The sequence below is a fragment of the Phalacrocorax aristotelis genome, chromosome 5, assembly GCF_949628215.1.
Source record: "Phalacrocorax aristotelis chromosome 5, bGulAri2.1, whole genome shotgun sequence".
NCBI lineage: Eukaryota > Metazoa > Chordata > Aves > Suliformes > Phalacrocoracidae > Phalacrocorax > Phalacrocorax aristotelis.
This window is the reverse complement of record NC_134280.1, coordinates 30,993,146-31,214,818: the sequence shown is the minus strand read 5'-3', so window position 1 is coordinate 31,214,818 and position 221,673 is coordinate 30,993,146. Positions and strand designations below refer to the sequence as shown.

Below are 221,673 nucleotides of genomic sequence, written 5' to 3'. Positions count from 1 at the left end.
AGTTTGCTTTGTACTGTTACATACTTCTGTCCTGCAATGGTTGCAAACTCATTATCCAGAAAAGAAGTTACATTCAAGGAGAAGTTATGGTGCTTAGATGGAGCGTATGGTATGACTGATCTCTCTTTTCAACTCTGCATAAGACGTAACAGTGACTCCTGTTACAGCTTTTTATGACAGTTTCTGAGAATTCTTTTCTGATATCCAGAGTTTTACATTTCTGACATACAGGATGATATTGCTGAGAAGAAGCTGCCATTATCTGACTATGTTCCATTGAAACTATGTCTCCTGTACCAAATTATTTGGCAGCTTTTCTGTGGCTTATTACACGTAGTCATGGTTTAGTCCCAGACAGAAACTAAGCACCACCCAGCCACTCGCTCACTCCCCCGCAGTGGGATGGGGGAGAGAATCAGAAGAGTAAAAGTGGGAAAGCTCGTGGGTTGAGATAAAGACAGTTTAATAGGTAAAGCAAAAGCTGTGTGAGCAAGCAAAGCAAAACGAAGAGAGTTTAGTCACTGCTTCACATCAGCAGGCAGGTGTTCAGCCACCTCCAGGAAAGCAGGGCTCCATCATACAAAACGGTTACTTGGGAAGACAAACACCATCGCTCTGAATGTCTCCCCTCCCCCTTCCTTCTTCTTCACCCCGCTTTATATGCTGAGCATGACATAATATGGTATGGAGTATCCCTTGGGTCAGTTGGGGTCAGCTGTCCCGGCTGTGTCCCCTCCCAGCTTCTTGTGCACCTGGCAGAGCATGGGGAGCTGAAGTCCTTAACTAGTGAAAGCACTACTTAGCAACAACTAAAACATCTCTGCATAATCAAGGCTCTTTCCAGCACAAATCCAAAACATAGCTCCATACTGGCTACTATGAAGAAAATTAACTCTATCCCAGCCAAAACCAGCAAACACATTAATACAATTCCGTATTAGAATAAGACAGTGTAAGTCTTTTAGGAATTCTGCTTTTGTGGACTATGCCTTTCTGTACGTGCCATATTTTCAAATTTGTGTTATGCTGAGAGTGTATTTTCAGTGGTAGAAACATCGTAAGAAATGTGATTTGAATCAGTGCCATTACTAAAACAGCATCACGATTTAGCGAAAGTGGTGCTGTTAGTACTACTACTGAATATTACTACTAAATTACAAATGCTGGATTTCAGGCTGATTTTCTGAAGAAAATGTCTACGTGCAGTCAGACTGATTGTCCCTGTCTCCCTCTAGACTACAAAAAAACTCTTTAAATTCTTGGTCAACTCATCTTGTAGACCTCTACGGCTTGTTAAATTTGGCTGTGAAGTTCTACAGCGCTATAAAATGAGCTGACGGAATAAAGGACAGCGACCCTTTTAGTTTCAACAGATAACTCTGCCATTGTTCATGTGTTGGACGTGAGCAAGGAGACTTCCCACCCTGCAGGTGTCACCGGAGATTCCGAAAACCCTGAGGAGCCCGACTCTGCAGGACCTGCTCACCTTCCTCCTCCTCCGCTTACTGCAGCAGGGCTGCGGCGGGGACAGGCCCGCATAAAAACCGGCACTGACGCCCCCTCCCACGCTACTGAGAGCGGACTGCTCTCCAGCTGCTCCTCAGTGAGAAAAAATCTGCCAGATTTTTTGGGGCTTCTTTTGCGATGTAGCTGGTTTTAAAATGGCTTGACAGCAACAGCTCTTTTAAAGCCTTTGCGCTTTTCTGACTAGAGAAGTTCCGCGGCCGCGGGGCAGGGCAGGAGGCTCGCAAGCCCCGAGGCCAAGCACTGGGAGGCCCCCGCCGGGGGGGGCTGGGCGGGAGCCAGCTCGCCCGCTCTCCGGCAGCGGTGCGGCGCTCAGCTCCGCAGTCGCGCCCCCGGCTGCTTTCCCCCGACCGGCTTTGTCCCACTGCGCGGCCCCGCTAGCGGGGATGCCGCCTCCTTCCCACCGGGTGTGGGGCCGGCAGCGCGCAGGGCCCCGCGGCGGGGAGGGCCGGGGCCCTGACTCAGCACTTCGGGCGGGCACGGCCGGTTCGTGGCTGGCCGGGAAATAAAGAGCGACGCGCCGCCCCTAGAACAGCTGTCGGAGAGGGAACGGGGTCGGAGATCGGGTGAGAGGTAAGGGATAACTGAAATGCAGGGTGAACGGAGGAGGACTTCGGCTCTCGAGTCCGGAGCCTAAATCGCGCTTCTTCCTTCCGGTGCTGTGCAGCTGCCTCCGGGCTGCCCGCGGGGCCGGGGCTGAACGCTCCGCTTGCTTGTGGGGCTGAGGGCTGAGCCTCGGTATTTCCCTGTGCTCCGTGTTTGTGCGTTATTCTTAAATCTTTCAGTCTGGCAGTGACCCAGTCAATAACACTTAAATGGAAAAAATAGTAATTTGGTCATCCTCATTGCCTATTCTATGTGATTTTTTTTTCTCTAAGGATATATCACAAAACATAAATTAGAGATGGTGTGCATCACCTTTGTGTGTGTGTCGATGTTCTGCCCGCTTACGTCCTGCTGGTTCTAGCTGTAAATGTTAGGGTGAGCCATAGCAAAGGTGGGAAGCGGGTAGGTCCTGGGCCCAGCGTGCATTAGTGCAGGGTGTTTAGCATCGTCTTTTTTTTACTGGAGTAGGGATTGATTGCTCGTTTTCCTTCTTTGCTTTGTTTTTTGCAATGATGTTTTATAAATGGCCTGTAAAATGCATGGAGTGGTAGAGGGTTCTAGAAACAGTAGCAGTAAGCTGAGCAGTGGATAAGCAGGCAGTGAGCCGGCGGTATTTCCTTTCATTGTAGTGCTGGGAGAGGGGGACAGCCCAGCGGGGAAGAGGGGTTGCAGACAGCTACTAAACGCAGCACACCTTAAGAGGTCTTGAGGGCATTCAGAACTCAAGCAAGGAATGTTTCGAGTGAAAAAAGCTTTCCAAGAAGGGCAGCAACACAGACCTGACAACTATTTTAAAGGTAGATGAAGGAATTTGCACTGGATGTTGCTTCAGTTTGTTTTGCTGCTGAAATGACTGTGTACCTGGTGTACACACAACTTGCCCCTGTTCTCCCAAAGCAATGATTTTTTTTTGTACTCATTTTGTTGAACTCATTGGTACTAAATCCTGAATTGTCATAATTCAGTTTGAATCTGGACCGCATAGGCTTGTGAGTTTAGGCAGGAATCAGTTTAACTTAAGTTATTCTGCTAAATTTAGTTGGTTAAAGCATCTAGGTAGGGTTTTAAAGTAGCTTTTAGCTAAATATATTTGAAGTCTGATTTACTGTGAAGTGATATCATTTCTGTGTGTAGATAACAGGCTGAGATCTGAACCTTTTTGATAGCAGTTTAGGTAAAGAGGGTGTCACAACACATAGGATTTCATATGAGGAGAGAGGGAATGTGAGGAACTGTTACTGAGCTATGGGAGAGTAAGTTTGAATACAGGAAAAAGCAACCTGACCTTTTTCTTTTTTGCACAGGTTCTGACCTGTGACTGAGGGACAGGACACAATTCAGGATTCCTGGGTTCTGTCAAACCTTGTTTCCTAACCAGGCATCTGGACTTCAGGAGTATATTTTCTATCTGCTTCTGAACACAAAACTGCAACAGTCTCTTCTCTGTGTCCCCATATGCTATGATATCCTCTGTAGTTTATCTGCTGAGCTGTCCTCCCAGAAGCTTCAACGTCTTTGGTTTCAGATGTTGTGTCTCTACTTTGCTTCCCTGATTTTTTTTTTTCTTGTGCTCCCTCATGTGGAAAACTTTACTGCTTCCAGCTGCTGTAAACGAAAGATTAAAGACCTTCCTGCCCATTTGGGCAGAAGGCGCTGAAGTACCTTTTTACCCATATAATCTTCCACAGGCAAAAAAGAACTCCCTAGGCTACATGGAAGAAGTTGGTGTAGTTGAAGAGTGAAGTTTCTATTAAACTTCAGTAAGATTGAGTTGCTTTGCAGAGCTTATTTAGATGGAGCACTATTACATTTTAGCTGACATTTACTTACAAGGGAGGCTTTAGGGTCTTCCTGTGCAGAATGTGAAACACTGTCTGGTAGCAAGATATGACTGGAAGTAGACGGATATTCCACAGCTTCAGCTTGGGTGTCAGGCTTGTAACAGAGGAACCCCTCCCTGCTACAGCCAGAGAAGAATGAGCCCTTGGACTGCAGATCAAGGAATATGTATGAACCACTGTGCTCTTTCCACTGAGAATGGCAATAAGTTACCGCAGGGACTCTTCCCACCCACAATTGAGAGGAGCAAAGATCTGAATGTGGAAGATGTTTGAAAGAAATAGAAGAAATTAAGAGACCTGTTGAGGTTGTCTAGCCCAATTTTCTGTTCAGAGCAGGGCTAACTTCAAACCTAGACTGGGTCGTTCAGAGCATCTGCCAAATCTGGTCTTTGTTGTAGTCTTGCGTTTGGAGAAGGAAGTAAGTTTCAGATTTATTTAAAAGGAAATTCTTGTTCTGCAGAGAATTCAGGACTTCCAAACAGATGTTGGATGAAATCTTATTAGAAGGGTTGTATTGAAGATTCAAGTGTTATTAGCATTTACCTTCTACTTTCAGGCAGAGAGACTGTTGGTTCCAGCAACATGGAGAATGATGTCAGCTTGAAGTTCCGTCAGCAGCTTCTGCTCATTGATGAAAATCTGGGAGCTGAAGATGTAGCAGCTTTAAAATTTCTCTGTACTGACTTGCTCCCCTTCAAAAAACTAGAAAGTGTGAAGTCAGCAGTGGACATCTTTCAGCTTCTCATGGCTGAAGAATATCTGAATGAGAAAGATACTTTCCTTCTAGCTGAACTCTTATACAGAATTAAATGTCACTCCTTGCTCAAGAAACTTGGTTATACCAAGGAGAAAGTGCAGGAATATCTGCATGAGAAGGGAAGAGTGTCTCCATACAGGTAAGCTTGCAGTAGGGTTCTGTTATCTCTATTACTGCCATACTATGCCATTCCCTTTCGATTTTTAAATTCTCAGATTGTTTTTAGTTTCTACACCATCTTCTGTTCTGATTTTATCTCACTGGATCTCTGTTACAGGCAGATGCTGTATGAATTGTCAGAGAACATTACCAATGAGATGCTGAAAGATATCATATTCCTCCTGCAAAACTGTCTTCCAAAGCGACGGATGACACTTGTATGTGAGGAGAGAGCCAATTGTGTATATGGTGGGAAGAGAAGAAGGAAGGGGGGAAATAGGAAGAAAAGCAGGAAGAGAAAAGTATTTGGCAGAATAGGGCATGATCTGCAACTAGGCTGGTCAGTATTTATAGGGTTATGATAGAGTTAGACCATCAGTTAGCAAGGAGGAAGCTGTTGACAGGTGTGGAATCTGGTGCTTTTTGCGAAGTTCAATCACTGACAGTCCACAGTCTTGCATTACATCATAAAAGGGTGACAAATCAAATCTTTGCCCTGCTCAAGCCATGTGCAAAGGAAATTCACATCCATGTGTCATTGGTACCATTTCACAGCAATAAAGCCTCCTTGAAGCCAGGAGTCATAAATACGGTTTGGGTGAATCTGTTTAAACCAGACTATACCAAATAATAATGCAACCAGTGGGTTTCTGTGGACAACATTTCCACGTCCCCCAGTGCTGTAAAATTGACTGTTTGGACCTTGTTGGTAGGAAGCAAAGCAGATAATAATGTGATTGTTTGAGGCAGACAGGGCTGAGGCAGGTTTTGAGTTCTAAGGAACAATAACTATATTTTACTCTCTCCTCTTGGCTGTTAGTCCGCTCTGGACTTGCTGATTTTATTGGAAAAACAGGGCCTTTTAACTGAAAACAATGTACAGATGCTGGAGGAAGTCTGTATGAATGTTTCACCTCATCTCCTGGAAACTGTAAACTGCTACAAAAGGGCAAAAGGTGAGAAATTCAGAGTCAGGGAGTAGGTTTGCTAAAATGCAGGAGGGACAAGGAGGGTCTGGGCCACTGAACCTCAAGGTCCTATGTGTGCATTGCTGGAACAGGAGCTAGAGTGGGATCGGTCATCTTCACACACAAATTTGGCATAACAATTGCTAGCTTGTGACTTGAATTCCAGTAGGGACGTGCTGGAATATCTGAGGTCACACAGAGCAGTCCAGCACATACAGAAGAGGCTGGGAAACTGAAAATGTGTTTATAGATATGTTGTACTTCTCCATTTCCCCATGTATAGTATTGAGATGATGATGACTGTCCTGTAAAAGGCACTTTGTGCTGTGTGAATGTACACTACAACAAGGCAGTTGCCTGCCAATTAGCTGGCAAGCCAAACTGTGTGTCTGATACGTGGTAGGCTTTATTAAATGTGTGATTCACATTATCAAGGGTTATATTGCAATTTGTAATATTCCTTCATTTAACGTCCTGTGGAGTGACTATAAGCATACTGGGGAAAAAGTTCTGTTTCTATTTGTTTAAGCACAGGGAAAAAAATTCTGGGAAGTACAAAGCTATGTCTCTCCAGTAGGTGCAAGGGCACTCAGCATTTCTTGAGTTCCATCCCCCCATGTTTTCTGAGTGTATTTCAAAGTTGCTTTCTATCTTAATATATCTTTCAGTAAGTATAGATCCTCATCTGCCTAATGTGCAGATTCATACTAGTTTAACTAAAAGGCACTTGGCCTCTCCCATTTTGTTTTTCTGCTCTTAGTGCTTCTGCCTCAGCAGGAGAACCCTCTGCCAGTCAAGGAATCTTCACTGTCTCATACTGGAGACATCAGAGGATTCCCTTCCCCACAGGTACACTGGAGTACGTAGTGTCAACTTGGGTTTTAGTGGTTTGCGGGGTTGGGTTTTTTCTTGCCTTTATTTTGAAACCGTACTGGCTGTGAGATTTTTTTGGCTAAATCTTCTCACTTGGTTTAGGAAGGGAACAAGTGTATTTGTTCAGCATGTAAGAAATGCAGCTGCGTATAGTATCAAATAGTGGAAGTCAAAAATACTACCATTCATTGTGTGCAATTGGGGAAAAAATTAATGTTAGGAGGACAGATGAGTGAGAGAAAAAGCTAGACAGGTGCCTTCTAGAGAATGGGTCTGTCAGTGCTGATTTTTAAAGTTTCAGCTGATCAACACTAAACTGTCTCTAAAGGCTAACACCATACTTTGATGATCAGTTCAAATTGCTGCTGCTAAAGGAAGCGGTCCCATTTTCTGAATGTACCAGTCCTGGATCAGTTAAACCCTTCCTGCAGGTGCATGATGAATCAGATTGGGAAACTTATCGGGCTATAATTGATCTCCTTTGTGGGGAAGAGGAGAGGAAGGGAGGGAGTTTTAACCCAGTACTGAATGAGGAAAACCAGTGATCTTTCTAAGGATACTTCCCAGATGTCAAGTTCTAGTAGACAAGAGCTGAGGAAAATGAGCTGTTTCTTAGGAGAAGGGTTTGTATTACTGCTGATTTGAGATATATTTGTTCTACATGCACAGAGGATTTGGGGAAGCCTGCATACATGGCACTTGGCACAGTAAGAAAATGAATGTAGTTTTATTAAGAAAACGTAGATTTAAAAGAATTAAAAAAAAAAAAAAGACTAGGAGACTGTTTTCATAATCCTGATGATCATGTTTGACCTTTTCTTTAAAATGATGAGAAGTTATACATTTTTTCCATGCTGTATAATAAATCATTGACACTTCCTGCTAGAAGATGTCTCTTAGGCAGGACTAGACTCACTAGTTGTAATAATTTACACTAAAATAATTAACTGTCCCAGAGAATTGACATGGGAATATGTTGGGACCTTTATTTTGTTTATAGTGACTGCCTACCCCTATAGTGAGAGCATCATTTGGCAAGGAAAGAAAATTCTTTGCTGTTTCCCTTAAGAATAAAGAAAAAATTTACTTGTTTCCCGCTCTGTGAGATTTGCTGTAAGTGAGGAAGTCTTTTGTAATTTCATTATTAAATGCTCTGCTGCTCTTAGGAATTCAGTTTTTTTCCTAGTCACTACTTAAAGAGCTTTGTATTATGCCTATTTTGCTAAAATCACTATGAAAACTTATTATATAGAATAATAAAATTTTTTATGTGGTATTCCCCCCACTCAAACTAGGAGACCTCAATCAAATCTGTCAGTTCTAATATCAATGGTAAGAATTTCTGAAAATATGTTTGGTTTTTGTTACCTTTATGTTGAATATTTCATCCCTTTACTTTCTCTGGGAAATTTCTAGCATTTGGTTAAATGCAACACACTTACCTTGCTGCCTTCTTGTCTTCCTTTGCTTTCTGCACAAATAGATTTGAAGGATTTCTGCTCTTATATAAAAGAGGTGAGAGAAAATTGGCAAATCCTATGTACTTTGTCAGTCACTTACTCAAAACTAACTAATGTGCTTTCTGGCTGGTCTAATTAGAAGCAAAAAGATAATTTCTTCCCTGAAAACAAAAAAAAACAAGCTTTCTGTTTAAATATCCCTGGGAGGACAAAAGAATGGGATGCTATGATTGTATATAAAACTGAGACTTCAATTTTTGGGGTGCAGGATTCCACCTCTGACTTCTTTTGCTGTATAGATCATGTTGAATAGCCTGGGAACATTGCATGGTAGAGATGGATGTTTTGAATGCATTAAATAGTGTATGATTTGTACAAAAGACAACCGTTTTGGGGCGTTCAGAGGGAGAAGTAAATAAAGCAGCAATAAATAAAGTTACATTTTGGATCAGATCTCTGAAAAGATTCTGTACAAATACCAGTGGGAAGTTTGTATCCATCTTTGTGACTCCACATCAGATTGACCAGCTGCAAAGTATAGCAGTATAACATCTGTCAGTGCTTTTCCGCTTTCAAGCTCTGGCAATGCAGCCTTGCTCTGAAAGTTGGTCTGAGAGTTATTTTCAGTGATTCAGGAACAACAAAAAAAAAAAATCTGTAATGAGAGCTTCAGTAGTAACATTGCAGATCCTTCTTACAATACAGTTTATTTCTAAGCTGATTTCCAAATAAAAAAATTCATTTGAATGTCTCAGGTAGAATCTGTCCTTGTACCATGGATATCTTTGTTCCACAGAACCAATACAAATAGAAACCTTGCCTTTGTCACAAAAACATATATAACAAAAATAACTGGAGACATGTTCAGAATAGATCCTTTGAACATGCTCATGCTATCTCATACAGAGGAATTGCTCCTTTCAATTAAAAGTATTTCAAAGACAAAAAGTGCTGTATTGTAACTAAACTCCTTTTTGCTACATTCACCAATATTGGATTTCTCTTCATAAATATCTACGCTGGTTTGTTTTTTTTTTCCTAGATAACAAAGCAGCTAATCTTACACAAGGCTTCTCTGAAATGAACCTGGAGCTGCCTGGAGAATTCAGCAATGTAGAAAATGAATCCAAGGTTTGAGACAATCCCTTAAATCCTTCTTTTTGAATACCTGGGTGTGTGAGGTCTTTGTCCACCTAATGACATTTATCATGCAAGGACACGTGATGTGTCTGTGTGTCTCATGAAGTTTTTTGGGTTGTCTGATCAACTGGAACATTTCAGAGAATATTTTAACCTTGGAGGGCAGAAGCTTACCAATATTGAAAGGTGCATAATACCGTTGATGTTATCCACACATCAGTGCACCTGCTTATCTTCCTGATAGAGGCAAAACGTTTGGCATTTTCTTAAGTTGTGCATTTTGGAGATGGCAGCAGAATGTGCAAGACAGAAAAACATAGCTTCACAGCTCTCTCTTTCTGGATCTGGCTTAGAAAAAGCTTCAGGGCGTCTTGAAATTAAGCGTGATAAGGAGTAGCATGCAAAGACCTTCTGAGAAGGATAAAAGAATGCAAGTGTTTTTAGTATGCTACTGCAGGCATGTAACCATCTTCCTCAGTAAACCAGAGGTCTTGGTACAGGAGAAAAGATGCCTTTGTGAGGTCCCTCCTTAGAAGCCTGATGTGCACTCTTTAATCTTGTACAGGAGTATAACCACTGAATTCTCCCTCTGGCTTTTTCCTTCTGGTTATTGAGGGAGCAAGTTGCTGTGTTTGTTTATAGCTATTTAATTTATTGAAGTTCTGTGCTATAACATAACTTTTAATCACCTGATGTTCAGGCTGCTGTAGCAAAAGTACTTCTTGCTGCTTTTGAAGGAGCTTGGAGTGCTGCCTTCATTTTGTTCTACTAAATGGCACAAAAGCAGGTGTTTGTTGCACTGTCTAAAGAGCAGAAAGGAACTGGAGTGGTGGGATTTTTTTTTATTTCAACCTGAGGTTGGACTTGAAGAGGTGGTACTTGAAGTTTTGGTGACTTCTCAGCTTTTAAAACATTCTTTCTTAAGAGTGGGAGGTAACTTCTAAGTCTTAGCAAAACTGATAGTGTGGCAGGTTTATGCACTTCTGAGGGGTCTGTTCTGCATGCATTCCTTCCCAGGGGGTCAGTAGGAACCACCTGCTCCAGGTATTCATCACTACTCTTGAAAAAAAACAACTTGGATGTCCACCATCCTATAGTTTCACTGTGAACCCTGTGCCATCTGGAGTTAAAATATTGACATGGCATGGGAGACAGCTGAGGGCTTCTATGCGCATCACCAATTCAGATTGCAGAGTTTGGCTGCTGAATGCTCCTTTTTGCATACAGATGACCAACCCAGCTGCTAAACCTTTCGTCTACAATTTGATAGTGTGGTGACAGAGTGTGCTTGAGGCTTCACCCATGTCTTTTCACACAAGGACGCACCATTGAGTTCCAGCTTTTCAAAAGTAACCCAGAGTGATAGGTGCCTCTAATTTTTGGATGCCAATTTTGAGGCGTGTTAAGGAAATACGAGTACGTTAAATAAATTCATCGAGGCTGTAAGCTTTTTTCCTCTCCTTTCTACAGAACATCGCAAGCTACAAAATGGATGGACCACACAGAGGATTTTGCCTTGTTATTAATAATGTTAACTTTGGTAGCTCTCTTCAGGAGAGGAAGGGTTCTTGCAAAGATGCTGGTAAGCTACTGAAGTGAGGTTTGTTTGTTTTTTTTTTTTAGGATTAGTCTCTAATTACCCATATGAGTTGATTGTCTAGTATTGCTCTATAATTTATTGTCTATATTTTAGTTAGTTAATATTCTAAACAGTAAAATATTTGATATATGTTAAATTATGTCAATCGTGTATCCTAGGGGAGGAAGGGTTTAAGGATGAGTAACTACTGAGTTTCTGATCTTTCCTGTATAATTTTAAGAATATCTTTTTACTTAGCCTTTATTTATAGCTATAATAAAGAACTAAAACTAAACTAAACCGTCATTCTACATAATATAATGCAAAATTCCATAATCAAGCAATTCTGTGCATACTACTTATGTTATTCTGTTCATTCTATTTACCTCTTGTGAAACTCTAATAGTCAAATCTGCAACTGGAAAACAATGATGTTAGGAAGGTTTTGAAAGATCTAATCTGAAACTCAGGGCAGGTTCCTCATGTTTTCAAGTGTTATTTGTGAGCTCACTTTGTGTGTCATTATATGTTGTAAAATGTCATTGTATTTTCTGAAACTTGTCTAGAAAAATGCAGGAACCCTGTGTTTGAGCTGATGCCATCTTTTTTTATTCCAGTTAACCTTTAGTTGATACTAGTATAAGGATGAATCTGCAGAAGTGTCAGGGGGTAAAGTCTTTCCCAGTTCAGATTAGCTTGTACGGTGACTTCATAAAACAGTTTTCTATTGCCTCAGTTTTCCTTTTATCTTCCATTTAATTACAGGGGAACTGGAGCGAGTATTCACATGGCTTGGTCTGGATGTGAGGACATACAAAGATCTGACATCCTGGGAGATTAAAAATCTCATGCAAACTTGGCAGCGTTTGCAAGACCACAAAGACAGGGACTGTTTTATATGTTGTATTCTATCTCATGGAGAGTCAGGAGCGATCTATGGGAAAGATGAGCAACTTGTATCAATCCGCATGATCATGTCCCACTTCACTGCCAAACGGTGTCCACAGCTGGCTGAAAAACCCAAACTCTTCTTTATCCAAGCATGCCAGGGAAAAGAGATACAGCGTCCTGTCTATGTTGAAGCTGATGCACGAATTCCTGACTTGCCTTCCATGCAACAGAGCATTTCTCCTTCTGAAAGTATTCCTGAAGAGGCTGATTTCCTCCTAGGCATGGCCACAATTGACGGATATGTCTCCTTCCGGCACGTTGAACAGGGTGCTTGGTATATTCAGGCCCTGTGCAGCAAGCTAAAGTTGTTGGTACCAAGGTAAATTCTTTGCTTAGGTCTTCCATGAAAAAAATGGGAGGAATTTCCCTCCCCTTTCTTTTTTTTTCCTCCATAATTCACATTGGAACACTAACCCGTGTTCCGAGGTGGACAAAATTAGTTGAACTGATGATTTGTTTGCATGCCACTGATAAATTTACATTAACACTGCTAGTACCATAGGGGTAATTTGGAGAATGTGAAGTTTATTGTAAAAAACCTCAAAGCCTCCCATCTATATTCTTTAAGGCAGAGCCATCTGTTTCTTGAGTGGATTTAGGTAAAAATATTTTATTACATTACTTTTCTTTACTGGTTGAATCAAGCAAGACAGAGTAAGACAAGGTCTTCTGTTTTTAATATGACTTAAATGAGAACAAAAGATAAAAAATTTGACAAAGAGGATATGTTTTCATTTTTGTGTTTTAAATGTTCATACAGTATTTTCTAGATGATCTGGGAGGTGTTAAATGGAGTACTATCTGCTCATTAATAAGTAAATTTTTTATTTTTGCTCTCCTTCTGGCTGTAGGGGTGAAGATATTTTGTCAATTCTTACAGAAGTTAATGAAGATGTGGGCAGACGTGTTGACCGCTGGGGGACAAAGAAGCAGATGCCGCAACCAGCATATACCTTAAGAAGAAAATTTATATTCCCAATACCTAGAGACCCTCCTCCTTCACAGCAACATTGAGGCTTTTAAAACACATCCTTTTGTCAGTACGTCTCATTTAAATGCAATTCACCTCACTACCTGTTTTAAGGCAGTTACCCAGAATCCTGAGGAACTTCTGGCTTCATAAGGACTCATAAAATTTTTGCCAAACAAACTGTGAAACTGGAGGAAGCACAATTAAAATAATCCATGTGCCAGCTATTTACATCATCTCTGTATTTACTTTTGTATTTACATTATCTATGTATTCAGAGTTATCAGGGCTGGGAGAGCATGCCTCTGTCACGTTAAACATTTTTGTACCTGCACTGACTGCGGATATAAAAGTGTTTTTCTGACAGCATAAGTGTTGCACTGTAGCCTTCCATATCTAAACCGGTATTGTTAATGGTCTGCTTTAGGCTCATTGTGTTTTATTTTGCAGGCTAATAAGTCTAAATCCTGCCTCTAAATGCACTAGCTGTGTTAACAGAGAAAGACAAAGGTGGGAATGAAGAGGAGAAAGCTTAAGTAGTCCTGGAAAAGGATTTCTTCCATCTCTAACTTAATTTAAATTATATTTATCTTAATGAAGACCAGTTAACTATTGAAATCAGTAATTTGTTCCACAGTGCACACTGATACCAACTAATGGCTAACATAAACCTCATGTAAAATGAGATCTTTCCAAAACTGAGTAAAGCCAAAACACTGTGTAGTATTCCCTCTGTGAAACCTTGTGAACCTGTGTCATTTCCTCATCACTTATGGGAAGAAAAGTTAGGGTAGAAGATTTGCATGCTATAAAATCTGGCATTCAGCAGTGTATCAGTATAGGTTTATCAGATTGATTAACTTCATTAAGCATTAAATTTTCTGATTATCATTTCTTGCATTGATATCTAAAATGCAGTCATATGAGAAACAAGGTTCCTAGTTGATTAAGCTTCTAACAGAGCATTTTGTGAGTTAACTGAAATGTCATGTGGTTTTCTTATGCGCATTTACTATATATATCTGTGTCCTTCCTGTTTGTTACGGCATTAAATTTGTACTTCTTTTTAAGAGCTTGGTGAGATAAAAATTACGTACTGGGGTAAGGCTTATCCTTGTTTCTGACTGGCCCCTGCACTTTGCTGGGCTGCATTTATCAGTGGGGTTTTAACTGCCTCAGGGTTTAAACTGAAGTGAAACTTAGTTTCTTTCACCAAAACAGTGATTGTTATATATAATTACCAGCCATAAGTTAGGGCAAAGATTTGAGAGTGTACTGTCTAGTGCTGTTGGATGCTATTTTTGGCTTGCACTATACAGGATTTTTAGGAGGGGAGTTTTGCATCACACAGAGCATTGAAGTGCAGCTAGTTTGCCAAAACATAACGGTCACTTTCTCGTGATGAATTGGTAGTTGTGTGACCCATCACATTTTGAGTCTTCTGAGTTAGTAGGGCTGCCACACTTGAAGTCATATTTGTGCCACAGATAGAAAATGTTTTGACTGTTAGTATATAACATATTGTAATAGAATCGTGAAGCTTCTGGCTCACAACTACCATTCAGACCTGGTGCACTCTTGTTTTGTATGTTTAGGTAACAATTGAACTTTTTTCAGTATGGAGTAAACACAACCATTTTGATCTTCTTGTGTGGGATCTTGTTTTGATTGATCATTGATTTCAATGATCTAGCACAGCCCTTAGCCAGGCATTCCAGTAGCTAAGTGTTAAAAACATGTGCCTTATTTCTCCAAAATGCTTCTTATGTAATGTTTGGCTGCATTGGGTAGAGACCATGACCAAGGCACAAACAAAAGAGCTTTACACCACTACCTGGTGTTCTGACTTTCCCTACAGAAGTTTCCTCATACAAATACCAGTTTTCCACTGAACTTCCTCTATCAGCATTACTAGAATAGGCTTAGCTTTACATTTCTCTCCCACCCCCTTGCTATAAATAGCTGAATCTCATATATCGTTTAAGGACAATAAAACACTACTCTCTGCATTCATTTATTTGATAACATAGAAGCAAGGCTGTAATAAACACATAAAGTGCTGATGTGCATAGGTGCCAAGTAAAAGTATTTTACTGTGAACCTCATTTACCTACAATAGCCTGAAACAAGACAGATCTGTAAATTTGGACATTATTGAATTTAATGACAGATCAATTACAATATCTTTGACATGACAGGGATTTGTCAGATGAGGGGGAAACAGCATTACTTTTTCCAACTTAAAAATGCTGTCTGGTTGGGACCCATTCATCTCTTGCAGTGGACTGATGAATGTGAATGCTTAAATGTTAATTGTATTTGAAATAAAGACCCACAGTTTAAAAGGAGTTTAAGACAGAGCTAAGTTATGGTGAGCTCTCTGAGGGATTGCTCAGCAGGATTAGCTGAAGCATGAGAAAAAAGAAATAGAAAGTGTCTTCATGGGAGAGAGCCATAATTTGGCTGCAAAACTGAAAGCGATTCTGAACTCAGGCTGCTTCTTTCTGTGTCAAGTACACAGATACCAACCAAACTGTTTTATGAGCACTGTGGTAGTGCAGACTGTTAATTACAAAGTTTCTTGGAAGCACAAGCACTGCTTTTCTGAAGGAAGCTTGGGAAAACATGGTCAATAAACTCCCCTGATGGAAACTGCCACATTTCACTGGAGTCAACATCCAGAGACATGTAACACTTCCTACCCATCCTTCAGCCCTATGCCCTGTCTCCAGCACTGGCTAGGAAGGATTAGTCTGTCCAAGATGCTGATACACCATCCACCTGGTAGATGGTGTTTGTTTGCCCATGGCGACTTACAGCTTGGCCTGACTGGAATCAAAGGAAAAGGGATTTTTTTTTTCCTCACTGATTTTCCAGATTTCTATCCAAGGGTTGCTGGGTGCCATCACAGCCTTTGAACTTACCAGGAACTGAAAGAAGTTTGACGCCTCTCAGGATTGGCCGTATATGTCAATATGTTTTTCCAAATCCTGGAAGTCAAAGCAAACTGCATTCTTAATGCATATGTTTAGTTAGCAGACAGGCAAAGACTACTTATTATGGATCGAGTCTTTAAATGTACAAATCTTGAAACCCTGATGGAACTTTTTTAGACTACTTATAGAAAGAAGGGCTACAAGCTCGTATTTGTATTCTCATTGGAAAGTCCTAAGTAACTATGCCCCCAAAAAGCAAGGTCTCTTGTTAATAGAAGTTCTTCCAAGTTGAATAAAACACAAAAGTTTGAGAAGTTTTAAAATAAGCCCCCACAACACAAATCACTTTGCCTTCCTTTACATTTATCTTATTAAACAGCCCAAACCACCCAACATCCAACCCAGCTTGAGATGGCCCGGAATATGCAGCTCTGATGTTGATTCTTCTACATGGAGGAATCTCACTCAAAGTTTGTGAAATTACTGCTGTTTCTCACCAACTGCTCATACATGATGAAGCCCTTGGATTCAGGCCCTCCTCCAACATTTCTGCTTGCAAAGATAGCTGTACATGTATTGTGTAACATCAATTTATTAGCATAATAATGAGAGTAAGTGATTCTTTTAGTTGCACCTGCTCTTCACAAAGCTGTTCCAGCACATGTGAACAGCAAGCTCAGATCTTGAATCTGGGTGCACCTTGGCTCAAGCTGACACTGATCTCATTCCTATTGTATCTAGCGAGATGAAACTGAACAAAAAGCACTTGGTCAGTTTTGAAATTCCACGGGAGCTTCTGGACATCCAGGTTAGCCCCATCAAGACAGTAGCTATTTGCAGTCATGAGGGAAGACAGAAAAACCAGTAAGCATGAAGGATGTCAGCAAAGCTGAGGATTCAAAGCATGATCATATGCAGTGTATTGTAAGATAGTGGTTTGAAAGTCTTGGGGGAGAGTGGGTGGTTTTTATACAACTCAGGTATTCATTGTTCCTTGCTGACCACACTGTACACCTTCAATGTAACTCTAGTAATACAGAGCTGTGCCAGAAAGAAATCAGCCTAAAACAAACAAACACAACGTGGTTGGTTTCTGTTGAGGCTTACTGATGGCATACAGAAGCATATGCACACGTGTGTGCTCTCCACCTACAGAACTAAAGAAGGGTTGTGACTTGTGCAACCCTTGTTTAGGCAGATAAAAGTGGGACTAGCGTAAAATACTCTTTCTGTCGGGAAGTTGGTATCTTGGGAAGATCATGATCTTAAAGTGGGCTTTGTAACATCCACAAGTCTCTGTTACCCTGTCCCTCCTGACTGTCAGTTTTTGTACAGGAGCTGTGTATCCTGCCTTGTGCCAGTAGAGGCCACAGTCACTACAGTTGCTGAGTAGTCAGTAGCCTCAGCATTTTCACTTCCTCAAGACCAGCCTTTCTGGGACAGATCAGTTTTTGGTGGGCTGCTGTACAAGGGGTACACTGGCTCTCTGAGACCTTTCTAGTGGAAGCTGGAGTGACAAAACCAGCATGCAGAGGAGCTGAGGGAAATTGGAGAGACTGTAAGTTGACAAAGGGACAGGAACATTTTGAGGAAGGGTGAAATAGGAAGAAATAAGAAGTGAAACAATAAAGACAAAGAGGAAGAACAGTGCCAGGAGGGCTGGTCCTTGAAAGTGCTGCATGATGGGAGAAGCCTCTGTTTGGAAAGAGCCAACCTGGGCTTGGTCTTGTCTATAAGTATTTTCCACACCGTGCTGATCACAGCATGCTTCCTCTTTCAAACTGCAACTGGAGTCTTGATTCAGTTAAGACACAGAGGAACTGATGCAAGGAAAGAGACGCTGAGGCATGGGATGACATGGAGACAGAACCATTTTGGACCTGAAGATCAGATAGTGCTTGTGGTATCCCTCTGTGCTGCTCCTAACCTTTGGATAAAAGGACAACTCGTGCCAGTGAAGTAAGTTCGATGTGTTTTCTAAACTGTTATGAGTGCGTGCCTTTTGGAGGGAATTTGTATGCCTCATTCTATTGAAAGGTATGTTCTAATTTTAAGTTTATAAAGGTAGGTTGAAATGAATGAGTGATTGTTTTCATTGCAAAATTTTAACAGATTTCAGCTCTCCCGTCTCTCTTCATAATGTTGACTTCACAAGCTTCAGAGAGTCTGGTAGCTGTACTGATTGCTGATGGTGTATTTTTCCTGCTGCAAGGAACATACTGGTGACCGGCAGACCATACTGGGAACCTTACCATTGAAGGCAGAGTTCTATACTTCAAAGAGGGTGAAAATGCCAAAAGTTAATTATTGTTTAGATTTTTTTGTAAATGGGGAAGTATAATACTTAAATAATTTCAAAGGAATGTTTAGCCTTTCAGTTCCCTGTATTCACTGAGTACAGCTACTGAATTTGGGGCTGATGGTTGACTTTTTTTAATTTAGGAAATAATCTTCCATGAAACTGCATGTTAAAAGTAGGCTCGGGTGAGTTGGAGAGGGACTTCAGAGAAAGGTGGTAAGTCATGGAGGACCTGGTGACAACAGCAGGACAGTGGGACTGACATATTTTAAAATGGGAAGATATAATTGACTCACCCTTCCCTCACTGTCTTTTAATTAGGATTTATGTATGGGAGCAAATATACTGAGCTGTGCTGTATGCTAGAAAGTCCTGGTCATGCTGCTTAGCCTGTCCCCTTAAAACAAAAGAAAAACCTCCTTACTTTTGTGGCTTGTTTACCGATTTTTCTCACAAGCACTGTAACAATTAATTTTCTAAAACTGGAACTGTGATAGGTGGAGTAGAAAACAGCTCGAATATGACCACAGTTTATTACTTTGTTATAACATACTTTCTGTAAATCACGTGACAGTATAGACCATAGTACAAAAGGCAGTACTTTTCCTGGACCTTTAGAGACAATGGCTATCTCACTTTTTTCAGAGTTGTTCCAGCAGTTCTCCAGCCTGTCCTCCCATGTAAGTGATGTACAATTAATAATAATAGTTTGCTTGTCATGTCTTTAATTTAGTAAAGTGGGAGAAAAAGACAGAAGCAGTTAACATTTAACATTGTTTTAGTGTGCTCCCTGTATTTACAGACAGGATTAAATATAGTGTGTAGGTGGCACATCTGTTCTAACTGCGATATTTTTGTGGGTTTGAAACTTACAGCCTTTGAGAAATAAAAATGCAACCTTCCTTTACCAGAAAGATTTACTTTTGTAAGAACATGCCTTGTATCTTAAACAAAAGGCATGATTTATGTGAGAAAGAAGATAACTTCATAACCAGCTACCAAGAAAGCATTCTTCTCTTTCCTGTGTGGATATAAAAATACACTGTCAGATGTGAGTTAACCTCTCGACATTGAATCGTGAGGTTAAGCACAGATGATTCATTCAGATACTAGTGGTTTTGTGGTGATATGGGCTGAATGGTATGGATTCTATTCTGTTTAAAAATTCATTTTGAATGGATTTAAGAAAGCAGTATTTAGGGGCAGGGCAGAGCATCATGTTTTGCTGTTTTATGAGTTTTTTTGATAGACTAAGGTTTGCGATTCAGTTGTGTATTCACTCTTGCTAACTAACAGAATGATGACCAAGGTTATACCACAAAAAGCTGCTTTGCTGTATAGTGGTCCTGGGAGGAAAGGGGAGTGCAATTGTCTGCTAATTATTTTCTTTTAATATTTACAGTAGTACTGATTCAGTTAGTCAGCTCAGCTACCTTGGAGCTTTTAGCCCTGGTGTTGAAACATTTGCAGTAGCAGTCACACTAAAATGGATTGCCTAATATTCCAGTAGTGTAGGAGTAGGAAGTTTTGATTCCCTGTTGTCAACTTTTCTGTCTCCTAGTGAGTTCAATGGGATAAGAGACCTCTACTGAATGCATTTCTCTAGAGCTTGTCTTCAGAGATTCCTAGGTGTCTTAGATCTAAGGCAGAGAGGATAAAGTGGCAAATGGTTCTCTTACCAGAGAAGCAGTGGAGGCAGTTCTATTAAGTGTCAGGGTGAGATAGTTGGAAGGCTTGCACTTGGTATTTTCTAACCTTCTTTTGTACTCAGAAGTTGGATCCATAAGCCGAGTATAATATTTCTAAAGCTGATGTAGGAAGTGGTGGGGAAGGGAGGTGGTATTTGATGCTCAGTGAAACAGAACTATTTTAACAAGAATTCTCCTGGCCGATTTAAAAGGATTGATGTGATCAGTGTTTGATTTGAGTATTACAAATTGATTGAGAGCTGAGAACTGAGTTTTACCTGATGCAGATAATCCAAAACAGGAAGAGGTGCTTTGGCTATGCTGACCCTGGTCAGAAGCAGTTTATAAAGAAAGGAGAAGCCAGCTAGCTTAGAAGAGTTATACCATTGTGGACGCTTGTCTTCAATATAATGTAAAACTTTTATCTTTGTTATGGTGTAAAACCTGGCAGTCTCATTTACTACATAGTCTATATTTCAGGCTGGCAAGTGGCTCTTGCTCCCAGAAGGGATCAAATCTCAAAAAAAACCCCAACAATCCCAAAACAAAACCCAAATAGCAGCAGCCTGCCAGGATTGTACATCCTGTACTTTCCACTGCATAGACACACTATAGGAAGCAAGAACAGTCCATGTCTTCCTTTCTCTGTCAATTTCAGTTGGTGCAGATTTATGTTCCTTGTTAAATCAAGAGAATGAAAGCATCAAAGCTATTATAGCAAGACAGCCTCTCACTACTGAAGTACTTTTGACCATATGTATTTATCTTGGGCTATTCTACATGATGTGATACCTTTTATCATCATGTTGTTGCGCTACTGTTACTGACAAATGAAATCAACTCCTTTTTGTGTTTAGATCCAAATCCTGATGTGAAATGAATACAGACTTGCACAAACTCCTTTTTGACATTTCTGAGGCTTTGGTCACAGAAGAACTGGGAGGTCTGAAGTTCCTCAGCCTGGATCATGTCCCCATGAGGAAGCTGGAAGCCATCCAGGAGCCCAAGGCCTTCTTCAACGTGCTGCAGGAGAAGGGCATGATCGAGGTGGGAAACCTGTTCTTCCTGAAGGAGCTGCTTTACCGGATCAATCGGATGGACCTCCTGGCTGCCCAGCTGGGCTCCAGCCGAGAGGAGATGGAGAAAGAGCTTCAGATCCCAGGCAGGGCAAAGGTGTCAGCCTACAGGTAAGCACAGAGGTAGCAAACCTTTGCATGCAAAAATTGCCACAGTTCTGTTGTATACTGTCTTGTTTTCTGTCTGCACTGTTGTCTTATGAATATCCCAGCATAACTGTATTTACTACAGCGTGACTACCTGCCATTGTGAGTTTTACATTTTGCAGTTCAAATGTGAAATTATGGTGTTCACTTCTCATAACTTTCTTATTCAGTCTCTCTATTCTTTATTGCCAGGCAACTGCTATATGGAATTGCTGAGGACTTGAGTCCAGATGATGTCAAGTGTGTGAAGTTCCTGCTCCAAAACCAAATACCAAAGAACAAGCTCCAGGATAATGCTGTATGCAAAGTGATCTGGATAAGTTTCTTGCAAGGCTAGTTCAGAGTCCACTAGTTTTTTTAGGAAGGGAGGAAAGAGAAAGCAGTCTGCTCTCACCAAAATCTGTTATTGAAAGAATTGTGATGTTAGCTGGTAGCTGCTGTGTGAAAGAATGGACTTTTTTTTTCTTAATGAATCTTTTCTCTGCCCCTTTTTGCTCTCTGTTCCTATTTTCCCTCCACCACCTGTCTCCCTAATCTCTTCTTCTTGCAAAATCCATCATGCCCTTCCTTTCGTCTTTACTTGGCATTTGTAAATATGCTGTATCTAGGAAGAGTGATGTTTGCTGGAGGAAAAACAATGTTTTGGAGACAGAAAATTGAGTTCTAATGTGAGTTCAACCTCAAATTTTTGTGTGTATTGGGTACATATTCTTCTTTATTGTAATTTGGGGTAACAACATTTTGTTAACTGCCCCACAGAAGTATTAAGGGGTTTGATGAGCTAGTTTAGTACTTGTAAATAATCACAGATTCACAGAATATGGCAGGGGTTTGAAGGGACCTCTAGAGATCATCTTGTCCAACCCCCCTGCTTGAGCAGGGACACCTAGAGCAGGGGGCACAGGAGCGCATCCAGGTGGGTTTTGAATGTCTCCAGGGAAGGAGACTCCACACCCTCCCTGGGCAGCCTGTGCCACTGCTCTGGCACCCTCAGAGTAAAGAAGTTTTTTCTCATATTTAAGTGGAACTTCCTGTGTTCCAGCTTGAGTCCATTGCCCCTTGTCCTGTCACTGGGCACCACTGAAGAGTCTAGTCCCATTGTCCTGACACCCACCCTTTAGATATTTATAAGTATTGATGAGATCCCCCCTCAGTCTTCTCTTGTTCAGGCTGAACAAACCCAGGTCTTTCAGCCTCTCCTTATAATGGAGATGCTCCAGGTCCCTGATCATCTTGGTAGCTCTCTGCTGGACTTGCTCGAGCAGTTCCCTGTCCTTCTTAAACTGGGGGGACCAAATGATGAACAGTGTTATAAAATGCTTGATATTATTATGAAGCTTCCTTAAAAGTCCTATTTGTATTGTGGCACATATAGGAAAATCAGCAGATTTACCTCCAACTTGGTGGACCATTGAGCTTAAAAAACCAAAACTAGCCCTGAACACCTTTGCTGTAACAGAAAATGTAAAATGGCACAGCTAAATGACTTAGCAGCACTTGATCTGAACACTGAGGCACAACAGGATACCATATTGTTCTCCACATCAGTGCTTTGCACTACTGAAACAAAGCAGGATAACCTACCCATAGGCAATTTATAATGATCCTGTCTTAACCTTAGTGATAAGTTTCTTCAGTTGCATTGCATCCTGTCCCTGTTTTAATGAGGTTTGGAGGAAAAACAAGCAGATCTTTAGCTGGTCAGTATCTGGGAATGGGGATGTTGTCTTCTGCTCTGTCCAGAAGTGCCTGATACTGCAGTTATTGAAGGTCACTGTGTGAGTTTGGGTTATGTGTTTTTGTTTTACTAGTCCATGTTGAAGGTCTTACTGGAAATGGAAAGAAATGGGATAATTACAGAAGATAACCTGGCAACGCTGAAAGATGTATTCAAGAAATTTAGAGCTGACATAAAGAAAAAAATTGATACCTATGAAGAAACAAAAAAAGGTAAATTATTTAATCTGCTGTTTTAGAGTAAAGCTGGTGGTTTTGTGATTTTGGTTTGGTGTTTTTTTTTTTTTCTCCATCCTTGGCAGTTTAGGACTCCAGAGATAAGAGAGAGACCTTACAGGATCATAGGATAGGCAGAGCGGCTCTCGTTACCTGTGGTTTCTGAAGTTTTCTGCTACTTCATGATCCCATCATACCTTTATGTATATCTCCTTGAAATACGTTCTGTGCCTTGTAAATGGTCTGCTTCTCCCTCCTCTCTGCCTTAAATGCAAATTTTCTTTTCAGGAAACAGTGCAGTGCTGGTTTTGGACCAGGATAGCTTTTCAGTCACTGAAAGAGACTGTAGGTCATAGTTGCCTTGGTGAAACTTGTACTGGGAGATTTTCAGCATTATTTTCTGTTAGCCAGGCTGTTTGCTCTTCATCAAAGGAGAAGATCCTGGAGACCCAGTGCTTGGCTAAAGTGTAACCATTAGCTTTCTGTACCAGATGTGAAATTTCACAGACTTTGGTATATCTGGGCTGTTGCAGCTGAGGTCGTGACTTGTGACACCACAGCTGGGACTTACTCATTGGGAAACAGGATGTGTCAACCACCAACAACTGAGACCTATTACATTTTTCCTCAGAACATCCTTTTGAATGACTCAGGACGTGTGCTCCCTTAGACACATCTATATAGCCCATGCCGTTCCCTGCAGAGATACCGACTAGTTTCTGCAGCATGTCTTTGCGCTGCTGACCTGTGCTTGTGTTTCTAAAAGAGCAGAAGAAAATAACCAATGGTGGTTAGCGTAAGCAAGCCCTGTGTCAGTGGAATGGCTTTTTAGTAGTATTGTTCTTATTTTGTCTCCCTTGGTAAAGACAAAAAGACCATGTCTCATACATCTTCTTGCCCTGACAATTAAATTCCATTTAAACACATCTGTGTAACTTGTAAAAAGAGTACTGTGATTTATTTCCTTGGGTAGAGTCATGGGTTTGATGATTTCTTCACTTATTTCAGGTAGTTTTATTCAAAGAAGTGTTTCATTGATTTGAGGAGATCTTCTGTTATGCTGGTATTCTGCATCCTTGGTGTGTCCACCCAAACAGTAAAGTTCTCTAGAGAAGAGACAATGGCCTCAGAAATAAGTGAACTAGCTGTAGTGTACCACTGTACAAAAACAGGTCTCCTCTTTCACTTACGTATCCCATTGTGGAGTCCCTAGTGAATGGTTTGCCTGGGGTGACTGCTCACATTCAGCCTTTTATTATCTGGATCTTTCTACCAGTAAAAGACCAGAGAAGAAATGGAGCATAGCTCTGCACAGCTTTAATAACCAGCAGTCTGTGAAACTGGAATCCTGCTTGGCCCAGCTCTACAAAACGATGGTATCCACAGTGATGTGGAAACCACCCTCTATCTCAACTCCTTGCACTGTTTTTTTGAGTATTGACGTACACACAGTGGAAGATTTATCTTTTCAGTCCTAAAATGTTCTGTTTATTTTCTCACTCTTAGAATACGATTCTAAGGAAAAACTCTACTATCCAGTGCCTGTGTCTGTGCATCCAGCAGGACAAGGAGCCGGGGGGAAGACACCACAACAGGTGAGAAATACCTCAAGATTACCTTTAAAGTATTTATCCAACTCCTGGGAGGGGTGAGCATAAATTCTTAAGACTAAGCAGATGGAAGGGCTGAAAGGGAGGGGTATATACAGCTTCATATATAAAAATATGTAATATATATATGGGGTATAAAGGGTTTTATATGTAGGCCTTGGAACAACTCCCATTTTGAAAACAAGACCAAGCCTTGTTCCTTTGGGAGGACCTTGCTGTCAGCAACCTTTTAGGCAAGAAATGAAGGAGTTGCTGTTGTGTGAAAAAAAACCCCAATCTTAACAATAAAGAAGGCTGGGACATTAAAGTCCTGGACAGGATACTGCTGGACAGACAGGAAGGGAACAACAGAATCTGCTACCTCACTAGAAACCCACAAGGACTCTCGGAGGGAATAGTAGGGTGCAGGAACTTTTCCTCTGCACATGCAAATCTGTGTTTCCAGATACTCACTTTCTCCCATGCCAAAATCATATCCTAACCACAGAGAGAGGAGGATTCAGGGATACAAAGCGTATTCCTCTCCCCTGTAGCTAGCTTGTATTCTTAGGCTTTTCCTTTCTTGTATCTTGGTCCTCAAGATTTTTTTTTGTGCTTGGACATGAAGGACCAACAATCTGTGTATAGCATATTTCTCTTTTGGATGCTTGTTACTGCTTTCTCATCTGCTTTCTTTGTTTCTATAGCTTGTGGAAACATATAAGATGGAAAATAACCCCCATGGTTACTGTGTGATTCTTAACAACCACAGTTTTAAAAATCCACGTGAAGACAGAGAAGGAACAATGAAAGATGGAGGTAAGTACTTTTAAAATCCAATTACTGGTTTGTTTTTTTCAGTGATAATTCTCTGAAAGAATTATCTAATCTTTTCTGTGAAGAAGAATCATGTCCACTCAGCTCCTTTGCCTCCAGAGCAACTGGAACAACAGTCACTGTAGAATTTGGAAATATGCCACTTCCAGCAGTTTAGCTGATGGCTTAAAGAAGGAACCACTTTCTGTTCTATGTAGAAAGCATCGTCCTAATTGGTCATATGTACCAAACAGTGAAGGAGGGATTGCTATTCTACCTTTGAACTTTCTGATTTTTTTTAATTCGTAGCTATCACGGAGTAATATTTTTACGTCCTTAAATTCTGTTTAATGCTCAAGTAAATGCTACTGCTTTATCATTTTCCTTAAAGCCTGTTATCTTAAAAAAGTAAAATCTGTTTCATGAAAGCCACATCACTGATATTTTAACTCCATCCAGCTTGTCTATAGGCTGTTTGCTTCCCAGCTGCTTCCTCACCACCCACACAACAATTAAGTCAACATTTGCTGGGAAGTCTGCATAGCGTTTGTTAGCAGGTTACCCTGCCTTCCTTCTTGCTGCATTGATCATTTTCACAGAATGAGGGACTTAATTCATTTAAGAGTGGCAGAATTTGTCATTTTGAAGAGGTACCTCTTCTTTAACTTGCTAAGTGTTGTTCTTAATCATCTGAAATTACTATGCAATGCACAGTTAAAGCTTGCTTTAACACAGTAAGCTTCACTAATTTGTACCAATTAATCAGATAACCTGAGACTTGTTATTGTTTTAGATAGCATGATGCTTAACCCAATTGTGTTAAAAAAAACAAAATTAGGCATTTGGGTTTTTCTAATTAGATTTGGCAGGCTAAGAGTCCGTCAGGTGAGTTTATTGGTGGGCTCTGAACACTTCTGCTAGTATCTGTTGTATCACAGAGACACTGATGTTTCAGCATCTTCCTTGTCACTGTTTATGTTTAACAAGTGCCTTCTGACTTTTTTTCCCAGAGGCTGTGAAGAGGGTCTTTAAGTGGCTTCAGTTTGAGACAGTGGAGCATATGGATCTAGAAGCAGAGCAAATGTATGCGAAAGTTAAAGAATACAGCAAAAAAGATCATAGTAACATGGACTGTTTTGTTTGCTTCATTTTTTCCCATGGTGAAAAAGACAAAATAAAAGGCGTTGATCATGAGTTTGTAAATATTAAAGATTTACTCTCCTGCTTCAGTGGATCTAATTGTCCTTCTCTTGCTGGCAAACCCAAGCTGTTTTTCATCCAGGCTTGCCAAGGCTCTGTAGGTCATCCAGCTGTCACAGTAAAAGAAGACTTTCCTGGTGATCTTGAGAAGGATGCTACCCCTGTGACTTCCATTCCTGATCAGGCTGATATTCTGGTTGGCATGGCTACAGTGGAAGACTATGAGTGCTACCGCTGTACAAAGACTGGCAGTGTTTACATTCAATGCCTCTGTGACAAGATGGAGTTGCTTTGCCCACTGTAAGTACTATTTTTAATCCATGTACATTTGGGGTATTGCAGATATACATACTTAAGCATGCTGTGCTGAAACATCAGTGTTTTGCATGTGTGCTATATAATGCTTTTCACCTGCAGGACAGTGCAGAACACTTAATTATTCTGGAATTGGGCATTGTCATTCTTCTACAGATGAACCCAAGTACAAGTGACTTCCCCTAGTTTGCCTGTGACAAAACCAGGGTTGTAATGCTGGAATATTACATATGAACAAATATGTGTATGTGTATGTGTGTGCATGTTGTTTAACTTTTTTTGACTGATAAATTATTTTTGTTCCACTGACACGTGATGAGAGGCAAATTTATTGAGTGATTACACAGACAAAAGAATCAGTGTTCTTTAGTCATAATTTTCCTTATTGCCTCCCTCCCATCCCCACCATAAACTTGATTTAGAAAATAGAATATCTCTTCAGACATCACTTTCTCATGGTGTCCAGAAGATGGCTTGGAGAATGCACAGGTTTGGTTCTGTTCCATCTTAGTGCGCTCTTCTGCCTATAACTAAAGTAGGGGTCTGCTTTTGCTGGTAAAATGATGCCACACGGAGGTTGCTTTTATTCCCCCAAACACACTGAACTCTATGGTTTCACAATGGAGTGTGACAGGCAGGGTGAGGGGAAGGTACTAGGCTTCCCTGAGATACCACTTTACTGGAGCAAACATAGATCAGTTTCTTGGCCTAGCTGCAAGTACCATGCGTTTCAGTATATCTTTTCTTCATTTCTGTTCAAGCCGCAAAGATGTCCTAACCATCCTGACAGAAGTGAACAAGGAAGTGGGAAGAAGAGTATTAAAGGGATGGAAGCAGATGCCAAAGATAACATCAACGCTGCGGAAGCAATTGATCTTCCAAATTCCACAATGTTTGTCAACTGAACAGTAGGAAAATAAGAATACACTCAGTTAGGAATCACACCTGGAATAGGCTTCCACAGCGAAGAGAATTTGCAAAAGAAATTATCTGGATCTGTGTAGGTAGCCCCAGTCCTTCAAGGGGCCATGGGACCTAAATTTTCCAATTCCCATGTTTAATCAGTCTCCAGGCACCTGGATCTGTAGCAGTCTGGTAAGGCCACGGCGGAGTACAGATCTGGCTTTCTGTCCTGCAGAAGCAGCGGAGTCTGTTCAGCCTGGGTTTCAAGTGAGGAAGCATTTTAGAAATGCCAGTGGAAGTCCCATTTCTGTCCGAGTTGTTTTAAGTCATGGAAATCTGAAGAAAAGAACAGATAGGTTCAGAATGCTAGATCCCTTGCCAGGGAACATGTGTAAGATTGTAACTGATTTACAGGGAGGTGAATCATTGGCTGTCTCTGGAAGCTGTGTAATTTTTCATGGAAAACAACATCATTGCAGAAGGACCAAAAAAAGATTATTATGATAATACAAGTTTGGTTCTTTTCCTCCAAATACTTGGTTTGCTTTATGTTATTAATTTACTTGGCTAAACAGCATTGCTGGTTAGTTTTTTTTAATAGTAAGGGCTCTAATTGTGCTTTTTCTCAGAGCTCTTAGGGGACAGTTTGTTTAGAATGGCTGTCGACTGCTGGAAGGAAGGTTCCACTACATTAAGGCCGCTACTATGAGATGCTTTCTTCTCCTGGCAACTGACTCTATCTCCTCTGGACTCCTGTTTCTGTTGTAATAAATACTTTTGGTTTTCACATCACCTTTGTTTGCAGTGTGTTTCTTTTTTGGATGAGCTGACTGAGGGACAGTAAGCATAACGAACACTTTTGCTTCAGCAGAAGTTATTTTGCTCTTATTGAATTATTCGAAGGTAGCCACCCCAAGGGGTAGCATATTGATATCCCTTCATTAGCAGCTGCAGAGATGGTAGGAAAGAATATGTTTAAGTTCAGGACTTTCATGATAACGGCAGCTGATGCCAGTGAGGCTGTTCTTACCTTGCATCCTCACCAAGGTGTAGGTGGTGTGTGGGAGCTGTATGGGATTCTAAAGGCTTTTGAGTTTATAACAAGATAAAGGATGGGTTTGAAACACTTTGTAACTTCTGCTTTTATTAGTTTGCATTTTTTTGAAATTCATGTCTAGCCTTAAAGCAGGGGTTCTTTATTCAATCCTGTCTGTGTCCTTGAAGAGAAACTTTTTTTTTCTAATTCCACTCATGTTGGCAGATGCATTTTGCTCCCCCTACCCTTGTTCATGTTCCAAGTAGAAGGGAAAATGCCCGTTCTTAGAATCACAGCTCTGTTCACACAGGTTTCCTAAATAACCTAAAAAACACATGTTACAAGCACTATGTAAATTAGAGTGCTGTTTGTGGCAAAAGTTGCCAGAAGGTCTTTTCAGGTATAATACAGTTCTGTGGCTGATGTTTGGTTAACCACTTAGGAAATGTGGCAACATTTATTTACATTTTTAAAATATTTTCATAAATAAGACTCTGATAGATATGAAGTTAGATTTGTGAATGTTGCTTTATGATAAGGAAATATAGCTTAAATAACTGCTTCCTCTGGGAGAAACTTGCTGGAAGGTGGCAGCTTCTCCAGTAGTTGTGAATCAACAGCATTTCTGTTTGTTCATATTTCTCTGTGTCAGAGTTCAATACTTTCAGACCAAGTTCTTTCAGATGTTCTACATAAGGAGGAACTGGATATCGAATTTACTTATTAGGTATATTTGGTGCTACATGGGATTTTGATTTAGTAGAGTGATACAGGAACATACTGAAATAACAACACAAGTATAATTTAGCGATTGCAATATACAGTTGAATCACAATACAAACACGATTCTCATTACCCATCTGTATGCTCACCATCATGACATGGGGCATCCCTAGTCATGATGGAACATGTGGGTTGAAGCCAGATGAAGCCCTTTGCTCCTTTCAAAGTTTAAATGTTTTATCAGCTGTCCAGTTTTTATACTTTATGTTGGGCTGAGCCACATATTCACACCTCCCACGCTGGTCTGGCTAGCTCAGGAAATTAGTCTTTGTATTCTATGTATTCTTTGTCTTGGGGAACCTGATGATTCACAGGTGCAGCTGTCTTGCCTAAAACTAAGGTTACCCTCCAGTGTTTCTGAGGTAAACCTCTGTAAACTGAGGTTTCTTTATGGCATATGCTTCCCTGGCATCATTGGGGTTTTCACCCTTCTCTGAGCTGTCCTCCACTGGAGGGGGGTGGGGTGCCGGAAGTGCTGGGCAGCCACACCCCATCATTAAATTGGCATGGTATTTTGTTCTACCTGTTAAAATCAGGCCACAGCCATAGCCAACACTATTGCCTGCTGATGAAGACCTACTAGAAGTGAGAGGAAACCCAGTAAAAATCCTCTAAAGGACTGCAGGATGTAGCTGTACCGTGAATTTATACATGGCTCATGCAGCGAGCAATCAAGGAAGGAGGAAACACACTTTCGGTTTTGCGTTTCTGAGCAAAGTATGCTCACACATGCCTGCAGCAGGGTGGCTGATACGTTTTCGCATTTACCTGTGGCCCTCCCACAGAACTGAAAGTTAAGAAGGAAATCAGATCTGCAATTTTCTGACTCTTATTTTTCCCGTCGCACAACTTGGAGAATGGTGAGGGGCAGTCGCCTTTTGTCTCTGAAGGCTCTCAGCTATAGCTACTTTGCCTGTCCTCCCTTTTCTTCAGCTCCTGGCTGAGAGGCCAAATGCTATAGCAAAACAATCTTGGCACTCAATTCTGTGTTTTGTTTTCAGCTAGCAGAAGCACTACCACCAGACAGTGGAGTCAGAAGGTCAGTAGGAAAGCAAAGTTGGTGAGTTGAAGTCCTGCAGGCTTAAGCTGAAAGCAGGTGGGATCAGAGAGATGCTGTTTGAAAAGGGAAGTGCTTAGAAGAGTTGGGGAGGACTGTTAGCTGCAGAGGCAGAAATAATGTTAATTCAGTGGCATGAATCCCTGCCCAGTCATTTGTACCTTGCTACCTATTCCTTCAGTTTGACATCAGTTTCCCAGAGAGCTGTTTACACCCACCTCTGTGGGAAGTTTGTCTTTCTCTCCACTGTAATGGTTGTAGGGTGACTTGTTAATGTGCTGTGCTTGGGATGGGTTAGTGGTACATGTGAGGATCCTGCCCATGTTCAGATTGCTGCCAGCTTCTCCCATTGCACAGGCTGTTGTAAGTATGTGTTTTCCCACCACCTATATAAAGGTTCACTCTTATTCCTCAAAGTGGTGTAAAATTCAGGTACTGTGGAGTTTTGATTAGTTGAACTATTGGTTACATCTGTGATCTGTAAGATCTCCTGCAGGAAATCCTGAAGCCAAGGGAGAGGTGAAAACAAAACAAAATGCACACCATTTGGGAGATTGAGCTATGCAGGAGAGAGTCCATATCTAGATTTTTCTCTGGAGATGTTGGGTGTTTGGCCCTTGCTGGTTACTCTTTTTATTCTGACCCCTAACTAACGTGGGCACATTCTTTCTGAAATATTTAATATCTTCCTCTTTTCAACTAAACGTGTCAAATTATGAACAGAGAATGGCATGTTTAATCTGCAATTACTTCTGTACAATACACTAAAAAATACAGTTGCGATCTTTGGGAATTCCCAGATACTTGTTTCTGCGTCTCCTTTCTGTAAGTGTGCCTTTACTTGGCACTGTGTCTGTTCTGTTATTAACAGCCACAGGAATTCTCCAGGCCTTGAATGTGGCTGGCTCTTGTGGCTGCCAACGGTAATACATTTTGAGCTAGATGGAATGTTATTCTGGACATGTCTTCTGAGCTTGGCCTAGGTCTTTTACTTTAGTTTTAGATTTGTGTGGCCACTTTGTGTTTAGGCCTGATTTGTGCAGGCATGTCAGTGCAAAGATAAGGATCCATACTTCCTTCAGTCCATTTGCAAGGAAGAGCTTGTTTTAACATGGCTTGAGGGCACGTTAGCTCATGGGCTGTTAAAAAGTATCTTGCCGTATTCAGATTACTTCCACCTTTGATGCAACTTGCCACACATACAGTAATCAAATATCTTGAGTAGGGTTTTGAACATCAACCACTTCTGTGATAACAATGTAAAGATTTCTGCTTAATATATGGTCAAACTGTTTTCTCCTGTTTTTTGAAGGGAAGGGACTCTGTTTTTAAGTCAGTGCTTAGGAAGAACACTGTTTCTTTATTTGGAAAGTATGGATGCTCTGAGGGTGGCTCTCCTGCTCAAGGTGAGCACTAAGGTGTTAATGTTCATTTTCTGAAGGATAAAATGCCAAAAATCTCTTCCTTTCTCCCTCCTGTTGTTGTGAAATACTACACATCAATCGAGGGTGCTGCACCAGAAGGTGCATCAGAGGTGGTGCACCATCCCAGGGTCTCATGCCATTGCACAGTCCTCCTGCAAGCCTGCTCCTGTTGCTAGAAGGGTCTTCAGTAAATCTGAGAGGGGCGGGAAGGGAGCTGATTCTATGGCTGGTGACTATTAGGGTACAGGGCTGAACCCCTGTGCTGAGTGTGCTGCACTGCCTGCCAGCAGCCCCGAAAGGCTCGCAAGGAGGAAGTCGAGTCTGTGGCGTTATGAGCTCCATTCTGTTTGTATTAAAATGACAACGAACTGTGAGTGCATTTAAACTAGGGGGGGATAATTGCAAGAAAAGCCCGGGCAGAGGGAGACGTGTAGGCCTGCACTAGTAGGTTCAGTTTTCTCAAGAATGGAGTCAAGAATAGTCAGTGCTTCATAACTGTGAACGGACGGGGCCTAAAATGCGCCTGAGAGAAGTTCTCTCTGGCAGACGCGCAGTTTTTAAGCTAAGTTGTGGGGTTTTGGGGTTTGTTTAAGTCGGAAATCCAGAAGGAAGGAACTACAGCTCCCAGGAGCCCGGGCGCCGCCTCCTGCCCGCCCCAGCCGGCGGCGGGCGGGAAGCGGCGGGGGAGCGGCCTCTGCCCCGGGCCGGGGCTGGCGGCGCCGCTGGGCGATGGAGTTCCCCAGGCAGCGGCTGCTGGTGGTCAGCGAGGAGCTGGACGAGGCCGAGCTGGCGGCTCTGAAGTTCCTCAGCCTGGATCATGTCCCCATGAGGAAGCTGGAAGCCGTCCATAAGGCACAGGACTTCTTCGATGTGCTGCAGGAGAAAGGCATGATCGAGGTGGGGAACCTGTCCTTCCTGAAGGAGCTGGTCTACCGCATCAGTCGGATGGACCTCCTGGCTGCCCAGCTGGGCTCCAGCCGAGAGGAGATGGAGAGAGAGCTTCGGATCCCAGGCAGGGCAAAGGTGTCGGCCTACAGGTGAGTGAGGGGCGGCGGGGAGTCACCAGGGGGCGCGGACCGAGCCCAGCCGAGCCGGGCGGCCCCCGGCAGCTCGCTCCTTGGGGTCGGAGTAGGCTTCTACCGACGGTTTGAACACCAGGCTAAGGTTCTGAAGCGCATAAGCGTCTTCCAGGAGAAAGCGGGTACGCGGGAAGTTGAGGTTTCTATCCAGTAGAAGGGAGAAAACTAAAACCGCGCCTTTCTGAAATACTGAACAGCCCCAAAGGCCTCCCTGCCCGGGTGCTGCGTCGTGCGATAAGTGACTGGGGGTGAGGCTGCTTCTCAGCTCCGGAAAGTTTGAGCCTGGTTTTGCTTTTAGGAAGACGGAGATGTTTTAAATTGCTGCTGAAAATGGCTTGACTTCAGGCTTTCCTGGGACTGACGTCCCTCCGTTTAAAAAGGGAAAAACCTGGGAGATGGGCGGGTTGGGGACGAAGTTCAACAGTACAGTGTTAAATTGTGCTACGGGATGTGCTTGGCAGCACGATAAAGCGGTGTCCGCCACTTCTCTTTCTAGAAACCTGCTCTTTCAGCTGTCAGAAGACATCACCAAAGATGAGCTGAAGTCTTTCAAGTTTCTTTTGGGTGAAGAATTACCAAAATGCAGGCTAAACCCTAAGACTGTAAGAATGTCCTTTGGTTTTGTTTGGTTTTTTTGGGGGTTGTTTTTTTTTTTGTTATGATTATTGTAATCCATAAAGGCATTTGGGTTGCTGGTGTCAACTCTTCTTATGGTGAAAACACCATAAGAAAAAGGGTATACCTGGAAGGGGATTATAGGCTCTCTAGTGCCTATAGGACTTGTCTCTGCTAGTGTTGTGTGTAGCTTTTGGAGCAGTGTCACAGCCCAGAGAGCATGGGCCGGCCCCGCGCCAGGCACAGAGGCCTTCATGTCCAAGCACCGTATGTGGCTTAGGGGACTCAGTGGCTTTGAGCTGTGGAAGACTGAGGAGTACATTCACTCATCCTGCCCAACTGATTTTCTTTTGGCTGCTTTCTAAGCCAAACAAACACAGAAAATCACCCACTGTGGCTTTTACTTTATGCTTTTGTTCTTTTTATTTCCAAACTCAGAAAACACGGATCTAAGCAGCAGATCCTTACCAAGGCTAAGGCCCAAGATCTTGGAGTTTACAAATAGCCTTGCGGGAGATCCAGCTGTTCTTACACTATCTCAGCCTGCAGGTCTGACTGCTGGGTACTTTGTTCTGTCTAAAAAAACCTACCTTGTAGCATTTTCCGTCTTTTCTTAGAGGAGAGACTGTGACCATCTAGTGATAGCTGTTCTAGTAAATCCTTGGTGTGACCACTGTGCTCTGCCAGTCACTGTTCAGCAAGAGCTCCTGTCCCTTGGTCCCCTTCTGCTTCAGAGCAATCTCTACACCATAGTTGCATGCTTATACCCATTTTTGCCATTGCTCAAGATGGCCACTACAGTGATTCTTGTGTTTCAGTTAAGTGCACAAGACAGCCACTAGAAGACAAATGAATGAAAGCAGTCATTAATAATGGCATTATATATTCCTGTATAATCACTATTAGAACTCCTGGATTAGATCTTACTTGATATTGGCATCTCTGAGCTGTGGAAAGGAAGTGACTATATTTTGAGGTGTTTGTACTTACAGTACTTGTAGGTTTTGTTGAACTAGATTTAATTGACTTGGCTGAGGTCTGCACTGAGCTACCAGTCAGCTGGTCTGACTCTGTGGGTTGCATGTGCTATCAGTACATTAAAGCTTAGGTGAACGTGCAGACTTCCCTCCCAGTGGCAGCATGGATGTGCCCTAAGAGCAGACTACCTTTCTGATTACCCAGACAATGCTCGACGTCTTCATTGAGATGGAGAAGAAGGGGATTTTGGGCGAAGATAACCTAGGATTCCTGAGGAATATCTGTGCAGAAATTAACATCAGCCTGTTGAAGAGAATTGAAGAGTATGAAATAAACCTATTTGGTAAACAAAACAAAACAAAAAGGCCTCTTACCTGTGTGTCACTTCAAGAACAACTACAGGAATCATACAGGACTAATAATGAATGCATTTCAGGTGAAGAAGAGATGCTCATCACAGAGAAACACAGGGGCAGCACAGGAGGTAACTGAAACTCTCAAAAAATTAATGTTTAGATTTTTTGCTCTGCTTCAGCTTTTGGGCTCTACACCACTTGTATCTCACTTCTTTACACTGGTGTTGCTCTAAGAAGTGATGAAGTATCTGGTTACTTGCAAACTTATCACAATAGATTTTACTCCCTTTTAATAGATTATTTAGTGGTTTATAGCTAACAGGAACAGTCATTCATCCACAATTCAGTGTTTTCAGAGAACAGTTTTACCCTGGGAGGTACTTGTGGAGATGGAGAATAGGAACAGAGCTTCTCTCCTTTCTCTAGTGCTACATTCTCTACTTAAACTTTTTTGTCTGTATTCAGCCCATGCCAGATGGCCGGCATCATCTGTGGCACCTGATTCTCCTGGCAGTTGGAATGAATCTTCCCAGGTAAGTCAGTTTGTTTCTTAGAATCATCATCATTTTGTTTTAGAAAAGATCATCCTTCCATGAGGTGAACAGTTATTATAAACCCAAACCCACTGTCTAGAAAAAGAAAAATGCACCACTCTAACATCCTTTTTTCTGAACCTAAGTAACAGGCAGCAGTTGCTGCAGTGTTAAAAGTTCAGAAACACTTGCAAGGGTAGCAAGATAGGCCGAGTTTATTATACCAGGAGATATACAGTTGGCAGGTGGCTGGGCATGCAGAAGTGGGCGAATGCAGCACCCTATGCGGGCTGAGCATGGCGATGTGGGTCTGGGGGGGTTGCTGTCATGCTGCTCACCGACTCCCAGAGGTGGTGGGGCAGCACATTGCCAGGTCTTGGGAGCAAAGCTGTATAGGGAAAGATGCCTAGAGAGAAAGCCAGCTGGTTCTTCGCCCTGCTGTGCCACTAGCAAGAGCTGAGAAGCACCTGGAGGAGACTACAGTAGTTTACCCAATAGTCTGTCTTTCAACAGCTTGAAGCTTACAAAATGACTAGCCTGCCCCGTGGAGTGTGCCTGATCCTGAATAATCACAGTTTTGCAAAAGCCAGGGAAGCGGTGCCAGAACCAAAAAACATGAAGGATCGGAATGGGACAGACGTGGATGCAGGTACAGTGAACATTAAATATAAGTTTGCATATCTTCAAAAATAGAAACCTCACTTCTTTTTCTGTACTAAAGGTCTGAATTTCAGTCTTCCCTTTCTAGGATTCTTTTATTGTAGTGGCTGAGTCAGCTCTGTTTCCTGTGCTGACAAGCTCTAATCAACTCATCAAGCTTTTACTGGCTGGCTCAGAAAAATTCAGTAGCATTTTCCTGGTTTACTGAGTTTACTGCAACCTTAAGCAGCAACCTCAGCCTGGACTCTACAAGCTAGGCTAGCTGTGTGTCAGCCTTATCCATACTACTTTTAAATTATACAGAATCAGAAACAGATTTGCTGCTGAACCAGAACTGTTCTAACATCCAACTTAAAAAGGGAGGTAGGGAGGATGTTGGAATTTAAGGACCTGATTACCTTGCATTTCAGGGGCCCTGATTTTTAGCAGGCTGTCCTGCAACAGAGCTTGTGGCAGGTCCTAGGGTTGTGAGGTGGGTATATTTGCACTAGCTATGCCAAGAGATAAAACCCATCAATGGGCCTTTTGCTGACTGAATTGACCTCCAACTTAATTCAAGAGTCAGAGCACAAGGTTTTTCTTCCCATGACACAGGTACTACTCAAATGGGTAGTGCCCTCTCCTCTTGGGTAAAGCAACTGCACTGTTCAACACCTTTTGAGAGATGAAGGGACTAGCTGTAAAGTGGGTGGGGGAAAGAGAGACAGCTTTATTAACAGCTCTGCATGCTTTCCAGACAGAGGCAATACTAAACGGCAAGGTTGCAAGGAAGCCTTTTAAGGAGAGTTAAGGGATCTCAGTAGAGATAGGATTAGTGATTAGACTACTAGATTATTTCCAGAGCAGGGATGTTACTACCTAGATAGTAGTGTAGCAGGATTTAAAAAGAAGATAAACTATCTCTAGAAATGCAGTTTGCAATTGCAGAGTCCAACTTTCACATAATGAAACGGCTCCAATTCCCTTTCTGTTTACTTTCCAGCGGCTCTGAAAAGAGTCTTTACCAAGCTTCATTTTACAATAGAAGAACATAAAGACCTCACCGCAGATGAAATCCGTAAGACTGTGGACATCTACCGGTGCATAGACCACAAGGATAAAGACTGTTTTGTTTGCTGTGTCCTGTCTCACGGGAAAAAAGGCATTATATATGGTGTTGATGGGCAGGAAGTCCCTATCCAGGAACTGACCACTTCTTTCACCGGACAGAATTGCCGCTCGCTTGCTGGAAAACCAAAAGTCTTTTTTGTTCAGGCCTGCCAAGGTGATGCTTGCCAGAAAGGTGTGATGATTGAAACAGATGCTGGAGAGCAAGATTATTCTGTAGAAACAGATGCAAGATTTCAGCTCGACTGCATCCCCGCAGAGGCAGACTTCCTTTTGGGCATGGCTACCCTGCAAGATTACGTTTCCTACAGAAGCCCAAGGGAGGGGACCTGGTACATACAGGCATTGTGCCAGCATTTGGAGTCCAGCTGTCCTCGGTAACTATGTTTCCATAAGCTTCTTTTTGGCAACACCTGAATTTTCCTTCTGAATGACAGGATTTTGATTTGGATGCAGAGGTGGATGATATGCAGTGGGAGTGCTCACTCAGAGTGAAAACAGCAATGTAGGACAGCGCAACAGTGTGCAGATGGTTCAAAGTGGCTTAGCTAACTGCTTTGAAGACTGTTTAAAATGGGCGCCATTACCACTGGTACAGCTCAGCATATATGAGAATGTGGTAGTTTTTTGGATGTTAACTGCTGCCCTAATACAAAATGTACTTGTGTTTTTCTGCAGAGGAGAAGATATTCTTACCATCCTGACAGCAGTGAATCAAGAGGTGAGCAGAAAGAGTTGCAAGCCAAATGCAGAGAAGCAGATGCCACAGCCCAGTTTCACACTTAGAAAAAAGCTCATCTTTCCTGTCAACTAAATGGGAGGGAACTCCATGGTGGAGGGGGCTGCAGCAGCCTGAAACGGGCTGGTATCAGCTAAGAATTTGGTAAAACTTCCAGTATCTGTTCTTACCAGAAAAGCAACAGTTTTTATCGAAAGGCCTTTGCGCCTTGGCTGTATTTAAGAAATGAGTGTTACTATGTATGACACTATACTTGAAAGCATCTCTGAGCTGGTCTCTGTATTGTGGTTTGCTAGCTAAAATACACTTAGGGTCTTCTGGTGGCTGTACCACACTGCTGTTGCTTTAGTACGGTATCTTTCCAATGCTAATTTTAAGCCCACTGTTATGAAGCCTGGTGTATTTTATGGCTAAACTTTGCAAAATAAAGACGGGGGGGAGCTGCAAATTTTATAGCATGTAATCAGCTCCCATCAGTGTGTTTTGTTATTTCTATGCACCACTTAAAAATAATTTGGTTTTAGCATCTTGGTACGCCTCAAGGAAGAGTCAAGCACTTTCCCTCCAGCATCCTCAGCAGCATGTGGCTGTGACCTGCATTTCAGAGTTTGCTCTACATACACTAGTCTTAACAGTGAAAATCAATTGCTTAGGTGCAGTTTCATGTTTGAACATGCCCACCTGTCCTGTGTTCACTTACCTTGCTGATCTTCAAGTCTCAGTTCTAGGCACAGCAAAAGAACAAGTCACTAGATAAGTACCCAGCTTCTTAAAAACATTATTACATTGCCTCCTGTGATTAGTATGCACACAGAACAGGGAGTTTTACAAGCTCCAAGTAGAAGCTAAAGCTTTGTTAGTCTCTGTTTTGTTTTGAATGATATGTTCATTCTGTTACACCCTTGTTAGCGCTTTCAGCATTAGTAATAGACTCTTGTGTTGAATACTTCTCTCTTTGGTACCAGTTTGTGTCTGAAGGGCAGAGAGAGATTATAGACTGAGAATGATTAGAACCTTAACAACTGGCAGATGCAGCAAGCAGTTACAGAAACAGGCAAAACTATGCTTCCACATTCTAGGAGTAATTTTTGAAGATAGATGTTGATGGTCATATAGGGCTTCATCATTAAACCATTGAGAGTTGTGCCAAAGTAAGGACAGCTCCTGTGCACAAGTTTGTCTATTACTTGGACATGTCTAGAAATGTGCAACCCAAGTGAAAGAAACACTTTTATTAAATATTGAATAGAAACTACAAGCAAACAAGCATATTTCTCCATGGGCAAAATAATTAATGCAACTTGTATGCTGTGGATCTTCTTCCTAGATCCTCATGCTCTCTCTCCACAACTACTGCTCAGCACTTGACAAGTCACCTGGTTCTTCAGCAACTTCCAGTTCTGTGCATATATCCTGGCTCCCTTCTTCCCCTGCCACACTAACTACCCTACCTGTCACACTGTGGATCTGGCCAGGGATCAGGCACAGCAGAAGTACCAAACTCTCACAGTTCCCTTTCACTTAGAGGGGGAGGCTGGATCTTCGGGCTGCGTTTTGACAAAATTTAAGTGAGCCAAGAGATTCTGAAGTCAGAGGCGTCTGTAAGCCATTGTGCTTACATAGGCAACTTTTTCCTTAGGAGTCAAAAGGAAAAAGATACAGCAAATACAAACATTTGACTATGTTCAAGGAAATAGTTTTCTCAGGGGTTCATGGTATAAAAAAACTGGGGGAGTTTTCCAGAAAGAGTAAATGCATGCCACAAACATTCGGAAACTCCTCATATAATGCTATACCAATCTGATCAGGAATTCTTCATCAGTTAGGAACCAAATCTGTCAGTTATCTATCTCCACAACTAGCCTCCTCATATAAAGCAACTGGCCTCTACCCAATTCACAAGGAACCCAAAGCAGCTCCACAGACAAGTTACAGTAATTCATATGGAAGGAAGCAGGCAGTTCTGGCTCACACTGACTCAGGGATCATCACCACAACATCCCGCTCCTTGGTGCTATCTTGTTCTTGGTTCAGCGTTAGGATTGTAGAGACAGATTCTCAGGTAATTTGACAACCTAAACCTTTTGGGGCCAAAAAGCTGGCCATGAGCCAACAATGTGCGCCTGCAGCCCAGAAGGCCAACCGTATCCTGGGCTGCATCAAAAGAAATGTGGCCAGCAGGTCGAAGGAAGTGATTCCGCCCCTCTACGCTGATCTGGTGAGACCGCAGCTGGAGTGCTGTGTCCAGCTCTGGAGCCCTCAGCACAGACAGGGCATGGACCTGCTGGAGCAGGTCCAGAGGAGGGACACAAAAATGATCTGAGGGCTAGAGCACCTCTCCTATGAAGAAGGGCTGAGAGAGTTGGGGCTGTTCAGCCTGGAGAAGAGAAGGCTGCAGGGAGACCTTATTGCAGCCTTTTGGTACTTAAAGGGGGACTATAGGAAAGATGGGGGTGACCTCTTCAGCAAGGCCTGTTGTGACAGGACAAGGGGTAATGGTTTTAAACTAAAGGAGGGTAGATTTAGACTGGATATAAGGAAAAAATTTTTTACACTGAGGGTGGTGAAACACTGGAACAGGTTGCCCAGAGAGGTGGTAGATGCCCCATCCCTAGAAACATCTAAGGTCAGGCTGGATGGGGCTCTGAGCAAACTGATCTAGTTGAAGATGTCCCTGCTCACTGCAGGGGGGTTGGACAAGGTGACTTCTAAAGTCCCTTCCAACCTAAGATTTTCATAGAATCATAGAATGGTTTAACTGTAAACACACAGAATTTTGCACAAAGTTTTGCCAGTACCCAGCTTTTCTGCAGCAGCAGCTCTCAATCTTCAGTAATTTCTGGAAGTGTTTTTGCAAGCCAGTGACTTCTGATCCGTGAGCTTCTTGAAGCAAGCTGTGAAAAAAACACATAAGGAAAACACACGCATATAGAGCTCTTCAGAGCACAATGTTCTCATCTGCCTGTTGTACTGATGGTTCCAATTACACAGTGTAATGAAGGGGACACAGCTCAATGCTGCACTTCAGTTTGGCTATGTGTTCCCTTTCTGTCAGCTCCTAATGACTCAACTGGAATGAAGAGCATTTAGCAGTCCTTTAACTAGGAAGTTTTCATTGTAAGTTTGAAATGCATGAGAACTTGTGAGGTAAGTTGAGCCACCAGCAACATGGAGCAGAAGCAGGTTGTGGTTTAACCTCGGTAGGCTACTTGGCCCCACACAGCCACTCCCTCGCCGCCAGTGGAATGGCAAGAGTGCAGGAAGGGTAAAAGTGAGTTTAGCAGTTTAAAAGACAGTTTAAAACAGTTTAAAAGACAGTTTAATGGGTAAAGCAAAAGCCGTGCACGCAAGCAAAGCAAAACAAAGAATTCATTCACTCCTTCCCATTGGCAGGCAGGTGTTCATCCATCTCCAGGAAAGCAGGGCTCCATCACACGTAATGGCTACTTGGGAAGACAAACGCCATCACTCTGAATGTCCCCCCCTTCCTTCTTCCCCCAGCTTTATATGCTGAGCGTGACATCATATGGTATGAAATATCCCTTTGGTCAGTTGGGGTCAGCTGTCCTGGCTGTGTCCCCTCCCAGCCTCTTGTGCAATCCCAGCCTACTTGCTGGCAGTAAGAAAAGCAGAAAAGGCCTTGATGCTGTGTAAGCACTGCTCAGCCATAAATCCCTGTATTATCAACACTTTTTCAGCACAAACCCAAAACATAGCACCATACTAACTACTATCAAGAAAATTAAGTGTACCCCAGCCAAAATCAGTATACAGGGTTTCTCCCTTTTCAACTAATTTGAAAATTTCTGCTAAAAGCACAGCTTCTCTTGGGTTACTGTCGTGGTTTAGCCGGCAGCTCAGTCCCACACAGTCGCTCGCTCACTCCCCACCGGTAGATGGGGGAGAGAATCAGAAGGGTAATGCTCGTGGGTTGGGATAAGAACAGTTTAATAATTAAAATTAAAAGAAACAACAGTAGAAATGCAATGTAAAGGAGAACAACGAGAGGCGCAAAGCCCCGGGGGAGGGGGGAAGGGAGGGGAGAGGGGGAACGAACCGCCGAAACAAACCGCGCGCGCCGCAGCCGCTCCCCGCCCGCCGACCCGACGCCGCGCCGCCCCCGCGCTGCCACTGCCCCGCCTCCATATACTGGTCATGGTGTCACATGGTATGGAATGAACCTGCCATTGGCCAGTCGGGGTCAGCCGCCCCCACCATGGCCCTGCCCCTCCCAGCCCCCGCCCCGCCACGCGGCAGAGCGCGGGAAGCTGGAAAGGTAGCCGACCCCCACAGTGAGGAGAATTAACCCCTTCTCAGCCAAAACCAGCACAGTTACCCAAACCTACACACTGAGAGCTCTACTGTAAGAGTTACAGATATTTCCAGGTGGAGACTCCAACCCATGTGAAAGGCCTTATTTGTATTCACTTCTCCATTGCATAAAATGCTATTTAAAGGCCCTCGCGTCTGGGAGACTGTCAAAAGTCTTTTAGCAGTGTGACCAACTAAAAGGAAAAGAAGAAAGAAGCTCAAGACATTTCCAAGTCTCATCTGTGCAGAGTCACTCAGAATTTCTTTTCAGAATTGCCAGAGTCCCATCGATTTACGTGGCTCATTAAATGTATTTTCTCCAGGAAGCTTTTCCTTGCACCCTCCCTCAGGCACACCTGAGCTTTTGTGGTTATTTCTAGCTCTTTTCCTGCAGCTTCAAAAGGGTTACAACTCTCTTCCCTTACTACATGCGAAGTGCTAGAGAAAAAGTGGAAAACAAACCCCACCTCCCCAAACTCTTACACTCTTATATAGCACATACACTCTTACAAAGCAGCAGCTGGCTGTACTCCTCAGGCTCAGGCGTTTCAGGAGAAATCATGTCTCTTGAGTTCACCAGGAACTTGTATGCTGACATTAATTTTCTTTTCAAATGCACCATGAACAGCTTTGATGCAGAGAGAATGCACAGCCAGAAATCCCAACTCTACCAATATCTAACGTTCCTGTGGTGCTATTTAGCTGCCTATGGCTTTAATGCTTCTCCACTGTGGGACATACTTCTGTAATGGCCTTAGTTAAGTTGGTAACACTGGCCTTTGTTCTGAGGATGTGCAAATAGAAATGCAAACATGTTAAGTACTCGTGCATAAATACAATGAATATTAGGAAACATTGTAAATTACCTACTTGCTAATGAAGGAAACTTGGTCAACGTCTCTTGCAACCCAGATGCTGGTGTTCCAGCTTGCAGCTCGATCCTGCGTAACCATTTCTAGGTGTGAAAATTACAGAGAACAGCGGGAAGAGTGTGTCTCCTCAAAATGTCCAATTTCTAACCTTCAGCATATGAAAAGTTGAGCTGAAAAGACGGCTTCAGTCTGACGAGAGTGCAAACCCTTCTTCTCCTGTCAGAAAAATATGAAAGCTAAATGCAGGACACTTACCATAGCATAACGGTGGTTCTTGGATCTTTGAGGTGTCATGCACACAGACTGCTAAAGGAACCACTGTCAGTAACTGTTAGTCTAATTCAAGTAAGAACCTGTTAACTGCAAATCAATGTTGTCCCCATTCTGTACCACTGAAGGAACCGAGTGTTTTGGGGAAAGTGATCAGAACCTCCCAGCCTGAAACATGAGTGCTGGGGTGTGCGCAGACAGTGGTATGCACAGCTCCAGGCTGACAGGACTGGCAAGAGTTTGGCACCTCTGTGCCAAGGGGACTTCACTGAAACCTACACAAAGGGTAAGTAGCTCGATTTCAGCCTCTACCCCCATTTTATCACAAATACGGAGGACACATAGTATCAGCTACTGAGATGGAAAAACAACAGTGGTGGTGTCAGACAACACTTGTCTAACACTATAATGCTGAAGGAACATATCAGCTGCTGTAAAATAATGGGAGGAAAAAAAACCCAAAATAACACACATGCACAAAACCCCCCCAAAGTACCAGAAAACATGAACGCATTAATTTAAAGTGAGGCTCAAATTCAAATATTGTGTCTAGAGGTTGATGAGCTATTCTTCATTAGTGAAGTTTTTCATTCTCAAGTAATAGGCTTTTCAGACTGCAGAAGGTACTCTGTAAGCATTCTGTTCTGGATTTAAGCATTGAATGTTTACTACGCAAAGTCAGACCACAGCTTGTGCTGCACGTCTGCCACGTTTAACTGCATAGGTATAAACACAACAGCAAACAGCCCAGTACAGCCTGATCAAGTTTTTAAATCAATTTCTCAGGTTTTACAGCCACCGCTTGTGCAGATACCAGCACACTAAGCTTGTGTACAGTATAACAATCACTAAATTTTAGCCAAAAAAAGGCCTAATTTTAGGTTTTTTATAGAACACTGTAGTATAGAAGATGATGTCTGGAACAAACCACTCAAGATGACCAATATACTGAAAAATGGCATGTTATACATGTTTATTATCAAATTTACATTCCACTATGAAACAAACAGTAAGTGCAAAAAGCAGATGAAAAAAATACCATGAAGTTCCCCAACTGTCCAAACACTGTGTGCATTCCACTCCTGTAACAGCCAAATGAGGCCCAGACCCAATATTCTCCTTCCCTCTCTGCTGCTGTTTGACTCCAGTAGACTTTTAACTTTGACCACATGTATTTTGAGCGTGCAGGCATCACCGAGTTTATAAAAACAGTGAAACTAGAAAGCTGTACGTTTGCGCTTGGTTTAAGCCAATCTGAATAAAGGTAAATACTACAAGAATTTCCTTCTGTCTCTCAAAACTTTCACAATACACTTTTCACACTATACAATTCTCTGTTGATACCAAACTGTCTAACCTTTTGTTAACTCCTTCCTGTTGTTTCCCTAGAAGTACCAAATACACAGCAGACATACCCGTCTTAGTTCACTGGGGAGCAAAATCGCCTCACCCCGCTCCTTTTACTCTTACCTTATTTAGCTAGGCAAGATGCCATGCACAGCTAAGTGCGTACAAACATAAATACTTACATGAAGACATTAAATATTTTTTATTTAAAAACCAAAATTAACCCGTATATAATATTTTAAATAAAATTCACCTTTCTAAGTGTAAGATTTTGTTCAGAGAGAAAAAGGCAACTCCAGGAGTTCCTGAATATTTCTGCGCGCTGCTGACAGACAAGTTTCTTCTAAGAATCCCTGTGCAAGTTTGAAGTGGTTACTCCTTTTCCTTTTACAAAAAAGTCTGTTCTACCAAGGAATCATCACAAGATCTACAGAACTGTGAAAGCAGAAAGGCCAGGTTACAAATTTCCTATGAACCAGGTTAAGAAGCTTTCTTTTCCTGCCCTACTCCACTCAACCCTGCAGCAACGAGAGTGCTGATTAACAGTAAATATGCCTTACGGCAAATGCAAATCAGTGTAATACTGATGCTTCATACACATGCCCAGACAGCTTCCAGCTATGTCCCACATACACTGTAGCAAGCAAGGTAAACTTTGACTGTTTTAGCAAACTCTATGGAAACTAAACTTGAAAATAATTTTAAAATGTTGACAGGTACAGTGAAAAATTACATAAAGATTAAGAAGGTGTTTCCATTCAGATCACTAGCAAAGAGCCATTGCTCTGAGGAATTTTGGGCAAGCTTTTTTTTCTTCTTTAAGTTACACTATAAATCTGTTGTACATTATTCAGTTATGACTAGAATCTTGGTCAGGAAAGAATGAAGCAACATGGGCAGTATTATTTTGCTGATTACTACTCAGAAATCAGATTTCTAAAATGGACTTCTCTTCTGAGATGGAAAGTCTGCCTCAGCTTTTTTCAGAGTCAGGTTCATAACCACTCTCCATCATCAAAACACAGGATTTCAGTGTAGACAAAATTGACTTATGTTCATTAAAATGCTACAGAGAATGCTACCTTTCACCTTCCTGTTTCTGAATACATCCCGGTAAGTTTTACTCTTAATTAAATCTTTTAAACAAAATCCTCCCTAAAATCAGAAATAAGTGAATGAAAGGCATGAAGTTTGCTCCAGAACTCTCAAATATACAAAATGTCTACCTGTCAAGAGAAGAGTTAGGTTACTGAATTTCCGACACTTGTCTTGAAGTAAAAGCTCTCAGCTTTTGTCAAATAAAAAGACAACCCTGAATCAAGCACCTAGGTTTTACTTCCTTTTGCAACATTGACATGTGCCTGAGATTTTTGTGTGTGTGTGCAAAAATACCCTCTTTTAAGAAGACACACATCGCACTTTGGAAAGATTTCTTAGCTTGAAGTTTTCACCCTAATGCATACTTTCCAGCCTCCTAATTCTTTTTCATTACACCTTCCTCTGCATGCTTCAGAAGGTCTGGAAAGAAACTAACTTCTGTTAATAATTGCACTCTTTCAAAATACAAATCCTGACACCAGTTTCTGTGTTTGTAAACAGAAGTATTGTTTCTTCCACAGAACTAAAAGTTCTCTCCCGTTTATAAAAGTGGGGAGGAATTCAAAAGAGTAGTTTCTGAAATGGAAAACACAAGAATTAAAAAAAATCCAAGTTTTCATATTTGTTTGCTACAGAGAGGAACTTGGACCAATAATGCTGGTCTGATTGCTGTTATTTTAATATTATATTTAAATGATACAGCCTGACTGCTAACAACTAGTAAAATACTATGGTTGTATGGTGGAAAAAAATAGAACAGCACCTGCAAGACAGTTCTACACATACAGTTTAAAAGGTTAAAATACTGAGAATGTCTACAATGGTCTTTTATTTTCGCTTAAGTTAAGACAGATGCTGAAGGGGGTCTCAAAACTAAGTTTTGGTGTCTTCTTTCTTATCTTCCACTAAAGCCTTCTTCCTGAAACCAAAGCAATGTTCTTTTTCTCCTTGATCCCAACACTTCTCTCTCCCACATCTTTAACATGCACGTGCCTTCTCCAACTCTTCTGTAACACATCTAATGATGCCTGTACTGGATGTTTATCCCTCATGTATTATTTACTGTGCTAGAAGTAATTTTTCAGACCAGTCAGTCCTCCTTTAGGATATCCATTTTTGATGACTGTGTGCAAACTGGAGCTCCCAATGCTCCAATCATGGCTGGAAGACTCTGGTTTCTTCTCAGTCCTGCCATTAAGTTACTACCTGCATTTAAAAACACTGCCGAGTCCTGCCTCCGCAAGCTAAGCTCTGGCCCCTGATTCTTCCTGCAGTCCTGTGTCTCAGGGGGCTTGATCACCCTGGCAATACCCAGCCTCTTCAATCTGTCCACTAGGTTCATCTTCAGCTGGCCTACGTCTGCAGCATTACGGGAGGGCTTTAGGCCATACATTTCTTGCAAGAACGTTTCTGCTGGTCGAGAAGCCAGGAAATTTTCTGAGTGATGCACTCGAGGCTCAAACAGTGGAGGGGAACGACAAGGTGAACGCGAGGGAGAATTTGGTGGAGTAGAAGGAATGGGGAGAGTTCGAGGGGGCTGTAGCAAAGGCAGTTTTTCTAAAATAGGGCTATCGTAAACCTTGGCAGAAATGCCTCGTTCTTGCAAAAGTTTAGCCAAACTGCTCGTGCTGCTGAAAGTAGTAGTTGAATCTCTTCTGTTGGTGAGAAATTCTCCAATACTAAGCCTGTAAGAAGTGGCTGGAGTGCTCACTACTGGGTTTCCAATACTGCTGCCGGTATTTCCAAGTGAAAACGGGACACCCGTGGAGCTGAAATAAAACAAAAATGAAACAGAGAAGATGCACACATTAGACATCTTTATACTTGCTCTGCTCTGTATTTGCCTTTTATTATACAGAAGCCTTGAGAAAAAGTCTACTATTTCTATTACCTGTGACAGTTTCAGCTTTAGTACATTCAGAATTATCATTCTGCAAAGTATTTGGGAGATACTAGGTTGACAGAGAGGCTTTGGTGTACCATTGAATTTACCTTTTGTGGTCACCTATTCTGTATTAGATAAAATATCAACACTGATGTCCACTAATAACTTAGTTTAAAAAAATTATGACAGAATTGGAAAAAAAATTATTGTAGAATCAATATATTTTTTTTACAATAGGTATATGATATAAGGCATTTGCTATTTAAGAGTATAAGTTTACTTCCTTTAAGTTACCCTAACCTGTTTTAATTCTCACTCTAGAGAATTTCACGGTTCCCCTTTGTAATTATAACTACTTGCATGAGTAACATCCTATGTGTGGCCTAGCTGCCTTGGTATTATTCAAAACTGGTCCAGAAAGCAACTGTTTAATCCTATGTAGCAAGGTTTAGGCTGTCAGCAGTCATCATACCTGGGAGTAACTTGAGTGATGTCAGATGGGTGAAGGATCCTACATGTAGTAAAGGTAAACGTGGAATTTGTGGAAGACAGACACTTCCCTGGATTCAAGGCTGCAATGTGAAGAATTTACATCCATTGAGGATAAAAATAAAGACAGATAAGAACAATTCAAAGCAAAGTTTAAGATAATGTTATCATCACTGCTTTTTTTAAGTGAAGAACAAAGCAAAGACAGCATTGTCACAGGGGCAAATACTTTCCCTGTGAGAAAAAGACACTGTAAAATAAAAAGAGGAAGAAACACTAAGCACGCTTCTTACCAGTGAGTGGTGCTGCTGCTGAAGTAATAGGTGGCAGGAAAATCCCTGCCATTGGCTTTGCCACTGCGCATTTTTTTTCCTCTGGGAAGGTCTGATCCACTTTGAATGTTATACCCTCTTCCTCATCATCCTCCTCCAAGTCAGAGATGTGGTACACAGTGTCATCAGACAGAGGGGTAAATCCTTTTGTAACAACACCTGGTCTTGGGTCAAGAATGGTGCCTAGGTTGGGTCGAGCAAGCTGCTGCCAATGAAAAAGGGTCTGAGATCCTGGTGTGACAAAAGAGAAGGGTCTCAGAGAGCCATTACCTACTATTGTATTGAGTTACAAGAATCCATGATCAAAACAACTCCAGCCAACTGGGGCTGATGCTGTGATACACATGATGCACTTGGACAGCCATGCCAAGAAAAAGCCTAACACTTAGCACTGTATAAAAAACCCAAGTAGAAAGTGATACTGATGAGCTAGATGGTACATAGCCTACCAAATACTACTACTTCCTCTTATTGCATATCATACCTAGCCATACACACACCAACAATGATTTAGTTGGCAAATTAAAGTAAAATCCTTTTCTGCTGGTGAGAGAAGGAAGATCATCCTCTTACCTTCAAGGGGTTTGACAATTTGCAATTTTTCTGGTAGGAGGACACGGAGATTACTAGAGCTGGCAGAGAGATCAGTCAATTCTGAGTTTGTACCCAGGGAAAAACAGCTTTCTGTTGGTGTACTACAGCCACTAGCCCCTTCTTTCTGCTCAGCCAGCAAATGCATTTTTCGCTCCCATTCCTCCTCAAAGAACCGCTTCTCACTCAGGTAGTTCTGACGACGGAGGGAGAGCCTGTGCAGAGCTGTGACTAAGTCACTGTCTCCAGGGGTACCTGGCTGGCCAGGATTACGAGTGTCTCTGTGAGAAACATCAAATAAAAATAGATATCAAGACCATTAAATTAACTAGTTCTCTCTTACACAGCTGAGGTCCAGTTTGGATTGAGTTTTGAATCAGCCAGTTTAGAAAGAAGATAACAGGCTGTGTTTCCTACTTCAAATTCTTCTCAGAGCTGCTCCTCTGGGTCATCTGGGTGTGGCTCTCCAACTCGTGTAGGCCAGACTGGAAGGGCTTTGCTGTCATAACAACACTTGACCGATTAGATCCAGGGATTGGCAATGGGGCAGGAAAGGAAGAGGAGCGGCCACGAGTGACATTAGCAACCTTGACAGTGTCAAACACTCGTTTCTGTTGACCTCTGCAGAAAAGACAAGCAAACAAGAGTGGTTTGCAGAAGCATTTTGAAAAAGATGTATCAAGAAAAAGCTCTGAACAACAGACTTCCAAAGTCTGCAGAGACCTGACTAAAAAGGTTTAAGCCCAGAAAAACAGGATTGCCTAAGACACTCCTGTTTTCAGGAGTATTACTCTATTAAGTATCAGAATTACCACTTTCTTCGACCTGAAAGACTTGAACCCTTATTGATAACCACTTGAGAACATTCAGGAGCATGTATTTTATTTATTTAATTTATATACGCTTTCAGAAGAATATATTTAATTTATTACTTCTTGCTCAGAAGAAAGAGATCCAGGAACAGGTCTTCAGGGCTTTGGAAATTGTTATTAGCCTTTCAGCTAATTTGCCTGAGAATTTTTCTATAAGCATTAAAAGGCATAAAACTATTGCTGTGCACCAGAGAATTTGCATAAAAAATATCACAAACTGAATTAAATAACATCCTTTTAGCAAATTCCCAACCTCCTCACAGAATCAAATAAGAATAGTAGGTTTCAAAGTTGAAAAGGTTTTGAATACTACAAAGCTTTTTTTATTAAGTTACATAGAAAACTTACAGAAGGAAAATTCACATTTATAGATTTTGAGAAATCAGTTTCACCTTACAAGCATAGGGAAAAAGCACACAGAGATCTGAAAACATACTTTTGCTTGGAGAGAACAGATTCATCGCCCTGACTCAATTCCTTCCGCATTGTCCCTTCAATTTCTGCTGCAAGGGAATCCTAGAGAAAAATGAAAACCAGAAGAGTTGACGAATTAGGTTAAAGTCTTTCTCCTAACAACTTTAGTAGTAAACATCTCTAAAAAAATACTCAAAAAATCTCCATTTGTTTCCCCAGTATCAGTATGTTTTGGACAAACCCTCTGGTCTCTGAAGAAGGGGCATGCTGCTGTAACTATGCCCAGGTATAACCAGTATGGGTTCAGTTTTCGTTAGCAACATCTGTTTTTTCCTGATACTCTTTATGTTGGTTTTATAAACAGTGCCAAGTTATAAAATTCACATCAACACTGAACAATATACCAGCACAATTGAGTACTAGCTGTAGAACATGCTAATTCCCGTATTCAACAGAAAAGGCATATAAAAAGGAAAAATTATTTTAATATCACAATGTGCCAAGTGAATGGCTAGTTTCCTAATACATAAAATTCTCAAAAGTGTACACATTAAATAATTGAAAAACCATTAGATCAGCTCCTTTGCCTACTACAAAATAGTTCCTGCTGCAGCTCCTGTAATGGCTGTTATATAGTTGTATGCTGCTACAGACCGTATATGCCAGTAGGTGTACACCATGCTAGCGGTATTTATTACCACAGGAAATGCTCCACATGACTGTGAGTGGCAGAGACAAGCAACAGAGCTGGCTCTGCTGCGCAGCAACTTCAACTCTTCTTGTGATTCGTGCAACATCCCTAGACACTCTGCATTCCGATCTTGCAACTCATGTAGCTGAAAGAGACGAGAGGCCATCATGTGACACTGGTACGCTTCAAAGAAGAGACAGAATGAAACTGAATTAACTCCTATAGAAACCTGTATTGACTGATTCAACACTGTAGTATTTTTCCAACTGTATGGCACATGCCACCGTCTGGAATGGACAATGGTCAGCATAGGACCTGCACCGATTTTAGTGGTGAAGCATGAAGTCCAAATTAAGACTCGAAAGAGGAAGAAGTAGTATAAAATCCAAAGGAAAATACATTGGAAAACTCTGGAAGTTCAGTAACTGCTGATGCGAAAGAAGCAAAAAAGAGAACTTCCTTAAAATCTACTGAGCTACAGTACTGTTGATATAATCAGTAATATTCAAACTAAAACACGCTCTTTCTTATAACTACTAAGAATAGTAAGACATCCCTACTTGGAACAACTTCCTTGCCTTTCATACTCCTGTGAACTACAAAAATATTTGTGTAGACTTAAATAAAAATAATTATTCTTTTCCTCCAATCATATGACTCTAACCACAGTGAAAAATGAAAAGCCCTACATAATTAAAAAGCAATAGTCCCCATTGTCTCTTAGTTTTCTCTTTTTTTCAATTCCAAACATTTATCTGTATGTGTATATATAGAAGCCTTCAGTACCTCTGCTGTCAGTTGTCTCTGAGCATCTTTAGAAGCTTGTAAGTGAAGTTTCAGCTCCTCCTTTTCAATCACATGCTGAAAGCACAAAAAGGTGCTCATCATTTTCTAAGCCAATTTCCCTTAGAGAGTTGATCTTCTGCCATACTTCCCTGAAACAGCCACTCTCTTGCAGTGTAACCCCCTGGCTTGCAAGCTGATTTTTCCCTGCTGTAAGCACTGGTGGGCATATGCACGCATGCACAAACACACACGTGCACACAATCTTCATCAGCATTCCCTTACTTCTTTGAGTTTGTGTTGAAGATCAACAATCTGAGACAAGAGGGATGAGATCTCTTCCTGGTAGCGAACCACCTCCTCACTCTTCTCTGACAATTCGTCCGTTATTCTGGAAATTTGAGCATTTGTTTGCCCTACGAATCATAGAAGGAACTTAGTAGAGAGCTTTTCCCAACAAAGACAAAAAAACAAACCCAGAAAAGATTAGTGAAAGTCAATAACGATCTGCAAAATTATCAATACTCTTAGGAAATCAATTCATAGTAGGTAAGAGCAGATGCCTTAGAACATCCATAGGGAAAAGATAAACAGTGCGGAGGAGGAGAAAGAGAGTTAACTTTAAATGCAGGTGTAACATATCAAGAGCTAAGTACACAGAACCTGAAACGCATATCACAGGTATGTGAAATGACCATAATAAAATCCAAAGTAAGCTGCTATAAAAAATTTCAAATCCTATACTGGCTCATGACCAAGGCCAGACTTGGAATATGCTGAAGTAGTCAGGCTCTTAATTGATCTTGTTATTAACTACCATTCTCTGTAAGCAAAGGTATTTTGTTAGACCTTGTCAAGTGTAATATACACGTGTTTAGCTCTTGATTCTGGACACTATCTATTCCCCAAAGATCCACTGCATACAATTTCCAGTTTCTTTTTTTTCTCTGAAAGGCACTTCATCAAGTGAGATGACAAAGCAACTCAAAAAGCTGAAATCTTTTTATGCAGTTAGTCTTGCTCATATACTTGCCCTGAAAGCATAGCAAAGTCACAATAAAGTCTGATCGATCTTGCATAAAGGTCATGCTACAAATTTAGTGGTTATTGTACCTCACAGATTTACTGTAGAACAAGGTCCTGCCCATGGGCCTGTGGACATTTAAGCTCATAGTCAGATACCTTTTTCCTGAAGATACGAATTTTAAAGTTGTAGACTAGACAACCTTTGAGAGAAGATTTTTTCTGTGAGTCTACGTTACCTAGCATGCCTATATGTGCTTTAGAATTGGACAAAACAGAACTCACATTCTCACTGAAGGAAAAGAGAAGAGCTTATATGAAATAACTTCCATTTGAAAAGGATATATATTTTCTCAGAGGAGTGAACTAACAACCAAGTAAGTATCAATTCATAGTATTTTATGGTCATCTGGAACAAGAAAAATCAAGCAACAACCCGTTCTTCTTTATGGTGGTTGTACAGAAAAATTTTTAACATCTTAAAATATAAGCTTAAGGTTATTATGCACAAAGGAAGCAGCACACATCAAATGCCTACAGCTAAAAAATTGTACCATCAGGTTACACAATCACCACACACACACACACACACACACACACACAAAAAAAGGATTGTTCCTTATTGTTTCAGAGTACTTAGCAGGCATTTGTATAAGAGTAGTTGCAATTCTTTGCAAGTAAGTGCTCCCCAAAGTAAATAGGGACAACTGTTCTAGAGAAATGAAAACACCGGCCAATTTAAATGCTTTGGTTCATACTACATATTTTAAAAATAAACTAATGTGTTCATAGATACACAGTAATTTAGAATGAGAATTTAAGAATCTATGGACTGATGACATTTCAATGTCAAATGTGCTGAATACTCTATAAAGAAGTATATTTTGTTGATTTTCCAGTGTCTGTAGGCTTCAGTTTAGGAGGTTTATGGACATTAGATTTGGTGTTCGTTTTCTCTCTCTAAACAGAGTACACATACCTGAAGCTGAATGCCAGAGTGAAACTTGGTGAAATACAGAAACAATTTTGCACTTCGGTAAAGAGCAAGACTTGAATAATTGGCACAAATTACTGAAGCTTATTTTCTGATTCAGAGATAACTAAGGTGTAGGCACTACATACTTCAAATACCATTTTGCCATTGCAAGATACAGCCTGGATACTCACGGAGCTCTTTGACACAGTCATTGACCAGTTGCTGTTCCTTCTCTTCATATGTAATGGTTTCTGTCTTCAGATGGCAAGCCTTCAAGAAAATTATTGGTATTCCAATTTCAGTTTTTCTATACATATATTAATGTTATAAATTTACTAATGTTACTAAGTTTTATTTCTGAAATTCTTGCAACTGAAGAGTCTCCCTTCTATCTTCATAATTCCTATGCATCTGGCCATACTTCCTAACCATTTTTCCACCATAACCTGTTACCCTGAATTGTATTGGTCTTTTGAGTAAAAGACACACAGACACATGAACAAAACCTGACCTCTTGCCTGTAATAAAATACTGCTGCAAAAATATTTCATTTGGTAGGGAAAGTAAACCAACAAAGTAATCAGAAGTAAGCAATTTAATTTGCTTCAAAACTTCTTAGACAAAAAAATCTTGAAAACTGAATGATATTAGCCAAATCTTTTATGGCACTGAAAAACTCTCAGTAGAACAGCTTTTGGATATAATTTGTATACAGTGATACAAAACAGTCATACACCTCAAGAGAAACCCAGATGCGGGATTTTTCAACCATCCCGATTTATTTCACATCCAGCATATATGGTATACACTGTAAGTCAGATATACCTTCGATCGGAGAGCAAGATTCTCCTCTTCCAGCTCTCTGAGTTTATCTTGCAAGACATCCAGCTGCAACAGATCGTGTGATACATTGAAAGACTCAGTGAAACGAAGAGGTGTGGAACAGCTGGAATCTGTTTCACTCTCCTCGGAAGCAATGGAAACAACACGAAGCAGGTCATCCTTCTTTGACAGTTCATGCTGCAGCTGGTTAACCTATGACAAAAGAAGATCATCAGCTCATTAAATACACTTTAGCTATACAATATTACAGCCTGTTATTTATATAGCCTCTTGGAACATCACTGCTCCAGTCTAAAATGAGATTAAAAAATAGCTCACAGATCATGATCCATTTACTTATGTTTGCACAAAAGATTCAATCTGTATTTATTTTATAGGAAGTTCACAAAATAGTGATTTTAACACTGTAAGGGAGACTGAAAATTCAAGATAACACAAGAATGGACAACAGAACCAGAACCTACTTTTTTAGTTTACTTCAAAATAATTTTTCAGCTGCTTTAAAACATGTTTACATTTTAACACGCTACCATTTTGATTATGACCATTTTTCCAAACTGTAACTTCCTGAAGAAAAGGACTGATAGTCACCTATTTATATGTATAGACTGGTACCCCCCAGTCTAAACATTACACAAATAAAAAAGAGACACCTCATTTAGATAAATTCTATTTTGCGTATCTAAATTTTTATATGAACACATAAGTTTGTGCTGTCCTACAGCTAGTTATGAGTATGTTTTTATTGCCAGCATACTGTTTTATACAAACAGCTAAATCCATTTCAGTGTAACTTACACTACATCTGTTGACCCCAGGATTAAAAAACTTGGGGATACTTTATCATTTGTCAACTATTTAATTCATTTTTAAGAAAGAAAAACAAAGCAAAGATTAGATCAAGTATCCGTGCTTAAAGGAACAGATAGACCGAAGATGTTGAACAGAATTCAGCTTTCATTACATTTTATTTATTTATTTATTCATTCATTCTTAGTGTAAGCACCCCATTAAGCCAGATCACTTTCTGGCTCTTTCCTCACCTGTGAAGTTGTTATGTAGCAGGTCATGTCAGATACCAACTACTTATTTTGACTTAAATTATTAGATTCTTAGTTTAATGGCAGGATATCAGACTGATGGTGAAAACAAACATTTTGAAAATGCAATCCTGCTGTAGATATATCATAATAATACTTAACATTCTCATAATTTCTCATTAATTACAATATGCATTCTTCATAGTCAATCTTGGACCAAGAAAGCTGATGGAACAATAACAATTAGGAAAAATGACATCTAAGTATACTTCTGTAGTTTTAGAGCAGCAATCACCTGCTTTACAAATGAAATAATAGATTTCTATTAATCCTCTTACCTTCATCATAAAAAGGAAAAAAGAAAGGGAGGACGGAAGGGAGAAAAAAGATCACTCACTCGATCTAGAGTTTGTCCTAACTGTTCTTCTAGTGCTTCATTCTGTTCTGTCAACAGATGGTTTCGCTTAAGCAGGGCTTGTCCAATTCGAGCTGCCAGTTCCAGGTCCCGGTCCTTCTGCTCAAAAAATGATAACAAATGTATACTTTTCTTTAGATAAGGTTTAAATTCAGAGCAGTTTTAGATTTTTCCTAGCTATTGTTTAATGCATCTCCACTCTGAGGATCCCCTTCACTCTCAGATGGATCAACATTATTGGAACAATGATTAATGTTTCATCATCTGGACCCAGACCACATCCATAACTGTGTTTCTTTATATGGCACATTCTCTTCCACAGTCATTTGCAGTAACATGGGGAGGAGAAAGCACCAAACTTGGGGACAGTTCTGGTTTTTGTGTTGAGTACTGAAGAGGTTATATGGGCTCTGTTGAGTCATACGAAGAAACCACATACGCTTAGGCCTGTAGTCTTTCAAGTGACACTTTCTCCAGACCAGGCTGCTCAACCTGAATAGTGATGAGAGGGTAGAAGCAAAGGAGCAACAGGACAGCAGAAGAAAGCTCTTTATTTTTAACACCTCACTGGCTCCATGGGTGCCCACAGTTCTGCTAAATTTTGTTTCTGAGATGGTGCAACCCAATGGGCAGCTTCTTGTGCTTGATAAGCAGCTCCTGAAGATAACTGAACCAAAACATCCAGTAGCTGAATAAAACCTTCCTCAAATATATTAACAGAGCATTACAGAGAGGAGCATACCTCAGCTAACAGATGTTTGACCGTGTCAGCATCACTGTAGGTTTTCTGCTCCACATTATCTGTGCCAAGAACTGAGAAGAGAAAAACATACTTAGTGAAGTAGCTTAAGTACAAGACGACTGCTGGGAAGGGAGAGAGCTAAAATTCAGAGGATGTTTATACAGTACTTAGTTGATGAAATTAGTGGAGGCTATGACAATGCATCTTAACTTCAGAAATATAAAACAATAACCACCTGGGAGACTGATACAATGAGTTATTGAACATTTACACCTTTCAGCAATTTTAGCTAAAACTTGAGGTGCTCACACATCCTTCAAATTTAGAAAAAGGCGAAAAATCTCTTAATATTAACTTTTTGAATGCAGCTAAGCTACTAAATCATCCAGCCTGCTGGGGAGAGGGAAGAGTATATTGGAGCATATGCAAATATAGCTGAACACACACCTGCAGACTTTATCCTTGAAACAAAATTCCCATTAGTGTGTATGACAGCTATACACAGGAAGTATGGAGACCCCAGAGACTAGTCATGGAAACATAGTGATTAAGTGCTTGATCATTTTGGAAACAGTTAAAAAGAAATGGGATAACGTCCATCTGCAATTTAGATGTAGCAGTAAATCCTATCTTACTGACCGAGTGACTTGAACGTTTGAAGAGTTTGTAGAACTATTAAAAAACTGAGAACAAGTAGGATTGAAAAACAGGACTGAGTCAAGAATAAACAAAGCATGAAGAATTTGCGACAACACTGAACAAAACACAGTGCTAAAACAGAAAGCACTGGCCTGCTCTAGTTCTTGTCCTGAGAAATAGAAGGTGCTAGTGAAGAAAAAAATTACCTTGTGCAAATTTGTGAGATCCAGCCAAGGAGGAGGAAGGAAGTTCAATAAGAGCTATAGTGACAGAAAATGAAAGATGGGGGGGAGAACAAAGAGGAGAAACAATTGAAATGTAAGGAAATAGGTGATTTATTTGCATGCATCCACCACCATGAAAAATAAATGCATGTGTAAACGTACTTTTTACACTATTAAAACTTTCTTAGAACTTTTAAAGAAACATTTAAATATCATTTTTCTCCAGAAGCAGAATTATACTTCTCACTTGCAGGTGACAGATGTTTGCGCTTGTCCAAGTTCAACAGAAATTTGCTGGTTTTCCTTTATGGGACCAGGATCCTGAAGGTCTAAGTTAACCTGTTTTGAAACTAATTCCATCATCACTCCACTGCAAAATAAGATTACTATGGACTTGATCTAAATCTATTTCTGAAGATTTCCTTGACTCTTCTACCTTGCTTAAATCCAGTTCATACTTTGAATACCTAGTAGTATTGGTTTTCAGGTTTTTTTCTTTGTTCTTGTTGAGGACTGCACACTTAGTTCTGAGACAGTGAAGTGTCAAGCTGAAGTGCACAGTAACCTTCTTTTTATATGTTATATAAGCTATGTATGTTCTTTACATACATAATGTCCATAATTAACCTTTTAAAAAATAACACTAAGGCTATGTTAGGAACAAAAACAAGTTGCATTTTGGTATAGAAAGACATTTTCTTGCAGTCTTGAAAGACAGGATAACAGAAAAAACAATGTAGAAGAAAAAGGTTTACTGAACTGTTTCTCTAAGAGCTTAACAGAAAAATAAAACAAACTAACAAATCAAATGCTTTTTATCAAGCAGATCAGTAGGCATAAAACCCCAATACACGCTGTTCAAGTATTTAGGAGCTTTGAACTTAACAGTAGTGCCATTTATTATTACTTGTATTTCTAAGCAGGGCAAAAATAGAAACTTTTCACAAAATTTAAAGTACCTATCTCTCAGTAGCATAAGTAGCATTTGGGAGGTCAATTTTACTGTACCGCTTGGTTGCTGATATTGGTTGCCAAGAGGGGACTCAAAACTCATCTGGCTTACTAGTATTTGGAAAAGTCACTGCACATACATAGTAAGTTTCAGCCATTACAGACAGAATATTATAGCCAGCACTCCTGTGGTAACTCTGACCACCAAGTGATTTCAAGGTAAAAGTTTCTATCCAATGCTAAGTCACCTTAATAGAGATTTATACTAATTACATACAAAGTTACTCAGGTAGCTAGGTTACTAAAATAAATTTCCTAAAAGTAAATATATTTACTCTGATAAATGAAATCACAGAACTAACAGCTTTGAAACTTAGCTCTATACAACTTTTGTTATTTTTTCACAGTACAGCATCAAAGTTATGCATATTTTGTACAATTCTTTCTTGTGAACACGCACATATGCGATCACTCCTCACTCACCTTGCCAAGCGAAAGCTGCAAGAAACTCTTCATTTTGGTTAATATTCTTGTTATTTTGTGCCATGTCCCTTTATTAAGCCATACAAACTAGTTCTAAAGACAGACGTTTTGTAATTCAGAGCTTCTTATGCGACCACAGATGAAGCAGAAAGTATTCTTCCACCTCACTCAAAACACTGCCAGTGGGAACTCAATGTGTCATTGGATGAACCTTCTGACAGGCAGCAGCCACCATAAAAAAGAGGAGGAGCTCAAGTGCAATAACTGTTGTGGTTTTTTTTTTTCTCTTAGAAGTCAACTACAAATTCACTCACACCATGAGTTTAGCATTCTTTTTAAGAAAAAGTTATAAAAATGTTTCCATAAATATACAGGGAAAGGGAGATACACACATAAAAAATGCAAGTTACACTTCAAGAGTATGACTATCACATTTATTCCCAATTCCAGTCAACAGAAAGAAAGATACAAATTTCACCTAACAAGCTCTTCAGCGATGATTATAACTAGATCTTGATTTATGTCTGTATTTGTCTGGGACCTTTCAAGTATCTCCCTGTAAGTTACTAGGCTCAGAAAAGCTAATAGGATGACTACTACATTCAATCTCTTTAGACAATTTTTAGGAGAAACATAAACTGTATTTAACTTGAGTTTATGACTCAGCAGTTACAACATCATTCTTAAATGATAGAATTAGTTTTGTATGTTATGCCTAACAGTTATCTTTTAACTTAATGTCAGTCATTGTTACAGCTCATTTTTGAGAATGTCAAGAAAACATCTATGGCAACTGCTCAAAAAAACTCTCACAAGCAGTTTACTATTTTCACAGGACACTTTCTATAGTTAAAAAGAGTATCCCACTGGGTGAAAGAGGAAGACACCACTTTCTGTAGTACCTTGACAGCCAAAAAATACGACTGCCTTCATTAAAACGTTGTCGATAAACCCCCTTCCTCCCACTGCAGTTCGGAAACTCAGGCTCACACTGACTGAAGGTCATTCTCTCAGAGCTCTGTACTTCATCACACTGGAACCGCAGGTGTCAGCCAAAGAGCTTCAGTGGAGCTACATTTGATGTAAAGTTCCTCCCAGCACTGACAGACTCTGATCCCGCTTACTTATAATCAAATCTTAGAGGCAAGTACACACCCCACTGACTACACAGCTGCTTCCAGTGAACTACAAAAGTGCTCACTCAACTATTAATATTGCAAACATAAATGATTTTTTTATCAGAAACAGACCGAGCAATAAACATTAAGCGGCTTTCCAAATACTTTCCACAGTCAAAAAAAGTTCCAAGCCTGCAATTTCAACTGATAACAGGACTGCTTTACATTTTCGAGTACTGCATTCTTAGGAGATAATATTTTACTTTTACTTACTCATTTGTTATACACACTGGGTGGAGCCTTAAAGCACAAACAACAATCAAATAACCCTTTCAGAGGTGGCATGTACAAGGAGGAGGTATCTTCAAGGAAGATTCCTTCCTGGAACTGGAAGGGCAGATGACAGATGATCGGGATCAAGGTCTTTCTGGGAGCAGTCGTCTAGGCAGCCTACCCCCTGCATCACAACTACTCATATTAAAAAAGAAGGACAGTTGTCATAGGTGACTCCCTTCTGAGGGGAACAGAGGGTCCACTATGCCAACCAGACCCAACCCACAGGGAGGTCTGCTGCTTTCCTGGGGCCAGAGTAAGGCATGTTGCTAAGAAGCTCCCTAGTCTGGTAAGTTAGACTATTACCCACTATTGTTTCTCCATGTTGGCAGAGAAGACATAGCAAGGAGAAGTCCAAAGGCTGTCAAAAGGGACTTCAGAGCCTTGAGACAGATGGTTGAAGGTTCAGGTGCTCAGGGAGTATTTTCCTTGATCCTCTCAGTATCAGGGAAGAATACTGAATGGAACAGGCAGGTCCACCTCATCAACATGTGGCTCCGAGGCTGGTGTCATAGGTGGAATTTTGGCTTTTTCGGTATACCATCACAGGATGGTATACTCAACACCAGGTCTGCTGACATCTGATGGTATTCAGCTTTCTCAGAAGGGGAAAATGGTTTTTGCTCAGGAGCTAGCAGGGCTGATTGACAGGGCTTTAAACAAAACTGGAAGGGGGAAGGAGGTGGTACTAAGCTAATCAGTAATGAGCAATGGGTAGACTCACCAAAGTTGGAGGAGCTGTGTGCTAGTGAGACTCCTCAGCTTGCTACATGTGGCGATGGGCACAAGGAGCCACACTTGAAGTGTTTTTACAGAAATACGTGCAGCACGAGGAACAAGCAAGAGGAGCTGGAAGCCTTGGCCCAGTCCCAGAGGTATGACATCACTGGCATAAATGAAACCTGGTGGGACGAGTCCTGTGACTGGTGTGCCATGATGGGTGGTTACAAGCTCTTTAGGAGAGATGGGCAGGGCAGGTGAGGCCGGGCGTGGCATTATATGTAGCGAAAGAGCTGGAATGCAAACAGGTCCAGAAGGTTCCTAAACCATCTGGATGTCAACTTTTTGGTACAGGTACTAAGGGAAACAACCAGGAAGGTTGCCTTCCTTGACTTGCTGTTTACTAACAGAGAGGGCCTCATGGGTGAAGTGGAGATCAGGGGCCACCTTGGCCACAGTGACCATGAAGCAGTCAAGTTTAGAATCTATGGTGACAGGAGGGAAGCTGCCAGCAAGACCTCAACTCTGGACATGAGGAGAGCAGACTTTAGGTTGCTCAGGGTCCCCTGGGGAAAAGCTTTTGAAGGTGCTGGGGTCCATCAGTGCTGGCCGCTTTTTAGGTGTCACCTCCTAAAAGCACACCAGCAGGCAATCCCAAAGCGTAGGAAGTCAAGCAGGCGAGGCAAAATATTCTTTCTGAAATAAGCAGAAAAAAAGAAAGTATATGGCCAGTGGAAGCAAGCTCAGGTGACATGGGAGGACTACAGGGATGCTGCTTGCCACTGCAGGGAGGAAATATGTGCAGCCAGAGCTCAGCTAGAGTTGAAGCTGGCCAGTTCTGTGAGGGACAATAAGAAGGGCTTTTAAAAACACATTAATGGCAAAAGACAGGCCAGAAATAACATTGGCCCATTGCTTGATGAGAATGGTCACCTCACAAGCCGGGATATAAAGAAGGCAGAGATGTTTAATGCTGTCTTCGCCTTGGTCTTCAACACTGATGGTGGGCTCTGGGACCCCCAGGGCCCTGAGCTAGAGAACCATGACTGTGGGAATGATAAACTTCTAAGAAACCCTGATCTTGTGCAGGACTTGCTGCTCCAGCTGCATCCCTCTAAGTCGATGGGGCCTGATGGGATTCATCCAAGGGTACTTAAAGAGCTGGCTGATGTCATAGCGAGGCATCTCTCTCTCAATGATTTTTCAATGCTTTTGGGAATCTGGAGAGGTCCCAGTTGACTGGAAGGTGGAAAACGTTGTCCCAATCTTCAAGAGGGGCAGCAGGGATGACCCTGGTAACTGCAGACCTGTCAGTCTCCCTTCTGTGCCTGGTAAAATTATGGAGAAGATTATTCTGGGAGTTATTGAAAAACACCTGAAAGACAACACAGTCATTGGTCCCAGTCAGCATGGGTTCGTGAGGGGAAAGTCCTGCCTAACAAATATGATTTCCTTCCATGACAAGGTCACCCACTGAGTTGACCAAGGAAAGCCTGTTGATGTGATCTTTTTGGATTCCAGTAAAGCTTTTGATACTGTCTCTCACAGTATCCTCCTGGACAAATTGTCCAACATACAGCTGGATAAACACATAATGCAGTGGGTGAGCAATTGCCTGATGGGTTGGGCTCAAAGGGTCATAGTAAATGGGGTTACATCAGGCTGATGTCCAGTCACTAGTGGAGTTCTGCAGGGATCCATCTTGGGGCCAGTACTCTTTAATCTCTTTGTTAATGACTTGGATGCAGGACTTGAAAGAATACTAATTAAGTTTGCAGGTAACACAAAACTGAGAGGAGCTGTTGACACTCTTGAGGGCAGAGAGGCCCTGCAGAGAGATCTGGACAGGCTGGAGAGCTGGACAATCACCAACCATATGAAGTTTAAAAAGGGCAAGTGCTGGATTTTACACCTGGGGCACAGCAACCCTGGCTGTACATACAGGCTGGGCAATGAGAGGCTGCAGAGCAGCTCTGCAGAGAGGGACCTGGAGGTTCCGTTCAACAGCAAGCTGAGCATGAGCCAACAATGTACCTTGGCAGCCAAGAGAGCCAAAAGTGTCCTGGGGTGCATCAAGCACTGCATTGAAGCCAGCTGAGGGAGATGATTGTCCCAATCTGCTCTGCACTGGTGCGGCCTCACCTTGAGTACTGTGTGCAGTTTTGGGCGTCACAGTACATTAAGAATATAAAGCTACTGGAAAATGTCCAGAGGAGGGCCACAAGGTTGGTGAAGAGTTTAGAGGGGAAGCCATATAAGGAGCGGCTAAAGTCACTTGGTTTGTTCAGCCTGGAGAAGAGGAGACTGAGGGGAGACCTCGCCGCGGCCTACAGCTTCCTCACAAGGGAGGAGGAGGGGCAGGTGCTGATCTCTTCTCTCTGGTGACCAATGACAGGACCCGAGGGAATGGCAGGAAGATGTGGCAGGGGAGGTTTAGGTTGGATATTAGGAAAAGGTTCTTCAGCCAGGGGGTGGTGGAGCACTGGAACAGGCTCGCCAGGGAGGCAGTCATGGCACCAAGCCTGACACTATTCAAGAAGCACTTGGACAACACCGTGAGAGATATGGTGTGAATTTGGGGTTGTCCTGTGCAGGGACAGGAGTTGGACTTGATGATCCTTGTGGGTCCCTTCCAGCTCAGAACATTGTATTCTATAAGCACAAATTGTATATAAATACCAAGTTCACTCTCCCAAGTGGTTTGTTCCAATAGTTCCAATATATGGGGGAAACTTCCCCATTTCTCCAAAGCAATTACAATGCATTCTCCTCTTTTCATGTGAAAACACTTGAAACTACAGGCAAGCATGTGTTCAGTTATTTTGGCAGCCTTCTATACGTTTGATTTTTTACATATTAAAGGTTTCTTCATGTGATCAGAAGCTGTCCATTTTCTTCATTATGATCTGCTAGGTTTAAAGATAAGTTACATAGTATTTCCAAAACTGGAAGGCAGTGATCAACACTGATCTAGTACCCACCTATCTGGCATTCATACCATTTCTATCTCCAGAAGTAACCACTAACAGCATTTAAAAAGCAATACTGCATAAAACATCAAGGCAAACATCTTCAGAAGAACCATTATTAGCATTAGAAGCTTCATTAACATTCCTGAAAACAGAGCTGCTGCATAGTCCATAGCTCTTGTATTACATCTAATCTAGCACAATTCTAGGTTCCTGCCTCTTTTTCACTATCACATGTTCCCACTCTTATTTCTATGTGAAATCTAATGATCAGGCAGCCATGGGACATGCTAAATCAGCCCTCAGAATTGCAGTGCTGAACTACAAGACTTCACCTGAACTCAGCTTTTTCTTCCACCTGTCCAAAGTTTTCCAGATTTGAGCACTTTATAATATTAATATTATTTTTTTGTTTACCGTTTTCTTACAGTTTTCTCTTCAATAATTAAAAACAAAACAAAACAACAATGAAAAAAAAACCCAACCAAAAAAAAACCCCATCCTAGGCCCAAATACACTCACTCATGTAACGGAAAGGCTCCTCATCATGAACTGGAGAAGTGACTTCAGGAAGATGTCCATGGCAGGCAGGGGACTGAATCCAGTCTTGATTTTCATACAGATACAGAGAGTCCACTCGTAACTTGTAATCTGGCAACTGTTCTTCTAGCATGTTCACCAGCTCCACCTCAGGAAGGTCCTCACTGGAGCAGACATCTGAAAGTGAGTAAATGCCAGTAATAGTATATTACTGTTAAATATAACCTGTATTTAATATTGCTACAGTAGTATCCATTCTTATACTATAAAATACTTTATGAACTGCCAGTAGACTTGAAAAGAATTAATCAGTACTGGACAAATTACCAGAATACTTATTGAATCAATACTCGATTTACATTGTAATATTTGGAAGTTCCTCATCGCCAACTGACTCCACAACTTGCTGGAACGCTGATCTAGCCATGACTCTCTCCGACTTCTTGAATATGATGAGATTCAATTTCTATCTTTTTCTTTTCATTGAGCTAAAACTACATTTTACCAGCTATTGATTTGGTAAGGTTTCATTGGCTTTAGCATAGTTACACTTCCCTTTTCTGAAGGAAATTCACATTTTTATTGTTCTTCTGATTATTCTTTTGTTTGGTAATGAATATAGACGTAAACAATCTTAAAGTAACTAGAAAAATCAACTGAATGCTGCCTTGAAATCAAGGAACTAATATAAAATTCCATTATCATCCATATAGAATCACACTCTGAGAAACTCAATACTCAAAATCGTGGAAAGGAAGTTTATCTCTTCCTGTGTTGTGCTGTCCTTCCCTTAACCTCTTTGCAATTATTACAAAAAAAAGAAACACTAATTCTAAGTTGCTAAAATACTGCATATCAAAGCTGTATGATAATTATCTTCCCAACATTTCCACTAAAGATGAAGACTATCTTCAATATCTTTCAATGGAAAAAATGCCAATGTTGATTATTGACACTGAGAATTTTACAGAGAACATTTTACAGTGGAAGCTGATTTTACAAGCTAGTTAACAGGACTCACCATCTTTCTTCATTTGCAGTATCAGATAAGCAATAGAAAGAATGTGAAACCTAATGTTGTCTTCAGGTTTATGTTCTGCAAGATGTTAAGATACATTCAGGATTTGTAACAGTTAATTCTTCAACTTACCAGAGACGCCCTCCAAGCCCCTGTGATTAAAATTCATGAGTCCTTTCTTCACAGTTCAGTTCTTTGGAAATAGCATTCTGTAGTCAGATTGTGCACCGTCCCTTTATTGCTTTCGTAGAAAGATGGCTTTGGTTTAGAAACAGAGGAAGTGAGAGCCATCAAGCCACCGAGACACTAACAAATCTTGCATCAACTCACTTCTGTAGACTGGTTCATACTCCAGATCTATTGCCATCTTAGGACATGCTTATTTCACCTGGGTTACTACTGAGCAGAAGAAATATCAACAGGATATTTCATGTAAGCTTCATGAGCTTCTCAGCTCAGCCATCATCTAGAAATAAAACAAAGAGAAGGCTGAAGTTTAACAGACATCACTCTTTCAAATGAGACAGGTAAATTAACGTGACTTCATCTCTTTCAGTCTGAATCTCCTCCCTGTACTATCATTTAACTAACCAAAAAACAACAACAAAAAAGTAAACAAACATTTAAATCCCCAGTTTACACATTACATGTAAAATGTAGCATTAAAAATAGGTCTTTTCCCTGCGGACATAACACCTCACCTTCAGCACTGACTTTGTCAATTACCTATTTGTCTATACTATTCCTCCTCTTCCAGATAATATTCAGCGTACAACAGGTTCATTCACTGAAATGAGGCCCTTCCCTTTTACTCTAAAGGACAGCAGCTCCAACTAAACAGAAACTTTCTTCAGGCTACTACATTTATTTAAAGTGATGGATTCTAAAGGCAGGATTTCAAAACTGTCATTCTTCACATTTTGATTGTTAAAAAAAAGTTTTATAGGACTGTTTGCTTTATTCCCTTCCCCTTTAGAAGTCTGTTAATTAAAAATTGGATCTATCAGAAATTTACTTTGTGGATCGTGACAACATTTGTGTTTCCTCTTCAGCAGGGACTCACTTAAACCAGAAATGAAACTACCATAAATAACTGAGATAACTTATCAGAACAGTTTAATAAAGTAAAAATTCTGCTGTCCCCTTGCCAACACCAATCAATCATCTTCCATGTAAAATGCAAGAGTAGTCCTAGATGACAGAAAAATATAAAATGAAAGAGAACAAAAGTCTCATTTTCCCTCCTCCTACATTCAGTAAACACAGAATTCTCTTGAAATCTTACACTAATTTCAAATTTGCTCTTACAAGTTTCTTTAAGATGTCCCATCACCATGCACAACAATCACAGGTTTGTCTCACTGTCTCTAGCAACCTCTCATTTGACAAGATCAAAATGGACAGTGCAACAACTTTTTAAAGAAAGCCTACAGCCTGCCAGTTTATATGCTTGTAGACTATGGCAGGAGATCAAAAAAGAACTTTCTTCCATTAAGGTCAGCTTATACTTGTGAGCAATACCTTCTTGCTTTGCCATTTATTTCTTTATATATATACTTTATTTACCAGCTCTAATTATCCATATTAGACACTTATTAAAACCAGTAAGACTGCGATTTCAGAAACATTTGCTATCTGAATGTATAGCCGCTTCTAACACTAGTTTGTGAGTTTTTTTCAAAAGGCTGCTTTTTAAATGGATTGCTGAAAAGCACTAACTACACCCCCCTCCCACCCCCCCAGAAAAAACCCCAACTCAATACAGCAGAAAATGACACTTATGACTGATGTAGATCCACACAACCAAGATGATTTTATCTTGTAACAAAAAGAGTCACTGTAGAGCAAGACAAAATTCAGCGGCATAAGAGAGTTTCTTCACAACTCAAATCTTTTTCCTCTGAGTTTTAATCATGTAAAAATGAATGCTACTTCCCCTCAAGATTGGTTTTAATCTCTCTACTAAGTAGTGCAAAGCAGAAACACTATTTGCTGCAGGTCAATCTCAGTTCAGCCAAAGAGAGAAAAAACAGAAAAAAATAATTTGGTTCAGTTTTCTGGTGCATCAGGCCAACATTAAGCTATTGAACTGAAAGGGCAGCCTCATTTGTAAAACCTTTGAGGAGTTTGCTAGATAAGCAAACACCATAAAAGTTAATGCTCACATTTCCTATGCTTCTTATAGCTTTAGTACAGTGTGCCATGGGGCAACTTCTCTGGAAATTTGATCAGCTAATGCACTGTGCAGTACCACCCTAAAAAGTGCTCCATGACCCTTTTACTCTGCAGCTATAAAACTGTTCCCTATGTGCAGATTCCTTCAGCAAGTTACAACTATAATTAAATATATTTGGATAAAACCCATAAAAATTTACAACATGGTTTTAAATTACATATAAAACATATAAAATATAAAAAGATGGTCTAAAAATTAAATTGTTAAATTATGCGGAAAGACATGTCCAAAATGAAGCCAGAAAACTTTCTCAGGTATTATTTTTAAACTTTATTTATAAAGATTATTTCCACTGTCAATTTACCATATTCATTCCACACAGATGTACTTTTTATCAGTTCTGTCCCCCTACTCCCTCATATACCAATTTCCCATTGATGTTTGAGTCTTTTACAAATAGGTTTAGTGAACATGGAAAAACCAAGGAGAATTCAAATACTGGAGAATGGCCTATATATATGAGTGGTGCTCTCAGGAGGCTTTCTTCAAGGAAGGCTCAAGAGAAACGGAAATACCAGACAACATTTCATATACATATTTATCTCAATCTGTGTATTTCTGTGGTATTGCTGTGCTCTCTAAATTAGATTTTATTCCATAATGTGCTTCACATTTCAACTATCATGTGGCTTGAAACAGAAAGCTAAAACCAGGAGTACCTATAGCATGCCTAAGAAAAAGACCTCTTGTAGAAGTGAGAACTAGTCCTAGCCTTTTGCATCTGTCCCACAGAATCCAATCTGCCCCACAGAATCCATTAGAAACCACAAATTCCATTAAACTGCTGATATTTCAACGTTTGATTTGATCTTAGTAGCAAAGAGACAAAAATGAGTTCTCCTGACCATGTGACAGACGTTTTATTAATTTTTCCTTCAATGAGTAAGAATATCGCAGCCAAGATTAACTTGCAAAAGCAATACTGATTAAAGCCTTAGGGAAGTTGAAATAGCTATAAAATACTAAAAACTATTGTCTTATCTTTGTAACTACCACTTTGAACAATTCAAGAAGGATGCAAAAAGACAGTTGTGCCGTCTTATTTCAGAATGTAATTCTGAAGACATTCTGCCACTAGAGAAGTCTAATTTTACAGCTGGAAACTGTAGCCAAACAAATGTATGTGTAAATTTCTTTGTGCACAAAAAGTTAAAAACATATCCAAAATATTGGCATCTATTTTGACAACATCCAAATTCAAACATAAATATCACGTTATTCCTGCTGCTTTCCATTTGTTGAGAGCAGTTGACTCCGCACAAGCACTTGGAAAGACTAAACTGGATCTGCTCCTCTGTACAATGACTGGATGCAAGACATCAGGCGACAACTACTACAAAAAAAATTTCAACAACAAAGAAGATTCTAACTTGCTTAAGAGAGAAGGCAACATCCATTTTCGAAAAGGAAGTCAACTGAATGAGTCAGTTATTCTGGGATGCCAAATTTGCAATTATGCAATTAAAAATATTGTATCAAGTCATTAACACAGTACTTTTTTCATTACTAAAATTGGAATGGTGTCAAGCCAGCTAATAACAATAAACTCATTTTGCATTTCAAGGTTAACAAACCAGTTCTATTCTTACAGCAAACATGACCATGCTGAATTGCTGCCAAAATATTCCTGGGACTAGTGCTCAGAGACAGAGGCCAAATTCTTCAACACTATATAGTATGAGATGAAGGGCAAAGGTCTGTATGTTGAAAAAAATCTACGTGAACATGAACTTTGTCTATCACAAATAACACTTGCTGCGTGCCTAACACCTGTTGTTTTCAAGCATTACTATCCCTACAGAAACCTACTTAGTGCTTGTGTTTCCCTCATGTAAAGAGAAAAAAAATCATTTAAGAGTATGCCAACACAATCGTACTAACAAGTGTAATAATCATAAGCAAACCTGCAACAGACCTTCTACCATAAATAGTACGGAATAAGAAAGGAACTGTAAGAAAACAAAACCAAACCAAACCCCCCCCCCCCACATCTCTTGGATTGCTTTTAATTTGGGGTGGGGTAAGGCTTCAGAGGGGAAGCTGGAGAATACCTCTTAGAGGATGATGAATGTCAAAGGGGTCAGGAAGCTGGCCACAACAGTTCCCTCAGCCTATTTATCCAGAGTTATGCCAAGCCAGACTCACTTTTTCTTCTTGTCAGTCATTTGTAATAATCTGTATTCTCCATAAGTGGTAAAACTACCTGTTAAGTACATGCATATATGCCTTATGTATATGTATATACGTATACTGTTGAATACCACAGTTTGACAATAATGATTTTTTTTTTTAGTCCTACATGCTTGGAGGCTCTCTATATCATCCGCAGCATACAGTGTAAATACATGTAAAAATAAGTACATGCTTAATTGAAGTCTAACTTAATCTGAAACTATGAATACTACCTATGTGAAATTAAGTTTTATTAATTCCTAATTAGTTTCTGTAAATGCACAATCATAACATTTTCAGAATAAAAAAGTCTACCTGCAAGAAATAATGTACACACATGGTAATGTTATGATCACAGGGGAACCAGTCTCTTTTTTCAGAGGAAAAAAGAACTGTTGGGAATTGAGTATTAGAGTACAAAAATGTGATACATGCTCTCAAAGCAAGTACGGTGCTAATAATTAATTATAAAGGTTGTTAGAGGCTTCTTTTAAAATTGAATCTGGTTCTCTAGAAAGTATACTTGCAGTGAACTTAAATAACATTTAAGTTAACTGAAATCACTAGTGCTTTAAGCTGGTGCATGGCTGAATTCACCCAAGGAGGTGGTTTAAGTTTCTTAATATATACCCCAGCCAGTGCTCAGCATTTTAACAGTTACAGTTCTGTATTTATAGAATAAACCAGACTGATCTCGATGACTCAGTCACCAGAGTATCACTAGCAATCTAAGTAGATAAAAGGATCTGTCATCTCGTTTGTAAACCATCTCTGTGAAAATGCTATTTCTGCATCTTCTTGGAAAATAATAAATGAATCACGTTTATCCTTCCTGAAAGACAGCACTCATACTGCACAATATTCACCCCAGCAAGCTCACTACTAGAGGCAAACCACAATCAGAAAAGTCTGTGGTTTTCCAACACTCTACTTTTTAAGTCACATTTTCAGATACTTGTAACAGAAATTTGATAAATTGATACAGGTCTAATAGATGACACCATCAACAGAGAGGTGACAAATTTCAGGTATTGGAAATCAATTTTTTTTTCTACATTTAGCTTCAGGGTTAGAGGTGTAATTAAAAAGAAGTCTACCTATTGTTACTCAGAAGGACGTCTTTTGAAAGATAACAGGTATGGATGTGCTGGAGGAGGTCCAGAGGAGGTCCACAAAAATTATCCTAGGGCTGGAGAACCTCTCCTATGAGGACAGGCTGAAAAAGTCTGGTTCTTCAGCCTGGAGAAGAGAAGGCTCTGGAAAGACCTTATTGTGGCCTTTCAGTACTTTAAGGGGGCTTATAAGAGAGATGGGGACAAACTTTTTACCAGGGCCTGTTGCGATAGGACAAGGGGGACTGGTTTTAAATTAATAGAGGGCAGATTCAGACTAGGTACAAGGAACAAATTCTTTACCATGAGGGTGGTGAAACACTGTAACAGATTGCCCAGAGAGGTGATAGATGCCCTATGCCTGGAAACATTTAAGGTCAGGCTGGACTGGGCTCTGAGCAACCTGATCTAATTGAGTCTGTCCCTGCTCATGGCAGGGGAGGGGAGTTGGACTAGATGACCTCTAAAGGTCTGTTCCAACTCAAACTATTCTATGATTCTGTGATCTGAAAGCAAACCTAAAATTGACTACGTTGCTTTGTAATGTTTTGTGAAAAGTTATTTACTAGTATATTAAGTATTTGCGTCAGACCTTACAGTCAACACTAACTCTGAGGCATAACCAAAAAATAAGCATGTATGCAACTGCCTACAGCTGAAGATTGCATTAAGAAGAGAAAAATACAAGGATGGAACTCCACATAGCACTTTTTCACTAGGATGGCTGAAAGAATATAAGACATTTACTGAGAGATACTCTTACTACAGTTTAATCTGCTGATCAGAATGTTAACAATGTGATTAAAAAGTTAATAGAAGCAAAAATGTCCTTGCCATCAAATCCACACATAAGCGGGACGTCAACTAAAATGTCACCCAGCTTTGCCTTCTAAGATCAGTGGCATAAATCTCCGAGTAGTGGCGATACAATTCTGGGTACTGCTAACGCAGGAAGCACTCCGAGCACGCTGAAGGTCACACCAGCCACCACGCCTGCCGCCACAACCACCACTCGCAGCCAGTCCAGCATCCGACTGCAATCTAAGCGCATACATGGAACGGATAAAGCTTAAAGAGTTCTGTCAGCTGCAAGACAGGAAAGGAAGATAAATTCTTTACTCGCCCCCTCCCCAGGAGGGTACGCCACAAGGGACGGGACGGGGCAGGGCTGCCTCCCCCAGGCGGTGCGGCCGGCCGCGGGCCCGGGTACCGCCTCACGCTCAGCCTGTGCTCCCGCGCTCACCAACCGCACAGAAGCTGCCGCACACCAGCCGCGTCCAGCTGCGCCTCAGCGGCCTGCGCCAGCCACGGCGAGTGCCCCGGGTCTGCAGGGAGCGGCCGCAGGGGAGATGGGAGGGAGGAGGCGGCCCTGAAGGTATTAACGCGACGGGGCAGAGAAGGGGAAAATCGCTAAACTGCCCCTGAGGCGACGAAGCCACCCCGCATCAGCGACGAGCACCCCTTACCCGCCCCGCGATTCCTCCGGCGCTCCTCCTCCTCCCCGCCGCCCCAGGCCGACAGGCGACTGAGGAAGGACGCCGCCGACTTCCGCCCGGCTCCTGCCCCCGAACTACAGCCCCCGGCTCACCGTGCGGCGCGGAGGGGCCGCCTGTCGGCGCAACCGACAAGCCCGCCCGGTGCGGGCGGCCCCCGCCAGCCCCTGCAGCTCCCGAGCAGGGGCTGGGAGCCGGGGCGGGGCTGGGCTGGTGGCTCGACCCGGCGGTCGCGCCGGCCTCCGACCCTGATCTCAGGCGGCGGCGACGGCGGCGGCGGCGGGTAGGAGCAGGCGCTGCTGCCTTGCAGGGCTTCCCGGCCGCGGTGGGGGCGCCGGGGCTCCGGGCCGACCGCGCCCTCAGCCCCGCTGCGGGGGAAGGCAGGCGGGCGGGCGGGCCGGAGGGGTGGGGAGCGGCACTCGCCGAGAGCGTGAGGCGGCTGTGGGGAGCGGCGCGGGGACCGCCGCGCTGGCAGGGGCGCAGCCCCGTCCCGGCCGCCCCGGGGGGGAGGCGGGGGCGCCGTTAAACCGCCGCCTGGCGCGGAAGGAGGCGGGGGCGCCGCGGGGAAAGCGAGGTGCCAGCTTAACGGAGCAAGCAGGGAGCTCTCCTTGGAGAGCCTCCGGGGCGTCCTTTTCTCACGTTCCGTTACTTTCGTTACGGACGGATCACTTAACTGGAGATACACGATCGAGAGCTGCCTCAGTCAGCTCAAACACGTAGGAGCTGCAGCGCAGCGTCAGCAGAACCCGAGTAACGTGCGTTCGCGGTACCGGGGCTCTGGGCTCCAGAGCCCCCGCGGCTGCAGGCACGCTTGCCTGGTTTTCTCTCTCCCCTGCATTGCTCGCTGCATCTGAAGTTTTGGCCAAGCTACTATGAACGTGTCGGTTCAGCTGTGCAATACTGTCACTATCTGCAGTATAGAAAAAAAAAAAAACACCTGCGATACAGAAAGAAAAACGTGGAAACAGGGAAAAGGTTTATGAAGGGACATGATCCAAAACCATATTAAAAATGGAAGCAATGAAATAAAAATTTTACAAATGTAATATTATTTGAACAAATGTGGATCATGGATGTTTCTGTTGGCTGGCTAGACCCCTTTGTACAAATTTGACAATGACTTGACTTCAGTGTATTAAGAGTTGATTCTTCAACCTAGCTTTTGTGGTTTCATATTCTCAGCAACAGAATAAATTATCTTGTATAATGGAATGAAGTATCTTCTTTCCAGGCAGGAGAAGGATGCTGTAGCCATTATAGTGCTGGCGGGATTTTGAAGCACCCACCTTTTTTATTTTTTCCTATTCTGCCACAGACTTCCTCAGTGAAGTTAGGTAAGTTAAGCCCTGATCCTCTGAAGGTACCAAATACCTACTAAGGATTTACTTTTGTTTCCATTTTCCATTTTAATAAGGAATTACAGTATTTCTTTAAGAAGATTTTCAGGGTAAAAATATTGAGGATTAGGAGTGGCTTGGAAATTCGGGAGCAGATGAGGTGGTTAGCTTTTCAAAAGTATTGCCTTGGTTAAATAGCATAGATAATTTAAATGCTGGGTATAATCAAGCATAGCTCCTTGATAAACAAAGTTATTAGTTTCTGTTATAGTACTTCATCTTTTTATAGTTAACTTTCAAGCAATAATTACATATTAACATGGAACTGCCTCCTATAGCTGACTTTGTCAGCCACAGAGTATCACGGTTAGAAGACTTGCTTGTAGCTAAAGTAAATTAGCTAGTCCCACTGTACACTTCAGAAGCTTTGATATGCTTATTAGACATAGTCATATCTCTCATCACTGCCTAAGCTTTCAAAGCATCAGACAGAAAGTAAGTGCTGGAGGACTTTCAGAGTGGCTACTCTGATCTGTGAGGGAGTTTGAATGCTGGTTCTGTAGCCTAAGTAAAGTGAAAATTATTTCTGGCTTCCTTTTTTTGTGAGCTAGTTCAGCTGCACACAGCTAAGCCAAGATCTGCCTAGTGCAGCTGTGCTCCTTTAAAACAACAATTTTTTACAAACTGCCATGGATTCATGAATCCGTTCTTTTTTACTTTCTGCACTTATGCAGGTAATTTGCAATGAAATTGTTTGTTCAGAAGTGGTAATATGATCTCTCAACCCAAGAATCAAGAAGGAGAACTTGAGTTGGAATGTATATTGCATATCCTCAGTATGGAGTTTGAAATCAATATGCTACTTAAAGGCTCAATAGAAGCAGGCTTTCCCAGAGCTGTAGTTTTGGGGTTTTTTTTAGCGTGTATGTTAACTGAGAGGAATGCCTCACAGTTGTGATTAAAGAGACTTATATTTATCACAGGTTTACGTACAATCTTATATTGCTACTTTAATTTTTCTAGGATAAATGGGTGTGTATGATTTTTCCCCTGATCTAAAGTGGTTCCATGTCTTGTTTGGTAAGTTTGTATTTAAAAATCTTTGGCAGTTGTACTTTGTTACCCGGTCATACCTTAAGGTGAAAAAGTTCTGGTGAAGTGTCTCGCCTGATGGGATTTCCACAGTGCTGAGCTGCTTAAGCTTTGTTGTATCAACTTTCAGTGAAGGAGACTGTGTAGTATCTCTTCTCGCTAGGTCTGCAATGTATGTGCTCTATGCTGTTTCTTAACCTCTTGCTCAACTGACTTGTAGCAGGAAACTTTCTGAACTCCTGCTTATAGGGCCTGCTTTTGATGTTTTCCCGCTGCCACATTTAATAAATTGCAGCAACTCTGCTAACACTCACATGTTTCTGTTCTCAAGGACTGTTCCTGTATTCTCCGTACACCAGTTGAATCAATCAGACCAGAAGAGCTATCTCAGAGCAGCATCCATGAATGGCTGGTAAGAAGAAAATAGAAACATTAACTGGCCATGTTAAATACGATGCTGGTACATATTTTTAAAAATCTCATTTGGGGGTACTTCTTAAAATGTTAACAGCAAAAATAACCAGAGTGCTTCAGGGCTTTCACATTGGAAGAAGACTGTAAGTGATTAAGTGTTACTCTTAATGTAGTACCAGTTTAAAAACAAAACAACCACATGCACGGCGTGGGGGTGGGGGGGTGGAACACCAAAAAACCAAAACCCACAAACCAGTAGTTCATAAAACTAAGTCTCTGTGATAGTAAAAGCACCAACTTGAATGTTCTGACCTGAGTCCTTGATCTTAGCGTTCTAATTAATGATATTTCTGTGTTAAACATGTAAATGTTTAAATGTTTAAAAACTACATAGTAATTTTGAGAACTGTTTTTCCTCACTCTTAGGCTGATTCTGATCCAGCCTGGATTCCCCCATCTACAGGAAGGAATGAAATGGTATTTTCCTCTTCTAATGTCTCTCACTATGAACTCCAGCTGGAAATAGGTAACATAAGTGTACCTTAAAATATGTCTTGTTCCTGCAGATATATGCTGTCAATAGGTTATTGCTAACTGCAATGATTATTAAGTTTGAAAAATGTATTATCAAACTGACTAGAACTATTATTGTGTCTCCTTATTGAGAAAAGTGCAAAACATTGCTCGTATTTCAGTAATCACATATTTTAAGAATAGGACAAATCAACAATTACCTGAAATTTTTTTCTTGATTTTTGTGCGTGTGCATGTTAGTTTTCTAGATCTATGGTATATGGCTAATACAACATTAAGTAACATCATGTTTTGTCACTTGGCTACTTGAGTGATTGTCCTAAGGATGGCTGCCCTGAATCCTGTTGCGCGTGCCTATGTTTATGTGAATATGCATGCTAAAAGTATTGTTCATTTAGATGTATAACTGATGCTGACAAATGTTAAACAGTTTAGTTGTTTTAAAAATAGTAGGGTCATGCATTAACTAATTTACTGGGTATATTTTGCTGAAACTAAGTTCTTGACATTCTTGAAGAAAAGGTCATGTTGCTATCAATTGCAATTTTAGAACTGTGAAATAATCTCTAAATATGAAAGAAATTATGTGATGGATTGTTATATTTTCTAATGTTAAGGTAGTCGCTTCTGGTTTCAGGAAGGAGGTTCAACAACTTAACCTCAGTCTACCTTGCACGGCATACACCTACAGGCATGCAAGTTGCTGTAAGGATCACAGACCTAGAAAACTGCTCTGAAGAGCATTTGAAAGCCTTACAGGTAAAGCAACAGCATTTCTGCACAAGTCTGACAAAGATAGTGATGAATACATATGAGGTTACTAAACACTAAACAAATGTAATTCATTTAGTTATCAAATTTAATACTAAACTAAACTAAGTTTGTATTTGTACTGGGTCATTTCCATCAAGATTTTCCTTCAAAGGAATAGAATATGAACACAAGGCATGTGTAAATCTGGGAGTTGATTTCTGAAGAGAACAGTTGACAAGTGTTTTAGAAATACTTCTATAATTGTACAACTTTCTTTGAAACACGTTCTGTACTCTGTACTTGATACTAAAACTTCAGACTGTGAGCAAACTAGATATACTTCAGACAAATACAATTATATGCAATTATTTACATTTCTGTTGCAGGCTATGCACACCATCTGCAACTTTGTATAAACGCACACAGGAAACAGCTCTTTCTACTGACTACTGACATAGTTAATGCTCTTAGTAAGACTGTTGTCTTGTGGTTAACACATCCACTTTTATTTAATTCCATAGAATGAAGTGGTTTTATCCCACTTTTTCCAGCATCCCAATGTAATGACACTTTGGACAGTGTTTACAGCTGGTAGTTGGCTTTGGGTCATCTCCCCGTTCATGGCCTATGGTAAGAACTGTTAACTGCAATTTTGGAATTGGAAGAAGCACTGATGTACAGTTTGGACCACGTGGTCCATGAGAGGTTTTTCCTGAAGTATCTCCTATCTTGTAGAAAAAACCAAACTTTCCCAAACCTTTTGTTTAGAGAAGGCTTCTGTACATAATCTTCCACCCCAGTGAAGATTGGTATTTGAACTGCATTAAATTGCCCTTAGTCCTAACACCCACATGTGCGGAATGATAACTGAGAGAGGTATTTGACTTCATACCACTTTGAATTTTGCCAACAGAGAGCTTGTCTGGATTGAATACAGGTTTGGCATAGACTTTCAGTTAACAGAAGCATGACTTGAGTGTCGTCTTTGCCTGATGGATGCATTGGTTGCAGCCATGTAACTGTTCTCGATGTACCATAGGCAATATAAAGATAAGAATCCCACTCTTGATTGATGTATACAGTGAAGCAAGCATAGACAAATAGTTCAACAAGACTTGTCAGGCTTAGCTACGTTTTTTTTTTTTCACTTCCAGGTTCGGCTAGGCACCTATTGAAGACTTACTTTCCTGAAGGAATGAGTGAAGCTTTGATAGGGAATATTCTATTTGGTGCAATCAGAGGATTAAATTACATGCACCAGAATGGCTACATTCACAGGTAGGAGAATGTTAATAAGTAAGAATCAGGTTACAGCATCCAGTTTATTACGAATTTAGTTTAACTTCAAAACTAATTTTCAGCTTAAGCGTTGTCTCCTTCCTTCTATATACCTTATGTCAGACAGTGCAGAGCAATTTTTTTTCAATAATACAGCAGAACCAAGTTTGTAGAAGCTTAACAAGAATGGTATTCATACATTATTTAAAGCCAGTTGTTACAGGGATTATATATGTGTCTACGTCTGTCTAGCTTTGTCTCTTTGAAGCAGAAGCATTAGAGCTGTAGACAGGGCTTCCTTACTTTACACCCTTTGCAGGGAAGCAGGGTCCTTCTCCAATTTCTGTTTCTGGCAGTTTTTTCCTGCTGATCATCTCTCCTCTCTCTTGGTGCTGGATTAAAAAGACAACTCATACTGAGTGAAGAATTTCCATGAAAGTAATCGGCTAAATAGAATGGCATGCTAAGATCTCACTATAAGTTAGTGAAATATGAAAGCCTTTCTATTCTAGCAGTGCTCTGAGTAATGTCATAACTAAAATTTACTTTATGTTACAGGAATATTAAAGCTAGCCACATTCTGATTTCAGGGGATGGACTGGTTTCTCTCTCTGGCTTAAACAACCTCTACAGTTTAGTTAACAATGGACAAAAGTCAAAGGTGGTATATGATTTTCCCCAGTTTAGTACATCCGTTCTTCCTTGGCTGAGTCCTGAACTACTGAGACAGGTTAGTATAAATTACACTTCATTTTTCCTCTTCAAAGTTACTAGAAGTACTCAACTTCTAAGTTAAGTCTGCTTGTAGAAGTGCAACGGAAGCTGTTTAACTACAACTTTGTAAAAGACATAGATGTACTGAATTTGTAATTCTCCTAAAGAGAACCAGTTTTAAAGCTGTTGGTAAGGTGGTGCTGTACCAGTCTATTTACCCGACCTTCCTGCAAACTACTGCAGACCCTAAAACTTGTCTTCAGTACAACCACCAGATTTCTGAACAAAGCATGAGGTGTCACAATTTAATTGCCTCAATCCTGTGTGGATTACACAGGCTTGGAACCTTGTCCTGAAACCGACACTTGTATTTTTGTCGGCACTGCTCAGTGGCATCAGTCATCCAGTAGAGTTTTCTTTGTCTCACAGGATTTGTCTGGGTATAACATGAAGTCTGACATTTACAGTGTGGGAATTACAGCATGTGAATTAGCCAATGGACATGTTCCTTTTCAAGATATGCCTCGCACTCAGGTATGACACTAAACTCTTTATTTCTACTTCAAAACACTCTGGGGTTTTTTTTGTTTGTTTTACTTAGAGAAACCAATGCTATTACTGCTGAAATGGTGGCTGCTTTTTGTTATTTCAAATATGCATGCTTCTTTCTAGATCAAATAATCTTTACGTTCCTGGGGTTTCACAGCTTAGCCTGAATAGGTCTGGATAGCTGTTGGACTCTCATACTGCTACACCTTTCTACTAGATGCTGCTGCAAAAGCTGAAGGGTCCCACGTATTGTCCTTGGGATATAAATACCTTTCCCCATGGGGAATCCAGGATGAAGAATTCCAGATCAGGTGTTGATTCTGGAATTGGTGAGAGCATGACACGCACAATGACCAGTGAAAGACTACAAATTCCCTTTTCCAAAACATTTTCACCTGCTTTCCACAACTTGGTAGAACTTTGCTTGCAACAGGACCCAGAGAAAAGGTAACCTTCTGGTGAAAACTGATTTTCTGTCATTTCGATCTAAGACCAAGTATAGCCCACAATTTAGGAGAGAGTAACTAGCTGAATACTGTTAAAGTCAGAATTTCAGACCAGAATTATTATGCAGGACACTATGCTTACCTTTGGTTTTGTAATTTAAGAGTTATCTTGTCTGATAAAGGTACCATTTTAAAGTTGTTTGACCCCTGAATGTACTTTGTAAGAAGTAAAATGAATTTTTAAACATGTACTTTGTTGAAGAAGAAAACAGAAATTGTAATTTTCTTGGTTTTAGTGCTATGTCTCTTCTGAATGAGGCATTAAATTCCTTGTTAAACAGAAGAGTGAAAAAGTCTTTAAAAATAGACTTCTTTAGTGCCTTCCTTACAAATTGAGGCATAGAATGTAGGAATTCTGTGCTGCTTTTCACATGCTTCACATTTGTCCTGTGGATTTGTCAGTCTGGCCCATTTTCCATAAGCATTATTTTACTTTCCAAAACGTAATTATATTGTTCATTTTATGATCTAGGCCATCAGCAAGCAGTTTGCTTTCGCATACGTTCTTCAAACAGGTGAGTTTACTAGATTTTGTTAAATGACAGAGCTGTAACCTAACTAAGCCACAAAATATTAGAGTTGGATTACAAAATAATTATTTTAGCTGGAGCCAGTAAGCATCCTGTAACAGCCTATCTGCTTCAGACTACTTTTTTTTTAAAAAAAAAAAAAAAACAAAATGGTATTGATAGAGTACAGGAAGCATAAGAGTAGTCCATTTCCCCTTTGATAAAGCTGGTTTAACTTAAGTCAGCCTAACTAATAAGAATAATGGTAAATATTCTTAATTTAAAGCAGAACAACTGCATAGCTGATGTAATTAATCTTGAAAGACTAGTTCAACTTACTCTGGAGCGAGGAAACCTAAATCCCTATCCTGTTATTTTCAATATTGTAACATGCAAGAACATGGCTCTGATTTCACATGCGTTTGATGAAATCAGATGCAAGGTTATATAGACTTTTATGTGCAGCCCTGTTTTAACTTTTCTTCTTTCTAGATAAAAGAACAAACACAGAATTCACTACTGTCTCTATTACCACCTCCTATTCAAAATAACACATCAGAGTTCTTGGCCCTGCCCTCAACAGCAGTTGGGACTGAACTTGGACATATTACTGCAAATCAAGATGATACAGACTGGGAATTCTAAATAAATACCAAACAGTCATACCTCTCCTGTGTTTTAAAAAAGGAAAATGTGATTTGTATTTGCTGCTTAAGTTTGTATGGTTAAAGTACAATTAGACAAAGTATACTTGAAAATGCCATTGAAGTGGCCATATTTCATTAACTACTTCCTCTGCTGGCATCATGAAGTGCAGCGTGTCTCACTTTCTGACCATAAGGAAAACTGTATAGGGAATGGCTGAATGCTTACTTCCCTCTTCCAAAATATTTCTTAACAAGTGAGTTCTTGCTGTAATCCTACTCTATACTTTTAGCTCATATTGCTGCAGTCCATTTGCCTTTCTGAATTCAAGCTTGGGTTTTGTCTGTGACCTTACATAAACAATCTATTTGTCTTTTCATTATCATGCAAATTATTTTAGTAAGGAGAAATCCTTCACTTCCAAATTAGTTTTTTATGCAAATAAATGTTTCTCTTTTCACACATCCCAAAAGTCATTTTTCTTACTTCACGTGCTGTCATACTCGCCAAGTTAGCTATGCATCGTTTTTCATGCAGTTTTAATACTACGTGTTTCCCAAAGAAGTTAAGCTACTTGAAAATGTGGCTCATGCTCTTGTATTTGTCTGCATTCTTAGTACAAATTTATGCTTTTGAATCTCCGGTTATTGTTGTGTCATTTTAGCAGTTAATCTGAGGACCTCTTACTATGCAAATAAGTCTCAAGTTATAACAGGTACGGGTTAATTTTGAAGAATCATATTAAATAATCTTAAATTACTGTACATATTTTTATTTATGTTCTAGTCCTGTTCACCACCAGACTTACCAGAACCTAAGACAGTTTTCTTAAAAGAACAGGCCACATGCATTAAGCTTCACTGGCACTGCTGCTGGCAAACAAGCCTCTTCTGCAAGCCATGGTTAAATTCCCATGGATAGATTCATCCATAACAAGAACGTAATAAACCCCATAACATCCTAGTGAATTTATCTGTTCTAAGTCAGATGAAAAACTGCCTTTCTTCTCCCTACAATTCAGTAACCATCTCTCATACTGTACCAGGCAACTCAATCTGAACAAAAGCAGCTTCTTTTAAAAACAAAGCTGCACATTCTCATCATGTTTTAGCAAAAGTTATGTCCCAAAGCCCCTAGTACTTTACTGATGTAAGTTCTGACTGCAGTAAAAATGTATAAATAAATATTCAATGGATATATTTTAAATTTTCAATGCAAATAACATTCCACACTAAGCTTCAAGTCTTCCATAGCTGAGCTGGTCTGCAACCACCCTTGACAATACTACTTTGCCAGCAGGTTCACTACAAAGCCTTGAAGACCAAATGACCAAAACACAAACCTGAGATAGACATAGAATTCTAAATGACCACATTAAAATATTAACCAAAAAAGTTGATTTGACTCATTATACTATGAAGAGAGCTCTATATTTCAAAACCTAATACATGAAACCTGGGGTTGAAAACCCTGTCTGTCCGTTTATTTCTGTAATTCTTTTACTTCTCTTTTCACTGTAGTCCAGTCATATTAACAACTTCTTGTTACTGCAGGAAAGAAGTTTCATATTTATGTCAGTCATTAGGTAAGAAAATAGTTGTCTAAACTAGAAAATTACTCTGATCATGGAAGTATTGGTACCTTAATTATGCACTCTTACAGAAGATACTATTTTCATGTGAACCCCATGCTCTTAATTCTTAACCAGTACAAATTTTGACTTTTCAAATCAAATACATTGCATAGCATCTACAAGTAACTCTTGACTAACAGTACATGTAAAAGCCAAGTCAAATAAGTGAGAACACACATGAAGTTGTGCATATTTTAATTACAGACCTCTGAATAAACATTAATACTCTTTATAAAAAAAAAAACTGCAGGAAATTCCAGGCAGCTTAACTGCTAGTATTTGCAAGCTTCTCTTGAAACAATAGGGCTGTGCACTCCCTCTGTAAAAATGAACTTGGATACTAATAACAAAGTCAGTATAAATTGATTTAAACAGACATGTGTTCCAGTGGGGTTACTTTGCTGCTGTCTCTTTCTGTGGAAAAAAATTAAAATTACTTATTTCTAAACACTGGTCCAGCTTCTGTACTGACAGCTTTTAAGAAGAAAATTAAATACAGTTTTGTATGTTAAAAAGCTCCAAGTCTTTACTGTTAGAACTAGTGCTTTTCAACAGCTACAGTATTTTCAAACAAAAGCCATTAAGAGGCAGCGTGACTTCTAGGAATTCTTAGAACAACCAGAAATAGTTGAAACTAGTCCCTGGATTATGTGTGCCGAAAGGTTTGCTGCAGTTTTAAGCAGTAACTGTGATACTTTCTATTAAGGAATAATGCAAAATAAGAAATATCAGTTAACAAAAAAAGAAAAAGTATAATCATAATCTTATTAAGGAGGTTTCAACTACCTGTGACTGAGTTCTTGGAAACAACTGTTGTTCTATTGAAAAAATCTGAAGTTTCTGCGTACAGTTGTTAGTGTTTTCAAAACCTGAGCTCATGATCTGTATTCTTAAGCTTCAAGTTGCCAAGACTTTCTAGTCCAAGCTGACTTAGTTCTAAGCAAAATAATTATTCTTTTCTTTTTGTGGGGGGCACATGTTTACTCACACCAATGATGTGTATTACCAGCATATGAACTAGACCTGAACTTGGACTTGAAATTTTTAAGTATCGTACATTTAGGCTCAATGTGAGGTATTTGCAAAGGGGCTTATAAAACTTTTAGACATTTGTAAAATCTCATGGCCACTGAAACAAATCTATAGCTGGGTTACTTTTGCAGTATTTGTGAAAAACAATATAAGTTGTGTTTGCTGCCACCTTTCTTGTGCTAGCATTTAACACTACATAAAATAATGAAATAACTGTAACAATAGAAAAACTTACGTTAACATTATCTGAATATATGCTCAGTGCTGTTGAGTTTCTTATTTTGATCTGATACCACAGCAGTGTGTGAATGACTGAATGGATCAACACAGGAAGAAGTGTGATTTACTCAGAATGAACTCGATCTGCTATATGAACTACTCATTTTTAGAGAGACTCAATGCAATAAATAGTCTGTGAAGAGATAACAGTTTCGTCCACTTGGTGCTATTAAGGAACAAAAGTAAATACTAAAAAAAAAACCAACCTGAGTTTTACCATGCCTCTCTCTTTTCCCCATCCCCCTCCTTCTCCTCAAGTTATGAAAGCAGTTTCTAGCCTAGGTGATGGGTGTAATAATGGGAAAGCATTTGAAAACCATCGTTCTGACTGTATCTCACACAAGACCTAGGCAGGTGACTTTACGTACCCTCTTTAATGCTAGTAAGTAGCTTTGCTGAAGTATATTAGGTTGTCTAATAAATATCTAAAACAACTAAGCTAGCTGTAATGACCTGTCTGGATGACGGTCATCCCTATCCTGTATGAATGAAGCAAAACTACTAAAATTCAGAGATACCGCACAAAACATCCAGTGAGACAGCCCTCAAAAGACTTTGGGTAAGAACCATACTATGAAATGAAGCTATTTGATGTAACAGAACAATAAAGACTTAAGGATTTAAAAAAAGCAAGCACTGAAAAATTGAGGTGGGCTACCAATAATCATCTAGCAGAATAACATTTGGTGTTTAACATAATTAAACCCATCCAGAAACTTGAGATAGGATGAAGGAAAGAATATTAGGTTTAAACAGGTTCCTGTGGAAACCACCACCATTCCCAAATTAAAAGAACTGATTCTACTCCATAAATTAGTTACATAAATATATGTTACTTATCCAAAAGTCCCATGAAGTTCCTGCAAAATGCCCAAAAAAGGCCATAAGAAATCAGCTGCAATTGAGTGGTGGTTTTATTTTTAGATATGATTACAAAATATGCTGTTACTACTGGATTTGTGGGTAAATCCAGATTCATGGAATCTGTATTTGCCCTATCATGAAATTCAGCTGCAGTAGAGGATACCACTAATATAGACTGAATCTTCCCTAACAGTCTGAACAGGGCTTTCAAAGCTTAGATTATGGCAAAACACATTAACACACTAGTAATAAAGTAGTAAGTAAAGGACTATTACATCAAAAATTCCTAGGAAAGAATGCAGTGAACCTTCAGATTGGCTGCTTTTGCTCATTGTAGGTATAATACTATTGTTAATGTTGATTAACTACATTAGAAAACATCTACTTGAAAATTTTTTTTTTTAATACTACAGATTTTTTTTCCTTTCCCACACTTTCACATTTCTGAAATACAAGAGATTCTTGTTATTCTGCTAGCAGAAACACATTTTCCATCAAGGTAATTTTTTTCTTGCACTGGTCTGGTCTCTTTGCCGAATCCATTAGCCTATTGCATCAATTAGTTACAATTCTGATTAAGATTGCACAGTGTGCAACACCTTATTTTGTAAATTACTAGAGCCAGAAAAGCTATGTAACACCAACAAATTGCTTAAAGTGAAAGACACAATAAAGCTATTGCAAGAACATTATCATCATCATCAATAATAATAATCACTACTACTACTTTTTTTTTTTTTTTATCACAACCTGGGAACGTTATCTTCCCAATTGAGCTTCCTTGTAAGATTTTCCTTGCCTGCTCATTCTTCTTTGGAAGGACATTCTGGAATCACTTGCCATTTTGGGATGTCACAATTTCCAGTAATAAATCTTGGAGAATTTCACAGAGTTCACCCTTTTCTCAGGATTGATTGGCATTTGGTCTCCTTGAATGTTTTGATTCTCCAACTTCAAGCTGGTAGTATTTTCTGTAACTTTACTAACAGAGGAATCCAGCAATGCGATGTAAGAATTTACAAACTGTACTCTGGAGGTCTCTTTACCTGACCTACAAATATGGGGAACCAGTATAGGGTCTTGCAGAATACAGTGGCTGACTCATTCGCCTGGAGCTCCTCCTAAAAAATTTACAGCAGTCTCTGTTGCTTACATCCATGTTTGTCTTGTCTTTGCTTGCATAATGCTGAAGGTACATTAAGCTACTTTGATCCTTGAAAAATTTTTAAAGGATGGCAGCCAACATCAAGGAGATTACATTTTTTCTAGATTTTATCAATAAAACAGAATATCAAGAATTCACATTCAGTGACAATGTACGTCTGCCCAAACATATTGGCCTTAAAATACTTTATCTAGAACCTACTGCCCTCTATCTGTCCCCTTCTTGGTATATCTCATAACTTACTAATTAGGTTTGTTGTTAGTAGTAGTAATAGTAGTAAATGTAATGTACTAGCACACAGTAAGGATAGGAAATACATTATTAACAGATTTTACAGGATTCCTGTGAAGCCATTAGACTATTTATAACAGCTACACACTCACAAGAGGAGGAATGAGTTAGCACATTTTGATCAAGGATCTCAGTCACCACTTCCCATAACTTTAGGAACTCTTTTATCCACCTAATCAACCTAACTCTGGAATGTAAAGGGAAGATGAGCAACTCTAACATGATAGTTTAGAGCAGAAAGCAAACAGTGTCATATGGATGAAAATTATAGGGAAAATCTACAGGAGCATCAACTAAACAATTTGTCCTGAACAAGACTGCTATCTCATCCCTTCAAAAGTATAATCTATGATGTTTACAACAAGGAGAGGGGAAAAAAGGCTAATTGCACCAGCCATGTAGAAGCAATATTTAAATCAAGAAAAAAATTGCAAACTATGGTTAGCAACAACATCTAAGCAGCAGTAACAGTCACAAAACAAAAAGAATGAAAGACGCACTCACAATTCAAGTGACATGGTATAGTCCAAAACCTTCAGCATGTTTTCAGACAAGTTCACCTTTGCTGGTGGAATTTGTTGATACACATATTTGAGGTAGCTGTTGTTCTGGAGTAGCTGATGGAGCCATCAAAGATTTGTTGAACGATTCATTTGGCTTGTTGTCGTGCTTTTTTCTGCTCTGTTTTCTGCTTTCAGTTTTCCTTATTATGGTTGGACACAGATGATTTTGAATCCTTGGACCCCACAGCCCATAAAGCTGAAAGAGCTAGTTCTGCATACTTTTAATATTTTTTCTTTACATCACTAGATTTCCTCAAACTAGTTTGTTTTTTCCTCTTAGTTTGTGTACAAATTAATATTTGACCCAGATGTTGGTGGCATGGCACAGCACAGTTCTTAGGAGCCTTATTACATCACTTGTCTTTTGACTTCCAGTCAGGATTTCTTGATAACTTCTTTTTCCTCATGCTTGGCTTGTAAAAAGACACATTTTGGGCAATTTGCTGGAAAGGAGAGCCATGGCCTTGAATAACAGCATCACAAGTGTTTAAAATGGAAGATTTTACTGTTTCAGATACTTCTTCTTGCTCTTTTATCATGAGACTTTAACAATTTCAAAAACTTATTGACTGCTATTTCTTTTTTTGCCCTTTCTTTTTTCAGAAGTGGTTGTTTGGTTTTTCTTGTGTGTGTGTGTTTTTCTGGGTTTTGGGGTGGGGTTTTTGTTTGTGTTTTTTTCCCCCCAGGTACATTAAACTTTGTTTTTCACTGTGTAGGTTAATTACTACATCTATCAGTGGATGTGGAAATTTATCCACAAGATCTTGCTGGTTTTTTTTTCTTGCCTCTGTATCATTATGTGTTTGAGGCCTGTCTGTATCCATCCAAAAAGCCGTGCTCTCTTCCATTCTACTGAGTACAGTACAGGAAATCAGTACAGGAAACTGCCTTAGCTAGGGAAGACTCTACAGCTTATTAAGTTTGAAGGAAAGATTACATAAATTTAAGACAAATAGTTCTGTTTATGTGTAGGAACATATGGGAACTTTTTCTTTTTGACTGGGTTTACCTGTTTCGATTTCAGCTACTACACAGGCATGCATTGGCTGCCACTGCCAAGTAAGGGGAGTGGAACAGGCAGAGGAATACAGCTCTGTTCCCACTCATGTCTTTTCATTCCCAGGTGAGGCAGGGATGGAAACTAGTCTACTAAACAGGTGGGCCCCGCCGCCTCCTCCACGGTAAGCCTGACATGGCAGTCCCGCCACCGCCCCCAACTGCCAGTACGGGCTGCGCGCGCCCCCTGCCGGTGTGGCGCGAGAGGGCGGCGGGCAATGGCTCCGGGCTGAGGTGGAAGCGGGGGCACGAAATAGGCGTGATCGGTATGTAAAGGGAGCGGGAAGGGTACGACGACACACCACCTGTTCCCGATCAGGGTAAAAAAACATCCCCAAAAGCCCTTGTCCGACCAGCGGCAGCCGGCTGGTTTCATGCACCGGGAAATGGGCCTCGCCCAGCTGGAAGCTCTCCTCCCGTCCCTCCGTGAGGAGAGCGAGCGCAGCCGCGGAGGTCCATAGGGCATTAGTAACGCCCAGGAAAAAAAGAGACTTTATCTAAGTGTATCGACTTGCAGACCAATCTCAAGCGCAGCTGCACTGAGGAATACAACAGTATCTTTCACACCACTATGAGGAAAAAGGAAGAGAAAGGAAAGGCTTAGCAATAAAGACATACCTGATTATTTACTCTATTCTCCCAAAGCCTTCAGTAATTTAAATTAATTCTGCTGCAAATACTCAAATGAATAATTCTGATCTAACCATTACCCTCCTGAAGTTTGCCTTAGCAATACAAAAAAAAACCCAAAACCACTTACTTTTCAAATTAAAAGACACTTAACTTTTCAAATTAATGCCACCTGGCTTCATGTAGAGAAAGCCAAGTTGAGAGAATAACGCTGAAAAGAACAAACAACTGGAATTAAACCCAATTTTAAATGACTGCCTTTTAAGAAGCAAAGTAAGTACAATTTAGCTTAGAAGGGACTCTGGAGGCCCATCTGGTCCAACCCTTGCTCAGGCTGCACAGGGCTCTGTCCACCCAAGTCCAGAGCAGCCCCAGGGATGGAGCTCCCACAGTCCCTCTGGGCCCCACATCCCAAATTGTGTCAAAACTCCTGCGGCAGCTAACAGTTTTCCTGATGCTGCCTGCAACTGTTTCTGCTCATCCTGTCACTGTGCAGCTTGAAAAGAATCTGACTCTCCTCTTGTTTGTAACCACCCATTAAGTGGTTAAAGGCAGCAATCAGATTGCCCACTTAATATTCTTTTTAGGATAAATAAACCCCATTAACTGATTAAATACACTTCACTTGCTAGCTTTCAGGACTCTACAGTACCATTTCTGATTGCACAAATGACCAGTAGAGCAGCAGAAATCTGACTGAGAGAAAGCAAAGCCACTATTTACAACACTACCACAACTAAAGAAAAAATGTTCTCCCATAGTCACCTGGTTCAGAGCTTGTATACTATACATAATAAACAGACTAATCACTTGGAAACAGGACAAAGCAGTACAATAATTTCTAACTAGTTTAGAGTAGTTGTTTAATTGTTCCATATATGTAAACCCAAGAAATTGGCACTAACATCTTTAATTTTCTCATTAACACAAAAATACTGCATTAAAAGCAATGGTATGGAAACACACAAAGGCATTTCAGTTAAGGCTTCTACAGATATTGCATGTTCTGTAATCAAACATCTATTTTGTAAACTTGTTCTAAAACTTTCCCAGTAACTAAACAAAAAAAGCTCAGTTCAACTCATATTACATTGTGAGGCTTAATGGAATGAAAAGTACTTTGTAAAATAGATAATTAACCATCAAATTGTTTATTAAGTGTGATTTCAAATGGCAGACCTCAAACCTCATGAATTCAAGTATGTAAACACTTAGACTCTCCCAAAAACATAGACTGGAAAGGCAAGTCTGGTTTGAAATACTGATCCCATGAAGTTCATTAACTTAACCTCTGCTCAACCATCTGAACAAACTACTGTATTTGACAGTGAGAACAAATCTGACTATGGCTAGCATCACTATGTCCAACGGATACTTGGAAGGCCAGTTCCTAGTAATAATATCAGCAACCAAGCAATGATGTTACTCAAGATTTTCCTGTACTGATCTGATGCCTTAGCACTGTTGTGCCTGAGCTCCATACTTGATGGGCAACATTATACTTCGTAGCATTTTAAGACGAGAGAAATGTCAAACAGCAAAGAGAAGCCATTATTAATCTCATCTTCAAGAGCTCAACAATTCTATAAATCAAACGCACTGCATCTGGAGAAAGTGTGGTGGCAACTCACATGGGAACACTACATCGTGCCTCATCCCCCATCTCCTACAGTCAAATTAAGACAAGAACCTCTGTACAATGGAGTGCCAGCTGTAACTTAGCTCTACAGTGCAAAAAAGCATACACAAGAACCATTACAATTTACAGAAAAGGTTATCAGCTCCTTCCCACAACAAAGTGAATGCCCTAGACCACAGCCAACAGCTGTGGAAAGTCTTCCAATTCTGGTAGAACTTTTTTTTTCCCTCCAAGATTACCACAACATTTAAAAAATGTCATGAACACTTAATTTTTGAATTACTTAAACTTGTGGAATAAGCATAACAGAACTCAAGTCCTCAACAGGGCGGCAGCAGCCCTAGTTATTCATGATCCCATCCTTGTTTTAAAGCAACTCAGGCAACAGCAGAGAAAGTTACTCTCTCTTTAACATCCATCCCGCTTTAAGTCGTATTTCACTACCAGAAAGTACAGTAAGTCTCCAGTGAACTTTCTTTGACAACCGCACAACTGTCACAGCCACACTTAGACACACACATTTAAAAAAAAAAGATGCAAAATCAATACATAGTAAATATCATACACAAATAGTTTTGGGGCTTTAGTTGACACTTCCTTGAGAAATGGATTTCAAACTAGCTCTTGTCTATATCTGCTAAGGAGACTGTTTCACCCTGCAAGACATCTGTATTTATTCACATCTGGAATGCTTTCATTTTGCTACTTTAATATAATAGAAAAAGAATGTTGGTTTCATAATCAAAAAACACTAGTACTACTACATCACTATGTAGCAGGTGGGTTGCTATAGGGTTTTTGCTTTGCTTTAGTAAGCATTTTCTTTTAATTTTAGGATGAGGTTTCCCATTCCATCCTAACACAAAACAACACGAATCCTTTTCGGGGAAATCATTCTTCATCAACATAGGCAGAAGTAGGAACATTTTTAACATCTGTGAAGCCCAGGTTTCTTTAGAAAGAGCAGTGAATAACACTACTGCTCTTGCTGTAAAAGATAAGAAGTCAGAACACTATTCCTGCGAATGACGTTGTAATAGTTATGCATCCTGACTGTCGAGAAATTACAGGACGTACATATGTCCTGTTGGCAACCCAAAAACACCCTGCTTGATTAAAAGATATATTTAGGTATTCATTAGCTGACCAAACTGTTGCAACATTAAAACTTCTCTTTCTTGTGTCTACATTAACTTGAAAGAACTTGTTACCATCAAGATCTTTGTCAAGAGTAAATGAAGATGAAGAGAAATAAAGTGTGTTCTTTTAAGGAATTATCAAACAAAATCCCTGACAATCCAATTCCTTATTCTAGCAAATACTTTTTAGACAACTAAACCCAGATTATTTTACACTTGCTAACTGTGTCATTTGTATGTTTGCTAACTCTGTTTTGTTATCATCTTCCTTAGACTGCTTTCTTCATAAGATTAGTTTTCATCTCTAGAGAATATTTAGGCAAATCAGGTAAGCCAACTGCCATCAACATCAGTAACAAAAGCAGGTTGTTCTACAGCAGTCAAAAAAGCACTGAATAGCTGATCTTCTCCATCCATCTAGTTTATTTGGCTATATAGGTAGCAATGTTTGCAAAACCACCTTGACTTTATGCACTAATCTACTTTGTAAAATAAAAAGCGAAAGTATAAAAGTGCTCAATCACATTTGGAAAGTGTAGCATACATAAAAAGATCAAAATAAAATATATACAATACAAAAATACTTTTTTTTCCTTAAGAAAGTTATAATACATGGCTATAATACACAACATGTTGAGCCATCAGTCACAGCTACAATATTTGCAGATGATTGTTCCATGCTATGGCTGGACTCTGGGTATGATATCTCCCTGGGCAAATTCCTCAATTTCAGCATGAAACATCAGTTCTAAAAGAGAAAGAAAAGAATTACTTATCTTCTAAAAGGTCCACTTGAATATTATTTCGTTATTCCTGAAAAGTGCTCCAGCATTTCCCCAAGCCTCCTGCTTTTCATAGTATCAACACTGTATCAACAACTTAGCAACATCAAGGACCACCACTGTCCTGAGAAAACTATTGTTGTCCTCCAAAACTAACAGAATTAGCGATGATGCTAGAAGCTGATCAGATGCAGTATCATCCTGCATTCAACCTGGACACTCAAACAGAAATCTGAAAGTACATTGAGGGGTCTAGTGGAAAGTGACCCTGCCCATGGCAGAGGCATTGGAACTAGATGATCTTTCAGGACCCTTCCAACCCAAACCATTCTGTGATTCTGTGATTGTTAAAGTTTTGAGAGTGTCAGACTCAGGAAGGAAGATTTCTGTTTACAGTCCCCTTCCCTTCATTTATGGATATATCTGCTCTATGTATCACAGCATAAGAGAGCAACACTGGAACCTGGGATAGAAAGAATCATGGGTGATACTGTTCATAGCTAGCCGTCACCACGGCTGCTCAGGCACGGGAGACAGCCTAAGGTCAGCAGTGAAGTGCTCCTTGCAGAGAAATTTGGCTAGGCACACTAAGCAGCTGATAAGGTAGCCCTTGTGGAGCTTTAGGCTGCTTCTTGTATCGAAGTTCTCTTATGTATCTATACTGCATCCTCAACATAAGCGTACTTTCAGTCTTGTTAACAGCACATTCAGCATATAGACCAGGCTCTGTTTGCCAACAACTTGTCAACTCAGTGAAGTTACACAATCTGTACACGCAACAATGTGGTTTATCCACTCAAGTTTGATGTTCACATGGTTTTGCTACCTCATCCTTAGTAGACTAAACTTTCTCTAATATTTGGGATAAGTCCTAACAGAATTTCTCTTTTGAAATTTCTGAAGCGGGTTTTCTAATCTTAGTAGGCACATGTAAATATCAGAAAAGCTCATCAAAACCCAAGTTAAATCCCGCCCCTGGCTTCCCTGAATAAGTCTTTATTATTTAAAAAATGTCTTTTAAATGCAATTTAAGCATCTATTATGCATTTTACTTTCAAAGATTGTAAAGGCTGCCACCTAATTTTTTTTAACTCATTGAGTTATTAGAAATAAGCAGAGTAAGTGGGGCCAGCTGAAACACAGAAATCTGTACATTAAAATTCTAAAGGAATCTGAAGAAGCATGTTGAATCTTCTTCAGTCTCCCAAACACAAATCTGTGCTTCGATTCATGATGCTCTTTGGATACCTGTTGACTTGTAAGTTGAAACTTATGATTTTTATGTACAGCATAGCTTTAAGCCACAGGCTGCATGCACGTGATAGGAAAGCTGCGTTATGATACACCTTCTGGATCCGAGTTGGAACAACAAAAGGAAGAAGGACTCATCTCTAGCAAAGCTGCTTCTAAGAAAAGAGGATGACTTGCTTGCCCCCTCCTCCAGCCTGGACCAATGCAAGCAGTCCTTGTTTGAAATCCTGACTTTGAATCCTTGTTTGAAATCTGAAATCTGACTTTTCAAAGGTTGGGGGTTATCAAAACCACTGCAGTGTTCTATTGAAAATAATACTGAACTGCAAATGCATTCAGCATTTGCAAAAGGAACATTAATAACATTAGGGAAATTCTCTAAAACACAAACAGAATAAATATAATTCAAATGTTCAAAATGCTGTTAAAATACAAATTTTTCCCTTCAATGAAGAAAAGACACATGCTGTCTCATGTTTCAAAATTTATGTTGCTTCAACCAGGAGAAACAAGGCTTTTCTTTCCTTTTTAAATGACAATTTTCTATTTACAAGGCCAAACACAGAAACCAGCATCCTAAGAAGCACTTGCTTTGGAAAGTTCCTAGGAGATGCTTGTTTTTCCTTAGCCACAACATTTCTCAGGAGTGGTCTTCAACACTGAATGCACAGCACAGCAGATAAAAGCCTGAACAAATAACACCTTGCCTATTAACGTTTCCTACCTTCACTGTGGTCTAGCTCTGGTCGATAAGACAAGAAGATCCAACTTGCCCCAACTAGAATAGACATTACCAGATTCACCACAATCCATGGCTGAACAATTTCTTCCTCTGTACCTGCCGTCCTGGGAAAATCACATCAACCAATCAGTCAGGGGTTCACTGGTACATACAGGTTGCAATAATAATTTCAGCAGATAATCATAAAAACAAGCTTGCTAAGCAAGATGTGAACACAGAACTACTTGTACCATTCTGATGGGCTTGGTAAAGAGAGCGGCTACCAAAGACAGTGACTCAGCTAAGAAACTCCATTATCTCATACAGAATGCCCACCTGTAGATTTCAAGAGCAAATTCCTTTTCTTGGCCAAGAGACAGAATATAAAAATTGAAATGCACAGTCAAATTTCACTGTGGTGAAAGACCCTGCACAATGTACCCAGTCAATCTTATTTTTAAGCACTTCCTCATGAGGCAGCAACGCAAGCGAAAATCAAGTCAGTAAAGTCTGTGTACAGATGCTGTGCAGTAGATGAGATAGGGCTTTAAGAAGGTTATGATTTAAGTTAGCTGACACTTTTCTTACTGCTGTAACAGCAGCAGGCTACAGTTTTTTTACTAGAATCTAGGCTTTTTAATAACCAACTCAACAAACATTTATAGAAGCCCTAAAAAAGAGAAAAATATCTAACTGCCCAAACCAGGAAATTTTCATGTAAATGCTTTTGTTCTACAAAGATTCAGGACAAGCTCAGACAAAGGCAGGTTGAGTAACTAAATCCTTCATTAATACTTTCTTATGTATGCTGTATAACCTTTTCAATCCACCAGTTTGACTAAGGTTCCTAAGTGTGGTATGTTATCATTTACAGAAGTGATTTCTTAAGTTTCCTACCAGATGCTGCCATTTTCCGAAGGTGGTGTGTAGAGATTTATTCTGTCACATGTCATCTGCTGGCTTAAGGATAATATAAGGGCAGCAAAGTACACTGGAAGAAATGGAATTAACAATGTCAGATATAAACTCCCAAAATGCTGTCTCATCATGACGTGATAATTATCACTACTTTTTCTCTCCTTTCACTCCACTACCTCCAATGTATCGTTTAATGTCTCCTTTAATTCAGTCTCTCTTCTTCAACATTCCCCTGACCCATCAAAATCTGGTTTGTGCACTTTTGCAGTGGATCAGCTACATCAAAGGTGGCATCTTGTGATTCTGGTTTTTGCTAGGTCTGTGTTCTGTATTCAGAAGTGGGAAAAGAATTATCTCACTAATAGCCCCCTAATGCTACTATTGCAAATGCTTTACAAAACACATAGCAAAGTGTTCATAGCCTTTGAATGGTATTTTCAACTACTTAGCAAGTCACTTACTGCAAAGCAGAAAATAACCAGGGAGGAAGATTTCACTGAAAATAGTATGTAGGGTTTCTCCATGTACTGTCTTTTCTGGACAACTTCCTATCCTCTTCAGAATACTTACAGAAAGAGGCTACTGCTGCTGGGTCTAAGGTAAGAAAGCCCCTCAGTGCAACTGATGCTTTCGCCAAATCAATCCTGATTACAAAAACAAGAGTCATTAACACAGCCCAAGAAGATAATTTTGTTCCTTTAACAGTATTCTATTGTTCTTTTACTTTTTGCAAGATACCTTTTTCTGCCTCTGTTACAGCGCTGTAATACACAACTACATTCCACACACAGGCAGTGATCCTCGTTATGCCAAATCCAAGAAAGATTGAAACTAACAAGGATGTTCCATGGGGTCTGTAGCTTTCATGCTGCAGATCCTTCTGGAATGGGGAGAATGTGGGCAAATCTGTCCCCTCTCTAATCCTTACCATCCATTTCAGTGTCCACACCACTGAGTTATGCTAATGGAAGTGCTCACATAGCTTACACTGGTACAGGAGCAATTAAGAATAACTTGAGCGTCCTACCTGCCACCAGTCAATGAAAAAAAAAAAAAAAGCCACAATTTCTTCCAAAGAACAGACCTCTCCCCTGGCTTACCATGCTTCCGTGGAAACTACCTGTTACTGAAAGAAACAACTATGAATCTACTCTGTTTATGGCCTTTTTTGCTCTTCTTTCTGTCCATTTTTCACACTCTTCTGCTGTAATTAATAGAGAAGCCCTAGCTAAGTCAGGAAAACTGTTTATGCAGTCATGTTGCAAATCTGACTGGGGAATGGAGCCACATGAAAAGTAACCTGATAGAAACATTAGCTGTTCTCCACCATCCCTCTCCCCCCAGAAAAACAACAGGTCAGATCTCCCATCTGGTTCACCTCATGATCACACAAACAGTGCCAGCACATTGAAGCAAGGCTGTAGGCAATGGACAGAAATAAGTAACAAAGGTCTGAATGCACAAGTACACCCTGTATCTGTATAGCCAGCCATGTGTAAAATCATTCTTTTAAGTATATCATATCAAATCATCAACAGCAGATCAAAATGTGCCAGAGGAAGGAGAAAGGGACATATTGCATACAAATTATCTACACCTTTCAAGTACAAACATATTTTACCTGTCAAAGGCTGAGACTGTACTGATAGACAGCAACAAATAGAACAAACTTTGAGCTGGGTATGCTAGTGTTTTATACTGCTGGAGCAGGTTAGAAACCATGGAAAGTTGATTTCCTGCCAAAATGTAGATAACAATGATGTTCCATACAGCATACCCAGCAAGGAAGCCATGGGTAAAGAGTCCAATCACCCTAAATGGAGAAAAGGACACCGAACAAGTTTAACACGAATTAGTGAAGAACTACAGATAGAAAAGGCCTGTGACCTTCCCAAGACCACTGCCCCCGACACTTAACACATGCTCTTAAACTTGTCCCTCCAGTCAGTCTTTTCATCATCTTCCTTGCTAAGAACAAGCTGAAAAGGAGGCGCAAGATTCCAGATAGCACACACCAAAGAAGATGGCTGTCATCTTCCCATTCTGTATCACGTGACCACGTATTAAAAAAAAGTAAAAATTTCTTTGCTATTGTGTCCAAGCTTATGCCCCAGTCCGATATCACTCCTCTCTCTTTTTCACCAACTAGGATTTTTCTGTGAGAATTATCTGTATTCAGGTATTTTCATTCTGGTCATATTACAACTGATGGGTGAATCTCATTTTGCAACATATTTTTTCTGTAGGTCTCTAGCTTTTTTGATATCAGTGTAACCAAAGTGATGACATTAATCAACCAGGGATATTATGGGAACATGGGGTGTACAAATCAGTGTATCTGTTGATCTGTATTTTAGTCCCTAGGTAATCATTAATGTGAACAAAATGATAGACAATGTGCTTCTGTCAGAAAAGGGTGACAAAATGTGGTTTTGTGTAGTGGACTGAGAAAACTGGCCAGGACTGCCAAGATTAAGAGCCAAGTAGGTGAAAGGTAATTCTGGCAGGGGGAGATCGTGACCACTGACTCACGGACCACCAACCCAAGTAATACCACCTACTCAAAAGAGAACAATGAGAAAGGACAACTGAGCCTTCGCAGTAATTTACATATAGAGCGAGCAAGTTTATACCAATCACTAAAAAGAATAATATTGAATATGTATGGATAAAATGAATGCGTATATTTTTGATCTATAAATCATATGGGAAGGGTGTGTAAGGTATGCACGTTAGAAGGAGTGATCCCCTGTGCATCTGGCGCCGTGTATAAAGAATGCCTGCTCTTTAATACTAAATAGGTGTTAAAGAGTTATTTCTGATTTTACCACGTTTTTCGGTAACATCAGGGCAACCTCTTGCTATTAAGATTTTGTCTGAATCTTTGCAATACGACTTCTTTTTTTAAGTTACATTTCACATATGATGCCTATACTAGAAATAGATATTCTTGACAACAAATACCAAAAGCTAAAGGACTGAGAAACTTCATACCTTTTGCATCCTGAACCACCATTTATTAGGAATATCCAAAAGAAATAAAGCTACATGACAATGATAAAGCAAAGGTGCTAACTTTAAGGGAGAAGAAAAAACCCAACCCTAATTTCTGCTTATTTACACTAAAAAGTTTATCTTTCACCTGAAACTTCGGTGCACTGAGAGGGCAACATCTCTGGTAGTCCACGAAGGCTTCACATCCATAAGGACATTGATATTTTCAGTGGTTTTAATCAATTCTGCACGGTCAGCTGCCTGAAAACGCCCTGAAAGGATGAGGAAATTAGTTTGAGAGATTACTGTTACCTTCCATCATCATTTCTACATTAGTAATTATTAGTGTGAAAAAGCCGTAAGCGTCAAAAGTTCCATTGGAAAATTTTTTCTCCACACTTCCTTCGCTTTGTCAGGCCACATTCATATCAGGATGTCTCTGCTGCTGTGATGCACCAGGCTATGGATTTAAGAATGTGCAAAGTACTTTGGGTAATTACTCAGTATTCCCTGGTTAAAAAAAATAAAAATTTAAAAAAAAAAAAAAAACCAACACACCCCACCCCCCAAAACTCCAAAAACTCAGTTAGGTACTATCAAACAGCCTTTTTCATCCACACTGCAGAATTCAAAAATTCAACCAAACGCGCCAGCATGGCAACACTAACATTCATGACTGAAAAATCATAACGTACATTTATTTCCAAATAATTTTTGTACTGGAAAACTTCTTTTTCTTTAATTCTTCACAATAGTGCAGTACTTGGCTTTTAAAAGCAATATTGCTTCCTTTAGTTGCAAGAATGTCCTTACATTACTTAAATCACAAGATGTACTTACGATTTTTTTCAACAAACACTTTGCTAACAGGCTGGCTAATTCCAGTGGGAGCAGCAAACACAGGCTGCTGATCTGGGCTCTTTCTGTGCTCATCTTCAATGATGTCCTCCTCCTCCACTTCCAGCTCACTGGCACAGTGCGTTTCGGCTGGCCGAGGTTTCCTGTCCGCGCAGAACATACAACGGGGCAGAGAAAGAACAAGAAGTGAAATGTAAAAGCTGAAGGCTCCTGTGAATATTTAACATATCTAACTTGACCGGTAAGAACCAATCACGCTACTGGCCTGTACAATATTACCTGCATTTATAATTATAAGGACTACAGTTCTCATATTGTTAGTTAACTAAAACAATAAATCTAATCCTTGATTTTGGGGTCTCTCTATTTAAATTCCTTCTTGTGTCAAAACAATAAGGTAGGAAGAAAATAATATCAAGAGATTAACAATTAGAAAAAATATGCAAACTAAATACAAGGCCAAGAAAGTGGATGCTTTTGGTAGAAAGGTGACTAAAATGATTTAAAGGCATGGTTCTTGGAGAAAAGGCAAATTAAAGGATGAGAGAGAAGTTTCTCATAATATTAAGAAAAAGATAATGGGAATGAAAGAAAGCAGTTACACGTTCTAATTTTCTCATGCACATGACTGAAGTATTAGGCTTATGTAAATGTATTCAGAACTGTAATGCATCTAGGTACGCATAAAACAAACAAGTGAAGAAAGCTACATCTTAACCCTGGAAAGAACTGCACACATACTATTTATTGCACAGGCTGAATGGTATTGCAGGCTTCAAGTTTTTACACCTTTGTAATGTGACAATGTAAAACGCTACTCAGCCACATTCACGATCACAGTTATTCCGAATTCTAAGCTATGCTAGTTTTGTCTCACTTCGTTCTTCTTCTCTGTTTGCGGATCACTGCTTCTTCAGCTTCAGGAACATCCATGCCATTTCCATTCTGAAATAAGGGTGCAACATTGTGCTGGGTAAAAGAGGTCTCAGAATCTGAAGATTTAAAATAAACCAAGTGAAAGTTTCACAGCTTTCATTAAAATAGTTATTATATTAAAACAGTGGCAAAAAAGTGATGCTCTTCTGAGCTTTGAGTGATACAAAGGATCTAATTTTTCACTTCCAAAACTGTATTGCCATCATTTGCATGAGGTTCGTACCCTATGGGATCTGAAACCAGAAACTGAAACTCTAAGCTACCATTCATTCACAGATTACTTTCAGCTGTTTTAAGTACAAAAGCACATGATTTGAAATGTTTTAATGCCAAAATACAAGTTGGCCAATCATATTTCTGTGAAACCAAGTTTTATTCAGTGCTCTTTCCAGCCTAGAACTGTTTCACATACCAGTTGATATTTTCTTCTTCTTGCGTTTCCTCTGAGGAGGGACGTCATGAGGTTCAGGAGTTAGGGGCTCACTGCTTTCAGACTGCCGACGAACAGCTGCTTGGACGATGCCATCTGAAAAGCAGATGAAAAGATCCAGCAACCTTAATTCAAAGCTGCTGAGAAACGAGCAAGAAAAAGCTGCTGTTTGCTACATTGTGCAGAATGTCTGTATTTGCCCAGCTTACAGCTGAGATTAAAACATATTGGCTAGAAAATACGAGTTGGGAAACAAATGTGATAAGTAAGAACATACAAGGTGATAACTAACAACCTTCCTTCTACCCTGACAACTTCATGCCCAGAAGGAAATTTAAGTATCCAAGAAGCAGCGCAATTCTCATTTGGGCATACAACAGAGGACTGACTGAAAGGAATCCACCACAGGGAAGAACTGTACCTCTATATTTTTCCTTTCTACATACAAAGATTACAATGCAATGGACAAGAAAAATTAACAGTTCGTTAACAAGTTGATTCACACAAATACATGCGAAGGCAAAATAGTGTAATATCAAAGGGAAATTTAAATGCTAAACAAACACCACAATAAAGGAGGAGCAGAATAAAACAACACTGAAGGATGTTTACTCCAGTCTGAGGGGTGAATTACTACACTTTGGAAGAACTGCATTTCCATGAGAAGTTAACATGAATTCATCAAATATTCTAGCAGCAGTAGCATCAATTTGTGTGATTACAAGTACAAAGACAAAACTATTTCTCCATTTTAGAGACTATTTCTCAATTTTAGAGCTTTTTATAGCTCTTTCAAGTACTGAAGTTTTTATGACAACTGAATCTGTCTTTGTTTTTGCTTCAAGCACAGGTTTTACCACCTTTTTTAGAAAGGTTTTCTGTGCTAAAATGCAAAATTAACCAGTGAAGTAATGCCAAAGCCCAGGTGTACTTTACATCGTCATTCAACTCACTACAAACAACAGTGAACAAAACTCAATCCTTGGGAAACTCTGCTAGCAACAGCTCTGCTTGTTGCATTTAAAGGTGTTTCCATGAGCCCTCAGTTGTACACTCTTTTAAGCAAACAAAGGAGGTTTACTCATCAAAGCACCACACAGCAACCAGATTCTGTCAACACATTCTGCTTTATCAAAATAGACCAGACTTGTAAACTTGCTTAAAACAATATGTTTGTTCTGCAGATCCACTTCTTGTAAAAATACAAAGCTCTGGTGTTGGTCATATTTTAGGCTCTTAACTCTTTGATGGTTATGAGTTTATTAACTTGTGACTTTATTTGGCCAAGGACTGAAATCGAGCCAATTTGTTCAATATTTTATCTTAGCTCATTCAAAAATTCAAACACTTAATACATTCAACATAACAATGAGCAACAGTATCAAGACATGATGTATTAGCAGTGCTGGGAATGCATCTAGGGAGAAAGAGCAAAGGATGGAACAAGTTACTTCCATTAGCATTACAGACTTGTTCTAAAATGTCACCACTTTGGGAAAAAGACTGCAGTTTTTCAGTACAAAATTGATTGCAATAAATTAGATGAGAACACTATTCAAAAATAGAGTACAAGACTGAAAACTGTGTATCTACAGTGCAGGTCTCACCCAGGATTACAAACACAGTTACCAGTCTTGGCAGGATCTTACCTAACGGAGTCTTTCCTTTGGGCTTCCTTTTTTTGGGACGACTGAGTGGAATTTCATCTGCAGAACATAAAACAGAAGTATAGGTGCACAGCATGGAGAAACCTCCAACTCCCTTTTTTAACAGCCAGTCTTGCTAGTTAAGAAAGGGATTCCTTTTTACAAGTGAAGACATCCTCCACCTTTTACAGATAAGATTACAATTCACCAATTCACACAAGCAGGCGGAGTACAGAAGATGGCAGGAAAACAAGATAGGAAATCTGTCTTAAGTGCAACAGAGGCTAAATATGCACATGCATGCGTGTTAAGTGAAAAACTGAAATACTCTGAATAATGCTCTGAAGAATAAACTTGCTTAGAGCACAGTGACAATGGCCCTATTTACATTGATTCGACATGGAAATAACAAACAGTAAAGAGAACAAAGAAAAACAACTGACAGTTCTAGCAATAACAGTGCAGGTATCCATGCAGTTTAAATAATCAACCTGCATTTACAAAAAGCACAAGGCCCTATCTATAAAGAGAAAATGAAGTGACACCAAAAGGAACTACCAATGTTTGTAATTCTCTTCAATGCCAGAATAACTCACCTTGGTTTCCACTTCACATTTAAGGAGAAAAGGTGTTGAAGAGCAATATAAAAGGAACAAAAATGAGAAGAAAGTTAGTTTTGAATCACTTACAATTCACAACAGTGAAATTCACACTGCTGCTTTTGTGATTGATTTCCTTTTCCCCATTCCTGATTCTCTTTATCAGCAGTTGTCTACAACAGGGTTAAGGGTACGAAGCAATTGTCAAGACTCAATACTTTGTTAGTGACTGCACAGTTTCTTGATTGGCTAGCTGTGGATCAGATTAAAAGCTTTAATCACCTGGCTAATTAAAACGTGTCTTACTGCCTGATATGTAACAAACCAATGGAAGTTATGAAACATCTGAGCACATACATTACTAAAAACCCATTACCATTATGTCATCAATCTCAAACATCGCATTTGCTTCTAGATACTTTGAAGGAATGCTGATGTACAATGTCATAAAAACTAATTGCCTTTCCTTCCACACTGCTCACTAGGGCACTGAAAAAAGTGCCCAAATTTCACCCTATATTACGTCAAACTGGTGTACACCTATGCTCTTACTCAAGAATATCTAGTCTAATTTCAGAAATTCCTGTTCTGAAAGATTTGGGATTCAAATGCACTAAAGAACAGGAAACAAACAATGAGGGAAGGAAGAAGAGATTGAAAACAGGGACACCCATAAAACTAAAGTAAATGTAGCTATTTGTCTAAAACTTTTTAAAGGGTTTACTTCTCAGACTATTAAAACTGAGGTAATGTAGTAAAATTTCTTGGCCTCTGTAAAACTTTAAAATGCTTTGCATTCCTGGTAAGGGGTTCTGGGACAATAAATTACCAAGAAAAGCAAATATATTTAAAGCTGTTCTGACTACTCTGATGTTTATGAAACATATTTCTCTTAATTTCATTACTTTTAAGAACGCTGCAGTACAGAACCATGAGCAATTCCATGGAACAAATGGATCTTACCTTGGCACTGGAGGGAGGGCACGAGGTGGGCACTGAAAGACAAGACAGGGACAAAAGTCAACTTCTGTAAGTCTGAAATCATCTCTTTTCTGAGCACCTGTTAAACCCCTTCACAGAAACAGCTATTTCCAGGTATGGTCAGAACATGCTAAGTATGTCTTGCTTCATATGCCTCAACTAGCGAGAGACTCCTGATGGAAATGTTACATAAAAGTGCTCATCACAACACAGGATGATATGCTTTTGCCAGAGTTCTGCTAGGCACTGCATTAGGGTCTTGTACCTAACAGCTGTGTGCAAGGCCCAGCTTGGTTTCAACTTCACTTGAATAATTTTGACTTTTTATATAAGGTACTGCTTTCCTTGGAAAGCTTATCAGTCATTCTATTTAAATATCAAAATACTGCAATAATTTATGCATTCAATATACACACACAGTATATAGCGTGAGCTGAGTATTGTCTGTTAATGAAGTTGTAAACTCAGAACAATATTAAGTAAAAGCAATAAAAATAAGCTTATGAAAAATACTTTAAAATATGATAAAACATTAATTTTCATATAATCTTGAAAATATTTACCAGCAGATCAAACACAACTAAAATCTAAAAGTAAGTATCTCCCATTAACAATCTGAAGCTGAGCTCTTGTACTTTTTCTTGTCTAGAAAAAGGAAGGCAGTTTACTTTCAGATTTTGTATTATATCATTATATTGAAAGAGTATACAAGAATAAATATTTCCCACTCTCCAAAAATTCAGTTGATATGAGAAATAAGAAAGGCTGTAAGACTGGTAAGGCTCAAAGATCCACAAACTTACCACTTGTTTCTTTCCCATATCATTTGAAGCTGTTCCCTGAAAGAGGCACTGTGAACAGTTCTCCACTCCCTCACACTGAACCTCAGCTAATTCCGAACTAAAAATAGGCTTCTAGCAGCCAGGATTAGCTGGATGTGAACCTTCCTGCCCCTGGGTTAGGGCCCAGTACTACTCCAGTTTGCAATAATGGCAGTTTGTTCCATGGCAGCAAACGTTACTTGCACTGAAAAACTGTAACTCCATATGCTGGCACAGGCTCCAGCGAGCAAGTCGTACTTAGTTTGGTTTACCCAAAACAAATGAGAGACCTCGTGCAAGGAAGGGTTTCCAGGATTAGGCCTCCAATCTCTCACCTGGATTTTGGCCATGCTGAAGGCTGACAGCAGGTGCCATTTACACAGGTAGAAAACAGCACACCCCGAGCAGCATCCAGCAAACTGGTCAGGACTGGTCACACCATACAGGTGCACCATGAGGTAGGGAAAATATTGATAAAGGTCAGTGCTCATTGCTTTTATTGGTTCCTACATTCCTGTAGCAGTAATTATTAAATGTTTAGGATAGTTTTATTTTTAAAAAGTACAATCTTTAAAAAAGCCTTAAAAATGAGGAAAAAACCCGCTTTTATACGGTATTCACTGCCTGTGCAGTAGTACATCTGTGTTCTGCAGTACCTCCCTATTTTGTTACCTTCTACGAAACAACTGAAAAGCAAATTAATTTCTATATCGTTTACCCCTTGCACAAAGGAAATGGCACGCAAGCAGGCAGTGGTGAATACTCATCTGTCCCACCTGTATGAAAGTCCCCAACTCTGCCACGCAAATACGAGCTCTGCTCTATTAGTTTCCAGTTTCTCAGAGTCTGAAGGAGCAGCTCACTCCAAACTCCACAGAAAGGGGGAGCTTGGGCACATGCTTCCATGGACGTTTCACTTCCGAGTGCTGATATAGCCACAGAGCCCCTGAAGCCGAGAGACTCCCACAAATGAGGCAGCCGCTACCTCAGTGAAACCGTGTTCATGCATGTGAGCCAGGACACAGGACGGTGGGATGCACCTGGGAACGCTCACGCAGGGGGAGAAAAAACCGAACTTCCCGAACACCTGGGAGCCCATTCAGGGATGCAGAGCAGGAAGTGCTTCGCTTGTAAGAGCGGCTTGTATGAAAGGGCAGCAGGCAGACGTATTCACTGCCCTAGCGGGGTGAGCCAGGCTGCCGCTGCCGGACCTGGGAGGCGGTACCGAAGAGGCAGCTAGGCACAAGCTCGAAGGCTTAGAAACGTTTAACTAGTCTTTACAGATTTAGAGCTTTGCATACTTTTTTTTTTTTGAGACATATATATGGATGAAAACATGAAAACAATGAGGAACTACTTGCGCCCCCAGCAAAAGATGAACCGAAGCGCGCGACCCCGCGGGCGGCGGCATCGGCGGCAGGGCGGCCCGCTCCCGCGTCGCGCTTCAGCTCCGTCCCCCAGCAGCAGCAGCTGCCGCCGCTGACAGCCCCGGTGCAGCTCTCCAGCAACAGTGCCCAGGGCGGACCGAGCTCTCGCAGCCCGGTTGCAGTCCCGCGGGGCCGGCGCCGCCCCGGTCACAGGCACTCCGCCGCCCCACCCCCCGCCCGAGGCGCCCCCACCCGCCCAGCAGCGCAGCGCAGCTCCCTCACCCCGCCGGGGCCCGCCCGCGGCTCCGCCATGCCGCTCCCGCCGCCGCCGGTCTCCCGGGCCCCGCGGGGAGGAGCCAGCCCTTGCTTCCGCCCCGCGCCGAGGCTGCTCCCCCCAGCGCCGGGCAGGGCCGGCCTCCCGCCGCCCACCCGCGATCGTGGCTGCCTCAGCAGGGCCAGCCCGTCGCGGCGGGCGGTGCGGGGCCGGCTGCTGCCGCGGGCGGGCATCCGCCCCCCTCGGCTGCGGGCGAGCGCTGTCGGATGCACAGTAGGGGGAAAATGGGGTTTCTCGAGCCTCCTGTGGCTTGTAGCCTCGGACACAATTTGCAAAGTGAAGTTACACACAGTAAATGGAGAGGAGAAAAAAAAAGTAGAAAATAAATGCAATAAAATTTTGTTCTAGCACAAATGGACACAAGAAGCAAATGCAACTTTAATGAGAGCATCTTTCTTTTCCAATAATGAAGCAGATACGTCTGTAAGCAAACACATGAAAAATAGGCCAGGAGAAAGAGGAGAAAAAGGCTGGACTAGGCAGCAGAAGCAGGGAGCTGGTAATGAACCAGCAGCGAAGAGCTGACACCAGCCTCACCCTCCATCTGTACTTACCCCACACCAGTGACATGTTGGGGCTTTCTCCAGTTTTACTTCTAAACAAGGAATACTAGGCCTGACTCTAGAACAAGCTGCAATATTTGGCTTTGAATAACCTCTTTCTGGACTGTTTTAATTGCTTTTGTTGAGTTTCCTCCAAGGTGAGGTAGGCCAACAGAATAATCAGCTGTGTTCCTCAGGGGGGAAGACAGCTGTAAGGCAAGGCGAAGAGAGTGAGGAACATGTTTGCAGCAAGCACTGTGGGTTCATTCACCCCATGTGCAAAATGCCAACCTACACACAGAGCAGAGGTATTTTATTCAAGTCATATTTGTGCAAAGATTGGTGCTAGGTGGTAACCCAGAAAGCTAGCACCCTGCGCCGAGAAACTACAAGGCATTTATAGAGTTAAATGTGTCAATCACAGCTAATATTCACACACCTCAGCTAGTAATTGGTTAATTTCTTTCTCACTTCGATGTAAAAGTACAGCTCACTTTTAATTTACCACACATGCTCACAGATTAAGGGATTTACTTGGGGGGGGGAGTGGTGGCTGTTCCTGGCCCATGCGCCTGATTTTTAGTGTTATAACAAGGATAGTTCCCCTACTGGGCACTTTGTTTTAGTTCTTACCTACATCCCAATTAGTTGCTGTCCTTGACCATACATTTTATCACCCCAGTCTCAGCAGCTTCTGAGACAAGTTGTTTGCTTTGATCAATCTCTCAGCTCTCCTCAAGGATATAGTCATGAAACAAGTGCTTCTTTATCTCTCAGTTTCCATCTCTGGCCCTCCACTTCTGTTTTGCCATTGTTACATCTTTAGCAGACAGTTCCAAAAATTCCATTTCTTAGGGATATCAGATACCATAGAGCAAACCAATAGGAAAAGGGGCTTCAGACTTTATTTTCGTCTTTGGTAAATCCATGTTCTGGCCGTTTTTACTCACTTGAGTTGATTGAACAAGAGACAAGACATACTATGTATATTGTGAAAATAACTACGGTTTCTAGAGCCATTTTTATTGTGACAACACCACTCTGCTCTTGTCTTAAAAGGTAAAAAGTATAAGAAGCAAACCACTAACTTCATAGTAACACTCTTTGCTCAAAGACTGAACATTGACTGAGAATCATTTGTAAGTAAGGCTTCCAGAATGTACAGGTATCACAGTACCAGAATGACCATGATAAAAAGAACAGAAAGGAATTTTCCATAGCTATGTACAAGTAAAACATGCAAGTACATGCAAGAAAATAAATTTTTCTTTATTGTTGTAATTCAGAGCTCAGAATATGTCCTTTTTTTTTGTACAAAAGTGAATGTAACTTTAACATAAAAAGCTGAAGAGCTACACAGAACAGAGTATGATTATATCTCCTGTAGTACCTTCTGTCTTAAGCCTCTTCCAAATCCCTCACATACAAAGATAAATTCTTGCAATCCTGACATTAGGATTATTCTTGAAGTAAAACATAAGCTGTAATCTTTCTGAAGCTGCCTGCTGCTCAGAATTAGGGCTGAGTGTCTGAGCATATCCATATTGCAGGGACCCACTGGGGCTCATCCTGTGCACGATGGACTGCAGACAGTAGCTGTGCAGATGCTTCTTGTAAATTGTCATTCACAATCACTTGATCAAAGAACTGACCAAACTGAGCTTCCATTTTCTTAGCTGAATCTTCCATCTCCTGTAAATCTTCTTCCTGGAAGACACAGAGAAAGGCTATAAAGCTTCCATGTTGGAAAGAGAAACATACCCGCATAGCATCTGCAGAATACCTTGGGCCATGTAAACAGGAGGTGAATAGAGAGTGCCAGTGTACTTTACGTCATTTACAGTTTTCTATAGCAAAGTACACATGCTACAGTCAGTTCCAACTCTCCGAAAGAGCGCTGGCTGCCATATGCTTCCCAAGGAAATACCTTGTGTCTCAGTATGCTCCATCTGCCCCTGAAAGGTTACTCTGCTGACAAGTGCTGGCAGAGGATGTTAGGGACTGGAAGGCAAACCCGCTGACACTTGTGTTCTTATTCCACATTTTAGTTAATTTTCCCAGTGTTCATGTTTGTTTCTACCATAGGAATCATGATTCATTTCCTTATACCGTTATGGACTGAGGAGTCAAAAATTTTAAGATGCTAAACTTAATTACGATTTGCATGGAAACAACTTTAACAATGCACTAGACACACTGTAAGTAGAAGATATGCATTTCCTACAAGTAGAAATTGTTTTATCTATAGACCTTAGTATAGAATTGATACTGTCATTAAGCATACATGAAATAACAATACATTCCTATAACTACATGAAAAAAAGATTTAATTAAATTACTGAATGAAGAATACTCCAGATATTTCACTGCAAACAGTAAATATATGTGTTGACTCAAATCTTGTCGCAAGGCAGTTAATAAAAACAAAAATACACAAAATAGCCTCTCTTTTAAGAACATTTTGAAGGAAAATGCCTCAGTCCCCTAGGTACAAATTACAACCCTTCTGCTTCAAAGCAGAACTGGAGGGGGAAAAAGACCCCAACAAACCAAAGAGAAAAAGGCAATAACAACTTAGATTTGATCCTAAAGACACAATGATCTTTTAAAGATGTAATGTAGTAACATAGTAGACTGCATTACTCTAAACACAGAACCCCAGAATAACGACTCTCTTCAGTTCCCAAATCTCACCTTGAATTTCATGTTCACATAATAATCAGTAATGATCCTGGCATTTTTACGAGTCTGCCTCATGCAGCTTATGCTGGATGGCTTGATGAATATAATGTAGGGCTTTAATTCATGAGTCCGGGCTACTTGTATGCCCTGCAAATTAAGAGTTAAAAGAAGTATTTCAAGTGTATTAATCTCAGTTTTACTCCCATAAAAAGCCAATTGTTTACAACGTGCTGTTATCTCCAGGTCTAGCAGTAATCTTTCTCACGAATACCTACTTTAAAATGACCTCACTAAAAATCTCTGGGCCAGACATTGTTAAAACAACTGTAGCATGGCAATCACTTAATTCTGCTTGGTGGCCTTCTTAGGAGATGCTTTTAACTCCAGTGAAAGACTGGACATCATCATTAACAGATCTCTACAGCAACAACATTAAAAATGATTCTGAAATCTGTTTTTTTTTTTTAACTGCTGAGGAGCTACCTTTGGGAAAGGTACACCTTTATTGCTCCATACTGGAAGAAGGTATCCTGCTTTTGGAAGTCTTTGTGCTGTGCAACATTCCCTGATGCTAATAAGCATTTTTAAGCTACTGCAAAGCAGTGGAGGGAATGAGAACAAAAAAAAAAAGCACAGCATGTAACTTGGCCAAGCCACCTGATTTAAAATACAAGTATGCAACTTGGCAGTAATTCTCCTACCTCTTTGCAGTTACTGAAGAACAGCTATCCTGCTACTTCTCACCCTTCCCAAAACTTGTCCTTTAAACTCACACCCTAAAAAACTGATAGTGGCACATCTGTTCAAGTAGCAACGTTACATTTTTTCCCACTCTTCTCCCTCTTGTTTAGAAGCGTAGCAGAAGAAACCCAAGGGCATTTAGATGTGAAATGAAGACTGAAGTGTGGCCTAATCTGCCCCTGATAGCGGTTTGGTTTTTGAGTAGTACCCCACAGCTCATGTAACAACTCTTATTTCAAACAGCACAAACTACTGCTACCCTAAGGCTTTAACTACACTGGCTTTGCATAAGTAGAGGGAAGTATCTAAAAGTTACTGAGCTATGGTGTCTCTCTTTATATTCAGTTAGAAGAGATGCTGAAACCCAGTAGCCTAAACAGCTCCTAAGTACTAAATATTCAAATAATTCAGCGTAGTTTAGTAGGATTTTGCTGGACACAGCTTTAAGTCTCTTAGATATTCAGAAACTCAGGCCTATATTAGCCATATCTTTGTCAGCAAATTCAATGCAAAGATAGAATGGAAAAAAATAAGTGAGTAGTATCTAAGTGAAAAGGTTAGTGTGGTATTTCTGAAGGTGTTGGAGGTAATAAAAGTAATTAAGAAAAAAAAATACAGAAGAATGCAAAGATTGCATTCAAAGTTTTTCTGCAATGCCCAGCATAGAAACATCTGGTAATCACCCTAGTATTTGAAGCACCTCTTGCCAATATCTGCTAGGGCATATGTGGAAGCTGTGCAAGCTGCCCTTTCTCATAGAGTAAACATTTGCTGTGGTCCCTAGATGAGTGGTCTGTTTAGTGAGCACTGGCTGGAAGTTCTTGCAGAGCTGTTTGGTCACACGCACCAGCAGCTTACTCCCAGCTGTTATGTTACTTCTGAAGAGAAATAAATGCATGATATAATTCCCTGCTTTTGCTTGATTACTGTAATAGTTGCTGCTTTTACCAAAGCGTGTTCAGAGGTTGCTAATGGAAGGACAGAACTCTCAACTAACAGGGCTTGCAGGAGGAGGAAATCCCATGCAACAGTCTCCACATGAAAGAATAATCCTTGTTCTAAGAAAGTATGAGAACTAATTTCTGTACCATTCCACCTAATAATGCAGCTGCTTCCTTGGAAGCAAATGAACTATACTGATCTGTATATACTTGTTACTTCAGTACTGTCCCCCTCCAAAACCCATGCAAAGAATAATCTGTATTAATAAGCACCATGAGCTAAAGTGAAAAACAAGACAAAGCAACTAACACTATTCCAATAACTCTGGAATGTACAGAGAATTATTTTACCTCCCAGGAGATACGAACTGTAGAGTCCCTGCCCCTTTACAACTCACCTGTGGTTCTAAATCTATTACACAGATCTTGCCTTCATCGAGGACTGTTCGCACTGCATCAATACTAGTACCATACAGGTACCCTTTGTATTCCCCATATTCCAGCATCCTGCAACAGTGATGAGGAAGAAGGAAAATTAAAGAGCACTTGAGTCTCAAAAGGTTCCATTTAAGGGTTAAATTTTCAAATGTAATCCAGCGATCAAGAGTCAATGATCGTAAAACATAGTGAACGCTGGTGAACAACCTCCACCTTTGCTCTTCCCTGCTACACTGGGCACAAAATCAGAACTGTTACAGGTCGACATCTCCAAAGCATGCATTTTCTACTCATCTTGTTGTTACAAATTTTGTGTTTAGAGGTTGTGATTCTAATGATAAAATGCTTGTAATTTCTATAGTACTAATAATTTCATAAATCAGAAGATCTCAAAGCACATGGCACAGCTCAAGGAGCGTAGCTTCTGATGCTGAGCTGGTCTGTCTTAGCAGAAGGATTATTGATGCATAAGAAAGGAGCAGACACTTTTCAAAGTTTGGTCCTTACAGTTCAGGTGCTGGAGATGTCATCACTGCAGAGGTTTTGCAATGGAGATGTAGTCCAGGAACAGGTCTTACTCCCTGCTCAATTTTGGAAAGCAGTCTTGTTTCCAGAAGGGTCAAACTCATAACTTACAAGCACATCACATGAGCTCAGGCCTGGAGGTCCCACTTTCCTTTAGAAGGATTCTGAGATTAATTGTACAGAAGCTTATTTGTAACTGCACAAACACAGTTTTTTTAAGCGATGGGCTTAAGTAGATTGACCAAAATTTATACCAAACACACATAATAAGTATGAGTGGAAGAGCCCAGACTTGGGACCTAACCACAAAACCACCTTTTCTTGGATCATGTTACATTTAAAGTAACAAAAACGTAATTGGTCTCTCCTAGTTACCTGTGGCTATACACCATGTTTTCAAAAGTTTCCTTTGAAACGTAGTGATATTCACGACCATTCATTTCATAACTCTTCTGAACACGAGTGGTGTCTGAAAGGAGACACACACACACAAAAATCAACTGCAAGTAAATTCCTGTAGTTTTATAAATGACAATGAGACAACTTTCATGACACACTATAAATCAGTATTTTCATCAGTAATAAAATGAGTTGTTTCCATTTGTTAATCCAAAGCAAAAGCCTTGTCTCATGTACTGGTTGCCCAGTGGCAAGTCCTTGAAAATTAGCAAAGCACAGCTACATTTCTTAGAATGGAAGAATTGTTTAATCCAAATATCTGTGATTTGAACTAATCAGGAACTGCTTTGGAACTGGCTGCACAACTGTTTTTACTCCTCTGAGGTAAAATTTATTAAAGTTAATTCTGAAACATCCCAGAAGCCTTCCCACACTTGCACCTTCCCCGTATCTGGAATCTTAAGCACAAAAGAATTCCTGAATATTCAACCAAACACTTCCTGTTTGGTTATCCAAATCACAAGAACCAAATAAGCACAGGTAGAAACAATTTCAATTATTACATCAGAAATGAAGCTGTATAAGTCTCATCTGAGACTAGAAGACTAATAAGGAAAGCTGCAAAGCCTATTACGCACCAACTTCTGTTACCTTTATTCTCATATCTGATCACTTAAACACTACGAACTTACAATATCCCTAAGGAATATTTTTAAATCTAGGAAAAACAAACATTGAGATTAAACAAAACAATGCAGAGAATCTACTGCTACATAAAGCTTTAAGTGTTTCAGGGGCTGCAACTTGAAAATACCTTTGGCTGATGTGCCAAAATAAGGAGAAAGATAGTATTTAAATGAACCGTTATAAGAGCAAATGCCTCTGGCATGCAGTAGAGCTGAAAAACCAGCCATGCAGCAGAGTGTATGAATATGTAAAGGCAAGAGGGAGGTACTTGACATTTCCTAATCATGTTTGAAGGAGGTGGGGGGGGAAAGAGGAAGAACATTACATACGAGGTACAGCACTTTGAAACTCTCGTGGGTTACTTGCAATAAGCCTTCGCCTTAGCTCATTCACACCAACTCCTGCAGGACCTGAGAAGTTGGAAAAGCAACTAATATTACTGACAGAGGCACTTTTTGCATGTGCACCCCCCATTTTCTAACACATTGCACATGCACAAATGAAATGTAAATAACTTCCCAAAAAATGTACCAGCAGTGACCAAAGCATCTTAATTGATTCAGGGTACAAATCACCTCCCAGCAATACAGTCATACTCAGGAGGCAACTCAGCAATACCATTTTAAAAAAGACAAAATTATCAAATAATTCCAGACTTAGAAAGGACAACGGGTTTGCTTTTACCTGGTTTGCTTTATCAGGATCATGGAACACTGCAGACCAGCAGCTTCCTTTCAGTCACCATCATTAAAGACTACTTGAGACCCTGCAGCCCACTTAATACCATATTTCCTATAGCAAGCATTATTAAAGGCAACTTTTTAGCTTTCCATACTGCCCGTGATTGAGCTTTTTCTAGTCTGGAGTTTAACTTTAAACACTTTTCTTACCATTGCCATATCCACGCACTTAACACAGTCTGCAACAGCTGCAGTCAGGGGCAGGAAATCTCAGTGGATCAGACCACGACTGACTGTTTCCTCCCCTCTGTTACAGGTTTTGAAATTTGCATAAGAAAGTAATTAACCTCTTACCCACTAGTATAATTAGTCTGTTCCGGTCCGTTGGGTGCCGCTGGTACCTAACCACCTCTTCATATGGAGCTGCAAGAGTGCTGTAACAGCTGCTGGGGCACCGAGCATAACATGACTGCTGGTTGGTCCGGGATTTTCTGCGGCACAGGCGCATACTTCTGCGGAAACCAGCTGTAAAGGGCAAAGATAATAGTACTGGAAAATACTCCTGAAATGAAGGCAAACTAGTTGCTTTAGTCTAGAGTGTCTCTTTCTAAGCTATACAACATGCTGGGTTTTTGAGCTTTTTGCAGGATTAAAGTTAATGAATTTCATTGCTGCGCTTGCTATGTCAGCTTGGTAGAATCTCTGAGCATTAAAAGACAGCTAAAGAGGAGGTAAAACCTTACTGAAAGTTGCCTGAAAATTAGGCCAGAATTAAAGACCCCCAAAAGATCCCCAAAACAAGCCAAAGGAGAAGTTTTTGACCACGTGAAACATCACTAAGGAACTGGTCAACTGTTTTTTGATAGTGTAGCTGGTCCACTCTCCTAAAGCAAATCTTGAACATTTGCTCCAGCCTCCAGAACAAATCCAAATATTTTACAGGTCACTGTGGTTTAGTAACAGGGATCAGGTTGTTAGTCCACCTTACAACCAACTCTGAAAACCTCACTTTTAGGTCTACTTTTCTAATGAGAGACTTTATGATTATTCTCAATGGATGACAGACAACAGAACAACATTACACTCTAACAAAATTAATTGTGAAGGAAGGGAAATCTTAACAGCCAGTCAAGTTAAAATAGTGGTAGCCAGGTCTCAGTATACAAGAGACTTAAATGGAGAGAACAAGTATTAGTAGGAGGAAAGCAACTTCTTGAAGTTTGGAAAACAGAGCAAGTAGAATTCAATTCAGTAAGTTTTTAGGTGAAATAAAGAACAAAGCATTTTATTTAACTTTAGAAAAGCACTTAATCTAGATCAAGCCCCAGCATTTTACTTATCTTTAGTCATTCCATACCAATAAAGACTCGTTGACCAAATTCACCAAATTCTTCCTCTTCTAGAACACAAGGAACAATTATTCATTAAAAAAATTAGTGGAAATTTGAGAGCTAGATGGCTAACAATTATTGCTGATCCCAAATAAAAAACAGTGTTTCAGTAAACATATGGAAGTGCCATGCCTAATCTAATAAAAAAGCACAATATTCCAGAATATGAAATATTCGAATATTTCACATAACCAATTCAAAGGACCAATATTTCTGTAAGAGAAAAATTAAACTTAGAAAGTCTTGGTATTTTCTAAATTAGGTTTGAAACTCAACATCTTATTTGTTTCACTCCAAAGATAACTCCAGACAATGTTTTGAAATATTTATAGTGAAAAAACCTCCACATAATTTAAGCTTTTCAGGTGAAACATAGCTTACAAGAATTCTTTAGTTATAACATTACAGTAACCAACAAGTCAGTAGCTCAAAATCAGAAATAAAAGAATTTATCTCAGTTTCTGCCCAATAGCATGTATGGAAAATGCAACATGTATCTGCTCAGGCAGAATTAAGAACTGATTTTATCGTTTCTTTTTAATAATCTTTGGATCAGTGATATCTGTGCTCCAACATCCCAGATGAATCTGTTTCCTCCAATTCTTTTTGTTCCCATTCTCATGCTATTTCTTGTGAAGGCTTTACCATTCAGGTGAGCCTTCTAAAAATCTCTACATATATTTTTTTAAAAAATCTCTCCTCTAAGGGTCAAAAATATCAATTTCCCAATAGATCAATGCTCAAACAGTTTAGAAACTATTTTATAAAGGTGATTTGAAAGCAAATAACTAAGAAAAAAATGGGGTCAGCAGTGTTTAGATTTCTCTTCAAAAAGGGACCCCTAATTTTCCCCGACTCACGCACGTAGTTATCCGAGCTGTGCATTCCCTTTATTTAGGCCTTGTTAAAGCAAGAATAAGACACAGAAGACATAGGCACATCTTTAAAGGTAGTAATTGTTCCAGGACAAGAACATTATTTTCATTTGCAAAGCATAAAATGTATCATCTTTTAGCACTAGATTCTTTGGTTGACAGTTATCTCATAAGCATGCAAGTATCAAAAAATTAGATGCATCTTAGTATCTTTCTCAGCTATACACTCTTCACTACCTGTACCTTTAAAAATACAGTTTTATTGCTATATTTCTATATGTACTAACAACTCCTTGTCTATGACTGTAGAAAAAACTACTTGGCACAAAACTGCTCGTTCAGGGCAAAGTTCAGAGTACTGTTCAGCTAACATATGCCCGTATAATTTCTATCTTCAGGTCTTTTGAGTCGTCATTCAAACCTTCTTGAGCATTTCTGCTTTATCTGTTCTATGGTATGGAGGGCAGTATGGAATCCTACAGGGAACAAGCAATTCAGCTACCAGGTACTGTACGAGGAGTGGTAGTTCCTGCTAATGCAATAAACACAGATGAATTCTAATAGAATACTGCTTCTAGGAGTCAGGGAGAAAAAAAATTAGAGTTACCTTCTTTAAGCTCCTCTGCACATTCGGATAGAGACAGACAGAAAACAATTAGTTTTGTGAAGACAGTCTATACTAAGATTAAAAAAAATCCAACCAGCATTGTGCAATGCATTTAGGAAATTTAGGAAACAGGTACTGAAGGCTTTAAGTCTAGAATATGCCTGTTCGAGTGTGAATTCTCAGTTCCCAGAAAGTTAAAGACTCAAAACAGCATCTATGTCAGTATCACACTTATAAAATACATCACTCAGATGTTCAGCTACTGGTTAAAGTAAAACGTAGGATAGCAAATATTTGCATATTTATACCTCTGACTGTCTGGAATCAGCAGAGAGCTGACTCAGCATTGAGTGGTGAATAGGATTTGCAAGAGTAATCCCCAAGTGCAGTTATCAGAAACATCCTGGCCTGAAAACAAAAGACTGCCCTGAGACCTACTGGTTCTGTGTTAAAAGCTTTAGGCATTGCTTAAGAGGTGTAAGAGAACAAACGACCTGTGATAAGAGAAGATCTGACTGGCAAGTAGGAACCTTGTGGAAAAGAGCAAGTGTAATGTGGAATGACATTTTCTCCACAAGATTACCAAATATCTCAAACAAGAAGTTCAGCAGTAGGAGATTTATTTTAGTGGAAAAATGATTTATTTTAGAAGACTTAAGTTTTGCAGAACTCTGAATATGCTGTAAGTAGGTAGCTATTCCCTAAAAAAAACAAAGCCAAAACAGCTTGGTTAAAAAAAACCCCACCGACTGATTGTATGTGTTATACAAAAATAATTCATTTTATAAAAGCATTTTTGTTTCTTGTACACCAGCCATGCACACAATCAGGAATCCAGAACAGCTCTCCTCCATACCACATAAACTCCTACAGCCACTGGGGATTCAGGCCTCTGTAACCCTAAGGAAATCCAATTATCCGCTGACATCAGTGCAGCCCCTGCGTTCACAGCTTGCACCAGTATAACTGATTAGGATTTGATGAACAGATCTGGTACTGATGCATGAGAAGAAATACGCACACTTGTGGGATAACAGGACAAAAACCTTACTACTGCTAAGGTAATCAGAGTGCCAGAGGAAGCTTAAGGCAACAGCATTTTGCATAATGACTTTTCAAGCCAGAACGGCTTCTAAAGCTAAAATGGCATTCTGGTTTTTGTCACCTGCTTGTCTCTGGATACCCTTCTCACAGCAGAACGATACCAAGGAATTTGGAGTTCGGTCAGAGGAACTTACCGGACTCAAACGTTTCTTCATCTTGTTTAGTAATCCAGATAGCAAAGATATAAAAATAAATTAAAAATTTAATTCTTTTCCTCCTATGGAATTTCAGAATCAGAAATAAATTTCCCAGCCCCTGTCAGTCTGTCTCACGCATACTTTCCCCTCTTCCCTCTATGCTGAGGAGGCAGAATACAGCTCACCATGCTTGAATTAACTGTCTGATCTCTCACCACCCAGTCCTAACAGGATCACACCCATCCATGAGAGCTTTCTGAGAAGGAAGAATGAACTGTGCTGCTTTAGGGAGCAAGTCAGGCTAACAGTCTTCACATGTACTGTTTACACATAAAAACTTATTCTTGCTCTGTGCCTAAAAATGTATTCTCCTGAGATCAGTTTCTTGATAATTGTGTGGATTCTCCAAGACTACAATCATCTGTGGCATTAAATCTACAATAGGCAAAAACTACAGTAACATTACAGCCACAGTCCAAAACCTGAATCAAATAGGTTGGATCTCATTCAGGCAGATAATTTGGGGTGGTCCTTTTCGGCAATACACTTCACTATAAGCACTGTACACCAGAACTGTAAAGAGCTCATTTTAATACACTAATACAGGGTGAGCTTTCCAGGGTATGAAAAATAGAATTTTCTACCATTCGAGTTCACTAGGGGAATGAGTGTTTTCATCTCAGAAACAAAAATCAGGCTTTAACTAACTACTACCTTGAAACAAATAGAATAATCTCAAGGGAATTTAGTTACCTGTTTCCACACACTTCTCATCAATCTGCATGTCATCCTCTACAGATCAACACAAGGAGAAAAAATTCATCTGAATCAGAAAAACACTGGGGAGGAAAAAAACCTTACAGATCTTACAAGACTGAACTCAGGCATCAGAAAGAAAATATTTGAAGCTCAGATCAGCTTTAGACATCTTTAAGGATTTTAACACTGTCAACTCTAATTTACTGATGTTCCCTGTCTTTAGTGAGCAAAAGGCTCCTCTTAAACTAGCGCTCTGAAGGGCTTGTGGCAGAGGCAAACATGTCTAACTTGAATTCTCCTTTTTAAAAAAGAGATTTAACACGTTTATCCTGTAGTTATCTATTTCTTAAGTATTACCATGACAGAATATAATTTTCCACTCACTCCCTTCTCTCCTGTAGCTTTTAAAAGTGTGTTTCTTTCCAATATGCTTCACTCAATGAAAGCATTTTGTTTGGTTGATTTTATTATTATTATTTTTACATGGAATAAAAGGAAAAGATTGATTCAGCTCCCCCTCCATCCCCAGACCACGTAAATTCAGATCCCTGAAATGTGATCTCATGGGCTTGGGCAACCTCATGCGCTCACAATACTGCACTGTTTATGTGTTCTGTTCTTGCATGTCCCTCCAGATAGGCCCAGTAGGAGCTATTTCCCAGTTACAGGGCAATTGCCAGGGCATCTGCTAACCATGATCTCCCATATGTATCCTTTAAAAAGCTACTGTCTCAGAACTGCTCAGGTCAGCTGCTGAAGATGGGAGAGAAAAACAGAGAAGAAAGGAGAAAGGAAAAAGTAGTCTTTCCTTCCTCAAAGCAACCCATCCAAACTGTCGGTCCCCTACCAGATAAGGCATAGCTTAAGTTTCCACTTTAAGGCAATGTAAGCTTCTACTATTTCAAGGGAAAAAGGCTTGATTTCAGTGATGGTAAGCACACAAAATGTGAAGAACTATGGTAAATATATGCAGAAGAAACCCAACTGACTCATTTCTGACAACTTTTTAAAAAGCATGTAAAACCATGTGCTGTATTGATTCTAGGTACAGAAATGCAACGTTGGCCAGATATGATCTCCTACCTTCTTCCACAGTGCTTACTGCCCACAGTATATCCATTGAAGCAGTTAAAATGCAATAAAATTGTGGTGAAAGAAAGCTCCAGCTCTAAGAAACAAAGCAATCAGTGCGAGAAGAATCCTAGGCAATGAAACACACTCAATCTGGGAGTTTTCACAGGAGAAAAATTAGTTTTATACTAGTATAAAAAACCATAGGAAAAAAAATGGGGAAGGAGAAAACAGGAAGAAGGTTCTTTGGGAATAATTGCATGTTTACAGAAAGTTATAGTTTTTATTTATATATAGGCAGAGGATAATATTTCTGGATTGGCATCACAAATAAAGTCATGGGCAGCATAGCTTATCTTACACCTCAAGGAAAAAAGTTCTATCTTTCTCTCAATAGTTTTGGTGACAAAGAAACATTCTAACCATACCACAGGGCATCTTCCAGTGCAGAACTGTTATCTCTGTCCCTGGAAAGCCAGGCTAGTACAATTGTCACCTCAGACCTATTCACATCCAATTGTCCTAGAGACAACTGGCTCTCCTAGAGACCTCCTAGATCTTACAGACTTCAGAAGGAGTTGTATTCATAGATTCTCTCACAGTCAGATCCCAAATACACTGGAGACAACAACCTCCACCATCAGTACTCCAGGTACAGCTACCATGAAGCATTTATTTTTGTGGGGATAGTTAAATGTCTGAGGTTACAATAGGGCTCCAGAAACAATTTATTTGAATTAAAATGAATTGTGTGAGCTTCTATTTCAGTATTCCTGGAAATAGAGACAAGACCTTTCTTTCCTACTCTACCATTTAAATAACATTTCACTCACACATTGATGATTTGAGACAGAGGTGGGGCTGGAAAGGCTGAGACCACCAGAATTCTCGCTGCTTCCTACATAGAAATAAATTATCACAGTTAAAGAAACAAAACAGTCCACAAGCACATTGTACTCCAGTCAGGTTCACTGCTTACACATACATCAATCAGTACTGAGCTGTCAGAAGACACCAAGAATGGAAGCATGAGCAATGTTTTAGCCCCCTGAAAAGTCCTGAAAGAAAGCTGACATGCTATCAGAACTATTTAAAGACAATTTACAAATCAGCAGCGCATCAGTAGAGTATTTTGAGTTTATATATAAGGACAGGAAGATAAGCCATACTGTGGTACAGACTCCTGGAAGTAGGACAGTGTAGTATTGGAAGTAGTACTACTGCCTCTGTTACTACACAGAGCTTCTTGCTTGCAGCCTCAATCACAACGTAGTTTGATTTCAGCTTTCATTATACAGACCACAGTTAGGTTTATGTATAGTACAAATCAAAGCTTATAATCTACAACTTCATGGCCTTATGTTTTCCTGAGGGTAACACTGATGGGACATGTGGTTAGAGGGTCAAACTGATAAGTGTGCTACAGCAGTTCTGAAAGCACGTAGTGTAAAAATAACGGGCCATTTATGCAGAAAATAATAGGCAGGGTATCCTTGTTCTTCCTTGAGCATTTTTTTTGTTTGTTTTGGTGAGGTTTTTTTCCTCTCTTTTAATCTGGTCTACTCAGTTTTGACCAAAACTGAAGAGGTCACTCATGCCTCACAGGACATCTTTAAATAAATACTGTTTCTTGATATGGCTATGCCCTTATACTATAATGTTTAGTATTCCACTCTTCATCCCTTCCCCTCCCCCCGCCTTTCTTTTTCTTAAATCATAGGCAATGGTCCTGAACAGTCTGGGCCCTTAATTTCCACCCATCTTTCAGCTGCTACACTCCACTAGATGTCTTAGCAGCTAGCACAGAAACTAGGCAACTGCTGCAAGCTTCTTAGACGTCAATTTAAGATGATACGGATGCTTTCAAAAGCTTGTTCTCACATAGATGCTCTTAAGGTAAGGAGAGCAGGAAGTCAGAAAACAGGAAAAGGAGAGATGTTTGTCAGAGGTCACTCTGAATCATACTGCTAATTAACTTACGAAAATTTTAAATAGGAAAGTCTGAATAACTGGCTAATTTTTTAACTGGAACTCAGAAGAATTAAGACTTTACCTTTTAAGAAGATGATTTGAGGGTATAAGTCCAGCACAGGCACTGAGATCTGAAACCTTCCTGGCCTGCCACCAGAGAGCATCATTCTGGTCCACAATCTGGAGTATTTCACCCTTCTTAAAAGGCAAACCTGCATCAGCACATGGTATGGCAGGATCTTGCAAGGGCCAGTAATCTGCCATTGCTCGCACATAGAGCTGGTAAAGAAAATATACAAGAGTAAATGGAAGCTGTTTCCGTTTCTTTGTATCACATCATTAAACATTATTGGGGTAACTGTTTGCAGTAACAATCAGGAAAAAAGAAAGTCTCTTACTGTTGTTTGGTTGGTGACAGGCCGATCAGAAACTGGAATTAATTTGAACATAATTGTCCCCTGAGACAGGGCCTAAATTATTAAAAACACAGATAACCAAACATTGACAGCACAAACTTAACACAGCATGGCTTTGACATTACTATAATGGCTATATTACAAACAGAATTTAGGCAGACAGAGTCAGTATGACAATATTGTATCTTTTTTTTTTAAAGGAAACTCAAGAATGAAACTTCAAAGTCTTGCTAAATATTTTTAATTCAATTAGATCTATGTTTCATTATAAATATACACAATTTCAACATTAATTGATACCAAAGTTTTCTACTGAAATCTAATTTAAATTAGCAGCAGGGTCTGGTTAGACAAGAGATGTAAAGGGGATGAGGGAAAAAAAGTATTTCAGACTTAAGCATTCCAATAGAGTTTGTATTCCTTATACCTAGAAACAGTACAACCAAGGAAATAACACATAGAAAGGCTTGATGCTGATTACATACAGCAATACCTTACTGACTGGCACTAACACTGTGCAGTGAAGACCCCTGAAAGATTGTGGGCAAAATGATAAGTAACAGGGACAACTCAACAGATTTCTTTATGAGAATTTTGACAACAGTTACCACTGCCCTTTTTTTCAAAGGCGAGGTATGTAGCTTACAAGCTCATTCATTCTGCTTTAGGGCATTTTGTAACGTGGACTCTTATTAGAATAGCATCTTTCCACTACTTGTGGAACATTAACAGAGTGGATCTTCACAAGAAGTTATGAATCAGTAAAGTCTGAATAAATTGCTCTTGGGGAGATTCCAATTGGACACCAGTGGGAAAGTTTTCACAGTGGGGACAGTCAACCATTGGAATAATCTCCCCAGGGAAGTGGTTGACTCGGCCACGTTGGACACCTTCAAGAGTTGTCTGGACAGGGCACTGGGCCATCTGGTTTAGATTCTGCTCTTCCTAGAAAGGTGGGACTAGATGATCCCTGAGGTCCCTTCCAATCTCTGATTCTGTGATTCTGTGTGATTCTGTGAAATTAATATTTTTTCCAGAAGCTGCAGGTGGAATAGCCACAATTAAGTTAATTTCTGTCCAGAAGAGGTGTTAGATTTAATTCTCGTTTCATACATTCCAATTTCATGAGTAGCTGTGAACTTCATCTGCAGTAAGGAAATAATCTGCATTTTCTGAGCATGCAAGCTCATGTGTGAGTGTGTACATAAAAGAAACAGCATACAGTTACTCTTAAGGTACAAAGTAGAAAAAAGATTCAATACCAGAATATTAATAACTTGCTCAGGCTCAAGTCCCTCAATAGAAACTCCATTTACTTCTACCAGTTTGTCTCCAGCATACAGTAACCCTATGGGGAAAACAAGGATGAAAGCAGCAGCAGCAGTTTTAGCACAGCATGGATTATCTTGGGTTGGTGAGGTAGGGACACACAGATACACCACAGGTTTGGAAAGTAGCATTAAAAGTTTCTAGACATTTTGGATTTAGGCTGTATTGCCCCTGGATAGGACTGCAGACTTCTGTGGGTCACAAGAAGTTTGCATGTTTCAGAATTCTTATTCCCTCCCACCTCCACCATACAACATCTTTACAATCTATTGATAATTTGCCTTAAAAGTAGCAGAAACATTTTAACATAGCTCCATTTCCCAAAGTAACTTCTGAACCTGTTCTACCTAAATCCATTATATTAATAGGCCATGAGACTTGGAATCAGACCCTTAAACATTGAGGTGCAGTGGGAGGCCTTGGGATGCCTCTCTGTCCCTTACAAAGTCTTCACAGTATTTTTTACTCTTACATTTTCCTTCAGCTAAATTAGAACATTAATCAAACCAGGAACTTCATCAGCTATTCTCTATAGTTTTGCTTTTCTTCTCTATACAAAGGGCAGAAAATACTAAAAGGATCTATTTTATAATGATTAAAGTTCAATTTTACTTCTGATGTTTTACATATCAGTACATTTCCCAAGAAACACCGAACACATTCAATTGCAGGATGACAAAGTAGTAACGTTTCCAGGGAAAGCCCTTGGAAGATTGCTTAGCAATTAATGCTACCAAAAGTGTTTAGTAGACTAGCGCCAAGTAGTATTACTACATGTTCCTTAAAGCCCATTAGCTTATAGAATCACTGATGTTTTCCATTTCTCCATTAGGGAATAAACTGCTGGTATTCATTCTACGCTGCAGTTTGGGATGTTCCTGATCAATCTCATGACAGATTTATCCCGGTATTGGTACCAAGAATACATAATGAAAACTGGATTTGTACCTCGACTCAGTCACAAACGTAGCACATTCATATGAAAACTAATGAAACCAAATTACAGTCGCTGCAACATATCACTATTTACAGTGCTGTCCAACGTACACATCTTCTTGTTCAATAATGGAAGACTAATTGTAGAAATGGAGCCATTATCTTACTTCCAATATCATATCTGAAGTTTGTGTTTTTGTATTACTTTGTTTCAAATTACACATACCACTTCTGTCTGCCAGCCCACCATGGATCACGCGGGCAACTGTTATGTCACCTGTTATCTCATGGCGTTTAATGGTGGCACCCTGACAAATAAAAACAAAAGAAAAAAATCAGTGATCACTGAAGAACCCCTGTAAGTTTCCTTTTACATCATAAGTATGATTTTCGCAATGACAAAAAAAAAACCATCGAAAGATACAGCCTTTTTAACATCAAACCGATCTAGCAATAACGTAACATTAGTACTAAGTCCTTCAATGTCTTCAACTCTCATCATAGTAAAATAACTCATTGACTGACTGTAAGAAATCTTTTCTACATCAAATAGTACAGCTATCTTTTCCTAAAACAGTTTAGTTAAGGGCTATGTTTTCTGCTTATAAGCACAAATGATTCTAAAGGACCTTTCAGAGTCTCTACTCCCTTCTTTACTATTTTGGCCAATGGAATAGCTCTCAATCCTATTTGCAGTTTTATTATATCAGATAAAAACATCTGCCAAATGTTCAAACCACGAGCGGACAAGGCACTAAACAACCTGCTCTAGTTTAATCTGCACTGAGCAGGGCTAGATGGTCTCCTAATGCCCTTTCCAACCTCAACAATTCTTGTGATTCTGTGAACACTGGACAAGAATGCACACAGTCTCTGTGACATTCCTGGAAAGAAACCAATATGCATTATCAATACCTGTGTAAGTTAAAATAATTTGACAGACATCAGAAAGCTCCCTCACCAGAGGCTGGTTGTTTTTCACTAAGCAGACAATCCTCATAGCTTCCTCATTTTCAGGTATGTTGTCTGGCAGTGGTGGAAGGGTTGGTTCAAAATCTTTCTGGGCCACAGTATCATGAGCAGATAGCAAGGCCTGTTACAAAAAAAAAACAACCAAACCAAAAAAAACCCAAACCAACCCGTAAGCAAAGATCATAAAATAGAACAGCTTTAAACACTGACTGGTCAGAAAACAGAAATCAGTGAGTAAGGTCCTGTGTGAACACAGATCCCATTCACACACTGACATTTTCTTCTTTCCACTTGGAAATTCAAACTGTGAAATAAAATTTTAAGAACAGTTCCTCTCTCTGCTTCTTCTGGAAAACTCAGAAATGATGAAACATTTCTATTTGGAACTCCAGGGTAAAGAATGCAGGTTTTGAAATGACAAGGAAAATTTGGTTTTGTACATCTGCATCAACTGCTCAGAATTTAACTTTGTCAGAAAGATCTCTCTCAAACATAGCCCTTAAATAAAATGCAGCCCGCTGCAGGTACTTGAGATACACAGTCCACATCTGATTTCACAACTAGGTTAGGTCACGACTAGGAAACTATGTCTTTTCTGGCTCTTTCGCCAATTCTTGTGAACAGCTGGCCATCTGTTTCCTTTCCCACTGCAGACAGCTCTATGAGCAAACTCTTTCTTTCCCTAAGCAGGACTTGCCTTTAAGTGTGGAGCTCGCAGTAGTCGTCTTAGCTCTTTGATCTCTCCAGACGGAGGGGCTTCACGCAGTAACTCTACCACCTGATAAATGTAAGAGAGAGAAAGCACAGAGGCTGGTTCTCGTGGACAATTGATACAGAAAGCTCTAAATTGAACTTAGAGGAATATGGTATAGTAAGAGCGTTAAACCCCCATGTTATATGACTCACAACATATCCATACGGTTTGCTCTAGAATTGGACAATATGATCACAGCTGCACAACACTCAGCCAGGCTTAATTTAGTTCAGGCACAATGCCATGTGCTCAAAATGAGTTTTTTCTCCTGTGCTTCAACTAATTTCATCACTAGCCTCAGTTTCTCCACTTAGTCATTAACCCTCCCTCTAATTCAGATTTAAGAATTCATCAGCTATTATGATTAGAAAAATCCAAAACCTTTTCAAAATCTTCATGTCAGACTGCTTGATTGTAGCCATAACACTGAACCACACAGTTACATGGGAAGAAAAATATAAGGCCAATGGTTAAAACAAATAATTTATGTGGCCGGGGCTTATGCAGTCTAGTGATCACAGCTGTACACATTTGTCACCGCTGCCCCCCCGCAACACAGAGTTATTGAGTAGTTTTAAAAATGTCTAAGAAATCTTTCAAGTTTCTGTAGTGTACTCAGACCTGAGACAAAACAAATACCAGAACACTGTTACCTGCAGCTAAGCTGACTAATTTGGTATGAGTAAGTAAAGCAATACACTATGTTTACACAGTCTTACCTCACGAGTCAATACACGTGCCTGCAGCGTGACAGGAACTGGTCTTTTTCCAAGGTAGTGTTGGAGGCATTCATAAATCTATTGCATGCCATGATAGACAAGACAATGTAATGATGATATGATCTGTTCACATTATTATATAGATACATACACAACACACAAAGGATAATGTTGTATTTCAAGGAATTTCTCAGTCCAACTACAGCCAAAAAGCTTGCAATCTCAATCCTTAATGTCTAATGCATCTGGAATTGAGTCTATAATTCATTCTTTCCATATTATCATCCAGCTAGCCAGTTATCCTGTAGTTTTGAATTTTACACTAAGAAAAACTGATTATACAGGACAATAGCCTGACAGCACTAATTCTCTGACTTGTAGCTTGCTTCCTTCCCCCTGTTGCAGGCCTGGTTAATAAAGTAAATTTAACTTAAAATCAAATAAATTACTGTATTTAAAGTGACCTTATGGATGTTCTTATCCAGTGCAAGTTTTCCCTTCTTTAAAATTTAAAGGTTTAAAAAATTCTAGTTAGAGAAAAAGCAGAATTTGTACAGAATTCATCTCAGAGATACAATTCTGCTCAAGAGAGAAACACCAGCCAATAGCTCTATTCTATAACAACATAAAATCTTCAGCTACACATTAGATCAGTGTGGGCAAAACAAAACCATATAATTTCACAAGCACCCATGCCAAGATGTGGGATGCACAGCCATAGAGGGATTTAAGAATAGAAAAGACAGCTGAGCAGTTCTGTGTTCAGTCTGTGTTTCCACCATCCTGGCCTTAATATGGACATGTAAAGTAGAAGAACTTTTATGTCTAGGACATTATGAAAGAGAATACTTTTTTTTCTTCGTCTTTATAAGTGGTTTTGTTCACCTTGACTGCTGATGTTAGGACTGACATTAGGACTATCAGCACTTAGTGTAAATAAGCATTTATTGTCTTGATATGGCAAAATAAAGTAGCTATCCCCTAGAGATTGTTTTCTAGGAAACCTTTGCCTTCACAGCTGAATATTACTTTACCTTTAAAAGCGCTTGCAGCCAGCGTGATCTGAGCAGGTCATATAACATGCCAACACCATTGACATCTCTTTTACAGAGCAAACTCAGTTCTTGTAGCACTAGAGTCAGAACATGAGATATACCTGAGCCCAAGAAACAGAGAAGCGCAAGACATTTCATTTCAAATACAGAAGACCAACCAAAGCCAAACAGTGACCCAGGCCTTTGAAAAGCCCATGTCCTCCATTTATACTTCCAAGAAACGCACCCATTTCCTGCCTGCTTTTCTTGTTTCCTGCAATCAACTCTGTTGCTTAAGAGCTTTATTTTAAACTGACCTCTGAGAAAAACACACAGGGAATCTCACACATCAGTCTGGGTTCAAGCTTGCCCTTCCTACTGAGGAGAGGTAAACATAAAGATTTGCCTTGTTCATTTTATAGGCTTTTCTTTTGGATAACCCACTGTTTGGGCCAGGGACCATCTGTTTTTCTCCACTCTTAAGTGCATGCATTGTGGAGAATATCACTAATGAAAATGCAAATTCCTGCCAAATGTATACCATTGTCACAGACACCCACAACATGTCCCAGGGAAGGGGAAGAATGATTCTTACTATTAGAAGCAGCACTTGATTTGTTAGGAACAGTATTCTAATACAGTGGAAAATCAAAAAATTCAGTGTCTTTCTAAAAATCTCAAGGAGGCAGAAACTAAGAAGTGACAAATAGATAAGATGCTACACAAAGTGAGGCCTAGATACAAACTGGATTTTTGTGAGTGCATCAAATTTAATTTTACCTCAGAAATGACAACAGATCATTTCCGATGTGACACACTTCCCAAGAAACACAACGTTTAAAACAGCACTAAGACAACACCATACCAAATTCTAGGAGTTATATTTATTATGGTACAAGGGTTCTTAAAGACATCATAAGAGTTAGATGCCTGATCCCCACTGAATGTCAAAGGAAAGTAAGTTCTCAACTCTTGTGTATTTTGGTAAGCACAAGCTGTCTCTTTGCTTTTTAGTGCTAATGTAATCATACAATACAATTGTAACTTGAAACTTCTCTTTTTATTAATTTACAACATTAAACTTGGCATTTTTCAATGAGTAATACTGTAATACAAAAAATGTTGATATAAAACACTCTAGGAGCTTCTAAAGTTACATCAGCCTAAGTCAAAATAATAATTACTTAAAACTAAAGCTCATCCAGTGGACCCAGAGTAGCTGAATATTCACTACTGCAGACAATATTATCAGCTGCTATTGTCTAGTCCACACAACTAACCTAAACACAGAAGCTCTTCTTTACTTATTTCTCTCCTGAGCACAATGTTTATAGTCACTGACAGTTGTTTCCTGTATCAGCTCTAGACCTTGCTGTTACCAACACTTACGTGAGCTCTGTCTTCAACTTTAGCTTCACTGAGGTATTCTCCTTGCCTGTATAAATTCATGTGTATTTGCTTGCTAAGTTTCTGTAGGTGGGACTTTTGCCTCAATCATCAGGCAGAATTATTGAGTATCCAAACTGGGAAAGCCTGGAAATGTACCTCATTATCAAAAGAATCATCTGTTTCTGGAAAGCAGACATCTAAGCACTTACAAAAATTATAGACTCAGTAAATCCTGACTGTGAGCTCCATAGGGAAGTACCTCCCAAAATACAGTGAACTTAAAAAAAGATTCTCTTCTACAAGAAATTCCTAGTGCCTAATTGAACAGTACCTTTGGTGAAGACACTTTTCAAGATCTTTTTCTCATTACTGGTTGCCTTTTTTTGAACTAACTTGTACTATCTCCTAGAATGCTATCCCTACATTACAGAAACACAAACCTTCAAGCAACAAAGAATCATTTTCTTAAAAAACAAAAAAAAAGAGCCTCTTGCAGTTATTAGTAATTCTTGATGCAGCTGCAGAGACCCTTGACTTTGTAAGACAAACGCCAAGTATTCTCTTCTGACACTAAGTTAACTGCATACCACCATTAAACATCAAGAATAATTCCAATTATTAGTAATACTTCTAGACACGTTCATCTCTCCCTTGACTCAATGGAAGAAGACTTACAGGGACCAAGGAATAAAACTTTTTGTTAGTTTTCTCTTTCTTTGAAACAGAGATGGAAAAGTTATGAATACCATTATCTTGACCGCAGACTGTTGGCACCTCCATCTTTTCCTTTATTCAAGGAAATTCCACCCACTTTGAGTACTGCATTCACACCAAATAGGTTTCAAAGATAGGTGCTGAGCTAGGGAAAAGAGTACACTCATATCAGAATACTGTCAGGTATCTTACATTGATAAGAAAGCAGAATTTAAAATAAGGGGGGGGAAGCATTCATATTTGAAGTGCACAACAGGTTGCAAGTGTAAATTAAATACATGAATCCCATCTATAAATTCAGTTACCCACCAGTATCCGAAATGCAGACAGGCAAACCTCAACTGCAAGATCACATTTTATTGCCTTCATGGAGTTGTCATTAGTTTGTTTCATTAAACCATCTAAAACAACAAGGCATTTTGTACATCTTCTGTTCCCCAGCTTCTAAAGTGTATTACTATAGAAAGTTATAATATTTTCCAAATACTTTTCAAGCTTGTTTTACATAAAGATAGCTTCAAAAATAATCACATTCAAGAACCTTTTACATTTATTTCATCTTTTTATTGACACAATATTAAAATTGAAAGATTCTGGAGTTTCTACTGAATTTTTATTGAGCAAGGACATGATTTAAAAAAAAAAAAATATCCCTGTTTCTATCACTGTAAGAATTTAAGGTCTTTGAAGGATTTGTTCCACAAAGATTTTGTATTTTCCTCTATTTCCTCACAGTGAATTAGAACACCAAAAAAACCCAAACAAAACCCCCCACATCTTACCTTACTGGTATTATCATCTCTGTCAGGCAGTTTACAATTGCTTGCTACTTTTAGAGACAGAGTCAAATAAGTTATTTGCTAGTCTAAAAAAACCCTCCTATATTAGCTTTCATTATAAAAAGCAGCATATACTACCTTATTATTTTTTTCTTTAACTTTTAAAATAGGAATTTTTAAGTAATGCAGGAAGCCAACACTTATGCTAACTAGTCCATATCCATGTCACACTGAACTTTTCACATATAAAAAACAAGCCTTCTAAAATTTCCTTCCCTCCCTTAAAATTCTGTGACAACCTGTCACTGACCTGTAATGTTTTCTTAGACTGAAAATGGAGGAAGCTCTCTAACCCATTGCTAATAGGAAACAACGCAGTACAAGATTGCTTCAGAGAATTCTCAGAGCTCTTCTTTGCAAACAAGTATGGAGATTCCCCTGGGAACACTGTATGGTGCATTCATACCCTAAAGCATCAGGAATCTATATATAAAAGATCTGAAGTAATTCAGGATCTTCATTACATCCTAGTTGATCTAATTTCAAATTACATTTGATACAAGTTTGAAGATATTGTAATGATTACCAGTATTGTAAGATTACTCTTAAAGAGCTAAATATTTAAGCTGGTCACTCAAGAGATGATTCAGTGTACAAGTTAAAAAAACCCTGTAACATCAGATATCTGAGCACCTCAGTCAATAGTGAACGACATTGTGATGCCGTATGCAATGGAAATGCCTTACCAAATTCTTTTAAATGTACAGCCGTTTATCTCCTGGATTAGTAGAGCAAAAAGGCAGCCATTTTCCTCTAGATAGTTCTGTGGGCAGAAAACATCAAAGGTACAAACAGGAGAAGTATTATCATGATCTGCTTATAAAAGCAGAAGGCATTACTGTCACTTTTACTGCACCACTTAATGCTTATTTTTAGAACATGCTTCCTCTCTCCTGTTAAACCATAAAACTGCTTTCAAAAGGCAGTGGAAATTAAGGGAGAAAAAAACCCAGAAGTTATGAGATTATGATTCAAACATTTTATTACTGAGTATTGGTAATTCATTTCAAGTTACGTCTACAGGATACTCAATGATACATCTTACTGAAATTCTAATCCAAAGATTGCTTTTAAAATTATGATTTCTTCTTTCAAAGACTACCAAAAATGTACCCAATGCAACATTCCCATTTCAGTGTTAGATTATACTGCATAATCATTTTTCCATTAGGAACAACTATTTTTCATATTTTATGAATGTAACACTGAATCCTTCTACCACGCATCCACTGGGAACTGGGCGTTGTGCTGTAATTATTTTTTTTCTTTTCCAATAGTCTGCATTCTGTTCCTTTAAGAGTTTGCCTTCCCCTTTCTTAAGCTTAGTTGATCTACCTAATGATGGATTTAGCAAAGCAGGCCCTACAAATCTAGTCATGAATACCTGTTTCTTAATTACTGAAGACATTAGGAGTAGGACAGAAATCACTGTGGGATGGTGTAGACATGGAAAGAGGAATCCCTGTGTTGCAAAGTACATTCAGGACAGTGGCGCTCCTGGTTTTCGCTGATAAACAGCAATATGAAAACACAAGTAACCCTCAGCTTGGTTAATCTCTGTTCTGTGTCCTGTCCCTGTGTCTCCCCTGTCCCACCCCACCTTTTTTGAAACTGCTGTAGCTCCAGAGTCCATTGCAGAAATATTTACAAAAAGATGGTACTCAGTTTGTGAGTTATGTCCTAAAAGGAAACTTCTGACAGCTTATCCTATAAACTACATTTCAGAAGCCCCATTTCCTATTATTATTACTAATTCTGAGATTCTCTAGCTTTTATAACTATTTTTTTTTCAGATTTTTCAAGAACTAACGACAGACCCTGCTGACGTCTGTTGGTTCCCATGTACAATGGTGGTTTACTTTGCTTTCTACAATCTACACAGACATGACATCCAACAGCATACTCCCAATTCAAAAGCCTGATTACAGTTTTATAGTAAAAAATGCTTGAGGATGAAAGAAAAGAGCATGTCCAAACATTTCAGATGTACTATAAGGGAGCCAACTCTTGAACTTGGTTATATTTTACATGCTGAAAGTCCAGATTTAAAAATCTGATCACATACATCCCTCAAAAAACAAACAAACACACACCAAAAAAGAAAAACCAAACAAAACCAACCCACCTTTTTTCCCCCACCTCAAAAAAGAATAAATGAGTAAAATCCCTGTTATAATATAGCTGGGCTTTCTGGGACAAGTCCCCTAACACCAGCTGAATTTGTTTGGCCAACTCACATCCACAAACATGTTCTGGTTGTCAACTGTGATCAGCTTTACTTATTGCCATGCCTCTGTTACCAGATGTATGACTTCATAGCAGTGGGTTCACTGAAAGCATATACAACTTTTATCCATAAAGGTACTCTGCCACCACCCAGCAGGCTCTCACACTGGGCTTACCAGTAACCTCCCACTCAGCAAAGCGCAGTTCACTCCAGAATAAAACTCCAGTGATTTCAAGTTTAGATCTGCCTTTTCCTATGTTTTGTCCTATTTAGCTTTGACGCAGCAGACTGTATGCCCTCTTACGTAGGGTGGGACCCTGCAAACACATGTAGGGAAACATGTGAAAGACAAGAAATATTTCCAAATCCCAGATGTGGGATTAACTTAAGTGTATTTAGAAGTTTTACACACACTGTTTTTCTAGAAGGTTGACCTTGGACTTCCAAGAAAAACTGGGAAAGCTACTGAACACTGATTGCTCGCCTTTTTGGGTGAAATCCTTGGGTACAGCTATCAGAGAGCTGCTAGGGTTAATAATAAACACAGACAGAGTCACCCTTCCATCCACTGGTGCCTTTTTAAACTACAGAGTTTATGCTCAACACTGACAGAAGCAGCATTTAAACATCAAAATCTGTCAAGTTCTAAACAACACAGCTCACCTCATTCATAAAGTAGTAGCCTTGGCATATTTTCACACAACAAAAGGAAAGCAGCTTCCAGCTGTGAAGCCTGGTTTCAGCAGCTGCCAGATGGCGAGTAAGTCATTACTGGAAGAGAGGAAGAATAATATCTTGCTTCTGTGCTGTTCTTTAGACAAAGACCTACTAAATTGCTTGCTTAAGGGCAAAGGTCAGAGTTCAAACAAACTTATTACTACCGTGCCTTCATTTCCCGAGTCTTGTATCTACGCAGATACCAGAGCTCAGGGCCTCCTCATCCCAGGGATCTAAATAAATTAGATGGAAATTCTTACTAAAAGGCTTACCTGACTAATCTCCCAGCCAGCATAAGGTCCTTCCCATTCACATGTATTACATGCAATTACACATGCTCATTAACACAAGACATTTCTCTTTCCCTGTTATTAAGGACAGAACTGTGTATCCATGCTGAGCGTGCCAGAATTTAGAGTCAAAAGGAGCGCATCACCTCATGCCTACAAAACATCCGTTATCCCAAGTTGGGCTAGGGGGCTTACTTCCTTTGGTAGCACAATATGAAACTCCTTGACCCTATTTTCAGACAGACCAGAAGGTGTTATGGATACAAGGCTAGAGTTGCAATGGAACCCAAGTCCTGCTTTTAACAGTTTTCAGAATTTGGGATGCTGTCAAGCCTCTAAAGGGGACACCACCAGAGAACATGGCGTTCAGAACATCAACCCCCCCTGCTCTTATAAGCTTCTTCGGTTAATATGCTTGACAGGGTTATTGAGCACTTTTAATAAGGAAAACTACTCCTACCTTTAAATTTGTCAAAATTAATGATTTGGCATATTTAAGACTGCAAATTAGCTTGAGGACACGAAACACCAAGAAAGCTTTTGTTGCAGATAAGCCACTACAAATCAGCAAACTGAGTAGGCAAAAAATGGTAATAAGAGACATTCAGCATCTCTCAAACAACATGTCCTATTCAAGACTCTTTTTGTTCTGCATTAAACACACTTAATTAGGCTAGTCTCATCACTGAGGTCTGTCAGCTTCTTTTTCTAGTCAGTGTAAAAAAACATCTTGCATTTTGTACACTTTGAGACTTGAAAGTGTTTTAACTAATTAAAAATCACCCCTAAATATTAGTGGAATAAACTGACACATTTTAAACAAAGGTTGAGACCTGTCCTTTGAAACCATGTATCCTTAACTTGACCCAAGAACCACTTATTGCATTAAAAAAAAGACTGAATTAATTTTATGTTCATGTAAGGCATTCTGTGAGATTTAGATAATAACCCCTGCATACGTATTGTTCCATCAGCAACCTATTACACTATTACTCTTTGTAATCAGATATATTCAGTGATGATTCATTCTGCCTCTCTCTAAAACAAAAGCTTGCTTACAGCTTCAGTTGTGGTGTATCTTGTTTGCATGGGGGTAAAACATGCCCAAAGTGTCACTTCTTAAAAGAGCAGTGCATTCAGAGAATACTTGGGTGCAGCACGCTGTAGTCACGTGAGGCAGACAGCTTTACTTCCAGCTGTTCATTGCCAACAGCTTGGGCTTACTGAAGAGAAAAAAAAACAACCCAAAAAAACCCCCAAAACCCCAAACCCAACCCAACAAACCAAATAACCACCTGACAACATCAACACAGTGATACTGAATCAACTTAGAAGTACATGGCTAGGTAGTTCAAAGAAAATATTTTACAGTCCCATATCTTTCCTCTTCCTTATCTCACCATACCAGAGCAATTTAGGAGACTACCTGTTTCCAACAACAAGTACAGTTAGGAAGTGAACCTACTTTCAGCAAAACAAGCCAATAACTTTTAGCACCTGGCATTCAGGTCAGACTACTTTGTGAAGATTATGAGGAAAAAATTCTCTTTCGAGCTCCTGCTCCCCATTCATACGTATCTCCAATATTTAGTTAATGGGAATTAAACAGGTATCACAAGTCTAATTAGGTTTGCTGCAGCTATAAGGAGAAACTAATTTCACAGTTGCATGGGGGAAACCCATCTGTGCGGTACAAAAGTTTCAGTACCGTGCGTATTTTCTTACCTGCGAACACCGCAGAATACACCATATTCAGCTCATGCAGAATTTCGAGAGGGAAAGAGTATTCGCTGGATGTTAATAGAGCAAGTAACCTCGCTGCCCTAGCTAATCTACGGACATCCTCTCCTTCCTAATCCGCAGAAACCTAACCTCAGAACTACTCATTACCAGGGAGAAGAGAACAAATCCCCTTAACCCTTTTCTTGCATAAAAAGCCTACTTTAAGTTGCCTCTCACTTAAGTAGTTTCTTATTCTCATCAACTTTCCCAGCCAATAGGGCGCTCAGCTGTTAGGGGCTGTCTTCAGCTACTGTGCCTCCAATTACAGTGAGAATCTGCAATACTGTAACATGGATCTTCTGTTGCTGGTTACAGGATTTCTGCTGCAGTACAAGAAATATCTGGCTTTCAATTTAAGCAAAAAAAAAAAGGGGGGGGGATGAGAAAAAAAAATAATTACCATGAAGCAGTTCAGGCAGAGAAATCCTGCAGGTTAACTCATTTCTTTGTTAGCTACAGAAATACACAAATCAAAGCTGGCCTGTAGTGATTTCCTAATGCACCACAGCCTGCACAGGCTGTAAAGTAGAATCTGTGTCAGAAGCACATTTAATCTGAGGAGTCTCTTCAGCTAATAACTGAGCTATGCATCAGAGAGACCACAAATAACCCAGCCCAGGCTGCCTGCTTCCATTAATCAGCAAGCTAAATTCATATGCAATATTACTACTTTTTATAAGAGGTTGTGTATACACACACAAAATCATATATATACATGCAAAGGCAGATGTATTCTTTGATTTTTCAGTTCTCAACTTTCCATGATTCACAGTGAATGAAGTTAACATTTGAACATGCTCCATATTTGGTAGATACACCTCCTCCTTGAAAGGCAGAAAGATTACAGGAAAACTTCCCAACTCTAGTTACATTCTCAGTTTAAGGCACAGAATCAGTGTGGGAGTAAGTTTATATGAAACAAAGCTTTTTGCATGTCAAAGATGGAGATTAAAATTGTTTCTTTCTTCAGAAAGGTCTGAAGACAATGACTGAAGACAACACTGACTCTGAAGAGTTACAGGGCAGAGTGGGATAAAACCTGGTTTTAATGATTACACTACTACAAAAGGTGAAATAAATCCTGAATTCAGATCTTTGCAGGTGAAAATTATTGCCATTGATTTACTCAGCTGTTCAGCATAGCTCCTTTTCAAAGAGCAATTCTTTCAAAGATGTATCAGGTGAATATATTTTGTACATTGAGTTCTAAGAGGTGACTGCAAAGACCACACCTGGCAGGAATTGGAACACTTAGTCTTTTGTGCTTTGTACTTCATTATACTCTCCACCCTTAGTTGTGTATCTTCCCCCCTTCTCAAATTAACTTTTTTTAGCTTCTCTTTTGATCATATTATTGCTTATCTCTCCTCAAATTATTCAGTAGAGTTTAAAAATAAGATTAAGCTAACAAAAAAATTGTTTGCAATCATGAAGTCTATCTCTACAGACTGTTGCGAGTATAAGCAGCATAACAATAGTTACTCTTTCGTCTTCTCTGATAAAACTACAAATAATTTCAGAAAGACCAATCTTTTTTTACTTTATTATGAAAATTGCTACATTACAGTCACTGTTCAAAACAGTATTTTGACATATGGTTTCTTCCCATTTAGGTGCCAATACACAAGTCATGATTACCATTTCAAAAATATGATTAGCATTATCTATGGTAGTTTGACATAACTTAAAGCCATTATAACATTTATAATCTATTCCTCCCTCCCCCTTTTTTGAGTCAGCCATGGTAAAGAACAGCACCTACAATACCCAAATTATCCATGAGTGTTATTGGCATAAATAAAGTTAACCACAAACCACAGAAGAACACACACACACGCATACACACACAAAAAATCCCCCAGGGGAATTAGTTTTTCTCTATGCGTTCAAAAATGCAACAAGATTAGCTTTTTTTCACTCTGACACATAAGTTAAGAAGCAGAAGTCTCAAACCTAATCCATTGTCAGCTTGTTCAAGAGCACGATCCCCTTCTGTCACATGGGCTTCCAGAGAAAGTGTTTGTCCTCAGACCTCAGGGTAATGAACCTGAACATTGCAGATTCCGGTGTTTAATTTAGTGCCAAAACTGGAAGTGGTCAGTGCCTTTTATTTATTTCATAAACAGAAAGATTTGTGAATGCCTTTATATTTGTAATTCTAATAAGCAGGGATGTCCATAGCACTGTCATTATTTCCACAACAGCACATTAATACCGCATTCAGCAATTTGTTTCAACACAGGTGCCTCAGGACCTTTACAGCCAAACATACTTTAGGTTACCCATTATAAATACTAACATATTTTTATATTTTAAATAAACAAACATAATTTAATTCAGGAAGACTGAATGGTTCTGTGGTGCAATTAGTTCTCTTTAAACATCTCTGCTGACAAACCAGGAATAATAAAAACAAACCCACTGCTTTAGAAGCCATGCAGTCCAGACTTTCACATGTACTCTATGTAGATGCCATGCCTTTTGCAGCATTGTGAATGGAAAAGGAGTAAATAATCTTTCTGTTAGAATAGGAAATAATTTCTCCTTGGCAAGTACTTGACAAACCAATCTGTAGCTTCATCATCACTTCACAGTGAAGTGAACTGGCTGCAGTTTTCCCCATCTTAAAACTGAAAGTTCAGAAGAAACAAGGGAATATTTTCATCTGTAACAACAGATCTGTAAGAGTATTTTTAAGTGCCGTTTCAGGGAAGAAGGTGAGTACTAGTGAAGCTCCACTGAGCAGATTATACCACAGATCCAGGTCGTAAGTGATGGTCTATGTAAGCTTTTCATGTTGAATCTGGTAGTAACATGCCTGAATTAAAACAAAGTTCAGTTTAGCATACATACCAGTTCTCAGCAAGCTGATAAAGCATCATACACAAATTGATCCCCCCCGCCCCCATCCAAGAAAACAGAGGACTAGGCTTTCTGCAAGCAGTGATGATACAGTGACACACATGAGAAAATCTTCTGATATGTAAACTAGCAAAAACGAACAACACAAGACTAAGTTACAAATTATGCCAGCTCTTAATGAAGCAAGATAGAATGATTTGGGACTCTGAATACTTCTACAGCTCCCGGCTTTGCCAAGATGAAGTGCTTTCTTTTTTTTCCTCACAAGTCTGTCTTTGCCCTTCGGCAGAAGGGCCCAAAAAAATTTTCTTACAAAACAGGAATGCAGAGATTAAGCATTTCAAAAGCACTCAGACTGAAAAGCAAAGGTTTCTATCATCTGGATAAATAACCTGACCTGCTGCTTGATAGCTATTCACTCCTTAATGCTGGTTCAAATATGCATTGGGTCAGCGATGACCAGAAACTTACAATAAGTGTCTCGGACAACACCTGCACTCACGGAAAATAAGATTCTGCTTCTACTACATAGATTCTGTGATGAATTTTAACCAACTCAAACCTTCCCGTTTTGCAGCACAATAAAAATAACAGGTATGAAAAAACCTCTGCACCCAACTATTTCCAGTCTACACAGACAGAAAATACCATCATGCTCACCTAGCAACTCAGCCTAAGAATTTTATTTAAGCTTCAGGTTAACAGCCTCCCTCCAAAACAACCCCATAAAAAAGCTCCGTCCAGCTGAATTGTCACAAGACCAACTTGTTTGAACAATTTTGAGGTACCAAATCAACCTATTTCCATTACGGAGGTCCTAGAGTACAATACGATATTCATCAAAACAGATTCTCTCCCTTTTTCCATACTTAAAAAAATGCTAATAGAATGTGAAGAGTGATACAGTAAAACGACTCCCCCCCACCCACCCAAAAAGAAAAATAAATTGAATTCCAGAAACATCTTGATATAATGTTACACTTAAACATTATTGGAATGGCTCATCTCCAAAGCAGCACTTCATTCCAATTTTGATTAAAAATTGTTATTTGCAGGGGAATGACAAGCTACAGGTGAGCATTCAGAACACTCAACAGCAACCAATATTACATTTGAATAAAGTACATTTGCACATTTTATTAGAAGTACCTGTAATTGTCAGGTTAAGTTTCCTTGCTCATCCTAGCTAAAAACGTCAATAAAAATGTCAAAGAAGTTACAGCCTAATGTTCATACAACTGCCCTGAGCTGATCATCGCTGCTCAAAGCTGAGTAATTTCCAAAGAAAGCTTTTAATAACCCTGAATAATATTGATACCTTCAAGGTAGTGAACATGATGCCTTGCTCCCCATGCTGCAGATAAGGATCCATCAGGTCTTCGATTAAGTGCACCTCAGACCCCAAATTCCTTATCCTGTCACGGGGGCAAAGAGAATAGATGAACAAAAGATACCATTATAATGTTTTTACTTTTTGTACACGGTCTTGTGTACAAAGCGTGCTTTCCCCTAACCTCATTCCGAGGTCACAGCCATTTCACAGGTAACTGTTCAGAATTTTTCCAGGCCAAAGCAAACAGCCAAAATGGAAAATTTATTAAGTTACAAAAAGCTAGCAAGCAGTCCTATAATGAGAAGCAGGAGTGTTTAAGACAGGCAGAAGTACTCATACTGCCTACGCTCAGCTTATGGCTGATGCCACTGTTAGTGCCTACCTGGCTCGTAGCACCACATAGAGAAAAACAGGAAATAAGTCATCCATGGACCACAGAAAATCTTCCTGAAGATTCTCAAGTACGTTCTGAGAGATCTCTTCAAAAGTCTGCTGGATCACCTTCAACTTGTCAGCTGGGGTAAACGTCGTACTGTTTGGAGAGCAAGAGCAGCACAGGGTAACAATAAGAAGTTCCGTATCTGCATCTAAATTAGGAAGATGATTTCCTAGCTAGCATGGCCCCCTGCCCAAGAAGGTAAGCCAGATCAATCACACTACAACAGCCTCAGCTGCCCGGGCTGTGTAGCACCCTGGGCTATAACTACTGCAAGTGAGACTGCCTTCACAGTTTTAAATTATTTTAACATAGTGGTAAAGAGGGAATAATTCCTTTCTAATCCCTCTTTTAATTTCTACTTATATTCTTACAGCAGAATGCCTTACGTCAGCTAACAGACACAGAAAAGCTCCCCATACACAGGTCATTTTGCCACAACTGTTTAGAAATTCACATGTATATTTGATTAGACATTGTCAAGCTTTTCATTCTAAATGGTGTCCCACGGACACATCTCTCAGACGCATTTATGAGGCTATACTTCATTCCCCATTTGGGAGCATTTGCTAACATTTTAGCAGGAACTCTGAAACTTTGTGGTGACCTCTCTTACAAAGGTGAGCAAATAAAAGGTGACAGGAAAAGGACGCAATCAAGTAAGGAGATAGTACTATAGCAGGAACAATAAAACACTAAAAGACAAATTACAGAGAATTACCTGATTTGCTGTAAACATTCAACTGCAGAGGCAAAGCAGGCATCTTTTGTATTTGATGATACCTGTGTAAGCATAAGAAGATTTATCATGCATGTTTAACAACCCCACTATTCAGCAGTGGAAGAAAAGCAGTGTATCATGCAACACTGGCATAAGAGGCTTTTTTTTTTTCCTTCAGTTTTCCAGTACAGTGAAAGGCGACTGTGCCTGGATGCTAAGGTCACCCAGGAAATCCACCTACCTATAATTTGTATGAGTTTCATTTAAAATTCAGAAAAGCCTGTACGGAATTCCTTGGGATGTTACAAGAATCAGTGATGGTTTTGGATATCTTTCAAGTCAAGTAATACTGAGAATCATTAAATCTTAGCAGTTAACAACTGAGAGGGAACCTAAGACTAGAACGGCTGAAACCTAGAAGAGTCATAGTAGTCAATAATCAGAGACTCAGGTTTGGAGCAAACAGAAAAGAACAAATATAAATGTTAGCTCTTAATATGCAGCTGAGCCTAAGTCTTTCTGAGTGGAGCAGGTAGAAAATGGAAGGATGCAAAAAGACAGAGAAATTCACAGAAGTGAGGAAACCAAACAGAGGAGAGAAGCAGATAAACACGATGTCTTGGCTAAAAACATCCTGTTTGACTGAAGGAATGACCCAGCAAATAAGGCTGCAGAGAGCACTCTACACTGCCTAATTCAGAGAAGACACATGCCACATAGTACTTGACAGTGGAGGGGCCCTACTCTGTAACAAAAACCCCAGTCATAGGAAGGATTCAGACAGCTAGTAAGAATTTTGCCCAGTACCTAAAAATATGGAGGATATGAAGTAACTCCAGAAACATGTTATTGCTGGATTTGGTAGCATTTGAAGTCTGAGTGGAGGCTTGCATCATGTGAATCATGTGAATCTTCAACTTCATGATTTGGGAAAAAGGGGCCTTGTCTTGCTGGGAACCCATAGCCTCAGGGGTGGGGTTCCGCAGCAGCTTTGGTTATTATGACGAACTTGTAACACACTGTGTCTCTATCAAGGAATATCAGCTCATCCGTGTGCAGCAGTTATCATGGTGAAAGCCATGCTTCCGATTATTACAGACTTTGCACAAGCCAGTTATAAACAGGGAAGTGGTGATCTGAAGGCAGGAGTGTCTAAATGATTATAAGAAACTGAAACTTTCAAATAAAAGCATACTGATTCATAAACAGACATGATTTAAAGCATACTGTAACATTCAAATAGTTCAAAGTTATGATTATTAAACCAGTTACTGGAGCAGAGATTGAGTACTACACTATTACCATTTAAGACCAGTGTTCAGCCACTTTCAACAAGATAATGTTTGAAAATAAAAACTATATAAACTAATCAGAAAGCATACAATGGTGTAACTCTATTAATCAAGCAGCTTTAAAATTTCCTCGGTAGACTTTTATTCTCACACTTTCATAATTGGAGACCAAGCAAACGTCTTCCTGAATTAGAATTCATTACAGAGTAAGACAGTAAGTGACGAAGCTGGAATGACAGCTACTGTAAGAAACCACTAACATAGCTTAACAGACAAATTTTAAGGGAACAAGATAGCACAGCATCTCTTAAGCAAAAAGCCTATTCAAAAGTTCTTTGACCACTTTTTCATGATCTCAGCTTCTTGGAAGAAGCACTGGGCAAAGCGTACTGTAAGTCAAGGCCCAACATACCTTTCTACTCTCTCCAAGGATGGACACAGTTCCTGGCCAAAATTTCCTGCAAGACACCCAACATAGACTATTGAGAGAGCATACTCTTAAAGCATTTTTCACCTTATGAAAATGAAGTCATCATGTTCTTTTTTACGAGATAAACAGCTCTTCCTACAGGATCAACTACACCTAGCACAAATAGTTGGAAAGTAGCCTAATTTGAAATGCCTCAGTCTGGTTTTGTAGTGATGCAAATCTTTCTTTCCTGCTCTCCCCCAATCCCCCTTTTTGGAAGAGAGAAGTTTCGATTCACTCTCTCAACCACACTAACTAGCTTGAATATATGTTCAGATGCATTTTAATCAAGGAAAAGCACTTTAGACAATAGGGTTTTTTTAGTTGCTTTATCTCATTACATGCCATAATCATCTTCTAAGTTCTGTTTTATTGTTGAAGCATACTCACACTTGCACTCCAAGAAAACTTAGAAGAGCCATGTCAGTTTGCTTGTTTAGACGTAAAACACATTCCCAGTAAATATCTTCCTCACGCTCATTGTCCAAGGCATACAACATAAATAGAGGAGGATAGAGTCGTGGCAGTAATACAGGGAGCAGCAAGCCAAAACTTGTTACCACATAGCTATTTAAAAAAAAAAGGGGTGTGGTTTGAAAAACAAGTCATTGGAACAAACCTTTCATTTAGTATGAGTCTATTCTGTGAGGGATAAGAATAGTAAAATAAGTACAAATCCATCAAATTGTATCTGTGCTAAGAAATACTTAGGAGTAATTTTCCTTTACAGTCCACATACAGGTGGGTTTGGGGCAGGTGCAGTGGTTACAGTGCAGGTTTGTTGTGGTTTGTGTGTTTTAAACAGGCTTTCTTCCTTGTATAATGTAAAAGCTGAATACTGTACTATATTATAGTTCAAGTTTTACCTGTATCTTCATGCTAACTGTTTAGCCCCACTCTGAGCTGACAGCTGAACCTTACCATCAAAGCACAAGCTGGAAGACAGGTCAGGTAACTTAATGGGTTTTAGCCTAGCTCCACACACTCACTCCAGGCTTCAAGAGTCAGCAGTTGCTATGCATCAAGCTGTAATCCTAACAGGCAAAGCTGAACTCAAAGCACCTACTAATACCATCTGCACTGGTCACTAGAGCCTTTTGCTACTGGTGTATCTTCCTTGTTTCCTTGTTGTGACCACAACTTCCTTGTTGTGGACACGAGAATGATGGACTCAAGGGTGAGCTCTGTGTGACTGGCTATTTGCGATGCAGGATATGTGAACTGGACCTGCATTACCCACAGCACTCATATTCCAAAGTTTTCTGAAGCCCAGTCCCAGGCCTGAACTTGCTTACCCACAACAGACAAAAGCAAGTTTGGCCTTAAGTAAAGAATCATTGCATGGGACAGGGATGAAATGCCTATTGCAACCATCGCATGAAAGTCTGCTTATCAGAATCTGTCATCAGAACCAAAGGAAAAAAATAAATCTGCTCAAGTCCACCATTTAAACATGTGCTTATCTTTCTTCCCCCACCCAAGAAAAAACTGTGAACAGAAATAAGTTGGGTTTGGTTTTTCCCCCCCCCCCTTTATGTACCCTGGCTCAGGAGATTCTGATCTGGAGTCAGATTTCCCACTGCAAAATGATCGCCTTCCCTTTGTCTCTGTTGCCAGAAATGGAATTGTGCTGCCCTCTTCCGGAAGATCAGGAAACAAGAACCTAAATGGCAATACACATCATAACGTATGATTTCATTTCATGAAGCTTCTACAAATCACAGCATTAGAAGGCAAGATTGGAGGAGAAAGAAAAGCCAGCTGAAGTAATACATGGTGGACTAAGACAGCACAGCTAAATGACATACAGTACTATCTACTGGGAAAAAGACTTTGAAGGCCAACCCCTCCAATGCCAAAGATACCTTTCCTACCTTGACATCATTCCCTCCAGACAAGGCTTCTAACAGTTAATGATTTGGAGTATTTCTCCTTTCAGATTGGCAGGACCCAATTAAAACTGTAATTGCTCTCAAGAATCTAAGGAAACACTTCATAAGAACATTGCTCATCCATGTTGGAAAAAAACTTCAGTGGAATACACTGCAAGTCTCCATCCTCACTATTATTCTATACCCTTTGAACACTGTCTTTTCACAGTATGAATGTCCAGAAATGCTAAATTGGAAATCCACACTCAAGATGAGCTTCCTACAGTCATATTTTAAAGTACAATGTAGGATGTAATATGCTGTGGTGCAGATTTTAATTTTTCTATTTTGACAGAATATCTGAGACTCCTTAAAAAGGTTAGGGAAACATAAGCAACCTCCAAAACAGAGTAAAGATACTGGCACACTTGGACCTCATAAACACTGGACAGTTTTGGTATATGAGACATCTTTAATTAATTCAGCAGTAGTTTGTCTTGAAAATTAGAGTCTCATTACCTAACCAATTGGAAGAGGCGTTTGAGGTAGGACTTTATCTCTCTCACAGCCTCCTGCAATAATCGTCGGTTAGCTCCTACTCCAACATAGGTCATTCTGTAGACAGCTACTAGTGTTTCCACCAGCTTGCCCAAGGGATGGAGAGGAGTATCACAAGCCTGAGGTGAAAGATATTAATTGGCCAGTCAGACAGGTCAATGCCAGATGAAAAAAAAAAAAAAAAAAGGAATTAAAGAGATGGGTCAGAGATCCAACAACAGGCTTTGAAAAAAATGTATCCCGAATACATCAAAAAGTGAGCTATATTTAACAAATTGCCCTTTGGATTATAACATTCATGTATTAGCTGAACACAGCTCATAGAAGAGTCAAGACAGTACAAGAACTTGTGTTACTATTTGGACAAGTCATCTGTCCAGTACTATTAAAATTAACATGCAATAATTAGCAAGTACTTCAAGATGCTTTGCTGGAATCCAGTGTATAAGAATTAAAACAGTAACTGAGCAGGAACTAACTTTAAGGCAGTATCCATTAGGTTTATAATGATTTTAGTCTTTGTTGTGGATTTTAATTCAATAAATCAGGAAGGTATGAGCAAACATGCATGAATACAACATGGATTACAAGAGTGCAAATATGAAAGGAATTAAGAAAAGCTATTACAAAGTGAGCTTGACATCATGCCTTACCAACAAGCTATGTGAGCATTTGAGAGTCACAATACCTTTATCAAATATTTTTTTATATTTTCATATTTTTCCAGGGTGAAGGCACCAACGTGTTGTGGAATGAACTCCAAACTTTCCAGTGTCTGAGTATGTGAGCGGCTCAACAATTCTGGGCTGCAGTTATAAAAAGTACAAAGACGTTGTACAGATTAGACATACAGCAGGGAAAACCCCCTGAAGCTAACAACTGAACTAATTCTAAACATCAGCATGTCCCCAAAAGGGTTTATACTCCAGAGGATTAAGAGTTCTGATTTTGTTTAGAATTTGCTGTTTTAGCTAAAATTTTACAGTTAAGAGTTTCTAGTCTAGAGTGGAGTGTGATTCCAGGTTCTTTCTCAACACTTTCTTCATCTTGCCACCTATATTCTCTAGGAACCAACCTGTCCTTGTGCTGCCGTCGGTTGGTGGTCAGGGCCACCGCAATGTTGTCCCAAGCCTTCCACCTGTCCCCCTGTCCCGGGCTCTCACAACCAAGCTGGTTCCAGCATTCTTCAAATACTGCCTTCCATTTCTCATCAGGAGGCACTGCCAGGGTGCCAAGTTTCCGCCTAATAACAGGACCAGTTAGTCTGTTAAAAATCAAACAGCCGTGAAACAACACGTTCAGCTATGAAAACTACCTATAGCTAATGTCAATCTAATATCTCATACTATTTTACCAAAAGCTGATATACTTAACAGTCTTTACTGTAAACCAAGTCTATCACTAAGAATAAACCTAGGACCTGCTATTTAAATTAATGTATTGACTTTCAACAGCCTTTAAAAAGAACTTTGTAAAAGTTATATTTGTCCTTAAATATTTTTTCCCTTGCTAACTAACATAACATTAATCCATGTTACATATTATAATGTTACAAGATGAAAATTTTCCTAATACGTACATGTGGTAGCAACTATGAACCTTACTATATTAGACAAGTCAGTCTTACTCTTTCTTATAGTCCTCCAGGAAATGGTTAGTTTAAACACAAAAAGGACTGGGTTGGTTTTGAAGAAAACATGATGTCCTCCACTTAACTGGGCTTATCTTCACCGTTGATATTCATTCAGAAGGCTCAGGACACATTCATGTAGCAAAGACATAGTACAAAAATGTCCGAAATATTTCACTATCCTGGAATGTACAAATAGCACAGCCTCACAGATAAATACAGCGAATGGATATATGGCTTCTGCCCCTGAAATAGTATCTACGTATGACATTGCATGACATGTTACGGATGTGCTGGTAGAGAGTAAAACCAGCTCAGGCATCTTTTCACTGACAGCCAATGCTGAGGGATCCTCTATAGCCAAAGGGAAACCAAGAACCATTGTTCTCCCTATATATATGTACATAGATATCTCAGACATATAATGAAATTTAGGGCTTTGAAAAGCTTTCATAAAGCAAATAAATGTTGTCAGGGTTAACAGTTCTATCTTGTTTTAATCCAAGTGTCAGAAATTGTCAGACCTTTCATTATTATTTTCCCACCACGTCAGAGATGAGAACTAGCAACACTGATATTTCCCCATGCTTCCAGTTTCACAAAGCAGAAGAAGTAGGCTCTAAGCCTTTTCACAAATTACACTAGAAGATTTTCAACTTCAAAAGAACCTGAAAAGGGTGGCTGAAACCCTTACTTCACAAGCAATCTTCACAAATATGTACATACATTTATTCATAGACTCCCTACTGGGGTAAAAAGCAGACAGCTGCTAGGGTTGCAAGTGTTCAGTTCAGCAGGGAAGCCTGCTTAACTTTGCATCCTGTTGTAGGTGTCAGCACTGTCAAAAGAAATTACCAGTGAATGCTTCAGGAAGCATACTGAGAAGTAATCTAGGTAAAAACATTAGAGTTGTGTTTCCCATATTCATCTGAAATTTGAGAGTATGCTTCAAAGATATTGAATCCTGTACAACAGTTACTATTGTAAGCCAGTATACAGTGCTACCAAACACTGAGATTTCACCAACTACTCTTCAAATTTTAAGTACGTTTCTTCTACTCAAAGGTACCTCAGTTATGACTTAACACATGCGTTTCTTTCCCCTTGAGATCGTTAAGCAAACTGACCTAATGCATCTGCTATAAATAGGGCTATATGGATACTTTTCAAAATTATCTTCGCAAAGGTGTTAAAATGCTCTCTTCTGCAATTCAGCAGATTCACAGAATCAGAGAATCTCAGGTTAGGAGGGACCTCAGGGATCATCTAGTCCAACCTAGATTGTTCTACTATTTTCTTATGCATTGCTTGGAAGAGGTGTGGTAACTAGCTATTTCTGTCCAAACGTACCCCCACTGACATTATTAAATGAGACGTTAAATGAATTAATTTACCACAGAATAATTGGCATGAAGCAGAGAGGTCTGTGATTGACTTAATCACTCAAGTATAACTTAGGCTTCCTCAGTACCTCAAAAGTAATCAGCAGCTGTGACCTCCAATCTAACAGTCAGTTCAGATACAAATAAAAAAAAATGAGACTGCTACAGGACAGTAGTAGCGTGTCAGCTCTCCTGTAATTTCATGCTGTTACTTGTGTATTCAAGTAGCAATTATAGCAAGAAGAGCTATAAAGATTTTTATTTTATTTTCTAAGCAGGAGGGAAAAGGAATGCAAAAGGAAAAATATCTTCAAAATCTCACTGTTTCCTTGGAAAAATATATTTCTAACTGGCCTTTGAAAAGACAATAGTTATGTTCCGAAGTATTACTGAACCATGTGAGAAATTATTTCTTATTTAACACTCACAATGCTTTAGGCTTGTCCTTCTCATTCTCATACAAGCTAGGTTTGAAGTAGGTTCCTGTAATTTTTATCCCAGATCCCCATTCTCCACTGAAGAGACCTTCAATATAATCTCCATTTGGCAAGGTCAGCGTTCCCTTGAGAGAAGATAATTTTAAAAAAGTAACTGAAATCCATTGGGAACTAAATTACAAGGAAAGACTTTGTTGTTGTTGGTAGCAGTTTACAAGTGACAACTGTGGTACCAACCTTTCCACTCAGAGTCCAGTTATCTGAAAATTCCCCTTCATAGACTGTATCATCCTCAGAAAGCAGGATTCCAGTCCCCTATAAAGAAAATCATAGAGAACACAAAGCAGTAATTATAACAGAAGGCCAGACCGCAGATCTAAAGATACACTGAAAAGCCCGTTACTAATTCTTAGCAAATATTTTTTTTTTTTTTAAAAGCAGTTTCTGAAGTAGTCCTAGGTGAGGCAGAGCAGGGATTATAAAGACAGTTTAAAAAGCCAGGACATTAGATGGCTAGAAAAATAGAAGGTTTATACAGCCTAAGATACACTCATCTCCCCCAGAAAGGTACCACACAGAGGAAAAGTCACTATAGCACAGAGTCCAGTGTTGAACTCACCATCATTTTGTTGGTGCTGAAGGCTCCTTCATAATACAGTCCAAACTGAGTGACCACAACACCATTGCCTTGGCAAAGATCATCTTGCCACATTCCCATATACTTTTCTCCTCTGAAGAAAAATGAAGTGGAAAGAGTACAGTCAAAGTAGTACATTTATATCCTTTCTTTGGCTTTTACCGTGATATTCGACCATTACAGAAACCATTAGAAAAGAGTCATACAGCACTTGCTTCGGGTGTGGCAATCTAGTTTCACTAGCTTCATGGAAATAAAAACTCTTTTTGATAAAAATAAACTATAATGAACTTCCTTTCACAATTCACATTATAAATTGGCCCCATCCAAGCAAACTGTTCCTGATGATCTGAAACTATGCTGAAGCCCAGTTAAACCCAATTCTTACCCAAAGGAACCTGAGCAGTAGCTACAGCACATAAGAAACAGGGGAACTTGTTAGCTCATCTGGATCAGCTTTATGTAAGATTTAAGCTGCACATGGAAGGGGATCTTCAGTTTAATCAGCCACCTACCTGATGTATTTAAGTTATTTAGAAAAGATGCAAGCAGCTTATTTTGGGCATCTTTTTTTGCCAAAGCTTTTGATTTCTTTACCTAAACTCACATGACTAATTGGGAGGATAATAAATGAAACAAACCAAGCTGTTCTACTTGGGGGATAGGAGGGACACCTACAAAGTCAACACATGACATTTTGGAGCGCAAAAAGCAAAAACTGCGTGGAGCAGATCACATTGTAGAAAGCTTCTAGATAATAGCCTAACAAAGGTCATGCCATAAAAAAAATTATTAGACAATTAAAGATTGCTCACAAGTAAACATCAGCTGCTTTCAGACTACTATTTAAAATACTTTTTTGTAAATCAGGCTAGAGCATTTGAAACTAAGCACAAGTCCCAAATATTTTGAAACAATCCATTTTTCCAGTTGTTCTGAAAAAGAACATGTTTTCACCATAAGTAATAAAAAAATTAACTTGTCACAGACTTTATTTGCTTTTAGAGGGAAACTAATGATTGATTTAATACCACTCTGATTATTACAGAGCATTTTCCTTCTAGTAGCCAGGAAAAATTATAGCCATAGTAAAGAGGGCAAGCCCAGCCATTAATCTAAATTCAGGGGTATCTTCCAGCTGACTGGACCCACAACCTAGCAGGACACTGGTCTGATTCATTGTGCTGGCTACAGGGGCCTCTGTTAGGTGAAGGCTTCTTGAAGAGACAGAGGAAGCACACTCAGCTCCCAGGATGGAAACACAACAGAGCAGAAGTTGCACTTGCTTAAATGACTGGTTTACAATAATGACAGCGAGTCATAAAGAGTGTCTGCAGCTATTCCTTATTTGTCTGGGCTGAAGAATAAGTGAAGGAAATGAATCCTCAGGCCACAAACTTATGTGCATATCCTTCCTTGAGACCAGAAAGAAAATTCCCATGAGGGCAGCTCACTCATATTTGAGTAACTCTGGAATAGAAAGCAAATGCCACACTCCTCCCCCACTATGAACTGCCACTGCATCTACAAATTCTGGAGATGAGAGGATCTATGAGGAAAGCTGCCATCTCTTTGGTTTGTCCTAGGTAAATAAATGACTAAATGAAGTATGTGGAGACATCTTGACACTACATTATAAGAACCACCACCACTGGAGCAAGACTATATGCAAAACTGGTATCAGGAAATACCTAGAGATGCTACAATAGCTCTGTTTCAAAAAAAAAATCTACATACACACATCCACACACCCCCTTCACCTCCAGACTTTTTACTATTCTGCTTTTTAAGTGGGCTTTCAGTTCAGTTAAACCAAAACCAGTTTTCTTGAGCTCTCACCAAAAGCCTGCTTTTCATGAAAAAACAGCATTAAATTGGTGACTAAAAAAACTGACTATATTGATCTATGCTTAGCTCAGACAGGATTCATTTAGTGCCCACCTTTAGTGGAATTCTGTTTCTGAGACCATCATTTCACTAATATGCCCTGAGACAAAGCATCTTCCCTCCACTGCACTGACAGAATAAGTCAATGGAAAACCTGCGCACAAGCTGAAATTTACCTAGTCCTGTATATCTGACCACCCGGTCTTATAGGCCTGAGATGAAAGAACACTCTTCACATGACATTCATAACACTTTCAGCACTCGCACAAGATACCTCACTAAGATACATATTCAGTGCTAGTTTTCAGGCAGGAGTATGATAGGAAAGCAAGGCAGGAAAAACCAAAGCAAACCAAAAAACCCCCACGTTTACTCCAGAAGCAGCACCAAAAAAGGAGCCCTCTAGACCCAATTCTTTACATCACCGACCCAGAAAGCCTAGTAAAAAGAAGAAAAAAAAAAAAAAAGATATGCACTACTACTGCTACTAACAGATCAAATCCTTACCTACTCTTTTTTTGCAATTGTACGACCTATCAGTGTTTGAGGATTTGTGGAACTGAAGCATTACCTTGTGATATCATCAAAAACTCCATAGCCACTCTTCTTATCTGTTGTCCACTGCCCAATGAACATACTGGGAGAAGAAGAGGTCAGCTTCCCACTGCGTAGCAGACCATGCCCATGACGCATGTTATCCTGAAAGCACCCTTCATACACCTCACCAGTAGCATAGCTAGAATGAAAAAGAGAATAAGAAAGATTCCTATAACATACTTCTGTTGTGGGCGCTTTTTTCTTTTTTTGTTAGTTTTGGGTTTTTTTGTTGGTCCCTGCCTCTGAGCAGATCAACCCTGTTTCCTTCCAGGAATTACATCGGCAGCATCATTAGAATAGGTATTAATTACAGACCACTGTACAAGCATGCATTGCGAGCAATCTACCAAAAGCAATGCAGAAAATAAGCAAAGGTAACTATAATCACAAGTCTGAAATGTAACAAGAAAGCTACACACAGAGGCTTGGTAAGCAGTGTGCCAGAGCATCAGCCCTGCTGTCTCTTCTTCAATGACAGCAACACATGCACTACATGTTACCTGTAGACTCCATGCCCACACATTTTGCCTTCTTTCCAGTACCCCACGTAATGGTCATCCTTATTCAGTGCTTTGTTTGGCACTCTGTATTCACCATACCTGCCAATGCATGGAAATGGAACACAAGCAGGTATAATGCTAACACACTTCATTAAAACCAGGAGCAGATACACATCACAGACCCACTCTAAAACCAAAACACTCTTATGTAGTTTTTAGTGCATCTCTTCAACTATAGCAGTTACAGATTTATATTTTTTTTAAAGAGAAGGCAGGAATTCCAGCACCACTAGGTCAATTTAGTCTGTACTGCTTTCCTCTGTCTGATCATGGCATGTTGTAAATATTCCCTTCTCTACCACACTGCAGCATTTTTCTCAGCTTTCTAAAGGCCACAAGTCTTCTCACATCCTAAGACTGCTTCTACCTTTGTTGTGTTCTTCAGGTCTTAATAATTCAAGCACATTTTTATTCCAGGGAAAGATGAGAGCATGTATTGCTACAGAGAATGTTTTTTAAAAAAAGATGCTAGCTTCCAATTATGCACAGTGGCACAGAACTGTTCCCCATTTCAGTATGCCTGAAAAGAATCAGACACACAACTTTCACTTATTGATTTTAATCTTTTTAGGATATTAAAATCCAGTTATGAAGGTTTGCCTGAGAGTATGTCTACCCCAACAAGACATTACTATTAAGTGTTGAGACTATAGCATGGAAGCTGAAAAACAATATATGCATTTGATAATCCTAGCAATTACAGTTGAACACCAGTCATTTGTTTCTGGTGGGGATTTGTTGGTAATAATTCCACCTCCAACAACCCTAAAATCAGCAGCGTTAGTTGCACTTACTGTTAGCTACAAATGACCAAAGCCCTAATCTGGTGTTACAGTTTGACATTATACCGATAGCTAAGGTGCATTTTAAAAAGCTGTTGTCTGCAGCCAGACCACATTTCAATTTCCCCTCCAACTCAAGACTTTGAAAATACATCTGGAAGCCAATAGGAATCCTCATATGTTCTCATCCTGCGCAGCGCAGGCACGTCTGCTCAAAAGATTCATATAAAAATGCCTTTGGAAAAAAGTGAACCTCTTAGCCTCAATAGTGCCCTAAGCAGGTTCTTAGGAATGAAATCCGTAAGTTAACTCAAAGCTGTGCAATAAATTAAGTTACTTTCAAGTGGTCTTATTGTTTCACCAGATAACTTGATAATGCCTAGGACTTCCGTTCATCCTATTTTCAAATTCCTCTGTACTAGTTATCTTCATCACCAGGATCACATACTCTCATTAGCTGTTTTTAATCACCCAAACCCTGAAGTCTCGATTCAAGATTTTGTCGTCTCCTTCCTGAATTATTTAACCCTTGCTCTACCAGAAATATAGCAAGGAAAACATTAAGAGAAGATGCCTCACTGCATTGTATGAAAAGGCATCGCATTTTCTAGAATGATAAAAAAAACAATACCAGAGCTTTTGAAAGAATATTGCAACACAAGAAGTTAATAGTCACTATACAGCAGAAAGCTGACTTTTCAATTGCCTTCCACTGCTTAGGAGTTAATACCCATCCACCCTTTCTTCTCGCCTGTTTTACCATTTCTTTCCTCCGTCCTATAGCTGATTACTCTAATTAGTTTCAGTTTTAATGAAAGACCATGTTTTTAATCACACAGTTGCAGAGTCTGTTGCAAAAACAGCTAGCTTACCCCAGGATAAATTAGAAGTTATCTATATATCAACAGATAAATACATTTTATCTAAAAGTTGTCTATCTAACATACATAACCCTGAGTCGGTAAGATTCGCTGCAAAACCTTTAATTAAAAGGTTTTTGTTATTATCTCCTACAACAAAAGGTATGTCTTGCCCTCTGGCTCCACAAGTAGTGAGAAGATCTTACCCATCCTCCAGCCCAGTCCGGAAAGTCCCAGAGTACATTCGTCCATCTGCCCACTTTAGGATCCCTCTGGAAACAATACAAAGCCAGGCACATGTATAAGGTAATCAGTCCAGTTTGCACTTCCCAAACAACTTCCATGAGTGATCCTCCTTACTGATACAGCAACCACCACATTGTGTTTTAAACCGTTATATTCAAATGCTTTTACCTGCCATGGGGTTTTCCCGAAAGCCATCTCCCATCATAAACAGCATCCTTAAATCGAGGGTCCTTATAGAAGGTGTATTTGGCACTGCGAGAAATAGGAGGCTCTTGCCTTGGCACATTCCCACCAGCTCCATATAGAATTAAGTCAGAAGTCCCTTTAAGGGCCTGATCCACTGCTTGGCTTATTGCCCTCAGCCACTTCATCTGCAACAGAAAGCGTTTCATCACAGAATTTAGCAAACAGCTGTCTTTGTATTGAATCTCACCTTTACAGCAACTACAATAGTCTCCTTTGCACTCCTCAGTACGGTGTTGTAAATTGGAGCACTGCTACAGTCAAGCACAGCGTACAATCAACCTGCATGCCAAGTTGTAGGAAAACTTCATTCTTGGTGAATACTTAAGGCAATACTTCTCCCCATTTAGTTTCACAGCAGAAGAGAAAAAACTCATTCAGTATCACTGAGGCCATCCAAAATTTGCAGATATGCTTACCTTTTCTTGTGGTGTTGAAGAAACAAGTACAAACTGTTCTTCTGGTGTTGTAATCTTCAATCCATTCCTACATGGGGGGGAAGGTATTTTAATCAAGTGAAATTTTATCCTGAAAGAAACATGGTTTCTTAGAGCATGAATATTGTATCTTCCCTCCCCCACCCCAGCTTGTATTCACTTTAATATTAAGTAGCAGTGAAAAGAAACAGCAGGAAAGACTACTCACTTTCCTCTTGACCACCTTATTCTTTCTGATGTGTATACAATTTTTTTTTTTTAAGACGCAGAAAATACAATAAGTTTTCTCAGAACAAGAAAGAAGGGTAGACATGATTGCATCCAGAGTATTCCGCTCCTACTTTACAATAATTGGTTACAAAATGCTCATCCTCTCTCCCAAGATACGTGACTATTTCAGCATCCCAAGCAAGAATACTCACACATTACCAGCTTCTTCTGAAAGGGCTTCTACCCACAGTGTGGACAAGGGAAAAATATGGTGCGTTGAGAACTGCAGGCAAGGAGAAGGAGAAGGGAAACTTCACCAGGTACTGATCCATTACCCCTGCCCCATACTTTTTCTAAACAGTTTTTTCCCTTTCTTTGAGGACTAGGGAAAACTGAGCATTACAGGTCCCTAATTTGCACCATGCTCCAAGAAACAGCCAACAGAAACCATGCCAGCCACAGGGCAAAAGCAATCAAACATTAAAAAACCCAGGTACCTAATTTCAAATTAGTTGTGAACATGAAAAAAATACCACTTTTAAGTGTCCAAGCAACACTGCAGTGAACAAGCAAAAACTTGGCTTCACTATATGAAAAATATGCCATGTTGTTTGAAGCAAAGAAAACTGTTTGTTCCTGGATACAAGCTGGCTTACCTGAGCATGTACCAGAGCATCATTAAAAAGGATGAACCAGTTTACAGAGAATCTTCCAGCATGCTGTAGGGACAACCCCCGATTGCTGCTTTCGCAGATTAAACGACGCTCTGGCTTCCGCAAGGAATCCTACAGGTAGGGTTAAAAACAAAATTACAGAAGCTTACTTCACACTGATTGTGACTTAAGGCCACACTGTAGTAAAGGCCCACCCCTTCTAAAGTTAAAAGTACTACAGCAACACAAATTAGAAAAATGAGAAGTGCAACTGGAACAGTAGCATCAGTAATAGACACAGGGTACAGCGCTACCAGCAAGGGATTCAAGCTGCTACTGGACTGACGATTGCCGTTATACCGTCATTTTCCCAGGAAAGGTCTTCCAGAAACCGAGTGTATATTCTGCTTCTTTCCTTTTTCTGCCAAGATGGACAGCTAGGCTCTCATAACAAGAACTAGAATCCTGTAGCTTCTGGTATTCTGGAGATGCCTACAGGGCACAAGGTAAGACAGACCTGAGAGTGTTTCTGAACACCTGTGCCAACAACACTAACCAAGCTGCAATGCAACGGCTCATTTTATTACACCAGCACAAATGCACGACAGTTGGTCTGCTTAATAACAAAGTAACAGTGGAAGCTAAATTATTTTCTTGGTCACATGTTCTGTCGGTGTGCTGGGAGTTTTTAAAAATCCCAAGAGTTCCATAAATGTAGAGGGGAATGATTAATATACAAGTACATGATCTACCTTCTTGCAGCTTAACATGCTGTAGCAGAAGCAGTGCTAATAAGTGCAGGAGTAATACTTTAGATGACTACACTGGGATAACTGTACAAGTAGTTATCGTTCCTGTTCAGTCATCTTTTATTTCAAAAGAATGCAATTATACACACCTAAATGGGTGGTAAAAGTCTACCTAATACAAATGTAGTATTTTTAGCATAGTATTACAGCCAAGGATAGCTGCAGTAATGATGCCAGATGGAACTGAAAAGCAACAGGCAAACATCAAAATAGTATGTTTGCAATTAAGTGCTCATGCACACAAACAAGTTCTGGCAGGGTAACAAATTTCTACTTGTCACGTGATCTGGGCAGGTGTGGTGTAAGACTGCGCAAATAAATGTGCATGATCTTCCCTGCAGCAAACAGAAGTCTCAAGTAGCTTCTCTAAGGACTAAGCTATTTCTAGTTATCTGGCATTTGCTTCACACAGTTACTTCCAAGCTGTAAGTTTCATGCGTGTATTTATTCAGAGATAGATAACAAAGCTAGCTTACCACTTCAAAACATGTGGCAAGCTTTAGCAAAGTTCTAGCATAATTATGAAGTCGTCCAAATGGCATGAAAAACAGAGCATTCAGAACTTCCACTAGCTGGAGGTTTTCCTCATTCTTCTCAGACAGTTTCTGTAACAACTCCTGGTTTTTACTCAGGAAGTCTCTAAATGATGGGAGCATTGGGAACAAGGGGAGGAGAGAAGACAGACAGACAGAAAGACATCAGTGATGCTTCATATAAATGAGCTCAGAATACTCCTTTCTGGATAATCATAAACCAATAAAAATTAAAGAGGCAAATGCATGCTACTTATTGATCTATTCCCAATTTAGTTTAAGGAGGTACAATAATACAGACCTGTAGCTCTAAACAACTGCAACACAGGACTTTTTTTTACTCCTACTCTCACATGCTCAGTCATTAAACTGGTTGAAGAAAGTTGACTAAGTTGCCCCACCTGGAGAGTAACTAATATGTTCCTAATAGTTTCCCATCTAACACTTGATTAGTAAAAGAGCTAACAGGTGGAATGACTTCCCCATTACTGTTAGAGTAGTAAGATTCTAACACTGTTGATTCATACAAGAAGGCCTAAGAGAGTCTTAACTTTGCTCCAGTACACTTCCCTGAAAATATCCAAATACTCTCTTCCCCGCCCCTGCTGTTCAAGGCAACTGACCAGCTTTTCCCCTAGCTAGAAAAGTTACATCCTACCTCAAAGAAAGGCAGGAAATCTGTTCAATCCTCAGTCTGATTTCCAAGAGGGAGAACTAATCTAGTTCAGAGAAGAAGAGCGAAATGATTCTGAAGACAATGCATTAGCACACAAAACCAGGACTTCTTCATTAAAAGGAAAACAAACCTACTTATCCCTCTCCTTCACCGTATCTGTGTGCACACGTGCTGGCACATATCACACATCTGCATTAACACACATACAGCTGGGAAGCATTTAAACCACAAGATGCGAGAATCAGGTGAGGCTGAGAAAGCAGACCCCAGGGACAGCAAAACCAATCAGAATTGCACAGCACGGTCCCTAAGAATTCTACATGATTGGCAAGATGCCATTTCACACAGCAAAATAATTACCTTGTCTAGGTCTGCTAATGATATTTAAGAACTCTCTCGTTCAACAAGCCTTAGGAATAAAGTCTTCTTTAGAAAGAAGACAATATTTCTTAATTTGAAATTTAACCATCTGGATGGCTTGCATTTTTAAAGTGCTTTGAGATCCTCACACGGAGGTGTCTATAAAAAAAAGTGTCAAACAACAACAGATCTGTAACACCAAGTATAGCTCATCTACTCTTTCAGAGGAAATGCTCAAAAACCTGCCAACAATGGAGACTTCTATCGAAGCTAGTGCTTTTTTAAAGTTGGGACTACTTCTAATGCACCCGTATTGCAGAATATCCATGAAAGACAGGCTGACATCATTAACCATTGACTTAAGAGAGTATCCCTTGGGGAGGGGGCAATACATCATTATCAAAGATATTCTTGACTTCCCTTTGTAAGTAGCAGGACAAAACTTCTAAGACATCTCCTCCCTGAAGTTTCAGAACCTGAAAAAGTATTATTCACCTAATGAGACCCTGGCTGCAGTATAAGAAGCTGTGACACCTGACAGTAACAATTGACGTGAAGAATTCAGTACTAGTAATTTCAGCACCCAGAACTTTTCAGTACTAATTATAAATAAGCTTATACTTGAACTCAGGTTTCCTCTAAGTCACCCTAAAAATCTTGACCAATGCAGAGAGATTCTCAGTGTCTCTCTGCAGTGGGATTTTGTATTTAGTCTTTGGACTGGTCTGCAGGTGTAGAAGATTCTTTGCATTAGGTACCATGGTGTTTCAAAGAACTTCCAATACCATCATTTACACTGAGTTCGAAGTGCTCCATAAACAGCTACGACAGAATTACTCCCAGATTACAGAATTTAGGAAGGAAGGAAAGCTGGCAATTCCTCAGACAAGTTAATAAAAATACCCTCATTGCAACAACTTCTTCACAGCACTAGAGTGAAAGATGCACAGTGTCATTACTTTATTTCTTAGACAAAAACCCTATTGAACTGAGGAAACAAGCTTTACTTTATGATCTATAAACTTCAAATGGACTGTCTCAGGCCTTAAGGTACAAGTCCTGCCTCACATTTAAGAGCGTCTATGTATGAAATAGAATAGAGCAACCTTGAGAGGCAGAGAAGATACACATGCAGAAATATTATTTTTGCATCATTTTAAAGCAATTCCACAAACTTAAAAGAACTGAAATAAAAGTGAATTCACATTATCTGCTCTTACTAATTCTTAAAGGAAAGTTTGCTGTTCTGTATTTTAACAGCAACATTTCAAAGAACACTAAAACACTGAATAGATTATTAAAATCTATCCTCAAGACTAAGCTTTCAAAAAATCATTGTCTGAAATCAATTTATGCTTCTTTCAAAGAATCTGCAGTAATTTATGCTTTTTTCCTTCTTTCTCCACCTTCAAGATAAAGTAACTGAACTAGTTCAGCAGCATTTTAACCTGAATTTTTATCACAGTTGAGAGGAAGTAGCTTTTTCTTCATCTGATGGAAAAGGAATTAGTGTACTCAAGCAAGCTGAGACCAAGTCTCTGCATGCTCATTACTACACATATACAGACAATTCTTTGAAGTACAGTTCTTTGCTAGTTGATCAAAAATTCCAGAAAATGGTAGAGGTTTGCTTACATTGCTGGCTTTGCAAGCAGCGTAAATCCTCCCATTACGAGGAAGTTTGTTACTGAAGTACAATACCTAAAACAGGGAAGAAAAAGAGCTTCAGTTACAAAATAAGAACACCCCTGGAAACAGCATTACTATTCCACTTTGCTGCTGCTATTGGCACAATGCAGAGGGCTTACTTTGCAAATGAAACTTGATTTTGTTTCCCCCAAATTTGGGCATATAAGAATAGGCCATCTGTTTCAACAGTTTAATATGGCTATACCAAAAGGAAAAAAGGAAACTATTTTAAAAAACCAAAAAGCCACCTTTCTCTGAGGGAAGAGGTCTCAGCCCAGTTAACAGGTAACACTTATGTTGCCTGATGGATCCTCGGAAGATGCTCAAGGCACGATGCTGAGGAGCATGCATAGGTTCTGATGCCATACACAGAAAAATGTGTAAAGCATTAGAAGGCAAAGGGGGAAAGCAGAAGACAGGCAGTAACAACGAGAAGAGAAATTAGGTATTTCAGTCTTTGACAGCGAGGAAGAAGAAATTAGGAAACCCGTCTAAATCTGAGTAATGAGAACCAATTCTGGAAATCCAGATTCCAAGAGGAACTGGAGTCAAAGGCTAAATAAGAAAGGGTGAAAATACATATTTACAGCTATGAACAACCCATTTGATAAATTTAGAAGAAAGCTGCTTTTAGGGTGATATGGTGTAAGTTTATCACTGACCCAGTACAAGTGGTAACTGTTGTGCTTGTTTTAAAAAAATGCAAATAGCTGCACATTCAAAATGCTACAGCATAACAACTAAAGTTGGTGATCTTGAAATTTTGTTCCCTTAGAGATTTTCAGATGTCTGGTAACCAAGACTACATTCTGAGAGGATGTTTTTAGACTCTCCCCTCTGTCAAGCCAGTATTTTTCACAAAAGCCCGTAGGTATTCAGTGTGATGAAACTTCTGCTACGTTTGGATGAAATTATCCAGCAACTACAAGAGTTACTGAGAAGACAGACAGCCAACAGCATGACTGCACAGACTTACTCTCCCAAAAAACATTAAGCTACTAAAAATAATAATCAGGATAATTCAGACTTAATTCTGAGCACTAAAGCAGCTCTACCTTTTGGGTGAAAGGTGTAATGCTAGCTATTTAGCAGATATCAGGATAAAAGACAATTTTTAGTTAATGACTATTGAAAAGGCATTTTGTAACTAAAATAAACGCCCAAAGGCAGCTTTACTTAGCAGCCTCGCCACAGTAACTCTATTACATTTTATTACAAGATCCTACGAGATCCTTACTATTAAGTAACAAACACACCTCTTTTCAACAGCAAAACAGCAACCAATGAGGAGCTTGTACACAGTTTTACATTAGTGAAGCTGAAGCTGTCCAGCGTGCTCTACTGGTGAAGACTTTGAAATATATAGCTCACTACAAAATGAATTAGTTTGTGTAAAACTCTCCATAATTTTTAAATTGCAATAATACAATTTGCACAACAGTTACTTATGGAGCTTTCCTTATGATCTGCTTTCCCCCAACTCACGGCTTATTGTGGTCAGGAGATTAAACCTGCAGAGACTCAAGGTGAGAGGGAATTGGATACTTGCTCAGTGTAACTATCCAAAAAGAGGCCGGAATGCTTCAGGATGGCCAAGCTCCTGGCTTCTTTTACTCCATGAAGGAAGCTACTTAAAGAAGCTCCATGTTGACCGATGAGATAGCAGAGCTTGCTGAACCTGCTAGCCATTTCCTGCAACAACTGGATTGTGTTTGCATTGCCCAAATTATCTGTAACAGACCAGAAAGCAGTTTAGCTTACCTTACGAAAGAGCAGTGCCTGTTAATAAAGAGAATTACTGGAAGGTGCTGTTTAGATGTTTATCGGCAATTTCACCTCATGGCTACATTATCCAGAATCAGGAATTGAACAATTTTAGACAAACAGTCAGGAAAAGTGCAAATACTAACAGCATAATGCAGATGTCAAAATGCAGCTATATTTCACCAGTTCATCTGAACAGGGGAGAAGAGCAAGACTGTAGCTTTATGTTAAAAGTATATTATTACTTTTAATTTTGCATAAAGAAATTTTTTGTGGAACATAGGGGAAATAATATCAAAGAGAACATGAAAATAAAAGTTCTTACCTAAACCTAGAAGAGGTCTAAGAACCTGAGATTTGATCTCACTCAGTTTGCAATAAAACCGTCTCTCAGTAGAAGCCAACTCATGCAAACTGGCAATATATCCCATTACATTTTTGTCTGCTAAGACCAAACAGTTGTCACCACCAGTTATCACATTGCTTATATAGCCTATCTGAAAGATGAAAAGGAGAAAAGAAAAACGAGCAGCTTTCATATTTTTCTTTTACACTCCAGTTTAAAAATAGGATGATGCAGAATAAAGCATATCTTAGGAGCAATAAGTGAAAATAAGTATTAATTACCTACAGTGACAAACAATCCATTCAATACTGGCTTAAGACAAGAATGATAAAACTAGAAGAAACATTTATAGTCAATGCTGTACATTTTCCTAGTACTGACAGATCCTAAAAGACAATAAATAGGCCATCTTTTAAGGTGACTTATACAACCATTCCATGTTTAAGAGATAGTGACCTTAAGTTCAGTCACTTTTCGAATTGCAATATATTTCATGCTTCTATTGAGAATGTTGAGATTAAACAGAATCATTATGTCTTACCATACAAGTGGTATTAGTGTAGGTATTAGCAGGTATTTGCTTTCTGCAGTAGTTGGAAGCAATATTCTAAGGTCAGCACAAGTACCACTGATGCACTGTGGCTCCTCACTAATTCTGGTTCACATGCAATACCATATAGTAATTCAGTGTTTGAGCTCTACTTTTATTTCCTTTGCTGTTAAAACAGAGGATTCCTTAGGAACATTGAGCTAGATTTGTTCAACAAGCAACCCACAGGCCAATTCTGATATGTCAGAGCCTGCAAGTCACCCTACAAGAAAAGCGAATGGCTAGCAACAATCTTATAGAAGGAATACAAGTGTGTGTCTGTGTGCACATAAATGTATGCACATGCATGGACCTAGTGTCTCAATCCCTGTCTCCCCTCAAAACCCCCCTCCAACTGCTATTCTGCTCAATCTAGGGAAGCAACAATGACACCCAGAAGAGCCAAGACAAAGAGCTGCTTTCTATCCTCACCATCTCCTTTTTGTTACCTTAAACTGAAGTTGGTTTGAAATCATACAAACAACTCAGAAGAGGACATGCAGTCAGGGTATACGCTCCCCCACCTCATGCCACCTTCAAGGCAGATATGAGATTCAGCTTGATGAAGAAAATTGCATAGGGGCATCTCCTCTCTCACATTAACATGCAAATGCACGTTTTGGCACCTTTGCTTAGTTCCCCCTTTACACCCAGGAGAAAGGGAGGGGGAAGGAAGGAGAAGGTGCAGAATTTGGGGGGGGCTTTTGCCCACTCACAAGCAAGATGCATAGGAAGCAGAATGGAATAGAGCAGGCAGTGCCCTCAATCACTTGAGAAACAGGAAAATGAAGAGCAATAGCAGTGAAGAATAAACACATGATAATTGTAGTGAAAACGGAGGACGGTATAAGGGTGCACTTCTGCACCGTGCACACGTGGAAGGAAATGGATTAGACACACTGAAAACACCTTCTTGTCCCTCAGACAGAAGGAAAGACCAAGAAACAGGCAGGGAACATTAATTAGGCTTCCCCTCTGCCCTCTGTTAGCTGTGCTCCTGATTTGACTGCTAGGAACCAGTTACTTGACTTGAAACCCTTAAAGCTAGTTGAACAACCAGCACCGTGCTATTTCCAAAAAACATCAGTATGATTTGCACTAACTTAAAGGAAATACCACTCACCTTACTACATGATAGTAACAAAACTGGACTCTTAGTACGGCTATTTTCATACAAATTATTTTCTGTTGTTGTCTCCTGGCCACTGTAGTATAATCCAGGTTGGAAGTCTTCCTCATCTGCTAAGAAGAGGGAATAATCTAGTCCTGCTGCTGTACTCCAAACACCATCACCACACGTCTGAAATTCACAAGGAAAAGACATCAGAAATCACCACCTGAAGCTGGAAGGAGAGGAGAGTACTTAAGCCTTCTAGCCATACATGCATGTAATACACGTACATACAAGAACAAGTATTGCTATAACTGGTAATTTTTCCAAATCCAGTGTCTCATAAGAAATAAATTTCTTTTATGTACACTGAAATTTATCTTTCTTTCCAGTCCTCTCTCTAATGGATGATTTTTGCCATTAAATTAATAAGTCCATTTTATTTTTAAATGGGCTTGATTAAATTTGGGACACTATTCTCCCCTCTACATTTAACTGGGAAATCTATAAATTTGGGACAGTTAACATGTTGTACATTAATCTGCACAAGCAAGGCAAGAAAGGCCTAAGCAAGAAAATTCTGCAGCTAGCTTTCCACCAAGACAAGCACCAGAAATCATAGGCAATGGTCTAATCCAAAAATCATAATTTGGCTATTCACTCAATGTGATGAAAGTTTAGAACAGGAAACTCACTGCCAAAACAGCTCTGGAAATAGAAAAATGAACAACAAATATGGTCATGGCCTAGCAAAGCTAAAAATGCCAGAAGAATGTTTAGAGTAGAAACAGTGTTCCAAGGTATTAAAAAGTTTCAGCACTGCAACATCGCTATCACAGAAACCATATAATAAGGTAGACGTGAAATTTCGTAAGAACATACAACTAGTCACATTTCTCAGTTTTAGAGCTTCAATGTGGTCAAAAACCAGCAGAAGTCTGTGTAAAGGATTTCTTAGGCAGATTTTTCACAGGCTCATCTAAGGACAGTATTCACAGCATAAGCCAAAGAAATCAAGGGTTCTGTTAGTATATAGTACACAGATACATAATTAAGGTCCATTTTTAGAAACTACTTCACACTCACTTTTATAAGAGACCCTAAACTGAAAGAAGACAGACACAGAAAACAAAGTACCTTTGCGAGACGAGGGACTGTTGTTGGGGAGTTCGAGTGACCAAGTTGGCCAGAGATATTACTGCCCCATGAATACACCTGTAAGAAACATAGCTAAACATGAGAATATAAATTCAAATACACGGACACATACTGAATTGTACCAGTACAACACATCAAGTGTGCAAACACACGCAAGTCAAGGGTATAAGATTCATGTACCGAGAAGCACTACCCTAATTTCCAACATCTTCCTATATTCTCAAATTGTCTTCTCACATTCAGAAATGCAACCAAATCAAGTCATTGCAATCTTTAAACGTAACGTTGGTGGTACATGCAGAACTTTGGCAGAAATAGACTTAAAATTCCACACTGCTTCCAAGTTGCCTCCCACAAACAGAAACAAAAGTTTAGAAGCAAAAGAAATAAAAACCTGGAAAACACCAAGCATGACAGTTATGTCACAGATAAGCAATAAATGGTAACAATCACTTGTACCTGGGATTTGGCAGTGAGTGCTAAGGAATGATGGCCACCAGCAGAGAGGTGAATCACTTCTTTACCATCTAAGCTTTTCACACATAATGGCTGAAGCCTGTCAATCCCCAGAACCCAGCGGGGGGTGGGCAGGGAGAAGAAAAAAAGATTATCAGGGGCATTCTTAAGACGAAAATAAAATCCAAGTTTTATTTTTTCCCCCAAAACAAACTAGAGAAGACAAACATGCATGAAGTTTTCTGGCAATAAACCAGCTTAGTGAAAAAGTTCATGAAGCACAAAAGTTCATGATAAACATCGCCCCAATTTGGATTAAGTCAAAATATCACCCGAAGACCTAGTGGTTACAAGGGGAAAAATCAAAACTGGTTGACCTTCAGTAACAATACAGCATAAAACATGTTACTTGGAGAAACTTAGGTCACAACACAAGGCAGTTGAGCGAATTTGAGAAAGTTGAATTCTCAAGATTTCCTAGTGATCTACTAAGAAACATTTATCAAAGAAATCTCACCTTGGCAAAACATCACCATGTCCTAGCTGTCCTTCCTTCCCCTTTCCCCAGCTCCAAACCTCTGTTCTTAGAGAGGGTAAAAGAGCATCAGCTTCACCACTGTAGGTTGGAGTCAGAGCTACAGTCCTCATTTTTGCCCGCCCTACCTTCCGTAAAAGCCTAGGAGAAACTGAAGACAGGACAAGAGATAGAAAAATTGCTCATTATTTTAGGTAAACATATCACTCAGACTGTGTAACACACAGTAAAGGTACCATTTGAGATAACTCATCAAGACTTCTTAAAAAGGTATTAATTAAGGTTAAGAGCAAAGGCTGACACATAAGAAGATAGGTTACTCATATACAGAAATAACGCATGTGCTAAAAGTAGGCAGATCCCAACTAATTTTTACCAGCTATTAAAGGATAACAGGCATATGAGAACTATACAGCTATACTGAAACAAATGAAGCAAAACAACCTATACATTAAAAAATGCGTTTTTGAAAGAAAATATATCCTTGCAGTGAACAAAATATCTCAATACTTCCTAATATCTTCCCTCAGAGCCAGATCACTATAGAACTAAGCCATGTACCCATTCAGAGCAATTAACAACACTAAATTCTGTGAAGGAAGAAGGTGATAAACTCTGAAGTTTGGCAGTGGGAGTTGGAGTATTTCTAGGTCCCTGGCTCAAAACCAGCTCAGTGCAGTAGGGATTACAGGCCACACAGATTTTTATCTGCTGTGCAACCTATGTGAAAGCTAGTTTGTCATCATTGTGCAATAAGATGCCCAGACTACTACAACATGCCTGCTTTACCTTACTTTACCAACAAAGAATATTCCTAAACCCGCTACGCTTTTGGTTTTCTTAGCATGCAGTATCTGCTAGTCTTCACTCCCCCCCACCCTTCAAGACCTAAGATACAGTTTAGAATTGATGATTTTGATAGATTTATGTTCAATAAATACATTTTATTTTCAGTTATAGACCTCCACACTATTATAACTTTTCTAGTCTCTTGGTTTTCCCAGTGTGCTTTTTTACCTTGTGACAACAAGCCAGGCAGGGAAAGTCTTCGACTTCCTCCTTCAGATTCCTCCTCTCTAATATCTACTAAACTGGAACTCTTCTTCCCCTGCATAGATTCCAGTCTGACCTGCTCTTCTCGACTGTCTTTCAGAGCTTCAGGCCCTGGGGAACCGCCACCAGACTGAGATCCTGGTTCACTTGAAGGCGTGCCATAGAAGTTCATTACTTTCTTCAGAGACAATGCTCCAGCCTCGTATGTAGCAGCTACTCTCACACCAACTGCTGATGCACAAGAGGCCACCAAGCTGTTCAAGGCAGATGTGCTTGTACCTGGAGGGCCAGGGATGCAAGCACTGAGTTGTTCTTCTTGAGAAGGCTAAAACCAAAGAAAAATGGAAGACTATCATAGCAGACAGCACGTAACTGTAGGATGATGATACACATATTCACTCTTCCAACTATGTGCTATGCTGAACAAGACATTATGAAGAAGCTTTTTATACTTTGGTGTACATCCATTCCTCAGAATCCCTTTTTTTAAGATAGGACCAATCACCATTTCTACATGTACTGGGCTTTGTCTGTTGCACTTGTCTTGTAGCTCATCTGTAAAAGACTGTGGATCTATTTTTTTTAAAATACAAAAAAAACCCCAAACCCCAAAACCAAGCAACTTTGCAAAAAAAAGGGATTTCATTTTACGCTTATTATGAACTTCTTTGCCACCAACTGAAGTACATCAGTCAGCATGCTGTATTTACAGACAGAAGATCTCCCTTCAATATGTTAAAAGGAAAACTGATTCATGGATGCATTTTGCAAGGTCTGCCTTAAGACCATTCTAGGCTATGTGTCCCCTTATGCTACTGTTGTATCCATATAAAGCTTAGTTCATAATCACCAAGTCATGCTAGGGACAAACTGACTGTTGGCAATTGTTAGTACCAGCACAGGACTACCTGTAACAGCAATCAATTTACCTACCAAATAAAAAATAATGCACAAGATTATATTTGCCAAATAGTTTGAATGTTAAAACAAAGACAGCAAAGTCCCATTTTCCCACCTAATACATGGTGGGAATTCATGTTAATATAAATATTATAGCTCATTTTGTCCTGCCAGAAAGAAAACAATCTTTGACTTTTTTTGTGAAAAATTAGGCTAAAGGATTGGGATTGGTCCTATTTACTCATACTTAATTCCTGTTTATAAAAGGCATGCCTAGCAATACAGAAAAGCAAACTTGATTTGTGTAGGAAAGCAGAGAGAAACAAAGGACTTTACTAATGCTGAAACATTACATTAGCATGCTCATCCCTGCTTGTCACATATATATTCAATTGTCTTAAGAATCAGTGAATCTGTTCCAAGTTTGTTTTTTCCTGGAACTGTGTGAGGGAAACAATGCTCTGGAAGTAGTCCAGAAATAAGGAGTTGAGGAAGGGAGCATGAAACTACATGTGTTTCAGTCATTTCCTAATGGCAGGAGCTCTCGCGTGAGTCTGGGAGGCCCACAACTGCTAGAATGCATTTGTATTAGCAAAAAGCAAAGGGAAGGACAACTGTTCACACGATGTTTATTTCTCTTAAATAAGTTTTTTCCCTCAGAATAGGAAAATATAACTTGCTGAATCACCACATTACTGGACAATTTGTTTTTGTTTTAACAGTACTTTTTCTTTCAGAGGTGATAACGAAAATCAACTATCTATTAGGCACTGTAAAATTTATCTCCCGGAACCATTGTGAAAAATTTCTGACTGCAACTATAAAAAAAAATTTTGATATCTACACAACACTTGAAACGACAAACGAAATTTTCAGAAATCTGCTATGAATTTTGCATACTGGGCCACACAGTGCCAGTTTTTCTTACAGACATTACCTTAACCATAAACCATCCAGCAGGACAGTACTTAACGTAGGGACTGCCAGACTGCACTGCAAGATTTTGGGTTAGTTTTCCGTCTAAATGGCTTTTGGTTTGTATCTTCTTCCCTTCCACCTCAAATAAGATTTTTTTCAAAATAGTGGAAAACATAGTATTTTGGCAGAGAGCTGGGAACAGCTCTTGGACCTTCATATCAACCATTTTCTGATGCTTATTAAGAAATTGTTACTTTACTCTTTGGCTACAGCATCAGAACAGTGCTGTTGAACCATTTTCCACATTGCACAGAGTACTACTTATGTGTTTCCCATTGCTGGTTTTAAGTTATTGCCACCCCTACATAATTAACATTAGAAACCTTTTGGTCAACACTTTAACATTACCTTTACAATCTTTACTTGAATCTTTACTAGAATTTTTAACTGATTGAGAAATTAGACAGATTTGTGAGGGATTTGTTTCACATATAGAAAAGAAAGTGTTACCTTAAAGGTAGATTAGACGAGTACCAGTTAACTGCTCCGCACAGATGGCAAACCCACACATCATGCAACTCCCAGAGAGTGGGAAACCAGCTTATGTGGTTCTAGTACTGTGGACCACAACAGGGGGAAACTACAGCACTGTCAAGGCTGCTCACATTAAAGGCTTACAACTGAATAAGGATGGAGGACAAAAAGTCTTCCACTTAAAAGCTGAGACCCATTGCAGAGAAGAAACATTCTGAAACTACAGGAACACCACAGCTACATTAAACTAACAGAATTTTTCATTTGTGACAAGTAACATTGTCACGTATACAAGAGGAGTTGTAGCAAATTAAGAGCTAGTGACTAGGTACCAACCTGCTCAGGTTCTGTGCAGATGTTTTTCTCCAGTCTCTCATTTAATGAGTGATCTGATAAACTGATTAAGTACTCTTTCACTTCTTTTTTGTCTGGGAACAGAATATTTCCAGGACTAGAAATTCCACTGTCTTCCTGTCCATCGTTGCTGGAAAGCATACTTGCTCCATCAGGTTCTAAAGCAACAAGTGTATGTTCTTCCACAAGTGGTTTCTGACAGTCTTCATTTTGGCTACGTGTCACACTTTTTCCTTCTAGGGTCTCCAATGCGGGACAGAAGACATGGTTTTCTGGCTGGTTATCAGAGAGTGCTACACCCAGTGGGCAACAGTGACTATCTGAAATGATTACATGATCTTCCTTGTCCGTCATGGTAATGAGGAGTTGACTGCAATGATTGCACCTCTCTGGGATAGGCTTCATTTCCTGCACAGGGAGACACTGTACCAGAGCCAGGCTGTGGTAGGCTCCACAAGCAATCTGGAGCACAACACGTCCTGCCAGGTGCTCTACCTTCTGCGGCTTTGTCACTGGGAAAGTTGTTGTTATGAGACCGAGCTGGCAGCCACTCCCCCAAGCCCATATCTCTCTGCTTAGTGATAGTGCCAGCGTGTGTTCCTCTCCACATGCTAGCTGCAAAATCCTTACTGATAATAAAGGACTGGTTTCAGAATCACAAATACTGATGGGTTGTGGCTCTGGCACACAAGGCTGATTAGCAACTGCACACTGGCCAGCAGAATTGTTCCCCCACATGTACACCACACCACTTTCTGTCACGGCTCCATTATGGAAGCTGCCAGCTGCCACTGTAATAACATGATGCCCAAGCAAAGTATTTTCTAGGATAGGACTATTAGCACACGACTCCTCCAGTCCTGACCTCCAGGGCAGTTTTCCAAAACTGTAGACTTCTCCACCTGGGAGAAAAAGAAAAAAAAATCCTACCATGAGTCTAATGAAGTTAAACAAAAAAAAAAATTTGAAGAGACATTCTGATAAACAGGTATCAATTTTTAGCTTACTCAAGGGTCAGTGAAACTATGGCTATTGATATATGAAGACCGCTGGTTGCTCTCTGCTATTGCTGCTGCTAAGTTCTATACCTCATGTTAACATTACCCTCTGCATGCCTGCACTGTTGAACTAAGCAATGCTTTCCTGCTAAAAATCCTACTGTATCCAAGTTCAGTGTATTTATTGGTCCTTTCTATTTTAAGAACATAAAACATATTAAGGACATGCAACCATGCTTGAAGAACATGGCAAAGTACAGAGCTCATCTTTCCATTTAGAGATCTAGCATCACCAAACTGTACTGTTTGCCACCCTACAGTAAAATAGGACTGCCTTATCAGGTGGACAGTGGGGTGGGTGGGCATATGCATCTTGCAACTGGTTTGATATTGTACTGCATCCTCTCCAAAATTTCATTACTTTTACCTGAAAAGATTGCAGCAATGCCAGGTCAAGTTACTTTTCTAATTCTAAAGAAAAGCAAAAATCTGTTTTTAAAATGAGCAGTTGTTTTCACAGTGATAGAAAAATGGTAAATCAGACCCACAAACAACATGCTTCATGGGGCAAGAACACACATGCAAAAATTCCTTCTAATTATGAAAAAAAACATGTTCTAAAAAAAAGACTAGAGCTCTGTAACAACTCCAATAGAGGAGAGGTGCTTGTAGCAGGCTCACCAATAACCTGGAATCTTACGTTCAAAAAACATCAGAGAAAAGTCAAAGAAGCAACTTCCAGTTTAGTCTTTTCAACTCTATGCCCATTGATCAGTGCAAGTAAGGACCAAGCTACACAAACACTTAAAGGGACTGGCTTTTAGAAATACTTTGATTCACAGTGCCAGGCTGTTCACAAACCAAGACTCACCCTAATGCATCTATTAGCTACATGCAGAAACCAAAGCTCTTACACATCAAGAGAACCTCTTGCCGTACTGGCTTTTTTTGAATGAAAGACATCACAAGAAATGTCATTTTGAGCTAACGCAGTTCAGATTACATGACCATCTTTAAACAGGAAATCCAGAGCCCTTGTTAAAAGAGCAACAACCAAAAAAAAGTATGAAAGAAGACACTATGCATATAATTTCTATTCCAACACAGTTTTAAGTAACTTATAACTAAGAAGGAAATATTGGCAAAGTTAAAAATCTAACTGTTTAAGAAGTTGTGTATGAGACAGACTGAAAAAAGATCTAAAAGAAAAAAACTTGACAATAACTAAAGCTTGTTACCGCCTCAAATCTTTACAACCAAGGTGTTTATTACCTTCTGTTAGAAGTAACCCATGATGTATTCCAAGGGCTGCCTGTAATACAGTCTTTCCACTGAGGCCTGGAAGCCTTTCTGGAGTTACAGAGCAAGAGCCAGCCTTCCAGACATAGACCAGGCCTCTCTCTTTGGCTCCTTCTGCCTCTTCTGAGCTACAAAAAGATTGGAGGAAATACAGAATCAGCTTGAAGTTTTCTGTGGTTCAGTAATGCATATTTTGCTTTTCACACATGTAGGAAAGGCTTAGTAGTTCAGGCATTAGTTTTAATTTCAGTAACTCAACATATTTTATTTACAATTTGGTAATCTTAATGTAAACGTAATTTAAATTAAAAGTATCTTCTATTTGAAATCATTAGCTTTCTTTTTCATTTTTACTTTACTGCCTGAAAAGCAGCTGATCTTGTACTAGTAAACTTAAAGATACATTTATTCACAACTGATATAGCCTTTATGTTATATATTGTATTTGTTTCTCACAGCAAAGAGATCAAATTAATACACAATTCTGCTGAGGGAGATTGTTGCATCTCTTTCTACGTACATATAAGCAACTCTGTTCCTATCTGCAGGGTGAGATCTGTAATGTTAAATCTTCCTGTGTTAGAAAGCAGAAGGAACGTTTCTGGTTTATTAGGTTTTATTCATGTTTTGTATTATGCAGCTTTTGGAAATCAAAATGCAGGAAAAACAGCTTTGTAACCATGTGTTTATCAGTTACATAGATCAAGTATGCTGGAAATATACAGAAACTTCCCAAATAACATTTGCTTTAGAAGTAAATAATTAAGCAAAGGATGTATTGTGTGCAGATTTTACCATGAACTGATTGCTCCCATTCAGTGTCTTCAAAACATTACACCTAGAAGACCTCATCCTTTATACACCTTCATTTCTACCTTTAGAGAAAAATATGAGGTTTTGGTTTTTTGGGTTATTTTTGTCTTCTTTTAATTCTTAATGAGCGCCTCAGATTCAAATTAGCCAGCCGTTCCAATCAAGAAAAAAAAAAAAATCCCTGAAACATCATGGAAGTGTCCAGGCTTGCAGGAGTAACTGGAACTATCCAAAGCTGGTTTAACACTTTGACACACTGGTTGGAATGCTCAGTCAGCAACTTCTCCCATTGAGCAGAAAGAAATCCCTCAGAACTTTGTTAAAACCGCGTGCTTATTGTCAATTTGTGGAATCACTTGATTTAAACAAACACAAAAAGTGATTTTAATCATCAATATAGACTGACAGCATTTCAAGTTACATTAAGAGTTTTCTTTAATTTAAAACTTTATATAGTTATCCACCCTGCATGAAAAAGTAGGTTTAGCTCCATATTTGCCAACAATCGAGTCATCTATTCCTCACACAAATCAGTTCTTGCAGTTTTGCATGAACTTGTGAAGTTAAATATTTAAGGTAGTGAGAAGAGCTTTGATGAAATGGCAGTCTTTGCTAGAACAAAGGGCACAAAACCCCAAATGTTCTCCAATAATGAGGCAAACCCAGAAAAGGCTGGTCTGAGAGGCTGCACTGTGGACAACTTATGCAAGCAGCACATTTAAAAGCCATAAGGCCCTATTCATGCAGACTACTGATTTTTTAAACTAAAAATTTTGCTAGTTGTGCTGCATAGGATGAACAATACCTTTGCACAATCTGCCTCTGAAATATTCAAGATGAGAATAACTAAGAGATGGAATTATCTCTCTTAGCTCCTGTGCCCATCCCCAATCTCTCTTCTTTTTCCACATAACAGAAAAGAGAAAAAAGGGAAAAAAGAAATTATCAACAAAAAGGTGACAGTCAAGATCTCTTCCAAAATTCACATAAGTAATTTAACCCAAACATACATAATATTATAACACAGGGTCCACCTTGCATTTTAAATACATAGGACTTAAGTTTAGACTAGAAGTAAATTAAGAAGGAACCAATCGAGTAATATATAGTCCAGAAAAAAAGAAGTTAGAAATATCCAACATCATAGTTAGGCCATTTAGCTAAAAATCAAAATACGGATTTTACTCAGGTGGGCAAAAGCATGCCAAAGAACATAACATGATAACAGAGAGACTTCATCAAAATACTGCGCATTAAATTCAGTCCAAAGCCTGATATTTAGGCTTTTATCCATTTAGTAAGTCTTCAGAGAACAGTTTAAGACAAATTTGGACAGTCACATATCAGGATTTATTACAAGACACTAATCTTCCATCCCCAAACACCTCACCTCTGTCAGGTACCTTAGTGGAAGAAACAAGGAGCAAAAGAATAGTCTACTGCAGGGCTATTGGTCCAGAATCAAAATTCACAGGTGCAGGTAGCATATGATTTACTGTTCACCAGAGAGTGTTACTTTCAGGTTTCCAGCCTATGGCTATCCTTCCACAAGTTTCAACAATCAACTTAAAGAAGCTGATCTTTAATAGGTTGAGTGTTCCACATATAACTAAAACCAAAGCTAAGTTACTCTTCCTCTTCCCTTTAGTTTAAGGTACACAAAGAGTATGCTGATACCACTTAATAATTTTACAGGATGCCCATGAGCTGACACATTTCAGGGAGCCTCTGTGGCTTCACCTAGCTGCTCATTCTCACCTTCTTTCCTGTGAGTCCATCTGTCAGTGGCAGCACTCCATCACCACCAAATCATTCCTCTTTCAAAAGGAACAATGATTTCCACAAACTGTAAAACAGAAAACAGCTATTTAATTGCAAATAATGTTAAGCCTAAAAAAAGCCCCACCAATAAACAACAAGCAAAGCTTTAGATGCCGTGATAAATAAATAAGCATTTCCACAGCACTAGGATGGTTGAAGTATTTAGTTCACTCACACTGAGTTGGCAGAGAAAAGCTGAACAGCCAGATTTGTCCTACCTACTCATCTCACAATAGGTCTACTGTAAGGACAGACTGAACAAAACCTAGTTCAAAGGCAGAAATTAACATCAGCCTCTCTCTATAATTCTCAGTATACCACTCAAGAAACATCAAAGCAGGATAACTGATATATTTTCAGTCTAATATAAGATAGAATTCCATGCTTAAGCTAAATTTATATGGTAAACAGATTTGGATGAGCAGAAAATGGTTGAGTGTTGAATTCATAACCGTATTCCTGAACCAAAGCACATATTTCCATTAAAAGGTACAGTTCTATTAAAGCCTGTGCAGAAATGTAGAAAGTCAGTTTAAGAGTTTAAAACACTTCTTCATGCAAACTGGCAGCAGAGTCTCTGTAAAGATATGATAAAACCATGGAAGCCAAGGAGGAAAAAAAAGTGGCTGTTCTGTTTACGCTTTTATCCTTTCAGATTCTGAGTTTTGCAAGTTCACCCTCACTTCTTTCCATTTTTCAAGAAGATACCTTTGTATTACTTCTTTTGTAACAAAACAAAGATAGAGTTAACCTTTGTTTCTTATAATCTGTTTGGCTTTTTAATATTGAAAGAATTCTAATTTTCCTTTATCTATTTGCCTTGCTAGTTTTAATTTTAGTTTACTAGTTTAATTTTAGTCACATTAATGCATGAGTGGAACCATATTCAAATAAAATAAGTTTCATATACAAGTCCTTTAGAACCTTTTGCTTTATTATAATTGCTGTCTGACATCCACTGCAATAAAACCAGAAAAAAAAAATATTTATATGATGGTGTTTTAAGACAATGTATCTCCAAGAAAAGATCCAGAATGAGTGGTCTCAAGCTCTCACATACAGACAAGAGAAATAAATTACGGCCAGTCTTGATTACAAGAGACTGTATATGCAAACTTGGAAATGACATACAGGAGTTTAAGTTTGCACTTGGAAATAGTAATCATCAAGTTGATAAATAATTGAAATAACTAAAACAAATCCCAACACTTTCACTAGACTGCTCTGCATAATGAAGTACCCAGCAGACCTTTATAGACAGAAACAGCAACAGATCATACCAAATGTTTTCAGTCTTCCAAATACAGTACACTAAAAACAGTGATTTGGGCTTCAGGGTTGGCAAAGAACATATTACAAAAAAGGTAAAGAGCCATGAAAAAATGAAATCAAATTAATATGATAGAATTGTATTGTGGTAAGTCATATGCACCTCACTAAAAAAAAAAAAATCAGAGAATACTTTCTAGGAACAGTTACACACTAAACTATACTTGTCACCAGAAAGATACTGCTTTCAAGACACTTCTGCCTCTCCTTGCTCAATTAAAAAAGAAAATAAAAAAAAATAAAGAAGAAAATACCCACCCACAACTGTAGAAGTTAAAATATTAACAGAGCAAGTCTCACAAATATAAAGAAACTGTCATGCAACACCTCAGGAACAGAGGTGTTGATGAAATATCAAAGGAAGATGGAAGTGTATTTTTGGACTTTGTGATGTGTTCTTGCTCAGAGTAAGTGCATCTGCGTTTTTTTTAGCCTCCTCAAAACCATCTAACCCTACAATTAATTTTCTTGAAAATGCTGGCACTTCTCTGTGAAGAACTATAGCTTCACATATAAATATCCAATAGATCAGTGAATCAGACAAAGAGATGGGAGCTTTGATAGAGTCATCAAAGTATCAATATTCGTATAATTTACATCGTATATACTTATTCAAGATCAGGGAACTGAGGCTTAAAATTCTTGGCTTCTATAATTTAAGATACCTTAAGGGCTCAAAGAATTTCTTCCATTTTCATGAGTTTCAACTGCACAAAAATTGACCGTAATTCTCATGAAAACTTCTGATGATAACAAAACAAAGGTAAAGCCAGGCATCTGATCAGCTGTTTTACAAGACCTCCCTTAAAGGCCAAATTGAAAAATTATTTGTGTAATTATTCAGTAAGAAACCTGCAGTACTGGTGGACTAGAAATTAAGACAGTGATACATTTTGTTTTCTTTACAAAATCACACTTAAGGTTGCATTGCTAAGCGTTTATGCTTATTCAGGAAAATGACAGTCAAACTGTTTTCTTTCCATAAATGAGACATCTCTAAGACATTTTAAAATAATTTTCAAGTTCAGTACACGTTTGCATTCACTCCTATGACAGCACAACATTATTCCCATTTCACAGCTAATACAAAATACAAGTCGTTTGATCACAGCTACAAACTAAGTATTTATAAATAGAAAGTTTCTTCCTCCCAAAAGGAACATACCATCTTCCTTGCTCATTTTCACCTGATTTCACATAAATATAATATTATGTTGTAGCTTTACATATACATTATTTCTTTTCCACTAAGATTACCTGAATTGTTATTAGGTTTAATGTTCACAGAAATGAACAGCCAGGAACAATACATCACTCTCACGGTATGGAAGGTCGGTACGATACCAGCACCTGCACTGGTCTGCCCATACATTTAACTTTCTAGATTTTCACTTCAGTGCTGCAAGAGGAAATAGGCAAAGAGTGCCACATAGTGCCAAGTTATGAAATGGATTTGTGTTACAGACAGATGGTCGCTGATGTCATACTTTCCATTTACAGACTAGGATGCTAATTCAAATTCTCCAGAACTCAAACACTACCACACCATAAAACTGCTATGGCAGGGAACGACATGCCGTAAACTTTACTCTCATTACTATGTGACTGTCCTTCACTGGACATCAACCACTCAGTAATAAGCACCACAGCTATAAAAGTAGTCTTACATTCAATGTTGAACAGGCACAACCGGTACGCCCGACTTTCAGAAATACTAGAACTCCCATCAGCCTCATGTGCTTATTCACCTGCTAGTTAATAAATACTACAAATACTTCTACAACTTTCAGACATGTTTACTTATGTATTTACACACTTTTCATAAATTTGTTGCACTATATTTAACATTAACTTACGCTACCAAGGCTGCAAGTTTGCTATACTAAACTACCTACTTGGGTTCTGAAGGAGGTTACCTCCAAGCTTTCTAATTCAAAACAGAGTTGTCAACATCAGTCTTGTTTACAAATACGTCATCATTTCTTATTGCTAACTGTGTTTGCGTACAATGCCTTACCAGTTCAAGAAGCTCTTATGTTTGGTCAGCACTAACTAGGTACAACCACTGTTTTTAACACTGTGTGATTAAGAACTGCTCAGAGCAAAACAAATCAACTTGCTACTAAAAGACAGCAGCAATCCTTTCAGATGACGGCTCAAAGATTTTAATGCCAGTTCCAGTGAATGAGTGATGGAAGCAAACAAAACAGAAGAGGAGTCAGGAAAAAACCAACACAATGAAGAGAGGGCCTAGCATCAGCTAAAAACCGAGCTGAAAACTATCTGGTGTAGCACGTAATTAATAATTTAAAACTTACCAAATTCATAAGAGACTCAAAAGTTTCTGAATATCCCTTCCTCCTATTTTTCTTTTGAAAAATACACCTTTTTAATTTAACACATGTTCAGGTGCTTCCCCGTGAAAAGGGTTAACTCCACAGAAACTGCGAGTTAAGTACAGCTAGCTTTAGTAAGTTGCTGCACTGCAACAGCAGTGGCAAAGTCTTGACAGAAGAGATCAAACAGAAGTCATTTATGACTACCCTAGTTGCTCCACAGCGTCTCACCAAAATATTTTTGTGCTGGAAGAGGAGGTCTGCAAGAGTGACAGCATGCTATGTCATCTGTAAACAACACTGCAGCCACGCTACGACTATCAATAGGCTCCGCAAGTTGACACAGCCTTTGCTCCCGAGTAACCAAGTCAGGCAAGGAGAACGGACTTTGAGACAGAAGTGGAAGGAGATAAAGGGCGTACTATTTAAAGCGTAGGTGGTGTCTTCCCGTCAAAAGGGAGGCGTCCTTTAGGAACCTACAGAATTAATCTCAACAGCTCTGCTCTGCCAGCCCCTCAGAGGACGAGAAGAGCTGGACGGCCGACACCTTCAGCCCCATCTTCAACCTCTCCCCCAAGTTCTCAGGCCCAGCCCCGGGGCGAGAGGGGGGCCTGTTCCCCGACCGCCGGTGCAGCACAACAGCCCGCCACCTCCTGTCCCAACGCTCAGATGTGGGAGGCGCCGGGAGCACCGCCGGCCGGCCCGGTTCCCGCCAGCCCGACGGGTTCCAGTTTCCCTTCAGCGGAGGGCGGCCATTTCCCCCGCCGCCCCCGGAAGCCTCCCAAACTTTCCCCACCTGTTGCCCTGCGGCCGGGGCGGCTGCCGAGGGCCCGGGGGCTGAGGGAGCGACGCGGGGGGCGGGGGGCGGCGGCGGCGGGAACGTCCCCACGCGCACGGACACACGCACTGGAGCGGATCGACGCCCCACGTGACTTAGGCTCTGCTCCTCCCCGCGGCGGGGCGCGCGCTGCCCCCGCACCTCCATCCCCGCCCGACAGGCACCTCACCCAGCACCGCGACCGCTCCCGCCGCCGGCTCCAGGGGCGCAGATCAGCTGATTCACGCGGGGGCGCGGGGCGGGGCCTCCGCCGGGCGCGGGGCGGAGCCCAGACTCGAGTCGCGCGCGCGCAGGGCCGTCCGGTAAGGAGGCCGCGGCCCGGGGGCGGGGTCCGGCGCTCGTGCCGACGGGTCCCTCCCCGGGACAAAACAGGCCGAGACCCGCCTGAAGGGAGTGGCCCAGCCCTGCGAAACCTAGCCCAGCCCAGCCCGGCCCGGCCCGGCCCCGCCCCGCCCCGCCCCCTCCAGTCTCTAGCAGAAACGGAAACCACGCTGGACCGGCGCTGCTGTTTCCAGGGCGTTTAGCCCAGCGAACAGGAGAGCGGTGAAGTTGGCTGGGCAAGGCCAGTTACACTATCGGCACCGAGAGTGCATATGCATTTTAAAGTGTTAGAGGCATAAATAAAGAACGAAGCTATAGCCTAAACAGGAAGCCTGATCAATAACTAGCAATAGTACCCGGCCATCCTTTCCTGCTCCATAAACCCTCAGAGTTCAGCGGCTGGTTTTAAATGGGAGCAGGCCTGCACCACAGATTTCTGATACACGGATCTAGAGCCTTCCTACAGGACAAGCTTCTTCCAAATAGTTACGTATACGTACATCTACATGTATACATGTGTATGTACAAATTGCACACACACTTTTTATGGTTTTATACATGCATAAATTTTACAAAATACGTTTAAAATACCTGGATATAGATACACCTATATGTGTGTATATATGTGTTTCTACTTGCACAAGTTTTGTAAAATGTACTTTTTATGTTATGTCAGCAATGAGTAGACTTTCTTGTGTTGTGTTGCCTGAAGCTTTCCTTTAAAAACTCTTTCTGAAGACAGGTGTAGCCTCTTCTTTATAAAGTCTTACATTTTCTAAGGATAAGTGTCTTCTTATCCTTACACTTCTATTACAGCATTTCCTCTGCTAACTCAAATGAATACTCCTTTTTTTTTTTTTCAATACCCAGAACCACCAGCTATTGTTGAAGAAACTTAGCTAATGTTGTATTAGGCCAAGATGTTCTTCGTATCTGTTAAACTAATAAGTAAGGGATACTTAATCTATGATTAGAAGAACAAACATTCAGTGTCCTTGGAGAAGGACTGAGAGACTGATAAAAGGGAACCTCCCTCCTCAGCTAGGTGGTGAGGTATGAAGTCAGTATCCTTTAACCAAGGACATCCCAGGGCAACTAGGCCTCAAGGAGGACAATTAATCAGGACGTTTTATTTATATTGTAAACTTGGCAAGAACTAAGTGTCCTTTAGGTGAAGTATCTTCATTCAAATACTAAAAATCACACCCACCAGTCAAAAAGCCCCCTACTCAAATAAGCCCCTTACTCTCTGAGCACACGTAGTAAATTCAAAAGCAGCTGTACCTCTAAGATGAAGAAAGAAACTAACCAATGACTAAGCTGGGGGGCATGAAACACATTTAACTGTATAAATACATACTGTGATTTTGACCAGTAGTGCTTGATTTGTAGGGAACTACCAAGCACCCTGGCTTGTGCAACCCTGAAATAAATAAGCAACACCTCTCCTGAGTGTGTGATTATTGACCCATTGCACACCGGGCGATGAATCCGTTTTTCAGACAACACTATTACCATGCTTTCTTCATTTGCCAGCTCCCACTACCTAGCAAAAATTGGATAATTTTTCTTTGTAACAGAGTATTCCCCCTACTTCTTGACACAGACTGTACCTAAGATAATTATCTTCATATGAAGTAAAATGTAGAATTTAATTTGTCTATTTCTTGTGCTTTATCTTTCCATTCTTTAAAATGCAAGTATTATTTATGCATAAATACATTTTAAAAGTCCATTTGTATAAATATGGTCATAACAATAAAAAATATTTTCCAGAATAAGAAACTTTGACCAATGTGCAAACCATGCTAGCATAACTAGTTTATTACTATGTTGCATCTAGACAACCTTTCTCATGCCTGGACAGCACGTCCACATTACTGCTGTATTCTGATGACTAAAAGAATACGTGGAAAATAAATAGAGGACTGAAGCCCATGATGACAGGTATTTAGCAAATTATGGCTAACTGGGGACTGCAAAAGAAAATCGGGGAAAGAAATAAAGCCTTCCAGGAATGTTAGCTCCTTCTTGCCATGCAAAGGCTGGGTAGTTTGGTTGCAATGAGACACAGAAATCATTCCTGCCTTCCCACTACATTTTGCTTAAAAAAACCTTTTGCTCAAGGAAAGAGCATTATTCTTTGACGCCAAAACAGTGAAGCAAAGGGAAGATTTCACATCATGCCTTCAAATGAAAACTGAAGGACCTCAGGGTCCAGCATAAAAAATCCACACTACAACACTTGCTCCCTTACCCCTTGCCGGCATTCTTCTCAGCCCTTTCACCTTTACAGTAGTGTGGGTTGGGTGTTAGTCCTAGGAAGCTGCACTGCGAGTCCCACTCATGGGGGACTGAAAGAAGGGGGCTTTTATGTGTCCACATCTAGCGTAAGTCTGCTGTGCCTTGCCTGCTCAGTGCATAATTGATGAAATCTGTTTTGGGATGGACTCATCAGTTTGCTCTGGCTGTTTTGACCTGTGGACAAGACTACTATCTAACAGCAACAACTCATCACATCCCTTAGACAAGTGATCCAACAGGGACAGACAGCTCCTTATGCTGACGTCACCACCACATCATGGCTAGGAACATAAAAACCAAAGCAAGGAGGGTCAAAGGACAGTTTCACACAGCACAACTCAGCCATGCTGCTGACATAGCTCAACTTGGGGCCTAATGGCATATAGAATAGTAACTGCTATAGACGTGGAGGAAAGTCAAGGTCTGTTCCTGTATGAAACCTATCACTTCATTACCTAACATATTACACTGACAGTTGCTTAACTGGAAGAACTTTGTATGAGCAGAAAGCTTGGACTTATTCCTTAATTCTCCATCTTTAGTTATGCAAAAGTCTTGGCTGTTTTTAGAGGGCACATGCCAAATGAGCTGAAATTAATGGAGCTGCTCCAGGGGTGAATTTGGATCACTGCATGTTGGACTTTCAAAGAAAAACCGCAGAAATCACAAGACTGCTTGAGACAGAGACCTCATACAAGTCATGTGAACTGTTATTACAGATGGAGAGATGAGGAGCAAAGGAGAAAAAATGAGATACATGTTAATTGCATCAGGACATCAAGATGGGAGACACGGTGTGTGTAACTGCTGTCAGACCAGGATGCTGCAGCTGCTATTCAACAGAAGGGGCTCCCAACATATCCAAGGCCTTCAGCACATGGAAGCAGCGTCTACAGCAGAGGTGTTTAATATCACACTGTGATACCTTTGCATTGAGATAGGGTACGCCTGGGTTCTTCCACTTGTGGGAAGCATTCGCATTTGCTTCTGAACATCAAACATCATCAAAATTTGAAGCTTCAGGCTTGTGAAGCTACTGAAAGAGGACTCTGTGCCTTAGATGACAATAAATGTCTTTGATGTGATGAACAGGGAGAAGATTGCACTCCAGCGAGCTCTATGCCAATGAGGGATTGTAAAACAGGGAGGGAGCCAACAACCTGCAGTTCTGGAGGAGGCAGCGTGCCAGAGATTACAAATCCTGTTATATCTGAGTCAACTGATAATGCCAGCGCCCATCCAACGTAGCCGCTCAGGAGGAGCTTGCAGGCTGCCTGCCATTCATTAATACTAGTTTTATAGTTTTGTGTTTTATGGCACTGTTATGCTGTATGGGCCAAATTAACAGTGTAGATTATACTGTGGTGAGAAAGGCTCAACATGGCGGGGGGTGGGGGGTGAGGGAGGTGGGGGTAGGGAACAGGGACTTCCTGAAATCTCACTCCTGCATTTAGTTTTAGTCCCTGCTCTAACAGATTGCTATCTAGAGATGAATAAATCAAAGGTAAGAGAGAATAACATGCATTTAGAATGATACTGGTAGAAGCATCCTCTGCGGTTAAGAGAGTTTTATCTTCATGTGTTCTCAGAGGGAGCACTACCATTTACCACAACAGGAACATACAGTTGCTCCCCTTACAGATGGAGCTGAGAAACTGTACTGGAGGTTCATGACCAGTGGGGAAGGAGATGAAAATTATGCAGGTTGCTCAAAGCCAGTGCAGTCAAGGAGAAAGGATGGAATCACTTCAGTAAAATGTGATTTGCCAGTGATATAGTTTGCCTTCTTTTGCTGTGCCAGCTATTGGATGTAACCAGAGCACCCCTTCCTCTACCCTCACTGCAGCCCCTGCAGCTGCACACCCTCCAGAATTGGAGGTGCAGGACGCAGAGGTCTTGGAGTTACCCTGATCCTTTCCAGGAGCAGGATGTTGTGGAGAGGTTCACATGGGTGAGTGCAGCATCCATAGAGCCAGACAGAAGATATTTCATCCTATGATTATTCCAGCCATGAATCAGTATTTAATTACTGAATGACATGCTAGCAGCTTCTTCTTCTAGCCAGCAATCTAAAACACATATCAATTTCTTCATGAAGCAGAGAAACGGCATCTCGTTTGGAGCTGCTACATCCTATGTACATCTAGAAAAGCTATGTGAAGGATCCTGTGCAACTGTCTACAAGGGGATCAGCAGGTGAGCAAGGACCACCGGTGCCAAAATTGCCTTCCCAGTGCCTGCTGAAAATACCCGTTACGGGAATCCATAGAATGAGCTTGAAGCTGGAGAATTCAGAGTACTTACAAGAAGATAAAGGCAAATCAAAAGTCCAGCTTTACCTTTAACCAGGATATTCGCAAAGCCACATCCCAATTTTTCAGGGAACTCCTCCACTACAGCCATGGTGGCTCCACAAAGACACTTTGCTCCACAGCACCATGCCAGGAGATTGACTGGTTGCACCAGGGAGGGGGCAAGGATTTTCCCTTGGAATGAGGGATCCCGTGTGATGGAAAAATTGGGGGTGAGGCCATGCTGCCATCACACAGTGGCACGAAATCTGTGAGAGGGCAGGGTGGGAACACTGCCCAAAGGCATGCTCTAGCAATACCATGTCAGCAGAATGGTGCTACTCTAGCCAGGAGGTCTGGCTGCCATTTCACTGCTAACGAAGATAAGATGGAGGTAGTTTGTAATTCCTTTCTGAACTTGGCCTGGGTGGGGCAGTGAGAGCTAGAAATTTTGCTTGGGTAAGTGTGGAGCACCCACAGAGACTGTTAATGACATCATTGTCATGCTGAGCACTGAGGCGCTTTGTGTGACCTTCTACTCTGACCTGACAGTATCTATGGCCAGTTAGTGGTGTTGAAAGTGGTCAGGCTGGAGGCAGAGGAGGGAGTGCCCTTTACAGCCATTCCAGAAAGTAAGACATAATGAGCTTCTTCAAACATCGGTGATGGAGCGAGGGACATCATTCTTGAAGAGCATTTGTTTTAACCTGAAAAAGCTCCAATGTGACATCCTCCTAAATCTTTTCTTGCCTACTCAATGTGCCATCTGTCCTTCTCCCAAAACTCTCAGTTTCCTTATCCCCTAATGAACGAGGTCTTTGTGCTGGGCTGGGTGAGCATGTGATGGATGGAGGGGGAACCTGCTGGCTGGTGTATTCTCTCGTGACAGATGCATCCAAGGTTGTGATAGGGAAAGTGCTGGCTGCAGCCAGAGCATGTCCTTTCTAGGAGTGTAGGCCCCTCTTACACCTCCTGCCTGCTACCTGCTCTGCTTTCTCACTCCCATTTCTGTACACTACCACTGCACAGCAGTTTCTGCTGCTGTTGCATTGGGCATATGGTGAGTGTGGACTGGAAACGCCCTTTGCACCAGGGTCTCTGCTTGCTGTTATCACAAATGGCGCCACTTCCCTGTGTGATAGCAGCTGATACCTGGAGTATTACAGATCCCAGCCTGAAGAGAAATGCTTTCAATAAAGCTGCTGTTTAATAACATCTACCATTTCAGCCCAGTGAGAAATTCTTTCTATTGGTCGACTTTGTAGAGCACTTGGCAAAATGTCTGCAGCTTTCCCAATTTCTTTGAGAAAGAAATGCTTTTGTTCAAGTGCTTGATTTTGGCTCAATATATTTACATGTCCCTAAAGATCAAGTTCACAAACCTGGTCTATTAAGGCTTCTATTTTCGTCTGCTCTACAATCCCAAGAGGCTCATGATCTGGTTTCTTCCTTAGAAATATGCAACCTTTGTGTCAGTCTGTTTGGTATTAGTGAGAGCTAACAGTGTAAGAGGTCACACATATTTTGTTTTCTACTTCTTACTGCAGTTCAAGACTAGGGCTGATTTTGTCACCATGGGGATGGAGTGCCAGGGACCAGATGTGCCAGCTTTCACAGAGCAGCCCTAGCACAGAAGGACTCTCATACCAGCAAACTCAGAATAACGAGAGGTCAGGGGACCCACTCCATGTTTATAACAGTGTAATGAAGATGTGAAAGTTTACAAAGTCCTTAGTCCAATTGTGGGTGAAAGAAGAGAGATACCTTAATATGCCTATTTACAGAATGGCTTCTGTTACAGTTTCCTACACACATTTGCTGTGGTGCTTTTGCTCTATGTTTACACTTGTAGCCCACCAGTAAAATAAGACTTAAAAGCTTTATCTACATAGAACTAATGATGCTCTAAAGATCAGCACCCCTTTAACGTGCTCTACTGGACAGGCTGAGAGCCTTAACTTCATTCATTATGGAAGAAAACCAGTGTGATCCTATCAAGGGTCTACTTTAAATAGATCTTTTGTGTACTGCTGAGCTTTGCAGCATCTGACACTTCAAATTTACAATGTAAGTCAGTAGCACAAACAAAGCACAAGATTTATTAACATGGTGCATTCTCTGCTACCCTGGAGGAATGGCGCTCCCCTGACAAAGAGCCACTTCACTCCAGGAAGCCCCACAGAGACGAAATGTGTTTAAAGCTCAGTTCTGGCTGTAGCACCTGACACCCCAGCAGGGGGTTGTAGAAGCAACCAAGTGAGGAGCAGTTCCCAGAGGCCTGATTCAGGCACGGGAGCTGAATTCTCCATATTACTGTGGACCTTCTGTACTGCCCCTCTGGAGCAACAGCTCTGGTTGTATGAGATTTTTGAGTTATCATAGAGCCAGGTTAGCAGCCCCTTTCCATAGCAGATGGGATCTAGCCGGAGTACCTATACTGGGTTCATAGGCAATCAGGTGCAATGTGGAGCATGTTTATGGTTCATACTGCCATGCACTGGAAGCATACTGGTGGTAGCTAAATGGACTAGCATCAGTACTAGAGGCAGTTTAGCTGCAGCAGCACTCAGCTCTGTGCAGAAGCTAATTTACAGTCTGTGCTGTTTCCAGTAGTTACGCTGAATCAGGCATCCCTTACCGCTCAGCAGTCTCAGTACTGACATATGCTTAGGCCACAGCTGTGTAATACAGTATATCTGGCTGCAGGGATTTTAGAACCAGGTGAAATTGTCATGGTCACAAAAGGCAAAGTGCTAATCCAGTACAGATTTGCTTTGCCAGCATGAAACTGTTCAAATATCTTTTGCAGATTGTTTGAAAAACAAAAAGCAGCTTTTATCCAGAACCAAACTCATTTGGCCTCTCACGGCTCGCCCAAGCTCTGTATTGTGTGCTTCAGCTAATTCAGCAGAAATGAGATGCCTTATCTGAATGAAATTTGTAGTGCTGTGTGGTCTGACAGTAAACTAATTTAGTTTTAATCAGCAGGGAAAGGTGAGTCTGGAGCAGCTCTAAGGCTATTCTGCTATGTCAGAAGCTGAACTAAAATATGGAGTCAGGCAGGGACCCCTGTTTTTATTGAGCTTTGGGGCTTCTGTCTGTGCATAGCTTCAGTATAACAGCTGGCGTGGATTCTTCAGTAGTGCCAGGGATCCACAGGTAGAGTGGTCCCAGCTGTACCACTTTCCCACATCCCTCCTCTGTACAGAGCTACAGCAACTATTGTCTCAAACCTATGCTAGGAAATGATGAAGCTGTGCATGCTTTTCCCCCATAAAGACTATCGTTGAGGCTGTCTGCTGAAAAGCTGCCTTCATGAGTGTCAGCTGGAACCTGCTCTATCATGAGAAACCTAAGGCAAGGCTGAAAGGCTCAAAACTTTTGGCTGTAGCTTTTGTCGTAGCGTCAGTGCTCTGTGGTCCATATGGAGGCAGAGACTCCTCTATGTGCTGCCCTCTCCATCACCACACCCTACACGTGCTGAGGCTTGGCAAAGGCATGTCAGCACCTAAGGACCAGGGCCACACAGTTGCAATGATGCTTTTAGGTGGTTAGGCCAGAAGAAATAACGTGCCAAAGTTGTATAAATACAAACAAGTTACTGGTCACTCACTAACTTCATCATCTCTACTCCTCATGTTTTAAACTGGAGAAAGTAAAAAACATGCTTTCTCCAAGCTAAAAGCACAGAGCTAAATTCAGCTAGCATCTACAGTGATTTTCTTTTGGCAGATTTTTACTTCCTGATACTGTGAAGCTGGAAGCTGATAGAAACTCAGCTTTCCCCAGAAGTCTCCTAAGGGCCCTGCTGAGGGCATGTGCCAGGAGGCAGATGGGAAAAGGGTGAGAAGCCCAGTGACAGGCCGGGACCTGCTGCATTTTGGCTCTGGGAGCTCCCAGACCGTGGCTTTCGGCATTTGCCTTGAAGAAATTATTTCTCCTCAGCTGAGAAGCTGACAGCTGGGAACTGTGAACTGCTATTTCTGACAGAGGCAAGATCCCACCTCTGAGAGATGTACGGGTTCCTGCCAAGCCCAGAGCACTGATGCTTGCTTCTCAGGAGCTGTTCCATCCTCCTCCAGACTCAGTTGCTCCTGATTCTCACAGAACTGCCAAATTTGGAATATTTCTCCCCGTTTTTTTTATTTCCACTGTCTTGGTGTGTGCATTGTCATCTTCTACTTCCAGCAGCAGTGGTTAAGTTGATTTTCCTTTTGTGTTTCCCCAGCTTCTCTCCTCAAGCATTTGAAACATGCCAACAGTCAACATTGTACTGCTTCATGGCATTATCCAGACCAAGCTGAAAATAACATTTGTCTTTGGGTACATGGTAAGTTGATCTATTCCTAGCCTCCTGTGGTGCTAGTACTGGGAAGTACTGGGAAGTGGCTGCATAATGAGTTTACTGCATTAGGAGACATCTACAAAGAGACAAGTTGTAATCCTTTAGTGCAATGATTGATTTTCCTTCTTGATCTCCTGCTTTCCAGCCACGCAGCCTTACTCTTTTCGTTCTCTATACGCGACAGCTGTATGCAAAAATGAGTCCACAAATTGTCTCCACTCAGGTGGCAGACACTATTTACCTCCATTTCTGCCTTGACAACACAATAAAAGTATGGATCTTGACCCAAGCAAGGAGAGGAAGTAATGATATGAGCTCACATCCCAGTTGGGGTCAGATTTGGCACTGAACCCAGTGGCTTGCCATGACCAAGCTGTGGGTTGGTCTCATGGTGTTGTGGTTTAACATGAGAATGTGCTGTCTTCTACTCTGGAGTAGAGTTAATTTTCTTCACAGTAGCTAGTATGGGGCTATGTTTTGGATTTGTGCTGGAAACAGTGTTGATAACTGGGATGTTTTAGTTACTGCTGAGCAGGGATTACACAGACTCAAGGCCTTTTCTGCTTCTCACCCCACCCCACCAGCCAGTAGGCTGTGGGTGCACAAGAAGCCGGGAGGGGACACTGCTGGGACAGCTGACCGCAACTGATGAAAGGGATATCCCGCACCATATGACATCATGGTCAGCATATAAAGCTGGTGGAAGAATAAGGAAGGGGGGGACGTTCGGAGCGATGTGTTTGTCTTCCCAAGTAGCCGTTTCGTGTGATGGAGCCCTGCTTTCCTGGAGATGGATGAACACCTGTCTGCCGATAGGAAGCAGTGAATGAATTCCTTGTTTTGCTTTGCTTGTGTGCATGGCTTTTGCTTTACCTATTAAGCTGTCTTTATCTCAACCATGAGTTTTCTCACTTTTACGCCTCCTATCCTTTCCCCCATCCCACTGGGGGAAGTTGGTGAGCAGCTGTGTGGTGCTTAGCTGCTGGCTGGGGTTAAAACACAATATGTGGGGAGGGCAGGATGCCAATAAAAAGTTCTCAGCATGTGTCTTACTACTTTTGTTGCTTTTTCTCACAGCTATCAAACAAATGATAAGGAAAAAACAGAGGCTATGTCATCTTACTGCAGCTTTATGATTAATTCTGGCACAACTATGAATTCTAACTATCAGCTTCAGGTCATAAACTGCTAGGGTGAGATAACAGATCAGCCAGGTCCCTGATTTGACCCAGCACTGAAGCACATCCTTTTGTGCTGCATCAGCTCAGATGTTCTCCAAGGTGAGAGACGCCTTTGGAGTGGATGCATATTTTTTTTCAATTACAAAAGAGGCATGGTTGTCAGAAGCATTTTACACTAGTAGCTTTGCCTCAAGTTCTCCCTTTTTAGTTAGCACACATATCTAGCACAGCATATGGGCCAGCATCCTGGAGGACTTCATTTGTGCAATGTCATGGTGAGTTCCTTAAAAGACTAGTATCCTTTAAAGCATGAGGATGTGTTATTTTCCACTTTGTACTGTCACTGTAAATTGCTTACTAATATTTATTTGTTCCATATATGACAAATACTCTGGAGAAAAGCTGCCTTTGATAAAGATGTAACAACCTCCCTCTCAGTCTCCAAAGCCTTTTTTTGGTTAGCCCCTCTTCCCATTTTCTGAGCCTGCATGAGGACATTTCAGCTTTTGTGAACAATGACATCCTGTGGCAAGCAAATGTGTCTCTACACAAATTTTTATCATCGTTAGAATACATTATTCATCTCTCTCATTAAAAACTCTGAAATCTCATTGTCTCCTCATCTGGAACTATCTTCATATTTTCAGTCATTTAAATCCCTTTTGTTTCTACTACAGCTTTCTGGGATTGGTTGACTGGACCTGAGCCCAGATGAAGATGTACCCTTACTTTATAGACTGATGTTATAGTAGTTGTCTATTCTCCTTTGAATGCATCTTCACATTTTATTAACTTTCAGAATTGTTGCTGCATACTGACTTAAGGTTTCAGTGAATGCCTGGGTCCTTTTTCTGAGCATCTTCAGTTAATTTATATTACAGCTGTCAACAATAACTTTGTATCTTATCAAACTGCCTATTCATGTGACTTTGTCAGATCTCTCTGAAGTTCCTCACTGTCACTTCTTATCATGGTTAATCTAAATACTTCTGTCATCTTCAAATGTTGCCACCTTGTTCACATCTTTTTCCAGATAGTTGTTAAGCAACACCAATTCCAATAAAGTTTCTTGGGGCCCCAGATTTTAAACATCCTTAACGGTCAGATATGTCCAAGATGCAGTGTTGTAGCTTTGGCACAGATCTCAAGGGCTCTGCTACCCGGCAGGCTTGTAAAGCCCATGGAGTACATGGCTGTAACATGTACTCACTGGCATTTGTGTGAGTAAACACTAGCCAGCTGCTCTGCTTTCCTGTCTGAAATCCTCATTGTCAGCAGGAACTGAACTGCAAAATGATTTACTGCCCCTTTAGGAGGGTCACTAGCTTTCTTAATTTTTGCTGACAAATGTTTTTTGGTTTGTCTCTGAGTGATTCCTATCGAATATGATGCAAATATGCAGAATGTTACAGGGAGAATTTTCTCATAAACGACCTATGGGTGTCACTGTTTTTCCTCTTCTTCAGATTAAGCTTCTGGTGAAAAATATCTTTTCTCTGGTGAAGTCTAATTGCTTTTGCTGTGTTTTGTTTCTATCCACTCTCCGATTTCATATCTTGTTTCGGCCCAACTTATTTTACACCAGGCTTATTTACACTGCAATAGTAGTGGGAGTTAGATATTTATTTCTTGCTTGCTTTCTTGCTTGTTTTCTCCTTTCTTGCTCGCTTGCTTCATTCATCATACCTCATTTGCTGTATCTGTTCAAATAATGTCCTTGCTTTTTCTCCTAGCTTGAAGATAACGGTTCACACTGTCAAGTCAGTTCACTGGTCCAGCTTACACAGGCAAGAGGTGGTGTGTACAGCGGCTGCAGAGCTCCCTCTTCTGGTGTCATCTGGCCCAAACGAGCTAGACTTCCAGCTCCTTAAACCTTCAGCTTGCTTGCTTGTATGTCTTTGTCTTGAACACCGAAATCAGAATATCTGCTGTTCTGAAAGCTGGGTCCGTGTTTTGGGAAGTTGCACTTGCTCCTGTAATCAACAGTCCATTTCTAAAGAAAAGTGAAATTTCCAAAATTTGTGTTTAGGCAGTGCACTATAACTGCCCTCGTGGCCAAATATTCTACCCAAAAAACCTCAAAAAGCTGCAGGGCTGTCATACCCCACCACAGTTTTCTCTTCCTCATCCAACTCTACTAATTTTTGGGATTTTTACTGGTTTATTACTTGCTTTGTCTCTGCTTTGTTCCAGTTCTCCAGAAGTTCAGAGCTAATGTATCAATGCAAAGTCACACGAAACCGGTATTTGTTGGCTTTTTCTAGCTCTTCATGTTCCAGCTTTTGTGCGGCCTGGCTTACATCCACCAATGACACATTCTTCACTGTGATCTGAAACCCCAGAACTTGCTCATCAGTTGCCTTGGTGAGCTCAAATTAGGCGACTTTGGTGAGTCACAGTTTGGATACTGCTAATATATCTGCTGAGACTGAAGCCTTAGCATGCATATAGATCTGTATCCACAGCCAATTAAGGCATAGAAGCATAACCTCTTACTGAACTTCAGGAAACTATTTCTGTGGTCAGTCCAGCCTTTCTTGCCTTTATAATGATAGGTGCAGGGAGTAACCTTATTTAAGTCAGAACAATTACTGCCATATAAAACCAGTTCAAGAAAATTGAGAATCAACTCCTCTCTCTTCAGAAAATAGTGTAACATGTAGAATCCACAGCAACATGCTGAACCAAAAGGCTTTCTTGGCATTGGTTTGGGATGGCTGCTTCAGAAAGAAATGGTAAAGCCCTGCAAAACAGAGCATATTGCTTGATCTAATCAAGAGGTATATTCCAGACACACTTTCTTTGTCAATTGCTTGTAAACTGCATTGGGATTGCTTGTGTTTAAAGATCCAAGAGAAGATAATGTCCTATTTCCAATTATTATCATCTATGCCTTGTACAAGTAGAAGGACCATCCTAACACAGCAGTCTTTCCTGCCCCGCCCCACTCCACCCCCCCAGCCTTGTTCATGCCAAGTCCATCCCTAGACAGACATACTCCTCTGAAGTGGTGACACTCTGGTACTGTCCTCCTGATGTGTTGCTTGGAGCTACAGATGATTCTTCTGATCTAGATACCTGGTACTGACCAATTTCAAAGCATCTGGGGTCCCTTGGGAAAAATAATCTTTATCTGAATTAAATTAAGTCAACCAGGTTACAGTAGATACAGTTGTAAGGAGAGGAATTAATGTGAGCAGAAAATGTGTTAGCAGTAAGGAGTTTTGTACTGCTGGGTTCGTACAGGTTTTTGGGAATGATGTCGCTACATCTCAGCTATGGATTATATAAACCTCACCTGATAATTTTTATGAGGTATGTACATCTAATTTGGTAACATTTGTGAAGCATTTTCAGGTCTTGCAACAGAACAACTTTGCTTAATGCACTTTTTGTTTTGTACCTGTGTGGTTGGCTGAGTCAGCGGTAGCTGTCTGGTAGCTATGACTTTGTGAAGAAACAACAGACCCAGTCACAACTGCACCAACAATGACTTTGGCCTTGGTAACAAAAGGTGGCATTAAAGGGTTTCTGAATGGGTCTGGAGATAGAAAGGTGACTGAGATTTTCATTATTTCTGTGATACTTTGTCTTTCTGCTCAAAGAACATGTCTCAGATGCACTCTGCATTTCACACAGGAGAAAAGCTGTGTTCTGTTAAAACCTTCTTACCTTATGAGCTCTATCCCAAAATCTTAATGAGTCTGGGAATCACAGGAAACAAGCTGCACATTAGCAGAGCAGAAGGAAGAGGGGTCTCTGAGAGCAGGCAGAAGGCAGGAGAGGATGAGGACTTTACAAGGGTCCCATTGGTCCTTTTAGGCTGGCCTGGATATGTAGCTGGGCCCTAGGGTTCATCCACTTCTGGCTCACTTCACCAGCCTGAGACAGCTTCCAGCAACACAGTCCTGACTTACTCACAAACAACATGCAGCTCATGAAGTTGCAGGAGACCACCCTTATTCTGGGCAATTTCACAGCTGTAGGTAGTATTGCTGCTTCACCCCTTCAAACTAGGTAATTTTCTGCCTTGGCCTTTCACACTGTCACTTAACTGCTCTGCAGAGTCAAAGGTTGGGAAAGGGTGGGAGGGCAGCAGGCTGAAGAACACGCAAGAAAAGGGCTGGGTAAGTTTACAAACAGCAAAGCTCTAGGTCTTCTCAGGCTGTACCCCCTTCCAGAGGTCTGTGGCTTATAGGAGTCTCTGATGGCCTAAGTCTAGAGGGCAGTTCAGGGAAACAGGAGTTTTTCGTTTGTTCACTTCCCTAGGCCTGCTGCTAATTTAATTTCTTAAAGATTTCTCCAAGGAGGAAAACCTTACTACATTCTAATGGCTTCCAGCTGCTAAGCCAGTCTAAATAGTCCTGTATTCTCTCCCCTGCTACCTGTCACCTCTCCCCTCCAGACAGTCTCTCAGGAACAATGTCTGCTGAGTTTGAAGTTACCTGCCTAGCAGATTGGAGTGTTTGTATTAGGCAGATGCTGTTATAAGCCTGGGGTTTTTTTCCTGAAAGTTGACCCCTGTCCAAAGCCCTGGCTATGCACAGAAAGACTGGCATTCCTGTCTGTGCAGAACCAACATTTCCACTGCATAACTCTGCTCTAGTGTAATGAATAGCAATGTAGGAGTGGTATACAAAGATCCCATCCAGCACTCTGACCAACTCTAACAGCACAGTACTCTTAGTCCCACTGAACTACGTTCACACTATAGGCACCTTTGTTATAATGCCTCCTTATAATAACATTCAAAGTGTTTGCCCTAAAGAAAGATGTCACGCTGAGAGAATAGAGAGTACTTCAGTGAGCTCTATTCAGTAACTTCCTCTAACAAGAGTCATTTATTATCTTGATGTACACTGCATTTAAGTTCAATTTTTGTCTATTAGCAAATAATGTGAATTTACACAGATGTTACTTGTCTACTGGGAAGAAAGAAAAAAAACCCTACGTCTTTTGGATGCTGCAATTTACATGAAGGCAGGTCAGAATGCCCTTGGTAATGGCATGAGACAGTGGGTGTTAAAGCCTCGGTTTAAAGAAACCAATTATAACAAAATAAAACATTATGGCAATGCATGCATAGTGTGCTTGAGCAGCAATACTGTCAGTGGGAGGCACATGGGAAGTGAATGAGGCCTTGAATAGATGAAGAAAGAGATATAGAAGGAGACTCATTCACTCTTGGACTAACTAGAAAAGCTGCTTTAATCTTGCTGTATCTTTTTTCTCTCTCTTTCTCCCTCACTATCTCTTCAGGACTTTAGAAGATTCAATCAAGGGATTTCAGGGAGACTAACATTTCAGGGAGATTACACAGCCTATCAGAAAGACCTTTTTTTTTTGTCTTGTTTTAAACACCAAGCACTTCGTGCATGTGCAGCACTAGTAGCTACTAACACCATGAGTGTCTTAAGTCATGTCTTCTTTTCAGCCAGGCTTCCCTTGTATAATCTTCCATTTAAAAAAAAAAATCACAGGGATCTTCCCAGGTAGATTGATGTGGAATAGGAGTTTCCATGCAGTCATTTAATGTGGACCTGCCACTACAGCCTTCTCCCCAGCCTGGTTCATGTTGCCCCACTATGCTGAACTGGCTAAGGACTCTGCTGTACAGACCATGCTTGGTGAGGAATGAAAGAAAGGATATATTTCTGGTTAAATATAAAATTGCAATCTCCCAGTGCCAGAAAAGCTGTGGAGAGGGAACTCTGGGATGCTGAATATATCTTAGACCTTAATCCTGTTGAAGTCGTCTCTCCATTGTGTGATGCAGTACTGCAGGGTAAGTGCAGTGTTCAAACCTGCCCCAGGGATTGCAGGCAGATGCAACCATCCTGTATGAACGAGCTCTGTTTACACTCACTGGAACTAAATATCCCTACAACCAGTTATACCTCTCCTATTACTCTAGTAGTCACTGTCTTGCTTCACTTGCAGATCTGGCACATGCTGAAACCTTATGTCTAGGCCTCTTCGTGAAAGACCCCTCCCCCGTCCTAGCTCTTCCCAAGGGTTTTATCTGGGACTGAGACCCTTTGGGAAACTTGTAGACTTGAAGGGGTAAGAGGACCTCAGAAATTAATATCAGAGGGGTAAGAAGGAAAAGGGGAAAAACAAAACAACGCTAGGTCTAAGTCTTTAGAAATATTTAAAAGTAAATGGCTTTGAATAATCCTCATTAACAGAAGGAGCCTCATAATGCTGTCAGAGCAGTAATTGTAAATCCCATATCTCAGAAGGAAAGTTGAGGCCTCTGCTGAAAGGCTAACATGGTGACTAGCACTAGTTTCCAAAGTCCTACTTTAACAGATAGATAAAAATACCTGGGAAAAGATGGGGATGCCCATGCGTCAGTTCTAGCTACTTCTAGCATTTTTGTAAAGAAAAGCATATTTCATCTGGAAACACACAAAGATAGAAACAGTCATAATTGCCACCAATGAAGCAATACAGTATCAAGCAGGCATTAAATGCAGCTCATCAGCTGAGTGTTGCTACAGGACACAAAAAGCCTTTCCTTTCCAGCAGCTGTGGGTGCTCTGATAGTTTTTTGTGTATTAGGAGACACTGAGGTTTAAAGGCTTCCAAAGGTAATAGGAATAAACCAGGAAGACAGAGAACTCTACCAGAAGGTGCATTTTGTAACAACCCACAAGTTGGTTGTTCCTCTCCCCAAACTGACAGCTTGCCCATTAGTCAGAAGACTGTTTCATTAGATTTGAATTTTTGAACTCTGCTCATGAGGAATTCTTAGCAGATGCTAGCTGACTCTAGGAAAAAACCCTAGCTTTCTAGCTCCTACTTCCACTTATTGCTCTGTCTGGACTTCAAACCTTCTCAGCAATAACAGAAACCATAGCAGATCTGGTTTTCTGTCTGCCATAGGCTCTATTGCCTTAGACCTTTGCAGCAGAGCAGTCACAAGGACCCCATTTATAGGGCACTTTCACTGTAACTAGCCTGTTTTCCCTAGTAATTTCTGTGTATCTCCAGTCCCCAAATCCTCAGAGTCTTAAATTAAATTTAAGAAAAAGCAGAGCCAGCACTGTTCTTTAGACAGAATCTCTGTAGAAGGTCTAGTTGCATCTGTCTCATTTGGGGGCTGTAGTGACTCCATGCGAAGTTTCTGCTGTTGCTACTCTAATGGCCATTTCTAGCTAGGATATCGGAACCCAAACTGTGGGTGAACATCAGGACCATTTGCTCCAAAAACACATAGAGCTGATTCTCTTCTCCCTACAAATCAAGAGTACCTAAATTGCTTTCACCATATACAGTTAAACCTGTGCAATGGAATCAGTGGATTACAGCAGCCCATGTGGTTGCAAAATAGGGTGAGCCATTTGGCCATGTACATCAGCTGTGAAAACAGAGGGTTGGTATGACACTGGTCTCAGTAGAATCAGTATGTGGGCTCCAAAATAATATCTAGTGATGTGGTAGTGCTATGAAACACAAAAAAAATCTATGTCACAAAAGCTGTGGGTTAAGTTCCATGACACCTGGACGCTGTAAGAGCGTATTAGACAGTTAAGGAGCTAGACTGAGAAGACCCAAGGTTAGCGTACAGGAAGCTAAGGGAAAGTGCAGCAGAGATGCTTCTGAAAACAGCATTAGATATGGATCTGCAAACAGGCTTGGCGTCACCAGATGTGCAAGGATGACCAAAGTGAATACCGCAGATGAGTTGTATGTCAGGCTTTCAGCTGACCACAGCCAGGTGGGAAAAGTATTTACGGTATTGCAAAAACAAGCTGCAAGGAGTAACACAGCAGTACAGATGACTAGAAGAGATTACAGGTTGTTGCTCAGCAAGTGAAAATAATGCTTTCAGAATCTGTTAGACAAAGTTGGGTTTTCAACATTTGATCTTAAAGGATTCAAATTTGCTATAACCAAAGAAAATTGAGAATGAAGCCTGAAAAGTTGGGATGGGGCTTAGTGAAGACAGGAATCCTAGAAAAAGTTTGGAGGAAAAAGGTTAAAAAGTAAATAAGCAGAGGTTTACACCATACAGTAAGAGATGGAAATATTTGCAGATAGGTAAGTCTATCCTGACCATATCATTATTGCCAGCAGGATTAATCCACCTTAGTAAAATTAAGCAAATTTTGCAGGGTTTAGTGGGTTGTTTTTTTTAAGCTGGCTAGTTTGCTTTGGCACAAGTGCAGAGCAGGGGAATGGTATAAAAATAAGATACTTTAACTTGCTGTTGTCACCAACTTCTTTATGTTATGAAATCTTACCTTCAGTTTTCCAGTGAAGAGCTAATTGCTTCTGAAGAAAAAAATCAGTCCAGTGGTTAGTGCATCTGTGTTCTTTCTGCGTCTCATGTGTCCTTCAGCTACTGTGTAGTAGCTCCCTGTTTATCTTTCCTACTGTTATCACTCCAATTTTCTACCTTTTTCTCATGGAAAACAACCTAGTATTCCATAGGCTTCTGCCACGACCATCTTTTTTTAGATGAGTTTGTGACAGGATAACGTGAAAGAGACCTGAAACAAGTTGTCTGGTGCTGGAAAAGAAAGATGGTGCTTAGTGGGTTTCTTTTCCAAGGATATCACTGGTCTTGCTGGTGAAAGGTGGGGTTTTTTTTTTTAGTGGATGGTGCTGATGAGAAAAAGGAGATGGTGACAGACTCGTATGGAACCTCGACGGCTTTATATTTTTTCTAAGATCCTGGAGGGAGGTGAACGTGACAAATCTCTAGTCTGCTCCCATCCTGTGTGACTTGTCAGCCTTTTAATTCAAGTGTTTCAATCTGTAGGACTTGGATGAGGTTAATGATACTACATACAGCTTGCAACAAGGGCCAATTGCAAGTGCTTAGAACAGTACTGCAAGACCAGGGATGTATAAGATAGCCCTTCCCAAAGGAAACTTTCCTGACTTCCCACAATTGGTAGGGTTTTTATAATGCTACATGCTGCCTACCACCGTACTGTAGAGGTATATTAGCCTTCAGTGAAGTCTGTATTTATTTACATGTATACAGACACCCCACATCCTGCGTTGCTTCACACACATGCTCCCACTAGATGATATGAGGTGAGTATACAATACCTACACATCAGACTAGTACTTTTCAGACTTGAGCTGCAAAATACATAGGGTTTACTACTTATATCAGAATTTCTGCATTTACAAATCAGGATTTTAAAATTTCCATTCCAAAAATCCTCTCTCTTCTTTTCTGCCCTGCCCATCCCAACAATCGTATGTCTCATGTACATGAATGAGTTAATATCTTGGGTGTCTTGCAGGAGTGCAGGCTGTGTATTTGTTGAAATGATCCAGGGCCAGCCAATATTTGCAAGAATTTCTGATACTTGTGAACAGCTGGCGAAGGTCTGGGTGGTGAGTAAAATATACACTGAAATGGGAGTGTGTGGTGGGCTGGCTGCATGCCAGCTGCCCACCAAAGCCGCTCTGTCACTCCCCTCCTCAGCTGGACAGGGGAGAGAAAATACAATGAAAGGCTGATGGGTCGAGGTAAGGACAGGGAGACATCATTCACCAATTACTGTCACAGGCAAAATGGACTCGACTTGGTGAAATTAGTTTAACTTATTAACAATCAAATCAGAGTAAGGTAATGAGAAAAACCCCTAAATCTTAAAACCCCTTTCCCCCACACCTCTTTTCTTCCTGGGTTCAATTTCACTCCCAATTTCTCTACCTCCTCCCTGCCGAGCAGCACAGGGGGATGGGGAACGGGGCTTGTGGTCAGTTCATCATATGTTGTCTCTGCTGCATCTTCCTCCTCAGGGGGAGGACTCCTCACACTCTTCCCTTGCTCCACTGTGGGATCCCTCCCACAGTAGGGTCCTCCATGAACTTCTCCAATGTGCATCCTTCCAACATCTACAATTCATGAGCTGCTCCAGCATGGCTCCCTTCCATGGGGCACAGTCCTTCAGGAACAGACTGCTCCAGCATGGGTCCCCTGCAGGTCACAAGTCCTGCCAGCAAACCTGCTTCAGTGTGGGCTCCTCTCTCCACAGGTCCTGCCAGGAGCCTGCTCCAGTGTGGGCTTCCTACAGGGTCACAGCCTTCTTCAGGCATCCACCCGCTTTGGCATGGGGTCCTCCAAAGGCTGCAGGTGGATATCTGCTCCACTGTTAACCTCCATGGGCTGCAGGGGCACAGCCTGCCTCACCATGGTCTTCACCACAGGCTGCAGGGGAATCTCCCCTTCATCAGCTGGAGCACCTTCCCCCCCACTTCTTCACTGTCCTTAGTGTCTGCAGGGTTGTTTCTTTCACATATTCTCACTCCTCTCTCTTGTTGCAGTTGTGCAGGGCTTTTTCCCCCTTCTTAAATATGTTATCCCAGAGGCACTACCACTGTCACTGATGGGCTCAGCCTTGGCCAGCAGCAGGTCCATCTTGGAGCCGGCCGGCATCGGATCTGCCAGACATAGGGAAAGCTTCTAGCAGCTGCTTATAGAAGCCACCCCTGCAGCCCACCCCACTACCAAAACCTTGCCATGCAAACCTAATACAGAGAGTAAAAGAATCTGTTGCTCCAGCCCCCTAAGCATTTTGAAGTCCTAAGCATTGGTCCTGTGAAGAGCAGAAATAATTTGGTCCAATCTGCCAAGTTCATAGCACTTTGTAATCCATTTTATATTTGGCAACTTTCTTACATACACAGAAGTAAATCAAATGACTTTCCTTTGATGTTTGTCATCTCATCAAAAATTTAAAGCCAATTAAAGTTACATCAAATTGAAGAAGGCATAAAAGGTGTGCAGGTACTGCAAATTCTATTCCTTCTTGTTAAATCCTTTACTTACTGTAGGATACAGCACACCATATTCTCACAAAGGAGCTCTAATACTGGTCTTAAACTACCTTGAAAATGGCAAGACCTTGAGGTTTTTCAGAGATCCTTCTTTATTTTAACTTGGAACATTTTGTATCATCCAGTTTATGGTGCAGCCCTAGAGACCGCTTTGGCATAACGGAAAGTGTGAAATTACTTTATAAAGGCAGCAGTGAGTGAGAGCAGAAATAGTCAGGAGCCTCTTAGGCTGTTTTTTCTGCTGTGGAAACAAACACAGCCACATCCTTAGTGCAGCCTGGTAGAATTGAGGCAGTTACTAGCGCTAGCAGATTCTGTATGTTCCTGCCTGCTCATTGCTGACCCTGTTACTGACTCTTCAGGAAGGTCAATCTATGGATTCCTATTGGGCTTTGCTGTAGGTGTCTGCCCTTTCACATCTCCTCCCAGGGATGCCCTTTCACATCTCCTCTGCACAGTGTGTTTCCCAAACATGGGTTTTTGAAGGAGAAACTACAGAAAACTGACATTTGGAAAGTGGTGAGAACCGACTTTATAACCTCAAGTCCGTTTAAGTGAGATTTTTTTCCTTCTTAATCCTTTCATCCAGAAATATTCCTGCCGGTAGAGTTTTCCTCTCTGCTTTTAGCTAGAATGTGATAAAAAGAAAGAGAAGCTGGTCCAGTTCTTACTTTGAGTTCAGTCCATTTAAATAAATGCTGAATTTCTCTTTCAAAGAGAGTGAACGCCCCACCCCCAATTATTGAGAAAAAAAAATATCCATACTTGGCCAATTAACAGGGTTCAAAGCCAGGGCAGGATCCAGTATCCCAGAGTGTGAATGAAGGGTATCCTTCTACTTATAGCTCTGAAATCTCTAGATACATTTCCTGTGGTTTTGCAGTTGAACAGTTATAGCCTTATCGTAATTTCTCTGGTGTTATAACTAATACCCTGATTCATAGGATTTGTGCTATAGAAGGAAAAAAAAACCCTCAAACCAAAACTTATTTAAAAATCATGAGGAAACTTTAAGATCCATGAAATAATTAGTGCCTTTCACAGGAGGTTTTAAGTTATTATACAGCCTGGAATGAGGCTCTGTCTTAGACCAAGATTTCAAAGCTCCTTAGAGGCTTTCGATGCCTAACTTGAGATATTTTACCAAGTGTGAGGTTCAGAACAGGGACTCCTACTGTTTTCTAATAGTTTCTTTCATGTACTGATAATAGAGGCACCCTGCACTGGTTTAGGGACCATCTGCATTTGTGTGCATGAGTCTATATCACACAGCATGCTTACTTCCACACATGACTGTTGGTTCAAAAACCATACAGATATATAGCTGCAAAGTCCCCATTCTGTGAAATGTGTTTTGTTGAATCATCGGGACTGACTTGACTGTCATTTCACTAACATTTCTTCTAGAGGCAAGTGCTGCCTTCAGCAGTCTCTGTCCCCCATCTCTACCCCTGGCTGCTCATTCCTGCTCCTGTGTCACCCCTCACTTACATGCGGGGCTACGTGAACTGAGGAACCTATAACTTGGTCTTCTCCCTGTGTTACTCTAAATGAGAGGAGTTTATTTACCCAGTTCATCATCTGGCTGCACAAACAGTAGCACTAATGACCAGTAGTACTAATGAAGGGATGACACAGGAGCAGGGCCAAATGGGAAGGGGACAAAGAGGAAGGAGCTACTTAGGCTGGCAGTGCTGGTTATGGAAGTATGGCCTGAGTGAATGCAAACTGCAGTGTCTCTAGTTCTCTCATAGCATGGAGAGTAAGCAAACCTGACAAACTTAAGATCCATCATTCAAACTTCAATAGATCAGTCATGGGTTTTGCATTCAGAAACTCCATCTTATTGATTAACATTGTGCTGAGAAGGACTTCATGTGGCATGGACTAGGCTGCAGCATGCCACCAGCGTGCTTCTGGGGCTGAGCCAAACACGTGACAAGTACCAGATGAATTACTTCAAAGCATAAAATATAACTTCCCAATTAAAATAAGCAAAGTTAGCTAGATTGATTCCTGCATCTGGTTCATCACAGGAGAAGCAAGCAGTCGGAGGGCAGAGAGAGAACACAACGATTTATACCAACTTAAAGCGCTTGCTGAAACACAGGTATTGTAAAGATGTTTCTGGCTGAAACTGTACCTCTTCCCAAGTGGACTGAACTGAGCTGCACCAAGACCTTTCACTATAGTAAAAAAGTGCCTGCTTGGGGAAGCATGGCAAAGTAGCAGGTTGAGAGAAGCTGTTTTGCTTCGTCTGACAGCATGGACCAGAAAGTTAGATTTAGGGTGGATGCACAACAGGTAAAACAATCCCCACAGTATAATTAATTTCAATTAAACTCATTGCCTGATTTGGTAAGGATTCTCATTAAAGGTCCGGGGGGGGAAAAAAAGAAAAGAAAGAAAATCACCTGCCCCATTACCTTGGAAATTAAAAATTAGATCCAAATTCATGGACTGGAATAGCATATTTTGTAAAGAAAAGCCTCAGAAAAGATAAATACAAATCCATAATCATATGGCATTCAGTGATTGGTGCTCTGAATGCTTTCACACCTCAACTCAGCAGAATTCAAGCACATACTGAAAACCTTATGTAGCAAACTACAAGCATGCACAAACAACTATTTTCTTAAATTCTTCACCAGAGAGAGGCAGAGTGCTGAGCTGACCCTGGAGAGTAAGATGTTATTATGTACTGAACTTTCCCAGCTCCCACTAATGCCTTTAGAACTGATGCCCAATGGCTCACAAGAAACCTTGAAGAATGAGGGCATGGATGAATGCAGGGAGGCACCTCAGAACACACACCTGGATTTTCAATGCAGAATATTTTAGAGGTTCTGCTGTGGCTTCCTGGAAAGCTAGAAGGGTAGCAAAAGACAGCAAATTCTAGACTCAGGTTCAGATTCCAACTCTCTCTTTCCTGTACACATGCTTTGGGCAGACCTGCCCTACTTACATGATGTACACACCAGTCGAGAACACATCCTCATCCAGGCACGCCAAATTACCCTCAATGTGAGCCACCTTCCAACATCCTCACATGGCTGAAGGCTACAGGACACCTTCTCTTTGGGGAGCATTCAAACTTCCAAGACTAATTTGGGGCAGCTTCCAAAACTGATTTCACAGGTGAGCAGAAACAAGAGTCCTACCCCTTGTTCCTTGCTGTGGCAGGCTGGGTCCATAAGCAGTTTCGAAACATGGGCCACAGCAAGCTAGCTTACTTCCCCCCACAGACCACCATGCTAATATGTGCCAGCTGTGAGATGCAGTCCCTGGTTGTGGCTCTCTTCTCCAGGTAGCTGTAATTGTCCTCATGGCGGTTTCCCAACTGTGAGTGAGAAAAGCAATCAGCTACCAGATGCAACTGCATCTGCAGATGCGACTGCAACATCCAGCCTTTATATTTCTTCCTTCTTTAATGTATTTTTTTTACTGATGCCTGGTTTTTTGCAGTCTTATCACAAGTTTCCCCATATGATAGATCTTGGCTTTCATTTTAAGGAAAAGGAATTGTTTATCATATGCAAAGTGTAATCAATGTGAGACAAATTTAATGTTGGAGACAAGAAAGTGAATAAAAAATCCTGACATTTTTCATGTTAAAATTTCAGTCTGATAATTTTGGGGGTTGTCTGGATGATAAGCTTTGAATGATTGGAATTAGCAGTACAGATTTATAATACTTTATCACATGCTGTGAACTATTCTTAAATATGTGCCCTTACCTCTTTAGCACAACTCATCCATATCAATAGGCACAAGGCACTTTGCACGCAGTAAGTGGTAATAATAACACTGAACATCCGCAACATCAACTGGCCTAGAAATCCAGATATGCTTGATCTCATACATTTCAGCAACTAAAATGAGGTTGGAGGAGGCTTTTCTGGCCCAGACTTTGCTCAGTGAGGATGTACTACTGAAGCCCACAATTAATAATAAAGGCCAGATACACTGCTGAAGATCTGGACCCTTCAGGATGAGACACTGGACTGCTTTCTAGCATCTGCCCATCTGCCAGCAGACCTGTCTGTCAGCTTCTCTTTTTCACCTCAGAATGGCAGGGGTTTCTATCACTGCTCATAGCCTCTGCTTCCACTGAGTGTATCAGCTGCTGCCAGTACAGTAAGTTCCCAGTGCAGCGCTGGTGCAGGAGGACATCTTCAGCAGCACAATGGGCTGAACAATGTGACCCCTGGGCTGGCAAACACATGCAGGAGTGGCACCTGGCAGCGAAGTTGCATACACCTTCACTGATGTTCCCAGCAGCAACAACATTCAATCTCAGCAGGACCCTTTCTGCTATAAAATGTGCTAAAATGTCAGTGTCCTTTATGCGCAGTGGTAGATCCAGCACCAGCCAAGGCAGTGTGAATCTGTGCTGGTTTACAGTAAAGGCCACAGTCTCTCTCCGTTGAGACCGATTCCTCCAGCTCCACACCAAGGCAGGGTACTGGCAGACAGAGGTTATTGCTCTTCTCACTCTCCTTCTTTTGCACAGGTATTGGGGGTCACAACTGTGGACACCTGGCCAGGACTTTGCAAGCTCCCCAACTATAACCCAGGTAGGATTTAACTCACAAGAATGCCAGCTTTTTCTCTGAGCCACTAACAACTTAATTTTGGGGTCAGATTCTCATTATGAAAAATCCTGTGCTTCAGTGTTATGAAATCCCTTGAGCTACTTAATGATAGTGGTGTTGTAGGACCTATAACAACACTGGGATCGGCCTAGGATACAAGCAAAGGTACATGCATGGCAAAGTTGCCTCACTGAGCCCTGGGTATATGTTAAGCTGATGGAAGATTTCACTGCTGTAAGTGCTGACAATGTAGTTAGTCTCCACTCCTCAGTGCAAAGGACCGATGTCTCCTGGTTTAGACTGGAAAAGCTGACAGGTACCCAGACACACAGTTTATCTGAACTCTCCTTATTTTTATGGAGATTGGTCTGGGGGCCTTTAAACCTCAGTTTTAAAGGTCACTGTCCCTGATTTTGATGTGGGCAAGGTGAGAAATCTGTGTGATTTATAAAGATGGCTTCTTTTATTTCCACATGGGCTGGTAGAGAAGTCTGTGTCCTGGACTTCAAAGGGCCAGTTGTCTCTTATTTTGATGTGGGCAGGTTGAGAAGTATGCTTTGAAAAGCTAGCTCAGTCACTCTCCCTCTCTCTCTCTCCCCCTTTCTCTCTTTCTCTCTCTTTTTGTTTAATGTTTTCTCTTGGGAAAATATATTCAAGTGTCAGTGAGGGGAAAATGATGAGCACTGATTCTCAGCCTCTCAGCAGGATCATTCTCTAAGAGAAATATAAAAGTGAAATATTAAAAACCCTAGAATGTGAAATCCACCCATCTACAATCTAGACATTCTCTCTCACTTATACCCTAAGAGAGTGATGGGGGGGAGACTGTCTATCTGGAAGGGGGAAAAAAGAGCAGGGGGGAGAGGAGGAGGGAGAAGACGTGCTTTGAGCAAGAGGTTTACAGGTTTGGTAGAGCATAGTAACATCTTTTCAAAGAAGTGGGTGTTGCTCTGTGACCCAGTCCAAGATGCCCCTCCTTTGATTCTGGTGCATGAACACTAAACAGCCCCCATTTTCACATGGTAGCCACGATTGGCTGAACAATAATCTGGTCTCACACTCGAAAGGACTGGAATCCTTCACACAATTAGCTGAGACACATTAATCAAACCAGCGTGAAATGGGAATGTGTCGCTGTCCACAGCAAGTTTAATTTGGATAGGGAGCAAGCACAGAGCAGACAGCTGGAGGAAGCGCATTCTTCTCTAAGTTGTTGAAGGCTTGGCTGGGTAGTCTACAAGTTGGGAAGGGTAGTCTGGGAGGAAAGAAATACTCATGTGTGTGACAAACTGATCACAGGTTTTTTTTTATGCCAGTCATCTGCTCATACAAGGCCAGAAATTCTCAGTGATGACAATTAGATATCCCAATGCTATATAGAGGGACAATCTAAAAGTGCAAGCATTAAGGCTACAATTGCAAAAAAAAATAGTACAGACAACAGAGAATGTGTGAGTACCCAGGACTGCCCTGAGGGCTGACTCCCACTTATTTCTATTTTGTCTGAGTAGCAGTGCTGTCCTCTGCTGCTGTGGAGAGTGCCAGTGGCAGGGCTCGGAGTGAGAGGACAGGCGCTTAGGCAGCATGGAAATAGCTCCTGTAAAGACAAGTCTAGTGATCATAAGCAGTTTTCAAGTCTGGGTTGCTTTCAGGCTTGATAGAAAGTTTCCCTAATATACTCCAGTGGGGCAGCATTGACCTGTGTTCCTGTGTTGCAATCCTGTGACACTGGTGCCTTTTGTGGCTGGAACACACAGAAATGCAGGAGTTAGAGGACACCTTCCTGTGGGAGCATCCCACTATGCTAGCAAACACATGGGAGAGGGGTGCTGAGCCAATGTTTGGGGCATTAGCTGTGTCAGCTGGAGAGGCAGCATCCCCTCCTCAGGGCCTGCCTAAGGGGCTCCGAGCCGCTCCAGCCACACACTGGAACGAAGCACTTGTCTCACACCTGGATTATACACACCAGTCTGGATAGAAAAAGGTTAGTCATACAAGGTTGGACTATTTGCCCTAGCCATGAACTAAATCAAGTCAGTTTTTGACGATGGGGCTGCTGGTAAGAAGGCAAATTAGTCTCTGTGCTTAAAGCTATTTGCCATTCACCTGCTCCTGTGCACTTCCCCTCTGTTCCCTGAAGCACCAGTGCTGTTTCCCCCCCAGGACACACTCAGCCTGAATGGAAGCTGTGGAGTCTGCCTGAGAAAACCTTCTCTCCTGAGGTTATTTCCAGCCCAGTTGTGCGAATGTGAGTGCCTGGGATGGTTCAGATAAGCAAACAAACTTTGCAGCACTTCCCCAAATCTGATGGCTTGAATGCTTTTACCTAGTCCTATTGATGTTCGCAGGGAGCGCAGGCAGCAAACAAACAAACAGGTTCCTGCCCGAGGCAAGGAACGAACACGGGCAAAACAAAGCACTGAGGTGTGATCCTATTCTCATTGAACTTGATGGCAAAACTCCCACTGGATTCAGCAGTGCAGGCTCAGTCCCAGACTGAGGTTGTTACTGGAAGGGTTCCTGGGACAGGTGGGTTAGTAGGAATCTTTGAAATGAAAGCTGGAAACCTTTAGATGTTTTCCTGTCACTACTGTGGGCTCGAGCACATCCTGCTGCAGAGTCTGAAGAATAGATACAGTATGGGGTGTAGGGTCTGTGAGCTGTGCACACACAGGGCAGCTGGAGGAAGAGCAGCTCCCCTGCCCCCTCTATGGGCAACTGGCAAGGGATGAAAAGTGCAAAGGCATATTTGACCACCCTATGCCCTTGTGCCTTCTTGCACAAAGAAGTTCAGAAATGGGCCTCATGCCCATTGCCTACAGTTTGCCAAAATCTCAACCTGTGCCTGACCCCAGGTGAACAGGAAGGATGGTTGAGCAACAATTCCGTGGCCAGCCCTGCAGCAGCCGTGGGGCCTGCAAGCACAGTTTTACCCCAGCCCTGGCTTGAGAACCAGTTCCTGCAGAACATGAAAGGTTGGGAGAGCTCCTGCCCCGCTTCTCAGTGCACTTGCTGGCCCTCTCCCTGGCTTCCCGGACTTAGGAGCCCTGCCCATAGCGACAAGGCTTTGCCCTGTGTTTGTTCATTTGTTCTGCTCCCCTCATTTTGCTTCCCCTGAAAGAGGCAGTTGTAGCTCTGTTAACACTATTTTTGAAAGCTCTCATGCTGTGTGAGCTCAAATCCTTGCATTAATCTACTGCTGTGTTCATTTCACTGCACTGAAAAGCAGGGAGTTTAAATCCCCTCTAAACACCATTGGTGACACTAGAAGGCCAGTGTTTTGATCCAGCCCCATTAATGGTTACAAGTTCGAATCTAGACAGCAGGGGTCAAGGGCAGGAAAGGATTAGGAATCACAGCCCATGACATTAAGCTAGTGCTTTTGCCATACTGGGAATACTGGAGCGCCCAATGTACTGAGTTTGTTTTTGCTTCCTTTTTCTGACGTTTGGCTTCCAAAGAGTGAGGAACAGTGCTTATTTGTTTATAACATGATGAACTCACTATGAGTGAGCTTTATTCTTTGATTTATCGCCAAGGCTGACTGATGAAGTTTCCTATGGCAGGTAGTATCAACTCACTTAGCAGACACAGGTTTTACACTGGGCTTTTTCAGATGCAGCAATGACTTTTAAATTAAACCTGGTTTTTCATATATCTGAAGGCTTTACTACACTGAATGAGATTTAGAAGCTTTCCAGAGTCAACTTCTGCTCCAGATTTCTAGTATCTGTTGCGTTTCCAAAATGTCACCAGCAGATGGAGGCAACAAGCAGCAGGCTCTGAAACGCAAACTTCAAGTGACATTTTTGAGAATGCAGATGAAGCCTGCACTCCGAGTGGTTTTTTTTTTTAATCTCACTTTTTATGCTGATGCTTCATTTAACAAATGGGATGGTTGGAAACTGAATTCTAAAGCGAAGAAATTTTTATTGTCATAATAAACTGCATGTGGCTTTGATCCCAAAAGGAAGAGCAGCGCCGTAACTAATGTGCAATACATGCTGGTCTGGCTGTAGGGAAGCTTCCTATCTGTCTGGCACTGGGCACAGACCGCAGTTTCCAGCCTGCCACACAGACAGATCTCTGCTTCTGTCCTGCAGCCACAGAGATTTCACTAATGAGAGAAATTTTCTCTGTGAGCCAGCAACCCCAGCACCTTCATCCAGCAGCACTCCGCATCCTCCTTCTCTTGCTTCAACAATTAGGAAAGTTTAACTTTTGTCCTCTGGCTTGCTTGCCTCATTATCAGTTCATTAGCCACTTCCACCTGGGTTTTCTTATAGGAAGGTATTTCCTCATTAGCACACACTGCCTTGCATATGGATAGAAAATAACATCTACCTGTATTGTTGAAAAAGCCAATCAGCTCTACACAATCCCATCATTTTATGTCTATATCATCATTGTAAGGCGATTAAATCAGTAGTTCATCCACTTTTTGGAATGATATCCAAATATTCTTTATCTTTATCTTTTACCTTTAAGGAGTAGCTGTTTATGATGTTTTACAATTTTAGATTGGTCTTAATCTTACAGTAGGGAAAATATTTACTGCTCTGTTCTTACCCTGCTCGACACAATGGGGCCTCGGCATTCTCTAAGGGTTTGTCTATAAGGGGTCAGTGAGGAGATTAATCTGAACTGATTTAAAGTGGATTAGTTAACTGCATTAAATCCTTGAGCACAGACACACTGTTTTCTTACCTATATCTTCCATTTATAATCAAAGCTCTGTCTACTCCAAGTGGCGAATTTGGCAGTCCTCATTCAAGCAGAATTCTCCACTGAAAGATGTGTTTGGACAGGGACAGCAGTCATTGGCTCACTGGCTCTTACACTACCCCTTGTAGATAGTTATTAATCTCCATGTTATATAAATGATAAATTTAAGTCAAGAGACTTGCTTGAGACTATATTGAGGCTATAATTCAGGTATTCCTCCCAGTTGCCAGTAAGCAAGCTGATATTTCTATCTGTAATGCAAAGAAAATCCTATTTACTCTTTGGAATGTTAATCCTGAAAATGCACTCCACAAAACTAAAGTGACATTTCACTTAGATATCATTGAAACACTTTGCTGTTATCAACTGAACATGCATTTTTTAACTTTTATGTTAAACTCAATTAATAATATTAATGTTAATATTTCAGTAAAGTACAATATTTAAGCAATCTTGAAATTTTTATTAAATATTAAAGGAAATTGATATATTGTCATGGAATGTTTCCATCTCACAAATCAAGATTTTCTGGCAGAAAGTGACAACATCTGAAAGTTTTTGGCCAGATCTATGAAGAGGTAAAAATTTCTACCTCACACAAAAAACATTTTTATAATTGTTTTTCTTCTATTCTGCCTGGAAACTTTGCCTTTCTACTCAATATGGACAATTTATTTCTACACTTTTTTTACAGTTCAGGGGACAAAATGAAGGAAAGAGGATACAGAGAAAATGTTGTTAGTGATCCAAGAGGAATGTTCTGCCAGAGTTAATCTCGGTGACTGATTTGGGAAGGGACTATTGAAGATACTAATATATAACTTCTGTATATTGGTGATAATTCCAGTGGTCTGGCACTTAAACAGTCATGAATCCTGTCCCAAGTTATAGTGCCATTTACTGCTTTAGCAATTACCTTAGTGTTTGGGTGTAGGAGGACACTTCAGTTGTGAACTGTTACTTACCCTGTGATAGACAAGTTTAACAACCTGTTTGCCTCGCTTAATGGTGAGAGATTGCTGTTGGAAAGGTTAAGTGCTGAAAGTTCAGTCATTTGCACTTTTTCAAATTGTCTGTGCATTAAGTGAGACACTGAGTGACCAAGCCCCTGGGCCTGGCACTCTGGAAATGGCCCACGTAGGCAAAGGCAGAGGGGACTCCTGCTTTGCCTGCAACTGGCAGCTTCTGTCACTGAATGATGCGGCTGGTGCTTCTGGGCAGGAAGGGAGGGCAGATGCTCTCAGATGGTGCAGCAGAAGCCCCAGCTGAGCTCTGAGTCTACTGGCAACAGACCAGTGGTGCTTGCTTCCTGGTGGTCTCACTACCACAGGGAAAGCTTGTCCAGGCTGGGCTGGATGAGAGGTCTACACCACCCTTCCTGCTCTCCTTTCTGTGGCTAGAGCACCATTCATCTCTGGTGCTTAGGAAAATGTAGCTGGGTAGAAATTACAGCCCTTCTGATGCAAGAAAATATCTCTGTTGATCAGCTCCAAGGGGAAATCTTCCAGGCTTAAGACATTCATTCATATCGAAGCCTGAGAAAAATTAATTCTTTTTAAGAAAATGTTTGAGGAATGTATCCCTCTACATTTCCCACAATGTTTAGAAATATGTCCTTGAAAAATGGCAACAATAATAACAGCCTTCCCAAAACTGCAAAGTCTGCAAAGTTCCAGTCTGGTAGAGGTGTTTGAATCAGTAAGTACAAAGCCTGCATCAAAATGGTTAACTTGATAAACAACAAACATAGTGAGGGATTGACAGCAAGAGCAGTGGGCAAGAAGCGAGTGGGACCCAAGTGCCTTTGCCCCATCCCATTTTTCTGCCAGATCCATGCAGAAAAGCCCCACATGCCCACGGGGCAATACATGAAGTTCAGCAGGCCCTTGGTAAGCCAAGACAATTGCTGGGGATTAAGGCCTGCAAACCTTTTTCTGCTTCCTTTGTGTGAAGGCTTTAGGGACTGATACTGCTTTTATTGAAAAGCTAAGACCCATACTGTCATACTGTAACAGAAGGAGGCCCGAGGCCTATATTCACAGATGTATGAAAGGGAAGGGTTACAGAACTGGAACAGCCTTATTAACATCAATGCTGGTACTCAAGTCCTATAGGAATAATGTATATTTATAAATACTAAGATGACAGATTCTATAGGGCCCTTTGAAATTCTGAGCACATGTTTCTTGTAAGGGCTCAAAGAATGGTTTTTGGCTGCATTTTCATTTAATTCTGTGATTGCATATTACACTTTCTAGAACTGGTTGCTTCCAGGAGACCTCAGAGACTCTGAGTCATCTGTGACAGGTAAGCTACCTGTAATGGCAATGTCAAAATCGCCTCTGGGTTTATTTGTTTCTTGATTCGATAATTTAACTTGAAATGAGCTCTTTTGGCAAGCTCAGGAAATGCCGGGTGGCTCTGTAGTAACAAGCAGATCTAACGTCAGTTAAGCAACTGATTTTGAGAGATCGCAGTAGAGGTAGGCACATAGTGAGTTTATTATTCTCAGAGGAGTAGTGATTATTCTCAGATAAGCAGTGATTCAATGACATTATGAGCAGCTTTTTGCGGGGCACAGTTCAATTCAGAAGGTTGTACTTTCCCAGGCCCTCTTGCCCAGGCTGAAGACAGGCTTTGCATTGTCCCAGTTCTCATTTCTGGAAACAGACTGTAGGAACGTTGCTCAACAGTGGTAAGGAAGACGTGCTAGGACAGCATTTTCACAAGAAAATGAAATAATCTTGTGATTAGTTAGGAGGGGAAAAATCACATTCTTCAGTGGCCAAAAGCTATGAGACGAGGGCCATGGTTACATACCTCAGCTTGACCGGACACACCAACACCGCCCAATCACTCCCTAGTGTGCTAAAAGAAGGGAGTATTTTTCAAGCATATGTGCGTGCGTGCACGCATGCACACATAATGTATATATATGTCAGTGAAATAAATTTATAATCATGCAAAATGCCCTAACCTAGCTCAGATAGTCATTAAAATGGAATCCCTCCCCAATACTGATTTTGAGGCACACAACAGGCTTTATAGATATGTAGGAAAAGACTAGACAGGATTTGTCCTCAGGATTGTGCTCATGCACAAGACAAGAATCAAATATTCTTTGAGGATGTAGCCTTACTTTTAATCTCTGCTGTTTATTATCTGTTCAGCTCATTGCTTGGGATGCAGCCCTGCTTGGAGGGAATTGTGCTGCCCTTCAGAGCTGGGTTTCCCAGACGCAGTTCTGAATGGCTGAACAAATGTGCTGAAGTTTTCAGCAAAGCACAGGTTCCTGAAATGCCAGCCATTGTCACACACATCTTCAGAAACACACAAAGCTCAGCATGTCCCACAACTTGATAATACAGGTCCTAGAACTCAATAAATCCTCTCTCAGTCTGAACAAAGAAATAACTATATTTCTTGCAGCTCTGCTGTATTGCACTTCTGATTTTTGGCCATAATCCCATGACAGGCCCCATTACACTGACAGGCTGGCCCAGCGCCTCTGCTGCAGAGCTCTGGGCTGCATGTGGGCCAGCTCTAACTCTACATTACAGAGTCCTTATGCCGGTATGGCTGAACGGCTGCCTTAGCATGCTCGGCTCTTGAGAAGGAAAGAGCTGCTTCATTCAGACCACTCAGCCATGACTCTCCATGGCCAATTAAGAAATCAAAGGGGAGCTCTGTGCAGAGCTCCGCCACCACCAGGAAGCCTGTGCCATGGTGGGAAGCACTGAACCATGTTGCTGCCCAGTGTGGGAGCCTGCGGCAGCAGGGACCGAGGGGGCAGAGGGTCTCCAGTAAGACGCTGCCATGGCAAGGGCAGCCTGTGGTGCAGCTCTAGCAAGCAGCCTCAGGCTGGATGCTTTGTCTCCCAAGGCATCCCAAAGGCTTGGGTCTCAAGGGGCTTGAACTGTTTTGCCGGAAGTGAGAATTCAGCAGTTACCTACCACAGTGAGGCCAGATACCTTTTATAAATCTGTTTCTCAGGATCTCTCTGCCTCTGTCTCTGTGTTTTTTCCCTTCTTTTTTTATATTTTGTCTCCTCATAACAAAAATGTCAGCATGTCAAATGTCCTGTGTAGGGTGGGGGAGTGCAGGGGCAAGGGGATCCCAGCGCCTGATGTCACTTGGAGGGGAAGCACTGGTGGGGGCCAAGGGAGGAAGCACAACAGGCCATGCTCCGATGGGCCTCCTGATGCTGAAACATGATCAGAACAAACAAACAAAGTAAAAGCTGTAAAACTAAATTACTATTTTTATTTGTTTCCTTGTTGGTTTGTTTTCTTTCTTCCACTTCCGTGTCCCCAGCTGTGTGCTCCTCTAGAAAGCAGCCACTTGGCATTGGTATTTGCTGGGCATGGAGCATGTGCTATTACATCTATTTTAAGCACCATCCTGAGAAACAGATTCATCTCCATGAACCCCCAACACATTTTACAATGGACTGCACTACTGATACTAGGGTTGCAAAAGGGGATATGGTATTTTCTTTAGTTTTTTAGTTTTGGTCTCCGGTCTGCGCACCGGGCCAGTCATATTATTTTGTGCACTTGCAATGTCACTGTAAACTGGTAACAGCAACCTCTGATATTCCAGTTATGACATGTAAAATATAGTATACCCAGCAGCATTTTCCCTTTTACTTACAACCATCTTCCTACAAAATAACAATCTATATTCAAACTTGCTCTGAAAACATGAGTTTGAGCTGAAATCCTGGATGCATATATACCAATATAATCAAACTCACATGGAAAAGCTAATATCCTGGAAAGCTATATAGCTGGGGTGGGTTTATCCAGCTGCCCTGTGTCTCCCCACTACCTCTGCCTCAAGGTCTGAGAAGGGCTGGGTCAAGTTCTGGTTCCATCTTTCTGACTTGTGCTCATCTCCTATGCTATTTTTTTCTCCTGTTTTCCTAGGCTGAGAAGGGAACCAGCAGCAGAGGATTTGGCCTCCAGGATGCTTACAGCCTTCCCTCGAGGTGGGATCTCTGCAAAAGATATGCTTCTTTATGGCTTCTTCAGCCCTCTGCCTCCTCAGCTCTAACAGGTTCCTGCTGGTAAGTTAAATCTCGATTTCATCTCACCAAGAAAAAGCTACTTCACATGCTATTCGTTATGAGTTTCTTCTGTACTTTGAAAGTCTCTGCCATTCAGCCAGACATCTCTCTGTTTCCTGCCTGCCCTCCCTCCTCACTCCCATATGCTGCAAAGTTTACATCCCACTGCAAATCTGACAGCTTGTTTTTCTGTTTTCTTCCACTTGACCACAGGTTAATACTAGAACGGGGCCTGGATGGGCTGCCGCCATGGTACATTTACAAAGCGGAGGTGTATATGCTTTGACAGGTCATTTTTCCCCCATTCTGTAACCCCAGGGGCCCAGAGCTTTTCCTCGGTCTGGCTCACACTGTGTATTCAGTGTAACTCACATGTTGGTCCCTCCTGATGTCCTGAATTCCCAGCTGCTCAGCACAATGTGCTAGCCCCAATTCCCTTGGACCACTCCTCCTGCTCCCTTTTGATGTTCTGAGACAACAGCTGTTCCTTGTACCCTGTCCTCCCTGAGTTTTACCTGGTTTATTTTCTTCTCCCCTTGCTCCCTTCTCTTAAGCACACAGCTGCATACACACAGATCTGCCTCTCGTGCCCTGAGCTGACAATAAATACAGGGTCTCTCAAGCTACAGGTTCTGTTCCTCACTAGGAAAAGCTCCCTCCTTTTGGGCAGCAGGCCAGTTAGCCCTTGCATTCCCCGTTGCCTCCTGGGCACCCACTACACTAGTTAGTTTGGTGGGTTTTTTTACGATGGGGCAATTAAGAAGCCTTCTTGGACTGTGTTGTCAAGATATTTGAAAACTTTATTTCTGGCTCCTGCAACACATCCCAAGGGAAGGAGCAGCCAGCTAGCGTCTCTCCCAAACCGTCGCCCTTCAGAAGGTGCTCTGTGTGTCTATGTGCATGAGTGAGAGACATCTGCATTCCTTTTCTGTTCACCCAGCCACAGAGCACAAATCTACTTTGACACTTTTAGAAAAATGAAAAGATGGAATCTCGCAGGAGCCTGCCTGTGCCGGGGGGGGAGGAGGGGAGCATGCACAGCAGGAGGGAAGTTGACTTTTCTTTATACATATAGGGTTTTTTCCATGCAGAGTTTAAATTATGCCTGATAAAAGGAGTTTCGTGGATGTTTCAGTTCTTTCAAACCCTCCTGGCTTCCTCCCAATTAAATGAGGTTTGTCAAAGCCACAGGGCTCTGCTGCTGCCGGAGAGGCGGACAAGCACTTCCCGCAGTGACATCTCCAATCCCCAAGGGAGAAGATGAAAGTGTCAGTGCCAAGAGAGAGAGAGAGAGTGTGGAAAAAACCAGGTACAGAGACAGTGTGAGTGAAAGGGAGAAAGTGAGGAGAAATAGAAGGAATGAGAAAACAGATTGGCATAATGTGTCAATCTCTCTGACACACTGCCAGAGAGGGGATAGATTCATTTCACCTGGGTTTATGCACCATCCCATATTTATTATCGCCCATATTGTGGCAAGAAGTACCTTGTGGACAGGAAGCTGCATGGTGTTATCATAGCAACCAATGTGTTGGGAACAGAATCAAAGTGCACAGGGCTGAAACAAGTACAGTATGATCATGCAAGACCATATTCATGAGTTACTCATTAAGTCTGTAAAAATTAGGCAATTCTGAATTAGGCAATTCCCGTGTAGCCATCCCTACTGCCATCATCGTGTAAGCCATTTGTTCTCTTGTATCATTTTGGCATCACACTATTTTGGAATTTAACTGTACAATTTTAAAATTCTGGTTGCTATGATAACAGTGCAAATTTTAAACATATTCTTTTCCCACTTTGTTCTGGAGGATGCTGGTTACTAGTCCCCATCCTCTGAAGGAGAAAGTTAAAGCAGAAGGGCAAAGAATGACTGGGAGATGAAAGGTGAAAGGAGGAGGGGGTTGATCCTAAAGTGTGTGAGATAGTATATGGGAAACAACATTTGAAAAAATAAAAGGTTCCTGTAAGAAATAATTTTCTATTTTTATGAAATAATTGTAGCCATAACTGTCCTTTATATAAGTGGCTATGACAAGCTAGAAGCCAGAGGATGTTTTTCAAAGGTCAATTCCTGGGAAAAATAATTACAGAAATCAGTGTTTTGAAAACGAGTACCCCTCCAAATAGCATGTTTCTGATTACTGATGGGAATGCTAATCGCTAGAGGCTAGCTGCTGCCCCTGGGAAAGGGGGAGATGGAACAAGGGGCTCTTTGCTCCCTGGTGATCAGCTCCTGCAGAGGGGAACAGGTTGCTGTTGCTTATGCTCATCTGGGTGCAAAGTGCTTTAAAAAAAGAGCAGCCCATGCTGTAAGAGTGGAAGACGCTCTGCCCCTGAGTGGGGCTGGTCCACAGATGAGCCTCTCCTACAGCTGCTCGCTCCTGTGCCTCTAGGTCTAGAAGGTGCTGCTAAGGCCCAGGTTCAAACCCCACTCATCATCTTGGAGGCCTTAATTCTATACACACCACCACCACCTCTTGATGTGACAATGAAGGAGAGGAGCATGGGATTCTCTAGTTTCCTTCCACTGTGGCCAGTAGCCTAAGGGGTGTCAGTGATGACCTTTTGTGAAACTGGAGCATTTGCTCTCCTTTTTCTGGCCTAAGCCAATCCTGAGACAATTATCTTTGTGCAGTGCAGCCCTGCACTGCAGCAGCTCTGATAAAACTTCAGTCTAACCCTTTGCCACCTGCTAAAGCAGAATGTTTTCTGTCCAATTAATCACTCCTGGAAGAAAGATGAGATCCTTGAATCAAGAAAGCATGAGCTGTGCTCTCAACTCAGTGTCAGTCCTGAAGTGCAAAGGGCCCTCTGAGCAGGTATCTCACTCTGCTGTCAACAGGTCAGACAGTAAAAATTGCAGCTTATTATTCTTAGTTGAGGATTTGGTTTATTTTCCCTCTCTTTTGCCCTCAAATCTTTTAGAGCAGGCTCGCAAGCAGTGAAGGGAAGGTGAGCAGTGGGATTTGGGGTTAATATCAGTGTGCTCCCAAGAAAACATGTTGCAAGAAGAGCTCTGGCCAAACAACCCAGGCACAGGGGCCAAGGAGGCCTGAGCTGGCACCTCAGATCCTGTCCCCACTGGACTGATGTCCAGGCTCAGTATAGACCTTTCTCACAGTTCAGGAGACATTTGACCCTGGGCATTCCATTGGCACAGCAGTTAGTTATGAAGTCCTATTTGTGCTCTGTGAGAAGGATTGTGTGTTGCATGGATGTGATCCTGGCTTTGACTAGGAGAGACTTGCTCCTTTTGGGTACAGTTGGTCTCTGGCTCCTCCCAGCAATCAAAACCAGTGTGCCAGGTGGTGATGACACTATCATTTCTCCTAAAACAGCCCACTATTCAGCTTTTCAGAGACAAGGAGAGGGGGAAGGCTTGATGTTGACAAAGCACTGTCATTTTAATGCTTCTTGTATCTAAACTAATGCAAAGCAAGCATAGGCAGTGAGGAGGTTAAGGCTTCAAGCCATTGCTTACCAAAACTCCAATTACTGTTGGGATTAGACAGCGCTGGTAGATGTTATCACAGGGCACATATAAAGAAGAGCTGGCTTTCATGGACATCTTGTTTGGGTTGGCTGCTTTCCCTAGGTTCCTCTACATAGCTAAAAGGTTTATATAGTCACTTGCACTTTTCTACCTCTGTGCTTTGCCACCTCTGTATACAGCAAATGGATAGCCTTCACTACAAATCAGACAGCTATAAAGTGAAGTTCCCACCAGCTGTATGAATCTGGTTTATAATGTGTCTCAATAAGGGAAGAAACCAAAGTTGGTGTTAAGCAGCAAATCAACTGTCACTCCTGAACCAGAAGCAGTCTCTTCTGTGAGGTGATAAAGCAAATCTTCACTTTACTCAGGAAAAATACCCCTCACTTCACCTGGCCTGACCTCCACAGTGGTGGAAGGTCTGCTTGCATAAATACTGACAGGGCACTGAGGTTTTGTATTATGTCATTAAGCCACCACCCTAGGAAAGAGCCATTGCATCACCACAGCAGATGAGTGCCAAGGGCACAGGCCCCTGGAGATGTTGCCCTGCTTAAGCTCTTTCCCGGGTGCTGGTCTAGAGCAGACATTGTGCTGGCAGGTGCTGGGCCCTGTTTAGAAGCACAGGGTGAAGAGGAAGATGGGAAAAGAAGGAAGGTTTCCTTTGCTCACTCCCCAACTCATGCTCTTGCAAAAGCACAACTGGCAGAAAGTTTGGCCCACATGACTTGTGGAAACAAAGTCCTACAGACATGGATCAAATGCTCTGACTCCCATTGATCTCAGGCCAGAGAATCTCTATAAAGGTCTTATTGTTCATAGAGATGAACTGCTCTTGGGGGAGAGTGCTGTTAATACCCTTCATGGAGGCAGATGCTATTGCATCAGAGGTTAGCAGACATTTTTCTGTGTTTTGTCTAATTGCAAGTTATATCTGAGGTTTCTTTAACTTCCACTTTCCCTTTACACTCTTAAATGCAAATCTGAGAAGATTTAGTTGTCTTGTTTGCTGTGAAAGACATCTGGACTGGAACTCCCATGTAGTTGTTTGCCATCCTCAGGTGCACTTCTGCCTTCACCCAGTTATCAGCAGAAAAGAGCAAATGGGGATGTAGTGATCAGATTTCTAAGGCACAAAAGTTAAAGCTAAGTTTGAGATGGTGACAGCAAGCAACCATGAGCCTAGGAACTCAATTAGCCTGAAAGACAACTATCTCATTATCTTTCCTAAAATGATATAAATACATAAGAATATAAAAATTTAAAATAAACTCTCTCTCTATTGACTGTCTAGATGACTGAATTTCACTGCTCAATTTCTTTAAACACCCACTTTAGTATTTATTTATTCTAAGTGTGAAGCAGCTACGATAATTAGACTGTCAGATTTGGTAAGTTAATGAGGAGTCACTGGAGTGGAAGGTTTTGCATTTGTGAGATTGCTGAAGGAGAGAAGCTCCGTGCCTTCGCTCTATCTCTTTTTTCTTTTTCTTTTTTTTCCCCCTCTGCTGGGTGGGAAGGAGAGAGCTTGGCAGTGTGTAGATCCATTTGAATCCTTTTGATTAGCGGGTTGCATTCCCACCACTGTTCTACCAAATAATATTTTGCTGGTTGCTCAAAAAAAAAGAAAAAAGAAAAAGAAAAAGAAAAAGAAAAAGAAAAAGAAAAAGAAAAAGAAAAAGAAAAAGAAAAAGAAAAAGAAAAAGAAAAAGAAAAAGAAAAAGAAAAAGAAAAAGAAAAAGAAAAAGAAAAAGAAAAAGAAAAAGAAAAAGAAACCGTAGGTGAGATTTCTGGAGAAGGGTGCCTAGATTAAAGAAATCATTTCCCAAAAAAATCAGAAGGAACAGAGCGGTGAGAAATAGAATCCTGAATTAGTTTATATAGTGGCTAATGTCACAGGAGAGCATTAGGAAAGTGGTACCATGAAGGAAAAAGACCATTTTTCAGCTTTTTCTTTAACCTGATTTTTCCACAGGACAACCAGTGCTCACAGTTTCAGGAGTCAGACTGCAACCTGAAATCTGTGATGTGTTTGCTTCTTACCAAAAAGGCCATCTCTCAGGAGGTTCAGGGAAGTTTTGGTAGAAAGCAGGAATGATTGACTAGTTCTTGGGTAAGCGTGTAGTTGCCGCTGTCAAAGCTGCTTGCGTCATGCTTAGCACATGAATTTCTTTGTGTATTGAAGGTGGGAAAACAGAACTGACACGCAGGGCTCAATGACCACATCCCAGGCTGAGGACAAAGTGGGATATCTCACATTCAGAGAGAAAAGATCAGCAAGCCAATGGCCCCCAATGCTCAATGCTCACTGGAATAGAAGGTTTGGGTTTGTTTCATCAGATTCCCAAGTCTCAGACCAGTGCCCTTTCCTCTAACGCCTCCCCAGTCAAAATATTGCTTCATTTCCCCATTGCTTAAACTGACCAAATTGCTTTGTTCACCTTTGTCCTTGTCTACTGCGTTCACATTTTATAGCTTACTTGTTTTGGTTTCACACACAATGGAACCTGAGCAGAGCTAGGCAAAATCTCCTTAACTTGTAGCATCCTTGGTTTTAATTAATCAGTACTTTAATATGACACACCTCAAAAAGATGCTTCAGCATCAACATTTTTAATCTCCTTGTTAGAGAAGCCTACTTCTGTAAGATCACTTAAAATCACTTAAAATCACTGCTATTGAAAGAAATTACCAGAAAATACCCTTTTATTATATCCTGTCTCTTTGTTTACTTTGTGCATTTGTTAACAGCATGTGTCCAGTCAAGGTCACTGGCTGGGTCCATGCTTGCAGGGCAGACCTGGAAACTCATCTTGAAGCCAAATCATTTTGACTGTCTTATTGTCTGCCAAGCTAAGAGGCAACCTAACTGTGATAGCAGGACAAACCTCTGCTACCCTCCTGTGCTTTCAAATGCATGTAGATGGCATGTACCTGCTATAGGACCAGGTCCCAGCACTCAGTGCCTGGTCTCACAGCCTCTCTCTACCCCATCTGTCCTCATCATGTAGACAGCAGCAGGCAGGCAGGACAGCCTCAAGTCCTTTTGGGAAGGACCTGACACTGCCAGCCCTGTGGCCAGATTGGATTTTAGAGGCAGGCTGAATACATTCCCTGCTCACTGGCACAGCTAAGTGCAGAGAGGGCAGCTATTCTCTCTCTGTGATCA

The 221,673-nt window shown here is 40.5% G+C and overlaps 9 protein-coding genes across 28 annotated transcripts; 5 read left to right on the top strand and 4 right to left on the bottom strand.

Moving 5' to 3' along the window:
- Nucleotides 1-1,504: 1,504 nt before the first annotated feature.
- Nucleotides 1,505-14,470, top strand: CASP10 (caspase 10). 2 transcript variants are annotated; one of them, XM_075093805.1, is made up of 10 exons: nt 1,505-2,097; nt 4,528-4,867; nt 5,006-5,105; nt 5,708-5,843; nt 6,616-6,704; nt 8,024-8,060; nt 9,231-9,319; nt 10,799-10,910; nt 11,673-12,177; nt 12,710-14,470. In XM_075093805.1, exons 2-10 carry the CDS (start codon nt 4,554-4,556, stop codon nt 12,870-12,872), a joined length of 1,545 nt encoding a protein of 514 aa, XP_074949906.1. In that variant the 5' UTR covers nt 1,505-2,097; nt 4,528-4,553; the 3' UTR covers nt 12,873-14,470. The 2 variants fall into 2 exon arrangements, with proteins under 2 accessions (XP_074949906.1, XP_074949907.1); XM_075093806.1 differs by lacking the exon at nt 1,505-2,097 and adding an exon at nt 4,284-4,389.
- A 2,669-nt stretch (nt 14,471-17,139) lies between these two features.
- Nucleotides 17,140-28,542, top strand: LOC142057556 (caspase-8-like). Of its 4 annotated transcripts, none has more exons than XM_075093797.1 (10): nt 17,473-17,723; nt 17,877-18,063; nt 18,709-18,743; nt 20,609-20,938; nt 21,167-21,272; nt 22,786-22,924; nt 24,434-24,522; nt 25,224-25,335; nt 26,343-26,832; nt 27,609-28,542. In XM_075093797.1, exons 4-10 carry the CDS (start codon nt 20,628-20,630, stop codon nt 27,757-27,759), a joined length of 1,398 nt encoding a protein of 465 aa, XP_074949898.1. In that variant the 5' UTR covers nt 17,473-17,723; nt 17,877-18,063; nt 18,709-18,743; nt 20,609-20,627; the 3' UTR covers nt 27,760-28,542. The 4 variants fall into 4 exon arrangements, with proteins under 4 accessions (XP_074949896.1, XP_074949899.1, XP_074949898.1 ...); XM_075093796.1 differs by having other exon boundaries at nt 17,496-17,723; nt 17,877-18,048; XM_075093798.1 differs by lacking the exon at nt 17,877-18,063 and having other exon boundaries at nt 17,201-17,723.
- A 4,171-nt stretch (nt 28,543-32,713) lies between these two features.
- On the top strand, nt 32,714-38,590 carry LOC142057555 (caspase-8-like). Of its 2 annotated transcripts, XM_075093794.1 has the most exons (8): nt 32,714-33,087; nt 33,626-33,731; nt 34,927-35,065; nt 35,159-35,206; nt 35,544-35,611; nt 36,125-36,260; nt 37,254-37,755; nt 38,057-38,590. In XM_075093794.1, exons 1-8 carry the CDS (start codon nt 32,780-32,782, stop codon nt 38,190-38,192), a joined length of 1,443 nt encoding a protein of 480 aa, XP_074949895.1. In that variant the 5' UTR covers nt 32,714-32,779; the 3' UTR covers nt 38,193-38,590. The 2 variants fall into 2 exon arrangements, with proteins under 2 accessions (XP_074949895.1, XP_074949894.1); XM_075093793.1 differs by having other exon boundaries at nt 34,927-35,206.
- A 5,926-nt stretch (nt 38,591-44,516) lies between these two features.
- TRAK2 (trafficking kinesin protein 2) lies at nt 44,517-73,216 on the bottom strand. Of its 5 annotated transcripts, none has more exons than XM_075093784.1 (18): nt 73,093-73,216; nt 70,394-72,712; nt 66,239-66,572; nt 65,071-65,265; nt 57,957-58,010; nt 57,112-57,182; nt 56,352-56,468; nt 54,897-55,106; nt 54,263-54,341; nt 52,358-52,488; nt 52,076-52,150; nt 51,297-51,434; nt 50,621-50,700; nt 49,730-49,933; nt 49,295-49,593; nt 48,683-48,952; nt 48,373-48,472; nt 44,517-47,784 (listed from the first exon to the last, which is right to left on the bottom strand). In XM_075093784.1, exons 3-18 carry the CDS (start codon nt 66,273-66,275, stop codon nt 47,106-47,108), a joined length of 2,739 nt encoding a protein of 912 aa, XP_074949885.1. In that variant the 5' UTR covers nt 66,276-66,572; nt 70,394-72,712; nt 73,093-73,216; the 3' UTR covers nt 44,517-47,105. The 5 variants fall into 5 exon arrangements, with proteins under 5 accessions (XP_074949885.1, XP_074949886.1, XP_074949884.1 ...); XM_075093785.1 differs by having other exon boundaries at nt 70,394-72,667; nt 73,093-73,173; XM_075093783.1 differs by lacking the exon at nt 70,394-72,712 and having other exon boundaries at nt 73,093-73,181.
- A 6-nt stretch (nt 73,217-73,222) lies between these two features.
- STRADB (STE20 related adaptor beta) lies at nt 73,223-82,092 on the top strand. 2 transcript variants are annotated; one of them, XM_075093791.1, is made up of 13 exons: nt 73,223-73,402; nt 74,351-74,453; nt 75,480-75,536; nt 75,880-75,960; nt 76,389-76,488; nt 77,134-77,255; nt 77,771-77,879; nt 78,404-78,527; nt 79,086-79,257; nt 79,671-79,775; nt 80,008-80,237; nt 80,769-80,811; nt 81,298-82,092. In XM_075093791.1, exons 3-13 carry the CDS (start codon nt 75,525-75,527, stop codon nt 81,448-81,450), a joined length of 1,251 nt encoding a protein of 416 aa, XP_074949892.1. In that variant the 5' UTR covers nt 73,223-73,402; nt 74,351-74,453; nt 75,480-75,524; the 3' UTR covers nt 81,451-82,092. The 2 variants fall into 2 exon arrangements, with proteins under 2 accessions (XP_074949892.1, XP_074949893.1); XM_075093792.1 differs by lacking the exon at nt 75,480-75,536 and having other exon boundaries at nt 73,268-73,402.
- A 1,169-nt stretch (nt 82,093-83,261) lies between these two features.
- Nucleotides 83,262-106,509, bottom strand: TMEM237 (transmembrane protein 237). Of its 2 annotated transcripts, none has more exons than XM_075093788.1 (13): nt 106,328-106,509; nt 103,840-103,871; nt 102,874-102,884; nt 102,281-102,337; nt 100,614-100,727; nt 100,143-100,257; nt 99,248-99,408; nt 98,556-98,679; nt 97,035-97,226; nt 95,984-96,057; nt 95,393-95,486; nt 94,499-94,620; nt 83,262-92,489 (listed from the first exon to the last, which is right to left on the bottom strand). In XM_075093788.1, the coding sequence occupies exons 1-13, from the start codon at nt 106,355-106,357 to the stop codon at nt 92,422-92,424; spliced, it is 1,194 nt and encodes a 397-aa protein (XP_074949889.1). In that variant the 5' UTR covers nt 106,358-106,509; the 3' UTR covers nt 83,262-92,421. The 2 variants fall into 2 exon arrangements, with proteins under 2 accessions (XP_074949889.1, XP_074949890.1); XM_075093789.1 differs by lacking the exon at nt 106,328-106,509 and adding an exon at nt 105,014-105,091.
- A 1,660-nt stretch (nt 106,510-108,169) lies between these two features.
- On the bottom strand, nt 108,170-130,303 carry MPP4 (MAGUK p55 scaffold protein 4). The gene is given in 21 exon segments (XM_075092504.1): nt 108,170-108,628; nt 109,616-109,750; nt 111,684-111,792; nt 112,624-112,717; nt 113,664-113,744; nt 114,369-114,539; nt 115,372-115,413; nt 116,888-116,902; nt 118,126-118,146; nt 118,882-118,920; nt 119,971-119,988; nt 120,792-120,856; nt 122,012-122,208; nt 122,328-122,399; nt 123,608-123,693; nt 124,837-124,918; nt 125,572-125,703; nt 126,280-126,360; nt 127,056-127,133; nt 128,090-128,211; nt 130,225-130,303. Coding segments are annotated over 21 exon segments (1,911 nt in total). The 3' UTR covers nt 108,170-108,436.
- Nucleotides 130,304-137,561: 7,258 nt separating this feature from the next.
- On the bottom strand, nt 137,562-179,615 carry ALS2 (alsin Rho guanine nucleotide exchange factor ALS2). Of its 9 annotated transcripts, none has more exons than XM_075093775.1 (34): nt 179,539-179,615; nt 174,804-174,891; nt 172,206-172,360; nt 169,918-170,837; nt 167,194-167,554; nt 166,159-166,327; nt 165,645-165,741; nt 165,165-165,242; nt 164,040-164,216; nt 162,307-162,478; nt 161,767-161,947; nt 160,164-160,229; nt 157,436-157,598; nt 156,511-156,642; nt 156,154-156,282; nt 155,710-155,780; nt 155,270-155,336; nt 154,776-154,978; nt 154,568-154,633; nt 152,660-152,758; nt 152,134-152,298; nt 149,658-149,769; nt 149,276-149,353; nt 149,030-149,163; nt 146,665-146,853; nt 146,278-146,395; nt 145,551-145,708; nt 144,701-144,823; nt 143,551-143,727; nt 143,104-143,149; nt 141,400-141,461; nt 140,625-140,774; nt 140,228-140,324; nt 137,562-138,865 (listed from the first exon to the last, which is right to left on the bottom strand). In XM_075093775.1, exons 2-34 carry the CDS (start codon nt 174,821-174,823, stop codon nt 138,827-138,829), a joined length of 4,974 nt encoding a protein of 1,657 aa, XP_074949876.1. In that variant the 5' UTR covers nt 174,824-174,891; nt 179,539-179,615; the 3' UTR covers nt 137,562-138,826. The 9 variants fall into 9 exon arrangements, 7 of the variants coding, with proteins under 7 accessions (XP_074949876.1, XP_074949880.1, XP_074949878.1 ...); XM_075093779.1 differs by having other exon boundaries at nt 146,665-146,832; XM_075093777.1 differs by having other exon boundaries at nt 179,534-179,589.
- A 3,161-nt stretch (nt 179,616-182,776) lies between these two features.
- On the top strand, nt 182,777-221,027 carry CDK15 (cyclin dependent kinase 15). The gene is given in 14 exon segments (XM_075092581.1): nt 182,777-182,831; nt 182,834-182,895; nt 184,093-184,190; nt 184,838-184,917; nt 188,514-188,548; nt 188,550-188,615; nt 190,024-190,086; nt 192,076-192,203; nt 192,773-192,892; nt 199,078-199,171; nt 205,134-205,197; nt 212,199-212,247; nt 214,869-215,008; nt 220,480-221,027. Coding segments are annotated over 14 exon segments (1,164 nt in total). The 3' UTR covers nt 220,590-221,027.
- Nucleotides 221,028-221,673: the final 646 nt, after the last annotated feature.

Bases quoted from the DNA above. Each gene is read 5' to 3' on its own strand.
- STRADB (XM_075093791.1), top strand. The intron at 78,528-79,085 runs GTAGGAGAATGT...TTTATGTTACAG, and splicing joins CAGAATGGCTACATTCACAG to GAATATTAAAGCTAGCCACA. The intron at 79,776-80,007 runs GTATGACACTAA...CCTTTCTACTAG, and splicing joins AAGATATGCCTCGCACTCAG to ATGCTGCTGCAAAAGCTGAA.
- LOC142057556 (XM_075093795.1), top strand. From the start codon at position 20,628: ATGAATACAGACTTGCACAAACTCCTTTTTGACATTTCTGAGGCTTTG. The intron at 21,273-22,785 runs GTATGCAAAGTG...TTGTTTTACTAG, and splicing joins ACAAGCTCCAGGATAATGCT to TCCATGTTGAAGGTCTTACT. The intron at 26,833-27,608 runs GTAAGTACTATT...TTTCTGTTCAAG, and splicing joins ATGGAGTTGCTTTGCCCACT to CCGCAAAGATGTCCTAACCA.
- LOC142057555 (XM_075093793.1), top strand. From the start codon at position 32,780: ATGGAGTTCCCCAGGCAGCGGCTGCTGGTGGTCAGCGAGGAGCTGGAC. The intron at 33,088-33,625 runs GTGAGTGAGGGG...TTCTCTTTCTAG, and splicing joins GCAAAGGTGTCGGCCTACAG to AAACCTGCTCTTTCAGCTGT. The intron at 37,756-38,056 runs GTAACTATGTTT...GTTTTTCTGCAG, and splicing joins TTGGAGTCCAGCTGTCCTCG to AGGAGAAGATATTCTTACCA.
- TMEM237 (XM_075093788.1), bottom strand. From the start codon at position 106,357: ATGGCGGAGCCGCGGGCGGGCCCCGGCGGG. The intron at 100,258-100,613 runs GTATGTGAAACA...TTAAATCTTCAG, and splicing joins GAAGAAGAAAATATCAACTG to ATTCTGAGACCTCTTTTACC. The intron at 94,621-95,392 runs GTAGGAAACTTA...TGATTTTCCCAG, and splicing joins TCGGAAAATGGCAGCATCTG to GACGGCAGGTACAGAGGAAG.
- CASP10 (XM_075093805.1), top strand. From the start codon at position 4,554: ATGGAGAATGATGTCAGCTTGAAGTTCCGTCAGCAGCTTCTGCTCATT. The intron at 5,844-6,615 runs GTGAGAAATTCA...TTCTGCTCTTAG, and splicing joins CTGCTACAAAAGGGCAAAAG to TGCTTCTGCCTCAGCAGGAG. The intron at 8,061-9,230 runs GTAAGAATTTCT...TTTTTTTCCTAG, and splicing joins TGTCAGTTCTAATATCAATG to ATAACAAAGCAGCTAATCTT.
- TRAK2 (XM_075093784.1), bottom strand. From the start codon at position 66,275: ATGAATTTTAATCACAGGGGCTTGGAGGGCGTCTCTG. The intron at 54,342-54,896 runs GTATATCTGACT...ATTTTCTTGAAG, and splicing joins ATCTTGCTCTCCGATCGAAG to GCTTGCCATCTGAAGACAGA. The intron at 52,489-54,262 runs GTGAGTATCCAG...TATGATTCGTAG, and splicing joins TGACTGTGTCAAAGAGCTCC to GGCAAACAAATGCTCAAATT.
- ALS2 (XM_075093775.1), bottom strand. From the start codon at position 174,823: ATGGACTCACAGGAAAGAAG. The intron at 145,709-146,277 runs GTATTGTGACTC...CTTTCACCTCAG, and splicing joins TAAAAAAATATTTGATAAAG to GCTTGTGATACTCCTCTCCA. The intron at 140,325-140,624 runs GTAGGCACTAAC...CCCCCGTGACAG, and splicing joins TATGTGGTGCTACGAGCCAG to GATAAGGAATTTGGGGTCTG.